The sequence below is a fragment of the Macaca mulatta genome, chromosome 19 (assembly GCF_049350105.2).
Source record: "Macaca mulatta isolate MMU2019108-1 chromosome 19, T2T-MMU8v2.0, whole genome shotgun sequence".
Classification (NCBI taxonomy): Eukaryota; Metazoa; Chordata; class Mammalia; order Primates; family Cercopithecidae; genus Macaca; species Macaca mulatta.
In genome coordinates, this window is record NC_133424.1 from 19,457,480 (window position 1) to 19,721,796 (window position 264,317).

Here is a 264,317-nt window from a genome sequence, read left to right on the forward strand (position 1 = left end):
AACTCCTGACCTCAAGTGATTTGCCCATCTTGGCCTCCCAGTGCTGGGATTACAGGCATGAGCCACTGCACATGGCCCCACTCCTTATTCTTGAATGTGGACTCCATATGGACTGGGGGCCTACCGTGTGGGGGGCATGAGGCCTGGCCTGGCCGATAGTTCAGGTCCAGCTGGAGGCCAGAGATGTGACTAACGCCACAACCTGCCTGGCAGGCAGAGGGGGACAAGGGGGATATGCTCTCATAGGTCCAGCCAGGCCTGCGGGGCAGCCGTGGACAGTCGCAGTCACCTCCCTCCACCCTCTCAGCCAGCATTATCTGGTCACCATGGCGCCCATCGGTCATGGGAGAGGCGCCACCCACCCACCCACTGGCCCCAGCTCAGCCTCAAATTTCTTTTTGGCGGGTCCAGCCAGGAGGCTGCCAATGGGTGGGTGCAGGGCAGGAATGGAAGGCGGCTCTGCTGGCAGCTGGGGACCAGGCACCCAAGGCTGGGCGGAGGTCAATCTTGAGGCCAGTGCCCCCGCACCCACCCCAAGGTCTCCTCCCTCCAGGAAGCTCGGCCTGGACCCCTCCTAATGTCCCTGCCCAGGGAGTCCTCTTTTGCCACTTCCCTCCCCTACCAGGCTGGGGGTGGGGTCGCTTGCTGTCCTGCCCCGGCAACGGGAGACAGGGTCCGGTTTCAAATGAATAGGCCTGGGTGGGGCTTGGGGAAACCCTGGGAGATAAGCCCAGGCCAGGTTCAGAGGTCAAAGGGCATGCATCCCCATTCAGCGCCCCTTGACCTCACAGCCCTGTGCCACCAAGGAACCTCTGCGCCAGTCATGCCCACTGCTGGGGTGCCTGTCCCCCCAGAACTTAGCCTGGCAGCTCCTTTTTGTTGTTCGGGTAGACACAGCTCAATGGTGACTTCATCTGGGAGGCTCCAGTCAGCCGTGCTGCCACCCACCCACCTCCCTCCCTATGGTGCAGCCACCTCTCATCGCAGCTGGTTGCTTGGCCCCGGGGCCCCGGCCACAGCAGGGCTCTGCCTTGGAGGAGGGTTTCCTGGGGTTAATGCTGACCCCGCAGGGCCCCTCCGGCTTTGCTGAGCTGAGGCCTGAGTGCTTCCTGCCCTGGCTCCCGCTACCTCCAGACCACTCAGGGGTTCTCATTTTGAATCTTGGTGCCCCTCATGATAGTGGCATGACCGCTCTGTGCCTCAGTTTCCCCTGATGCCAACCTGGGCTGCTCAGTGGCCTCTCGGGGCCAGGGTGAAGTGTGGGGACAGGGCTGTGCTGCCTCTGGCTTGGCAGGAGCAGGTTGTGGCTGTGTGAGGGGCGGGGTGGGGGTCTGCACAGCTGCTGCTCGTCACAGACCCTGGTCTCCGGGAACAGCCCTGGGGGCCAGTGCCCCGGGACTCTCCCTGAGCGTCAGCCCCCACACCCCCCAGCAAAGTGGCCAGAGCACATCCTCAGGTGGGAACACGCTGGCGTTGAGATATTTATTCACAGATGGGAGTGCTGGGGGCGGGCTCCTGCCCCCAGAGGGGATGTGGGGTGTGTGCCAGGCGGGGAGGGCTGCAGGGCTCCTGGCCTCTGTCCTGGCTTCGTGGTCCTGACAGCTCTGGGCCAGCCTCAGGCGCTGGGAGCGTACTGTAGCACCAGCCTGTCAAAGTCGTTCTCCTTCAGCAAGACACATGGCGACACGGGGTGGGGGCGGGGTGTGGGGAGACGGGTGGAGGGAGAGAGAGAGGGCACATGTGAGCCCAGGCTGAGCTCCAGGCGCCCTCTGGCCTGGCTCTCAGGGACAGGCCACCCCTGCCACTCACCTTGGCCTGGTACTCCTTGATGAAGGGATGGGACCTGTGGGCGTCCTTCAGCTGGGACAGGTATCGGTTTGTCACCTGCAGGGGAGGCAGGAAGGCAGGTGAGTCGAACATGGGGACCCCACGGTGGCTCTGACCTGCAGCACGGGGTGGATGGGGGTGAGAGCCACAATACCCCAGGGGGCTCCTCATCCTGCCTTGGGACTGGGCTGATCTCAGAGAACCTTCAGGGTGGGGGTGGAGGGATGGGTCGGCCCCTGACAAGGCGCTGGCACGGAGCTGGCCTCTGTACGTGGTAGGGAATGTACCGTGGGTTCAGGGGAGCAGGTTGGGCAGGGCCCCAGGTGAGGATGGGTTGAGGGGGCGCAGGGTTTGTGAGGGAGGCAGGCTGCGGTGGGCACACTGTGTGCAGAGCTTTCCCAGAAGCCTAGGGATTAGGGCCTGGATCCCAGGATGGGGTCCCAGGGTCGGGATATTAGGGTTGGCCTGGAGCCCTGGGGGCCACTTACCTCAGGGGGTTTGCCCAGGTGCTGGGACAGGACAATGAGGTTGACCAGTGTCTCCGGGTAGCCACTGTCCTGGAGACACAGGCAGACACAGGCAGGCAGGGTCAGCCACTCCAGCCCCCATGCCTGCCCGTCACCCCCACCTTGGGCAGGACCACACAAGGTCACCTCCTCAGAAGTGGGGTGGGATCGACACTGCCAGAGTCCCCCTGCCCACTGCTCTGCAAGGTGATCTCAGATGATACGGTGCCAAGGGGCCAGCCACCTCACTGAGCCTCAGTTTCCCCATCTGTGGTCCAGCCTGGGGCGTGACCCCTCGTTTGTAGAGGGAAGGGTATATTTGTCTCATACATCTCAAAGCAATGGGGCCCAGGCCCAGATGGCCTCAACTCCTCCTGCACAATGAACCCTGAGGCCATGGGCGGACCTGCCACGCCTCTGGCTCCCAAGGAGCCTTGAAGGAAACCTCGGCAGGGGACATTGCCTGACCCACTCACTCTAGGCTCCTGGCACACAGGAGCCTACGAAACACCTAGGCCAGGAGACCCAGCCAGAGCCCCGGTGTCTGCTTGGAGCACAGATGCACCAGCCAGGATGGGCCCAGAGCCCAGCCTGCCCACAGCGGCCGATGGCAGGGCACCTTTTTGGAGAGCGAACTTTTCTGAGCCTCAGTCTCCACCACGAAGGGGGACACCAGCTTGTGCTCACAGGAGCAGCCATGAGTTGGCTCCAAAGGTAAGTGGGGGGACCTGAGTGCCTCCCAAAACTCAGCAAGAATGCAGGGTAACCACAGCCACAGGGAGGCCACCAGGGCCAACGGGCACGGACAGCCAGTCCCAGGTGGTGTTTCAGCAGACAAGGACAGAAGGGAGTCATCTAACTGGTGAGTCACGGAATGCATCACCTGAGAGGTGTAACAAAAGCCCCCAGAGGATGTGGCCATGAACACAGAACACGCATCCAAGTGTTCTCAGGTGGCAGTGAGGGGCAGGGTGGTGGAGGAAGGCGCCAGTCTCGCCCCTGGGGCAGCGAGGGCCACACAGCCTGTCTGAGATGCTGAGTTCCTGACCAGCCCTGACTGCTCAGAGCTAAAGATGGACGCTGCCCAGGAGGAGCAGCACCCAGCCTGGGATGGGGCCAGCCTGACACCCCTTGGCCTGCCCTGCTCTGCAAACAACTTTCTGATAACTCAGCCCCTGGAAAGTCAGACAGGGAGAAGGGCTTCACCAGTGTTTGTCAGTAGATTAAACCTGTTTCTCAGCCAGGCACAGTGGCACACGTCTATCATCCCAGCACTTTAGGAGGCCAAGGAGGGTAAGAATTGCTTGAGCCCAGGAGTTCAAGACTAACCTGCACAACACAGTGAGACCCCATTTCTAACAAAAAATACAACAATTAGCCATGTGTGGTGGCATACCCTGTTTCAAAAAACAAACAAATAAAACCCAAAATCCGTTTCACCAAAATGGAAAAAGCTTTGATGTCCTTTTTGATTATAAAAATAATAACCCAGGCCGGGTGCGGTGGCTCACGCCTGTAATCCCAGCACTTTGGGAGGCCGAGGTGGGCGGATCATGAGGTCAGGAGATTGACACCATCCTGGTTAACACAGTGAAACCCCGTCTCTACTCAAAACACAAAAAATTAGCTGGGTGTGGTGGCGAGTGCCTGTAGTCCCAGCTACTCAGGAGGCTGAGGCAGGAGAATGGTATCAACCCGGGAGGCAGAGCTTGCAGTGAGCTGAGATTGCGCCACTGCACTCCAGCCGGGGGACAGAGCAAGACTCCATCTCAAAAAAAAAAAAAAAAAAAAAAAAAAGAAATTAAAAAAAAGAAATCCGCTGGGCATGGTGGCTCACACCTGTAATTCTAGTGCTTTGGGAGGCCAGGAGTTCAAGAACAACCTGGGCAACACAGCAAGAACAACCCCGTCTTTACAAAAAATAGTATTTTTTTTTAAATTTAAAATAACATAAACTCTTCATAAAGACTGCAGATGGTCAGGCATGGTGGCTCACGCCTATAATTCCAGCACTTTGGGAGGTTGAGGCAGGTGAATCACCTGAGGTCAGGAGTTTGAAACGAGCCTGACCAACATGGCAAAACCCCATCTCTACTAAAAATACAAAAATGAGCTGGGCATGGTGGCAAGCGCCTATAATTCCAGCTACTCGGGAGGCTGAGACAAAAGAATCGCTTGAACCCAGGAGGCAGAGGTTGCAGTGAGCTGAGATCACACTACTGCACTCCAGCCTGGGTGACAAAGCGAGACGCCATCTCAAAAAAAGAAAAGAAAAGACTGCAGACATCAGACAGGAGACGACTGCAGCCACCCTGGGCTCCTGGCCACAGCACGCTGTCCCCTAAATAAGGACTGGGAGTGTCTCTCCAATACTGAATATGTACTCAGGTGAGGGGTCCCACATGCAGGGCCAGGCAGCTGAGGTGACAGACCACTGAGGCCCAGGCTGCCCAGATGCCCCATTTCTGTGAGGCCGGAATCTGGATTTCTTTGCAGGTGTGATCCCTGCTTTGTGGATCTCACTGCTGACTGGGCCTCAGAAGCCCTGTGGGGCCACACGCACACGCAGGGCATCTCTGCTACACTTGTTTCTGTTTGCCCTGACCCCGCCCTCCGGCCGCCTGGCCTTCCCTCCGTTCCCACTTTGGGACAGCCTTGTGCCTACCTTGTCTAGCGCCTCCTGTAGCAGGCCCTCAGCGGCCTCCCAGCGGCCCTGGGCCATATGGCAGGCCGCCTGCCCATTGAGCAGCAGCAGGGTGGGCGAGCACTTGTCAGCCATCTCCTGGAAGATGTAGTAGGCATCCTGCAGCTTCTCACCGCCCTGCAGGGAGGGTCCCACATCATCATCTATGCCGCGGCCGCTAGGCCCTTCCACCGTCAGCCCCCTCCCCCACAGGGGGCTCTGCACTGCACAGACACAAATCTGGTATGCCCGGTTCAAGGCACAGCCACTCCACCATGGGGACTACTCATAACCTGTACTCTGCTGACGGGGCCTAAAGACTCGCGGCCGCCTCCTGCCTCACCTCCTACCCGGCTCCCGGTGCGCTGGGTACACAGAGGTGGAATTTAGGGCTTCCAGGGCACAGGGGCACAGGTGGCTGGGCCAGGGTCTGAGTAGGGACCACTGGGTCACCGGGCACATCGGAGGAGGATGAGTCAGCTCTGTGACCAGCAACTCTGACCTGCCCGCTTGCTCAGGACTGTGGGATACTTGCAGGGGGAGCCTGAGGTCAAGGCAGGCTGTGAAAACAGTTCAAACTACCCGAGAGGGCTGCCGAGGCCTGTCCCACCACACTGGACGGCCACTGGAAGTCCATCTGGGTGAGGCTCCAGCCCCGTGGTGGGCAGGGACGGGGAGCACATTTCTTCCCCCCAGAGTTTTGCTCTTGTCACCCAGGCCAGAGTGCAATGGCACAATCTCGGCTCACCGCAACCTCCACCTCCCAGGTTCAAGCGATTCTCCTGCCTCAGCCTCCCAAGTAGCTGGGTTTACAGGTGGGTGCCACCATGCCCGGCTAATTTTGTATTTTTAGTAGAGATGGGGTTTCTCCATGTTGGTCAGGCTGGTCTCGAACCCCTGACCTCACATGATTCACCCACCTCAGCCTCCCAAAGTGCTGGTATTACAGGCGTGAGCCACTGTGCCCAGCCAGGAAGTGTATTTTAACAGGCCTGCACAAAAGAATGGCTCAGAAAGGGGCCAAGTCCCAGAAACCAGGAGGGGGGTGTTGCCAGGCAGAGGTGCCCAGGCCTGGGAGCTGAGGACATCTCCACCGCTGCTATGGGAACACTGAACCCTGTCCCTGGCTGGGGACCAGGACCCTGGAGAGCAAAGCTGAGTCGCAGAAAACCCCAGGAAGCCCTGGGGGGAGGAGGGGCTGCCAGGCCAACCCAGACCCTCGAGTCCCCCTGCGCCTCAGGCTCAGGAACCCCTGTCCCCGTCCCCACCATCGCTCTGCCTCTGGCCAAGCCGCTTGGCTGTGAGAAGCCCGGAATGGAGTGAAGGCTGAGAGTTGTGCCAGGCTGGCAGGGGGCCATGGCCTGATCCTGGAGCCCCACTGGAGTGGCCGGCAGCCTGGGCACAGGTGGGGGTGCCCACAGACCCTACTCAGCCAGGTGCCCGCAATGCCCGCCTGCCTCATGGCCCAGGACTCACCGTGGCCAGGCTGACCCAGGCGGTGGCGAGCTGGGTGAGGGTGGCATCCTCGTCCAGGTCCTGCATTCTCTTCAGTTCCTTCCTGGGGTGGGGACAGAGGACGGAGGGGCTGAGCGGCCGAGAGCCCTGGCCTGGCTATCCCTGCCTTGTTCCCACTTGGGGCCCGCCAGAGCCCGGGGATGGCCCCCACTACGTGCTCCCCTGCGTGCTCATACCCCACGACGAAGTGCCCAAGCTGCCCTGCCCGCCCCACCACGTGAAGGCCCCGGGAAGGCGGGACTGGAGCCAGCTACGGACCCCCGAGGTGGCTGGCACAAGGTAGGGCTCGGGAGAGACTCGCTCCACGGAAGATGGAACGCAGGGAAGGGCGACGGAGCTACAGCATGAACAACTCTGAGGCAAGGGCTTTGGAAACGGCAGCAGGGGAGTCCTGGACCACCAGCCATGGCCTCCGACCTGGTGACGCCACGTGCAGGCCCCGCCAGCCCCATGGCACAGTTACAAGCTGGCCCAGCGACATGTTCCTCCGGGCACGACCTCCACTCCCTCCATGAAGCCCACTCTCCCCCTGTGGGACAGGCCCACCACTACTGCAGAGAGAGAAACTGAGGCACAGACAGCCATGGCCCTCCTCCCTGGCAACATACTGCAAGGAAGGGCTGAGTGACGGCAAGTCACCCCCACGGAAAGGAATAACGAGTAATGACAGCACCACACACGCTCTGGGCCATGGCTCAGTATGGGTACAGAGGAGTGGGAGGGCTCACCGGGCGAGATCCAGGCGGTCCAGCTTCAGCAGGATCTGCACTGTCATGGCCATGCTGCAGGACAAGGCGGGGGACGGTCAGCGGATGGCCACAGACACGCTGCATGGCCACTGCACACCCAGGGCTCACTCTGTGTGTCTGGGATGTTCTTAAGTCCTGTACTTAGGACCCCCAGCCCCACCCAGCAGAGGGGGACACCCTCACTCCCACATTTCACCACTCAGCTCAATCGGGCCTGGAAAGCTCGGGGGGGGTCCCCACGTTGGGGTTCCAGGCCCCAGCCCACTCACTGCCCATCTGGAGAAGCAGCCTCCATGGGCTGTGCTTGCAAACAAGGGCCCTGCCCGGACTCATCAACACCCTGGAGACGGTCAGTGCTCAGGAACAAGGCCCTAGAGGAGGGCCACACCTGCCCCTGCACCTGTACCTGTACCTGCAGCAGAGCCCTGGGGCCACCCACTCTCTGCAGGTCCCCTCATCCCTCTGGGCCCCAGGCGGCTGTGACCACCAATGACTTGTGAGACCTCTTGTTCTCGGTTTCCCTTGTTCTCGGTGCCAACGGGAGCCAGCACCTGGACCAGCACTGAGTCAGCCGGCTTGCTGGCAGCGTGACATCCCTGTTTCTTTTCTTTTTTTGTGTGTGAGACAGGGTCTGGCTCTGCTGCCCAGGCTGGAGTGCAGTGGCGCCATCACGGCTCACTGCAGCCTCCACCTCCCGGGCTCAAAGGATATTCCCGCTTCCGCCTCCCGAGTAGCTGGAACCACAGGTGCATGTCACCATGCCTGGCTGCCACCCGCAATTCTAAGCCCTCCGTGGACGGAGGTGGGATGGGAGCAGATCCACAGCGACCATGAAATGCCCAGCTTGCAACTCATAGTGGACAGCAGGCACTCCAGCGACAGCTCACGGGGAAGAACTGACACACTTTCTGTGACCAGTACCCTGGACGTGGCCTGGAGTCACATCTTGGGGTGGAGGGGAGCACCGACCTTGCTGTGCAGGGCTCCAGCACCCCAGCCCCAGAGGGCCCTGGAGGAGGGCCGGTGTGGGGGGCCCAGGGAGGCCTGAGAGACTGGGCCCAGGGCCGAGACACAGAAGGCTTCGTGGGGGGTGGGGACGCAGAAACCAAGCACAGACAAAGCCGCTTTCTGCTCTGCCCTTGGGAACAGAGGGTTTGCAGCCTGGGCACCGTGTCCTTGGAGCCGCAGCCTGGCGCACAGATGGGAGTGCCTCCCACACTGGGCAGGGGAGCTGGAGCCTGGACAGCAGGCCAGGACCTCATTTCAGCACCACCGCATTCTCTCCTCCCATGACGGCGGCCAGCGAGGCCGTGCACAGCCTGGAGATGTGGCAGGGGGCACCTGCCTCCCTGGGCCGGCCCCAGAGCAGGGTGGCCACTCACCACTCCAGGCTGTCCCCCTGGTGCAGCGCACGCAGGGCGGCGTCTGGGTTCTGGTCGTGGAGATAGACAGAGGCAGCCATGAGCAGGAAGGTAGTGTTGGTCACGTCCACGCTCCTGCTCATCTCTCGGTCCAGCTCGGCCACGATGCTGTCCCTGGAAGACACAGATGCTCAGGACCCACAGCTGGGGCGGCCCCTGTGGGACCTCAGAGGGTCCCCTTCCTTGGGAGCAGACAGGCTCAGAGAGGGTGAGCCAGGCACTGGGGGTGCAGAGCAGCAGCAGGCCCCGAGCATCAAGCTGTCCCAACATGTCCTTCCTCCGTTCCTATGAAGCAGCCCTCATGTTGGGCCAGGCAAGGACCCCGAGGCTGGGAGATGTGGGGTGGGGCACCCCAAGAGGACATGAGGAGGCACCACCAGTCTCACACCAACCTCACCCACCTTCCTGAGGAGGCTGGTGGGCCCAGCTGGGACTCCTGACCCTAACCCATCAGCCCTGTGGGCTTCAAGGCCACATCTTCTAGCAGGAGGTTGGCCTGGGTGCCGAGGGGCCGTGCAGAAGGATGGGAGCCCTGGGGCACCCCCACTGCCAGGGCGGCTGCCCTCAGTCCCTGAGAGCCCAGGGTGCTGGCTACGCCCTGAAGATGGCTAGCGTGCTGCGGGCCAGGGCCAGGCTTGAGCCCAGGAGAGGCTGAGGACCAGCTCAGCTATAAGGCCACAGGTCACCCATGCCTCCATGTCCCTAACAGGACCCAGACCCTCCATTCCCCATGGCTACTGAGCAGCTAACCAGAGACGGCAGGGGAGGGAGCCCCCCTAGACCAAAGCTGGTGTTCTTCTGGGTCCACACGCGGCTCTGTGACCCCATAAGCATCCATGCACGTCTGGGGGCTGTCTGCCCAGGGCCTGTGTCTGAGGTGTCACTGAGGGCATGGCATGTCTCATACCAACCAGGCTCCACCGAGGGCTCGCCACGGTGCCATGCCCGATGGACAAGTGACTTCAGGTCTGAGTCTGTTTCCCCGTGCTGAGGGACCATGTTACAGGGATCACGCAGGGGACGAGCAAGGAGCTCCCAAGACCACCTTACAAAGCTTCCTGAAGCTCCAGCACACAAGGGTGCGTAAACGCTGCCAGCTGTTGTGGCGCTGGTACTGTAATGTTGTCATCCTAAGGTGTTACAGTTACCAATGGGGCCAGGCACTGTGGCTCACACCTGTAACCCCAGTGCTCTGGGAGGCCGAGGCAGGAGGATCGCGTAAGCCCAGCAGTTCAAGACCACCCTGGGCAACCTAGTAGGACCCCTTTTTCTACAAAAAAGTAAAAAAGTCAGCTGGGCCTGGTGGCGCCTGTAGTCCCAACTACTTGGGAGGCTGAGGCAGGAGGATGGCTCCAGCCCGGGAGGTTGAAGCTGCAGTGAGCTGTGGTCGCACCTCTGCACTCCAGCCTGGGTGACAGAGGGAGACCATCTCAAAAACAAACAACAGCCACAAAACCAATTACTAGGGGGATCGCTTGAGCCCAGGAGTTTGAGACCAGCCTGGGCAACATGGCAAAACCCCGTCTCTAAATAAAATACATATTAGCCAGGCATGGTGATGTGTGCCTGCAGTGCCAGGTACTCGGGAGGCTGAGGTGGGAGGATCATGTGAGCCTGGGAGATCACGGCTGCAGTGAGCCAAGATTGTGCCACTGTATGCCAGGCTGAGCGACAGAGCAAGACCCTATCTCGAGAAAAGAAAACAAAATCAAAACCAAAAACAATTACTGATGGATGCTCCTCGTCCCGGGGGAGTCCTGCCGGTGAGGTAGCGGCTGTGCAGCCAGATGGACGCACCACAAGCCCCTGCCTGGACCGCCTGCTCTCCGGGGCAGCTTTTCTGTGATGCTCACAGCGGCTGCTGCTCCTCGGGGACCCAGGGTTCCCCGCCTTCACTCCAGCTGGTGAAGTGTAGGGTGGGAGAAACAGTGGCCCCGGGAGGTCGCCCGTCCGAATGTCCTGGAGCTGCTGTGGCAAAGCACCACAACCCGGGTGGTTAAGGACAACAGGGCTTCGTTCCTCACAGCTCTGGAGGCCACAAGTCTGAAGTCAAGGTGGCGGCAGGGCTGGCTCCAACTGGAGGCTGGAGGGCAAGGCTGTCCGGGCCTCTCTCCCAGCTCTGGTGGCTGCCGGCCATTTGTGGCACTCCTTGGCTTAACATGTCACCCTAGTCTGTCTCTGTTGTCACATGGGCTTAACTCAGTGGGGCCTCTGTCTTCTCCTTTTATTTTTTTTTTTCAGACAGTCTCCCTCTGTCACCCAGGCTGGAGTGCACTGGTGCGATCTTGGCAGCACTGCAACCTCCGCCTCCCGGGTTCAAGCGATTCTTCTGCCTCAGCCTCCCAAGTGGCTGGAATCACAGACACCACATCTTGTTAATTCTGTATTTTTAGTAGAAATGGGGTTTCACCACGTTGGCCAGGCTGGTCTCGAAAACTCCTGACCTCAGGTGATCTGCCCACCTCAGCCTCCCAAAGTGCTGGGATTACAAGTGCGAGCCACTGCACCCGGCCCTCCTTTTATCTCTTAAAAGGACACAAGTCCTTGGCTTTGGGGCCCACCCTAAATCCAGCATGTCTTCATCTCCTTATCTCTTAATTTGATCGGGAAAGACCCTTTTCCCAAATATCACATTCACAAGCATGTGGGATAGGATATGGACATACCTTTTGGGGGACACCATTCACCCCACTATGCTGCCTCTGCACTGGAGTCAGCTCCCAGGAACCCCAGGTTTCCTTGGGTGAAGGGAGGTGGTAGTTGGGGCACTGCCTCCGTGGGCCAAGGAAGAGCAGGATCACAGCAGAGTCTCCCCATGCCAGACCCTCACTCCAACCCCACAGCAGGAGGGGGCAAGGTTCCTGGGTCCCCACAGCCCAGCCTCCTCTCCCCTTGGCTGCCGCCCATGGGTGTTTGACAGATGCTGGCCTGTGGCTCAGGGGCAGGACAGGCGTGGCCTCACCCGCCCTCCACTTGAGCTCCAGGGGAGACACTGGCAGGTTGTAGTCCCCGACTAGCTGGGACTAGAAAACTGACTGGATTTGGGAGGCTGACGCAGGAGTTCGAGACCACCCTGGGCAACATGGTGAAACCCAGTCTCTGCTAAAATACAAAAAGTAGTCAGGCATGGTGGCGCGTTCCTGTAGTCCCAGCTACTCAGGAGACTGAGGCACAAGAATCACTTGAACCCGGGAGGTGGAGCTTGCAGTGAGCCGAGATCACGCCACTGCACTCCAGCCTGACAGAGCGAGACTCCGTCTCAATAGATAGATACATAAATAAATCAGAAAACTGACGGCAGGGCCCTGCCCCCGCCGCACCCTGGGCCATCTTGGGGCTCTGGGTGGTGCAGAGGGCTGTTCGGTAATTGATATTTTTAGTTCTAGGTTGAGAGAGTGCCTTGTGGTCCATGAGGGCATGTGTACACACAGCACTGTCTCTGACCCTCCCCTTTGAAGCAGGATCCATCATCAGCCCCCACTGCTGTGCAGGTGAGGGAAACTGAGGCACAAAGCAGCAGGGTAGCAGAGGGGAGAGGTGCCTGATCTGAGGGATGCTGTGCGCTGCACGCCACGCCCCCGCCCACCCAGGTTCATAACCGAAAGGCCCTGCGCCCCAGGCCGACCCATCCTCCGGGGCCTCACCTCCGGCTCTCGTGGGCGAGATAGTCAGCGAACATGCGCACGGCCTGGAGCTCGGGGGCCGAGGAGGGCTTGATCTCGTCCAGGACCACGCCGAACTTCCTCTGCAATAGGGACGAGGCGTCAGCTGCACCCGTCCGTCCCAGAGGATTTCCACGTCCTCAGCTTGGCAGGCAGAGCCCCAGACAGGAAGCCCCTGCCCCACCAGGGACCCCTCAGCCCAGCAAGGGCCACCCTCACTGCAGTACACTGTGGAGGTGGGCATGGCGTCACCTGTCATGAGCAGCCAGGTGTGCCCTCATCTGCAGGGCCACACTGCCCATGCCTTGAGCTGGGGACCCTGGCAGGTTACTGTCTGTCTCCCAGCAGCTGTCCATCTCTGGTGATGAGGGGAAGGAGGGGACAGGCATGTCACCCAGGAACAGGGCAGCAGCAGTTATGGGGGTTGTGGCATGCGCTTCTATAGAGTAGGACATGCCCCCAGCCAGCCCTGCCCCACCTACTGGCCCTCCCGAGGACGCCCAGACTGATACCACTGTCACATCTGCAGCCGGGGACCCATCCTTCACTGTGTTCCCTCCTAGATGGTTCCCCATTCTTATTGTTTTAGAGACAAGATCTTGCTCTGTTGTCCAGGCGGGAGTGCAATGGCGTGATCACGGCTCACTGTAGTCTTGACCTCCTGAGCTCAAGCGATCCTCCTGCCACAGCCTCCTGAGTAGCTGGGACTCCAGGCACATGCCACCATGCCTGGCTTATTTTTAAATTTTTTCTGTAGAGATGGAGGTCTCACCATGTTGCCCAGGCTGGTCTTGAACTCCTGGCTTCAAGCAATCCTCCCACCTCAGCCTCCCAAAGTTCTGGGATTACAGTTGTAAGCCACTGTGCCTGGCTCCTACCAATTATTTTAGGAAAAAAAATTGGCGAGGTGCAGTGGCTCATGCCTGTAATCCCAACACTTTGGGAGGCTAAGGCAGGCGGATCACGAGGTCACGAGTTCGAGACCACCCTAGCTAATATGGTGAAATTGCGTGTCTATTAAAAATATAAAAATTAGCTGGGTGTGGTGGCTCAAGCCTGTAATCCCAGCACTTTGGGAGGCCGAGACGGGCAGATCACGAGGTCAGGAGATCGAGACCATCCTGGCTAACACGTGAAACCCCATCTCTACTAAAAGATACAAAAAACTAGCCGGGCGAGGTGGCGGGCGCCTGTAGTCCCAGCTACACAGGAGGCTGAGGCAGGAGAATGGCGTAAACCATGGAGGCAGAGCTTGCAGTGTGCTGAGATCTGGCCACTGCATTCCAGCCTGGGCAACAGAGCGAGACTCCGTCTCAAAAAAAAAAAAAACTAGCCTGGCAAGGTGGCGGGCACCTGTAGTCCCAGCTACTCGGGAGGCTGAGGCAGGAGAATGGCATAAACCCGGGAGGCAGAGCTTGCAGTGAGCTGAGATCTCGCCACTGCACTCCAGCCTGGGCGACAGAGCTAGACTCTGTCTCAAAAAAAAAAAAAAAAAAAGGCCGGGCACAGTGGCTCAAGCCTGTAATCCCAGCACTTTGGGAGGCCGAGACGGGCAGATCACGAGGTCAGGAGATCGAGATCATCCTGGCGAACACGGTGAAACCCCGTCTCTACTAAAAAAAAACAAAAAACTAGCCGGGCGAGGTGGCGGGCGCCTGCAGTCCCAGCTACTCGGGAGGCTGAGGCAGGAGAATGGCTTAAACCCGGGAGGCGGAGCTTGCAGTGAGCTGAGATCTGGCCACTGCACTCCAGCCTGGGTGACAGAGTGAGACTCCGTCTCAAAAAAAAAAAAACAACAACAAACAAACAAACAAAAATATACATACATATATATATAAAAAATTGGCCAGGCACGGTGGCTCACGCCTGTAATCCCAGCACTTTGGGAGGCCGAAGCATGTGTATCACAAGGTCAGGAGATCGAGACCATCCTGGCTAACATGGTGAGACACTGTCTCTACTAAAAATACAAAAATTAGCCAGGCATGGTGGCAGGCGCCTGTGGTCCCAGCTACTCGGGAGGCTGAGGCAGGAGAATGGCGTGAACCCGGGAGGCGGAGCTTGCAGTGAACTGAGATTGAGCCACTGCACTCCAGCCTGGGCGACACAGCGAGACTCCATCTCAAAAAAACAAAACAAAAGAAAAATACAAAAAAATTAGCCAGGTGTGGTGGCAGGCACCTGTGGTCCCAGCTACTCTGGAGGCTGAGGCAGGAGAATGGTGTGAACCCGGGAGGTGGAGCTTGCAGTGAGCCGAGATCTTGCCGCTGCACTCCAGCCTGGGCAACAGAGCGAGACTCCATCTCAAAAAAAAAAAAAAATATATATATATATATACACATACACCCCCCCCACACACACACATAAATATAAATTAGCCAGGTGTGGTGGCATGCGCCTATAGTCCCAGCTACTCCGGAAGCTGAGGCAGGAGAATCAGTTGAACCCAGGAGGCGGTTGCAGTGAGCTGAGATCGAGTACGACAGAGCAAGACTCCGTCTCAAAAAACATAAAAATCAAGAAACTGTGACCCAGGCCCCCCGGCCTGGCAGTCTCGGGCCTCCGTGACACAGCCGCCTTCACATGCTGGCTGCGCTGGCTGTTCAGTCGCTGGACACTGCAGGCCCGGGTCCCCGCTTTGTTTACTGTCCCCGGCACCCACGCTGTGGTGCCTTCCCGTTCCCAGGTCTACCCTCTACTCTGTTCATCGCTCTCGCCCCCCGCCAGGGCCCGCACTCACCTGCGCAAGGTACGCTCTATACAGGAAGACGTCCTTCTCCACGTCTCTCTCCGGGCTTGACAGCTGTGGGAACCAACGCGGGTCAGGACGCGCAGTGGGAGGCCCAGCGCAGCCCCACAGGGTGAGCATGACAGACAGGCCCCTGTATGCTGGGGACAGGTGGCTTCTCTGGCAGGGTCGGAGGTCTAAGTCCTAGCCCTGATCCTCCGCAGCCCGAGAGTGGCCTCTGCTGGGGGTACCCTACACGGGCGATGCCTGATCTCATCCCGCGCTGACACCACCCCAGGAAGGAGGCTTGCTCCAAGTTCAGCGCCTGCTCCAGCCACACTTAAGAAGCCAGGGTGGTGCCCGCACCTCTAACTTCTGGACATGGGGCCACTGTGGATTGATTCCTGCTTTTGTCTCAAGACATTTTGATCTCAGTGTGGCTACCCCAGTGTGGTGACATCTGTGTCCAGCCCTGGCCAGGGGAGACCCTGGGGATGGCTCTGTACTTGGGCCACACGCCCACAGTCCAGCCACTGCACAGAACTGAGGGGACAAGGGGGAGGTGACCTGTGGCAACATCCATTTAGGGACGATAAGGAAGCTGCCCTTGAGCCCAGGCCAGGCAGGGAGGCTGGGGCCCCTCCTCCAGAACCCAGCTGTGCAAGCTGCCCCCGGGCACTGGCTGACTTCCCGGGGTGCCCATGGCAGGCGGTCACAGTGCAGCTCAGCCCGTGGCCTGAGGGTGCTGGCCCAGTCCCCTGGGGGCTTCAAGAGGAAAGTACAGATGGGAAGGGGCCCAGCCACCTCAGCATCACCACTCCAACAACCTCTCCACAGAGGGGACTGAGAAGGCTCTCAGCAAGAGGGCCTGCCAGCTGTCAAGGCACAGGGTCAAAGGACCCAGTACCCAAACCAGGGGAGTCACTCTGCCCTGTCCTCTGAGGCCGAGAACCACAGATTCCAAGCCACATCTCTTCCTTCTCCCCAGCCTGAGGGAGGAGCGTGAATGTCAAACATGTCCTCATCCCAGGCCCCCGCAGAACTGGCCCCAGCCTGACTCAGGCTGCCATTGCCAAGAGGCCCCAGCAGCTTCTGCTCAGGCCTTGCTGGCCAGAGTGGGTATCTGGCTGTGATTTGGAACAAGATGCCATCTAAATAAATAACTCCTAGAAGAACGTCAAAGGCATGGAGGGTGGAGGCTGCAGAAATCAAGCCCCACCTGCAAATGGGATGGACAGGTGAAAGACGTACCTTCTCGAGCATGTAAAGAAACATATTATAGGCCAGGCACGGTGGCTCATGCCTGTAATCCCAGCACTTTGGGAGGCCGAGGTGGGTGGATCATTTGAGGTCAGGAGTTCCAGACCAGCCTGGCCAACATGGTGAAACCCCGTCTCTACTAAAAATACAAAAATTAGTCGGGTGTGGTGGCGGGCACCTGTAATCCCAGCTACTCAGGAGGCTGAGGTAGGATAATCATTTGAACCCGGGAGGTGGAGGCTGTAGTGAGCCGAGATCACACCATTGCACTCTAGCCTGGGCGACAGAGCAATACTCTGTCTCAATAAAAAATAAGTAACTCTCAGTCAATCTTCTGAGGTGGACATCAGTTAGGTGACCAGCTGAGGGTTGCATGCCACGCTCAGTTAAAAAAGAGACAGGCCAGATGCAGTGGCTCACATCTGTAATCCCAGTGCTTTGGGAGGCCAAAGCAGGAGGACTGCTTGAGCCCAGGAGTTAGAGACCAGCATAGGCAACATAGCGAGACCCTGTGTCTTTTTTTTTTTGAGATGGAGCCTTGCTCTGTCGCCCAGGCTGGAGTACAGTGGTGCGGTCTCAGCTCACTGCAACCTCTGCCTCCCGGGTTCAAGATATTCTTCTGCCTCAGCCTCCTGAGTAGCCGGGACTATAGGCACGCACCACCACGCTGGACTAATTTTTGTATTTTTAGTAGAGATGGGGTTTTACCATATTGGCCAGGCCGGTCTTGAACTCCTGACCTTGTGAACCAGCCACCTCGGCCTCCCAAAGTGCTGGGATTACAGGCGTGAGCCACCGCGCCCGGTCTGAGACCCTGTGTCTATAAAAAAATGTTAAATATTAGCCAGGTGTGGTAGCGTGCACCTGTAGTCCCAGTGACTTGGGAGGCTCATGAAGGAGGATCGCTTGAGCCTAGGAGGTTGAGGCTACAATGGACTATGATCATGCCATTGCACTGCACTCTGGCCTGGTGACAGAGTGAGACCTTGTCTATCTTTAGGGGAAAAAAAAGAGACAGAAGCTGGCTGTTGGGCTTTTCTTTTTTTTTGAGACAGAGTCTCGCTCTGTCGCCCAGGCTGGAGCACAGTGGCACAATCTCAGCTCACTGCAACCTGCACCTCCCGGGTTCACACCATTCTTCTGCCTCAGCCTCCTGAGTAGCTGGGATTACAGGCACCTGCCACCACGCCCGGCTAATTTTTTTAGTATTTTTAGTAGAGACGGAATTTCACTGTGTTAGCCAGGATGGTCTCAATCTCCTGACCTCGTGATCTGCCCGCCTCGGCCTCCCAAAGTGCTGGGATTACAGGCGTGAGCCACCACGCTCGGCCAGCTGTTGGGCTTTCAAAGTGAGGACACAGTGGGGCACCATGGGGGGCACCAGGGTGGCCTCAGCCGCCCCTGTGTGAAATGCAATTGCCCAGGAGGCTGTGCGTGCAGAAGTGCTCAGAGGCTGCAGAGTGCACGGGAGAGAGAAGAGTGCCAGGAAGCATAACAACAACAAACGTGCAGACCGTGACCCTCATGTGAGGCTCTGGAACCGTTGTGGTTTTCCTTGACTCCCAGGGATGATGCTACCATCAGGTAGCATCGTGTGTCCGCGGGGTGGGAGAGCACTGCTCTTCAACCCCAAGGGCTCACTAGGATCACCTGGGAGCCCAGAAATCAGCAAAGCCAGTAGGCCACCTCCACCAAGGTCACCTGGCTCTAGGATGGTCCCAGCACTGGCCCCAGGTGGCTTAAGATGTGGCCATCGTTGAGGAATCAGAGTACTGTTTGGGAAGGCGGGTGATAGGATGGGGGCCCTGTAGCCAGAAACCCTGGGGGTAGTAACTCCTCCCTTCTGTCCCTGTAGCCAGCGACCTAACCGCACTGGGCCGCCAGCAACTCAAGGCCTATGAGCTGCTTCAATCCCAGCAGCTGGGCAGTGCCTGCCATCTTGTGGGCAACTGGCAAATGTCTGAGAAAGCCAGAAATGTCATGATGGTAGCCTTGTGCTGGGGTCAGTAAAGGGCAAAGACATGCCAGGTGCTCTCCCTGGGGCCACCTCAGGTGGGGCTGAGGTTGCTCGGGCCACTGTCATGAACTACCACAGACCAGATGGCTTAAAAAATGTATTCCTCAAAAATTAGCCAGGTGTAGTGGTGCAAGCCTGTAATCCCACCTACTCGGGAGGCTGAGGCAGGAGAATTGCTTGAACCTGGGAGGCGGAGGTTGTGGTGAGCTGAGATCATGCCACTACACTCCAGCCTGGGCAACAGAGCAAGACTCCATCTCAAAAACAAAAACCAAAAAAGCAAAAAATGAAAATTAGCTGGGCGTGGTAGCGGGCACCTGTAATTCCAGCTACTCAGGAGGCTGAGGCAGGAGAATCGCTTGAACCCGGGAGGCAGAGGATGCAGTGCGCTGAGATTGTGCCACTGCACTCCAGCCTAGGTGACAGAGGGAGTCTCTGTCTCCAAAAAAAAAAAAAAAAAAAAAAAAAGTATTCCTGGCCAGGCACGGTGGCTCACGCCTGTAATCACAGCACTTTGGGAGGCTGAGGCAGGCGGATCTCAAGGTCAGGAGTTAGAGACCAGCCTGGCCAACACAGTGAAACCCCATCACTAGTAAAAATACAAAAATTAGCCGGGCGTGGTGGCGGGCGCCTGTAGTCCCAGCTACTCTGGAGGCTGAGGCAGGAGAACCGCTTGAACCTGGGAGGCAGAGGTTGTGGTGAGCCAGGATCGTGCCACTGCACTTCAGCCTGGGCAACAGAGCAAGACTCCACGTCAAAAACAAAAAACAAAAATTAAACGGGTGTGGTGGTGGGCACCTGTAATCCCAGCTACTTGGGAGAAGAATTGCTTGAACCCAGGAGGAGGAGGATGCAGTGAGCTGTGATTGTGCCACTGCACTCCAGCCTGGGTGACACACAGTGAGATTATGTCGCTTGACCCTGGGAGGCGGAGGTTGCAGTGAGCCGAGATCACGCCACTGCACTCCAGCCTGGCGACACGGCTAGACTCCATCTCAAAAAAAATAAAAAAAGAAAGAAGGAAAAAGAACCAAGAAAGACGTATGGGAACAGACACATAACTCTCCCTCCCAGATAAGCACAACAAAGAGACACAGAAGCAATTCAAGCCTCTGATAAACTCTCTCACCCTGAATCCTTAAAAACTCAGTCTGTAAAAGAGTGTGCCTCTGACCCAACTCGGCCAGAAGGCGCCTCTCAGGTTTGTTTTCTCTAAAATAAACCTGTCTTGACTGGCAAGTCACCTTTCGTGTTTCTTTCCTCTTTCTTTAATTCTTACAACTTTGTCACCCAGGCTGGGGTGCCAGTGGCGCGATCTCGGTTCACTGCAACCTCCGCCTCCGGGTTCAAGCAATTCTCCTGTCTCAGCCTCCCGGTAGCTGGGATTACAGGTGCCCGCCACCACGCCCGGCTAATTTTTGTATTTTTGGTACACCCAGGGTTTCTCCATGTTGCCCAAGCTGGTCTCAAACTCCTGGGCGCATGCGATACGGCCGCCTCGGCCTCGCAAAGCGCTGGAATTAAAGGTGTTTGAGCCACTAAGCTGGGAAACTGTGTTATCATTCTGAGTCCAGCGGAATACAGTGCCCGTCCATAAAAGTGCTCAATGAAGGATGAATGAATGAATGGTTAAGCTCTGAGAGAAATAACCAGGATCGGTGGGCAGGGAAACGTCCCTCTCTGAACTCTAGGGTTCTCATCCGTAAAATGAGGATAAACAACAGTCTCCACCTCACGGGAACTGAACGTATGGCTGGACAAAAAACACTTACTGTAACTACAGTGGCATAAACACCTCCCTTACTCAAAACGCCTTCAACGGCGCAGAGCGAGCGCTGTACGAGTGAGCAGTACCGTAAACTGTTACTGCTCTGGGTTCTGTCATGGGACAGTGATTACTCCTCACTGAACTGTGAAGAAGTGCCCAAAAAACGCGAGAAGAAAAGGGAAAGTTTTTAGATGCAGAACACTGCTCGCAGCCACCAGGAAGCGTCCTCCGCCTCCGCCCCCAGCGTCCCCGCGCCCCTGCGCTGCCGCACCTTCACCCGCTGCGCCTCGTTTATGCACTGCTGGTAGCTGCCGATGTAGAAGGCGTTCTTTACGTCGAACAGCTCATCCACCTCCCCGGAGCCGCCGGACGCCGGGCCGGGGGCCGGAGGCGCCATGTCGCTGTCTTCTCACCGGCTCCTCTTCCTGAAAGACACGTCGGCCGGAAGCAAGACACCTTCACGGGCACGCTGGGAAATGTAGTTTACTTTTTCCGAGTGGCGGCGAAGTAAGCCAATGGGAAGCTCCACAATGATAAGCAAGGGGGCGGGAGACGTAAGTGCGTCACGCAGGGCATCTCGGGAATTGTAGTGTGTTTCTGCAAGCCAATGGGATCCGGGGAAACATGATAAAGATGCGGTCGAGGCTGGGAATGGGCTGAGGGAGCTGGAGAAGGTGGGACCACGCAGGAGGCAGATCCAATAAACAGGAAGAGTTTTTCTCGTGACGTCGTCGGCGCGCGCCGGAAGCGCAGATCACACGGGCCCCCACACGGCTGGTCACAGGGATGTCAGGCTTCGCGGAGCTCGGGCTGTCGTCGTGGCTAGTGGCACAATGTCGGCAGCTGGGTTTGAAGCAGCCCACGCCCGTGCAGCTCGGCTGCATTCCCGCCATCCTGGAGGGTAAGTATGGCTCGGTGCCTTCCCCAAGAGGCGTCTCCGCTCCTCTCGACCCCTTTCCCTTCTCGCAGCCTTTGCTCATTCCGGTTCCACGAGGCGAGGGGTAACCTCCGGCGTTACAGGAGATCCGGGGTTCCGGAGGCCGACTGGACAGTGTTGGCATTTAGCTTGCATGACCGACTCGCTTTATGTCCGTACACAACTGATGTAATCTCTGAAATTTTCATAGTCTCAGCACAGGGAGGGTTTGATGAATGACTAATCGATAGTATCGCAAAATCCTGCAGACCTGGTACTGCTATTTTTATTTTACAAATAGAAGTTGAGGCTGTCAAAATTGCTGGTAGATCCAGGACTCCTTGGTCCTGTGATTGCTCCTCTAGGAGCAGGTCTTCTCTCTGCTTCTCTAGCCCAACCCAGTTTGGCCATTAAAGAGAGGCCCACAGGAAGCCTAAGATGTGACAAGTCAGGGATTAAATAAACAAATGAAGGGGTCAACAGGGAGCACAAGATGCCTATGAGGGAAGGGAATTCTGGGTTCCCCAAGTTCATGTGCTCCTGGAGGGAGTTAGAATGAGGTGGTGGGAAGCTGTGGGCATCTCAGGTCAAATACATATGGGTTCCAGTCCAGCCTGCTCCTCACTGGCTGTGTGTCCTGGGCAGGTCTCTGAAACCCAGTTTTCCTTTCTGTTAAATGGAGATGATAATCCCTTCCTAGGATTTGTCCGTTGCCAGTGGAAAGTGGTCAGTATGCCCAGAATGGAAAAGGCTTACTGGCACACAGGACTTGACGCACAGTGATTGCTCACTAAACGCTTTGTAAGCTGTTGTACACTGTGCCCAGTGGAATGGCTGTCCACACATGGAGGGTATTGATGCTGCTTTGTCCTCAACCCAGGTCGAGACTGCTTGGGCTGTGCCAAGACAGGCAGTGGGAAGACAGCAGCGTTTGTCCTTCCCATCTTGCAGAAGCTTTCTGAGGATCCCTATGGCATCTTCTGCCTCGTCCTGACACCCACCAGGTGAGCCCCCAGCAGGCCTCCTGGGTATGGGTTAACCAGCTGTGTTCTCTTGGGCAAGCACCTTTCCCTCTCTGAGCGCCCTTTTCCCACGTGTGAGATGAGGATGAAAATCTTGCTACCCGCTTCTTAGGGGTCCTGCAGAATTAAACCAGATGGCCCGGGTGCAGTGGCTCACACCTGTAATCCCAGCACTTTGGGAGCTCCAGGTGAGCGGATCACTTGAGGCCAGGAGTTCGAGACCAGCCTGACCAACATGGAGAAACCCCATCCTTACTAAAAATACAAAAAAATTAGCTGGGCATGGTAGCGCATGCTTGTAATTCCTGCTACTCGGGAGGCCAAGACAGGAGAATTGCTTGAACCCAGGAGGCGGAGGTTGCGGTGAGCCGAGATCACACCATTGCACTGTAGCCTGGGCAACAAGAGCAAAACTCCATCAGAAAGAGAGAAAGAGAGAAAGGGAGGAAGGGAGGAAGGGGCAGGCAGCAGAAAGGGTATTGGGGCCTGGGCATATTGGAGCCAGTTTGAGAAAGGCCTTGAATGCCAGGCGGAGGGTTAGAATTGATTCTGGGGGTATGTGAGCAGCAAAGGTCATGGGCCAGGGAGAGGCTAGGACAGAGTTGGTTGGGGACAGAGAGGAGGAGAGGAGGCTGATGCTTGAGACCCTCTGGCTGGGGCAACTGGCTGGTGGTGAGGCCACTGCTGAGAGGCAAACTGGGGGAAGGCGCGGGTTTGGGGTAGGAAGAGATGCTGAGGCCAGTTTGGGTTGGGCTGGTGAGGAGGGATGTTCCAGGCTGAGCCTGGCGAGGGGGCAGGGGCCACAACAGCCTCCAAGGCTCAGCATCAGAGCCTTTGTGAACAGGACGGGGCAAGTCAGGAGCCTGGGGGCTCAGGGAGGAACGCTGGGGATGGAGAGGGGAATGGGGGGCAGGCCCAGAACCACTACCTGACCCAGCCTGGCCCCTCCACACCCACAGGGAGCTGGCCTACCAGATCGCAGAGCAGTTCCGGGTCCTGGGGAAGCCTCTAGGGCTGAAAGACTGCATCATCGTCGGTGGCATGGGTACGGGGGCTGGGAGGCGGGGGAAGCCCCAGCATGGGACCTCAGCAGCTTTGGACCACCCGCCCAGCCCTGCCTCTCATACTCTGTCTCCCAGACATGGTGGCCCAGGCACTGGAGCTCTCCCGGAAACCGCATGTGGTCATCGCCACACCAGGGCGCCTGGCAGATCACCTGCGCAGCTCCAACACTTTTAGTATAAAGAAGATCCGCTTCCTGGTGAGTTCGCCCCGCCCCTGCAGACTTCAGGAGCTGGGCTCGGAGCCTCCAGTCCCAGCGTCAGAGTCTGGGGCACCATGTCATCCATTTAGGAAACGTATGTTTCTTAGACTTTCCAGTAAAATGCTAGGAACAGTGACAAGGACCATTCAAGGACCAAAAAGAGGGGACCCATTCCTAGCAGTGTTATTTGGGGGTAGGGCCTTGCTGAGACTTGGGTGAGGGGCAGGCCTCCCTTGGAAGGAGGGTACTCCAGGGCCTAGGGTCCATGTCCACGCCTCTCAAAGAGGCCTGTTTCAGGGATGGCCAAGACCCGGGGTCATGGACGACACCCTCACCCCTGCCCCCACTGGCACGGCAGGTGATGGACGAGGCAGACCGGCTGCTGGAACAGGGCTGCACTGACTTCACCGTCGACCTGGAGGCCATCCTGGCGGCTGTGCCGGCCCGCAGGCAGACACTGCTGTTCAGCGCCACGCTGACCGACACACTCCGGGAGCTACAGGGCCTGGCCACCAACCAGCCCTTCTTCTGGGAGGCACAGGCCCCGTGAGTCCGCAGCCCAGACAGTGTGGGGAGGGCAGCTCCATCCTACAGGCAGGGACACTGAGGCGTGCGGTCTACCTGTCCATCCCCAGGGTGAGCACCGTGGAGCAGCTGGACCAGCGCTACCTGCTGGTGCCCGAGAAGGTCAAGGACGCCTACCTGGTCCACCTGATCCAGCGCTTCCAGGATGAGCATGAGGACTGGTCCATTATCATCTTCACCAACACGTGCAAGTGAGCGGGGCTCGCCTCTCCCCTCCCATCACCCTTCAAAGGAGGAGGTGGCCCAGTGTCTTGGGTCTGGGACACAGTCTCAGCTCTGCTCAGCCTGTAGGTCATGGGGGCTTTCCTCAAGGAGCCAAGGTCACCCCATCTGAAGGTGCAGCCGGGTTTTGGGGTTCCTCAGACCAGCCCTTGATGGAAGGTCCAGGAAACCCCTGCAAGTGTCTGTTTGAGTAGCTCATTTGCTGTGTTCTGGGGGTGTCACTAAACTTTTCTGGGCCTCTAGTCCCGTCTCAGAGGAAGCTGTGACAACTAACAGGCCTGGTGTGCATCTGCGCAGAGAGAGACCCCGGGGGAGGCAGTTCACATCTTCTCCATTGAGCTGTTTGGGAAGATACTGAGAAGCTGGAGACTCTTCCAGCATGAGCCAGGATAGAAGGGCAGAAGTCAAGGCGCTTTAAATGTGTTACCTCCCAGAAGAGGAAAGTTGGGACTGGGCGCAGTGGCTCCTGCCTGTAATCCCGGCACTCTGGGAGGCTGAGGTAGGCGGATCACCTGAGGTCAGGAGTTCGAGACCAGCCTGCCCAATGTGGTGAAACTTTACCTCAACTGAAAATATAAAAATTAGCCAGGCATGGTGGTGAGCACCTGTAGTCCCAACTACCGTGGAGGGTGAGGTGGGTGAATCACTTGAACCTGGTAGGTAGAGGTTACAGTGAGCCGAGTTAGTGCCACTGCACTCCATCCTGGGGGACAGAGCGAGACTGTCTCAGGAAAAAAAAAAGAGAAAAGTTTGGCTATAGGGTGGCTGTCAGGCACGGCAGGATCCAGCAGCTTATGTGATGGTCCCCATCCTTTCTCCCTGTACCCTTGTTTCTACTCTGTCTTCTTCTGCTGGCTCCTTCTCGGCCTTCTTGGTAACAGTGACCACCCCTAGCAAGTCAGTTTCCAGCCCTGCAGTCCCAGGGCCAACTCCTGTCAGTTCCAGCTCCAGGGAGGGATCAGCAGAGAGTATATCAGGCAGGCAAGGCCTGTGCCAACCCTCATCCTGCCTCTTTTTTTTTTTTTTGAGAGTTTCATGCTGTCCCCCAGGCTGGAGTGCAATGGCACACTCTCACCTCACTGCAGCCTTGCCTCCTGGGTTAAATTCTCCTGCCTCAGCCTCCTGAGTAGCTGGGGCTACAGTCATGCACCACCATGCCCGGCTAATTTTTGTATTTTTAGTAGAGACGGGGTTTTGCCATGTTGGGACAGGCTGGTCTTGAACTCCTGGCCTCAAGCAATCCACCCGCCTCAGCCTCCCAAAGTGCTGGGATTACAGGCGTGAGCCACCGTGCTTGGCCTGCTGCCTCTCCTTTGTAAGCTTCATGGGGCCACTGTGCTAGGTGTCTCAGGGGCGGGTGGGGGCAGGAACACCTTCCCAGAACCCGAGAGCTGGAGGGATTGACAGGCCCATCCTTCCCGCCAGGACCTGCCAGATCCTGTGCATGATGCTGCGCAAATTCAGCTTCCCCACCGTGGCTCTGCACTCCATGATGAAGCAGGTGAGGCCACCCCGGGACACCTCCCGGCCTCAGACATCGGCCCCGATCCTTCCTTCTGCCGGGCGCCTTCTTCCTGCCGCCTGGTCTCTTCTGGTCCCAAAATATCGCAGCTCACGAGGCCCTGCCTGACCATACCTCTTTTAGCCGTCACTCATTTGTCCCGGTCTGACTTCTCATGGCCACCTTCCTCAATGGACAGCTGGGGCACTGTCCCGGCCTCTACCCTGTCCCCAGGCCTCACACAGAAAACCCTGCCTTCACTCATTCCCAATTTTCTTCCCAACCCCGTGCAGAAAGAACGCTTTGCCGCCCTAGCCAAGTTCAAGTCCAGCATCTACCGGATCCTGATCGCAACAGACGTGGCCTCCCGGTGAGCAGCCCCCAGTCCCCTGCCAAGGGCACTCCCTCGTTTACTACAAGGCCCCACGGATGAGAAGGCTGGCCTCAGGCATGTCAGGCAGCCCCAGCCTCCCTGCTGAGTGACCCTGGGTGAGTCCTAGCCTCGGTTTCCCCACATGGACAGTGGAGCTGACAAGCCACATCTCCCTCCAGGGGCCTGGATATCCCTACGGTACAGGTGGTCATCAACCACAACACCCCCGGGCTCCCCAAGATCTACATCCACCGAGTTGGCCGGACGGCCCGTGCAGGTGAGTGGTGGAGGGGGAGGCCGGGCCTTGGGCCCCTGTCCCTCCAGCCTGCCCAGCAAATTCAGGTGGTAGGACGTGGGTAGGGTGCAGCCCACAGATGAGAGCTACTCAGGGCCATGTTTGCAAGTTGGGGAGTTGTCCTTTCTGAAGCAACGGTGAATCCCAGCTACTCGGGAGGCTGAGGCAGGAGAATCACTTGAACCCAGGAGGTTGCAGTGAGCCGAGATCGCACCATTGCACTCCAGCCTGGGCAAAAAGAGCAAAACTCTGTCTCAAAAAAAAGAAAGCATAGGGTAGGGTAGGGTAGAATGCCAGGCGCGGTGGCTCACGCCTGTAATCTCTGCACTTTTGGAGTCCAAGGCAGGCAGATCACAAGGTCAGGAGTTCGAGCCCAGCCTGGCCAACGTGGTGAAACCCTGTCTCTACTAAAAATACAAAAAAATTAGCCAGGTGTGGTAGAGGGCGCCTGTAATCCCAGCTACTCAGGAGGCTGAGGCAGGAGAATTGCTTGAACCTGGGAAGCGGAGGTTGCAGTGAACAGAGATTGCACGATTGCATTCCAGCCTGGGTGACAGTGCAAAACTCTGTCTGAAAAAATAACTAACTAAATAAGTAAATAAAGGCCGGGCGTGGTGGCTCATGCCTGTAATCCCAGCACTTTGGGAGGCAGATCACGAGGTCAGGAGATCGAAACCATCCTGGCTAACACGGTGAAACCCCATCTCTACTAAAAATACAAAAAATTAGCCAGGCATGGTGGCGGGTGCCTGTAGTCCCAGCTACTCGGGAGGCTGAGGCAGTAGAATGGCATGAACCTGGGAGGCAGGGCTTGCAGTGAGCCGAGATTGTGCCACTACACTCCAGCCTGGGCAATGGAATGAGACTCTGCCTCAAAAAAAAAAAAAAAAAAAGTAAATAAAATAAAAATATAAGATAAAGCAAACGCCAGTGAGGTGCTGCCTTCACCCAAGCCAGGTGATGAACTGAGCAGCGTGGGGCTGCCTCCTGGGAGGGTGCACATACAGCCCCAGCCCCTACTACTTGCTGCTGCCCGTCAGGGAGGGCCATGGTGTCCATGAGATGCTCTCACTTCTCGAGACAGGAAAGATGTGGTTGCTGGGGTCAAACTGGGCCTGGACCTTCTATCCTGACCCTGTAGTGCTGGGCAGGTCACTTCCGCTCCCCAGACCTCACATGGCGGATAATGAGAACAGTGACGTCCACGTGGGTCTGCCATGAGGGTCCCGGACCTTGTCCGCCATCAGTGCAGTTTCGGCCCTAGTCACCGTCACAGAAACAGCAAGCAGAGATCTTGGTCTGAGGCCTGTCGGGGCTAATGGCTGGCATTACTTAGACTGGGTTCCCTGGCAGCCAAGCCAAAAAGGGAAATCGGACAGTAACTGACTGCTGTTTAAGGCCAGACCGGCAGAACTGCGTCTCGCCAGCGACCTGTCCTCCACACAGAGGTCTTGCTTGGGGTCAAGCCCAGATACTCTGGGCTGATCCCTCCCAAGCCCAAGCCCTAGCCCTTGTTCAGCATCTCCAGGAGGACCCCTGAGCTGTGTAGCCATCAGGATCTGCCCTTATTCGCCCCATGTCCTGACCCCCAGCACATAGCAGATAACTGGCACATCCCCACAGGGCGGCAGGGTCAGGCCATCACGCTGGTGACACAGTACGACATCCACCTGGTGCACGCCATTGAGGAGCAGATCAGTGAGTGGGGTGGAGGGGGGGGTGGAGGAGGGGGGGGTGGAGGAGGGGGGGCGGGCTGGGCAGAGGTGGGTGCCTCAGGGTGAGACCCATTTGCCCCTGTCAGACACCAGCCGGCCTGCTCCCATGAGCAGATTTAGGCTGGGCTTCCTTCCCTAGGCACCCCCTAAAGAAGTTCTTTTGCCCATTTATTGAAACAGACTTCCCATAGTTGCTGCCAGCAGCTGAAAGCCACATGAGTCAGGAGGGGACTTGGGTTTCTCAGACTGTGGTGTGTGGAAGGCCCCTGAGATGTCAGAGGCCTCACTGACAGGGCCTGGGCCTGCTAAAAACCTCTAGGAGTAGTTTCATACGCAGCCAAGACAGAGACACTTCCTAAGGTATCTCTGATCACTGCATAGACTGTCCTAAAATTTAGAAACAATTGGACTTGGCCGGGCACAGTGGCTCACGCCTGTAATCCTAGCACTTTTGAGAGGCCGAGGTGGGCGGATCACTTGAGCCCAGGAGTTGGAGACCAATCTGGGCAACATGGCGAAACCCTGTCTCTACTAAAAATACAAAAATTAGCCAGGTGTGGTGGCGCACGCGTGTAATCGCAGCTACTTGGGAGGGTGAGGCATGAGAATTGCTTGAACCCGGGAGGCAGAGGTTGCAGTGAGCCGAGATCGCGCCATTGCACTCCAGCCTGGGGGACACTGAGACTCTGTCTCAAAGAAAAAAAAAAAAAAACATCTGGACTTGAAGGCCAGGCGCGGTGGCTCACACCTGTAATCCCAGCACTTTGGGAGGCCGAGGTGGGTGAATCACTTGAGCCCAGGAGTTTGAGATCAGCCTGGGCAACATGGAGAAACCCTGCCTCTCCAAAAAAATACAGAAACTGGCCGGGCATGGTGGCGCACGCCCGTAGTTCCAGCTACTCAAGAGGCTGAGGTTGGAAAATTGCTTGAGCAGAGGCTATAGTGAACTGTGATTGAGCCATCGCACTCCAGCGTGGATGACAGAGTAAGACCCTGTCTTCAAAAAAAGAGAAAGCAAGAAATATCTGGACTTTAAAGGACACTGTTTCCAAGAAATCAATATTCATGGTTAAACTCATAATGCTGCTAACACCAAAAAATAAAAAAAGGGAGGCTGAGACACGAGAATTGCTTGAACCCGGGAGGTGGAGGTTGCAGTGAGCCGAGATAGTGCCACTGCACTCCAGCTTGGGCGACGGTGAGACTGAAAGACAGCGGTCCATACCTTCCTTAGCTCAGAAATCCCTGATCTTGCCCACCTGGCCCTTACCTGATATGACCCCAGATGGCCTTGCATACCCCACAGCATGGGGAACTCACTACTTGGCTGAACTCCCACTCCATGGCACGTCTCCTCCCCACCCCCACCCCCGGCTTTACTGTCCCCATAGAGAAGAAGCTAGAGGAATTCTCCGTGGAAGAGGCCGAGGTGCTGCAGATCCTCACGCAGGTCAACGTGGTGCGAAGAGAGTGTGAGATCGTGAGTGTCAGAGGCGGGCGGGGACTAAAGTGCTCTCCGGAGCCGGTGGTGCTCCCTTCCAGGTGGGGCCTCCATGACCGGCATCTCCTTACCCCGCTTCCCTCCACCAGAAACTGGAGGCGGCCCACTTTGATGAAAAAAAGGAGATCAACAAACGGAAGCAGCTGATCCTGGAGGGGAAGGTGAGGGCCGAGCCCACAGGTAGGGGTGGGTGGCTAGGTTCCCTGGGTGGGGTCGCCAGCTCAGCCGTCCCCTGGTCCTCTCTGTACCAGGATCCTGACCTGGAGGCCAAGCGCAAGGCCGAGCTGGCCAAGATCAAGCAGAAGAACCGGCACTTCAAGGAGAAGGTGGAGGAGACGCTGAAGCGACAGAAGGCCGGCAGGGTTGGCCACAAGGGGCATCCACCCAGGGCCCCACCTGGGTCCCACTCAGGCCCAGTCCCCTCCCAGGGCCCTGCCTGAGCCCCACACAGCCATCTGCCCGGTCCTGGACTCTTCTATGGAGCTGAGGGTCGGAGGAAACTTCCTTGGGGCCTACCCAGTGCCCCGCAGTGGAACCCGTGGGCGCTCGTGTTGTGCGGGCCCTGCTCCTCTGCCCCGAAACCACTGGCTGGCCCCCTCCCTGAGCCTTGGCCAAGATTCAGGCTGCAGAGGAAGAAAGAACATGGCGGAGGTTGTGACCCCGACCCAAGGTCACCCCTTAGGGGTGCCGCATACAGGAGGTGCTCAATAAACGGGTCTTTTGACTTAGCCTCACTTTGGAAGAGCAGGGGGACAGGAGAGGTGGGGTGCGGCTGCCGGTGCTTCACGTCCGTTTCTACCAGGCAGGCCCTAAGTTTTGCAGACAAACCACCTGCTCGAATGACCATGGGATTTCGGGTCCTGAAGCCCCTCTCTGGGCTTCCAGTTTCCTCCTCCGGAGAATGGGCATAGCAACTGTCCTGCTCTCCAGAGGCGGCTGTGAGGTTTCAGTGAGGTCAGTCCTGTGCCGAATGGGCGCGGCTATGTGCCTCCCTGACCACCCACCTGGCCACCTCTGGGGGTTGTAGCCAGAGTGAAGGGGCCATGAAAGTCCAAACTTGGCCAGACAACATGGGCTAAGCCCAAGGGGACAGGCAGAGAGACACCAGAGCCACGTTCCTGGTTGTGTGACCTGGGCACCCCCCTCGGACTCCAAGTCTCACCCTTCATCTGCAAGTGGCTTACAACTGCCACATGGATGCAGGGGCACCCAAAAAGGCAGGGAAAGGGGCCGGCGATACGTTAGGTGCCCAGATACCCACATACAACACACACACACAGCCACGCTTAGAAATGTAATCTGGGGATCTAGAAATTCTACACAATGAGAAGCTCAAAAACAGCCCCCAAGCTGCCAACAGCCAGAGCCAGCTGGGGCCCAGCCCAGCCCGGCCCGGCCCACCCAGGGCTAAGTTGGGACCCCCAGTCCCTTTCCAGGACAAATGGGTCCAACTATGCCGCCTGCAGCCTGGCCCACACCCAGGCCGGAATCGTTCATGGAAAACCAGCCCCGGCTCAGGGTGCAGCCTCAGCCAGGCGGGCCAGGCCCTCACGCAGCTCACTCAGCTCAAACAGCCTGACGTCCAGCAGCTGTGCCGCCCGGCCCACCTCGGCCCGCGCCCGCTCCCGCTCCGCCCGTGCCTCCTCCAGGCTGCGCTCCGTCGCCCGCAGCTGGTGTTCCAGTTCCGCATTGCGGGTCTCCAGGTCCTGCCAGGAAAGGGTGGGCAGGGTTGGAGGCCCCAACAAATCACCAGTCCTGCCCGAGGCGTCCAGAGTCTGACCACCTTCATGTCCCTCTTCTGCCCAAAGCCATCCTAGGGCACCCATCACACCAGGAATCAAATGCACACACCCCCACCCCACCCCCAGGGGCCCAGTTTCTGCCTCATTTCTAAGAAACAGGGTTTTGCTCTGTTGCCCAAGCTGGAGTGCAGTGGCACCATCCTAGCTCACTGCAGCCTTCAACTCCTGGGCTCAAGCAACTCTCCCACCCCAGCCTCCCAAGTAGCTAGGAATACAGGCGTAAGGGAAGTAGGTCCTTTAACATCTGAACTTAATTGGACTCACAAGAAGTGCCCCTGAGCTAGGTGGCTCACACCTGTAATCCTAGAACTTTGGGAGGCAGAGGCAGGTGGATACCCAGAGGTCAGGAGTTCAAGACCAGCCTGGCCAACACGGTAAAGCCCCATCTCTACTAAAAATACAAAAATCAGCTGGGCATGGTGGTGCGCACCTGTAGTCCCAGCTACTCTGGAGGCTGAGTCAGGAGAATCACTTGAGCCCAGGAGGCGGAGGTTGCAGTGAGCTGAGATCATGCCACTGCACTCCAGCCTGGGTGACATAGTGAGACTCTCTGTCTCAAAATTAAAAAAAAAAAAGTGCCTCATGAACATTTCTCACATAAAGTCTTTGGCAAAAGCCAAGCCAAGGCCAGGCGCAGTGGCTCACGCCTGTAATCACAGCACTCTGGGAGGCCGAGGCGAGCAAATCATGAGATCAGGAGTTCAAGACCAGCCTGGTCAACATGGTGAAACCCTGTCTCTACTGAAAATACAAAAAATTAGCTGGGTGTAGTGGCAGGTGCCTGTAATCCCAGCTACTCAGGAGGCTGAGGCAGGAGAATCTCTTGAACCCGGGAGGTGGAGGTTGCAGTGAGCTGAGATCGTGCCATTGCACTCCAGCCTGGGCGACAGAGCAAGACTCCATCTAGAAGAATTAAAAAAAAAAAAAGCCAAGCCCCAGGCCGGGCGCGGTGGCTCACGCCTGTAATCCCAGCACTTTGGGAGGCCGAGGCGGGCGGATCACAAGGTCAGGAGATCGAGACCACGGTGAAACCCCGTCTCTACTAAAAATACAAAAAATGAGCCGGGCGCAGTGGCGGGCGCCTGTAGTCCCAGCTACTCGGGAGGCTGGGGCAGGAGAATGGCGTGAACCCAGGAGGCGGAGCTTGCAGTGAGCCAGGATCGCGCCACTGCACTCTAGCTTGGGTGACAGAGCAAGACTCCGTCTCAAAAAAAAAAAAAAGCCAAGCCAAGCCAGACCTGGTTCCAGTGCAGGCTCTGTGACCTCAGGCTGAGAAGAGGAATTGACGGGGTCTGGCATGGCAATGCAGCAGGGACTCAAACATTGCTTATTGAACCCATAGATGGATATGAAACTGTACCAATAGCCACTGTTCACACGGCACCTGCTGGGCATCAGGCCTTCCACGGGCCTGGGCCTCCCAATACTCTATCGTCTTAGGTAGATATCGTCCTGACTGTTGAGGTGACTGTCACCCACCGTCACCCCACCTCCTGCTGCCCACACACACCTGCACCTTCTGCTGAGTCTCCTCACGCTCGGCAGCCTCCGGGGCCTCACGGGGCCCCCCAGTCTGACTCTTCAGGGTCTGAATCTCCTAGAGGAAAACAGTTCCCAGGGTCTGTTGCGGGGGTCCTGGCTTTCCCGCAGGAGGTGAGGGAAAGTGAGGCCCGGGAAGCATATTTGGCACTCACCTGGTCCTTGGTTTGCACCAGAGCTTCCAGCTGCTCCAGTGACTGGCCCTGGCCCGGCCCCTCCTTCTCGCTGGCCGGGGTCACCTCTGAAGCTGCCTGGGCCTCCAGCTCAGCCACCTGTGGGACAGGAATAGCAGCCCCTGACGCCCCCGTCTGCACTCTCCCTTGCTCCCCCAACCTCTAGGAAATCTGCCTCCTGTCTGGCCACTCCCAGGACCAAGCACCCAACTCCCTTGGTTGGTGCCACCACCCCCTCTGCACAGCTTGGACTTCAGGGTCTGAGCACCCTGAGGTTGGCATTGTCTCAGATCCATTTTACAGAACAAGAAACTGAGGCTGGGTCAGTGACCTGCTGAGGTCACACAGCCAGTCCATGAACCCAGGGCAGATGGGAACTGCGGAGGCGCGGCCTTTACAGTTGCCCGGGCCAGGTGGGTGTCTCCCAGACGGAGGGGTACCCTCACCCGCTGCCGTAGCCGCTCGGCCTCTGCACGCTGAGCCTCCAGCTGCTGCCTCCACTGGGCTGCGGCGGCGTTGGCCTCTCGCAGGGCGCCTGCCAACTTGTTGTTGCTGTCCTGCAGCGCGAAAAACTCGGCCTCCCACTGTACCTCGCCTACGGAGCTGCGGGGACACGAGGGTCGGCAGGGGGTGACACCGGGCTTGAGGGTGAAATCAGGGCAATGCTAGGCTGGGACGGGGACAGGGGTGGGATAGCTCTGAGCTTAGGTCAGGGCCAAGGCTGGCGAGGATGCAGAGTTGGGCGGGAGGTTGGACCAGGGGGCGGGGCCAGGGTGGGGTGGCACTGGGTTGGGGGCGGAGTCAGCAGCAATGCTGGGCTGGGGGGGTGGCCATGGGTGGGTGGTGCTAGGCTGGGGCGGAGTCACGGGCAATGCTGGGCTAGGAGGCGGGGCCAGAGGTGGGGTAGCTCTGGGGTGGGGGACTGAGTCAGGGCCACGCAAGGCTGGGGACGTGGCGACACTGAGCGCTGAGCCTGGGGATGGCACAGTCCCGCAGAAGTGGGGTCTTGTAGAGGACCGAGTCAAAGAAGGGGGCACATGGAATCTACCCAGTGACACTGTCGGAATGGCGGGGGAGGGATGGGAGTTTGGGGAGAGTCAGCCTATGGGGGCGTGGTCGGGGTGGGGAGGCGCCCCAGGATTATCCTAAACCCAGAGAGACATAGACTGGGCGAGGTTAGCAGCGAGACAGGGGTGGGGTCAATACGGAGGGGCGTGGCCAACGCAGGGTAGGGGCGGGGTCGGCTCTGGATGGGGCAGCATCCATATCCTCATCCCCTTCCCCAGATCTTGGGTCCACAGTTAGATCCTTGGCACTCCCTTGGCTTCCGAGAACCGCCTCCTCATCCCCCACCCCGACCCCCGCCCATGCCACGCCCCCAAGTCCCGCCCCTCACCCCTCAGACAGCATCTTCTTTAGCCGCTCCCGCTCTGTGGGGCCGGGGGCATCAGCGCTCTGGCTGCGGAACAGTTTTTCCTCGCCGGGGCCGTTGGCACTGACGAGGGGGCTCGGGGGCACCTGTGCATGGGGAAGAGTAGGTCACGACCCCACATCAGCTGGGATCAAGGCTGATGTGACTGGGGTCGTCACATCGGGGGTCCAACTGACCTACGCACCCTAAGCAGGTCCTTCACAGCACAGGATCCAAGTGTGTCCCTCCCCCACCTCATGCACCCTCCATGGCTCCCTATGGCCCCTAGGCTGGGAGTTCCATGCCCACGCCCTCAACCTTGCCTTCCTGGGCTTTCACCATCCCCAGGAGCAAGTCTGATGCAGGTTAGTCTAAACCAAGATACTTGGAACCTGTAAAGTAGGGGAGGGGGACAATCGAACAGCTCCCTGCTTTCCCTTCCCTGCGGCCGAACTTCAACATCCCATTTAGGATGTCAGCAGGAAGTCCAGCCCAGGCTGAATCCATATTTCAGGAGCAACCCCACTGCCTGGACCACTGGCTTTGAGGGTAGACAGAGTCCAGCCTGATTTTTTTCATCTCAGCAACCCCTCTGCACAGCCCTGGACCTGGTACCCAGCAGGTGCTCAATAAATAAAGCTGACTAAATTAATATGGGAAAACACACAGGGACAGTTAGTTGTTCTGCCTCACACTTAGCCATTTCTTTCTTTCCTTTTTTTCTTTGAGACAGAGTCACACTCTGTCACCCAGGCTGGAGTGCAGTGGCACGATCTCGGCTCACTGCAACCTCCACCTCTTGGGTTCAAGCGATTCTCCGGCCTCAGCCTCAGCCTCCTGGGACTACAGGTGCATGCTACCACGCCTGGCTAATTTTTGTATTTTTTAGTAGAGACAGGGTATCACCATGTTGGCCAGGCTGGTCTTGAACTCCTGGCCTCAAGTGCTCCTCCCGCCTCAGCCTTCCAAATTGCTGGGATTATAGGCGTGAGTCACTGCGCCCGGCCACACTTAGCATTTCAATTTCTAGTCTTCCATCCTGCCATCTGAGCTGATTTTTTTTTTCCCATGACAGAGTCTCACTCTGTCACCCAGGCTGGAGTGCAGTGGTGCAATCTCAGCGCACTGCAACCTCCACCTCCTGGGTTTACGCCATTCTCCTGCCTCAGCCTCCTGAGCAGCTGGGACCACAGGCGCCCGCCACCATCCCCGGCTAATTTTTTTTTTAGTAGAGACGGGGTTTCACAATGTTAGCCAGGATGGTCTCGATCTCCTGACCTCGTGATCCGCCCACCTCGGCCTCCCAAAGTGCTAGGATTACAGGCGTGAGCCACCGCGCCCGGCCTGAGCTGGTCTTGCTACTGGGACCTACTGGGTGCACCCCGCCGGCCCCAGGCAAGGTCCAGACCCTCTATGACACACTCCACACCCCTCCTCCGTGGTCCCTGCCATGGGTCTAACTTTAGGTCATCTGGAAGCATTGGGTCTTGAGGACCAGCACAGTGCCCCAGTCTCCCAATATCAAGGTCCCCTAATATCCGTTGAGCACCTGGCTGACTCACAGGTGCCCAGGCAGGCATAGGAGAGTAGGGAGTGCTGACCTGGTGGGAGGCGAGCCCCAGGGCTGGACTGGTGAGCTCCCCGCCATCCTGAGATTTCTCCCTGGCCAGCCTGGCTGCTTCCTTCACCTCCTGGAACTTCTCAGCAAACTAAGGGAGTGGGGAGGAAAAGACAGTAAAACCCCAGTCCATCCTCCCAAACACGTCACCATCACCCAGTGACAGCCCCGTAACTTTTGAACTGTACCCATCCCCTTATCACACACCTTGGAAGAAGGAAAGTTTGAAGAATGATAAACCACGGTGGGTGGGCAGGTGGCATGAGATCACAGAGGTGGCATTTAAATACATTGGGCCACGCTGAGAAAGGGAAAGGAATTCCCGTTTTCTCTTTTTCTTTTTAGGAAAGGGTCTCACTTTGTCACCCAGGCTGGAGTGCAGTGGCATGATCTGGGCTCACTGCAGACTTGACCTCCCTGGCTCAAGTGACCCTTCTACCTTATCCCTCCACTAAGGAGCTGGGACTACAGGTGTGTGCCCTCATGCCTGGCTAATTTTTTCTAGAGACGGGGTCTAGCCATGTTCCCCAGAATGGCCCTTTTCCTCTTTTTTTTTTTTTTGAGATGGAGTCTCGCTCTGTTGTCCAAGCTGGAGTGCAGTGACATGATCTTGGCTCACTGCAGCCTCTGCCTCAGCCTCCTGAGTAGCTGGGATTACAGGCATGCACCACCATGCCTGGCTAATTTTCATATTTTTTTTTTTTTTTTTTTTTTGAGACGGAGTCTCGCTCTGTCACCCAGGCTGGAGTGCAGTGGCCAGATCTCAGCTCACTGCAAGCTCCGCCTCCCGGGTTCCCGCCATTCTCCTGCCTCAGCCTCCCGAGTAGCTGGGACCACAGGCGCCGCCACCTCGCCCGGCTAATTTTTTGTTTTTAGTAGAGACGGGGTTTCGCCATGTTAGCCAGGATGGTCTCAATCTCCTGACCTAGTGATCCGCCCGTCTCGGCCTCCCAAAGTGCTGGGATTACAGGCTTGAGCCACCGCGCCCGGCCAATTTTCATATTTTTAGTAGAGATGGGGTTTCACCATGTTGGCCAGGCTGGTCTTAAATTCCCGACTTGAAGTGATCCTCCTGCCTCAGCCTCCCAAAGTGCTGGGATTACAGGCACAGCACCCAGCATTTTTTTGTTTTGTTTTGTTTTGTTTTGAGATGGAATCTCGCTTTGTCACCCAGGCTGGAGTGCAGTGGCACCACCTCGGCTCACTGCAACCTCTGCCTCCCAGGTTCAAGTGATTCTTCTGCCTCAACCTCCTGAGTAGCTGGGATTACAGGCCCGCACCACCACGCCTGGCTAATTTTTGTATTTTTAGTAGAGACGGGGTTTCACCATATTGGCCATGCTGGTCTCGAACTCCTGACCCCATGATCCACCTACCTCGGCCTCCCAAAGTGTGAGAACGACAGGTATGAGCCAACACATTGGGCCCCTTTTCATCTTTATCAGGGCTATTTCAACAAAGACAGCCTGAGGTGGGTGCTAATCTGTCTTTAACACCTGTTATTATTCCTTTTTTTAAATTTTATTTTTTTAGGTCTCAGGCTCTGAGAGACATCGGAAGTCAATGAGAAAGTAGTCATCCCATTCTTGTTTTTGTTGTATTAAATGCTTACATGTTTACATTTACCACCTATTTATGACAAGCAATACCAGTTTTCCAGTTAGAATAGGATAGGTTTCCCCCCATACCCTGGTTTTAAAATAAATGTCCTTCGTTTAAAAATAATTTTTGGCCGGGCGCGGTGGCTCACACCTGTAATCCCAGCACTTTGGGAGGCCAAGGCAGGCGGATCACGAGGTCAGGAGATCGAGATCATCCTGGCTAACACCATCCTGGCTAACATGGTGAAACCCCGTCTCTACTAAAAGTACAAAAAATTAGCCGGGTGTGGTGGCAGACGCCTGTAGTTCCAGCTACTTGGGAGGCTGAGGCAGGAGAATGAAGTGAACCCAAGACGCAGAGCTTGCTGAGCTGAGATTGGGCCACTGCACTCCAGCCTGGGCAACAGAGCAAGACTCCAACTCAAATAAAATAAAATAAAATAAATAAATAAATAATTTTTTTTTCAGGCTGGGTGCAGTGGCTCAGGTCTGCAATTCCAACACTTTGGGAGGCCGAGGTGGGTGGATCATTTGAAGTCAGGAGTTCGAAACCAGCATGGCCAACATGGTGAAACCCCATCTCTACTAAAAACACAAAAATTAACCGGGCATGGTGGCGGGCACCTGTAATCCTAGTACTTGGGAGGCTGGGGCAGGAGAATTGCTTGAGCCCAGGAGGTAGAGATTGCGGCGAGCCGAGATTGTGCCATTGCACTCCAGCCTTGGGGACAAGAGCAAAACTCCGTCTCAAAAAATAAATAAATAAATATATAAATAATTTTTTAGGCCGGGCACAGTGGCTCACACCTGTATTCCCAGCACTTTGGGAGCCTGAGGCAGGCAGATCACCTGAAGTCATGAGTTTGAGACCAGCCTGGCCAACATAGTAAAACCCTGTCTCTACTAAGAATACAAAAATTAAAAAAACAAAAATTTTGTAAAAATACAAAAATTAGCCAGGTGTGGTATGTCTGTAATCCCAGCTACTTGGGAAGCTGAGGCAGGAGAATTGCTTGAACCTGAGGGGAAGAGGTTGCAGTGAGCCGAGATCAAGCCACTGCACTCCAGCCTGGCAACAGAGTTAGACTCTGTCTCCAAAAAAAAAAAAAAAAAAAGACCTAAATTAGAAAGGTAAATTGTCCAGGTGCAGTGGCTCAAGCCTGTAATTCCAGCACTTTAGGAGGCCAGAGTGAGAGGCTCGCTTGAGGCCAGGAGTCAAGAACAGCCTGGACAGCATAGTGAGATCCTGTCTCTACAAAAAATAAAAATAAGAATAAAGAATAAAGATATTAGCTAGGGCCGGGCGCGGTGGCTCATGCCTGTAATCCCAGCACTTTGGGAGGCCGAGGCAGGCGGATCACAAGGTCAGGACATCGAGACCATCCTGGCTAACACAGTGAAACCCCGTCTCTACTAAAGAATACAAAAAATTAGGCCGGGCGCGGTGGCTCAAGCCTGTAATCCCAGCACTTTGGGAGGCCGAGACGGGCGGATCACGAGGTCAGGAGATCGAAACCATCCTGGCTAACACGGTGAAACCCCGTCTCTATTAAGAAATACAAAAAACTAGCCGGGCGAGGTGGCGGGCGCCTGTAGTCCCAGCTACTCGGGAGGCTGAGGCCGGAGAATGGCGTGAACCCGGGAGGCGGAGCTTGCAGTGAGCTGAGATCCGGCCACTGCACTCCAGCCTGGGCGACAGAGCGAGACTCCGTCTCAAAAAAAAAAAAAAAAAAAAAACAAGAATACAAAAAATTAGCCGGGCGTAGTGGCGAGCGCCTATAGTCCCAGCTGCTCGGGAGGCTGAGGCAGGAGAATGGCGTGAACCCAGGAGGTGGAGGTTGTAGTGAGCCGAGATTGTGCCACTGCACCCCAGCCTGGGTGACAGACCAAGACTCCGTCTCAAAAAAAAAAAAAAAAAAAAAAGATATTAGCTAGGCATGGTGGCGTGTGCCTATAGTCTCAGCTACTCAGGAGGCTGTGCCCAGGAGTTCAAGGCTTCAGTAAGTCATGATTACACTGCTTCACCCCAGCCTGGACAACAGAGCGAGATCTTGTTTAAAAAAAAAAAGACAGGCCGGGCGCGGTGGCTCAACCCTGTAATCCCAGCACTTTGGGAGGCCGAGATGGGCGGATCACGAGGTCAGGAGATCGAGACCATCCTGGCTAACACGGTGAAACCCCGTCTCTACCAAAAAATACAAAAAACTAGCCGGGCGCGGTGGCGGGCGCCTGTGGTCCCAACTGCTCGGGAGGCTGAGGCAGGAGAATGGCGTGAACCCGGGAGGCGGAGCTTGCAGTGAGCTGAGATCCGGCCACTGCACTCCAGCCTGGGCGGCAGAGCGAGACTCTGTCTCAAAAAAAAAAAAAAAAAAAAAAAAAAAAAAAAAAAAGACAACACTTTGGGAGGCCGAGATGGGCGGATCACGAGGTCAGGAGATCGAGACCATCCTGGCTAACCTGGTGAAACCCCGTCTCTACTAAAAAATACAAAAAACTAGCCGGGCTTGGTGGCGGGCGCCTGTAGTCCCAGCTACTCAGGAGGCTGAGGCAGGAGAATGGTGTGAACCCAGGAGGAGGAGCTTGCAGTGAGCGGAGATCCGGCCACTGCACTCCAGCCTGGGCGACAGAGCGACACTCCGTCTCAAAATCAAAAAAAAAAAAAAAAAAAAAAAAAAAGAAGGGAGGGAGGGAGGAAAAAAAAATAGAAAAGAAAGGTAAATTCTAAAGCTTCTAGAAGAAAACAAAGAAGGCCTGGTGTGGTAGCTATGCCTGTAATCCCAGCACTTTGGGAGGCCGAGGCGGGTGGATCATCTGAGGTCAGGAGTTCAAGACCAGCCTGGCCAACCAAACCGCATCTCTATGGAAAATACAAAAATTAGCTGGGTGAGGTGGCAGGTGCCTGTAATCCCAGCTACTCTGAGGCTGAGGCAGGAAAATCACTTGAACCCGGGAGGCGGAGGTTGCAGTGAGCCGAGATCGTGCCACTGCACTCCAGCCTGGGGGACGGCAAGGCATCACCTCAAAAAAAAAAAAAAGAAGAAGAAGATCTTCGTGAAAGCACTCATCATCAACAAAACCATGGATAAAGATAATAATGGAAGTATAGAGACGGCACAGGGTGGAGGGAGGTGAGGATGAAGGTATTGCTAGGGCATATGGGAAAGTGCCCAGCCCAGGCCAGCCACCCATTTGATGTCCCAAAGAGGAGCAGCGTGTGTCCAAAATTAGAGCTAGAGGAAGTAGAACTAGGACTCAAGAGCGGGTGTGGTGGCTCATGCCTGTAATCCCAGCACTTTGGGAGGCCGAGGCGGGCGGATCATTTGAGGTCAGGAGTTCTAGACCAGCCTGGCCAACATGGTGAAACCCTGTCTCTACTAAAAATACAAACAATTAGCCAGGCGTGGTGGCAGACTCTTGTAGTCCCAGCTACTCGGGAGGCTGAGGCAGGAGAATGGCTTGAACCTGGGAGGCAGAGGTTGCAGTGAGCCGAGATCGCTCCAGCCCGTCTCAAAAAACAAACAAACAGAAAAACGAACTAGGAATCAAACCAGTGAACCTTAAAGGGGCTTCAGTCTCATCTCATCCTACAATCCCATCCTGTAGATCGGAAGATAGAGAACCTGCCCAAAATCCCAAATTGAGCCCAGAAGACTTGGGCCCAGCCTCATCCATTCCCTCCACTTTCCCCCTCACCGGGCCCACCTGTGTCAGATGCTGTTCAGAGGCAAAGCCAAGGCCGTAGACAGTGTTGGCGCGACTGTCCGCCCACTGCCCGAACTTCTGGGAGGTTTTGGTGAAGGTCATGTTGGGAGTGACAGTGCTGTTGATGATGGCCTGGGGTCGGGAAACAAAGTTCAAGGTTGATGGGACAGATAATAACAAACATGAAACCCCCCAGGTATCACCTTGTATTAGGGTCTTGAAGGTCTTTACTCTGAACCATTTCAGGAGACAGAAGGCCCAGGGTTTCCCATCCCTTGGGCACACAGCAAGCCAGCCACTAGACCCAGGTTTGTCACCAGGACTCCTGGTGCCTCTTCCCCACCCAGACCCCACCCGGACCTTGGCGCCCCCGATGCTGATGATGCGGTAGACATTGCGGGTGGCATCGTAGAAATAGGAGACAGTGAGTGCATGCTTGCCCGCGGGGATCCAGTTTCGCTTGGTGGCCGGGTCGATCTGGAACACGTGCGCCCGTGTGCTGAAGATTGGCTGCTCCCTGAATGGGGACCGGGTGTTTGGTGGGGGCCAGGCAACCCCCTTAGACAGCTCAGGGCCTGGGCTGGGGGAGGTGGGAGCTTACCTGGCTGTGGACATTGGTCAGGTCGGGATGGGCAGGCTCTAGGGGGCAGCCAGAGAGGTGGCAGGAGCGCTGCTTTGGCCCCTAGGGAGAGAGCAGGGACTATGAGTGTCCCTCAGGCCAGGCTGAGGCCAAGCAGGTTCTACCTCAGAACCCATCACCAGGTGTGCTGTCATGGAACTTTCAATCAAAAAGGCAGGAAAGGCCCAAAGTACACCCTGTGTTTTGGGAGGCTGAGTCAAGAGAATTCTTTGAGCCCAGGAGTTCGAGACCAGCCTGAGCAACATGGCGAGACCCCATGTCTACCAAAAATTTAAACAATTAGCTGGGTGTGGTGGCATGTGCCTGTGGTCCCAGCTACTCGGGAGGCTGAGGTGGGAGGATTGCTTGAGTCCAGAAGGTCAAGGCTGCAGTGCAGTGAGCTATGGTCACGCCACTGTACTCCAGCCTGGACAAGAGAGCGAGACCCTGTCTCAAAAAAAGAAAGAAATTATAAAAAGAAACAAAAAGGCAAGATAATTGCTATAGATCACTTAGAGCAAGCGGACCCCATCTTTCTTTGTCTGGGGGAAGCCCCCACAACACCCTGTACAGGAGATGGCCCTCTGAGAGGAGCCGGGTGGCCGCTGACATCCAGATGTAAATTTCTCATTGTCCCGGTTATTGCACCCCTGTGGGGTCCCCTCCATCCTGGGCTGAACTGTGGAAGCCAAATCTCTGCTGAATTCTTTCCACCACATTCACCCATGACTGGCCAGAGTGGGGCTCTCCATCAAAAAGTGGGGCATTGAGAGGTGTGTAGTACCAGGAGACCAGTTCCCCACTACATCCTGCAGAGGGACCCCACCCCCCACAGCTCCCACCCTAGGGCAGAGGTACACCTTGAAGTTCAGGGTCCAAATCCCCAGGGAGTCCCTAGCCAAGTTAAAAAGACAAGATGTAGACAAACAGCCAATCCCAGTGCCCACCATGGGGGGCAGAGCAGAATCCACATTGGGAGACCAGGGCTCCCCAACCTCCCCATTGGGCCATTCAGCAACCCCGAATGTGCAGGGGGCCAAGGAGGGGTTTGGAGGAGGGGAAGACAGGTGGGGGAGGGGAGGCCCCGGCCCAGCGGCCTCTGTGGTCAAAGGGGGGATGCCCCCCCATCCTGTCCTGGGCAGCTGCTGTCCTGGTCACAGGGTCTGAAACCGGAGCCCCTGAGTGGGGGTGGGGCGGCAGCTCTGGCCTGGAAAGGGGGCGGGTCCTGTGCTGGGTGGGAGTTAGGGAACACAGGGGTCCCCGGAACCCAGGCCCTTCCGGTCCGGCAGCTCCTGCTGCGACTTGCAGCGTTTGGGGAAAGTTACTCACCAACTAGTCATGCGCCTCGGATGCCGCCGGCCACAGGGCTCCCGGAGGGGGGTCCGACACCGCCCGGTGCCCGGGATCCCCAATCTGGCCGGTGGATGAGGCCCCATCCCATGTACCCCAGTCCGGAGAACGGGGGGTTACTATTAATTCAGGATTCCATCCCCACACCCAGTGCGCGCCCCAACTCCGGGACATGTGCCCTGCCCCTGGAACTTCCGAGATTCCCGCGACGCCCCCTGTCTCTGGGTCAAGAACTTCGGGGGACACCTCTTCTGCCTCCTCCAACCCCAGGTCGGTAACTCCGGGGACTCTCTCCCTGCCTCCTCTCTAACCAGGTCCGGGACCCGGGTCCCCCGCGTTGTCCCAGACTGCTAAACTTCGAAGACCCCCTGCCATCCCTCCAGTCCCTGGGTCCGGGACGTCCGGACCCCTCCCACGCCAGTACCCCACCCCAGGTCCGCAACTTTGGGGACCCCTTCGCAGCCTCCTCCAACGCCGGGTCCAGAACTTTGGGAACCTCCCGCGCAGTCCCCTCTCCGACCCTGAATCCAGAAGTTCGGGACCCCCGCGCTCCCTCCAGCCCTGGAACTTGGGGACCCCCTGAGCCGCTCCCAGTCCCCGGGTCCGGAACTTCTGGGGACCCCCCGCGACCTCCCCTTGGCCCTGGGACTTCGAGGCCCCCGCGCTCCCGGCGCAGGCTCGGCCGGCCGGGCTCACCCTGCCGGGTCGGCGCCCCGCGAGTGTCCAGGCGCGGGTCGGGTGCGGCCCCCGCGGCGCTGACTCCGCGCTGCCGGGCGCCCCGCTCGCTCCCTGGCTCCCGGGCCCGCGCCCTCCGCGCCGCCCTCCGCGCCGCCCGCGCCTTTGTCTGCGCCGCCGCCGCCGCCGCCCGCGCCGCCTCCGGTCCCATCGCGGCCGGTCCCGACGCGGCCGCCGCCCGCCCCGCCTCCCCGGGCCGCCAAGGCCGCCCCGCTGCGCCCCCTGCTGGCTTTTTGCAGCGGGAGGGGTAGAGGGGAGGGGACACGGGGGAGGAGCGGGGGCCGGGACTGGGGAAGAGAGGGAGGATTGGGGGAGGGGGCTAGGGCAGTGGAGGGGGACTGGGGGGGTTGCGGGGGGTCGGAGTTGGGAGCAGAGGGTGAGGACAGAGAGACAGACGGAGAGGGACATCTGGGATGATAAAGAGACCCAGAAACAGAGACACGGGGGAGACAGGCGGAGAGATAGGAAGTAGATGGAGTTGTACGGACTGCGATGTGACCTCTCACCCTCCTGTCACCTTCTCAGGGGACAGCTGCCTCTCTCCCCACTACCTGAAGTCATAACTTTGGGCCTGTGAGGGAGGTCAGGTCCCTCCCGGGCTGACATGGGTGGCCCAGTGAAGTTGGGGAGGGGGCAGTGGGTCCCAGGGTCTGCATACAGTAAGTGCTCAATGGGTGTTGCCAGGAAACGGAAGAGATCAACTTTGGGAGGGAACGGGAAGCAAGACAAAGAGAGAAACCTTCCTGTCTGTCCTCCTGACCGCCCCATCCCTGAGCAGGGACGTCTGTCCACCTCTGTCCCTCCCAAGACGATGGTAAAAAAGCCCACAATGGTGGGATTACGGTGATCATTGCTGTTGTTTGAGGTTTCCAGGATCCAAAGGTTGAGGGAATGTCTCCAACGCATGGTTGTATCCCCTCAGCCTCCACTGGCCTGGCTTTGTCACCTCTGGTCACAGGTAGCACCCCCTTCCCACACTCACCAGGAGAGCGTCCTTCCGGAGTTGAGCTGAGATCCACCTCCCCAGCCCCAAGCCCATGGGTCCCACTTGTCAATCCTGGTGCCAGCCCCTCTCTGGCACCTTCTCCAAAATCACACAGTGCTGTTGGTTCATTCATGGGCAGAGGCCCGGAGCTCCCTGGAATCAAGGCCTGTGGCGCCCTAAAGCTCTGACCTTACATTTGAGTTTTTCTTTTTTTTCCCTTTCTTTTTTTTTGAGACAAAGTCTCACTCTGTTGCCCAGGCTGGAGTACAGTGGCACAATCTCAGCTTACTGCAGCCTCTGCCTCCCAGATTCAAGTGATTCTCCTGCCTCAGCCTCCCGAGTAGCTGGGACTACAGGTTCATGCCACCACACCTGGCTGATTTTTGTATTTTTAATAAAGATGGGGTTTCGCCATGTTGCCCAGTCTGGTCTCGAACTCCTCACCTCAAGTGATCCGGCCCCCTTCGGCCTCCTAAAGTGCTGGGATTACAGACATGAGCCACTGCACCTGGCTGTTTTTTGACAACTTCAGAGAGGCTTTTGCTTTTCATCTCCAAGACCTCTGCTCCTGTCTCCTTTCCCTGTTCCTTTATTTCTGTTTCCTTCTAAGAAGAATAGTATATCTGAGCTGGTAGTTACATTTGAATTACCTTTAGGTGAATTCCAGGTCAGATTGTCTTTGGAGATTGACTCCTGGACCAAGATCTGAGTCTTTTCCCCCGTCCAGGCCTTTGCCCAAACTGTTCCATCCACCTGGAATGCCCTCTCTGCAGGCATGTCTTCCACCTTGTCCTTCCAGGCTCAGCGCCACCACCCTGTCTCCTCCTCCAGGAAGCCTCTCTGACTACCCTGGCCTTGGACGGGATCTTTCCCTCCCCTGTCCCAATCCCTGTGACTCTTTCTTTCTTTCTTTTCTTTTTTTTTTTTTTTTTTTTTTTTTTGAGACGGAGTCTCGCTCTGTCGCCCAGACTGGAGTGCAGTGGCGCGATCTCGGCTCACTGCAAGCTCCGCCTCCCGGGTTCACGCCATTCTCCTGCCTCAGCCTCCCGAGTAGCTGGGACTACAGGCGCCCGCCACCACGCCCGGCTAATTTCTTTTTGTATTTTTAGTAGAGACGGGGTTTCACCGTGTTAGCCAGGATGTTCTCGATCTCCTGACCTCGTGATCCGCCCGCCTCGGCCTCCCAAAGTGCTGGGATTACAGGCTTGAGCCACCGCGCCCGGCCCTTTCTTTTCTTTTTTAAAGTTTATTTTTAGAGACAAGGTCTCACTATGTTGCCCAGGCTGGTCTCAAACTCCTGAGCTCAAGTGATCCTCCCACCTCAGCCTCCCAAAGTGCTGGGATGACAGGGGTGAACCCAAACCCTTTCTGTGACTCTTATGTTACCTGTTTATTACATGACCAGGGCTGGGTGCTCCTCTAGGGCTGGCCCATCCATCCTGAAGCCCCAGTCTGACCCAGCACAAGAGCGACTATTCATCTCACAGGGGAAACTGAGGCACAGACTCGGTTTCCCGGGCTGCTTCTAACTTCATGAGGCATCTGCACAAGGGAAGGATTTGGCTCTGTTCTCAGGCTGGAAGCCACGAAATGCTTGAACATTGTGGGGAGCAAAGAAAATACCGTCTGTTCTGCACAAAAAATGACTTCTCCTTATTACCAACAAAATAATGGAAAAAATAAAAAAGTATCTGGGAAAGGTGCTGGCATGGCCGAGGCTTCTGGAAGCTGTTTAGAGCTTGCCGAGTGTAGAACTGGGGCCATGTGGCTCTTCTACAGGGGCAGCTGGGCGGGGGACCCAGGCAGGCTTTGCCCTTTGTGTGGGCAGAAAGCAACAGTGAAAGAGACAGTGAAGGGTTGAGTTGTTTCCCTGAACGCCCTTTCCGGTCTCTGGGAGGGGCTGGGACAGAGCTGGCCTTGAGCAGCCCCAACCTGAATTTGGATTAGCCAAGTCTACCCTGAGGCAGTGGCTTCCTCAGTGTGGGCCTCAGTTTTCTCACCTGGAAAATGGGCTGATGCTTGCAGGGCTTCTAGTAGAGGGAGGAACATGACGGATTCAGTCAATATCAGCAGCTGGCCGGGCGCGGTGGCTCAAGCCTGTAATCCCAGCACTTTGGGAGGCCGAGACGGGCGGATCACAAGGTCAGGAGATCGAGACCATCCTGGCTAACCCGGTGAAACCCCGTCTCTACTAAAAAATACAAAAAACTAGCCGGGCGAGGTGGTGGGCGCCTGTAGTCCCAGCTACTCCGGAGGCTGAGGCAGGAGAATGGCGTGAACCCGGGAGGCGGAGCTTGCAGTGAGCTGAAATCCGGCCACTGCACTCCAGCCTGGGTGACAGAGCGAGACTCCGTCTCAAAAAAAAAAAAAAAAAAAAATATCAGCAGCTGTCCTCTGGGGTGCCTTCCATTAGGTTCGTAGACAGAGGCCCTGCCACTCTTTGCTGCAGCTGGGGAAACTGAGTCAGTGCCTCAGTTTCCCTGCTGGCATGAACAGTCACTCTTGTACTGGGTCAGACTGAGGCTTCAGGATGGATGGGCCAGCCCTAGAGGAGCACCCAGACCTGGTCATATAATAAACAGGTAACATAAGAGTCACAGAAAGGCACTGGGCTCATGAGTGTCATCCCAGCACTTTGGGAGGCTGAGGCAGGCAGATCACCTGAGGTCAGGAGTTTCGGACCAGCCTGGCCAAAACATGGTGAAACCCCGTCTCTATTAAAAATACAAAAATTAGCCGGGCATGGTGGTGCACACCTGTAATCCCAGCTACTCGGGAGGCTGAGGCAGGAGAATTACTTGAACCCAGGAGGCAGAGGTACAATTGAGCTGAGATCAGGTCACTGTACTCCAGCCTGGGTGACAGAGGGAGACTCTGTCTCAAAAAAGAAAAAAAATAAAGGGAAGGAAAGAAGAAAGGGACTTGGGATGTCCTTGCAGGGCAGGCAGAGGCCACCACCCCAAGGTGGCTGACTAGGAAAGTAACTTTCCTTTGGGGCTGAGAAATGGTGTGGAAGAATGAACTTCCTGTCTTAAAGGGGAAACCAAGCGGGAGCCCAAACAGCTCATTCAGCACTAAGAAAACTGCATTTGCAGAATGGCTTTTATGACTCAGGCTCTGGTCTCTGCCCAGTTAGATCTGACCCAGCATTTGGAGTGAGGCTAAACTGTCTCTCCTCTCCAGAGGTTTTCTGTGCCACCAGAGCAGGGACAGTCCAGCCTCTCTTCCCCAAAGCTGGGTGCCCACCTCCCAGTGAAGGTCTTGGTGACTACTTCAGGTCTGTTTATGGCATGATTTGGTTACTATTCATCTCTTACATGGATTTGTCCGGCACCTAGAACAAGCCTGACCTGTGACAGCTTTCCTTTTTTTTTTTGAGACGGAGTCTCACTCTGTCGCCAGGCTGGAGTGCAGTGGCGCGATCTCGGCTTACTGCAACCTCCAATTCCTGGATTCAAGCTATTCTCCTTCCTCAGCCTCCTGAGTAGCTGGGATTACAGGCACTTGCCACCACGCCCAGCTAATTTTTGTATTTTTTTTTTTAGTAGAGACGGGATTTCACCATGTTGGCCAGGATGGTCTCAATCTCCTGACTTCATGATCCACCAGCCTCAGCCTCCCAAAGTGCTGGGATTACAGGCGTGAGCCACCGCGCTTGGCCCCTGTGACAGCTTTCTATGAGCACTTTCAGAAGTAGGAGATCCCCAGGTTCCAGCTTTCGACTTGGTGGCTTTCAGAATCACGTGAGCCAGGGAGTGAATCCCAGAATCCCAGCCCTGCTGCTTACCAGCAGTGCCACCCTGAAGAAGTCACTTTTTCTTCTTTGTGCCTCAGGTTCCCCATCCATAAAATGGGCATATGAATTGTGTTCACTTCTGAGGTTTACTGTAGGGATCTAATGAATTCTTTCTTTTTCTTTTTCTTTTTTTTTTTTTTTTTGAGACAGAATCTTGCTCTGTCACCCAGGCTGGAGTGCAGTGCTGCGATCTCAGTTTGCTGCAATCTCTGCCTTCCGGGTTCAAGCGATTCTCCTGCCTCGGCCTCCCTAGTAGCTGGGATTACAGGTGCACGCCACCATACCCAGCTAATTTTTGTATTTTTAGTAGGAACAAGGGTTTCACCATGTTGGCCAGGCTGGTCTTCAACTCCTGGACTCAAGCAATCCACCCGCCTTGGCCTCCCAAACTGTTGGGATTACAGGTGTGATCCACCACGCCCAGCCCCTTTTTTTGAGACAGGGCCTCACTCTGTTCTAGGCTGTAGTACAGTGGCTCAATCATGGCTCACTGCAGCCTCAACTTTCTGGGTTCAAGCAATCCTCCCACCTCAGACTCCTGAGTGGCTGGGACTACAGGTGCACACCACTACACCTGACTAATTTTTGTATTTTTTGTAGAGACGGGGTGTCACTATGCTGCCCAGGCTGGTCTCCAACTCCTGGATTCAAGTGATCTGCCTGCCTCAGCCTCTCAAAGGGCTGGGATAACAGATGTAAGCTACTGCACCTGGCCTCCAAGAGTTGTTATGTGAAGAGAACGTGACTATAGGTGCTTAATAAATGCTTGCTATTATAAACATCCTATTTATTTTTCGTATGTGGTTTTGATCCTGAACCAACTTCTTACTCTTTTCTTTTTCAGAAGTTAGAAGACTCCAACCAGGCCTGAACTCTCAAGGACAGAAATGGGTCCAACCTGGCATGACATCCTCTAAATCTTTAGCTCCCGGCCCCTCAGGTGCCCCCTCCAGCTACCTCCCTCTTCCTTCTCCTCATTCCCCAAGCCATAGCTGGTTGGGCCAACCTCCAGACATTAGCCCGTTTGCAAACTCCTATTCATCCCTCAAAGCCTCACCTTCAATGCTCTCCTCCCCAAGAAGCTCTCTCTCCTCTACCTCTAGACCTTCTCCAGCCCTCTTCCCTCTTTCTGGCCCGGCCCTGACCCCTGCAAGTGCCTGTGTGCAGCTTTGACTCCTCCAGCCTGAGTGTTCCTCAAGGGTTGACACCAGGGCTGATGTTTCGCTAGAGTTTGTCACCTTCCAGCACAGAGTGGACCCATGGGGGTCAGGCAAAGGAGAGTTCAATACTATTGGTGATTTTGCATCACTTGAAGGAGACCCTGCCTTAAATTCAGAACTTGACTTCCGCCCACGGCCAAAGTTAATTCATTCAACAAACAACCCCCCATGAAGTTACGGAGCCAGGCTCCCTCAGGCCCAGGCAAGAAAGGGTCAGGGAGTTGGGGTCGCCAGCACTGGGTTACAGATTTGAGGACCTAGGACCAGAGTGAGTTGGGGATGGGAGGAGGCAGTGCTTGAGGCCCCTCTGAGCACCAAACCTGGACCCGAGGTTCAGTTCCCGCAGACCTAATTACCCTAATTTGCCACATGCACTAATTACCTCCTGGGTGCCAGGTGGCTGGGCGGGGCTGCCCCAATTTCCGGAGGTAGGTCGGGGCCCGATTATTTTTGGCTGTGGCGTCCTTGAAGGCTCCGCCACCAGCAGCGCTTGAAGGGCAGAAAGTGGGGCGGAGAAATTGAGGCCACATCAGGGGAGGCACTGCAGGAATTGGGGGTCGGCTTAGCCTTGGAGCTCCCTGACCAGGGGGCCTTGGGCCCAAGGCCTGAGAGTCTTTGGCACCTAGCCAGAGGTGGCAAGATCTGGAGGGGCATGGCCAGGCACGATAGCTCATGCTTGTAGTCCCAGCACTTTGGAAGGCTGAGGCGTGTGGATCACAAGGTCAGGAGTTCAACACCAGCCTGGCCAATATGGTGAAACCCTGTCTCCACTAAAAATATAAAAAAATTAGCCGGACGTGGTGGCGCACACCTATAGTCCCAGCTACGCAGGAGGTTGAGGCAAGAGAATCGCTTGAACTTGGGAGGCAGAGGTTGCAGTGAGTCGAGATCGTGCCACTGCACTCTAGCCTGGGGGGCAGAGCGAGACTCCGTCTCAAAAAAAAAAAAAAAAGATCCGGAGGGGCTGAGAATCAGCCAGCTCCATGGTGGATTGCTCTGAAATATTTTTGTTTTGTTTCGTTTTGTTTTGAGACAGAGTCTCACTCAATCATCCAGGCTGGAGTGCAGTGGCACAATCTCGGCTTACTGCAATCTCCCCCTCCTGGGTTCAAGCAATTCTCCTGCCTCAGCCTCTCAAGTAGCTGGGACTACAGGTGCGTGCCACCACGCCCAGCTAATTTTTTCATTTTTAGTAGAGATGTGGTTTCGCCAGGCTGGTCTGTTGGCCAGTCTGGTCTCAAACTCCTAACTTAAGGTAGGATTACAGGCGTGAGCCACCGCGCCTGGCCCAGGTCTGTTTTGATATGACACCACAGCCACGAAAGGGGCTGCCAGGGGGTGAGGGTGGGGGTAGTCAGATGGGCCTGGGTTCATATCCCAAGTCCCACCAGCTTACTGTGTGTTCCTGGGCATATAACCTTTCATGAACTCTTTGCACCTTTCCTGAGAGATGAAACAGGCATAATTTAAAAAGAGTGCTTTAGGCATTGGGGGTCGGAGCATGTGCAAAGGCCCTGAGGTGGGGCCAGGCGGGCCATATTGGAGGAACACTATAGAGGTGTCTAGAGTGGAGTAAGTGGGAGAAAAGCTTATGGAATTGCTGAGACCTAGGGGGTCACAGGAACTGAACAGAGCCTCGTGGGTCTTGGCGAGTTGTGTGGGTTTCATTCTGAAGGCACTGGGGAGCCATGGGAGAGTTTGGAGCCAAAGAGAGAGGGAGTGGTCACATTGACACTGCAGGCCCTGGGCAGGGTTTCAGCTCTGGTGTCTGTCCACGTGCAGAATAGTTGCAGACCCTACCATTCTCTGAGCCTCAGTTTCCCCACCCTGAGTAGAGTCCTGAGACAATGGCAGCCCCAGAACACAGTGGGCCCTCTGCCAGAGAAGCCCCACCCTACCCCGGAGCTCCCAAATGCTGGCTGTGCAGCCTACACGGCCTCCTCTCCGCCTGTCCCCCCATCCCACGCTCCTTCTGTGGCCTTGAGGGAGCAGCTGTGGGAACAGAGAGCAGGAGCCCGTGGGGAAGGCAGCTCAGAGGGGCTCTGGGGGCCGTGTTCCTGCTTGGTGACAGCCCACATGGGGCTGCCGCGCGCCGATTGTTCTCACAGCAGCCGGGTGACTCACATGCTACAGCCTCTTCCTTGGGTCTGCCAGAGGGAGAGTATTCCTGGTAACCAGGCACAGGCCGGGGTCTCTGGTTTGGCCACCTGTGCCGTGGCTATGCCCTCTAGGATCCCCCCTACCAACACACACCAAGGGACCCCTCTAACCAGCGGTGCTGCCCACCTCCTTGCTCCAGCATCTTCCGTGGCTCTCCTGGACACCTCAGAGAGAGAGGCTCAAGCTCCTCACTGCCCATTGGTCAAGCTGCTCAGCCCCACTTCAGAGCACTTGTACTGGATCCCACTTATAGCCTGAAATGCCAGCTCTGAGGTTGTTTCCTCCAGGAAGCCCTCCAGCCCTCCCCACAACTCTGACAATCCTGACCCCCAGGACAGGGATGCATCTGTGTCTGGCCCTGCCCCCCTCTCAGACTGGGGGCTACCTGGAGTCCAGGCCCAGGGCCCAGGCCTCTCAGGGGTCCCACTGTTATCCACTATAGGAGTGCTCAGCAGGGAATCTGGGGGAGGAAGGCAAGGTCCAAGACTGGACCCCAGGGGCCTGATATGTAACCAAATTATTTATGTATTTATTTATTTGTTATTTTATTTATTTATTTATTTTTTGAGACGTAGTCTCGCTCTGTCACCCGGGCTGGAGTGCAGTGGCACGATCTCGGCTCACTGCAACCTCCGTCTCACAGGTTCAAGCGATTCTCCTGCCTCAGCCTCCTGAGTAGCTGGGACTATAGGCACGTGCCACCACGCCCGGCTAATTTTTTTTTTTTTGTATTTTTGTAGAGACGGGGTTTCACGGTGTTAGCCACAATGGTCTCAATCTCCTGACCTTGTGATCCACCCGCCTCAGCCTCCCAAAGTGCTGGGATTCCAGGCGTGAGCCACCACGCCCGGCATTAATTATTATTTTTTTAGAGACAAGGTCTAACTCTGCTGCCCAGGCTGGAGTGCGGTGGTGCAAGCTCAGCTCACTGCAGGCTCAACCTCCGGGGCTCTAGCGATTCTCCTGCCTCACCCTCCCGAGTCACTGGGATTAGAGGCCTGAGCCACCAAGCCTGGCTAATTTTTTAACATTTTGTAGAGATGGGGTCTTTCTATGTTGTCCAAGCTGGTCCCTAATTCCTGGGCTCAAGCAATCCTCCTGCCTTAGCCTCCCACAGTGTGGAGATTATAGGCATGAGCCACTGCACCTAGCTAACCCCAGTTTCATAGAAAACTGAGGCTCAGCGAGCTTGTCAGTTCCCCAAAGTAAAAGTCAGCAGAAGGCTGGAGGTGGTGGCTCATGCCTGTAATCCCAGCTCTTTGGGAGGCGGAGGCAGGCGGATCACCTGAGGTCAGGAGTTCAAGACCAGCCTCACCAACATGGTGAAACCCCGTCTCTACAAAAATACAAAAAAAAATGGGCCGAGCGCGGTGGCCCCAGCACTTTGGGAGGCTGAGGCAGGCAGATCACGAGGTCAGGAGATCGAGACTATCCTGGCTAACACGGTGAAACTCCATCTCTACCAAAAATACAAAAAATTAGCCAGGCGTGGTGGCGGGTTCCTGTAGTCCCAGCTACTTGGGAGGCTGAGGCAGGAGAATGGTGTGAACCCGGGAGGCGGAGCTTGCAGTGAGCTGAGATCACGCCACTGCACTCCAGCCTGGGTGACAGGGCAAGACTCTGTCTCAAAAAATAAAAAAAATAAAAAAAATAATAGCCAGGCACAGTAGGTCATGCCTGTAATCCCAGCACTTTGGGAGGCCAAGGTGGGTGAATCACCTGAGATCACCTGACTAACAAGGTGAAACTCTGTCTCTACTAAAAATACAAAAATTAGCTGAGTGTGGTGGCACACACCCGTAGTCCCAGCTCCTCAGGAGGCTGAGGCAGGATGATCACCTGAACCTGGGAGGCAGAGGTTTCAGTGAGCCAAGATCATGCCATTGCACTCCAGCCTGGGTGACCGAGTGAGACTTCATCTCAAAAAAAAAAAAAAAAAAAAGAAAGAAAAAAAAAAGTCACCAGGGAGGCTGAAGGTGGTGGCTCACGCCTGTAATCCCAGCACTTTGGGAGGCCAAATCGGGCAGATCACTTGAGGTCAGGAATTCGAGACTGGCCTGGCCAACATGGCAAAAATCTGCCTCTACTAAAAACACAAAAAATTATCCGGCGTGGTGGTGTGCACCTGTAACCCCAGCTACTCAGGAGGCTGAGGTGGGAGGATCGCTTGAACCTGGGAGTCAGAGGCTGCAGTGAGCCCAGATCGCACCACTTCACTCCATCCTGGGCGACAGAGTGAGAATTTGTCTCAAAACAACAAACAGTAGAGAGTAAAGGCTGGTCCTGGAACCCCAGTCTGAGAGGCCAAATCCACTCCTTGCAACCTTTGGAGCTTTGCTTACCCAGGGAGCAGGTTGCGGGGTTCGCTCGTCCACCTGCAGGTAGATGTGGTGCAGCCTGGGCTCAAACTCAAGGGGTACAACAGCCCTTCCTCCCTGGACCTCTGTTTCCTCCTCTGTAAAGCAAGGATTATTCATCATTAACTCATGTTTATTAAGCATTTAAGGCATCCAGGTCTGTTAGGACATCCTGCCCTCAGGGACCTCATGTCTGGTAGACAAGGGAACGAAGAAATGACTTCTGACAGGATTTTGCAAAAGAAAGAAAAGCAGGCAAAGCACCAGGCCAAGACTGCAGTGGCTGCTGAAGGCTGCTTTGTGGAGGTGGTGATTCAGGGCAACACCACGCCCAAAGGCCCTGAGGCGGGGACGTGTTCAGCCCCTTGGGACAACATTGAGGAGGCGACTGTGACTGAAGCTAAGTGAGTTGGGGAGAGTGGGGAGGCACCATGTAGGCAGGGAGGGCTACAGGCTGAGCATCAGGGACCTGTGGGCCCCCAGCAAGGAATGTAGACTTTATACTTAGAGCACTGGGGAGCCACTGAAGGCTTTTGAGCAGGAGAGGCCATGATCTTGTTTTTTTTTTTTTTTTTTTTTTTGAGACGGAGTCTCGCTCTGTTGCCCGGGCTGAAGTGCAGTGGCGCCATCTCGGCTCACTGCAAGCTCCGCCTCCCAGGTTCCCGCCATTCTCCTGCCTCAGCCTCCCGAGTAGCTGGGACTACAGGCGCCCGCCACCTCGCCTGGCTAGTTTTTGTATTTTTTAGTAGAGATGGGGTTTCACCGTGTTAGCCAGGATGGTCTCGATCTCCTGACCTAGTGATCCACCTGTCTCGGCCTCCCAAAGTGCTGGGATTACAGGCTTGAACCACCGCGCCCGGCCTTTTTTTTCTTTTAGACAAGGTCTCATGCTTTCACCCAGGCTCAAGTGCAGTGGCATGATCATGGCTCACTGCAGCTTCAACCTCCTGGTCTCAGGTGATCCTCCCACCTCAGCCTCCCAGGTAGCTGGGACTACAGGTGTGCGCCACTATGCCCAGTTGCGAACTGCTTTTGTGTTTAAATATTTGCAGCCAGGTGCAGTGGCTCATGTCTGTAATCCCAGCACTTTGGGAGGCCGAGGCGGGAGGATCCTTGAGTCCAGGAGTTTGAGTCCACTCTGTCCAACGTGGTGAAACCCTATCTCTACTAAAAATACAAAAGTTAGCCAGGTGTGATGGTACATGCCTGTGGTCCCAGCTATTCGGGAGGCTCAGGCAGGAAAGTTGCTTGAACCTGGGAGGTGGAGTTTGCAGTGAGCCGAGATCGCACCATTGCACAACAGCCTGGGCCACAGCAAGACTCTGTCTCAAAAAAAAAAAAAAAGGATTTGCAGCCAGGCACAGTGGCTCATGCCTGTAATCCCAGGGCCTGAGGGAGGAAACTTGTCTTCGTAAGCCCTTTCATGCTCTTTCCCATCTTCTTCTGTCTCTCACGAGGTCCTGGATGCCAGCCTCTGCGTCTTATCGCTGAAATCTCAGGCCTCCAACAGCAGGGAAACATCTGCTTTCTGGAGTGCAAGGATCTTCCAGCCAGGAGGGAGGTCACAGGGAAGGATGATCGCTGAAACAAAGAGAAAGGGTCACACGTTGGGCGCTGACTACATCAACAGGGGAGACACTGGCTGGGTGCGGTGGCTCACTCCTCTAATCCCAGCACTTTGAGAGGCCGAGGCAGGTGGATCATTTGAGGTCAGGAGTTTGAGACCAGCCTGGGCAACATGGTGAAACCCCATCTCTACTAAAAATACAAAAAAAATTAGCCAGGCATTGTGGCGTACACCTGTAATCCTAGCTACTCAGGAGGCTGAGTCAGGAGAATCACTTGAACCTGGGAGGCAGAGGTTTCAGTGAGCCAAGATTGTGCCATTGCACTTCCGCCTGGGTGACAGAGTGAGACTGCACCTCGGAAAAAATAAAAACGCACGGCCGGGCACGGTGGCTCACGCCTGTAATCCCAGCACTTTGGGAGGCCGAGGTGGGCGAATCATGAGGTCAGGAGATCGAGACCATCCTGGCTAACATAGTGAAACCCCGTCTCTACTAAAAATACAAAAAGAAACTAGCCAGGTGCGGTGGTGGGCGCCTGTAGTCCCAGCTACTCGGGAGGCTGAGGCAGGAGAATGACGTGAACCCAGGAGGCGGAGCTTGCAGTGAGCGGAGATGGCGCCACAGCACTCCAGCATGGGTGACAGAGCGAGACTCCCGTGGCAAATAAATAAATAAATAGAAAATAAAAACACACAAAAATTAGCCAGGCGTGGTGACACACATCTGTAGTCCCAACTACTGGGGAGGCTGAAACAGGACAATTGCTTGAGCCCAGGAGGTCGAGGCTGCAGTGAGCTCAGATTGCACCACTGCACTCTAGCCTGGGGACAGAGCGAGACCTGTCTTGAAAAACAACAAAGACACATATCCCAAAGTCAATGGGGACCAGAGGGCCAGAGTCTGGGGAAGGGCGTCAGTGCCCCCATATCTTGGGGTCCCCCCTCACACCTTGGGGTCCCTCAGGCTTTGGCATCCCCCCTGGGATCCAGGAGGAGTGTAACTGCTGGTGGCTGGGCCAAGCCCTTGGTGGGTAACCCCACTGTTCTGGGGGGTACCAACCAGGGAGGTCATGACCAGGAGCTGAGGGGTTCCCGCAGGACCCATCCAGGTAGCAGGTGATCAGGAGTTGGCTGTTAACATCGTTGGGGATGTAGGGAGGTGGGGTCTCTCTCAAGGACTTCGGTGTCCAGATATACCGGCGCTTGGCTCAGGCTGCAGGTCAGGAGAGTAAGAAGCAGAAAGAAACAGACGTACAGACCTTGGAGAGCAGCCGCTTGGGGGCTGGCCTCTCGATTCTAGATGAGACCCTCTCCTGGGGGGCCACTCAGAGTCCGTCTGGGACACCACAGCCATGCCCACATGTAAGACAGACATTGTGTAACTGGCCAGTGACCTCCAAGTCACATCTGCCAGAGCCCTCCACCAACCAGCAGTCACAGTGCCCAGGGTGGGTGTTGAGCAGCATCTGGACCTGGCTGGAGGGCAGGTGTCTGGAGTCATGTGGAAGGAGTGGCGGACCCCTGAAAAGGCACCTGGGGAGACCAGGTTGGAGACAGGGATGCAATGTACAGGGACACTAGAGCCACTCCCAGTGTGACAGTCTACACTGGGCTCTTCGAAGGGTAGGCGGGGTGCTTAATGCTGAGGCTCAAGCTCCACCTTTCCACTTCCTCACATATTCATGCACCCTCTCAGTGCCTATCCATCCATCCACCCACCCATCCACCTATCCACTCATTTGCCCATCCATGCATCCATCCATCCATTCATTCATCCATCCACCCACCCACCCATCTGCCCATCCATCCATCCACTCATCCATCCACCCACCCATCCATCCATCCATACACCCATCCATCTTCCCATCCATCCAACCTTCCATCCATCCATCCATCCATCCATCCATCCATCCATCCATCCATCCAGCTATTCATCTGCCCATCCATCCACCCATCCACTCACCCATCCACCCATCCATCCATACATACACCTATCCATCTGCCCATCCATCCACTCATCCACCCACCCATCCATCCATCCATACACCCATCCGTCTTCCCATCTATCCAACCATCCATCCATCCATCCACCCATCCACTCACCCATCCATCCATACATACACCTATCCATCTTCCCATCCATCCAACCATCCATCCATCTACCCATCCATTCATACATACATCAACCCACACATTCATCCATTCATACACCCACCCACCCACCCATCCATCCATCCATACACCCACCCCCCCACCCATCCATCCATCCATACACCCACCCCCCCACCCGTCCATCCATCCATACACCCATCTGCCTTCCCATTCATCCATCCACCCATTCACCCACCCATCCACCCACCCACCCATTCTCTATCCGTACACCCATCCATGTTCCCATCCATCCACCCATATACCCACCCACCCATCCTCTATCCATACACCCATCCATGTTCCCATCCATCCACCCATCCACCCTTCCATCCATCTATCTATCCATCCATCTATTCACCCAGCCATCTTCCCATCCATCCAATTATCCATTCATCCGTTTACTATCCATTCATCCATCTATACACCCATCCATCCAATCATCCAACCATGTGTACATTCATCTTTCCATATATTCATCCATTCATCAATCTATTATTTATCCATACATCCACCCAGTCACCCATCCAGTCATTTATCTTCCATCCCCCATCCATCCCCATCCATCCCCATCCATCCCACCATTCACCAATCCCCCATTCCTATCCTATCCACCCATCCATCCTTCCATTCATCCACCTTCATATGCAGGCATCATCCACGATCCACCCAACTCTACTTCCACTTCTCATACTTCTACTCATTCTTTAAGCACCAACTCCATGTGCCTTCCTCTTTGTAGCCCTCGGTGTGGCCCAGACCCTCCCTGTCCCTTCCTCTGGCCCAGGTCCGACCCCGTAGAGCTAAGAGTGAATGCACCTGACTCAGCTTTCAGACTGGAGGCTGCTTGAGAGCCAGGCCTGGGGCTGAGGCTTCTTGGGAGTCCAGCAGCACCAGTGTGAGGGGGCGCTGAGAAGACCAGCAATTTCTGTCTGTGGCCCATTGAGGCATCAGGCCTCCAAGTTGGGGGGATACCTCCCCACCCACCAGTAATAAAGCCCCTGTGATTTAAGCCCAATAAGAAGGCCCAGGGAAGGAAATCAGGTTTGGCCTGAGACCACTCCAGGGGGCAGCAAGAGCTCCGGGGACAGAGATATCTGGGTTTGTGCTCCACTTTGTCACATATGCACTGTGTGACACTGAACAGGTCACTTTACCTCTCTGAGCCTCAGTTTCCCCATTTGGAAATCAATCTATCTCATGTTAATTGCACATTTACAAGGAGTTGAGGCCCACAGCAGGCCCTGCCAGCTGGGATGTATCAGTTCCACTCCAGGGGAGAGGCTAGGAGGAGCTGGGGCGAGGAGAATGGGAAGGGAGGTTGAGAAGGTGGATGGGGCCAGGCGCGGTGGCTTATACCTGTAATCCCAACACTTTTGGAAGCTGAGGCAGAAGGATCACTTGAGGCCAGGAGCTTGAGACCAGCCTGGGCAACATAGCGAGACCCCATATCTACAAAATCTAAAAAGATTAGCTGGGCATGACAGTGTACACCAGTGGTCCCAGCTACTTGGGAGGTTGAGGTGGGAGGTTGGCTTGAGCCTGGGAGGTCAAGGCTGCAGTGAGCCGTGATGGCACCACTGTATTCCAGTCTGGATGACAGAGTGAGATCCTATCTCAAAAAAAAAAAAAAGGTGAATGGCACTGGTGGGGGGCTGGGAGGGGTGTGGGACATAGGTGTATGTTTCCTAATGGATTCAGAGTTCCATGTTTTCTTTTCTTTTCTTTCTTTTTTTTTTTTTTTTTGGAGATGGAGTGTCACTGTGTTGCCCAGGCTGGAGTGCAATGGAATGACCTCGGCTCACTGCAACCTCCGCCTCGCAAGTTCAAGCAATTCTCCTGCCTCGGTCTCCCGAGTAGCTGGGATTGCAGGCATGTGCCATCATGCCCACCTAATTTTTTTTTTTTGAGACAGAGTCTTGCTCTGTCACCCAGGCTGGAGTGCAGTGGTGCAATCTCAGCTCACTGCAACCTCTGCTTCCTGGGTTCAAGCGTTTCTCCTGACTCAGCCTCACTAGTAGATGGGATAACAGGCACCTGCCACCATGCCCAGCTATTTTATTTTATTTATTTTTGTAATTTTAGTAGAGATGGATTTTTACCATGTTGCTCAGGCTGGTCTTGAACTCCTGACCTCGTGATCTGCCCGCCTCAGCCTTCCAAAGTGCTGGGATTACAGGCGTGAGCCACCACGCCCCTCCAATTTTTGTACTTTTTAGTAGAGACAGGGTTTCACTATGTTGGCCAGGCTGGTCTCGAACTCCTGACCTCAAGTAATCTGTCCGCCTCAGTCTTCAAAAGTGCTGGGATTACAGGCATGAGCCACCATGCCGGCCTCTTTTCTGATTCTCCAAATAATGTGTGCTCATTGTAAAAACAGTTTTAGAAAGCACAGACATGTGTAACGTAAATAATCTAAATCGGTCCCTTGTCATAGCGTTTAATTTCCTTTATGAATTTTTAATACCTATTTACTTTATGCCTGGTGCTTATTGGTAAATTTTTAAATGCTGGCACAGAAAACAAACTAAGTAAACAAATTCAGATGCCATCCCTGCCCTTGGCCCTAGCTGACACGGACCAGGTGCTCTGTAAATATCTGTTGAGTGAACGAAATTTTAAAAATAAAATCAATGCCCAGAAATAACTGTTACTAACACGAAGGTCTATTTCCATCTAGATTTTTTTCTTTCTTTCTTTCTTTTCTTAGCCCAAATGGAATTATACTATACACATGATTTGTCAGTCAAGGCCAAATTCCAGTGTACATTCTTGAGTTTAGAGACTTCGGCATCACTCACCTTGAAGTTTTTCTATGGTTTGTTAAACAGATCTCCTATGGTTGGACATCTAGGTCACTCTCTGGGGACAGCCTAACAAATAGAATAACACATTTTCTTTTTTTTTCTGAGACAGAGTCTCACTCTGTCGCCCAGGCTGGAGTGCAGGGGCACAATCTCGGCTCACTGCAACCTCCACCTCCTGGGTTCAAGTGATTCTCCTGCCTCAGCCATAGCTGGGACTACAGGCGCCCACCACCACGGTCGGCTAAGTTTTTTTTTTTTTTTTTTTGAGACGGAGTCTCGCTCTGTCGCCCAGGCTGGAGTGCAGTGGCCGGATCTCAGCTCACTGCAAGCTCTGCCTCCCGGGTTCCCGCCATTCTCCTGCCTCAGCCTCCCGAGTAGCTGGGACTACAGGCGCCGCCACCTCGCCCGGCTAGTTTTTTTTTTGTATTTTTTAGTAGAGACGGGGAAGTTTTTTTGTTTTTTTTTTTTTTTTGAGAGGGAGTCTCGCTCTGTCGCCCAGGCTGGAGTGAAGTGGCGTGATGTCCACTCACTGCAAGCTCTGTCCCCGGTTCACGCCATTCTCCTGCCTCAGCCTCCCAAGTAGCTGCAACTATAGGCACCTGCCACCATACAGGGTAATTTTTTTTTTTTTGTATTTTTAGTAGAGACCGGGTTTCACCATGTTAGCCAGGATGGTCTCGATCTCCTGGCCTCGTGATCTGCCCGCCTTAGCCTCCCAAAGCGCTGGGATTACAGGCATGAGCCACCGCGCCCGGCCTAAATTTTGTATTTTTAGTAGAGACAGGGTTTTGCCATGTTGGCCAGGCTGGTCTCAAATTCCTGACCTCAAGTAATCACCGGTCTCGGCCTTCCAAAGTGTTGAGATTACAGGCGTGAGCCACTGAGCCCGGCCAAACACACATTTTCAATTCTTCTCCTTCTTCTTTTCTTTTCCTTTTTTTTTCTGAGACAGGGGTCTCAGTATGTTGCCCGTCTGGAGTGCAGTGGCTATCACAGGTGTGCTCCCACTACTGATCCGCACAAGAGTTTTACCTGCTCAGTTTCCAGCCTGGGCCGGTTCACCTCTCCTTAGGCAACCTGGTGGTGGTATCCCGTTCCCCGGGAGGTCACCATATTGACACCAAACTTACTGTAGTCACCCAATTGGCATAGTGCACTACAGCCCAGAACTCCTGGATTCAAGTGATCCTTCCACCTCGGTCTCCTGAGTAACTGGGACTATAGGCATTCGTCACTGAGCCCAGCTTCTCAGCATTTTTGATGAATACTTAAGACCACACCACCTTCCATACAGGGGACCTTACTTGACTCCCAGCAGTGATGGGTGAGTATGTCCATTTCTCTGAATGTTTGACATTTGCAAATAAATGTTAGAGACATTTGCTTGGCAAGATGTAGATTAAAATCAGAAGCCATAAGCCAGGCATGGCACCTCGTGCTTATAATCCCAGCACTTTGGGAGGCCCAGGACAGAGGATCACTTGAGTCCAGGAGTTCAAGACTAGCCTGGGCAACACGACAAGATCCTATCTCTACCCAGTGAGCTGAGATCCGGGCACTGCACTCCAGCCTGGGCGACAGAGCGAGACTCCGTCTCAAAAAAAAAAAAAAAAAAAAAAAAAAAAAAATTTTGTTTTTGTTTTTGTATTCTCTCACTTCTGCCTTATGAGTAGCTGGGACTACAGGCACGTGCCATCACGCCTAGGTAATTTTTGTATTTTTAGTAGAGATGGGATTTCACCGTGTTGGCCAGGCTGGTATCGAACTCCTGACCTCAGGTTATCTGCCTGCCTTGGCCTCCCAAAGTGCTGGGATTACAGGCGTGAGCCACCGTGCCCGACCCGCAAAAAAGGTTTAAATTAGGCTGGGCGCGGTGGCTCAAGCCTGTAATCCCAGCACTTTGGGAGGCCGAGACGGGCGGATCACGAGGTCAGGAGATCGAGACCATCCTGGCTAACACGGTGAAACACCGTCTCTACTAAAAAAATACAAAAAGCTAGCCGGGCGAGGTGGCGGGCGCCTGTAGTCCCAGCTACTCGGGAGGCTGAGGCAGGAGAATGGCGGGAACCCGGGAGGCGGAGCTTGCAGTGAGCTGAGATCCGGCCACTGCACTCCAGTCTGGGTGACAGAGCGAGACTCCGTCTCAAAAAAAAAAAAAAAAAAAAAAAAAAAGGTTTAAATTAGCCAGATGTGGTAGTCAGTGCCTGTGGGCCCAGCTACTGGGGAGGCTGAGTAGGGAGGATCACTTGAGCCCAGGAGGTCGAGGCTGCAGTGGAGCTGCGAGTATGTCATTGCACTCCAGGGCAACAGAATGAGAACCTGTCTCAAAAAAAAAATAAATAAATAAGAAGAGAAAATGGAAAATGCCAGAAGGTGCATGAGGGATTGAGTGTTGTCATGAAAGGCTTCCTGGAGGAGGTGTCATTTGAGGTGGAAGCCAGAGACCGCAGAATGGAGCTTCTGATTTTTTAAAATTTAGGTAATATTTACATAATAAAAGTTATAATTTTTTAAACTTTTTTTTTCTTTTTGAGACAAAGTCTTGCTCTGTCACCCAGGCTGGAGTATGGTGGCTTGATCTCAGCTCACTGAAACTTCCGCCTCCCAGCTTCAAGCCATTCTCCTGCCTCAGCCTCCCAAGTAGCTGGGATTACAGGCATGCGTGACCACGTCTAACTAATTTTTGTATTTTTAGCAGAGATGGGGTTTCACCATGTTGGCCAGGCTGGTCTTGAACTCCCGACCTCATGTGATTCGCCCACTTCCTTGGCCTCCCAAAGTGCTGGGATTGATTACACACGTTTCCAAACAGTGGATCCCACAAGAAATGAAGGTGTCATCAAAGGTGACAGAATGGAGGTCCCCGTCTGAGGGACGGACTGCTGAACCTCGAGTGAGTGGGCTACAAGGCTGGCAGGGAGGTCACCCAGTCCTAAGGCCTAAGATTGTCCCCAAACATAAAGCTTGAACCCTGAGGCCCCTTTGGTTGGTTTACTTGGTCCTTGGCCAGCATTTAAACTCTCTCTTTTTTTTCTTCTTGAGACAGGTTCTTACTCTGTCGCCCAGGCTAGAGTGCAGAGCACAATCTCGGCTCCCTGCAACCTCTGCCTGTTGGGTTCAAGTGATTCTCCTGTCTCAGCCCCCGGGAGTAGCTGGAGCTACAGACGTGTGCCACCATGCCCAGCTAATTTTTGTATTTTTAGTAGTAACAGAGTTTCACGATGTTGATCAGGCTGGTCTTGAACTCCTGACCTCAAGTAATGCTCCTGCCTTGACCTCCCAAAGTGCTGGGATTAAAAGGGTGAGCCACCACTCCTGGCCTACACTCTCTTGACAAAGGTTTTTATAAATCCCAGTTTGGCTGGGTGCCATGGCTCATGCTTGTAATCCCAGTATTTTGGGAGGCTGGGGCCAGGGGATCACTTGAGCCCTGGAGATTGAGACCAGTCTGGGGCAACATGGCAAAACCCATCTCTACAAAAAATAAAATAAAATTAGCCAGGAATGGTGGTGTGTGCCTGTGGTCCCAGCTTCTTGGGAGGCTGATGTGGGAGGATCACTTGAGCCCAGGAATTAGAGGCTGCAGTGAGCCATGATTGTGCCACTGCACTCCAGCCTGGGTGACACAGTGAGACCCTGTCTCGGAAATAAATAAATAAATAAATAAATAAGACAGTCTGGGCCAGGTGCCAAGGCTCACGCCTGTAATCCCAGCACTTTGGGAGGCTGAGGCGGGCAGATTGCTTGAGCCTGGCAGTTTGAGATCAGCTTGGCTATTATAGTGAAATCCCATCTCTACTAAAAAGAAAAAAATTAGTTGGGTGTGGTGGTGCACACCTATAGTCCCAGCTACTTGGGAGACTAAGGTGGGAAAATCACTTGAGCCTGGGATCGAGGCTGCAGTGAGCCGTGATCGCACCACTGCCCTCCAGCCTGTGTGACAGAGTGAGGCTCTGTCTCAAAACACCACCAGCAACAAGAAAACCCATGACCAGCTGGGCACAGTGGCTCATGCCTGTAATCCCAGCACTTTGTGAGGCCAAGGTGGACAGATCGCGAGGTCAGGGGTTGGAGACCAGCCTGGCCAACATAGTGAAACCCCATCACTACTAAAGATACAAAATATTAGCCAGGCGCGGTGGCACTCCCCTGTAATCCCAGCTATGCAGGAGGCTGAGGTAGGAGAATCGCTTGAACCTGGGAGGCGAAGGTTGCAGTGAGCTGAGATCGCGTCACTGCACTCCAGTCTAGGCGACAGAGGAAGACTCCATCACAAAAAAAAAAAAAGAAAAAAGAAGATTAAAAAAAAGAAAATCCATGAACACTCAGACCTGCAGCCAGTGAAGGCAAGGTAGAGATGGGACCCCACCCTTCAGCCTGTGTCTTACATTTTTAGGGGTCTAATTTAATTTAGAAGGTCCAGCAGGGAAGTGTGTCTACTTGTCCAGTGAGGGCAGCCTCAAGATATCTTCCCACCTCGGCCTCCCAAATCACTGGGATTACAGGTGTGAGTCACTGTACCTGGCCTGAAGGTCCCTTTTACAGATGAGAAAACTGAGGTTCAGGGCCGGCTTCTGCCCCTGTCCAACCTGCTGGCTTCTTCCTCAGCCAGCCCTCTCCAACTACTGCCTCTTTCTCTCTTTCTCTCTCTCGCTTTCCTTTTTTTTTTTTTTTTATTTGACGGAGTCTCACTCTGTCGCCCAGGCTGGAGTTCAGTGGCGCCATCTCGGCTCACTGCAAGTTCCACCTCCCAGGCTCATGCCATTCTCCCGTCTCAGCCTCCCGAGTAGCTGCGACTACAGGCACCCGCCACCACACCCGGAAATTTTGTTTTTGTATTTTTAGTAGAGCCAGCTAGGCTATTCCTGTTTAGCCAGAATGGCCTCGATCTCCTGACCTCATGATCCACCCGTCTTGGCCTCCCAGAGTGCTGGGATTACAGGCGTGAGCCACCGCGCCCGGCCTAATTTTTTTGTATTTTTAATAGAGGCAGGGTTTCACCATGTTGGTCAGATTGATCTCGAACTCCTGACCTCGTGATCCACCTGCCTTGGCCTCCCAAAGGGCTGGGATTACAGGCGTGAGCCACAGGGCTCGGCTTTTTTTTTTTTTTTTGAGACAGAGTCTCACTCTGTTGCCCAGGTTGGAGTGCAGTGGCACCATCTTGGCTCACTGCAATCTCCGCTTCCTGAGTTCAAGCGATTCTCCTGCCTTGGTCTCCCTAGTAGCTGGGATTACAGGCGTGCACAACCACGCCCTGCTAATTTTTGTATTTTTAGTAGAGACGGGGGTCACCATGTTGGCCGGGCTGGTCTCGAACTCCTGACCTCAGGTGATCCACCCGCCTCGGCCTCCCAAAGTATTGGTATTACAGACGTGAGCCATCATGGCCAGCCACTACTGCCTATTTCTGCATCTCCTATTCCAGACAAACAGAAGAAACAAGGCCATTTATTGAGCGCCGGTGGGATGCTGAGGGCTCAACCTGCATCCTCAAAGATCGTCCATCCAGCGTCCTGCTAGGAGTGGATCAACCGAGTCACAGAAAGGGCTCGACCCCCACTCACTGTAGGGAGGGGAAAGCTGAGGTTCAGAGAGGTGAAACGACACTCCCGGGGTCACACAGCAAGGACATGCAGGGACAGGTTTGCGGGTGAGGCTATTCCTGCATCCACCGTATAGAAAGGGAAGGCGATGCGCAAAGGTCAGCCAGTGCTGGAGACCAGACGGCGGCCCATAGGGAGGCGTGGACTCGGGTCCGGGATACACCTGATGGGGCGGGGCTATCCTCATTGGGTGGGCGGTGCTGGACCGGGCTGCCCCTGTCAGGTGGAATCGGGGTGGAATGCACCTGTGCAGAGGGCTTGGGGGCGTGGCTAGAGGCTGAGATGCGTCGGGTGGGCTGGGGCTGGGCGGAGCGGGCGGTGCAGCACTGCAGCGGAAGAGTTTTCTTGCTACCAGCAGGATGAAAGGGTCCTACTGTGGGTGATCGTGCACAAATAAGGCTGCGAGGTCACGTTGTCCATGCGCTGAGGGAAAGGAGAGGAACCCCGGCCTCAGTTCCTAGGCCAGCAAATGGAGTCGCCATCCTTGACTCCTGTCTGTGCCTGTCTGCGCCTCAGCAAGCCTTAGTCTCCATATCTGTCAAATGGGCGTGCCATCCCCGAGATAGAAGGGACCTTTTGTGCCCCAGAGCTGGTCCCTTTCCTGTGCCCCCACAGCCTCAGAATAAAGCCAAACACCTCACCTGTCAACCCTCAACTCCCTCCGCCATCCCCCTTATTCACAGTACTCCAGCCACAGGCTTCCTAGTTGGTCTTTGCACAGGGCAACAACATTACCACCCCAGGGCTATCTGAGCCGCCTACTCTCAATTCTTCCCTATGACTACTCCTTTAGGTATCGACTAAATACTAACATCCTGGCCAAAATAGCCTCCCCTCTCTGAGGTTTCAAATCCATGGAGGGAGTGGATTTTGGGCTAACTGGATAGTGCCACAAAAAATGTACATATATATGCCGGATGCAGTGACTCACGCCTGTAATACCAACACTTTGGGAGGCCAAGGCAGGCAAATCACCTGAAGTCAGCAGTTCCAGACCTGCCTGGCCAACATGGTAAAACCCCATCTCTACTAAAAATACAAATAAATTAGCTGGATATGGTGGCTCACGCCTGTAATCCCAGCTACTTGGGAGGCTGAGGCAGGGGAATCGCTTGAACTGGGGAGGCGAAGGTTGCAATGAGCCAAGATTGTGCCACTGCACTCCCTGGGGGATAGAGCGAGACTCTGTCTCCAAAAAAATTAAATAATAATAATTCCAAATGGATCTGAGATGTGAATATGCACCCTGCAAACACTAGAAGAGGCTATGTGCAGCCAGGGCAGTGCCGCACACTCGTCATCCTAGCACTTTGGGAGACTGAGGCAGGTGGATCACCTGAGGTCAGGAGTTCGAGACCAGCCTGGTCAACATGGTGAAACAGTCTCTACTAAAAATACAAAAACTTAGCCAGGCACGGTGGCAGGTGCCTGTAATCCCAGCTACTCCAGAGGCTGACCCAGAAGAATTGCTTGAACCCAGGAGGCAGAGGTTGCAGTGAGCCGAGGTCGTGCCACTGTACCCCAACCCGGGCAACAAGAGCGAAACTCTGTCTCAAAAAATAATAATAATAATAATACGAGGGTATGTGTATGTTTCTCTAAGGTCTGGGAAGGGAAAGAGCTTTCATAATGATCAGTCAGAGCCCAGGAGCAACAATGGGAAGGATGTGTGCATTCATACATGTATGTGTGTGTGTAAGAGTAAAATAGGCCAGGCGCGGTGGCTCACTCCTGTAATCCCAGCACTTTGGGAGGCCAACGCAGGCAGATCACTTGAGGTCAGGAGCTCGAGACCAGCCTGGCCAACATGGTAAACCCTGTCTGTACTAAAAATACAAAAATTTAGCCAGGCATGATGGCACATGCCTGTAATCCCAGCACTCAGGAGGCTGAGGCAGGAGAATCGCTTGAACCCGGAGGTGGAGTTTGCAGTGAGCCAAAATCACGCGTTGCACTCCAGCCTGGGGGTCACGGCAAGACCGTGTCTAAAAAAAAAAAAGTAAAATAAAACCTTTGGCCAGTCACAGTGGCTCGTGCCTGAAATCCCAAATCCTCCTGAGGCAGGAGGATCACTTGAGGCTAGGAGTTTGAGATGAACCTGGGCAATATAGCAAGACTCTGTCTCTACAAAAAATAAAAAATTAACTGGGCATAGTGGCATGTGCCTGTAGTCTCAGCTATGTGTGAAGCTGAGGTGGGAGGATCACTTGAGCCCAGGAGTTTGAGGTTACAGTGAGCTATGATTGTGCCACTGCAACTGCACTCCAGCCTGGGAGACAGAGTGAGAACCTGTCTCAAAATAGTAATAATAGGCCGGGCCTGGTGGCTCACAACTGTAATCCCAGCACTTTGGGAGGCTGAGTGGGTGGATCATGAGGTCAGGAGTTTCAAGACCAGCCTGGCCAACATGGTGAAACCCAGTCTCTACTAAAAATAGAAAAATTAGCCGAGTGTGGTGGCGGTTGCCTGTAATCCCAGCTACTGGGGAGGCTGAGGCAGGAGAATCATTTGAACCTGGGAGGTGGAGATTGCAGTGAGATGAGATCACGCCATTGCACTCTAGCCTGGGCAACAAGAGCAAGACTCCGTCTCAAAAAACAAAAATCAAAACCAAAACAAAACAAAAAATAATAATAATAATAATAACAATGCATTGAACAATGATCATGAGCTTTAAAAAATGAAAAAAAAAAACAAAACAATGAGCTGGGGGCCAGATGTCGTGACTTGTACCTATAATCACAGCAATTTGGGAGGTTGTGGTCGTGATACAGGAGATAGAAATTATTTAGGCAGGTAGTGATGGTAAAAGAGTCCTGGGAATTTCCCTTTTAACAAAAAGCAGCCACCAAATCATTTCTTTCTTTTTTTAATTTTTATTTTTTGAGACAGAGTTTTGTTCTTGTCACCCAGGCTACAGTGCAGTGGCGCCATCTTGGCTTACCGCAACCTCTGCCTCCCGGCTTCAAGCAATTCTGTCTCAGCCTCCTGAGTAGCTGGGATTACAGGCGTGTGCCACCAGGCCCAGCTAATTTTTGTATTTTTAATAGAGATGGGGTTTCACGATGTTGGCCAGGCTGGTCTCAAACTCCTGACTTCAGGCGATCCACCAGCCTTGGCCACCATGCCCAGCCTTCTTTTTTGAGATGGAGTCTCACTCTGTCGCCCAGGCTGGAGTGGAGTGGTGCAATCTCAGCTCACTGAAACCTCTGCCTTCCGGGTTCACGCTACTCTCCTGCCTCACCCTCCCAAGTAGCTGGGATTACAGGCATGTGCCACCATGCCCAGCTAATTTTGGTATTTTTAGTAGAGATGTGGTTTCACTATGTTAGCCAGGCTGGTCTTGAATTCCTGACCTTGTGATTCATCCACCTCGGCCTCCCAAAGTGTTGAGATTACAGGCGTGAGCCACCGTGCCCAGCCCCAACTCACTTTTTTTTCTTTCTTTTCTTCTTTTCCTTTTCCTTTTTTTTTTTTTTTTGAGATGGAGTCTTGCTCTGTGCCCCAGGCTGGAGTGCAGTGGCGCGATCTCGGCTCACTGCAAGCTCCGCCCCCCCGGGTTCACGCCATTCTCCTGCCTCAGCCTCCCAAGTAGCTGGGACTACAGGCGCCCGCCACCTCGCCCGGCTAATTTTTTGTATTTTTTTTAGTAGAGACGGGGTTTCACCCTGTTAGCCAGGATGGTCTCGATCTCCTGACCTCGTGATCCACCCGTCTCGGCCTCCCAAAGTGCTGGGATTACAGGCTTGAGCCACCGCAGCTGGCCCAGAGTTTCACTCTTTTTGCCCAGGCTGGATTGCAATGACGCAACCTCGGCTCACTGCAACCTCTGCCTCCTGAGTTCAAGAGATTCTCCTGCCTCAGCCTCAGAGTAGCTGGGATGACAGGCGCCTGCCACCATGCCCAGCTAATTTTTTGTATTTTTAGTAGAGACAGGGTTTCACCATGTTGGCCAGAATTGTCTCGATCTCTTGACCTCGTGATCTGCCCACCTTGGCCTCCCAAAGTGCTGGGATTACAGGCATGAGCCACAGTGCCCGGCCAACTCATTTCTTTTCTAACAAAGAGCAGCCTGAAACATCGAGCTGCAGACATGGATAAGCAAGCTGGAAGCTTCCAGGGATGAATGCCAGTAGCTGTGTCAATGGAAAAGGGCTATCTGAGGGCCAGGCATGTTCAACATGGGGGCTCCAGCTTCCCTTTTTTTTGGTCACTACGTGTACAGTAAAGAAACAGGCTTTAGTTTGGCTGGGTAGGGTGGCTCATGCCTGAAATCCCAGCACTTTGGGAGGCCAAGGCAGGTGGATCACCTGAGGTCAGGAGTTCGAGACCAGCCTGGCCAACATAGCGAAACCCCGTCTCTACTAATAATACAAAAATTAGCCGGGCATGGTGGCGGGCGCCTGTAATCTCAGCTACTCAGGAAGCTGAGGCAGGAGAATTGCTGGAACCCAGGAGGTAGAGATTGTAGTAAGCCGAGATTGAGCCACTGTACTCCAAACTGGGCGACAAAGCAAGACTCCGTCTCAAAAAAATAAATAAATAAAATGAACAGGCAACATGGTGCCAGCCAGCTAGATAACTCATCTGCATAATAAAAGATTAAGAAGCCGGGCACAGTGGCTCACGCTTATAATCACAGCACTTTGGGAGGCCAAGGCAGCAGATCATGAGGTCAGAGTTCGAGACCAGCCTGGCCAACATAGTGAAACCCCATCTCTACTAAAAAAATTAGCCGGGCGTGGTGGCAGGCACCTATAATCCAAGCTACTCAGGAGGTTGAGGCAGGAGAATCGCTTGAACCCGGGAGGCAGAGGTTGTAGTGACCTGAGATCGCACCATTGCACTCCACCTGGGAGACAGCGCAAGACTCTAACTCAAAAAAAAGAAAAGAAAAAAAAGAAAAAAAAGATTAGGGTGGGAAGCCCAGCTTTTCACACCCTATGCAAATTACACACCTAGCTGTAACCAGTTTTTTGCACCCTATGCAAATGAAACACCTGGTCCAACCAATCTTTTGTACCCTATGGAAATCAGACACTACCTCCTTAAGCTCATCCATAAAACTCACTGCTTTTTACTGAGGAAGAGGAAACCCATTCAAGATCCCTCCTTCTGCTGCAGAGAGAGTGCTTCTTTCTTTTGCTGATTAAACTTACACTCTGAATCTCACTCTGTATGTCTGAGTCCTAGTTTTCCATGCCTGTGAGACAACAAATATTGGGTATTTACCCCAGACAACAACACTACTCCAGTGGGAGGAACACTTGAAGCCAGGAGTTTGAGGCTGGCCTGGACAACTTAGTGAGACCCCCATCTCTATAAAACAAAAATAAGCAGGGGACGGGCACTGTGGTTCCGCCTGTAATCCCAGAACTTTGGGAGGCTGTGGCGGGCAGATCACCTGAGGTCAGGAGTTCGAGATCAGCCTGACCAATATAGTGAAACTCCGTCTCCACTAAAAATACAAAAATTAGCCAGGCATTGTGGCAGGTGCCTGTAGTCCCAGCTACTCGGGAGGCTGAGGCAGGAGAATCGCTTGAACTCGGGAGGCGGAGGTTTCAGTGAACTGAGATTGCACCACTGCACTCCAGCCTGGGTGACAGGGTGAGAATCCATCTCAAAAAAAAAAGAAAAAGAAAAAGAAAAAGATGCTGGGCGCGGTGGTTCATACCTGTAATCCCAGCACTTTGCGAGGCTGAGGCAGGTGGATCACCTGAGGTCAGGAGTTTGAGACCAGCCTGGCCAACATGGTGAAACTCTGTTTCTACTAAAAATACAAAAATTAACTGGGAGTGGTGGCACATGCCTGTAATCCCAGCTACTCGGGAGAGTGAGACAGGAGAATCACTTGAACCCGGGAGGCAGAAGTTGCAGTGAGCCAAGATTGTTCCACTGCACTCCAGTCAGCCTGGGTGACAGAGAGAGACTCTGTCTCAAAAAACAAACAAGCAAACAAACAAACAACAACAACAACAAAAAACGGTTAGCAGGGACAGGCTCCAGGGAGAGATGTTTTGCTGCCTGGGTTGGGAGGGCCATGGGAAGTTGGCTGAAGGAGGAGCCTAGGGAGACTCCTAGATTTTCTGGGTGCTTAATGGACTCTCTCTCTGATTTGGGGAGGTTTAGGGAGCACTGTGCAACTCTAAGAGTGGCCTGGGAGCCTGGCTGTGCCCCCTGCAAACCTGGTGCTTTGGGGTAGGCAGGGGTTTACCCCACCAGGCCGGAGGGCAGAGCAGTTCCTCTGGAACATCTCCCAATGCACAAAGCCTCTGGATGTGAGTATGACTGTGAACTTCCCCTTGGCAAATACCTCCCCCGCGGAAATGCACACGCAGCCTTCTCCCTTGGAATAAGGCAGGAAAATAAAAAAAATAAAAAATAAATGTATAAGAAGGTGAAGTCACAATGGGCAGTAGACAGCTGGGGACATTGCACCATCCCTGCAGGAAGGAAGCACCTTGGAGCTAACCCAGGCCGCCTCACTCTGCTTCCTTTGGAAACGCTCGTGACTTTTCAAATACTGCATTTTGCTGACAGGGCAAAGCATGTTCAGATGGCCATGACGATAGGCCCTCTGGAGACTTGGAGAATGTTCAAAGTTGACTCAGAGGAATGCGAGTTGGAATCCCTGTTTTGTCTCTCGTTACCTCTGTGAGTTGGGCAAGGATGGGATTTTTATTTTTATTTTATTTATTTTATTATTATTATTATTATTTTTAAGATGGAGTATTGCTCTGTCACCAGGCAGGAGTGCGGTGGCCCAATCTCGGGTGATTGTACCCTCCACCTCCCGGGTTCAAGTGATTCTCCTGCCTCAGCCTCCTGGGTAGCTGGGATTAAAGGCGCCTGCCACTATGCCTGGCTAACTTTTGTATTTTTAGTAGAAACGGGGTTTTACCATGTTGTTAAGGCTGGTCTTGGACTCCTGACCTCATGATCCGCCTACCTTGGCCTCCCAAAGTGTGAGCCACTGTGCCCAGCCCCGGGCTTTTTAATAAACTCTTCTGGAGTAACTGGGTATCAGTGTGGCATAAAATAAATCTTGATCCCTACCTCACACCCTACACACAAAAATTCAACTTTGGGGAAAGCCCTTTCTCACTCTGAGCCTCCTCTGGGCCATGGTTTTCAACTCACAGAGCTGCTGTGGTACTGGGTCCCAGCAGGCCTGACTGAATACTTGACAAAAAGTAACTATCATTGGAGGTGTGGAGGTGCATTCCTGGAATTCCAGTGCTATGTGAGGCTGAGGCAGGAGGATCGCTTGAGGCCAAGAGTTCTAGACCAGCCTGGGCAACATAGGCAAACCTCATCTTTCATATATATATACACACATATTTTTTTTTTTTGAGACAGAGCTTTGTTCGGTCCCCCAGGCTGGAGTGCAGGGTGCAATCTCAGATCACTGCAACCTCTGCCTCCCAGGTTCAAGCAGTTCTCCTGCCTCAGCCTCCTGAGTAGCTGGTGTGTACCACCATGCCCTACTATTTTTTTGTATTTTTAGTAGAGACGGGGTTTTACCATGTTGGCCAGGCTGGTCTCTAACTCTTGACCTCAAGTGAACCACCCACCTTGGCCCCCCAAAGTGCTGGGATTACAGGTGTGAATCACAGCGCCCGGCCCCCACCTCTTCATATTGTCACATGGGTCTTAGGTTTCCAGGAGGACACATACATTCGGGCAATAGGAGAGACATATCAGACTCTCAGGAAGGACTGAAGGGGTGGGAGTGGGATTCTCTATTCGATGGGACTCTGCAAATTTGAATTGTTCACACAGTATACAGTAATTTCCTTTTATGTGAGGTTTCATTTTTCTTTCTTTTCTTTTCTTTTTTTATTTTATTTTCTTTCTCGAGCCTTGCTCTGTCTCCCAGGCTGGCGTGCAGTGCTGCAATCTCAGCTCACTGCAACTTCCACCTCCCAGGTTCAAGTGATTCTCCTGCCTCAGCCTCCGGAGTAGCTGGGATTACAGGCACCTGCCACCTCACCCAGCTAATTTTTGTATTTTTAGTAGAGATGGGGTTTCACCATACTGGTCAGGCTGGTCTCAAACTCCTGACCTCAAGTGATCCACCCACCTCGGCCTCCCAAAATGCTGGGATTACAGGTGTGAGCCACCGTACCTGGCCTGAGGTTTCATTTTCTGTGGTGTTGGCTACCTTCGATCAACCTCAATCCAAACATATCAAGTGGAAAATTCCAGAAATAATTCATAAGTTTTAAATTGCCTGCCGTTCTGAGTAGTGTGATGAAATCAGCCCTCACCCCGCCCCCTCCCGCCCCAGATGTGAATCATCCCTTTGTTAAGTGTGCCCACGCCGTAGACACTACCAGCCCCCTAGTCACTTAGTAATCTTCTCCGTAGACACTACCAGCCCCCTAGTCACTTAGTAATCTTCTGGGTGATCAGATCAATTGTCTCAGTATTACAGTGCTTATGTTTGAGAAATCCTAATTTTATTAATTTTCTATTTTATTATGTTATTGTTGTTAATCTTTTACTGTGTCTCATTGATAAATTAAACTTTATCATAGGTATGTATGTATGCATAGGAAAAAAACAGTGTATACATGTTGGGTATTTTCTGAAGTTTCAGGAATTTACTGGGAATCTTGGAACATACTCCACACAGGTAAGGGGAAGCTACTGTATTATTTTGGTATTCAAAATAAAAGAGGCTGGGCATGGTGGCTCACGTCTATAATCCCAGCACTTTGGGAAGCCAAGGCAGGAGCGATCCCTTGAGCCCAGGAGTTCGAGACCAGCCTAGGTAACATAGCAAGATCCTGCCCTTACAAAAACTTTAAAAATTAGCCGGGTGTGGTAGCTCGCGCCTGTAGTATCAGCTACTCCAGAAGCTGAGGTAGAGTTGCTTGGGCCCAGGAGGCTACAGTGAATTATGATCATGCCACTGCACTCCAGCCTGGGGGCAGCGTGAAAGCCTGTCTCAAAAAAATAAAACAAAATAGCACACAGAAAAATTTTTTGAAATTAGCCTAAATAACTTGACAGTTTCATCCATGTCAGGGATCAAGCCTGAACTCTGGATGAATCACGTATCTCTCTCTTTTTTTTTGATGAGAGAGTCTCACTCTGTCGCCCAGGCTGGAGTGCAGTGGCACGATCTTGGCTTGCTGCAACCTGTCTCTTGGCTTCAAGTAATTCTCATGCCTCAGCCTCCCAAGTAGCTGGGATTACAGGCATACGCCACCACGCCTGGCTGATTTTTGTGTTTTTAGTAGAGACGGGGTTTCACCATGTTGGCCAGGCTGTCTTGAGCTCCTGACCTCAGATGATCTGCCCGCCTTGGACTCCCAAAGTGCTGGGATTACAGGTGTGAGCCACCACCCAGGCCTTGAACTTTAATTTGTCTCCTGTTCTGACCTGCCTCAGGTGGAGCTCTGCTGGGTGGGTGGGGCTAATAGCCTTTCCCATCCTACATGAGCTGTAGCTATGTGTGCATGTGTGCGTGTATATATATATGTGTGTGTGTTTATGTGAGTGTGTATGTGTGTGAGAGAGATGAATGGTTTTGTTTTTTTTTTTTTTTTTTTTTTGAGATGGAGTATTGCTCTGTCGCCCAGGCTGGAATGCAGTGGCGCAATCTCAGCTCACTGCAAGCTCCGCCTCCCAGGTTCACGCCATTCTCCTGCCTCAGCCTCCCGAGTAGCTGGGACTGCAGGCGCCCACCACCACACCCGGCTAATTTTTTTGTATTTTTTTTTTTTTTAGGTGGAGTTTCGCGCTGTCTCCCAGGCTCAAGTGCAATGTAGCAATCTTGCATCACTGAAACCTCTGCCTCCCGGGTTCAAGTGATTCTCTCTCCTCAGCCTCCTGAGTAGCTGGGATTACAGGCACCCGCCACCACGCCCGGTTAATTTTGTATTTTTAGTAGAGATGGGGTTTCACCATGTTGGCCAGGTTGGTCTCGAACTCCTGACCTCAGGTGACCCACCCTCCTCAGCTTCCCAAAGTGCTGGGATTACAGGCGTGAGCCACTGCGCCTGGCCAAGAGATGTATGTTGTATTTTTCTTAAGCAGAGGAAAGAAGTATAAACATTAAATTTAAAAACAAAACTTTTGGCCAAGCGTGTGGTGGCTCAGCCCCGTAATCCCAGCACTTTGGGAGGCTGACGCAGGTGGATTACCCGAGGTGAGGATTCAAGACCAGCCTGCCAACATGGAGAAACCCTGTCTTTACTAAAAATGCAAAAATTAGCTGAGCGTGGTGACACATGCCTGTAATTCTAGGTACACAGGAGGCTGAGGCGGGAGAATCACTTGAACCTGGAAGGTGGAGGTTGCAGTGAGCCAAGGTTGCACCACTGCACTCCAGCCTGGGTGACAAAGGGAGACTCTTATCTCAAAAAAAAAAATTTTTTTTTAAATTATAGGGGTCTCACTGTGTTGTCCAGGCTGTTCTCAAACTCTTGGGTTCAAGCGATACTCTTGCCTTAGCCTCCCAAGTAGCTGGGATTACAGGCATTTGCCACCACAGCCAGCTAATTTTTTATACTTTTAGTAGAGACAGGGTTTCACCATGTTGGCCAGAGTGGTCTTGAACTCCTGACCTCAAGTGATCCACTTGCCTTGGCCTCCCAAAGTGCTGGGATTACAGGCATGAGCCACCATGCCCGGCTGTTTATTATTATTTATTATTATTTTTTTGAAACATGGTTTCACTCTTGTCACCCAGGCTGGAGTGCAATGGCATGATCTTGGCTCACTGCAACCTTTGCCTCCCAAGTTCAAGCAATTCTCCTTCCTCAGCCTCCCTTGTACCCAGGATTACAGGCACACACCACCACGCCTGGGTAATTTTTTTTCATGCCCGGCTAATTTTTGTATTTTTAGTAGAGACGGGGTTTCACCATGTTGCCCAGGCTGGTTTCAAACTCCTGACCTCAAGTGATCCGCCTGTGTCAGCCTCCCAAAGTGTTGGGATTACAGGCGTGAGCCATGGCACCCGGCCGAGAGGTATACTTTCTGTTTATTTTTTCTCTCTGCTTATCTTGTTGGCTGTTTCTTCTCCAATACAGTCACATTTCTTGGATAAGAACAAAAATATAATAAGACCGTTTTGAAAATGCAGGCAGCGCCGGGCGCGGTGGCTCAAGCCTGTAATCCCAGCACTTTGGGAGGCCGAGACGGGTGGATCACGAGGTCAGGAGATCGAGACCATCCTGGCGAACACGGTGAAACCCCGTCTCTACTAAAAAAAATACAAAAAACTAGCCGGGCGAGGTGGCGGGCGCCTGTAGTCCCAGCTACACAGGAGGCTGAGGCAGGAGAATGGCGTAAACCCGGGAGGCGGAGCTTGCAGTGAGCTGAGATCCGGCCACTGCGCTCCAGCCCCGGCGACAGAGCGAGACTCCGTCTCAAAAAAAAAAAAAAAAAAAAAAAAGAAAATGCAGGCAAAGAAACGCCGGAAGGCGGTCAGGAACATGCCAACGGAGATTATCTCTGCGAGCTGAGCGATTAAGGGAGGGGTTGCAGGGTTTTTATTTGTTTTCTTTTCTGCTTCTTTGTTTCTCCATCAGGAAATTGGCCAACATGTTTTTAATTAGGGGAAATGACAATTACCCTGGGTGCGCTTTTTGGCAGGACCTGGCGTTGATCATGGGTCTTGGGGCCCCCTGGGCAGTCTGAGCTCCTGAGGGGCAGTTCCTCTGGTCATCTGCAGAGGCCCCGGGTGCAGGCAGGGGAGCCCCAGCTCTTACACTGCATTACCTCAGAGACTCCAGCACCACAAATTTTTTTTTTTTTTTTTTTTTTTTTGAGACAGGAAATTGCTCTGTCGCCCAGGCTGGAGTGCAATGGCACAAGCATAGCTCACTGCAACCTCGACCCCCAGGGCTCAAGTGATCCCCAGCTACCTCAGCCTCCTGAGTGGCTGGGGCCACAGGATGCACCAACACCCACGGCTAAATTTTGCATTTTTTTTGTAGAGACGGAGATCTCGCCATGTTGCCCCGGCTGGTCTTGGACTCCTGGGCTCAAGCGACTGGCCCACCTTGGCCTCCCAAAGTACTGGGGTTACAGGTGTTAGCCACCACACCCAGCCGTGGGCTTCATTCTCTCTGAGGCTCTGTGAATAGAGTTTAGACTGTCCTCCCCGCAGCACTGGGGTGAGATAATGCAGGAAAGGGCTGGTCCCACTGGCCTAGAAGCAGATAAGAGCACACTCCACCTACAGCCTAAAGTTAAAATCCAAAATCCGGAACCTTCCTGAGCCACCGTTTCTGTCTTTGGTGCTGGCATGGCACTGGCATGCAGTGGGTACCATATTATTGCTCTCCAGAGGCATGGCAGGTCTTACCACTGTGGCATCAGGACCCCAGGTTTCTCTAGCCCGGGTACTGTGGCTCTTGAGTAAGGCATCTTGCAGGATTTTTTTTTTTTTTTTTTTTTGAGATGGAGTTTCACTCTTGTTACCCAGGCTGGAGTGCAATGGCACGATCTTGGCTCATTGCAACCTCTGCCTCCCAGGTTCAAGCAATTCTCCTGCCTCAGCCTCCCTAGTAGCTGGGATTACAGGCATGTGCCACCATGCCTGGCTAATTTTGTATTTTTAGTAGGGACGGAGTTTCTCCATGTTGGTCAGGCTGGTCTCAAACTCCCAACCTCAGGTGATCCGCCCGCTTTGGCCTCCCAAAGTGCTGGGATTACAGGCATGAGCCACCGTGCCTGGCCTTTTTTTTTTAAACAGAGTCTCTCTGTCACCCAGGCTGGAGTGTAGTGCCACGATCTTGGCTCACTGCAACCTCCACCTCCCAGGTTGAAGAGATTCTTGTGCCTCAGTCTCAAGAGTAGCTGGGTCTATAGGCATGTGCCACCATGCCCGGCTAATTTTTTTTTTTTTTTTTTTTGAGACAGTCTTGCTCCGTCACCAGGCTGGGGTGCAGTGGCACAATCTCGGCTCACTGCAAGCTGCGCCTCCCGGGTTCATGCCATTCTCCTGCCTTAGCCTCCCAAGTAGCTGGGACTACAGGCACCCACCACCACGCCTGTCTAATTTTCTTGTATTTTTAGTAGAGATAGGGTTTCACCATGTTAGCCAGGATGGTCTCAATCTCCTGACCTCGTGATCTGCCTGCCTCAGCATCCCAAAGTGCTGGGATTACAGGCGTGAGCCACCACGCCCAGCCGTTTTTTTGTTTTGTTTTGTTTTTTTGAGATGGAGTTTCACTCCTGTTGCCCAGGCTGGAGTACAATGGCATGATCTCGGTTCACTACAACCTCTGCTTCCTGGGTTCAAGCGATTCTCCTGCCTCAGCCTCCTGACTAGTTGGGATTACAGGCGCCTGCCCCCATGCCAGGCTAATTTTCGTATTTTTAGTAGAGACGGGGTTTTACTATGTTGGCCAGGCTAGTTTCGAACTCCTGACCTCAGGTGATCCACCTGCCTCAGCCTCCCGACGTACTGGGATTACAAGCATGAGCCACTGCACCCAGCCAATTTTTGCATTTTTAGTAGAGACAGGAGTTTCACCATGTTGGCCAGGCTGGTCTCAAACTCCTGACCACAAGTGATCCGTCCACTTCGGCCTTCTTTTTTTTTTTTTTTTTTTTTTTGAGACGGAGTCTCGCTCTGTCTCCCAGGCTGGAGTGCAGTGGCCAGATCTCAGCTCACTGCAAGCTCTGCCTCCCGGGTTCCCGCCATTCTCCTGCCTCAGCCTCCCGAGTAGCTGGGACTACAGGCGCCCGCCACCTCGCCCGGCTAGTTTTTTGTATTTTTTTAGTAGAGACGGGGTTTCACCGTGTTCGCCAGGATGGTCTCGATCTCCCGACCTCGTGATCCGCCCGTCTCGGCCTCCCAAAGTGCTGGGATTACAGGCTTGAGCCACCGCGCCCGGCCTCCACTTCGGCCTTCTAAAGTGCTTGGATTATAGGTGTGAGCCACCACACCTGACCTGGAGAATGTATCTTTTTTTTTTTTTCTTTTTTTTAGATGGAGTCTCGCTTTGTCGCCCAGGCTGGAGTGCTATGGCATGATCTTGGCTCACTGCAACCTCTGACTCCCTGGTTCAAGTGATTCTCCTGCCTCAGCCTCCCGTGTAGCTGGGATTACAGGCGTGTGCCACCACGGCCCAGCTAATTTTTGCATTTTTAGTAGAGATGGGGTTTCACCATGTTGGCCAGGATGGTCTCAATCTCTTGATCTTGTGATCCGCCTGCCTCAGCCTCCTGAAGGGCTGGGATTACAGGCGTGAGCCACCGCGCCCGGCCGAATATTTCTTATACCAGGAAAAGTTGGAAGCAGCAGCCCTCAGATCCAACCTGAGAGGCCTGGTTAAATTAGTGTCTGGGCCGGGTGTGGTAGCTCATGCCTATAATCCCAGCACTTTGGGAGGCCAAGGCGGGAGGATTGCTTGAGCCTAGGAGTTTGAGACCAGCCTGGGTGACATAGGGAGCCCCTATGTCTACAAACAATAAAAATTTAAAAATTAGCCAGGCATGTGGCATGAACCCACATTCATGCTTATGGTCACAGCTACTTGGGAGGCTGAGGTAGGAGGATTGGTTGAACCCTGGAGGTTGAGGTTGCAATGAGCCACGGTTGCACCACTGCACTCCAGCCTGGGTGACAGAGCAAGGCTCTATCTGGAAAAAAAAAAAAAAAAAAAAAAGGCCGGGCGCGGTGGCTCAAGCCTGTAATCCCAGCACTTCGGGAGGCCGAGACGGGCGGATCACGAGGTCAGGAGATCGAGACCATCCTGGCTAACACAGTGAAACCCCGTCTCTACTAAAAAATACAAAAAAATAGCCGGGCGAGGTGGCGGGCGTCTGTAGTCCCAGCTACTCGGGAGGCTGAGGCAGGAGAATGGCGTAAACCCGGGAGGCGGAGCTTGCAGTGAGCTGAGATCCGGCCACTGCACTCCAGCCCGGGCGACAGCGTGAGACTCCATCTCAAAAAAAAAAAAAAAGATTAGCGTCTTCATGACACACCATGATGTGGCCAGGGAAGGGATGTGAAGGAAACTGCATGCAGGTAGGAGACCACATACACGGCAGCAACTCCACTTCTGTGAATGTATCCAACAGAAATGGGACCTTCATTCAGCCAGGCGCAGTGGCTCACACCTGTAATCCCAGCACTGTGGAAGGCCGAGGCGGGCAGATCACTTGAGGTCAGGAGTTCGAGAACAGCCTGGCCAACATGGCCAGACCCTGTCTCTACCAAAAATACAAAAAATTATCCGGGCGTGGTGGCACATGCCTGTAATCCCAGATACTCAGGAGGCTGAGGCAGGAGAACTGCTTGAACTTCGGAGGTGGAGGTTGCAATGAGCCAAGATTGTGCTACTGCACTCCAGCCTGGGCAACAGAGCAAGACTCTGTCTCAAAAAAAAAAAAAAAAAAAAAAAAGCTTGTCGCAGTGGCTCACACCTGTAATTCCAGCACTTTGGGAGGTCGAGGCAGGCAGATCACCTGAGGTTGGGAGTTTGAGACCAGCCTGACCAACATGGAGAAACCCCATCTCTACTAAAAATACAAAATTAGCCATGGTGGCGCATGCCTGTAATCCCAGCTACTTGGGAGGCTGAGGCAGGAGAGTCGCTTGAACCCAGGAGGTGGAGGTTGCAGTGAGCCGAGATCGTGCTACTGCATTCCAGCCTGGTGACAGAGCAAGACTCCATCTCAAAAAAAAAAAAAGAACGTTCTCAAGAGGAAATAAATTCTCCATGACAGGGCTCAACGGTTCTCCTTCACTGATGTGAGGTTTTAATGCTTTTCCACATGCCTTGGGGAGAGTTGTCAAATCTTAACAAATCAGAGAAGAATTATAACTCCTAGAACAATGTCAAAGGCATTTGGAGGGTGGAAGCTGCAGAAATTGAGCCCCATTTGCAAATGGGACGGACGGATGAAAGATGTACATTCTCAAGTCTGTGTAGAAACGTATTATAAGCCAGACACGGTGGCTCATGCCTATAATCCCAGCACTTTGGGAGGCCAAGGTGGGTGGATCACCTGAGGTGAGGAGTTTAAGACCAATCTGGTAGGCCGGGCGTGGTGGTTCAAGCCTGTAATCCCAGCACTTTGGGAGGCCGAGACGGGTGGATCACGAGGTCAGGAGATCGAGACCATCCTGGCTAACATGGTGAAACCCCGTCTCTACTAAAAATACAAAAAACTAGCCGGGCGAGGTGGCGGGCGCCTGTAGTCCCAGCTACTTGGGAGGCTGAGGCAGGAGAATGGCGTAAACCCGGGAGGCAGAGTTTGCAGTGAGCTGAGATCCGGCCACTGTACTCCAGCCTGGGTGACAGAGCGAGACTCTGTCTCAAAAAAAAAAAAAAAAAAAAAAAGACCAATCTGGCCAACATGGTGAAACCCCAACTCTACTGAAAATACAAAAATTAGTGGGTGTGGTGGCTGGTGCCTATAATCTCAGTTACTCGGGAAGGTAAGGCAGAATTGCTTGAACCCAGGAGGCAGAGGTTGCGGTGAGCCAAGATCGCGCCACTGCACTCGAGCCTCGGTGACAGCAGAGCGAGACTACATCTCAAAAGAAATAATGCTGAGGTGTGTACCAATATTAAAATAAATTATGACCGTTATGGTCAGCCCTTCATAGGTGATGCCAGGGCCTCCCAAGAGCCCCCAGCCTTGGGGAGACAGAGCTAGACACGGACACCCCCAGAGGGGACTGAGGACTCTGTCTTAGTCTGGGGTGTCCAATTTTTGACTTCCCTGGGCCACATTGGGAGAAGAAGAATTGACTTGGGCCACACATAAAATTCACTAACACTAATGATAGCTGATGAGCTAAAACAGAAAATATTGCAAAAAAAAAAAACATAATTTTTTTGTTTTTTGTTTTGAGACGGAGTGTCACTCTGTCGCCCAGGCTGGAGTGCAGTGGCATGATCTCGGCTCACTGAAACCTCTGCCTCCCAGGTTCAAGCAATTCTCCCATCTCAGCCTCCCGAGTAGCTGGGACTACAGGCACCTGCCACCACGCCTGGCTAATTTTTGTATTTTTTAGTAGAGATGGGGTTTTACTTTGTTGATTAGGCTGGTCTCAAACTCCTGACCTCAGGTGATCCACCTGCCTTGGCCTCACAAAGTGCTGGGATTACAGGCGTGAGCCACTGCGCCCAGCCCGTTTTGTTTTGTTGTATTCCTATTTTATTTCTTCATCATTCAGCTTGAAAAAATATCTCATAATATTTTAATAAAGTTTACAAATTTGTGTTGGACTGCATTTAAAGCTGTCCTGGGCTGCATGTGGCCCATGGACCATGGGTTGGACAAGCTTGGTCTAAGCGATAGGGAGGGGTTTCTGGAGGAGGGGCCATTTGAAGGGGTTTTGAAGGATGAATAGAAGTTCACCAAACACAAAGGTGGGAGAAGAGCAATTCAGGCAAGAGAACAACTTACATGTGGAAAAGAATCAGCAATGAGACATGAGATAAGGCCTGCTCTGAAGGGCTCTGGACAATGGGCAGAGGGGCTGGAATATTCTTGGAGCCATGGAGAGTGTGAGAGCAGGGAAGGCTCATAGCTACAGTTGTGTGTAAAAGGATTCCTGACCAGACCGGGCGTGGTGGCTCACATCTGTAATCCCAGCACTTTGGGAGGCTGAGGCAGGTGGATCATGAGGTCAGGAGTTCAAGACCAGCCTGGCCAAGATGGCGAAACCCTGTATCTACTAAAAAGACAAAAATTAGCTGGGTAAATTAGCTGGGTGTGGTGGTGGGCACTTGTAATCCCAGCTACTCAGGAGGCTGAGGCAGAGAATTGCTTGAACCTGGGAGGCAGAGGTTACAGTGAACCGAGATCCTGCCACTGCACTCCAGCCTGGGCGACAGAGCGTGACTCCATCTCAAAAAAAAAAAAAAAAAGGGCCAGGCCTGGTGGCTTCAGCCTGTAATCCCAGCACTTTGGGAGGCCGAGACGGGCGGATCACGAGGTCAGGAGATCGAGACCATCCTGGCTAACATGGTGAAACCCCGTCTCTACTAAAAAATACAAAAAACTAGCTGGGCAAGGTGGCGGGTGCCTGTAGTCCCAGCTACTCGGGAGGCTGAGTTGGGAGAATGACATAGACCCGGGAGGCGGAGCTTGCAGTGAGCTGAGATTCGGCCACTGCACTCCAGCCTGGGAGACAGAGTGAGACTCTGTCTCAAAAAATAAATAAATAAATAAATAAATAAATAAATAAATACAACAATTAGCCAGGTGTGGTGGCGGGTGCCTGTAGTCCCAGTTACTTGGGAGGCTGAGGCAGGGGAATTGCTTGAACCTGGGAGTCGGAGGTTGCAGTGAGCCGAGATCACGCCACTGCACTCCAGCCTGGTGACAGATCAAGACTCTATCTCAAAAAAAAAAAAAAAAAAAAAAAAAAAAAAAAAGATTCCTCTGAGCTTTGGGAGGACAAGGTGGAGGATTGCTTGAGTCCAGGAATTTAAGGCTACAGTGAGCTGTGATGGGGTCAATGCATTTTCAGCCTGGTTGACAGAGTGAGACCCTGTCTCAAAAAAAAAAAAGTTTCAAATCCTGGTTGTTAAAACAGGTGATGTCATATAGACTCAGGAAGGTGGAGAGAACTTCCTGGAGGAAATCGCAGTTAAGCCGAGTCCTGGGGAACAAGGAAGACTGGGTAATGGGGAAAATGGCAGGAAAAGCATTCTAGGGAGAGAGAACCATCAGTGCAAAGGCCCTGGGGTAGGAAGGAACTTGGTGTGTTTGGGGAACAGGAATATGGAGCCCCTGTTCCTTGCCACGTTGTCTGCCAGAGAAAGGGGATGGGGTTTCCACTGGGAGCAGGGAGAGGAGGCAACTGTTGCCACTTAGCATCCTTCAGATGGTTGCACAGGTGGCGAGAGACATCGATGCCGAAGACCTACAGGGTCAGCTCATTTGATTTTCGGCAACCTAAGGAGGCTGTTCTGGATTGCGGTTGGGAGAGAACAGAGGTGTGCACATGGCGCTTGTCTCCCTTGGCTCACTGCTTAGTGTTATGGTTTAGGAATTCACACTGCAGGCCGGGCGTGGTGGCTCAAGCCTGTAATCCCAGCACTTTGGGAGGCCGAGACGGGCGGATCACTGGGTCAGGAGATCGAGACTATCCTGGCTAACACGGTGAAACCCCGTCTCTACTAAAAAATACAAAAAACTAGCCGGGCGAGGGGGCGGGTGCCTATAGCCCCAGCTACTCGGGAGGCTGAGGCAGGAGAATGGCGTGAACCTGGGAGGCGGAACTTGCAGTGAGCTGAGATCCGGCCACTGCACTCCAGCCTGGGTGACAGAGCCAGACTCCGTCTCAAAAAAAAAAAAAAAAAAAAAAAAAAAGGAATTCACACTGCTACCTCCCAGGCTGACCCACTCTGCCCCTGGAAGCTTTTGAATCCACCCCACCCCCTTCCCTATGCCCTTGGCCCAGGCCTTGCCATTTCTTGCCTGGACAGGTGTCCTGACCCCCACCACCTGCCACCTGATGGACCCACAACAGCCAATGGCAACTCTTGCAAAGGTTCGTGAATGTAACTATACTCCTCTCTTGCTCTAACGCCTACTTTGGCTCCCTATTGCCCCGGAACAAAATGAAGCTCCATCTCTGGCCTTGGAGCTCTTGCCCCTGCTGGCGTCTCTACTGTTCTGCCACAAGTACCCGCCGTGTCTGCCCTATTCACCCGCCTTCTGGCTCCCAGACCTTTGTACCTGTTGTTCCCTCTGATCCAGTGAAACTGATCAACACTTCTCTGTGTTTTCTCACTTGGGGTAGGACACATCACAGGAGGCTTCTCAGAAGAGGCAGCGTTTTAGCAGGTGCGATGGTAGGTGGACAGGGAAGCATACAGTGATGGCTAAAATTTATGCATTAATTTGACCAGCCTATGGGGCCCAGTTGTTTGGTAAAATACTAGTCTAGATGTTGCTGCAAAGGTGTTTTTAAATTTTTTTAGAGATGGCATCTCACTCAAGATGGAGTGCAGTAGTACAATCATAGCTCACTGTAACCTTGACCTCCTGGGCTCAAGTGATCCATCTTGAGTGATCCCCGCAGTCTCCCAAGTAGCTGGGACTACAGGAACACACTGCCACACCTGGCTAACTTTATTTATTTATTTATTTATTTATTTAGAAACAGAGCCTCGTTCTGTTGCCCAGGGACATGATCTCCGCTCACTACAACCTCTGCCTCCTAGGTTCAAGCGATTCTCTTGCCTCAGCCCCCTGAATAGCTGGGACTATAGGCATGCACCATCGCACCCGGCTAATTTTTGTATTTTGAATAGAAATGGGTTTTCGCCATGTTGGCCAGGCTGGTCTCGAACTCCTGACCTCAAGTGATCTGCCCACCTCAACCTCCCAAAGTGCTGGTATTATAGGCATGAGCCACCATGCTGAGCCTATGTTTTGTAGAGATGGGGTCTCACTATGTACTCCAGGCTGGTCTCGAATTCCTGGGTTCATATGATCCTTCCATCTCCCAAAGTGTTGGAACTACAGGCGTGAACCACCATACTCAGTTAATTTTTTTTTTTTTTTTTTTAAATTTTGAGACTGAGTCTCACTCTGTTGCCCAGGCTAGAGGGCAGTGGCGTGATCTCAACTCACTGCAACGCCCCCTGGGTTGAAGCCATTCTAGTGCCTCAGCCTCCCAAGTAGTTGGGACTACAGGCACGTGCCACCACACCCGGCTAATTTCTTTTTCTTTTTTTTTTTTTCCTTTTTTTTTTAAGACAGAGTCTCGCTCTGTAGTCCGGGCTGGAGTGCAGTGGCACAATCTCGGCTCACTGCAAGCTCCGCCTCCCAGGTTCACACCATTCTCCTGCCTCAGCCTCTTGAGCAGCTGGGTCCACAGGCGCCACGCCCAGCTAATTTTTTGTATTTTTAGTAGAGACAGGGTTTCACTGTGTTAGCTATGATGGTCTTGATCTCCTGACCTTGTGATCTGTCTCGGCCTCCCAAAGTGCTGGGACTAGCCACCACGCCTGACCTCTTTTTTTTTTTTGAGATGGACTCTTACTCTTGTTTCCCAGGCTGGAGTGTGGTGGCATGATCTCGGCTCACTGCAACCTCCGCCTCGTGGGTTCAAGCGATTCTCCTGCCTCAGCCTCCTAAGTAGCTGGGACTACAGGTGCGTGCCACTGTGCCTGGCTAATTTTTTGTAGTTTCAGTAGAGATGGGTTTTCACTGTGTTAACCAGGATGGTCTTGATCTCCTGAGCTCCTGATCCTCCCGCCTTGGCCTCCCAAATGTTGGGGTTACAGGCATAAGCCACTGCACCCAGCCGATGCTTCTTATCTAATCAGTTGAAGTCCTTCAGAGAGCAAAAACAGCTTCTAGAGGGAAAAAGGAATTCATAAGCTTGCAACAAAGAAACCCTCCCTATTACCAACCTGCTAGAGTGCCCTATGAATTTTGGGTTTAAAATCCCCCACGATTGCATGAGCCAATTCCTTAAAATACATCTTTTTTTTTTTTTTTTTTTTTTTAAGAGAAAGACAAGATCTCTGCCACCCAGGCTGAAGTGCAGTGGTGGGATCATGGCTCACTGCAGCCTGGACCTCCTGGGCTCAAACAATCCACCCACCTCAGCCTCTGGAGTGGCTGGAGTCACAGGCACACACCACCACGCCCAAGCTTTTTCTAAACTTTTTCATAAACATGGGATCTTAAACTATCCGGCTCAAGGGATCTTTCCATGTCAGCCTCCCAAAGTGCTAGGATTCCAGCCATAAACCACCATGCCCAGACTTAAAATGAATCTTTTTTTTTTTTTTTTTTTTTTGAGACCGAGTCTCGCTCTGTCGCCCAGGCTGGAGTGCAGTAGCCGGATCTCAGCTCACTGCAAGCTCCGGCTCCTGGGTTTACACCATTCTCCTGCCTCAGCCTCCCGAGTAGCTGGGACTACAGGCGCCCGCCACCTCGCCCGGCTAGTTTTTTGTATTTTTTAGTAGAGACGGGGCTTCACCGTGTTAGCCAGGATGGTCTCGATCTCCTGACCTCGTAATCCGCCCGTCTCGGCCTCCCAAAGTGCTGGGATTACAGGCTTGAGCCACCGCGCCCAGCCAAAAATGAATCTTAAATTTTTTTTTTTTTTTTAGAGAAAATCTCTATATATGTAATATGTATATTTCCTGTTGGTTCTGTTTCTCTTGTAAGCCCTTACTGATGCAGGCACCCGGAGACCCGGTGATGGGAAGGAGGCAGGGCTCGCTTTCCAGTATATACTCAGGGAGTTTCTTTTTTTTCTTTTTTTGAGAAAGAGTTTTGCTCTGTCGCCCAAGCTGGAGCGCAGTGTATGATCTCGGCTCACTGCAAGCTCCGTCTCCCGGGCTCAAGCGATTCTCCTGCCTCAGCCTCCTGAGTAGCTGGGATTACAGGCGCCTGACACCACGGCTGGCTCATTTTTGTATTTTTAGTAGAGACAGGGTTTTACCATATTGGCCAAGCTGGTCTTGAACTCCCAGTCTCAAGTGATCTGCCCGCCTCGGCCTCCCAGAGTGCTGGGATTACAGGCGTGAGTTGCTGTGCCCAGCCACTCAGGGAATTTCTGAGATAGGGACAGCTTCCAGTGGCAGGACCTCAGCTGATTGCCTTGGCCTTTGTCCGCTGAACCCAGGCCAGCTTCCTAGCCTCGGACGCCGCCCAAGACACCTGCAGACCTAGGACACACATTAGAGGCCTTGGGTTTCATGGTCCTGGGCAGGGCCAGGTCTGAGGTACTGACCAAGCCTGCTACCCTCGACCAAAATAAACTGAGGGCAGGACGCTGCTTGATCAGCCATCCATAGAACCCCACAGCCTGGGCCGGGTCACAGATCTGCTTTGGCTGGCCTGCGGACAGGGACATCCTCAGTCACAAAAAGCCTGGGAGGCAGACACATTGGATTTGAAGACCAAAAATGGCCCCTTCTGGCTGGACGCAGTGGCTCACGCCTGTAATCCCAGCACTTTGGGAGGCTGAGGCAGGCAGATCACTTGAGGTTGGGAGTTTGAGACCAGCCTGGCCAACATGGTGAAACCTCATCTCTACTAAAAATACAAAAATTAGCTGGGCTTGGTGGCATGTGCCTGTAGTCCCAGTTACTCGGGAGGCTGAGGCCGAAGAGTCACTTGAGGCTGCTGTTGCAGTGAGTCGAGATCGCACCACTGCACTTCAGCTTGGGTGACAGCAAGACTATGTCTCAAAAAAAAAAAAAAAAAAAGGCCCCCTTCGGAGATGTGGGAGTTGGGGGTGGGGGCAGATTTCAAAGCCTGGGGGATTCGATCTGTGGTCTGTGCAACCCAGCTGACTATGTGGCTGAAGTTTAACAAGTTCCTTCCTTCCTTCCTTCCTTCCTTCCTTCCTTCCTTCCTTCCTTCCTTCCTCCCTCCCTCCCTCCCTCCCTCCCTCTCTCTCTCTCTCTTTCTTTCTTTCTTTTTTTTTTTTTGAGACGGAGTCTCGCTCTGTCGCCCAGGCTGGAGTGCAATGGCCGGATCTCAGCTCACTGCAAGCTCCGCCTCCCGGGTTCACGCCATTCTCCTGCCTCAGCCTCCCGAGTAGCTGGGACTACAGGCGCCCGCCATCTCGCCCGGCTAGTTTTTTGTATTTTATTTTTTTTTTATTTTTTTTTTGAGACGGAGTCTCGCTCTGTCGCCCAGGCTGGAGTGCAGTGGCGCTATCTCGGCTCACTGCAAGCTCCGCCTCCCGGGTTCACGCCATTCTCCTGCCTCAGCCTCCCGAGTAGCTGGGACTACAGGCGCCCGCCACCTCGCCCGGCTAATTTTTTTGTATTTTTAGTAGAGACGGGGTTTCATTGTGTTAGCCAGGATGGTCTCGATCTCCTGACCTCGTGATCCGCCCGTCTCGGCCTCCCAAAGTGCTGGGATTACAGGCTTGAGCCACCGCGCCCGGCCAGTTTAACAAGTTTCACAATAACCATTAGACATTGACTGACACTGCCAGGGAAGTGCTTCAGAGATGGGGAGAACCACGTCCACACAAACACCTGTCCAAGCGTGTCCACAGCAGCTCTAGTCGCGGTTGGCAGAAAGTGGAAACCTCCCCATGCCCATCAGCTGGTGCATGGATAACAGAGTGTGTTCCAGCTGGTGCATGGATCCACACGGTGGGATATGATTCAACCATGGAAAAGAAGGAAGCAGGCTGGGCACGGTGGCTCAAGTCTGTAATCCCAGCACTTTGGGAGGCCGAGGTGGGCGGATCACGGTGGGCAGATCACGAGGTCAGGAGTCTAGACTAACACGGTGAAACCCCATCTCTACTAAAAATACAAAAAAAAAAAAAAAAATTGCTGGGCATGGTGGCGGGCGCCTGTAGTCCCAGCTACTCAGGAGGCTGAGGCAGGAGAATAGCATGAACCCAGGAGGTGGAGCTTGCAGTGAGCTGAGATCGTGCCACTGCACTCCAGCGTGGGTGACAGAGCAAGACTCTGTCTCAAAAAAAAAATAAAGAAGGAAGCACTGATCCATGCTATGGCGTGAATGAACCCCCAAAGCACGATGCTGAGTGAGAGAAGCCAGACACACAAGGCCACACAGTGTGAGATTCCATTGATCTGAAATGCCTAGAACAGGCAAATCCACAGACAGGAAGCAAACTGGTGGTTGCCAGGGGCTGGGGGATGGGAATGGGGAGTGACTGCTGATGGAGACAAGGTTTCTTTTTGTGGTGATACCAATGAGCCTGGGTGGCTGGGTGTGGTGGCTCACACCTGTAATCCCAGCACTTTGGGAGGCCGAGGGGGACTGATCACTTGAAGTCAGGAGTTCAAGACCAGCCTAGGCAACATGGCAAAACCCCATCTATGCTAAAAATGCAAAAATTGTCTTGGCGTGGTGGCACGCGCACATAGTCCCAGCTACTCGGGAGGCTGAGGCAGGAGGATCACTTGAACCCGGGAGGTGGAGGTTGCAGTGAGCCAAGATGGTGCCACTGCACTCCAGCCTGGGCAACAGAGTAAGACCCTGTCTCAAAAACAAACAAACAAAAACAAACAATTTATCATCATTATTATAATTTAAATGGCATCTCAAGCGACAGAATGAGACTTTATCTCAAAAAAAAAAAAAGGCCTGGGCAACATAGCAAGACCCTGTCTCTGCAAAAATATAAATAAAATTAGCCAGGTGTGCTGGATACACCTGTAGTTCTAGCTATTCAGGAGGCTGAGGTGGGATCGTTTGAGCCCAGGAGGTGGAGGCTGCCGTGAGCTATCGTTGCACCACTGCATTCCAGCCTGGGTGATAGAGTGAGATCCCACCTAGACCACATTTATTGAGTATCCACTGTGTGCCAGGCACTGAGCTGGGTGCTAGAACAGAGCCCAGAGTGGGAGAAACAGCTATAAACAGATGATCATAGTGCCAGGGGAATGCTTCTTTTTTTTTTGAGATGGAGTCTCACTCTGTCGCCCAGGCTGGAGTACAGTGACTCGATCTCAGCTCACTGCAAGCTCCGCCTCCCAGGTTCATGCCATTCTCCTGCCTCAGCCTCCATTTTTCCTGGGTTTTTTGTTTTTTTTGTTTTTGTTTTTTGTTTTTTTTTGAGATAGAGTCTTGCTCTGTCACCCAGGCTGGAGTGCAGTGGCATGATCTCGGCTTACTGCAACCTCCACCTCTCGGGTTCAAGTGATTCTCCTGCCTCAGCATCCCGAGTAGCTGGGATGACAGGCGCGTGCCACCATGCCTGGCTAATTTTTATGTTTTTAGTACAGATAGGGTTTCACCATGTTGGTCAGGCTAGTCTCAAACTCCTGACCTCGTGATCTGCCCACTTTGGCCTCCCAAAGTGCTGGGATTACAGGCGTGAGCCACCGCGCCCAGCCTGGATGCTTCTCTTATAGCACAGAGAGGGGAGAGAGATGTAGCATTTTATGAACCTTTGAAGAATGGAGGAGGGGGTGTGTGTGTTGGGTTTTGAGGGATGCATATGAGTTTGCCAAGTTGAAGGTGGGGGCTGACCATGAACTGGACTTTACGGAATTTAATCAACATAATAAAATAACTCTAATTTTCTTTTTTTTTTTTTTTGAGACGGAGTCTCGCTTTGTCGCCTAGGCTGGAGTGCAGTGGCTGGATCTCAGCTCACTGCAAGCTCCGCCTCCCGGGTTTACGCCATTCTCCTGCCTCAGCCTCCCGAGTAGCTGGGACTACAGGCGCCCACCACCTCGCCCGGCTAGTTTTTTGTATTTTTAGTAGAGACGGGGTTTCACCATATTAGCCAGGATGGTCTTGATCTCCTGACCTCATGATCCGCCTGTCTCGGCCTCCCAAAGTGCTGGGATTACAGGCTTGAGCCACCGCGCCCGGCCAATAACTCTAATTTTCAAAATGAAAATGAAAATGAGCGTATCCTCCTTTGTCAGCATGAACTGCAGGAATGTTTATATATGGACACTTCACAGGCCAGCCTGCACCAGGCCTAGCTCATGCGGGCCAATTCCTTCCTGAAGCTGTTCATGTCTGTTGCAAAGACAGGACTGAAAACAGCATGTCAGCCTCTTCATTCATTAGGAGAGTGGAGAAATGGGAACATTTGAGCTGCTCAAACTCCTCATCATCTACGAGGATAAACAGAAAGTTGAAAGCCAGCCCTGACTGAGGACCTCCCACAAAGACTTGCCTTCTATGTTTTCCTTTTTTCTTTCTTTTTTTTTGTTTTTGAGATGGATTCTGGGTCTGTCGCCCGGACTGGAGTACAGCAGCATGATCTTGGCTCACTGCAACCTCCGCCTCCCGGGTTCAAGTGATTCTCCTGCCTCAGCCTCCCAAGTAGCTAGGATTACAAGCTCGTGTCACCATTCCTGGCTAGTTTTTGTACTTTTAGTAGAGATAGCCTTTAGCCATGTTGGCCAGGCTGGTCTCAAACTCCTGACCTAAAGGGATCCACCCACCTCGGCCTCCCAAAATGCTGGGATTACAGGTGTGACCCACCAAGCCCAGCCTCTTTGTTCTCTGAATCTAGATCTCAATTTCTGTAAATCCAGTGTGACCTTTGGCTGTTTACTGAGTGCAAGATGCTCCTGACGACCCATTTTACAGATGAGGAAATCGAGGCCTAGAGAAGGGGAGAGAGCAGAGACTGGGATTAAGGGATGGAGGGTCCCAGGGGGCCTGATTATTATTATTGAGACGGAGTCTTGCCCTTTTGCTCAGGCTAGAGTGCAGGGGTGCAATGTTGGCTCACTGCAATCTCTGCCTCCCGGGTTCAAGTGATTCTCCTGCTTCAGCCTCCCAAGTAGCTGGGATTACAGGCGTGCACTAGCACGCCCAGTTAATTTTTGGGTAGAGACAGGGTTTCACCATGTTGGCCAGGCTGGTCTTGAACTCCGTACCTCAAATGATCTGCCTACCTCGGCCTCCCAAAGTGCTGGGATTACAGGCATGAGCCACTGCACCCGGCCAGGCCTGAATTTTTTAAAAGACAGGGTCTTGCTATGTTGTGCAGGCTGAAGTGCGGTGGCACAATCACGGCCCACTGCGGCTTTGAGCTCCTGGGCGTAAGTGATCCTCTCACCTCAGCTTCTCGAGTAGTTGGAACTACAAGGCATGGGCCACCACGCCTGGCTAGATTTTTAAATTTTTTATGGAGACCAGATCTCCCTATGTTGCCTAGGCTGTTCTCCAACTCCTGGGCTGAAGTGATCCTCCTGCCTTAGCCTCCCAAAATGCTGGGATTACAGGCATGAGCCACTGAGCCTGCTTGATGGTGAGTTTGAAGTGGAAGGTGTTTGAAGGGGTGAAAGTGTCCATCTGAAAGCAGCTGGCCAGGTGTGGTGGCTCATGCCTGTAATGCCAATCCCAGCAATTTGAGAGGCTGAGGCGGGCGGATCACCTGAGGTCAGGAGTTGGAGACGAGACTGACCAACATGGAGAAACCCCATCTCTACTAAAAACACAAAATTAGCCGGGCATGGTGGCGCATGCCTGTAATCCCAGCTACTCAGGAGGCTGAGGCAGGAGAATCGCTTGAACCCGCGATGTGGAGGTTGCGGTGAGCCGAGATCATGCCATTGCACTCCAGCCTGCGCGACAAGAACAAAACTCTGTCTCAAAAGAAGAAAAAAGGCCGGGCGCGGTGGCTCAAGCCTGTAATCCCAGCACTTTGGGAGGCCGAGACGGGCGGATCACGAGGTCAGGAGATCGAGACCATCCTGGCTAACACGGTGAAACCCCGTCTCTACTAAAAAATACAAAAAACTAGCGGGGCGAGGTGGCGGGCGCCTGTAGTCCCAGCTACTCGGGAGGCTGAGGCAGGAGAATGGCGTAAACCCGGGAGGCGGAGCTTGCAGTGAGCCGAGATGGCGCCACTGCACTCCAGCCTGGGTGACAGAGCCAGACTCCGTCTCAAAAAAAAAAAAAAAAAGAAGAAAAAAAAAAAAAGACGAAGAAAGCAGCCGAGACCAATATAGCTAAGGAGTGAAGATCTGGGTTCCCATCCTGGTTCTGCCCACTGGTAGGGGCTCTTCCTGGTCCTTCTGTGAACAGCATCTTGTCGTGCTTAGGGTCTTCCCCCCTTCTTAGTGAAGGCCAACGAAACCCTGCCTATCGGTGCATTATGGCCCTTTGGCCACTGTGATTGGTTCAGAGACAGGCATATGCCCCAGGCTGGGGTGATAATACACAGTCTTGGTGTCTGTGCCACCCCTATCAGACAACAGAGCTCTTGTAATATTGTTTAAATCAGTAAGGGTAGGCTCGGAGTTGCTGACCACCATCTTGCCTGCCTAGAAACAAAGGACAGCAAAGCCAAGAAATAGAGAGAGAAGCTACCCTGGTGGTTTTGGTTGAGTGCCTTGATCCAGCTGATCCTGAAGGTGCCCTTTCCAATTCCATCCACCAATTAATTCCCTTTTTGGCTGTATGCAGCCCAAAGAGTTCCCATGTATTCAGCCCTTAGTGCTGCAGAGACAGCACTATAAACATGTCAGTTGCTTCATTCATTAGAAGAGCAGAGAAACTGGAAAACTGAGGCTGCCCTCCTTGCTGTCTATGAAGATAAACAGAAAGTCAAAGACCAGGCTGGCTGCCGTGGCTCCTGTCTATAATCTTAGCACTTTGGGAGGCTGAAATAAGCGGATCACTTGAGTCCAAGAGTTCGTGACCAGCCTGGGCAACACAGCGAGACTCCGTCTTTACAAAAAAAAAAAAAAAAAAAAAATATATATATATATATATATATATATATATATATATATATATATATATATATATATGAAAGCCAGGCATGGTGGTGCACGCCTGCAGTCCCAGCTACTTGGGAGGCTGAAATGAGAGGATCACCTGAGCTCAGGGAGGTTGAAGCTGCAGTGCCACCGCACTCCAGCCTGGGTGACAGAGAGAGACTCTGTCTCCAAAAAAAAAAAAAAAAAAAAGCTAAAGGCCAGCCCTGGTTAAGAACTGCCCTTTCTGGAAATGGCTTGGATGCCCCTCCTGCCTGCCCCAGAGAGTTGTTAACCAACGCCTCTGGGCCTCAGTTTTCTCATCTGTAAAGGGAGTTGTGGTTGCCAAAGGTGAAAGGAGCACAGGTGCCAAGTGTCCTTTGCCTGGTGCTATAAAATATCCATTGGTATCTAGGGATGCCCCCCAAGTGCCCACCCTGGACTCCTACCTACTTGGACTTGGATAAAAGAAGGTTTTATGGCCAGGCGCAGTGGCTTATGCCTGTAATCCCAACACTTTGGGAGGCAGAGGAGGATGGATCATCTGAGGTCAGGAGTTCAAGACCAGCCTGACCAACATGGTGAAACCCCATCTCTACTAAAAATACACAAATTAGCCAGGTGTGATGGTGCATGCCTGTAGTCCTAGCTACTTGGGAGGCTGAGGCAAAATAATTGCTTGAAACTAGGAGGTAGGGGTTTCAGGGGGTTGCAGTGAGCCTAGATCGAGCCGCTGTACTCCACCAGCCTGGGAAACAGAGTGAGACTCCATCTCAAAAAAAAAAAAAGAAGGAGGAGGAGGAGGAGGAGAAGGAGGAAGAGAAGGAGGAGGAAGAAGGAGGAGGAAGAAGAAGAAGGAAGAAGAAAGAAGGAAGAAGGAAGGAGAAGGAGAAGGAGAAGAAGAAGAAGAAGAAGGAGAATAAGAAGAAGAAAGGTTTTCTGAGGGACACAGTTGTGCCCAGACATCTCTGCCTCTTGCAACAACCTGCCAAGAATGTGGAAAGCTGGAAAGGAAAAGGTGAACATCTCTGGACTGAAACAGGAAAACTGTTTCTAGGGTAGGCAGGGGGGATGTCCAGGCCATGTCCAGAAAGGGCAGGTTTGCTCTGGGTTCCTTGTAAGTGACCTCCCTGGGGCTCGGGGCTGAGATGGAGCCTATAACATTGTCTAAGGCCACATTTCAGACAACTACCTGAGAATGGCTGTTTTACCAAATAGCTGGCCAGCACACGGGGTCTATGTCTCTGTGTCTTTTGGCTAAGTTATTCATAACAACCCTCTTCAGCTGTCAGGGTTACCCTGGGGAATGTCAGTTCCAGGCACTCCTGGTTCCAGTGGGCATTCAGGCAAAGGGTGCTCCAGCAGCCCAGGGTAGCCCTGATACCTTGCACAGGTGCCTGCCATTAAATGGGGCTGGAACCGAGGGGTATAGATGGAACAGTTCAGAACCTGCTTTCATTCCTGCCCTTCCAGACTGCTCTTTTAAAAGGTGTAAATCAGGCCAGGCATGGTGATACATGCCTGTAGTCCCAGCTACTCAGAAGGCTAAGGCTGGATGATCATTTGAGCCCAGGAGGTCAAGGCCGCAGAGAGCTATGATCATTCCACTGTACTCCAGCCTGGGCTACAGAGTGAGATGCTGTCTCAAATAATAATGATAATGATGATAAATTTTTTGTTTGTTTTTAAGACAGAGCCTTACTCTCTCACTCAGGCTGGAGTGCAGTGGTGCCATCTCAACTCACTGCAACCTCCACTTCCCGGGTTCAAGTGATCCTCCCACTTCAGCCTCCCGAGTAGCTGGAACTATGTGTGTGCACCACCATGCCTGGCTAATTTTTGTATTTTTAGTAGAAATGGAGTTTTGCCACGTTGCCCAGGCTGGTCTCAAACTCCTGACTTCAAGTGCTCCATCCGCCTCGGCCTCCCAAAGTGTGGGATTATAAGCATGAGCCACCACACAATGGCGAAAGCCCCGTCTCTACCAAAAAATACAAAAATTAGCTGGGTGTGGTGGCGCGTGCCCATAGTCCCAGCTACTCAGGAGGCTGAGGTGGGAGGATCACGTGAATCCTGGAGGCGGAGGTTGCAGTAAGCCAAGGTGGCACCACTACACTCCAGCCTGGGCGACAGAGTAAGACCCTGTCTCAAAACAAAAACCAACAAATAAAAATGTGTGGTGAATGAATGAATGAATGAATGAATGAACAGACAGATGTAAGAAGCCGATCAGAGCCTCTGCCAGAGAGATGTCAGAAGGTTTCACAGCAGCCTTTGAACAATGGCCATGGGAGGAAGCCAGGCTTATTTCCCCATTTGACACAGGAAGAAACTGTCTTGGTTCGAATCTGATCCTTTTTTCTCCTAAGACCACAGCTGCCTCTGAAACAAAGGCCGACAGTTGCTGCCAGCACGTTCTTTGCTGTTTTTACTTCCTCTAAACATTCTTCAGTGGATTTTCCTTTCAAACTGGTTGCATTGCAAGGAGGCGCATGGCTGGGTGTTGGTGGGGGGTGGCACCCCCGCCCAGACCCCACGTGGCCTACCACGTGGCCAGTTTGGAGTAGACCCATCTTTGTGCTGAAACACAGCCCAGCATTGCCATATATGGGGGACTTGTCTACATTTTACAAGATTTTTACAAAAATGATGTTACACTTTGCAACTGGATTTTTTTTTTTTTTTTTTTTTTTTTGAGACAAGGTCTCTGTCACCCAGGCTGGAGTGCAGTAGTGCGATCACAGCTCACTGCAGCCTTGACCTCCCGGGCTCAAGTGATCCTTCCTCCTCAGCCTCCCAAGTAGCTGGGACTATAGGCGTGTGCCATCATGCCGGGCTAGTTTTTTTTTTTTTTTTAATAGAGATTAGGTCTTGTTATGTTGCCCAGGCTGGTCTTGAATTCCTGGCCTCAAGCAGTCCTCTTTCCTCTCCCTCCTCAAGTGCTGGGATTACAGGTGTGAGCCACCACACCCAGCCTGGAGCATCTTTATTCTAACATGAGCATGCTAGGGTCCCTAAGGAGCGAAGTGAATTTTCCAGAGTCACTCGTTGTGACCAGGACCTTGGAGTCAAGGCCCTGCCATCATGTCACGGGGTCTAGGTAAGGACTCAGGAAACTTCATTTCATTTCATTTATTTATTTATTTAGAGACAGAGTTTTGCTCTTGTTGCCCAGGCTGGAGTACAGTGATGCGATCTTGGCTCACTGCAATGTCTGCCTCCTGGGTTCACGCGATTCTCCTGCTTCAGCCTACCGAGTAGCTGGGATTACACATGTGCACCACTGCACCCGGCTAATTTTTGTATTTTTCGTAGAGACAGGGTTTCACCATGTTGGCCAGGCTAGTCTCGAACTCCTGACCTCAGGTGATCTGCCCGCCTTGGCCTTCCAAAGTGCTGTGATTACAGGAATGAGCCACCGCGCCTGGCCTTTGTTTTAAGGAGGAGGAGTGAGTCAACGGGATGCCTCAAGGACTGGGTCCAGTGATGCAGAACAATGGAAACAGATCAGCCGACGTCTGAGCTCACAGTGCGCTGGTGCTGCTCTTAAGCATCCTTCTGTAGAAGCTACTCTTCTCCCCATTTGCAAATGAGGAAGCTGACGCTCTGAGAGGTGGATCACCCGCCCCAAGTCACACAGCACAGAGAGGACATGTTAGGACCGAGGATTCAAATTCTTAAGGTTTGCTTTGCTCCTGGAAAAAGCAAGTCATGAAGATGTGGAAGCTGAAATCTCAAGGCTAAGGCTCCTCTTTTTCACACCTGGCCACGAGATGCAGGAACTGGGAGATGGTGCTCCCGTGAGTCCAACCTGAGGAATTGCTGGAGAAAAATCCAGCCAAGAAAAGCTCAGCTCGTGAGGTCCCCCTCCTGGGGTGTGAAGGAAGTGGATAGTGCCAGTCATTACAGAGCTGCAATTTCTGAGTGTTAAAGTTCTCAGGGCCATGAGTATGAACTTCGTGGGAAATAGAAGCAGTGTGTAGACCTATGCATGTGTATGTCTGTGTGTGCACACGTGTACATGTGTCTCTGTATCTATGTGCATGTGTGCACACATGCACACATGGTGTTGCACAGGGTGTGTCCATGTGTACGCAAGTGTGTGTATATAGGGAGCTTCTATATCAGATGAAACCAGCTGGAAATCCAGATACTGATGTTTAGAATTCAAGCTCTGGAGTCAGACTGCACCAGGCCTCAGTTTTTCCATTGGGAAATGGGCTGACCCTCCGTGGATGAGAGCACTGGAGTCCAGAGAGGCCAATGACGATCAGATTTATCTCAGTATATGGTCTGTGCTGTGGGCCTTGAGGTTGAAATTTTGTGAGCTCCTTTAATTCTCTTTTTTGTGTGTGTTGGGGGTTGGCAACAGGGTCTTGCTGTGTCGTCCAGGCTGGGGTGCAGTGGTGCATTCATAGCTCATTGCAGCCTCCAACTCCTTGACTCAAGTAATCCTCCAACCTCAGCCTCCCGAGTAGCTGGGACTACAGGTGGGACTATCATGCCCTGCTAATAAAAAAATTTCTTTTTGTAGAGGTGGGGTCTCACTATGTTGCCTAAGCTGCAGCCCCAGCATTCATTAATCATCCCCAGCTCCTACCTCTGCCCAGCCCTTAATCTCCCAAACATTTGATGGGGATTAATCCCCCCCAAACCCTTGGGGGGATTAATCCCCCAAACATATGGGGGTGGGGGGACTTCATGACAACTTATCCCTCTTTCCCTAGTTAGCTCCTTTGTGGAATGTGGTCGAGTTTGGGGACCCACCCCACCCTCAGACTGGCCAGGGAGGGGTGGGCAGGGGGAGCTGAGAAGGGCTTGGGGATCCTCACGAGGGAAAACTGAGGCCCAAGTGGGTGGGATGTGAAAAGATCAGTCGATGAGAAGACCAGTCCCTCTGAACCCTCTAAGAGAGGTCCTGGGTAACCGTATGTATTTAACCCTGCAAGCTGGTGGCTGCATTTCACTGGAGAAAATGGAGGCGTGGAGGGTCCCACCGCTTGACCACCTAGGGGAGGACTGACTGTGAGCAGAGGGTCAGTGACAGCATCCCTGTTGCTGGCACATCTCTGGCCCTCAAGACACCACCCTCCACTGTGGGTGGGCACTGGGGTAGTATGTGGACATGGGGGAGAGAGGCCTGGCCGGGCCCCTCAGGGAACATGGTGACCCCAAACCACCACAGGTTCCTGGACTGTTAAGGTGGGGACAGTGACAGGGTGTGGGTGACAGGGACAGAGTTGAGGGACCTAGAGGAGGCAGAGAGAGTCAGCAGTCAGGTCCATATCCCAAGGGGTCAGGGGTTGGGGGTAAGGGTGGCAGTGGAGCCCAGCCTAAGGGCCAGTGCCTGCTGGAGACACCTGAAGGAACCGCAGCCCCCACTGTCCCCAAGAGGCAGGGAAACCAGGGAATTGGGGCATCAGCAGGGCCACCCGAGTTAGATGGCATATGAACTGTGTGGAGGCAGCAAGGTGAGGAGACCCCCAGGAGGACCCTTTGTTCTCATATGCTATTTCCTGGACTTTATCCACAAAGAAGCCTATTCTAGGATGTAGGGCCCAAAACCCAAATGGCTAGGGGTGGAGACCCTGTTAGCTAAATGACAAACCATCATATATACACATGTATATTTATTTCAGGTTTGTATTCTTAGATACAGGGTTGCCCAGGCTGGAGTACTGTGATGCAATCTCAACTCACTACAGCCTCCAATCCTGGACTCAATTTATCCTCCCACCTCAGCCTCTCCAGTAGCTGGGATTACAAGCAATGGGCTACCACACGCAGCTTCAGATTTTTTTTTTCTTTTTTTTTTTTGAGACTGGGTGTCACTCTTGTTGCCCAGGCTGGAGTGCAGTGGCGTGATCTCTGCTGAACAAAACCTCCGCCTCTGGGGTTCAAGCGATTCTCCTGCCTCACCCTCCCGAGTAGCTGGGATTACAGGCATGTGCCACCACACCTGGCTAATTTTTGTATTTTTAGTATAGACGGGGTTTCTCCATGTTGGTCAGACTGGTCTTAAACTCCCAACCTTAGGTGATCTGCCCGCCTCGGCCTCCCGAAGTGCTGGGATTACAGGCGTGAGCCACCGTGCCCAGCCTCAGAATTTTTTTTTTTTTTTTTTGAGACGGAGTCTCGCTCTGTCGCCCAGGCTGGAGTGCAGTGGCCAGATCTCAGCTCACTACAAGCTCCACCTCCCGGGTTTACGCCATTCTCCTGCCTCAGCCTCCCGAGTAGCTGGGACCACAGGCGCCCGCCACCTCGCCCGGCTAGTTTTTTGTATTTTTTAGTAGAGACGGGGTTTCACCGTGTTCGTCAGGATGGTCTCGATCTCCTGACCTCGTGATCCGCCCGTCTCGGCCTCCCAAAGTGCTGGGATTACAGGCTTGAGCCACCGCGCCCGGCCCTCAGAAATTTTTTAAGTGAAAAAAAGCAGGAAGCAGAATAGAACTTGAAGTACAATTTGCATTTTAAAGGTTCTATCTAAAACACGATTGTGCCTATGATCGTCTACACGTGGAATATCCTCCGAAGGCAACCCAACACCTGCTCTTTTCCCACGGGCCATGGAGACTGCTGAGACAGCCCGTGGGGAGAGGACGGCAGTCTGCGAGTGGCACCCTTGGTGTGTCCTGTCATTTGACTCATGGGAGGAGAAAGCCTCTGTGCTCCATTCCGCATACATCTGGGTTTGGTTTTTCATCTTTTACAAGGAAAAAGTCCTCGCGTGCTGCTTGAACATGCATGCGTGCACGTCTGTATATGGGCATACACGCACTGCAAAGGCTTGGATTGAAGCCACTCCTTGTTTTTGCTACTGGGGCTTCTCCGCAGCGCCCTCTGCCTGTCTTGCCCCAGGGAAGCTCCAGGAAGGAGAAAGGCCATGAGAGGCATCTTGTGGTTCCAGTTAGTCCTAAATTATTAGGTTGGTGGGAAAGTAATTGTGAGTTTTGCCATTACTTTTGCACCAATCTAGTACAAGGCAGCAGGGGAGATTTTACCTTCCAAATGAGATCCTTCCCAGTCTGCAGAGGGGAAACTGAGGCCTGAGATCAAGTGACCTGCCTGGGGTCAATGCCAGGACAGGCATCCTGGATTGGAGGCCACCCCTTTTCCTGTCTCCTAACACCCTAACCGGCCTCAGGGCGGTATTAAGAGGAGCTAGGGGAAGAGGGGTTCCGCTACGGAAGAGAAATTCCTGGCAGTTGCTCACCCCCTGCAGGTGAGCCCCACATTTTCCCTGCAAGCTCTGGCCTTTCTCGGGGAGTGCCACTGAAGCCAGTGGTTAGACATCGCTAAGATGAAGGCAGGGTGAGGGTGTTGGCTGGAAACAGCTTCCCTGGGGCACAGCAGAAGTGAGGTTGGAGGTCTTGCCTCAGCTTCCTAAGGGCTTTGTCTCAAGGCTCCCGCTAAGCTGCCCACAGGGACCTTCCTACATGAACATCACCTGCCCTGGGCACAGCGCCTTCCCCCTCTGTGCAGTCTGGCTCCTCTCCTCCTCACCTTGGTCAGGCGGAGGCCCCTGCAGATCCCCTGGGTGCTGGCTTGGTCCCTGCTGTGCCCTCTGCACGCCCCTCCTCACCTGGAGGGCCAAGGGGCTGTTGGCAGAGGAACCATGGGCAGGCTGGTAGCACCCAGGGACAGCAGGGAGTATGAAGATGACAGAGAGGCAGCTCCTCAGTCAGAGGGAGGCCCAGGCAGGCCATGGTTTTACTCTGGTAGCTGAAACTGCCGTCCCATCCAGCCCTGGGATGATGGGGCAAAGCCCTGTGGCCACAGGTGAGTCGTAGGCAGCAGGGGCATGGCTCCCACTTCCCTGATACCCCTCAAAGGCAGCTTCTGTATTCGGCGGTACCAATCACCCTCCCTCCGGTGCTTGGTCACTTCCTGCTCTCTGGCATCTTCCAGGCTTTCCTGGTGACAGTGACACAAGGTCCCTCAGGTGGGGCGAGCCAGTCAGGAGGGGCCTGAGGGAGGAGCACCATGCCGGCGGAGGGCACGTACTGGGAGGCAGCCGTCATCTGGTTCTACACTGCACTCCCATCTGCGTGCGCTGGTGACTGATCTGATTTTAAAAACACAGCCATGGAGACCCTGGCACACTGCATTTCCTCTACATTTATTGCAACGGCTAAATGATTAACAACATTCACAACTTCTTAGATCTTAAAAAACAGAAACAAAAGAAAATTTCCATTTTGTAACATCACAAATGTCTTCTAGGCTTTATCAAGGACCAAAAACACTACAATTCTCTAAGTGATTTCCAGTGATGGAAACAAGCCAGAGACAGTAAGCACCCAGAGTGGCGAGAGAGCACTTCCAGATGCCTGTTGTCCTCTCGGGGGTGACCCTGGAACTAGAACGACAGAAAAGACACTGTGACTTTGACACGGCTGTGCCACCACACGTCACGCGCGACATGAGGATCCTGCAGAGTGGCCTCTGCAGAGAGCAAGGGCAGCCTCGATTAAGAGGGAGGGGCTGGGGGCACAGAGGGCCAGTGGCATCTCCTCTATCCCGGCCGGCCGGCAGCTGGCAGCACGCACCATGCTCTGCTGGCTCCCGACACCTTCACTGCCCCAGCGCTGAATCCACAGGAGAGGCGTCCTCTGAGAGTGTAGGGACTTTCTAGGTTCAAGGAGGTGTGCCCTCTGACCCCTGCCAAGGACTCACAGAACCATCTCAGCTCAAACTTGGAGGAGCGGCAGGAGGTGGGGGGTGGTCAGTGGCCACACACCACAAATTCCTAAAGCATTTAACTTTTTAGTAAAATGAAGTGGAGAAAGTCAAGAATTAACATGCTAGGACAAAGCACATGGAATGGTCAGGGCGATGCCGGAGAGAGCGAGCTTGATCCACGCTGTAGGTGTGTGTGCCTCGCTCGGGCCAGCGGGCCGAGCCCCGCTCGGAGCTCCATCCATTCACCTGACCCACGGCCAACATGGAAGCTGTCGGAGGAGTCAGGAAAGGAGAAGGAGAAAGGAGAAGATGAACCCCCCGCACCTGTGGTTCCCCAAAACCAGCTCTACTCCAGGCCCCCATAGGCTGGTTCGTTCGAGGGTTGGGTAATAAACCCAAGCCCCATCCTCCATGCTGGCACCTCTACTGCCATAAAGATCTGCCAGTTGCCAAAGCTACAGAAGCCACTGGAAGCAAGCAGAGCCCCTGGGGGTGGTGGCACTGCAAGGTGACAGGGACCAGGCAGACAAGGAGCTCGGACCACAGCCTAGGAAGTCTGTGGCTTAAAGAAAGCCTGGATTTCTTTTCTTTTTTTTTTTTTTGAGACAGAGTCTCGCTCTGCTGCCAGGCTGGAGTGAAGTGGCACAATCTCGGCTCACTGCAACCTCTGCCTCCCGGGTTCAAGTGATTCTCTTGCCTCAGCCTCCTGAGTAGCTGGGACTACAGGCACCTGCCACCACACCCAGCTAATTTTTTGCATTTTCAGTAGAGACGGGGTTTCACCATGTTGGCCAGGATGGTCTCGATCTCTTGACCTCGTGATCCACCTGCCTAGGCCTCCCGAAGTGCTGAAATTACAGGCGTAAGCCACTGCGCCCAGCCTTTTTTTTTTTTTTTTTTTTTTTTGAGATGGAGTCTTGCTCTGTTGCCCAGACTGGAGTGCAGTGGCATGATCTCAGCTCACTGCAACCCCCACCTCCCAGGTTCAAGTGATTCTCTTGCCTCAGCCTCCTGAGTAGCTGGGATTACAGGTGCCTGCTACCATGCCTGGCTAATTTTTTTTTTTTTGTATTTTTAGTAGAGATGGGGTTTTACCATGTTGGCCAGGCTGGTCTCAAACTCCTGACCTCAGGTGATCCACCCGCCTCCGCCTCCCAAAGTGCTGGGATTACAGGCTTGAGCCACTATGCCCAGCCCAAAGCCAGGATTTCTTTACAGCCAATACAAGTGGCATTTCCCACTCAGTTCTGGGGCTGATGCCCTAGCCACTGCTGTGTCCCCTAATCCCGGGGTGTGAGGAGGATCCTAAGTTTTCCAGATTTTTGCCCATACTTAAAACTTTAATGCTCCTGCTTCACGAGGAAGAATGAGTGGAGAACTGAGTGGAGTTACACACAGCAGACTGCTGGGGAATCTGTAGAGTGGCAGCGATCACACGCCTGGAAATAGAGCAGCTGCAGAGCCCACCCCAGGGGGAGCCTGCCTCTCCTTACAAAGGCTGTAATAAGACAGCACTTGACGATGCTACACGTGCGAAAAGTGCAGAGTCTCAGAGAGTTTACAACCCCCATCCTTTTGTAACTGTAGTTTGCTTACACTGTGGATTCTAAAGAGACATGTAAATCTGGGGCCGATTTAATCTGTTTAGTGATTACTCCCCACCTGATAGAGCTATTCTGTACTGTTGCTAAAATTTTATTAAGTCTCTCAAGATGCACTGAAGAGATGAGACATCATGAATAACACATTCATCAACTCAAGTATGGCAACTGTTCAGAGAGCTTCAGAGCTTTGGTACCTGAGCGCAGACTTGGTAATTACTGATTTGTCTCCCCCGTATAAATTCTGGAGAACAACGAGAAAACACCATCTGTGATCGTTTCCACATCACGTTTGCTAACAGAGCACTTCTGGAGAGCAATGGCCAGTCCGACTGGAAAACCAGCCAGAGGAGCTGGTTCCTCAGCACTCACAGGCTGAGGTGCCTTTCGGGGGCAGCGCCACCTTCTGAAGGGGAACCAAGACAGATTTGGAGGAGACTTGCTGCTAAAAGCATGTGAACAGAGAGGAGAGGCAAAAGCACATTGAAAATGGTGCATGTTTTTTCTTTGTGAGAAAGAAAAGCCAGCGAAACCTCCGCCCCAGAGACTGCAGAGACGTTTGTTTTCATGTACACACCAAACCGTACTTGGGCACTGGCTCCAGGCCGATCCAGGGCAGGGATGATGTTTTAAGGGCAATTGCTGCTTCAAGGCTTATCTTTCTCATCAGTGGTTTTGATCTATTCAGGAAGAGAACGATTTTGTTCAAAACTGAGTTGGAAATTAGGTGAGAGGGACAACTAAAAAAAAAAAAAGTAGAAAGATGAGGATATTTACAGGCCCAAGGCCCTGCAGAAGGAAAAGGATTTGAAGACCCTCACAAAGGGACACAGCTAACTGCCATCCTCTGTGGCGGTGGCTGTCACAGTCGGCCTTCCACTTGCATGATGGCAAGGCCCTCTGGACTAAACAATCCGTTTGCTGGTCATGTTATGTGGTAGGTGGCCCTCATCTGTGAGAGAAAACTTGAGCAAGAGAAGAGACAAGCGTGGCCTATTTCCACGCGCACATCCACGGAGCCTGGCCTAGAGGCTTCGAGGGGCTCACAACCAGGGCACCAGGCAGGCCACGTGCAGCTGCCCTTGGCCAACATGAGGTTTGCTCCTTCAGCAAACCTGGAATGTAAGAATGGGGCATATCCGCATCCAGAGACCCTTTTGTTTCCCTCACAGAATTTTGTGATTTTTTTGTGTGTGGCATTTTTGGGGGAACAGGGAATATCAACTTTGTTGGGGGAATTTCTCTGCATACCAGCACGCCGGTGAGGGCAGAGGGCCTTATGCACTGTCCCGTAAACATACCTATTTGTTGGCCCGCTTGTGTCTGTACATCTGCATCATCCTCTGCCGGAACACATCGAATGTGTCTTCTTTGTGCTCCTGCCCGTCAGCACCCAACCCTTCCCCTTCTGAGGGGGTTCCCCTAAGGAGTGAAAAAGAGAGTCAGTTGTGCACCTGAGCCCAGGGCCTGGCATGCCAGGAACTGGGCATGGGCACAAACAGTCCATGAGATGCAGGTGTCTGGGACACACACTGAGACATCAAAGAGTAGGAAAATCAAGACACGACTCACAGTGGAAACAAGGAGTACTCACCCTCGAAGAAGAGCTGGCTTTTGAGGGGGTGCCCAGAGGGCCCTGGTTACCTTGGAATGCCTTACCCAGCAGGCACTAAGCTCAGTATTAAATGAAATGCCTGCTGGATGTTATGATTGGGGTTTAATAAACTTTGGGCCTGTGTTCGGGACCCTGGCTGGCCCGGCTATGGGTTCCCGGGATTGGGAAAGTGGTTCCAGGCCAAAACTACACAGAAGTACCACTTAGCTTTTATGATGATAACAAATGAGGACAAAATGACCAGGGCCAACAAGCTGGTTAAAAAATCTACAGCAGGACAGAAAGGAGCCCTGTAAACACCTGCATATGTAAATGATCAGCTTCTCATCTGAAGATGCCTTTTGTTTAAAAAACAAAAATCAATTGCCAGCTGTAAGTCACCTTGGGCGTGAGGGAGCCAAGGTCAGGCTGCAGGTGGAAGGACTGAGGCCCCACCCACTCCCACCCCAGGCTGCCTGCTGCGTACACGCTGACCGGCTCCCGGATGCCCTTTCCGAGGGAGCCCAGGCCATGGCCCTCCTTCCAGCCCATCTTCTGCAGCATCTGGAAGCCCAGGTTCTTATCGGTCAGCTTCTGCTGGGCGAAGTCCAAGTCCTTGGGTTTCTGAGGAGAGAGGAGTCCAGACATGTGGGCCACAGGGAGGTGCCTGGATCAAGGGTCTGTCCTAGGCAGTGCCTGGAGCCCCTCACCCCCAAATGCTCTCCTGAATCTCCAGATGCTCAGGCTCAAGCTCCAGTCCCTTTCCCAGTTCTCTGCAACATCCCTGGTTGGGATGGAACTTCTAAGTCAGAGGTTACTGGCCTGAGGTCAGTCCTGCCTCTCAGCCACCCCTGGTGCCAAGACTGTGAGGAAAACTGGGTAAGGGAATGTGCAGTCCCGGGGTCAAGGAGTCAGTAGGATGGCCCTCAGCGGAGCCCTGGATAAAGAAGGGTGGCCCTGTGACGACCACAGGGCGCAGCCCAGGGAAGAGTGGGGGGCACCAGGGCATAGGCCTGGAGGCAGAATGGGGGCCAGACGGTGGGTGAGAACTGGCTGGCAGTACCCTCCCTGAACCACCCCAACATACCCCTCCCTCAGTGCTTCATTCAATCCCTGACTGCCTTGTCTGTCCTAGGGACTGAGTTCTACTTGGACACCGGAGTCTGTGTGAGATCTAGCTCAGAGCAGACCTCACTGAGAGCTAGTATAGCTGTGATTGGTCCTGTGGGTGGTGGGGAAGTGCAGCATTCTCTGGGCCACTAGATGGAGATCTGGGGACAGACAGGGCCCTGGGGCCTCTGGAGGAGGAGCCTGCAGGGATCTAGCAGAAGGAATTTCTATTCACTCATGAATATTCATGACACACTGCTGTGTGAGAGCCTAGCCGGGCAGTCCAAGACCTTGCCATGTATTCCTTGGCTCTTCACAAACTTGTATGGGTGGGCTGGGTGCGGTGGCTCATGCCTTTAATCTCAGCACTTTGGAAGGCCAAGGTGGGTTGGATCACTTGAGGTCAGGAGTTTGAGACCAGCCTGGCCAACCTGGCAAAACCCTGTCTCTACTAAAATATAAAAATTAGCCAGGCGTGGTGGCGGGCATCTGTAATCCCAGCTATTTGGGAGGTGGAGGCACGAGAATCACTTGAACCTGGGAGGCGGAGGTTGCAGTGAGCCGAGATTGCGCCACTGCATTCCAGCCTGGGCAACAGAATAAGACTCTGTCTAAAAAAAAAAAACAAAAACAAAACTTGTCTGTGTTTTTTTAAAATATAGAGTCTCGCTATGTTGTCCAGGCTGGTCTTGAATTCCCGGTTTTAAGTGATTCTCCCACCTCAGTCTCCCCATTAACTGGAACTACAGGTATGTGCCACTGCACCCAGCTTTAATTATTATTATTATTTATTTATTTATTTATTTATTTTGAGACGGAGTCTCGCTCTGTCGCCCAGGCTGGAGTGCAGTGGCGCAATCCCGGCTCACTGCAAGCTCCGCCTCCCAGGTTCACACCATTCTCCTGCCTCAGCCTCCTGAGTAGCTGGGACTATACGCACCTGCCACCATGCCCGGCTAATTTTTTTGTATTTTTAGTAGAGACGGGGTTTCATTGTGTTAGCCAGGATGGTCTCAATCTCCTGACCTCATGATCCACCCTCCTCAGCCTCCCAAAGTGCTGGGATTACAGGTGTGAGCCACTGCGCCCTGCCTTTTTTCTTTTTAAAGACGGAGTCTTGCTCTGGTGCCCTGGCTGGAGTGCAGGGATGCAATCTCAACTCACTGTAACCTCCGCCTCCTGGGTTCAAGTGATTCTCCTGCCTCAGCCTCCCGAGTAGCTGAGATTACAGGTGTGTGCCACCACGCCCGACTATTTTTGTACTTTTAGTAGAGATGGGGTTTCGCCATGTTAGCCACACTGGTCTTGATCGAACTCCTGACCTTGGCTGATCTGCCCGCCTCAGCCTCACAAAGTGCTAGGATTATAGGCATGAGCCACTGCGCCTGGCTGATGTATTTCTTTAAGGCATTTACTGAACTACCTGAGAGGCTGCGAGAGTTCATGTACTCTTGAGAGGGAGAGAGGAAGGTGCTGAGGAGGATCATGGAGGCTGGTGCTAGGGGTCTGAGCAGGGGACAGGTGGGAGTGGCTGGGAGAGGGTTAGATGACCCTGGGCATGGGAAGCAGGGTGAGAAGGGCGTGCTGAGTCCTGTGAGCTCAGGTCCTTGGGCAGTCAGCTCTCATCAGCTTAGCGACCTGCCCCATCATGTCATGCAGGCGTCACGAGGTACAATTCAACCAAAATACAAATCCCCCCTTGCCATCTGCATTGAGGTGCCCAGGAATCAGCTTCCCTAACGTTAGGGGTGCATGGGGGAGGCACTTCAGAGACAAAGGAGCTTGGAGACAAGGCAGAAAAGGCTAAGCCTGGGGGAGGCAGGGGTTGGGAGAGGGAAGGGAGAAGGGAGAGTGCAGGGCCTCAGGTCAGGAGGGAGAAGAGAGCAACTGCTCCCATAAGGAAGGCCTGGGCCCCTGGAGCTCCTGGGGCCTCAGTGTTCTCACCCTAGAAAGGGACAAAACAACCTGGAGAGGTGCCGAGAACTCAACAGGCAGCAAGATGCAGGGGATCAGAAACGGATACCCCAAGGCTGGGCGTGGTGGCTCACGCCTGTAGTCCCAGCACTTTGGGAGGCCGAGGTGGGTGGATCACGACGTCAAGACTTTGAGATCAGCCTGACCAATATGGTGAAACCCCATCTCTACTAAAAATACAAAAATTAGCCCGGTGTGGTAGTGCATGCCTGTAATCCCAGCTACTCAGGAGGCTGAGGCAGGAAAATTCCTTGAATCTCGGAGGCAGAGGTTGCAGTGAGCCGAGATTGTGCCATTGCATTTCAGCCTTGGCAACGAAGGGAGACTTCGTCTCAAAAAAAAAAAAAAAAAGAAACGTATACCCCAAATTATGGCACTTTGACAGGTGGGACTAAAGCAACAGCCTCAAGGTCCCTCTGACCTCCCTCCTGTCTCCGTCCCTCCCAAAGCACAGGAGGAAGCTGTTCTCTTCAAGTTCCCTATCTACCTAGAAACTGGACCTGCCCAAGAAGAACAGAAGGGCCTTGGATCTCTTCCCTGAAACGTCATTAACCAGAGTTGAAATGATGGAATGTTAAACACCACACCTAGAGCCCAAACCATTGGCTGTTCTCTAGTCCCATTCAATTCTCAGTGAGGATCATTCACAAGATGATGCCTACCTCCATTCATCTCTCCTAAAATCTTCTGCTTCCCCTCTAAAGTTACCTACAGCCTCCCAACTTCCCTCTCCCCTATGAAAAGGTATTTAGCTTCAACCACCTGGCCCTTCTTTGAGTTTTCATAATGTTTTATATGGCTCCTGTGCTTATGCACGTGAATAAATATGTATAACTTTTTTGTTTTGAGACAGGATCTTGCTCTGTCACCCAGGCTGGAGTGCAGTGGTTCCATCATGGCTCACTGCAGTCCTGAACTTCCGGGCTCAAGCGATCCTCCTCCCTTGGCCTTCCAAAGTCCAGGGATTACAGGTGCACGTGGACTGCATACCATTTTTTATCCTGTTAATCTTCCTATTGTCAGTTCATTTCAACAGGTTTAGACTTGGACCTTCAAAGGCGGAGGGAAATTCCCTTTGTTCTCTTCAGATGCATCTCCGAGGGTATTATATGAAGTAGCTGTGTGTGTGTATGCGTGTGTGTGTGCATATGCGTCCACGTGTGTGTATCTTGTGTGTGTGGATGTGTGAGTTACTGGATGCAGGCGGCTCCTCCATAATGGCATGAGGTGGTCTTGGTGAGGTGGTGTGGGAATAAGTTTCTCTGCAGGGCAGTTAAGGAGGGAAGGTATGAAGGGAGGAGCTATGCTGTGGGCTGGGACAGGAAGAAGGGCACTAACAGTGAAGAGACACCTCTGCAAGCCAGGGGACACCACACAGGACCTGCTATACTGGGGGGCCCCTTGCCATGAGAAAGTGGCCTGGAGAAAAGAGGTGACAGAACCCACCGGATGAGACGAGAAACAGGGCATCCGTCAGGCCCTCCTGGGAACTGCGCACGACCTGGGCCCTGGGGTGACGGGTAGGGAAGGAAGGGGAAATGCTGGTCATGGCGGGACACAGGGGTCCCCAAATGGCAGGTCTGCACTCTTTTCCCTTTCAGGATAGCTGCTTGGAGGTGCAGCGCAAGAGGGGTCGGCTCAGCCTGGAAGTTTCTTCAGGAATGTTCAAATCTGTGTTTAACAATCATGATGGCGGTTTCCTGGACAGCTGGAGGAAAGCCAAGCCCTGTGGGCAAGGCGGAGGCGTGCAGAGGAGAGCTGCAGCCACCACGGCCTCCCTTCCATTTGCAGTCACTGGCAGAAAGGAGGACAGGTGCAGAGTCTCAAGGAGAGAGCAGCACGTGCAGGACACCTACCAGGAACCTTGTTCAGTTTAATCCTCACCGTACCTCCTACCTGCTGGGTAGGTGTGGCCGTCCCATTTTACAGACAAACCCGTGGCTCGGGGGTTACATGCCAAGGTTACAAAACTACTCGGTGGCAGGGCTGGGCTAGAGTACAGCTGTGCCTGACACCAAGGCCCTGCTGTGCCCTCATGTGGCCATGCCCTCATGTGGCCGTGCCCTTACCCAGGCCACACAAACGGACAGCAGATGCCAGCTCAGCCTAAAACCTGGCACATCAGTCAGGACCATGAGCTCTGGATTCGGGAAGGTTCCTCCTTCCTGCCATAATTGGGGTCAGACTGACCTAGATCACCCGGAAGGGGTTGGAAGCAACATGGCATTGCCTGACACCAGCAGAGCGACCTCGCCTGGCTCCCCACCCTCCTCCCTGACCATGAAGGACCGGTGCACTCTCTCCACATGTGTCCCAGGTGACCCTGCCTGCCCCCAGCACTGTGTCCCCCAGGCCATCTGGAGTGTATCTGCCCCCTTTCTATAACCTGTCTCTAGGTCAGTGAATGGTAGTTCTGTCCCTCTTCTGCCCAAGCTGACTACCCTGGGGTCACCTGGACCCCTGGCTTTTGCACACCCAGCCCACAATCAGGTGTCACCCACTCCATCTTCACCCCTTCTCGTTGCTCCTCATGCCCTGGTCCAACTGTCTTAAGTTTGAGCCTCCTCCTGCTTCCCACCCACAGGCTGCTCTCCACCCTAGTGGCCACATCCGCCACAGGTCCCGGAGGGACCCTCCCTTCCCTGAGAAAGGGCCACAGCGTTAACATCTGTTGAGGTCCTGTGTGACCACCCCGATTCCTCTGCTGCCACAAAGGTCTCTTGCTGCCCCAGACTCTCTGCTGAGGCTGTGCCCTTCTCAGATCTCTACACTGTTTCTCCTCAGCTCCTCCAGGCTTGTGCCAACATCATCTGCAAGAGAGACCTCCCTTGGCTTTCCCAATTCAGCGGCATCCCCTAGACCCCACCTTATTCTCCCTCTCCTTGACCTGCTTCTCTTTGCCCACAGCATCCCCAGGACCACCTCATCCATTTCTCTTTCACTGTTGGCCCTGCTCGCTGCTGCCTCCAGGTGGACAATCAGGATCTGGCACGTAGGAGGTGCTGACGGCACACACCATGCTGTTTACTAGCAGATTAGTGCACTCTCTTCACCACACTTCCAGTCTACTAAGCTTGAACGTTTTTATGTTTTATTTTTTAAGGAGACCAGGAGGAGACATAGATCTTACTATGTTGCCCAGGCTGGCCTCAAACTCCTGGACTCAAGTGATCCCTCAGTCTTGGCCTCCCAAAGCACTGGGATTACAGGCGTGAATCAGTGTGCTTGGATAACTTGAACTTTTTTTTTTTTTTTTTTGAGACAGGGTCTCACTCTGTTGCCCAAGCTGGGGTGCAATGGTGCAATCAGCTCACTGCAGCCTCGACCTCTCAGGCCCAAATTATCCTTCCACCTCAGCCACCAGAGTAGCTGGGACTACAGGCATGCGCCACCATGCCCAACTAATTTTTGTATTTTTTGCAGAGACAGGGTTTTGCCTGTTGCCCAGGCTGGTCTTAAACTCTTGGGCTCAAGCGATCTGCCCATATCGGCCTCCTAAACTGCTGGGATCACAGGCGTAAACCACCCAATAGGCCTTAGCGTGAACTTTTTGGGTTTTTTTTTGTTTTTTTGGTTTTTTTTTTTGAGATAGAGTCTTGCTCTGTCGCCCAGGCTGGAGTGCAGTGGCACGATCTCGGTTTGCTGCAAGCTCTGCCTCCCAGGTTCACGCCATTCTTCTGCCTCAGCTTCCCGAGTGGCTGGGAGTACAGGCGCCCGCCACCACGCCCAGCTAATTTTTTGTATTTTTAGTACAGATGGGGTTTCACCGTGTTAGCCAAGATGGTCTCGATCTCCTGACCTTGTGATCTGCCCACCCCTGCCACCCAAAGTTCTGGGATTACAGGCATGAGCCACCACACCTGGCCTAGCTTGAACTACTTCTTCTTTTTTTTTTTTTTTTTTTTTTTTTTTTTTTTTTTTTTTGAGACGGAGTCTTGCTCTGTAGCCCGGGCTGGAGTGCAGTGGCCGGATCTCAGCTCACTGCAAGCTCCGCCTCCCGGGTTTACGCCATTCTCCTGCCTCAGCCTCCGGAGTAGCTGGGACTACAGGCGCCCGCCACCTCGCCCGGCTAGTTTTTTTTGGTATTTTTAGTAGAGACGGGGTTTCACGGTGTTAGCCAGGATGGTAGCTTGAACTTCTTACAGGGCCAAGACACTATCTCGCTTATCTCTCAAATCCCACAGGGATCCATTACAGGGATCTCAACTATCCATTACACAGATGAATCACTAGTCTATGCTTTGAACAAAGGCAAAACAGTTTTCAAAAGTCCTCCCAAGAGAAAAGTCTCTTGTGTTTTACACGTTAATACCTCAGTTTGAAATGTGAGCATAGCTTAATCACAAGCTGCAGCTTCCATTGGAACTCCAACAAATTCTAACCAACTATACTTTGAGTAAGGACTACAAATGATTAAGCTCACCTTCTTTTTGGACATGGGACGACCCCGAGGCCTGTCATAGGCAATTCGAACTGGTTCATGGACTAGAAGACAAAAGAAAGAGACATGTACACATACGTACACGTGCTTTCCCTACATTACTTAGAGACTGAAGGTCCTGCAGTCTATTTTGGCTAACAGTTCTCTAACGACAGAAGGTGTCTTAGGCCCTGCATGGGCCTAAGCCCCAGCTGTGCCCCAGCTCTTCTCAGGAATGAACATGTATGACCCCTGGAGTGAGCAGAGGCGGGACACACTCAGGGAAGGCAGCTTGGGCCATAGTGAAGGGTTCACTTGAGGGGTGCCTCGCTTTTGGAAAGTCTATTCAAACCTAAGAGCCCCCACATTTATAACAAAGGATCCAATACATGGATTATTTTCCATGACTACAGAAATATTTGTATACCAACTATTTGTGATACTATGCCCTCCTAGTTTATCTGTAGCTAATTCACTGGGAAATAATTAAAGTCTGGGCCAGCCACAGTGGCTCATGCCTGTAATCCCATCGCTTTGGGAGGCCGAGGCGGGTAGATCACCTGAGGTCAGGAGTTCGAGACCAGCATGGTCAACATGGCGAAACCCCGTCTCTACTAAAAGTATAAAAATTAGCCAGGCATGGTGGCGAGCTCCTGTAATCCCAGCTACTCAGGAGGCTGAAGCAGGAGAATAACTGGAACTTGGGAGGCAGAGGTTGCAGTGAGCCGAGATTGCGCCACTGCACTCCAGCCTGGACGACAAGAGCAAGACTCCATCTCAAAAAAAAAAGAATTAAAGTCTGCCTAAAACTTTCTAGTAAAAAACAACCATGCTTCTCATATAGAGGACCAAATCGTATTATTTTATTTTATTTTTTATGAAAGGGAGATTAGCAAGTCTGTTTTTTTTTTTTTGAGATGGAGTTTTGCTCTTGTTGCCTAGGCTGGAGTGCAGTGGCATGATCTCGGCTCATGCCAACCTTCACCTCCCAGGTTCAAGAGATTCTCCTGCGTCAGCCTCCCGAGTAGCTGGGATTACAAGCATGAACCACCACGCCTGGCTAATTCGGTATTTTAAGTAGAAATGGGGTATCTCCATGTTGGTCAGGCTGGTCTCAAACTCCCGCCTCAGTCTCCCAAATTGCTGGGATTACAGGCGTGAGCCAGTACACCCGGTGCAGGTCTGGTTTTATCTCATCAACTACCAAAAGAACTGAGAGCTTCTAAAACAGAAATAAAAAACCCCACCAAGAAGAGCATACATAACAAGCACTCTGATACACTACCCACCATCCATGACAAGTTTAATTATTTACTTCATTTTTTTACATTAAATTTTTTTTTTCTTGTAAAGATGAGGTCTGGCCATCTTGCCCAGGCTGGTCTCAAACTCCCAGGCTCAAGCAATACTCCTGCCTCAGCCCCGCTAAGCTGGGATTATAGGCACGAGTCACTGTGCCCAGCCCATGAGAAGTTTTGAAGTTTTGAACGATGGTAAGGGTTATAGTAGAATGGTTAGCATTTCACTGCAACACCAAGGTTTTCAAACACAAAACATGAGGACTATTCCAAAGCAGGCAAAACCATAAGGCCACTGTCACCTGTAAATATGACTGTCTGAATGATGTAGAACACACCGGTGACTGTTTAACACAGTCCCACAATGGGGCACCATTCACTACAACTTCACACACAGGTTTTGCAGCAGAAGTCCCATGTGAAAGCACGGTCCAGGCCTGACTGTGGGGAGATAGCTTGGAGGGCATGGGGGGCACAGGAGTCATCTGGGCCACGGCCTGCCCACCAAAAGGCCACATGAGATGCAATTCCATGTACCGATAGACTAGGAAAGGTAGAATACCTGGGTCTCGGAAAACAGTCAGTGGTTGCTGGGGCTGAATGGGGCAGGGGACTGAAATGGGACAAGAGACGTGTTCTGGGAACAGGCTTCAGCTCTGCTGTATTAGTGGGGTCTCACCTCTGCACAGTCAACAAAACTCAAATGGTCCACCAGGAAAGGGTGTATTTCACTGCTGGTAAATTATACCTCAAGAACCCGGAACCTTCCCACAGGAGAGCAGGAGATGGCCTCCCATGGCCAAGGAAGGTCCCACTGACCACTGCCTGGGACCACCCTTGCTCTGTTCCCATCTCACTGTCATGACATGAAGCAGCTTATCAGCACCCTGGGCCTTCCAGGAGCTCAGAAGGGCCCCCAGCTGACAAAGTCACAGGCAGGAAAACAGCTGAGATGACCCAGGCCCACCCCTCCACAAGTGGGGAAGCCCCGACCTGAATCCGGGCAGTCAGGGAAATGTCCAGTAGCAAGCAGAGTGCCAGAAGCCACAGGGCAGCAAGGAAACATGTCTTTAGAGCAATGCCTTCAGACCACCGGGAAACATGAGTGTCGGTTCACATTTTGGAGTGGTGCACAAAACTCTTTAGGATTAAAATGTCTCCAACTGTCTCTTCTAACTCTCACAGCCCACCAACCAAGAACTGTGCTGGAGGCAGCTGTGCCGACAGGCGGGCACTCACCTTTTGGCTCCTGGATGAGACACACTCTCTTGGGAGCTGGAATCATGCCAACCTTCAACGACTTGCTGCTGATCCTCTTCCGGGGGAAGCAGGTACCTGAGGTGGCCTGTGACAGGGCAGGTGTTCCAGCCAGGTCGTCCTCGGCAGCCTCACTGGGAAGGCCATCGGCAGGGGTGCTGCCCTCAGACTTGCCCGCCCCTCCGGGAGCAGGGGCCTCCTCTCCGCCATCCTCATCGTCCTCCTCCTCCTCCTCAGGTATCACCTCTGGGCTTTCCAGCTCAGCCTCCCGCGGAGGGGGCTCATCTTCAAACTCTCCTTCCCCTTCCATGAGGTCCACGGGGCTCTCCTGAGAACCCGCAGTGTCACCACCACCAGTGTGAAGGTTGTGCGGAGATGATGTGAAACAAATTGATGGACATAGTTCAAACACTTTCTTTCGATAGAATTTGAAAGCAGAACTATTTTGGTCATGTAGAAACCTGGGGCACAGAGGAAATACATTAGGTTACCAGATGGAATCTCTCAACATTTTTATTTGCTGAAACTGCCGGGATTGATCCAAGGAAGGTGGAGGTGGGACAAGGGAAAGAATAACCCGCTCTCTATGCGGCTATAGCTTGATGGTGCAGCCTCTCAATGACAGAAAATTTGAAGAGTACTAGTAACTTAATAAGGAGCTAGAATTCAAGGAGCATAACTACTTTCCAGGGGAGAGAGGCAGATGAACAAGGTATGCAGGGCCTGGGAAAATGCTGGAATAGAAATCTGGCCTGAGACCCATCTCACCCTTTCTGGTTACATCACTGGCCTCTCTGGGCCTCCATGTGCCCATTTTGACTCTGGTTCCTCCCAGATACGAGAAGCATGGAGAGACGCCAGGAGGCGCTGCACAGTTACTGCTGGAACATGTGCACCATGGAGCTGTAAGGTGCCCCCAGAGAAGGCTCCTCACCCCTAGCACTTCCCACTTGGAGCCTGCAGTCCAGCTATGTGGGCGTGGAGATGAGGCCTCTCTGTGCCTCAGGGGTCTGGTGGCCACTTTGACTTGTAACCACAGCTATGAAGCTGTGGCTGGTATGACAAACTTAAAACACTCCTGAAAGCACCAAAGTCCACTTGGACCAAAGGAAAAATGGCCCTCATAAGGCAACTCAACCTCATAAATGTGCCAAGTCCTCCCAATTAGCATATTAATATATCCCAATAAAACCCTGTTCTGAATCAGGACAAGATGGTTCTAAAGTTCGTAAAGAAAAATAATATATAAAAGTATCTGGGAAAACTCAGAACAAGACTCATAAGGGGTTCCAGCCCCACCAAACACTACAAAATGCCCCAAAGCCTCTAGAGTTAAACAGCATAGTAGTCCATAAGACAGACCGAAGGAACAGAATAGAAAGACCAGAAACCCAGCATTCGATTAAGGTAGCCTCTCAAACTACTGCGAAAAAGGGGTGGTCTTTCAAAGAATGGTATTGGAAAAACTGGACAGCTTTATAATTATTTATTATTATACATTTTTAGAGATGGAGTCTCACTCTGTTGTCCAGGCTAGAGTGCAGTGGTGTGATAACAGCTCACTGCAGCCTCAAACTCCTGGGTTCAAGAAATCTTCCTACGTCACCCACCCAAGTAGGTGGGACCATAGGCAAATGCCACTATACCAGGCTCACACACACACACACACACACACACACACACACAAACACACACACAACTAAATATTAGCAGAAACAAATGAATCTGGGCCGGGAATGGTGGCTCATGCCTCCCAGCACATTTTGGGAGGCTGAGGCAGGAGGATCACCTGAGGTCAGGAGTTGAAGACTAGCCTGGCCAACATGGTGAAACCCCGTCTCTACTAAAACTACAAAAATTAGCTGGGTGACACCTGTAATCCCAGCTACTTGGGAGTCTGAGGCAGGAGAATCGCTTGAACCCGAGAGGCGGAGGTTGCAGTGAGCCGAGATCACGCTACTGCACTCCAGCCTGGGCGACAGAGTAAAATTCCGTCTCAAAAATAAATAAATAAATAAATAAATAAATAAATAAATAAATAAGATTGTATGACAACTTTATAACATAACCACACCCACAAAATGAATTAACTCAATGAGCTTGAGCACATTAGAATTAAAATTTTTCTAAAGGCAAAAGAAACACAAAGTCATCTTGGCCCATTTACAAGCATGGCTGGATAGCGTCCAACACCCTGCCCAGTATCGTGGTCAGGATCCAGGGCTCTCCCTCCAGGGAAGGACAGAACAGAGTACTCTGAAGGACACTGCTCAGAAAACGCTGTCACAGATGGGGAGGAATCACCCAAAACCCAACAAGTAGTACAGCCCAAGTACCCAGGCTAATGCAAAATTCTCCTTTAAACTGTACTTTTCATTGGAAAAAAAAAGAAAAAGAAAAAGAAAAAAGGACTGATGGGATGCCCCCAGCTGCCCTGCACTGAGCTGTCCTCCTTACCCAACCCTGCCAGGGGAAATCCCACATACACAGTGGACAGGCCCAACCCCGAGGTCTACAGGACCCAGCAGCTCCCCAAGGCCACCACTGTCTGTAAAAGGCAGAACCTGACTGTAAGCCTGGTCAGGCTTCCCATCTGTAGGTGGTTGGTGCCCCACAAGGTGGGTGGTACCTCAGTGCAGGACCCAGTCATAAGCCAAGGCTGCAGAGGGGGAATAGGGCCTGGCTCGTGCAATCAGGTCCCAAACAAGTTGAAAGAGTATGTTCCGTCACCACTGAATTCCATAAATGCGCTGAGAAATGCACGTTTTCAATTGTATTTTTTTTTTTTTTTTTTTTTGAGACGGAGTCTTGCTCTGTCACCCAGGCTGGAGTGCAGTGGCCAGATCTCAGCTCACTGCAAGCTCCGCCTCCCGGGTTCACGCCATTCTCCTGCCTCAGCCTCCCGAGTAGCTGGGACTACAGGCGCCCGCCACCGCGCCCGGCTAGTTTTTTGTATTTTTTAGTAGAGACGGGGTTTCACCGTGTTAGCCAGGATGGTCTTGATCTCCTGACCTCGTGATCCGCCTGTCTCGGCCTCCCAAAGTGCTGGGATTACAGGCTTGAGCCACTGCGCCCGGCCTTCAATTGTATTTTTAATTGGACGAAGGCATGACTGTCCCACAAGCTGGGACCAGCACGAGGAGTTCAGAGCCCCCTCAGTAGGGTCCTGGCTCGTAATGGAAGATGGGTGCCTCCCACTGGTAGCCTTTCTCTGGAGGGTGCGTCTCACATCACCCCAGGGAAAAACCCCAGGGGCTGAGCTGGCTTCTAGCCCAGGTTTTCTTGCCTACGGGCTGTGTGCTTTTGAGCAGAGCTCCACCTATCTGAGGAATGGAGAGGGCAAAGGTACCTGCGCCCAGCATGAGTACGCCACGTTATCCCCATGTAGAAGTGCCTCCTGTCCAGACCTGGGCAAGGGCTATCACTACCATGCAGTGAGCAGTAAATCCTCACCTCTCCCCCCTGCCCTGGCCAACTCCTATTTAGTCTTTGGATGCAGATTAAATGTCACTCTGGGGAGGCTTTTCCTGATGCCCCAGAAGGGCAGGTCCCCTAGAACAGATTTTTTTTTTTTTTGAGATGGAGTTTCACTCTTGTTGTCCAAGTTGGAGTGTAATGGTGCGATCTCGGCTCACTACAACCTCTGCCTCCCAGGTTCAAGCAATTCTCCTGCCTCAGCCTCCCGAGTAGCTGGAATTACAGACACACGCCACTACATCTGGCTAATTTTTTTTATTTTTAGTACAGAGACGGGGTTTCACTACGTTGGCAAGGCTGGTCTTGAATGCCTGACCTCATGATCCATCTGCCTCAGTCTCCCGAAGTGCTGGGATTACAAACATGAGACACTGCGCCCGGCCTTTTTTTTTTTTTTTTTTTTTTTTGAGATGAAGTCTCGCTCTGTTGCCCAGGAGGGAGTGCAGTGGCTCAATCTCAGCTCACTGAAACCTCTGCCTCCTGGGTTTAAGCAATTCTCATGCCTCAGCTTCCTGAGCAGCTGGGATTACAGGTGCTTGCCACCATGTCCGGCTGATTTTTGTATTTTAGTAGAGATGGGGTTTTAGCATGTTGGTCAGGCTGCTCTCGAACTCCTGAACTCAGGTGACTAGAAGAGATCTTTCTCCCTCAGGCCCCTGGCTCAGCTGAAGTGAAGTCATGATTTACTCCTGGTGTAACCCCCATGGTAGGAATGCATTGGCCAGGCTGTGGGCTGGCTCAGGACATGTTTGTGGCATGAACACACTCAAATCTAAAGGGTATAATGGCCAGTTGCAGTGGAGCACACCTGTGGTCCCAGCTACTCCGGAGGCTAAAACAGGAGGATCACTTGAGCCCAGGAATTTGAATCCAGCCTAAGCAACATCCTTAGACTTTCTCTCTTTGAAAAAGAAAAAGGTGTGATGAGACCCGGGGGGTACGTACCACAGGTCAGGGTTATCGGTGCTGTTTTCTATGCTGAATTGTTCGATCTCTGGTCCCACCTGAGCAACAAATCTAGCCAGTTTCTCTGCAGTCTCCATTGTCTTCATGTCAACTACAAAACATAAAGCACCTGTCAGGCATGACTCCTGAGCTGCTGCTCCCCGTGTAAACACTGCAGGGTTGTGGAAGCTGATTATAAAGATGGCCTGCGTGTCCCCTCCCTGTAGCCTTGCCCTTCGCCACATGCAGACTCCTTGTCACCAAGTGAACTCTGTGTATCACCCCCTCAAATCAGGGCTGGTCCTGGGACTCAAATCGGCTATAGCATGTGGTGGAAAAGCCTGTTGCCAGTTCCAAGCCTGGGCCTTGGAGGACTCGAGTACTTCTGCTCTCTCTCCTGGAGCCCCAACCCCAATTGCCAGGTGAACAAACATGGGCTGGCTGCTGGGGGGATGACAGGCGCGTGGCCCAGCCATACCATCATCTCAGCTGACAGCCTGGACACCTGCTGCTGATCGCAGACACATGTGTGGGCTAGCTCAGCAGATGACCCAGCCACTGGCAAATTCACAATACCGGATGCCTCCGGGATTTTTTTTTTTTTTTTGCGGCGGAGTCTTGCTCTGTCGCCCAGGCTGGAGTGCAGCGGCGAGATCTTGGCTCACTGCAACCTCCGCCTCCTGGGTTCAAGCGATTCTCCTGCCTCAGCCTCCCGAGTAGCTGGGACTACAGGCACGTGCCACTATGCCTGGCTAATTTTTTGTATTTTTAGTAGAGATGGGGTTTCACCATGTTGCCCAGGCTGGTTGCGAACTCCTGAGCTCAGGCAATCCGCCCGCCTTGGCTTCCCAAAGTGCTGGGATTACAAGTGAGCCACCATGCCCGGCTGATGCCTCCTGTTTTAAGCCACAGTTTGGAATGGCTCATGACATAGCAACATCTAGAGAATGCAGCCGTTGTGGACACTTTTTTGCCCTCTCCTTCCCACTTAGTGCTGAGTAGGAAGCACTGGCCAGAGAGCAGGCCTGTGGTACAGAGAGAAGGAAACAGCTAAGGTGACAGAAGAAACAGAAGGGGTGAAGTTAGTCGATTCAGAGGAATCAGTGCAGGTCAGTGAACCCCAAGAACAGGAACTGTGGAGACCCTGGGGATGAGGAGGCAGAATGAGAGAACAAGACAGCCCTGAGGACTATCAAGAGAGGCCAGGATATAGCAGGACACGGGATCCCAAGTTCACGCAACAAACTGCCCACAGCCCCAGCAGCAGAACCCTGTCAGGGAGCACAGAGGCATGGGGCAGCACCTCGTGCCAGCTCCACTCTCAGAAGAGGAGGAGGGAGCTGCAGGACTTGCATGCAGCTCTCTCAAGAAAGTAAGAGAGAAAGCGCCAACACGTGCACTTGTCTTGGCCAGGTCCCTAGGGCTTTTATCCACTGCCTTGCCTAGATTGCAGCCCCCTCTCCCCAATTCTAGAGAGACCTTGGAGATGGGAGAGTAGGGACTGGGGCCCAGAGGAGAGGGACAGGAGTGAGCACCCACTGTCAGCAGATGGGCAGGGAGAAGAGGTCTGAGGTGCTTCAGAGATGTCCACTCCTGTTGGCTTGGGGGATGGACCTGAGGCTTCTGAGCTGGGGTCCTGAGGAGAGGGTCCAACTGGCTCTGGCGGGCAGTCCTTGTTGGCAGCATCATTTCTGTCTGGCAGGGATGGTTTTGCCTGTGAGAGGCCTGGAGTCTGCCGGCCGTGGTGTTTCAGCCTGGTGCCTGAGGATAGGAGGGTCTGGGTCCCAGTGGTCGCTCTCCTTGCCTTCCAGCCCCGGAGCCCTTGAGCACGGAGAAGCCCCCGCCGCTGCCACGGAAGCAGTTTCTTCTTAAGGTTACGGACAGCCCGGGCATACAGCATGGCCCGCACCGCACACTCTGCTGAGGTCGGCTTCTGGTCGGCTCCTCGCAAGTTCTGGCTCATCCGCTGCATTTCTGCCAACTTCAGCTTGTAATATTTATACTCCAGACTATTTTCATCAGATAAAAACCTATACAACAAAACAGGCATAACAGGACATTTATGAAAACACCACCAGGTCCCAAATTGTTCCTGCAAACACAAATCCTTTCTAAGTGGCCAACTTCTGACTGTCCTCTGCTGTCTCAGAGGCTCTGCCTGGCTCTACTGAGGACCCAGAGCTAAGCCCAAGACAGCTGCCCTGCTAAGAGTGACCGCAGGGCAATCAGGAGTTTGAACCGAGTTCCTCCTTGATTTCCATCAGCACCAGCCATGAGGGAGCTCACAGTTCATTATGGCCTGGAAACACAAACCAGTCACCTTGGAGCCACAGCACCCTGGCAGGCAGAATTGACACCTTTTAAATGGCCCAGCCAGGATGAGAGTTCAATGAGCTTTTGACTGTATCAAGGCAAGTGTGATGTGACCCACAAGAGAACATTAACCAAGGAGCCTGTGCCCCAGGTGTGAAGTCTTATGACCCGTCATGATGATGAGAACAGTACAGAAAAGAGAAGGTTGAGTTACACGTACTAACACAGAAAAATATTCAGCTGGGGTGATGGCTCACACCTGTAATCCCAGCACTTCGAGAGGCTGAGGCGGGAGGATCGCTTGAGTCCAGGAGTTCAAGACTAGCCTGGGCAACAAAACAAGATCCCATCTCCACAAAATAAAAAAATTAGCCAGGGTGGTGGTGCACGCCTATAGTCCCAGCTACTCTGGAGGCTAAGATGGGAGGATCACTTGAGCCCAGCAAGTCGAGGCTGTGGTGAGCTATGACTGTGCCACTGCACTCTAGTCTGGGTAACAGAGCAAGACCCTGTCTTTAAAAAAAAAAAAAAAAAAATCCTTCTCCTTCTAGTGTCTTTACTTTTTTCATCATGTTCCTTCTAGCTTCATGAGTTGATTACAGCTCACTGCAGCCTCGACCTCCTGGGTTCAGGTGATCCTCCCACCTCAGCCTCCCCAGTACCTGGGACTACAGGCATGCACCACCACGCCTGGCTAATTTTTGTATTTTTGGTTGAGAGGACATTTCACCTTGTTGCCTAGGCTGATCTCAAACTCTTGGACTCAAGGTAGCCACATGCCTCAGCCTCCCAAAGTGCTGGGATTATAGGTATGAGCCACTGCACCTGGCCTACTCTTTATTTCTAATAAATTCACCTGAAGTCACTCTTTCTCTTAAGTATTTTTATAACTGCATCTGGTATAGAGTATTTTTCTTGCCACTTCCTTCTAAATTGCTTCTAATTTCAGTTCTGATTATCCTTCACTCAAAAGTTATTCAGAAACGTGTTTTATTTTGGTTGTTGCTGGTTTCTAGTTTGCTGTATTGGCATAATGTGGCCCATGTGAGTTTCCTGGGTGTGCTGTGATTTTTCTCTGATTTCATACATAACAAACTTTTAAGTTGGGCGTGGTGGCTCACGCCTGTAATCCCAGCACTTTGGAAGGCGGAGGCAGGTGGGTTGCTTGAGCCCAGGAGTTCAAGATCAGTGTGGGCAAAACCCCATCTCTTTAAAAATAAATAAATAAATAACCACCCCACAAAAAACATAACAGACTTTTGTGAATATTTGATTTCAGTTTGTATTAAAGAAGAATATTGCTTAGTAAGTATGGCAGTATTTCAGGTGGCTTTCAGATTGTTTGATATTAAGTAGCGACATATTAGTTATTAGATGAGGTTCCAGATTACCAGTGACAAGCCAGCTAGAAGCAAGGTGTTGGCAGCACTGTGTGATGAGGCATGTCCCTGGCAGACAGCTCCGTACACAAGCTCCTGCTGACACTGTTAGTCAGTTGAGGTCTGTCTGGACCTCAGAAGACAGACTAAGGACCGGCTCCACTGCTGCCCTAGCACTCTGTTGGGCTAACGGTGGCATCTTACAAGATCATGCCCTAACAAGCAATAGTGCTCAATTAAGAGAATGCTGACCAACATGGGCGCTCTGGTTCTCAAGTCAAACACGGCCCCAGCAAGGTAACTCCTCATCAAGGGCAGAGTGCAGAATCAGGGCCAGGTAACCTGACTGCCCCAGTCACTCATGGCTCTGATGGCTTTCCTTGTTCCTGGATGGTTCTGATGCCAAGTGCAGTCTGAGGACGTCAGTCACAAATGCATCTCCCCAAGTTCCAGTGGAACATAACATCAAGAACACAGAACACTCAACAAGCCAGTCTGCTGGCTTCAAATCTCAGCATAGCCACTCATTAGCTGGGAACCTTTCTGTGCCTCGTTTCTCCATCTGTAAGACAGGGAAGATGATAAGCAGTAGCTACTTCATCATATAGCTGTGAGGCCTGCGTTATAAGCTTTTCACTATGAGGCAAGTGATATGAAAACCGCTCAACAAATATTAGCAGACTGTCTCTGTTTACGCTCATTTGCTGTGTTATAAAATCTTCCACAACCTTATTTGGATTACATTGTCTACCCATTTCACAGAAACATTCATGTCTCCTACCATGGTTTTGGATTCATCCAATTCCTCTTATCATGGTTTTGGACTTAAATTTTTTTTTTTTGAGACAGAGTCTTGCTCTGTCACTCAGGCTGGAGTGCAGTGGCGCAATCTCGGATCACTGCAACCTCTGCCTCCTGGATTCAAGCGATTCTCCAGCCTCAGCCTCCTAAGTAGCTGAAGTTACAGGCACCCGCCACCACACCCAGCTAATTTTGTATTAATTTTAGAGACGGGGTTTCACCATGTTAGCCAGGCTGGTCTTGAACTCCTGATCTAAGGTGATCTGCTCACCTCAGCCTCCCAAAGTGCTGGGATTACAGTCACAAGCCACCGCACCCAGCTCTGGACCTAAATGATTTCTAAAGGTTGTTTATTTACATAGCTCAAAGCTATGTAGTGCAGGCACCGAGATTCACAATCTATATGTTCGTGATGACTTTCCCTTTTATTAGGAACTTCTTTTGCTCCTTCTAGTGCTGTTCTCCTTAAAGTCTTTTTTGCCCAAACAATTCTCTACCTCCGTTCTTTTTGGTAGCATTCACCTGCTATGCAATTTCCCTTCTCTGTTTTCCAATTCCTGTGTTTTTGCTTCTTTCCCTCTATAGTAGTATGAAGTTATAGACCCCACTTCGGTTCCTTTAATGGCTAATCAACACACATACTTAAACTCTTATTTTGTATCAATATGTAGAATTACCCTTTAGCTCTACCCTCATGTCAAAAAAGACAAAGGCCTGCACACCTACCTCCCTCCTTCTCCTTTTGCCTCACATATTTAGATTATTTGGGATTTTAGTTTCTTTTATTTCACCCCAAACATCAATTATTTAGATTTTTTGTTAACTTTGGGGTGCTCGGATAATCCTGCTGAGGCTAGACCAGAGGGATTCTTAGCCACTTGTTTTCCTGAGTGTGTGAACATGTAGGATCTGGTGGGCTCTCCCTGGAGAGCATGGTCAGGGCTGCCCCACTCCCAGGGGACAATTTAGAAGATAAGAGAAAACAAAGTATGACATATTCCTTCAGCTTTATATCCTGCACTGTTGTGATCATTTTCTAGGCTTGATGCTTCGCACTCTCTCATAGGTAAGGATGGAAGCCTGCCCCTTGGTGTTCCAAACAAGGAAGCAAAGCCATAGTGGATGTGTCTGTCTATACTTCTGATTGATTCATTGATTAATTTGAGACGGTGTTTTGCTATTGTTGCCCAGGCTGGAGTGCAGTGGTGTGATCTCATCTTACTGCAACCTCCGCCTCCTGGGTTCAAGTGATTCTCCTGCCTCAGCCTCCTGAGTAGCTGGGATTATAGGCAGCCACCACTATGCCCGGCTAATTTTTGTATTTTTAGTAGAGATAGGGTTTCATCATGTTGGCCAGGCTGGTCTCGAACTCCTGACCTCATGGGGCCCACCTGCCTCAGCTTCCCAAAGTAGTGGGATTACAGGTGTGAGCAGCCGCGCCTGGCTCTTCTGACATCTTTAGTGTACGACATGAGGCAGGTCACCTCAGCGAAGAGGCAATGGCCAGTTCTGTTCACAAGGCTCCAATGGGAACAAATCATGCTTGTAGGGCGTGACGGTGGAAGGTCTCAAATCTCTGCTGGTCCTCAGAGGGTGGAGATAAGAAGCCATTCTTATATCTGCCTCCTAGAGGTCTGACTTTTTCACTTGCTAACTAAAAAAAATAATGTATTAAGGCTGAATGTGATGGCTCATGCCTATAACCCCAGTGCTCTGGGGGATCGCTTGAGCCCAGGAGTTAAACACCAGCCTGGACAACATAGCAAGAACCCATTTCTTTAAAAAAAAAAAATACATATATATATATATAAAATAGCTGAATGTGGTGGTGTGCTCCTGTAGTCCCAGCTACTTGGGAGGCTGAGGCAGGGGGATTTTGCGAGCCCAGGTTGAGGCTGCAGTGAGGTATGATCATGCCACTGTGCTCCAGCCCGGGCAATAGAGTGAGATCTCGTCTCTTAAAAACAAATAAACAAAAAACAAACTTAATCCACACATATCTTCATAGAATGTCAACGGTCATGCATAAAACTGTTCAGTAAAGAAAAAGCAGCACAGGCTTATTAAGAGATATAGAGGTGCAGGTGCGGTGGCTCATGCCTGTAATCCCAGCACTTTGGGAGGCCGAGGTGGGCAGATCACGAGGTCAGGAGATCGAGACCATCCTGGCTAACATGATGAAAACCTGTCTCTACTAAAAATACAAAAAAATTAGCCGGGCATGGTGGCGGGCACCTGTAGTCCCAACTACTCAGGAGGCTGAGGCAGAAGAATGGTGGGAACCCAGGGGGCAGAGCTTGCATGGAGCCAAGATCACGCCACTGCACTCCAGCCTGGGCTACAGAGACTCCATCTCAAAAAAAAAAAAAAAAAAAAGATACAGAGGTAGCCGTGAGAAGTAGTTTGAAGAACTAAGCAACTGCCTTCAAGGACTGGAACATGGGAACAGGTCACAGCAGAAACATTTGGCTTTTCATTATGCGTTGAACTGTTTTGTTAAATACAACATACAAGGAGCATTTTGACTTAAGAATTCAAACATGCACACCAGAAACCTAAGTTTAGCAGTTTCTTTACTTATTGCTGTGCTTTTGTATCACACTCTTTCCTCTTATAGTACCTTGGTAATTCCTTCTTTTTTTTTTTGAGACAGAGTCTTGCTCTGTCGTACCCAGGCTGGAGTGCAGTGGTGCGATCTTGGCTCACTGCAACCTCTGACTCCCAGGTTCAAGCGATTCTCGTGCCTCAGTCTCCCAAGTAGCTGGGATTACAGGCGCCTGCCACCATGTCCGGCTAATTTTTTGCATCTTTAGTAGAGACAGGGTTTTACCATGTTGGCCAGGCTGGTCTCAAACTCCCAACCTCAGGTGATCTGTCCCCCTCGGTCTCCCAAAGTGTTGGGATTACAGGCGTGAGCCACTGCACCTGGCCAGGTAATTCCTTGTGAAGGAGTTTTTGGATGATAAAGTCTCTGGGAACAACTCCTAAATCTGTCCTTCTTCAGGATCTATTCTATCAGCCAACCGCTGAGATTTTTATTTCAATCTATTTTGCATTTCCAAGATCCTTAACAGGATCTTGGATAGCAACCAGTTTTCTGTTTTCATAGCAACCAGTGTCTGTTTCATGGATACAATATACTCTTATTACCTGAAACTATTCATTACACATACATATTTATAGACTACACCTCCTCTTTCTCATAGTAACTCTTGTCTTCTAGGGTGTCAGAAGTTTGTTGAGTTTGGTGATTCTCTTTCATGATACTGGTTTACCTCAAATATCAGTTCTTACTTTGATGCTTATTTCTATCCAAACACACCCCTGACTCTGGCTTCTTTCTGCCGCACCTGGTTATCAGGGGTCATGAGACCCCTGGGCCATGTGCAGGGGTCATGGGGCAGAGGCACGAGCCCCCAGTTCTCTCAGGGCCTCCTATTCCTCCAGCCTAATAACCTTATCAACCACCTGGAAAGTGCCCCTAGGCCTTTAAGTCTGGATGCCTTCTTATCAAGAGGGTCTGGTATCTGCTTGCATCTGTCAATCTGGGGCTATCTAGTTTCCTTCCTTCAGCATGCACACTGGTTCAGACCACAGACTCTGGATTTGAATCTCAACTTTGCCTCTTACTAGCTGTGAATCCTCAAGCCAAGAAGACTCTTGGAGCCTCTAAGTTTCTTGTCTGTAAAATAAGCATAGCAATAGACCTGCTTCGCAACATTGTTAATGAGGATTCAACTAGCTAGTGCTCAAATCAGTAATGTGCTTAGAACAGTACCAACTGCACAGAAGGCACAAGTGTTTATTAAATAAAAAGTATTCAATAAATGATGCTGCGACAATTAGGTTATTTGGGAATTTTTAACTTTTAAGTTACATGCCTACCTCATTCAATACATGTAAATAATCCAAACTCAAGAATTTTGTAAAAATAAAAACACAACAAGTTCCAACCTTCCCCTGGGTAAATCATGATGGGAAGGACCAAAGACATGGAAATGTATGCCTTTCAAGCATCTTTAGTAATTACAACAGCAAGAATAACAAGTCCAATATGGGTATAATCTGACTACCAAAAAGGGCACACTCAGGAGGTCAAGGTTGCAGCGGGCTGTGACAGCACCCCTGCACTGCAGCCTGAGCAACAGAGTGAGATCCTGTCCCTAACAAAAACAGAAAACAAAAGAGGGCACAGCACACTTACAGAGTAGCAGTGAGAGGGTCAATTAGTACACATAACCTATGGAGAGTAAACTGATGATAAACATCAATGGTCTCCATCAGGGGCAGCTCTGCCTGCCATGGGACACCAGGCAGTGCCTGGATGTATTCTGGGTTGTTACTAGTGAGATAGAAGGTCCTGCTAACATCAAACGGATAGAGACCACAGATGCTGCTAAATAGCCTGCAATGTCCAGGACAGCTCCAACCCTAATACAGAATGATTCAGTCTCAAATGTCAACAGTGCTGCAGCTGAGGCTGGGTGCAGTGGCTCACGCCTGTAATCCCAGCACTTTGGGAGGCCGAGGCGGGCGGATCGCCTGAGTTCAGGAGTTCAAGACCACCCTGGGCAACATGGTGAAACCCCATCTCTACTAGAATACAAAAAATTAGCTGGGTGTGGTGGTGGGCACCTGTAATCCCAGTTACTCGGGAGGCTGAGGCACAAGAATTGCTTGAACCCGGGAAACAGAGGTTGCAGTGAGCCGAGATCGCCCCACTGCACTCCAGCCTGGTGACAGGGCGAGACTCTGTTCCAAAAAAAATTAAATAATAAAAAGTGCTGCAGCTGAGAAACTGACATAAATCAAAAGTCTCTAACATGAGCTTTAACCCAGCAGTTTCACTCCCAGATATCATGATAAACTGCCAGAAAGGTAGGCAGAAATACAAGCAAAGCACTGATCATCACCTCCTTTTTTTTTAAAAAAAAAAAAAGAAAAGAAATGTGTCTCGGCCTGGCGCGGTGGCTCACACCTGTAATCCCAGCACTTTGGGAAGCCAAGGCAGGTGGGTCACCTGAGGTCAGGAGTTCGAGACCAACCTGGCCAACATGGTGAAACCCCGTCTCTACTAAAAATACAAAAATTAGCTGGGTGTGCTGGTGTGCGCCTGTAATCTCAGCTATTTGGGAGGCTGAGGTACGAGAATCGCTTGAACCCAGGAGATGGAGGTTGCAGTAAGCTAAGATTGCGCCACGGTACTCCAGCCTGGGTGACAGAGCGAGACTCTTTCTCTGGCCTGTTCTTTACTTTCTCTAATAAGAAAGTACTATATTTAGGATGCAAACTGTAATTTTAAAAAGTTGTTCTATTCACATAAAGAGGCAGTTAAGGCCAGGCGCGGTGGCTCAAGCCTGTAATCTCAGCACTTTGGGAGGCCGAGATGGGTGGATCACAAGGTCAGGAGATCGAGACCATCCTGGCTAACACAGTGAAACCCCATCTCTACTAAAACAAAACAAAACAAAAAAAACTAGCCAGGCGTGGCGGCGGGCGCCTGTAGTCCCAGCTACTCGAGAGGCTGAGGCAGGAGAATGGCGTAAACCTGGGAGGCGGAGCTTGCAGTGAGCTGAGATCTGGCCACTGCACTCCAGCCTGGGCGACAGAGCGAGACTCCGTCCCCCCCCAAAAAAAAGAGACAGTTAAGCAAAACACAGTTTAACAAATATTAGCAATAAACTGCAAACAACTGCAATGATGTATTACTAATCTTACTACCCTTACTCTGTATTCTCTGCATGAACATCTCATTGCATCCTTAAAACAGCAAAGCAGGGAGTTGGAGCTGTATTCACAGGTAAGAGAATGCCACCACCCAGCCAGCCTACCACTGCTCTGCAACAGAGCTAGGACTTGCTGAACCCACATAAATCTGAGCCACCCTTATGCTCTTCTCACGAACACCACTTACTGAAGTATCTCACCCTCTGCTCTCAACACCATCAGAGTGACCCAAATTTTGCCATATACTCCATGAGAAGGATTCACAGGCTGGACATTTAAAGACCTACCAGTAAGCAGGGTCCTCTTTGAGAAGAGTTCTCTCTTTGGGAGACAGGCTGCCTTCGATGACACGTTTCACAAGTTGGTCGATGGTGTCCGCTACCTTGTGATCTGCTCGCTGGGGGACAGCTGGAACACACAGAACAGCTTTTCTGAGAAACGTGCTGACTGTGGGCTCTGGGAAGACGAGGACAGTACAGTAGTTGGGGGCTTAGCACTGAACCCAAGCAGGCGTCAACAACCGAAATCCTCATTCACAAGACACCAGAATTGAAAAGAGGAAAACAACACCTTATTCTACAAACCAATACAGAAAATCTCCTCCTAAAAAATGTAACAGCATAACCACTAGGAGAGAAACAGTCACAGCTTTCAATGACTGGACAGAGCAATTTATTTATATACTCTAGAAAAAGAAAGACGTATAGCAATTTGATATCATTTTTCATGTATCACTTAATAATTTGAATGTTCATAACATTAAAGTGGAAAATATAAATATCTAGTTTAAAATACACAAAAAAGGTATCTAGGTTATAGTTCTCAATATAAAGGTGGGAATAAAAAAATATATAAATATGGATACATGGGAAAAGACTATAAGGAAATATGTTAACAGATGTTATGGGGGTAGAATTATCACGAATTTCATTTTCCTTATGATTTATCTTTAAAACAAAAAAACGGCCAGGCGCGGTGGCTCACGCCTGTAATCCTAGCACTTTGGGAGGCTGAGGCGGGCGGATCACGAGGTCAGGAGATCGAGACCATCCTGGCTAACACGGTGAAACCCTGTCTCTACTAAAATACAAAAAAAAAAAGAAAATTAGCCAGGCATGGCAGCATGCACCTATAGTCTCAGCTACTTGGGAGGCTGAGGCAGGAGCATTGCTTAAACCCGGGAGGCAGAGGTTGCAGTGAGCCAAGATCGTGCCACTACACTCCAGTCTGGCAACAGAGCGAGACTCTATCTCAAAACAACAAAAAAAAGGTCAATGGTCCCAAATTACATGTTCACAGAAAATATCTGTTGAATGTATAAGAAACAAATTTTGACCAGGTACGGTGGCTCATGCCTGTAATCCCAGCACTTTGGGAGGCCGAGGTGGGCGGATCACAAGGTCAGGAGATCAAGACCAGCCTGGCTAACACAGTGAAACTCTATCTCTACTAAAAAATACAAAAAAATTAGCCAGGCATGGTGGTGGGCGCCTGCAGTACCAGCTACTCAGGAGGCTGAGGCAGGAGAATGGCGTGAACCCAGGAGGTGGAGCTTGCAGTGAGCCGAGATCACGCCACTGCACTCCAGCCTGGGCGTCAGAGAGAGATTCTATCTCAAAAAAAAAAAAAAAAGAAAAAAATCTTTTCTTTTTTGAGACGGGGTCTCACTCTGTCGCCCAGGCCGGAGTGCAGTGGTCCCATGATAGTTCACTGTAGCCTCGAACTCCTGGGCTCAAGCAATTCTCAGGCCTCAGCCTCCCAAGTAGCTGGGATGACAGACATGCGCCACTACATCTGGCTAATTTTTAAAAATTTTGTAGAGACGAGTCTTCACCATCTTGCTCAGGCTGGTCTCCAATTCTTGGGCTCAAGAGATCCACCCTCCTCTACCTCCCAAAGTGCTGGGATTATAGGTGTGAGCCACCATGCCCTGCCCAAAATATTTTTTAAAGTGTGAATTTCCTCCAATATGACTTTAAATTTACAATGCTGCCAGCAACACAGAAGAACATGTTTCTTCAAATGGTATGACTGTTTAATTTCCTAATAATTGGTTAGTTTTAAAAGCACAGAATGATGGCTGGGCGTGGTGGCTTATGCCTGTAATCCCAGCACTTTGGGAGGTCAAGGTGGGCGGATCACCTGAGGTTGGAAGTTCGAGACCAGCCTGATTAACATGGAGAAACCCCATCCCTACTAAAAATACAAAATTAGCTGGGCGTGGTGGCACATGACTACAATCCCAGCTACTAGGGAGGCTGAAGCAGGAGAACTGCTTGAACCTGGGAGGCGGAGGTTGCGGTAAGCCGAGATCACGCCGTTGCACTCCAGCCTGGGCAACAAGAGCGAAACTCCGTCCCAAAACCAAAAACAAACAAAAAAGCACAGAATGGTCTATTTGTTCAGCCATTCAGTTAAAATCACTGCTGAACTAGCAAGGTTTTCCAGTTTGTTCTGTAAATGATTGCACAGTCCTGTGCCCACCTGTGTCCATGTTACAGCTTTGAGCTTATTTTAAACACTAGTGTGAGCTCTTCACACGTGATGAGTCAATCCTTCAACTGCCACGTTATTCCAAGTATGTCCCCTTTGAAACTGCTTTTTTTCATGGCTCTCTTTTTACAGAACTACTAGTTTTACGTGATTTTATAAAAGATGTTGAGGTTTACAGTCAGCAATGAAATTTGGGGACCCCTGCTAATTTGGTCATCTTTAGCTAGGAAGACCATGAGCAAGAGTCAGAAAGTGGGACACAGCTTTGATCCAGCAATCCTACTCCTGAGAATGTATCCTTTCAAGAATTAAAAAAAAAAAAAAGTAATAGTAATAACCAAAGCATTCAATCAAAGATGTCATTCCAGCATTTCTTTTTTTTTTTTTTTTTCCTAGACGGACTTTTGCTTATCACCCAGGCTGGAGTGGAGTAGCACGCTCTAAGCTCACTGCAACCTCCACTTCCCAAGTTTAAGCATCTCTCCTGCCTCAGCCTCCCAAGTAGCTGGGATTATAGGTGTGTGCCACCACGCCAGGATAATTTTTGATTTTTAGTAGAGACAGGGTTTCATCACGTTGGCCAGGCTGGTCTCGAACTCCTGACCTCAGGTGATCCACCTGCCTCAGCCTCCCAAAGTGTTGGGATTACAGGTGTGAGCCACTGCACCTGGCCCATTCCAGCATTTCTTTTTTCCTTTCCTTTTTTTTTTTTTTTTGGAGACGGAGTCTCGCTCTGTTGCCAGGCTGGAGAGCAGTAGCAAGATCTCGGCTCACTGTAAGCTCTGCCTCCCGGGTTCAAGCAATTATCTTGCCTCAGCCTCCCGAGTAGCTGGGACTACAGGCACATGCCACCACGCCTGACTAATTTTTTGTATTTTTAGTAGCAACGGGGTTTCACCGTGTTAGCCAGAATGGTTTCGATCTCCTGACCTCGTTATCCCTCCGCCTCGGTCTCCCAAAGTGCTGGGATTACAGGAACGAGCCACTGCACCTGGCCCATTCCAGCATTTCTTTCTTTCCTTTTTTTTTTTTTAGATGGAGTCTCACCCTGTTGCCCAGGCTGGAATGCAATGGCACGATCTCAGCTCACTGCAACCTCCGCCTCCCGGATTCAAGCGATTCTCCTGCCTCAGCCTCCCAAGTAGCTGGGATTAGTCACGCGCCTCCACATTCAGCTAATTTTTGTATTTTTAGTACAGATGGGGTTTCATCATGTTGGCCAGGCTGGTCTCGAACTCCTGATCCACCCGCCTCAGCCTCCCAAAGTGTTGGGATTATAGGTGTGAGCCACCATGCCTGGCTCCATTCCAACATTTCTAACAGGAACATGAGCAGCGGTGGGGAAGCCTCATGAGATGTGGGCCCTGCCGCCAGCTATCCCGCTATCCAGACAGGGAACTGAGGCTTGCAGATGCCAACTACATGTGAACCCAGGTCTGTCTGGCTTCAGAAACCTCTAGTAAAAGGCAGCATGAATCCAGCATCAAGGGAAAGGTGAGGTAATTTACATTAGGTCAATATCACGATGTAGCAAAGGCTGTGGAAACAAAGAGGGCTTTCTGGCAATCACATAGAAGAGCAGGCGGTAGCATTTTCAGTCCAGCACGCCTGCAGCTGCAGGAAAGCATGGGGAACATCGAAGGCTGTGGGAGGGTAAGTGGGTGGGTTACAACCACTTTAGGTTATGGGTGACTTTTCTTCCTTCAAACAGTATCCCATCACTTTGTGAAGGGTTGGGGAATAGGGTCCCTTCAGCCCTGAGCCTACTTCTGGAAGGATTCCTCTCTGGGGGTAGGATGTGGCCACCTGTATGTGGTGGGACCTATCCAGTGTCTAGTGCCGTTGGGGCTTCATGAGGGTGGTGAAAGAGCAAAGAAAGTCAGGAACAAATGAGACTTCCTCACTGGGCTGGGGGCAATGGAAGGTGAAAACCACGTCAGTGGGAAAAGTGCTTTCTCCCTATCACAAGAGTTAAGACAGCATGGTTACCATGTATGCTTGAGATCTCTGGGATGTCTGGGCTGTGAGAGCCCATTCTGGGAGTTTAGGAGGAAGGAACAGGGAAATCAAACAGCTTATCACTTCTATTTCTCTTCCTTGGCCTTTTCCTCTCCCCAGAAAGCCAATGATAACTGCTAATTAGCAGGTGTACTTAAGTAATTTACCAACTTTAGCCAGTCTAGGAAAGTGAGTACGGCGAAAAGGTGCATCCACTATGTGGAATGACCTGGCTGGTCCCTACACATCCTTCAATACAGCTCAAGCATGACCTCCACAACTCTCCAGGCTGGGCTGGAGCCTCTCCTGTGTCACTTTAATTCTAGCACAGGGGTGACTGTTTTTTTGTTTTGGTTTATTGAGAGACAGGGTGATGCTAGCCCAGGCTGGAGTGCAGTGGCTATTCACAGATGCAATCACAGGTCACTGCAGCCTTGAACTCCTGGTCTCAAGCAATCCTCCCTCCTCAGCCTCCCGAGTAGCTAGGATTACAGACATGTGCTACCACCCCTGGCTCACGAGTGACTGGACTTTGTGATTTTCTTCCCTCAGGAGACTGGGGATTCCTCAGAGACCATGCTCTGTGTTTTTTCTCCCTTCTAGTAATATCTTCTGGGGACATGTTGGAACAAGGGTTCCAAGCCAGGCGCAGTGACCCACGCCTATAATCCCAGCACTTTGGGAGGCTGAGGCGGGTAGATCACTTGGGCTCAGGAGTTTGAGACCAGTCTAGGCAACATGATTCTCTACAAAAAATACAAAAAAAGTTAGCCAGGCACAGTGGTACAAGCCAATAGTCCCAGCTACGCAGGAGGTTGAGGTGGAAGGATCACTTGAGCCCAGGAGGTTGGGGCTGCAGTGAGCCATGATCATGCCACTGCACACCAGCCTGGGTGACAGGGCATGACCATGTCTCAAAAAAACAAAAACAAAGAAAGAAAGTCAAGCCTTCTTTCTTTCAAAGATTAAAAAGAAAAAAAAAAAAGGAATAAGGGTTCTTAACCTTGGCTGCAGAAAGGTATGAACCCCTCAGAAGATATAGGTAAAATTGTGTATGAATAGATGAGCATTTTTTCTGGCAATGGCCACAGCTTTCTACCAAATCCCGAGAGGTATCTGACCTAAAAATGTCCAAAGATTTTTGTTTTTCTGAGACAGAGTCTTGCTGTTGCCCAGGCTGGAGTACAGTGGGGTGATCTCAGCTCACTGAAACTTCCACCTCCCAGGTCCAAGTGGATTCTCCTGCCTCAGCCTCCTGAGTAGCTACGATTTTGGGTGCATGCCACCACACCCGGCTAGTTTTTGTATTTTTAGTAGAGATGGGGTTTCACTATGTTGGCCAGGCTGGTCTTGAACTCCTAGTCTCAAGCAACCCGCCACCTCGGCCTCCCAAAGTGCTTGAATTACAGGCATGTGCCACCACACCCAGCTGTCTAAAGACTTTTATGGTAAATAGCAGATTCCTAAGACACATTCACAGAATGAATGGCAGACATATATTGGCCAATGTGCATTTTCTACTAAAATCTTGATTTGTTTCCAATTGGCTAAAGAGCTTCTGTGTAAAAAAATCTCAAATAAAAGACATTACCAAACAAAGACGAAAAACAACAAATAGAAACTTTGGCTGTTTTCCTTACCATCACTCAGACTACTTGGAGCCTTGGCCTGAATTTCGGGTTTGGTAGGAGGAATCATTTTCTCCTCCTCTCGCGTCGGCTCTGGTTCGGCTTTCTTAACCTGGAGGGGACACCCGCTGCTGACTAGCCAGGCCTTCAGGTGGTCTATGTACTCTCTCCCAAACAAAGTGGAGTCTTCGAAGTTTGGAAATGCAGCAGGTGATGGAGCTATATCTTGCAGGCCGACAGCTTCTAAGATTTTCTCTTGCCGGAAAGAAGAGGCCAAGGAGAATGTCTGTCCCAAAAGGGCCAAAGACTTCCGGCAGAGAGAATTGGTGGTTTCTAGGGCAAGAGCCAAGTCCAGGGGGTTACTGAGGGTCTTCATCTTGACACTCAGCTCGTAGGCATTGCAGGCCATAAGCAGAGGTGTGACACTCTTCAGAAGCCGGTCTTGAAGTCTCATTATGTACTTGTCAAAGGGCTTTATGATTTCAAAAAAGCAATTTTTGGTCTTCACAGCACCTTTGTCTAAAAGCATGTTTAAAAACTCATTATCAACTCTGGGTGTTTTCAAAGCAGAGTGCTTTAAAAATTTGATAGTAAAAAAGCAAAAATCTCTGTGCTCTGGTTTTAAGGAACATTTGAATGAGGCAAGCATTTTAGCACAGGTTTCTGTTTCAAGTTCAAAGAGAGTCTGGAAAAGCTGGGAAAATTTAATATCATCTTTTATGGTGTGGAATCCTGCCCATTTGATTATTTCTATCCCAAATCTTGAAAAAACATCAGACTTATCCACGATGTCAAAGCTCATCTTTCTTCTGGGGAGCCGAAGATTCTTCAGATCCAGCCCCAGAGGGATCTTCTGAATGGGGAACTGGATATCTCCTGTCCCTGGGTTTGTCCCCAGGGTCACATCAGGACTTGGAGTGGTTTTCTGGATTTGGTTAGTGCCCTGAGTTTTGGGAGTAATACGATTCATGGTGGGTATTTTTTTTGTGCTCACATTTCTCAATGTGACAAGTTTCCCAACACCCCCCTTAGCTGTGAGCAGGCCCTGAGACTCCCCCTTTCCTAGGAGGGAACCTTCCTGGTCAACGATGTTTAAAGCTCGGCCTCTGGCCTGGACTTGACTGCTGCCCCTGAGCACAGAGTCAGCCTCCCCAGGATGGTCTACGTCATAATCCCGACTCTCCTTCTCCAAACACTCTTTCTCAATCAGCCTGGAAGATCCAAAGTCTCCCAAAACTGCAGAGGGACCAAAATTATACTCCTGTGACCAAGAGGAGGACTCTTGAGAAACTGGATGGCCAAAGTCTTGCTCCCAAGAACCACGGAGCGCAAATTTCCAGTCCTGAGAACGGAAATGTCCCAATTTCCGGTGGCCAATGACCTGGTCCCGAGAATCAGAGTGAGAAAATTCCAGATCCCGGCCACATTCTTTGCGAAAGTAGCTGTCATCACTGATGGAAGGGTTGCTTGATCTGAAGGAAGGCCCTGGAAATACGTCACTTCTCAGGCCTTCTCTTCCGGCGTCTCGCGAGTGAGCTACAGATCCACTGAGGGAGTATCTGCTATCGCTGTGGACATCATCATACATCTCTGCTCTGGATCTTGGGACTGCCCTTAAGAGATCTGAAATAAACCATTCAAAAAAAGAAGAAGCCAAAAGGTACTTTAGACCAGAGGATGCAAACAGTGCAAACAAACAGTCCACGGATCACCAGGCAGGAAAAGTGCTTTATACACCTCAGTGCTGTTTGCCAATCCGTATTTGTTGCTAACATTTAAAATGTGTGTGGTGTCATTTAAAAATCTGGATCGACTACTTACTAAAACAGGAGATCTAAAAGCACCAACCCTGAGTTTGCCCTGATGACAATCAACCCAGCATGGGCAGCAGCAGCCCAACGGGCAAGACACAGACTCTCTAAGTTGGCACCAACAGCCCTCGCTCATTCAGATCCCCTACTCTCTAGCCATCTGGGTTGGCAATCCCTCTTTTAGTCTGAGGAAAGGGCGTTTGGTCCCCAAATAACCTGGATATCTTTACTGCAACTGGAACACTTCTGTGTTTCTACTTCTATCTCAGAACAGATAGGTTTTACTGAGGTTACCTGCCTTCACCGCTTCCTAGAAGGAAGTCTCAGCCCACGGTGTAACCGTGAGGCTAGATGAACCATAGCTAACACCACACCCACCACAGCTGACCCAAAGTTGGCTGAACCTATCCCTTGGAAAGGTAGGCCAGGCCAATCAACCCTCTCTCTGGAGCTGAAAAACCACAGACTGAGGCAGGCAGGAGGGAAGGCAGAAGCTTAGCAAGATACATCAAGAGAGGCCATGATGGAAATGGAACAGTGTCTACTTCTGTCCTTCTCCATGTAGAAAAGGGGAAATGGGTCAGGCATAGTGGCTCAAACCTATAATCCCTACACTTTGGGAGGCCGAGGTGGGAGGATCACTTGAGCCCAGGAGTTTGAGACCAGCCTGGGCAACAGAGCAAGACCCTGTCTCTGTCAAAAAGAAAAAAGGGGATAGGGGAAGATATATTTGCATTTGCTTAATCACATGGAGAAACTGTAAGCAGCAAGGAATAGAAGCGATGAACTATGGGCATATGAGAACAGCGGGCCTCAGGGAGAGTTTTCATGGAGCGCCTTTCTTTCTAGCTTTTCAATCAGAATCAATGACCTAGTTTAAAAAAAAAAAATGAATAGGGAAAGAGAGGTGCCAGGAGGTAGTAATGGGTTAAGAGGCCACAGGAAGCCAAAGTGTGTATAAATCCTAGTTCATTTGTTCAACAAGTACAAACTGGGCACCTACTGTGTGCAAGCACAGTACTAGGCACTGAAGTTATGGCAAGAAAATAAGAACTCTCTGAAACGTGTCAGTTGAGAGAGTCAGACAAAAAACAGGAATATATCAGATACAAGTAAGTACCAAGAAGACAAATCAAGCAGGTGGGAACCTGAGAAGGCAATGACATTTTGAGACAGGCTGGTCAAGGAGAGTAGCTTTTTTTTTTTTTTTTTTTTTTTTTGAGACGGAGTCTTGCTCTGTCACCCAGGGTGGAGTGCAGTGGCCGGATCTCAGCTCACTGCAAGCTCCTCCTCCCGGGTTCACGCCATTCTCCTGCCTCAGCCTCCCAAGTAGCTGGGACTACAGGCGCCCGCCACCTCGCCCGGCTAGTTTTTTGTATTTTTTTAGGAGAGACGGGGTTTCACCGTGGTAGCCAGGATGGTCTCAATCTCCTGACCTCGTGATCTGCCCGTCTCGGCCTCCCAAAGTGCTGGGATTACAGGCTTGAGCCACTGCGCCCGGCCAAGGAGAGTAGCTCTAACACTTTTTTTTTCTTTTTTTTTAGAGACAGAGTCTCACTCTGTTGCCCAGGCTAGAGTATTGGAGTACTGGAGTGCCGGGGCGCGATCTTGGCTCACTGCAACCTCCACCTCCCGGGTTCAAGCTGTTCTTCTGTTTCAGCCTTCTGGGTAGCTGCGATTACAGGGGCCCGCCACATTTTTGTATTTTTAGTAGAGACGGGGTTTCACCATGTTGGCCAGGCTGGTCTCAAACTCCTGACCTCAGGTGATCTGCCCACCCTGGCCTCCCAAAGTGCTGGGATTACATGTGTAAGCCACTGTACCCAGCCATCTTTTTTTGAGACAGGGACTCACTCTGTGGCCCAGGCTGGAGTACAATGGCACAAACACGGCTTACTGCAGCCTCAATTTCCTGGGCACAAGCCAACTTCCTGCCTCAGCCTCCCAAGTAGCCAGAGCCATAAGTACATGCCACCATGCCCAGATAACTTTTTATTTTTTGTAGAGAGGGAGTCTCACTTTTTTGCCCAGACTAGTCTGTAACTCCAAGGCTCAAATGATCCTCTTGCCTCAGCCTCCCAAAGTGGTAAGATTGCTGGTGTGAGTCACTGTGCCCAGGCCCCTAATCTTTCTGGAGGTAACTAAGATATGTATTGGTGCTTGAGTCTCTAGGTAAAGTTAAAGATTTAAATCTCCATCTAAATAAAACATAAATATTCAGTATTACATACATGCATTACACTAAAACAACTAAAGAATGCACAAATACCATGGATACGGTTATACCTCAGAGGGATAAGCAAGCAGTTAAGAGAACTTTAATTTTAACCTTTACTTCTTATTTGTTCCAATATTTTATAACAGGAATGTTTGTGTGTAGTACTCATGTGATTATTGAAAACTCAAGATCTGAAGACAATCTCTGAGCCTGCTTTGTCCAGGTCCAGAGCATGTTTGTTATTCCTACCCCAAACACTTAGAAGTCACCCAACACAGGAGACCTCCTCCACCCCAAGGCTGGTGTGGCTGGGAGCAGCAGTGTCTGTGCTACCCAGAGGAGACAGGCAGAGGAGTGAGTACACGATGTACTTCCCTGGGGCAGGAAAGGGCAACCAAATCAGCCTCAAGGCATGCTAAGGCTTCCCGGGGGAAGGCACCTGTGATCTGTCTTGAGGGAATTTACCAGGCAGTGCTGGGACAGGAGGAATTCAAAGCGTAGGTAGCAGGCAGCACAGCAGCCCTCAGTGTGAGGCCCAAGGCAGGAGGTGAAGGACCCTTCATGTCATCCTGCGATCTGTGCAGGCACTGTTTTTGATTCTGCTGGCATGGTGTGTCAAAACCTTCCAATGGGAATGTTTTCAGACAGGGCCTAAAATCAGCAGCTCTACAGGCCACCCCATGCCCTCCTGTCTTGTTTATATTGTGGCCTGACTGCTCCTGCACTCCTCTGAGGGTGTGTCCTGTAGTGGGGAGGCCCAAGAGGCCAAGGAGAGCAGTGGTTCAGTAAGGCTGTCACTAACAGATCTGTGGATCAACTCTATAAAAGGGAGACATGAGGGGAATGAAGCCAGAAACAGAGAGACGCTGCAGAAGGAGATTGTTCTGATTATCCAGGTAAGAACTGGTAGAGCTGGCCGGGTGTGGTGGCTCACGCCTGTAATCCCAGCACTTTGGGAGGACGAGGCAGGTGGATCACAAGGTCAGGAGTTCAAGACCAGCCTGACCAACATAGTGAAACCCCATCTCTACTAAAAAAAAATACAAAAAAATTAGCCGGGCATGGTGGCAAGCGCCTGTAATCTCAGCTACTCGGGAGGCTGAGGTAGGAGAATTGCTTGAACCCGGGAGGCAGAGGCTGCAGTGAGCCAAGATCACGTCACTGCACTCCAGCCTGGGCGACAGTACAAGACTCTGTCTCAAAAAAAAAAAAAAATTAAGTGGTGATGGGGATGGAGCCAGGAAATGGATCCAAGAACCTGTCTTGGTGCCGTGAGCAGTGGCTCATGCCTGCAATCGCAACACACTGGAGGCAAAGGTGGGAGGGTAGCTTGAGCCCAGGAGTTGCAGACCAGCCTGAACAACATAGCAAGACCCCATATCTATTAAAAGAAAAAAAAAAAAAACCACCAAAAAACAAAACTGGGCTGGGCTCGGTGGCTTATGCCTATAATCCCAGCATTTTGGGAGGCCAAGGCAAGCGGATCACCTGAGGTCAGGAGTTTGAGACCAGCCCGGCCAACATGGTAAAACCCCATCTCTACTACAAATACAAAAATTAGCCGGGCGTGGTGGTGCATGCCTGTAATCCCAGCTACTCAGGAGGCTGAGACAGGAAAACCGCTTGAACCCAAGAGGCAGAGGTTGCAGTGAGCCGAGACCCCTCCAATGCCCTCTAGCCTGGGAGACAAGAGTGAAACTCTGTCTCAAAACAAACAAACAAACAAATAAAACTGTCCTGAGGTGGGTCGGGGAGGATATACTGCGAGAGGCTCCAGATATCTGCGTAATGATGACTGACAGATCAAAACATTATCCCCTGACCAAGTGCAGTGGCTCATGCCTATAATCCCAGCACTCTGGGAGGCAGAGATGGGAGGACGGCTAGAGCCTAGGAGTTCACGGTTGCAGTGAGTTAAAACTGTGCCATTGTACTTCAGCCTGGGGGAGACAGTAAGACTCTGTCTCAAAAACTAAACCAAACCAAAATAAAAAACCATTATCTCCTAAATAGGGAATGTAAGGATCAGAGGACTGGTATTATTTGCCCAAGGTACTGCAATCTTCCTGCCGTGGCCCTAAGATAGACCCCAACCAAAACAACAACAACAATACTTTATTTTACCTTGAGCTTTAAACTGAAGAGTTTCGCTTACAGCCTCACCGCTGGCATCCATGTGATATCGCTTGGCTTTTTCTTGTAATACAGCATCAAAAGTCTCCTGTGTAATTCGTCTGGCTGCCATGTTATTTTGCCCTATGGTGAGACAGAAAAAACTACACTAAGAGTCACAACTTGGGGCTGGGCATGGTGGCTCATGCCTGTAATCCTGGCACTTTGGGAGGTTAAAGTGGGCGGATCGCCTGAGCTCAGGAGTTCGAGACCAGCCTAGGCAACATGGTGAAACCCCCATCTCTACTAAAATACAAAAAATTCAGGCTGCGTATGGTGGCTCACACCTGTAATCCCAGCACTTTGGGAAGCTGAGGTGGGCGGATCATTTAAGATCAGGAGTTCGAGACCAGCCTGGCCAACATGGCAAAACCCTGTCTCTACTAAAAACACAAAAATTAGCCGGGCGTGGTGGTGTGCACCTTTAATCCCAGCTACTTGGGAAGCTGAGGCAAGCAAATTGCTTGAACCTGGGAGGTGGAAGTTGCAGTGGGCTGAGATCATGCCACTGCACTCCAGCCTGGGCAACAGAGTGAGACTCCATCTCAAAAAAAAAAAAAAAAAAAGCACCAGGCATGGTGGCACGTGCCTGTAATCCCAAATACTCAGGAGGCTGAGGCATGGGAATTGCTTGAACTGGGGAGACAGAGGTGGCAGTGAGCTGAGATCATGCCACTGCACTCCAGACTGGGGGACAGAGCGAGACTCTGTCTCAAGGGAAAAAAAAAAAAAAAAACAACACACACACACACATAAAACTGTGCTCACAGAACCTGTTCTATTTCACCTAATCCTCAAAGTAAGGAGGCAGTAATCCATAATCCTCGCATGGAACTTCAGAGGCAGGCTGGACCCTTTTTATTTTTTATTTATCTTTAATTTTTTTAGTAGAGATAGGGTTTTGCCAGGTTGGCCTGGTTGGTCTCGAACTCCTGACCTCAAGCAATCTGCCCACCTTGGATGGACTCTTTTAAGGGGGCCTCTGCCCTCACGAAGTTCACAGGTGTGTGCTGGCTGAAAAGGAGCAAAGACAAATCTCTGAGCCCATCTCCTTGGAATCCATTAAAAGCAGCTCTGTGAAAGCAGTTCTATCTGCTGGAGGAAGGTGTCAACCAACACACGTAACTGAGCATAACAGAGTAGGAAGGGTGGGACCACAACCCTCGCAAATCGTGGTTAGGAAAGAAGAGATCAATCTTTTTTTTCTTTCTTTTTTTGAGACTCTCTCTGTTGCCCAGGCTGGAGTGCAGCGGCATGCTCACTGCAACATCCGCCTCCTGGGCTCAAGCAATTCTCCTGCCTCAGCCTCCTGAGTAGCTGGGATTACAGGAGTCCGTCACCGCATCCGTCTAATTTTTACATTTTAGGCAGAGATGGGGTTTCACCATGTTGGCCAGGCTGGTCTTGAATTCCTGACCTCAAGTGATTCGCCCACTTCGGCCTCCCAAAGTGCTGGGATTCCAGGCGTGAGCCACTGCGCCCGGCCCAGGATCGCTCTTTTCCCATTTCACAGACTCAGTAGTGCACAGAGGCTCTGAGAACTTCCTTCCCTTCTAAAAGAAGCCTCTTGACGGTGAGTGGCGGGACCCCCAACCAGTGACAATGAACGAGTGACAGAGTCCATTCTGTGCTGGGTCCTTGCGCGATCTCCCAACCACCCACTGAAGAGGCAGGTCCTGTTACGAATGACATTAGGGTGAGGAGGCAAAGGGAGACAGACTCAACGACCCATTCAAGATCAGACAGCCCAGATTTGAACCTGGCAAAGAGCGTATTCATGCATCCAAAGCCCCGAAGAATGGGTAAAAAAAGAAGCAACATTTTGGGGTCCAGGGGCTGCATCCTTAACCATCAAGATATCCCGCCTCGCAAAATCTCCAACTTTAAGACGCAACCCGTAGGGTCGATTTCCCATCACGATCTCCCCCTCGTCCCATCCTTCAGCCCTTTTCCCTGGGTGCCCCCTTGTTCTCTGCTGGCAAAGGGCAGGGTTCCAGGGTCAGGTGACCCAGGTTCAAATCACACGATCCTAAGCTTTCTGTGCCTCCGTTTCCCTACCTACGGAAAGGGCAGCTAGTAAACGGGCTGGTGTGTGGGCTGAACCGGTTCTAAAGAGGGGAAGGGCCCGATGCAGCGCTGGGCGCCGTTATCTCCTCCCCAGCGGGGGCCGCTCCGAGTTCGGGAGGAATGAATGAACGACTGAACCAATGAGCCTTTGTGGAAGCGGCCCGCCGTCTCCCGGTCTCTGAGGGCGAGGAAATAGGGGCGCCGGGCCCGGGAGGCCGCAGCCGGCCACCCGGGCCAACCTGGTGGGGACGCGGCCGCCGCCGCAGCCAGAGGGCCGAGCCTGCGACGCCATCACGGAGCCCGGGGCGAGACCCCAAGGCCGAGCCCGAGCCTCCCACCCCGGGACCCACCCACCGACAACGCCAGGGCCCGGGCCTCACCCCGAGACCACCGCGCGCGGAGCCGCCCCCGCCGCCGCCTCAGACTCCTCACCCGCCGCCGCCGCCGCGCGAGGCGGGGACATGCAAATGAACCAACGGTCTCCGCAGCGCCGCGCCGCGCAGGCGCAAGCCGCCGCCGAGTCCTGGTGCGCAGGCGCGGGCCGCCGCTGCCCGGCTCTCTTGCGCAAGCGCGGTGGCCGCTTCTTCTGGGCGGACGCTCCGGAGGCAAAACGTTTCCCTGCTGGGGGCGGCGAGCACCGTGACCGTCCCGGAAAGGGCGGCAAAGACGCCTCCGTCGCGCACGAGGGGGCCTCGTTGTCTTTACCTTGGTTTGCGGTCGTCCTTGGTTATCGTGAGCCGTCCGCAGGGCTCTGGGAGGCCGAGCCTGGGGGCGCCACGGCGCCTGCGCGGGTACGGCGGCCGGAAGGGGCTAGAGGCAGCGCCCTGGGTGACAGCCGTGCGCCCCACCTTTCCCCACGTGGCCGCGAAGACCGGGTGAGACGCGGCGGCTGCCGAAGCCTGTCGCGCGCGGATTGGGGAGTGGGGGCGCCGTAGGGTCGGGCTGGCGCGACCCTCGGGTACGTGGTCTGGGGGGAAAAAATTGAAAGAATTTTACAGAAGCCGCCTGGGAATAAAATCCCCGGCTTCTCTGGCCTTCGCTTTCTTTTCATTCATTTTGTTTATTCATTCATTACCTGTGCACTGAGTGCCTGCTGTGTGTTGGGCCCCGTCCTAGGCAGTGGGGACAAGGAGGCTACAGGGTACAAATAATTGAGTGAACGATGTCGCTCTAGATACGGGTGATGGTGTGCAAATAATAAAAGAGTGATGGGACGGGAGAGCAGGGCTGCTGTTTACCTGGAAGTGGCTTTGAAGGGTATCTCTTGAGTGCTAGGAAGGATGAGAAAGGCGGGGAAGAGCAGCTGGGAAGGCTTAGGTAGAGAAAGTGCCCATAAGGAGGCTGGGCTTTCTGAGAGGGTTGGGAAGCCACTACTGGGCTTTGAGCAGGTGAGTGAGGTGGAGTCTAGGCTCTGGGAGTGGCAGGTGAGGCCGCCCTTATGGGAGGCTGGTGTTTGAACCAGAGTAGGTGTGGCTGGTAGAGGGAGATGTGGATGGAGTCTTTTAGGGTCCCCAGCATGTTATGGCACACTTTTCTAATTTTCTTTTGAGACGGAGTCTCTCTCTGTCGCCCAGGCTAGAGTGCAGTGGCATGATCTCGACTCACTGCAACCTCCATCTCTCGGGTTCAAGGCATTCCCCTGCCTCAGCCACCGGAGTAGCTGGGACTACAGGTGCGCAACACTGCACCCGGCTAAATTTTGTAATTTTTAGTAGAGACAGGGTTTCTCCCTGTTGCCCAGGTAGGTCTCAAACTCCTGGCCTCAAGTGATCTGCCCGCATTGGCCCCCCAAAGTGCTGGGATTACAGGCATGAGCCACCGCGCCCGGCCCGCCTTATTTTTTCTTTTGAGACAGAGTCTTGCTGTTGCCCAGGCTGGAGTGCAGTGGCGAGATCTCTGCTCACCGCAACCTCCACTCCCCAGGTTCAAGCGATTCTCCTGCCTCAGCCTACTGAGTAGCTGGGATTACAGATGTGCACTATCTTGCCTGGCTAATTTTTTGTATTTTCAGCAGAGACAGGATTTCGCTATGTTGGCCAGGCTGGTCTCAAATTCCTGACCTCAAGTGATCTACCTGCCACAGCCTCCCAAAGCGCTGGGATTATAAGCGTGAGCCACCACACCTGGCCAGCACAGTTTTCTTGAGCAGAATCCTGGCTGAGAGAAGGAAACTGGCTGCCAATTAGGGGCCTTACTCACCTTCTGTTTTACCCTCAGCATGCCTGATGGATCACAGGGACTGGTACTGCTGTTTCCCCCCTTTCAGCCTAGGCTATTCTCCAGGTAATTCTTACTTGGCCATCCCTAGGCACCATTTTATGTGTTTCAAATCTGTACTTTCCTCCCCCAACCCAGCCCTGTGCCAGATCTAGGGGACCTTGGAGGACTCAGGTCAGGGGTGGTCACAGAGCCAGGCCTCCCCAACTCACCTCAGGAGTGGGTGGAAGGGAGGGGTTGTGGGTTGGGGAGAGGAGGCCAGAGAGCACGGGCTCTGAGTAGCCAGGAAAGGCAGCCACTTGGAAGGGCTGACAGAAGCTCCGCAGAGGACTGAGAATCCGAAGTATATGAAACAGGTGTCAAATCAATTTAGAAAGTTTATTTTGCCACTGGGCGCGGTGGCTCAAGCCTGTAATCCCAGCACTTTGGGAGGCCGAGACGGGCGGATCACAAGGTCAGGAGATTGAGACCACCCTGGCTAACACGGTGAAACCCCATCTCTACTAAAAAATACAAAAAACTAGCCGGGCGAGGTGGCGGGCGCCTGTAGTCCCAGCTACTCGGGAGGCTGAGGCGGGAGAATGGCGTAAACCCGGGAGGTGGAGCTTGCAGTGAGCTGAGATCCGGTCACTGCATTCCAGCCTGGGGGACAGAGCGAAACTCCGTCTCAAAAAAAAAAAAAAAAAAAAAAGAAAGTTTATTTTGCCAAGGTTAAGGACATGTCCATGACACAACCTCAGGAGGTCCTGACAACATGTGCCCAAGGTGGTTGGGGCACAGCTTGCTTTTATACATTTCAGGGAGACATGAGACATAAATGAGTACGTGTAAGATGGTCACAGGTAGATTGTGTTCTTTTGAGTCTTTGGTCAGCCTTTCACTGAATACACGATTTACATGGGGGACAGGGCAGGTAGAGGAATAGTCATTTATGCCTCAGTCCGACTCATGAATCTGCTGTTTTTTGTTTGTTTTTTGTTTTGTTTTTGAGACAGTCTCACTCTGTCGCCCAGGCTGGAGTGCAATGGCGTGATCTCAGCTCACTGCAACCTCCACCTCCTGGGTTCATGCAATTCTCTTGCCTCAGCCTCCTGAGTAGCTGGGATTGCAGGCGCCCGCCGCCACGCCCAGCTAATTTTTGTATTTTTAGTAGAGACAGGGTTTCACCATGTTGGTCAGGCTGGTCTCAAATTCCTGACCTCAGGTGATTCACCCGCCTCAGCCTCCCAAAATGCTGGGACTACAGGCGTGACCAGTGGCCAAATCTGCATTTTTACGTAAACTTTAGGGTAGAGAGAGCAACCGGATATGTATTTTTGTCTCAGGTGAGCTGAGGGATGACTTTCTGTCCTGCACCTGTGAAGATCACCTATCAATTTACATTGCCAGGGTGAAATTCAACAAAACTGTTTTTGGGTAAAGATCTTGAGGGCCACAAGGAATTTCCTGGCCTGGCCAGGGTGGTGGGAGTAGAGTCCCCCACTCCTTTCTTCCTACTGAGAAACTCTTTATATTACTCTTCCTTCACCTTTGACCTTGGAAATCCATAGCACCACTTAAAGAGCTCCCTTTTCTTCTGGGGCATAAAGGAAAGGGGCCTATCTGCAAAGGAGGGAGATGGGGCTCCTGCATAAACTTGCTGAATTGCCTCTTAAGCAACAAAGGAAAAGAACAAATAGCTAACATTTATTGAGCCTGTCCATATCCTTTTCTGAGGAATGTATAGGAGTTGGCTGAATTTTTCACTACTGCCCTATGAGGTATATTCGTGTTTATCTCTGACACAGGAGGGAATTGAAGAAAAGTGCATCTGGCTGGGCACAGTGGCTCACGCCTATAATCCCAGCACGATGGGAGCCTGGCCAATATGGTGAAACCCCGTCTCTACTAAAAATACGAAAATTAGCCGAGCGTGGTGGCGTGGGCCTGTAGTTCCAGCTGCTTGGAGGCTGAGGCACAAGAATCACTTGAACCCAGGAGGCAGAGGTTGTGGTGAGCCAAGATTGTGCCACTGCACTCCAACCTGGGCAACAGAGCAAGACTCCGTCTCAAAAAAAAAGAAAAGAAAAGGGCATTGAAGTGGAGGGCGTGGGTACTGGGTTCTGCAGGCTGGCTGGGAGCCAGTCCTTCTCCCCTCAGGCAGTGTGCAGTGCACAGTGGGCATCTGCAGGAACACAGATGGAATGTGTACATCCCCTGCCACTGCCTGAAAAGAGAAGCATGGGCCAGAGTGACCTGTTTCTTTTTCCTTTTTTTTTTTTTCTTTTTCTTTCTTTTTTTTTTTTTCCTTTTGAGACGGGGTCTTACTTTGTCACTCAGGCTGGAGTGCAGCGATGTGATCTTGGCTCTTCAGCCTTGACCTCCCTGGGCTCCCCCTCAGCCTCCCAAATAGCTGTAACTACAGGTGCATGCTACCACACCTGGCTAATTTTTGTATTTTTTTTATAGAGGTGGAGTTTCACCACATGTCCAGGCTGGTCTCAAACTCCTGGCCTCACGTGATCCTCCCACCTCGGTCTCCCAAAGTGCAGACCACCATGCCTGGCCTGAAGCAGAAACTTGATAATTCCAGAATGGAAACTTGATATTACTGCAATAAGCAAGGTGGATATATTAAAACAATTAAAATTTAAAAAGTTGTTAACCTCTGTTAGGCTCTGGACCTAAGGCCTGTTCCTCCCTTTGTCCTGACGGGATGGTGGCAAATGTTAGGTTCACTTTTACCCTGTGAAGACCTTGTTAAGATCATCTATAGCAGGGGTCCCCAACTCCTGGGTCATGGACCCATACTGGTCCAGTGGTCCCTGGCCTGTTGGGACCTGGGCCACAAAGCAAGAGGTAAGCGTAGAGTGAGTGAGCAAAGCTTCATGTGTATTTACAGCAGCTCTCCATCACTTGCATTGTGCCTGAGCGCCACCTCCTGTCAGATCAGCAGCATTAAATTTCCATAGGAGTATGAACCCTACTGTGAACTGCGCATGCGAGGGATCTAGTAGGTTGCATGCTCCTTATGAAAATCTAATGCCTGATGATCTGTCACTGTCTCCCATCACCCCCAGATGGGACTGTCTAGTTGCCAGAGAACAAGCTCAGGGCTCCCACTGATCCTACATTACAGTGAGTTGTATAATTACTATATTACAATGTAATAATAATAGAAATAAAGTGCACAATAAATGTAATGAGCTTGAACCATTCCGAAACCATCCCCACCCCAGCCCCACCATATCCATAGAAAAATTGTCTTCCGCAAAACTGGTCCCTTAGGCTAAAAAGGTTGGGACTGCTGAGCTACAGGGTTGAAACAGAATTGCAAAGGGATTTGGTGTTTTTACCAAGAGTTTTATCTTACTTAACTCTATGTCCTGTCCCCAACTGTCAGAGGGGAAGGTACTGCCTGAGGTTAATGGGTCATCTAAGTGTTTATACCTACCCTGGTTTCCAGGGTGTGCCTATACTGGGTTTTACTTGTTTGTTTATTTATTTATTTTTTGAGACGGAGCCTCGCTCATGTTGCCCAGGCTGGAGTGCGGTGGCATGATCTTGGCTCACTGAAACCTCCATCTCCCAAGTTCAAGCCATTCTCCTGCCTCAGCCTCCCGAGTAGCTGGGATTACAGGCACCTCACTAATTTTTGTGTATTTAGTAGAGATGGGATTTTGCCATGTTGGCCAGGCTGGTCTTGAACTCCTGACCTCAGGTGATCTGCCTGCCTCGCCCTCCCAAAGTGCTGGGATTATAGGCGTGAGCCACCACTCCCAGCCTTACTTGCTTATTTTTATTTTATAAGGTGGGTTTGTGTGTATACACACACACACACACATTTTTTTAAGAGATGTGGTCTCACTATGTTGCCCCAGGCTGGTCTCAAACTCCTGTGCTCAAGTGATCCCCCCACCTTAGCCTCCCAAGTTGCTGAGAGTACAGGCACAAGTCGTTGCTCAGTTCTTTTTGTTTTTAAACAGACTAGCACTTTAAGAAATTGAGCTATAATTTACATACCATAATAGCCACTCATTTGATTTAGTAATTTTTTTTTTCTTCTGGAGACAGGGTCTCTCCCTCTGTCACCCAGACTAGAGTGCAGTGGCCCAATCATAGGTCACTGCAGCCTTGAACTCCTGGGCTCAAATGATCCTCCTGCTTCAGCCTCCCAAGTAACTTCAACCATAGGCAAATGCCACTACACCCGACTGAATTTTTAATTTTTATTTTTGTAGACACAGGGCCCCCCTATGTTGTCCTTGCTGGTCTCAAACTCCAGGCTTCAAACAGTCTTCCCACCTTGGCCTCCTAAAGCACTGGGAACACAGGTGTGAGCCACCATGCCTGGCCTGATATAGTGATTTTACGTTTTCACAGAGTGGTACAACCATCATCACTATCTAATTCAAGAACGTTTTCATCACCCAAAAGGAAACTCTATACCCTTTAGAAGTTATTCCCCATTCCCTCTCCTCCAGTCCCTGGCAACACCCAATCTGCTTTCTGTGTCTGTGTATTTGTCTATTCTGGACATTTCATATCATTGGAATCATGCAATATGAGGCCTTTTGTGTCTGGCTTCTTTGACAAGACATCATGTTTTTGAGGTCCATCCCCATTGTAACATGCTTCAGCACCTCATTCGTTTTTCTGGCTGAGTAATATTCCATCGTGCACACGGACCATTTTGTTTATCCATTCATCTGTTGGTAGACTCCCTCTCCTTTTCTTTGTTCTTGTGATTTATTTGTTGAAAACTCTGGGTGTTTGTCCTCTAGCTGATGTTCTCTTCCCAAAATCCCAAAAAGTAGGGATTTTGCAGATCATATCCCCATGGTGTTGGTTAAGGTGTCAGAGCTGTGCTGTGCAATACCGTAGTCACTCGTCACACATGGCTATTTACATTAACATAAATTAAAATGAAATAAAATTACACACTCAGTTCCTCAGTCGCACTGCCACACTTCAGCTGTGTGATAACCACAGAGGCCAATGGCATCTGTACTAGGCAGTGCAGATAGAGAACGTTTCATCATAGCAGAAAGTGCCCTGAATGCATGATCAGATTCAGGTTTGAGATTTTGGCACAGTGACTTCACAGGTGCATTTTGTTCTTATTCAGGAGGTAGGTGTTGCTGGTTTCTCTTTTGATGATGTGAGATCAAGCAGTAGATTCAGTTCCTGTCCACCCTTGTTAGGCTCCCTTGTTAATTTTATACCTGATGGTTTTGGATCCTGTGGGATCATTATCTGTTTCTCTCCTGTCTCGGCTGATCAGCTGAAATTGGAAGTGGAACTTTTCCTCATTCTCTTTTTGTAACCCGGGACCCTTTTGTACAAGGGAGGCAGGTTAAGTGCTAGATTCTTTTTTTTTTTTTTTTTTTGAGACAGAGTCTCACTCGGTCACCCGGGCTGGAGTGCAATGGCGTGATCTTGGCTCACTGCAAGCTCCGCCTCCCAGGTTCATGCCATTCTCCTGCCTCAGCCTTCCAAGTAGTTGGGACTACAGGCGCCCGCCACCACACCCGGCTAATTTTTTTTTCTTTTTGTAGTTTTAGTAGAGATGGGGTTTCACTGTGTTAGCCAGGATGGTCTCGATCTTCTGACTTCATGATCCGCCTGCCTTGGCCTCCCAAAGTGCTGGGATTATAGGCGTGAGCCACCACGCCCAGTCAAGTGCTAGTTTCTTTTTTAAAAAAAATTGTTATCAATGATTGTAGAGACAGTGTCTCGCTACATTGGCCAGGCTGGTCTTGAACTCCTGGATTCAGGTGATCCTCCCATGTCAGCCAGCCTCCTGAGTAGTAGCTGGGAGTACAAGAGCATGCCACCACTCCCCACCAAGAGCTGGATTCTTGGTTGGCCAGTTTTCAGAAGCCTGAGCTGTATTTGTTTTAGTGTTATCTAAAAAATAGTATTATCTAAAAAAAATCAAAAGCACAGATTTTGATTTTTTTTTTTTTTTTTTTTTAAGATGTAGTCTGGCTTTGTCAGCCAGGCTGGAGAGCAGTGGCGTGATCTCGGCTCACTACAACCTGCGCCTTCTGGGCTCAAGCAGTTCTTCTACCTCAGCCTCCCCAATTGCTGGGATTACAGACGTGAGCCACCACACCTGGCCCAGATTTTGATTTTCATATGTACTGGAATTTATTATTTTTTTTAAATGCTCACTTATCTGTAGCTATCAGGCACCCCTTAGGGTGTGGAAGCTTCCTTGCTTCCTGGTCTCACAGAATGCCCCAGGGTGACCTGCCCCATGACCTGCTGGGACCTGGAATCAGCCATTCCTCCAGAAGCCCCGGCTCCTTGTTTTTTTTTTTTTTTTTTTTTTTTTTGAGACGGAGTCTCACGCTGTTGCCCAGACTGGAGTGTAGTGGCGCGATCTCGGCTCACTGCAAGCTCCGCCTCCCGGGTTCCCGCCATTCTCCTGCCTCAGCCTCCTGAGTAGCTGGGACTACAGGCGCCCGCCACCGCGCCCGGCTAATTTTTTGTATTTTTAGTAGAGACGGGGTTTCACTGTGGTCTCGATCTCCTGACCTTGTGATCCGCCCGCCTCGGCCTCCCAAAGTGCTGGGATTACAGGCTTGAGCCACCGCGCCCGGCCTGGCTCCTTGTTTTTAAAGATTTTATATAGAGACAGGGCCTCCCTATGTTGCCCAGGCTGGTGTCGAACTCCTGCCCTCAAGCCATCTTCCCCCCTCAGCCTCCCAAAGTACTGGGATTACAGGAGTGAGCCATCTAGCCCTGCCCCCAGCTCCTTTTCGTGGGAGATGGTAGAAACCATACATGGTGTTAGAGGTATTCAGTACTACTGTGCTATCATTTCTTCTAGGCATTTTTAGTTGCTATGACTAGAAAATTAGATCTTTGTTTACTTAAGAGAAAACACATGATGGGTTTATATGGATATTTCCATTTCGAATATAAGTTCTGAGATTTTTTTCTCAACTTTGTTGAGGTATAATATGTACTTTTTTTTGAGACGGAGTCTTGCTCTGTTGCTCGGGCTGGAGTGCAGTGGTGCAATCTCGGCTCACTGCAACTTCTGCCTCCTGGGTTCAAACAATTCTCCTGCCTCAGCCTCCCGAGTGGCTGGGATCACAGGTGCCTGCCGCCATGCCCAGTTAATTTTTATATTTTTAGTAGAGATGGGATTTCACCATGCTGGCCAGGCTGGTCTTAAACTCCTGATCTCAGGTGATCCACCTGCCTCAGCCTCCCAAAGTGCTGGGATTACAGGCATGCACCTGTGCACCCAGCGAGTATGTATTTAATATAGTGTATATGTTATACTATATATAGTACATAAATGATACCAATATATTGCATATGTTTATATTATACAACTTGACGATTTTATATGCATGCAGATAGTGAAATACTCACCTCAATCAGCAGTTACCTTTTTCTTTTTTGTGGTGAGAACACTTAAGATCTACCTTCTTGGCAAATTTCAAGTACACAATACAATATTGTTAATTATAGGGAGTTCCGAGTTTTCACTTGATTTTATGATGTTAGAATCTTTTTTTTTTTTCCTTTTTGAGTCAGGGGCTTGCTCTGTTGCCCAGGTTAGAGTGCAGTGGAGCAATCTTGGCCTCCCAGGCTCAAGCGATCCTCCTACCTCAGCCTCCTGAGTAGCTGGGACTATAGGCATATGCCACCACACTCAACTAATTTTAATTTTAATTTTTATTTTGGTAGAGACAGAATTTCGCCACATTGTCCAGGCTGGTCTTGAACTCCTGGGCTCAAGCAGTCCTCCTGCCTCAGCCTCCCAAAGTGTTGGGATTATAGGCATTGACCCACTGCGCCCAGCCAGAATCTTTTTTCTTTTATGCTGATTCCTAATAATATAATCATTATTATTTGCTATGTCCATAATAGTTTCAGAATAACATTACTAGTATCATTATATTAAAGAACCACCTTTCTTAGATAAAATATAGTAAACTCTGTGTTCTCTTCTGCATTTTCTTTTTTTGTTTTTTTTTTTTTTTCCGCAAGTTAGGGTCTCACTCTGTGGCCCAGGCTGGAGTGTAGTAGCATGATCATGACTCACTGCAGCCTTGACCTCCCAGGCTCAAGTGATCCTCCCACCTCAGCCTCTCAGAGTGCTGGGATTACAGGCTAAGTCACCACGCCCGGCCTCTTCTGTATTTGTAGAAGCCCTAGGGAAGTAGGGATATCACCCTTTCCTGTGATCTAGGTGGGAAGAATTTCTCCAGGGTGGTTGTAGGGCTCTGGTCCCTGGTAGATTCTTCCTAAGTGGCGTTTTCATGGTGGCCAGGCCCTGCCATTGCCTGCTCACCCTTGAGGTAGCTCTCTCTTTGCCCTAACTTCTCAGCTCAGGAGCATCTATTGGCTGCACACCAACATCAACGCAGGCGAAGATGGTCTCCAAGCGCATTGCCCAGGAGACCTTTGATGCAGCCGTGCGCGAGAACATCGAGGAGTTTGCGATGGGGCCAGAGGAGGCGGTGAAAGAGGCTGTGGAGCAGTTTGAATCGCAAGGTAGGGCGGTGTGACCGTCACCTGCCATCCGAGGCTCTCAGATGCAAGAGTGATGGGAGGGCCCTGCTGCCCTTCCCCGCTGGGGGTGCCACATGCCTGGCACAGAAACCAGGTGCCCACTGGGCCCTGTCCCCTCCAGCCTCTGCCCGAGGCAGGCTAGTTATCCTGCTCCCACCTCTCACACACCCTTTCTGTCCCTATTTCCACCTCGCCCAGATATTTATGGGCTGGATCCTTCTCATGAGTCTCATTTGATCATTTCCTTGAAGAGGTTTTCCCTGACCCTGGCCTGGGAAACGGGGCCCCTGCCTTCCTGCCCTACTCTGCCCCACCTCGAGCTTACAGAGGCAGAAGCCGCAGCAGCCTGTGGAAACAGGTGGCGTGTTCAGACCAGGTGCGGAGGAGTGTGGTTATGAGGGGCTGTTTGCAATGGCGTGGGCGGCGTTAGGAGACCACCCCTAGCACAACTAGCCCCCACAGAGACCCTGACTGCAGGGAGCAGGAGTCCTGGGCAGGGGCCACCTGGCAGGCGCTGGACCCTGGGGCGGAGGCAGGGGGCTGGGAATGAACACCCCAGGCTCCCCTCCTCCTGCCTGCATCTCAAGTTCACTTCCCCATTGAACAAACCCAGGGTCCAGCCTCAGAGGTCAGAGGTCAGCCTTGCAGGCATAGAGTGGGGTATAGACCCCTAGACAGGGGCCAGTGGGACAAGCAAAGGCGTCCAGCACTGTAGGGGCTCCCTGTGGGGGTGCCAGCAGGGGCAAGAATGCAGCCAGAGCCAGGACGGATGGGAGTCCCAAGGGAGAAGGCCGTGGGGTCCCTCCCTCCCCTGTCAAGCCCACCAGGCAGCATGTGGCACCTCACCGCACAGACGTGGCCTGTGATGACAGCCTTGTGTGACAACGGCCTCACTACCACTCTGCTCCCTTTGACTGGCCCATGGCCCAGTGGCAGAAATACCCAATACCCTCTACACCCCTGTGTTGATGTGGCATGGGCGGGAATAGGGAGGTGGGAGGCTTCTGGAGTGGGGTGGTCCCAGCAGAAGGGTCCTGAGGTGTGATTCCAGCAGGCCCACGGGAATGACAGCTGTCACTTGCTTTGTGACCCCTGTGTGCTTGCTTCCCCCGCCCCCAACAGGGGTTGATCTGAGCAACATTGTAAAGACGGCGCCTAAAGTCTCTGCAGACGGACCCCAGGAGCCCACACATGACATCCTGCAGGTAGGAATGGGCATCCCACACAGCAGGTCCTGCGTCACCTCTGTCTGGGGGCACCTCTTCCCTGTTTCCTGGATGGCAGAATGCAGGCTCTGAAGGTCATGCCCTTCCCAGCATGCATGGGCAAGCTCGAGTTTGCAGCCAGGTCTCCGAGTCCACGTCTGAGGGTGGCATGCCTTCCAATGCAGGGGACACCAAGCTCCTCGGGTGGCATGTATGCTGAAATCAGGTGGATGGCTTGATTGTCCCTGCTGCTAGAAGCCCAGAGTCAGGAACACCATAGAGGGGCCCCTCTGGCTTCCCAGAGACAGATGGACAGGACTCACAGGATGAGAGAGTGGGCTCACAGTAAGGCTGTCACTTACTGAGCACCGACTGTTTACCAGCACTTTCTAGCCAATCTGTTAGCACTGAAGCTCACCAGTGAGGTAGGTGGTGTCACTCCTGTCTTAGTGATGGGGAAACAGGCCAGGAGCTGGCACTTAACCTCTCCAGAGACCCAAACGAGGAAGGTAAAAGAACTTCAATGCTTTCCTTAAGGTCACCCATTGAACTTTGTAATACAGCAGAAGGCTCTGGTGTTTGAGAACCGACCGTGGACCTGGTTCTGTGCAGGTACTTTTTTCCTGCCTTCTCAGTCATTGTCCAAACAACACCTGCAAGGCTGGGATTTCCCCATTATACAGATGGGGACATTGAGATCCAAAGAGAAGAAAAGTCATTGACCTGGGAGCAGGAGGTGCAATGATAGGAGAGGAAGTTGGAAGAGATGGCTCTGGGTGTAAACCCAGCTCACCTAAGGCATGACACTTACTTCTCCCTACCTCAGGGTCTTGCCCTCTCCTGCCTTGAGGAGGTCTTGTGAGAATTGCCTCGTTGTTGTTAGTTTGCTTTTTACCTTTCTTGCCTAATAAAGATGAATTTATTTTATTTTATTTTTTTTTTTTGAGGTAGAGTCTCGCTCTGTCACCCAGGCTGGTGTGCAGTGGCGCAATCTCAGCTCACTGCAACTTCCACCTCCCAAGTTCAAGTGATTCTCCTGCCTGAGCTTCCCGAGTAGCTGGGATTATAGGCACACACCACCACACCTGGCTAATTTTTTTGTGTTTTTAGTAGAGACGAGGTTTCACCATGTTGGCCAGCCTGGTCTTGAACTCCTGACCTCAGGTTATTTGCCCACCTTGGCCTCCCAAAGTGCCAGGATTACAGGCATGAGCCATGATGCCCAGCCTGGATGAATTTCTTTTAAAATGAGTTTGTCTTCCGGCTATCTTTGCATTTGGTGATTCATGTTTTTCCTCCTGATTTGTAGACGAACTTTATATAGAAAGGATCTCAATAACAATATCATCTATATTATCTAGCAGTTACTGCTTAAGTACTTCTTAAGTGCTCAGCGTTATGCTAAATTCTTTTTTTTTTTCTTTTTTCTTTTTTTTTTTTTTGAGACGGAGTCTCACTGTGTCACCCAGGCTGGAGTGCAGTGGCGCGATCTCGGCTCACTGCAAGCTCCGCCTCCCGGGTTCACACCATTCTCCTGCCTCAGCCTCCTGAGTAGCTGGGACTACAGGTGCCCGCCACCATGACTGGCTAATTTTTTTGTATTTTTTAGTAGAGATGGGGTTTCACCGTGTTAGCCAGGATGGTTTCTATCTCCTGACCTCATGATCCACCTGCTTTGGCCTCCCAAAGTGCTGGGATTACAAGTGTCAGCCACCATGCCCGGCCTTTTGTTTTTTGAGACAGAGTCTCACTCTGTTGCCCAGGCTGGAGTACAGTGGCGCAACATGGCTCACTGCAACCTCTGTCTCCTGGGTTCAAGCGATTCTCTTGCCTCAGCCTCACAAGTAGCTGGGATTACAGGTGCACACCACCATGTCCAGCTAATTTTGTTTTGTTTTGTTTTGTTTTTTTGAGACGGAGTCTCGCTCTGTCACCCAGGCTGGAGTGCAGTGGCACGATCTTGGCTCACTGCAAGCTCCACCTCCCGGGTTCATGCCATTCTCCTGCCTTAGTCTCCCAAGTAGCTGGGACTACAGGTGCCCACCACCACACCCAGCTAATTTTTTGTATTTTTAGTAGAGACAAAGTTTCACCGTGTTAGCCAGAATCGTCTCGATCTCCTGATCTCGTGATCTGCCCACCTTGGCCTCCCAAAGTGCTGGGATTACAGCTGTGAGCCACTATGCCTGGCCTATTATGCTAAATTCTTAAAATATGTTCTCTTAATCTGTGCTCAGCCCATTTTGCTGATGAGATATCTAAGGCTTCCCAAGGATCAATGACCCCCACCCCAAAAGGTCAGAGGCAGAACTGGTACCTGAATCCAGGAAGCCAAGCACTGAAATTCAGGCTGTTCTACCAGCAGTACAGGAAACTATGTGTTTGTTTATAACATTCGCTTCTTTTTTTTTTTCTTAACTGTTCTTTTATTTATTTTTTGAGACAGAGTCTCACTCTGTTGGCCAGGCTGGAGTGCAGTGGCCCTTCCTCAGCTCACTGCAACTTCCTTCTCCCAGGTTCATTCAGTTCTCCTGCCTCAGCCTCCTGAGTAGCTGGGATTACAGGCGTGTACCATGCCTTGCAGATTTTTGTATTTTTAGTAGAGATGGGATTTCACCACATTGGCCAGGCTGGTCTCGAACTCCTAACCTAAGTGATCTACCTGCCTCGGCCTCCCAAAGTGTTGGGATTACTGGCATGAGCCACTGTGCCCAGCCTATTTTTTTTCTTTTGTAGAGACGGGGTCTTGCTATATTGCCAGGATGATCTTGAACACCTGGCCTCAAGTGACCCTCCCACTTTGCCCTGCCAACGTGCGGGGATTACAGGTGTGAGCCAACATGCCCAGCCTTAAATTTTTTTCTTTTTTTTTTTTGGACACAAAGTCTTGCTCTGTCACCCATGCTAGAGTGCAGTGGCAGGATCTCGGCTCACTGCAACCTCCACCTCCCGGGTTCAAGTGATGCTCCTGTCTCAGCCTCCTGAGTAGCTGGGATTACAGGTACCTGCCACCCCTGGCTAATTTTAAATTTTATTTTTCATTACAGAAGAGTGGAAATACATTCTTAGCATAAAAGATTTGAGCAATACTCAAGCACTTATAGTAAAATCTGAAAGTCCTTGCCCTGTCCCTCCCACCAGACACTGGGGTTTGCATCTCAGCAGTCAGTTCGCAACTGAACCAAGCCCCTTCTCAAATGCCCCGCAGCATAATTGACCTTGTGCATCTTGGCTCAGATGTGTAAAAAATGCTTATCTGTTGAGGGAGAAAACAATTCATTGTGATGGCCGTTGAAATTAATCTATTCATGTCATAAGATGTATTGCAAACAGGCTTATAGAAACAGAAGGAAAATAACATCTGGAGACTGTCCAAGTAGAAACTGAGCCAGCCGGGCCACATTTACATGTGGGAAGTTGCAGAATGAAAAGCATTAGTCACAGAGAGTGAATGACTCCAGGAGTTTCGTGATTAAAGCCCCCCTCCATGAGCAGGGTGGTGAGCACCACACAGACTTGTCATAGGTAGAACACAGCTGGCTCTGCCACCTGCATTTTAGCAACAACCTGTTGATGAAAATACTCTATAAAATATTTCAAGAGATTTATTCTGAACCAAATATGAGTGACCCGTGGCCTGTGACACAGCCTCGGGAACTCCTGAGAACATGTGCCCAAGGTGGTCGGGCTACAGCTTGGTTTTATACATTCTAGGGAGACATGAGACATCAATCAATACATGTGAGATGTACATTGGTGTGGTCTGGAAAAGTAGGGCAGCTGAAAGCTGGGGCTTCCAGGTTATAGGCAAATTTAAAGATTTTTCTGGCCGGTTGCTGTGGCTCACATCTGTAATTTCAGCACTTTGGGAGGCCGAGGTGGTCGGATCGCATTGAGCTGAGGAGTTTGGGACCAGCCTGGCCAACATGCCAAAACCCTGTCTCTACAAAAAACACAAAAATTAGGCCAGGCGCGGTGACTCACGCCTGTAATTCCAGCACTTTGGGAGCCCAGGCAGGTGGATCACCTGAGGTTAGTGTTCGAGACCAGCCTGGCCAACATGGTGAAACCCCATCTCTACTAAAAATACAAAAATTAACCGGGCATGGTGGCAGGCACCTGTAACTCCACCTACTCAGGAGGCTAAGGTAGGAGAATTGCTTGAATCCGGGAGGCAGAGGTTGCAGTGAGCCGAGATTGCGCCGTTGCACTCCAGCCTGGGTGACAAGAGCGAAATTGCATCTCAAAAACAAAACAAAAACAAAAATTAGCTGGGCATGGTGGTGGACGCTTATAATCCCAGCTACTTGGGAGGCTAAGGCAGGAGAATCACTTGAACCCAGGAGGTGGAGGTTGCAGTGAGCCAAGATCATGCCACTGCACTCCAGCCTGGGCAACAGAATGAGACTCAGAAAAAAAAAAAAAAAAAGATTTTCTGATTGAAATAGTTATCTAAAGACCTAGAATCAATAGAAAGTAATATTTTGCTTAAGATGGGTTGTGGAGACCAAGGTTTTATCAAGGAGATGAAGCCTCCAGGTAGCAGGCTTCATTGAAAATAGATTGTAAATGTTTCTTATCAGACTTAAAAAGGTTGGCCGGGCGCGGTGGCTCAAGCCTGTAATCCCAGCACTTTGGGAGGCCGAGACGGGCGGATCACGAAGTCAGGAGATCGAGACCATCCTGGCTGACACAGTGAAACCCCGTCTCTACTAAAAAAAAAAATACAAAAAAAACTAGCCGGGCGAGGTGGCGGGCGCCTGTAGTCCCAGCTACTCGGGCGGCTGAGGCAGGAGAATGGCGTGAACCCGGGAGGCGGAGCTTGCAGTGAGCCAAGATCACGCCACTGCACTCCAGCCTGGGCGGCAGAGCGAGACTCTGTCTCAAAAAAAAAAAAAAAAAAAAAAAGGGGCCAGACTCTTAGTTAATTCTGTCCTGAATCAGGGAAAAGACCTGGAAAGGGAATCTCTGTAGAATGTAGCTTGTCCCCACAAGAGATAGCTTTCCTGGGCCATTTCAAAATATGTCAAAGAAATATATTTTAGGATAAAATACTTTGATTTATTTCCATACTGTATTAGTATTAGGCTGGAAGTTGGTGTCTTATTGCTACAAAAAAGTCTTAAGATGGTCAGTTGTGTCTGACTTCCAAAGGCAGGAAGATAAAATGGGACATATTTGACCCCCACTTCCCATCATGACCTGAACTAGTTTTTCAGGTTACCTTTGGAATGCCTTTGGCCAAGAGAAGGGGTCCTTAGAATGGATGGGTACTTAGATTGTTTTCTTTTTTTTTTTTTTTTTTTTTGAGACAAGGTCTCACCTTGATACCCAGCTAGAGTGCAGTGGTGTAATCTTGGCTCACTGAAACCTCTGCTTCCCGGGCTCAAGCAATTCTTCAGCCTCAGCCTCCCATGTAGCTGGGACTACAGGTGTGAGCCACCAACACCTGGCTAATTTTTGTATTTTTTTTTTAGAGGCAGGGTTTTACCGTGTTGCCCAGGCTGGTCTTGAACTCCTGAGCTGAAAGCAATCCACCTGCCTTGGCCTCCCAAAGTGATGGGATTACGAGCATGAGCCACCATGCCCGGCCAAGAATTTTATTTTTAGTTTACACGTCCTTACTAACATAGTAATTCCTTGTGAAAAACTTGGTAGTTCTAACTCCAGTACTGTGCATCCTCAAAGGCATTTCTGTCAGGAGCTTTTCAAGTTTCTTACAGGGTTTCTGCTGAAATGCTACACCACTGTTTGTTATGTAAAATATGCATAAAAACATTTACCATTGTAACCTTTTTTTTTTTTTTTTTTTTTTTTTTTTGAGACGGAGTCTTGCTCTGTCGCCCAGGCTGGAGTGCAGTGGCCGGATCTCAGCTCACTGCAAGCTCCGCCTCCCGGGTTTACGCCATTCTCCTGCCTCAGCCTCCCGAGTAGCTGGGACTACAGGTGCCCGCCACCTTGCCTGGCTAGTGTTTTTTTTTTTTATTTTTTAGTAGAGACGGGGTTTCACTGTGTTAGCCAGGATGGGATTGTAACCATTTTTAAATGTAGAGTTCAGTGTCATGGTACATTAAGTACATTCATAATGTTGTACTTTATGACTATCCATCTCATCTTGCAATACTGAAACAAACTCTGTGTTCCTCTTCCCCTCAGCCCCCAGCAACCATCATTCTGCCTTCTGTTGCTGTAAATTTGACTACTCCAGGGACCTCATATAAATGGAATCAATCACAGGCGGGGCGCCGTGACTCATGCCTATAATCCCAGCATTTTAGGAGGCCAAGGTGGGCAGATCACTTTGAGGTCAGGAGTTTGAGACCAGCCTGGCCAACATGGTGAAACCCTGTCTCCACTGAAAATAACAAAAATTATCCAGGCATGGTGGCATATGCGTGTAGTCCCAGCTGCTCAGGAGGCTGAAGCGGGAGGATCGCTTGAACCCGGGAGATGGAGGTTGCAGTGAGCCGAGATGGCACCACTCCACTCCAGCCTGGGTGACAGAGGAAGACTCCATCTAAAAAAAAAATTTTTTTTTAAACAAATGGAATCACAGGCTGGGTGCGGTGGCTCACACCTGTAATCCCAGCACTTTGGGAGGCCAAGGCAGGCAGATCACCTGATGTCGGGAGTTCGAGACCAGCCTGACTAACATGGAGAAACCCTGTATATACTAAAAATACAAAAAAATTAGCTGGGCATGGTGGCACATTTCTGTAATCCCAGCGACTTGGGAGGCTGAGGCAGGAGAATCACTTGAGCCCACAAGGCGGAGGTTGCGGTGAGCTGAGATTACGCCATTGCATTTCAGCCTGGGCGATAAGAGCAAAAGTCTTCTCAAAAACAAAACAAAACAAAAATAAATAAATGGAATCACAGTATTTGTCTTTTGGTGACTGTCTTATTTCACTTAGCATAATGTCCTCAAGGTACATCCATGGTATACTACGTGCCTGAATTTCTTTGTTGTCGTTGTAGTGTTTTTTTTTTTTTTTTCTTTTTGAAGACAGTCTCGCTCTGTCATCCAGGCTGGAGTGCAATGGCACGATCTTAGCTCACTGCAGCCTCCAACCTCTTGGCTCTGATGGATCATGCTGCTCTGAACATGAGTGTACAGGTATCTCTTTGAGACTGTGCTTTTAGTTCTCTTGAATGTATCCCCAGAAGTGGAACTGCTGGATCATACAGTAATTCTATGATTTTCTTTTTTGAGATGAGTGCTCCATATGTTGCCCAGGCTGGTCTTGAACTCCTGGGCTCAAGCGATCCTCCTGCCTTGGCCTCCCAAAGTGCTGGGATTACAGGCACGAGCCACCAAGCCTGGCTCCTCTGTAGGTTTGAATTGCATTTTTCCTAATGATTAGTGATATTGAGCGTCTTTTCATGTGTTAGTGGCCATTTGTATGTATTCTTTGTAGTAATGTCTATTCTAGTCATGCACACTGGTGTTAACTTTTTAATTGTTTTTTGTTTTTCAGTTCTAATCTCATGTTAGCAAAAATTTATCTTTTTAAATATCCTGTTGCATTGTAACATATACTCAGGTCCACAAATCTGAGCTTAGTGAAGACTATCAGATAGGCTTCTTTGTTTTTTGTGTCAGTCAATGCCAAATCAAAGCCCTTTGGGCTGGTGGTTTCTGTAGAACCGCCCTGACTCAGTCTGGGTGCAAATAATCTCCTACACTCCAGGCTCACAGATTCATCTTTGGCTCATGCTATGTCCCAAGGTCATATAGTTGAATGGCAGCTAAACTTGTCTGAGGTGTTTAAAGTTTTTCTCCCCAGTGGCTTAGAGTTGAATTTGGGTAAATCTGCTCTCTGTACAGTATAACCACATTTCGCAGGTGCTCAGTACATGTTTGTGGAGTGAATGAGAGAGATGAAAGGAGACATCAGGATGGGTATATCTGGTGAATGTGGCTTTCTCCTTCCTTGGAGAACTGACCATTGATGGGTGTGCCAATTTGTTATGGCTGTGTGACAAACAGCCCAAAACAACAGGTGTCTTATTGTTTCTTGTGATTCTGCCTGGTTGGGCTCAGCTGGATGGTTCTTCTGCTGGTATCGCTTGGGTCCTCTAGATGGCAGGTAGGGCTGGAATGTTTAATATGTCTGCATTTATGTGTGCAGCCCCTCGGCAGGGACACTGAGCTGTCTTTCTCCCTGTGTGTGTGTGTGTGTGTCAGTGTCAGTCTTCCACCCTATGGCCTCTGAAGCTCAAAGCTCCTAGAAGCACAGGTCTGGAAGTTGTCAGAGCTGTAACTGACCCCACATCACTTCCACTGCAGGCCCAGATCCCAGGGGAGGGAACCTTGCAGGGATCCAGACACTGTTGCTGTGGCCATGGGCTCCTCTTGCCTGAGCTGATGCTGAGGTTTCTCCCATGTCTCCCAGACGCTCAGTGACCTCCAGGAGTCTGTGGCCAGCTCTCACACCCAGGAGGTGTCAGCACACCTCACCCGCTTCTGTGACCAGTGCAAGCAGGACAAGGCCTGCCGCTTCCTCGCGGCCCAGAAGGGGGCCTACCCCATCATCTTCACTGCCTGGAAGCTGGCCACTGCAGGTGACCAGGGCCTTCTGCTCCAGTCCCTCAATGCCCTGTCAGTGCTGACTGATGGCCAGCCAGACCTCCTGGACACCCAGGGCCTGCAGCTCCTGGTGGCCACGCTGACCCAGAATGCTGATGAGGCCGACCTGACCTGCTCTGGGATCCGCTGTGTGCGTCACGCTTGCCTGAAACATGAACAGAATCGGCAAGACCTGGTGAAAGCTGGTGTGCTGCCCCTGCTGACTGGCGCCATTGCCCATCATGGCCACCATGCTGACGTGGTCAGGGAGGCCTGCTGGGCCCTGCGTGTCATGACCTTCGATGACGACATCCGTGTGCCCTTTGGCCACGCCCACAACCATGCCAAGATGATTGTGCAGGAGAACAAAGGCTTGAAGGTGCTCATTGAAGCCACCAAAGGTAAGAGCTGGGGGCCAATATGAGCCAGCAAACAAAGGCAGGCAGGTCAGATGTGACCAGAGTGAGGGGGTCAGAGATCAGGACTGCTTCAGGCACGGCGGGCTCAAGGTTCCGCTCGCCCCTCAGCTTAGACCCGCCTGCATGGCAACCCTCGTGAGGAGTCTCCCCATGCTTTCTCATGGCTCCAGGAGAATTCCAGGCCAGCACACATGGGCTAGGAGCAGGCCACAATCCCATCTCTGGAGCTTCTGGGGAAGGGGCTTGCTGTGTCCGACTCCAGGAACTGAGGAGGGAAAGGGGACCTCCCCAGAGGGAAATAAGAGGACTGGGGGAAGCTGGCTGGCACGCACCGTGGCAGTCTCAGGTGGATGTGTACACGCTTGATCATATTCAGCCACAAATCCTTAGGCATATTCATGTGTCTGGCTCCAGGGTGACCATGATGAGCCGGCCCTGGGACGTCACAGTGCTGACCGTCAGACCCTAAAGCTTCTGTCTTAACCCCTAACCCCATTCCATCCACCGAACCCACTAGAAAAGTCCTGATTGACACACAGAAGGTGTCAGAAGGATGAGTTCCCCTTTCCTGCCTGCCCGTGGCTCTGGCTCTGTGGCCAGGCCTGTGTGGGGGTTCTGGCTCTGTCTGCTGAGGAAGTGAGCCCACCTCAGTCTCCCATACCTCCAGCAAGGCTGAAAATGAGTCCTGACCTTCTGCAAAGTCAGACTGCTTTTCCAGGAGGTAGCTCACACCTTTCCTGTTTTATTTATAGGAGCTCCAAGCAGTTAGGTTTCTGCCAGAGAGACAGGATATGTATATATGAAGCGACTTTTTGGTAAGGAATGGGGTCATGCAATTGTGGCAAGTCTGTACTCCATAGGACAGGCTGGAAACTCCCGGGCAGTCGCCTTCTCAAGAAAACACCTGTTTCCTTCTAAGGACTTCAGCTGATTGAATGAGTCCCATTCACATTGTTCAAGATCATCTCCTCTACTTAAAGGCAACTAGGCCAGGCATGGTGGCTCATGTCTGTAATGTCAGCACTTTGGGAGGCTGAAGTAGAAGGATTGTTTGGGCCCAGGAGTTCAAGACCAGCATGGGCAACATGATGACACCCCGTCTCTACTAAAAACACAAAAATTGCTGGGCGTGGTGGCGGGCCAGTAACTGTAATCCCAGTTACTTGAGAGGCTGAGGCATGAAGGATCTCTTGAGCCTAGGAAGCAGAAGTTGCGGTGAGCCAAAATCACGCCACTGCACTCAAGCCTGGGTGACAAAGCGAGACTCTGTCTCAAATTAATAATAATAATAATAATAGATAGCTGATTGCAGATGGTAACCGTGTGGACAGAATACCTCCATGGCAACACCTAGATTGGCATTGGGTGGAACTGCAGAGGGCTACAGGTGGCCACAGGAACTGACCATTGCAGCCCTGTGTAGGTGCAGGATCTTCGCCCTCTTGGCGTGAGTTCCGGCATCTGCTTCCTGGTGCAGTGCCTCTGGGCTCCATCTGCGCCTTCTGTGTTCAGTTTTGGCCACGTCAGCCCGGTCCATATGTGTCCCTCTATGGTTTTGGAGTTTCCTGTTGCACTTAGAAAAGCCATTCCTACCCCATGATCATAAAAATAGTCTTCAGATGTCTTTTTTTTTTTTTTTTTAGCACTAGTATGGTTTTCTTTTTTTAGGTGAGACCATCAGTTGGTATGGAATTTATTTGGGGCATGATGGAAGGAAGCTGGAGGGGCACATTCCTAAGTCTTTCCAGCAGCCAGCAGGGGGCACTGCAGGCCCAGGCAGCCCCTGGTGTTCCCTGGGGCCTTCCTGGTGCCCGTGGCCACTCCAATAGGCAGAAGGGCTGGACTCCTCTAGTGCAGCAGGATCCCCACCCAACCGGAGGGCCCTGCAGCTGGTTCTTCCCGCCCCCACCACCACTGTCTCCCTCTCTCCCCGCAGCGTTCCTAGATAACCCTGGCATCCTGAGCGAGCTCTGCGGAACCCTGTCCCGCCTGGCCATCCGCAACGAGTTCTGCCAGGAGGTCGTCGACCTCGGAGGCCTAAGCATCCTGGTGTCCCTGCTAGCTGACTTCAATGACCACCAGGTGGGGAACCAGAGCAGCGTTCTGGTATGAAGCCCCCCTGGCCCAGTGCATGCTGTCCCTCTGGGTCCCAGTCAGCCGGACGAGCCATAGTCAGAATAAGCCGGCCCTGCCTGCCAATCTCGGAACCAAAGTGCAGTTTTTCTTTTCACTGACCCAAGGGCAGGAACCAAAGGTTGGGGGGGAACAAACCCACCCGCTCTCCCTTACTGTCCTTTTGCACCAGGAAAAGGATGATGGGAAGCACAGGGTGGGGGTGTGTTGGCCAAGGCTGGGATATTTGGGTTAGTTCCCACACCTAAGTATCTAGGAAACTCTGCCTCAGTTTCCCTAGCTGCAGAATAGAGCAGGGTCCCCTACTCATTACTCCATTTAGCAGCTGATTATCGAGCCCTTCTCCATGTGCCCACCCACAGCAGGGAGCCAGTCAACAGGCGCCTCCCTATCCAGCTGCAGCTGCAGGAAAGCCCCCAGGGGTGCCACAGTCCTGCGCCCCCAAGCCTCGCTGGTGACGTCACTCAGCTTCTTTCTGTGCAAGTGGCTGGGAGCTGAATGGGAACCAACTTCAGCTCATAAAGGGATACATTTTGCCATGTATTCTTGGGCAGTCAGGGGTCAGGGTCCTCAGGTTCCCCATTAAGGGGATCAGCAGTCCCAATAGCATCTTATCCACTGTCCTCAGTGCAGGGCAGTTAGCGCCCACCCTGGGTCTGTGGCCGTGGCCAGGGGGACCCTGTGCTCTGAAGGCCGGCCTGAGTCACATGCCCCCTCTGCCCCTGTGGGGATAGGGGATCAAGTCACCTGGATGGTACCATTTGGACATAGGCAGCCTGAGCCACAGGCATCTGCCACCCCTTTTCATTAGTCACACTCTGCAGTCACACCGTACTTGCTGGCGAAACAGTAAAACAGCCCCAGATTCTCCCTCAGAGCCCTCTCCCACAATCCAGCGGCCTGGCTGGGGGTGAGCGAGCTTTTCCCTTGTGCAGGAGCTCGTGAAGCAAGTGCTGAGCACCCTGCGAGCCATCGCAGGCAACGACGACGTGAAAGACGCTATTGTCCATGCCGGCGGGACGGAGTCCATCGTGGCTGCCATGACCCAGCACCTGACCTGCCCCCAGGTACCCACCTCTGGGGGCACACAGAGTAGCAGGGTAGTGGCTGGAGTCCCAGTTCAGTTTCTGTGTCGGCATGAAGCTCTATTCCTCTGTAGGGCCAGAGCAGGGCAGGTGAGGGTCGCGGGCTCTGGCTCTCAAATGCTGATCTGCCTATGCATGACTCTGGGTGTCCTGGAGTTACCACCAGCACCCTGCAAAGGTCTGACCAGGCCTAGTGCCCTTGTCACCCCTAAGAGCTCGGCTGATACTTTTGTCACCCTGCCATCGTGCCGTCATTACACAGGAGCTGCCAGAGACCCACGGAGGGGAGGCCGCAGGGTGTTCACCAGGGGTTGGCAGCCACGGCAGGATGTTGTGGAGGGTCTTTCCGCTACATCTCCGCCTTCCTGTGACTGCCCCCTGCAGGTGTGTGAGCAGAGCTGCGCGGCCCTGTGCTTCCTGGCCCTGCGTAAGCCGGACAACAGCCGCATCATCGTGGAGGGTGGAGGGGCTGTGGCAGCACTGCAGGCCATGAAGGCACACCCGCAGAAGGCCGGCGTGCAGGTGGGCAGGGCATGGGATGGGGGCAGGCAGGCTGGGGTGGGGTGTGCAGGTAGGTGCTGAGAGGGCATGGGAGCAGGTGTGATGTGTGGGTGGGTGATGGGGCAAAGGCTCAGTCCCTATCCCTGTCCCTTTCCCTGCCACAGCCGAGCCCCACAGGGCCAACTTCTTTCTCATCTTCCAAAATGTGCTGAATTCTGCCTGCAGCTGTTTCCTTTTCTGCCTTTGTTTTTTCTACATTTACTCTCCTATTTTGGGGAGGGGGGCATTGGGAGAGCTTTCTGGTGAAACCCCAGAAAGAAACCTGTAACACATCATCTCCTTTTTTTTTTGAGACAGTCTCACTCTGTCACCCAGGCTGGAGTGCAGTGGCGCCATCTCGGCTCACTACAACCTCCGCCTCCTGGGTTCAAGTGATTCTCCTGTCTCAGTCTCCAGAGTAGCTGGGTCCTCAGGCATGGGCCACTAAGCCTGGCTAATTTTTGTAATTTTAGCAGAGACGAGGTTTCGCCATGTTAGCCAGGCTGGTCTCAAACTCCTGACTTCAGGTGATCCACCGCCTCCACCTCCCAAAGTGCTGGGATTACAGATGTGAGCCACCACGCCCTTAATCTCCTTTCTTTTTCTTTCTTTTTTTTTTTTTTTCGAGATGAAGTCTTACTCTTTCGCCCAGGCTGGAGTGCAGTGGTGCTTTCTTGGCTCACTGCAAGCTCCGCCTCCCGGGTTCACGCCATTCTCCTGCCTCAGCCTCCCAAGTAGCTGGGACTACAGGCCTGTAGTTTTTTTGTATACTGCTAATTTTTCGTATTTTTAGTAGAGACGGGGTTTCACCATGTTAGCCAGGATGGTCTCAATCTACTGACCTCGTGATCCACCCGCCTCGGCCTCCCAAAGTGCTGGGATTATAGGCATGACCCACCGCGCCCGGCAATCTCCTTTCTTAAAAGTCGCTGTAGAGAGATCTGGGGAGGAAGAAGTTGGGGAAGCATGGATGGTGATCTGCCTGGGGCTTCAGAAAGGTTCCTGCCCCCTCCTTGGGCTGCTGGTCTAAGTTCTGGGTGTGGGACACCCTGTCCACACCTCCCTGGCTGAACCCAGACTCCTCCCTGCAGCCCCTGGGGCCCTCCTCGCCTCCTCACTCCCCGCATAGGGTCCTTGGACATACCAGGCTGGGACCCCTCTGGGACACTGTCCCTTACCTGGTCTGTCCCCTTGTCCACTTCTGGCCACCCTGGCCAGCAGCTCCCCACTCTGCATGCGCTTCCCATCTGCTCTCCTGTTGGTGGTGGGAGCCACCCTGGGAAGCTTCCAGGCAGCATCCCGCACCCACCCACAGCAGGTGCACAGGGCACAAATGTCCACCGAATGTGTAGGAATGTAACTGACAGGCGCCTGTGCACAACCACTCTTTTCCTGTGGCCTCACTGCCCCCTTGCCCTAGGGCCCCTTCCTTGGCTCCGTGCCAGCCTCGGGGGACCTCAGACTCACCAACTCTGAGGCTGAGAGTTCCAAAGCCATGGGACAGATCCTGGAGCTTCCCTGAGCCTGTTTCCTTGCCTGGGAGTTGGGGGCATTAGCCTTGCCTTCTGGGGCTGCCAAGAGGGTAAAGTGGAGAGATGGGTCTAACTTGATACACTGTAGGCAGCTGCTAGATGTCAGCTGTGGTTATGATCACCTCCATCTTGTTATGATGAAGACCCAGAGGTCAGAGTGGACCCCACCCCAAAGCTCTATCTGGCAGCTCACAGCTGCTCTCTCCTACAGAAACAGGCTTGCATGCTGATCCGAAACCTGGTGGCCCACAGCCAGGCCTTCTCGAAGCCCATCCTGGACTTGGGGGCTGAGGCACTCATCGTGCAGGCCCGATCGGCCCACCGTGACTGTGAGGACGTGGCCAAGGCTGCCCTACGGGACCTGGGTTGCCATGTCGAATTCCAAGAGCTGTGGACAGGCCAGAGGGGCAACCTGGCGCCATGACCCCAGGCCCAGTCTGGGCCATGATTCTGGGTGAGTCGTGTGACTCAGGAATGGGGGTAGATCCAGGTCCTCCACTGTCCCACATTAGTTCTGTCCCCTTCACAGTGAGAAGTGTTTTTCGGCAGTCCTTGGGTAAAGGGTCGGGGAGGGGGGGGCCTTGTAGGGAGGCATCTACACAGAAGAAAGCAGCCCCCACATCCCAGCCACTCCTGGGTCCCAGCCTCGCCTCCCCGCCAGCAGCATGGACGTTACTGTCCTTCTCCTTCCCCCTAGCCCCATGCCCTACCAGAAGGGGCAAAGGGCACGTCCCATCACTCACGGCCGTATCTGAAATGTGGTGGCCGCTGTGGGCCAGGCTCAGGGCAGGGCAGGCGATTCCAGTGGGGTTGGGCCCCCAGTGCCTGCTGCTTACTGCAGGTTCGTACGGGCCTCTGCTCCTCGTTTTTCTCACCTGTAAAATGGGTCTCAGATGCCTGGCCCCAGCTTGTCTGTCTCTGGTTTTGGGCCAGCCAGGGTACCTGATAATAAAAGATCATTGGGTAAACAATTGGAGGGGTCTCTTCCCTAGCTCAGCTGAGCATGGGGGGCTGTAGCCAGTGGCCTCAGAGTATGGGGGAAGGACAAACATTTTGGTGGGGGGGCCATGGAGTCACTGAGGGTAGCAAAGGGGTTTTGGGAATGGCCTGGGATATAGGATCCACTGTCACCCTCAGACAGGCAGGCACTGAGGCCATGGTCAGGATCACTGTTTCTGATATGTACCACCCACAGGGCCGGAGGGCTCCACATTCATCCCCTACTCAGCTCTGCAGCCTTGAGCAAGTGAAAGAACCTCTCCGAGCCTCAATATGCTCCTCCTAAAGTGAGGAGTGGGGCAGTGATAGATCCCCCTCTGAGAGGTGTTGGGCCAGGCTGAGCACATGGGGGGTGCCCAGTTGTCTTAGGCTGGGTGTCCTAGATAGCCAACCTTTTGTCTCTGAGCCTCAATTTCCCCATCTATAAGATAGACATCGGCTGGGCACGGTGGCTCACGGCTATAATCCCAGCACTGTGGGAGGCTGAGGTGGGCGGGTCACTTGAGGTCAGGAGTTCGAGACCAACATGGTGAAACCCCATCTCTATTAAGAAAATACAAAAATCAGCCCAGTGTGGGGATGCATGCCTGTAATCCCAGTTACTCAGGAGGCTGAGACAGGAGAAGTGCTTGAACCCGGGTGGCAGTGGTTGCAGTGAGCTGAGATCACACCACTGCACTCCAGCCTGGGCAACAGGGTGAGACTCTGTCTCAAAAAAAAAAAAAAAAAAAAAGACATCATCGTTGTTGGCCTCAGTGACCACCCCACCCCAAGCATTCTTGGGGAGCCCAGGCAGCCAAGGCCCCGCAGACCCCAGCTCTTCTGCTCTGAAGTCACACTCAGAGGTCACACCATGGTCACTAGGTAGCTTGTGTATCCCTTGTGGCCTGATGGGGGTCCAGGCAGCCTCAGGACCACTTGTGTGTGCCCCAGCCTTTCTGCCCACACCTTGGAGGCCTCTCCCCTCTTGGACCCTCGCCCCTGCTTGTCACGTGCCTCCCCGAGCCCCAGGATGGCCTGGACTCAGTCCTTGACCTCAGCGAAACTCCTTTCCCAGCAGGCCCCCAGCTTCCGCGGAATCCAGCTGATGCAAACAGCTGAGGAGCGTCACCCTGGCTGCACCTCCGTGGTGTCCTCGTCTCCCCTGCCCCCAGCAGGAAAGGGTGCTCTCAGGTCAGCAGGGCTGGCCCAAACCTCTGACCCAGTCACCCCGCCCTGTCCCTTCTCCCTGGAGACTCCCAGGATGTGGGAGAAAGATCTCGAACTTGCCCCAGACTGCCCTGACTTACCTGCTGGGCCAGTGTGACCTTGGGTAGTCTTGTGACCCTGGGCAGTTCTCAAGCATTTGTTCATCTGTCATGTGGTGGGGAGGTGCTCCTGGGCTATTTCTAGGAAGGCCTGCAGTGCTGGCCCTGTCATTCCTGCTCCAACCTTGCTCTCAGTCTGCCCATGGCTCCCCTTTGCCCTCTACATAAAACCTGCCTGTGGTCCCAGCAACTTGGGCTAAGGTGGGAAGATCACTTGAGCCCAGGAGTCCATGGCTGCAGTGAGTTAGGGTGGCACCACTGCACTCCAACCTGGGTGACAGAGCAAGAGCCTGTCTCAAAAAACAAAAAACAAAACAAAAAAACAAAAAATGCTCTTCATGCCCTGCAGACCCAGTGTGACCCAGGCCCTGCCCATCTCCCATTTCCTCTCCACTGCACTCACTCCCTATTCCCCCACCCCAGGGCCTTTGCACAAGCCCCCATGTGACAAGCCATGCCCTCTGCCTAGAAGTGCCCTTCCCTCGGCCCTCCCCGTGGCTGGCTCTTCCTAGCACGTGAGGTTTCAGCTCAGATTGCCTCCTCCAGGAGAGACCCCCATCTCATCACCCCATGTGCTCTGGCTCTGACGCTGGGCCCCATCTGAGGTCACCTCGTTTGTGAACTCTCCTGTTTGTCTTGCCCCCACCATCGGCTGGCTCTCTGCAGGCAGGCCCCTGTCCCCCCTTGCTGCGCCTTCAGCTTCCCATCAATGTTTTTGAACGTTCACCTGAATAAACTGACAAGCACTCGAGGTCCCTGCCAGGTGGCCCCAGTGTCCTCCCCTGGGCCTGGGCCAAGCTGCAGGCTTCTTCAGGAAGGGGTGGTTCTGCCTTATCAGTCCCTCCCACCTTAGCCCAAGGAAGTGGGTGTCTTCAGTAGATGCAGCTAGCATGTTTGGACAGCCTCAGGTTGGGTGGGGGCCCCTCATCAAAGATCTCACATTTCCCTGGGGTTGATGGCCTGGCTTTCCATCCCCCTCAGCCACTTCAGGCATATCACCTCCCCTCTGTGAGCCTCGACTTTCTCATCTGAACTCAGGCTAGGTCTGGTACACTGGAGGGCCACAGCCCCTAGCAAGGCCCGATTCAGGGGATGTCCGGCGCATAACTCCCCCCAGCCCCATCCCCGTCCCCTTCCCTTTTCTGTCGCCCAGGCTGGAGTGCAGTGGCACGATCTCGGCTCACTGCAACCTCTGCCTTCCAGGTTCAAGCCATCCTCCTGCCTCAGGCTCCTGAGGAGCTGGGACTACAGGCACGTGCCACACGCCTGGCTAATTTTTGTATTTTTAGTAGAGACGGGATTTTGCCACGTTGACCAGGCTGGTCTCCAACTCCTGACCTCAGGTGATCCACCTTCCTGAGCCTCTCAGAGTGCTGGGATTACAGGCATGAGCCACTGCACCTGGTCTTCTCTTTTTTTTTTGACACGGAGTCTCACTCTGTTGCCCAGGCTGGAGTGCAGTGGCACGATCTCGGCTCACTGCAAACTCCGCCTCCTGGGTTCACGCCATTCTCCTGCCTCGGCCTCCTGAGTAGCTAGGAATACAGGCACCTACCACCACGCCCGGCTAATTTTTTTGTATTTTTTGTAGAGACGGGGTTTCATCGTGTTAGCCAGGATGATCGCGATCTCCTGATCTCGTGATCCACCCACCTCGGCCTCCCCAGAGTGCTGGGATTACAGGTGTGAGCCACCGCGCCTGGCCCCAGCCTTCTCTTAAGTAGCTTTTGCTGCCCTCCTTGATGACATCGAGACCTGGGCTGAGGGGGAGCCTGCTGCAAGGATGGTGCAAGTGTGTTCAAGCCAAGCCTCTGCTGCTGTGGGCTCTTGGTGAAGTGGCCTGACTTCTCTGAGCCTTGGGAGGTGAATGAGGCCACTCTGACCCCAGCCAGGCTTGGTTGTTGTCACTGCTGTGTTCAGGATGTGTCCCTCCAGCCCCGGATGGGCTTGGGTTCCTGGGAAACGAACACAGATTTTTTTCTATTGTGAACATACATCTCGCAAAGGCTGGACTAAACCCCATTTTCCAGATAGGAAATAGACTCATGGGCATTTGAGGGACTGTGGTGCGATGAGACCACAGCTTGGCCTGCCTCCAGGCCCCTCATCTTTTTCCAAAGTTGTTAACCTGACCTTGGGCAAAAGGCCTTCTGGCCTCAGGTGATTAGGCCTGGACGCTGTGCCAGGGCCTGGCTCACAGCTGATTCCTGGGATCCCCAAGAAGTACAGGAGACTGGAGGGTGAAGAGGCAGTATCCTGTCCAGTGGCCAGCCAAAGCAGAAGAGCCGAGATCCTGGGCACCCTAGCTGGGCTCACATGAGTGCCTATGGTGGGGGTGTCCATTGCTATTGCCAGGGTGCTTTGACTGCAATTGCTGGAAGGTGGTAGGGAGGTTGGCTGGCGCCAGCCTGCTAAAGAACGAGCAGAAGCTAGAGAGGCAGCCCCAGGCTGGGCCAGAGCCTGACCTTTGCCTTAGTTGGCGCTGTCCCTGGAAGTACTGTGGGACCTTCCAGGAGCTTTGTTACCTACCCCTCCCAGGGCCTGGCAGGTGGGCACTGGGAGTGGGGCCTCCTCGGCATAGATATCTTGCTCTTGGTGTGGCAAGCCACGCCCATAGTTAGTCTATGTCTCCATGAAGCGCTATTTACAGAGAGGGAAACAGGCCCAGAGAAGAACAATATATCATCATCACCAGACTTCTATGAGTGCTTACCGTGGACTAAGCCATTGTAAGCATTTCGCTTCCATTTCATCAATGCTCACATCAGCCCTAGGAGATAGCTGGGAAACTGAAGTGGGGAGCTTGTGTTATTTGCTGAAGGTTCTGTGGCTCTTACTGGCCATTGCTTATGTTAAAAAGAGCAGGGGTTCAAACCCAGCCCTGGGTCCTTCCACCAAGGAATATTCTCCACCATAGGCTCAGTTTTCTCATCTGCAAAGTGGGCACTGTTACGTCCACCTGGAAGTGAGGTGGGGAGATGGTATTGGAGAAAGCCCAGCAGGGACCTGGCACCCAGTTGATGTTTAACTGACCTCAGCTTCCTCCTCTTCTCTGGAGGGCACAATGGAGGCCAGGTCCTGGAAGTTGCCGGGGGTAGTAAACCATAGGTGGCAGGTATGGGAGGGGAGGTCCATGTAGGCATATCGTGAGAATATCAGGAGTTTGATGATGGCCTTGGGCTAGTGATTTCCAGTCACATCCTCCCCATTTGAAACTTGTGTATCACGCACTTAGCAGGGGCTTGCACAGCCCTGAAACATGAGCCCTTTCTAAGGTTGGTTTCAGCCTTGCTCCCTCCCAGGATTCCCTGGTTCTGAACTTGATCTCCACCAACCCTGGCCAGCACCTAGAGGAAACAAGAGCTGGTATCTGGAAACATTTGTAGGCTTCTTCGTCTTGAAAATGAAGGGTGAGTCAGAGAACAGAGTGGCCTCGGGGCAGGTGCCGATGACACAGCCATGCCTGAGATGGCAGGTGTCTCCCTAAACGGCTGGCATTTTTCTGCAAAGCAACGCCATTAACCGCACTTCACAGAGGAGCTGAGGCTCACAGGCCGCACATGACCTGCTGAGGGTCAAATGCTTTCATCAGATAATTAAAATGAGAGCTGGGTTATAAATTTTCCCAGGGAAGCAACCCCAGAGAGGAAAGATCAAGGCATAGGAATCATTATCCCCCTTCTTTTCCAAATGAAACAGCTGAGGCTCACAAGGCCTTTGCCCAAGGTTGTGTGGTGGGCCAGTGATTCGACAAGGATTCAAACCTAGGTCTCTTGAGGCCCCCAGTGGCTCTTCTCTGACACTCCCTTTCCAAAAAGCAGGCTGCTGTAGATTCATTGTCTGGTTTAGCAACCAACGTGCTGTGTAACCTTGGGCATGGAGCTTGACCTCTCTGTGCTCTGGTTTCTGTAAAAGGGGTCAGTGGTCGCTTTGACCTCGTGGGACTGTGGTTAAGATTCAGTTAATTCATAAAAGGCTTAGCAGGGAGGAGGCCCAACAGGGATGTCACCGGATACCATGGCAGGTAACCTGGGACACAGGTCAGACACACAGAAAACCACACAGCACGTTTCAGTAGGATTCTGCTCCTTATTTCCATGTCTTCACACCACCTCGAGATGCAGAGGGCAGCTCAGAGTGACCTCCAGCGAATCTGCCCTCTCTGTGTCGTCTGCAGGGGATTAGTGGGGAGTAAGGGGATGGAGAATTATCCAGGAGTCCTTCAGCCTTGATGGTCCAAGTTCACAGCCGCTTCTGCGCTGGGTGGCCAGAGGGCGGGCTCTACACGAGAGTCTCAGGGGACCCTGCACCAGGCGTCGGGTTGCCACGCTCTGGGTGAGACTGCACCTTGAACGCTCCAGCCTTCCCTGGGGGCGTACCGCCCACGGCCGCTGCGACTGGCCGCGGGACCTGCCAGTCTGCGGCTTTGCAGCCAATCCCCGTCTCCCCCCAGGCTACGCCCTCTGTTCCTCTCGCCTCTGTGCCACCGGTCGCGCCAGTTTCCTCGTAGCCCCGCCCTTGGTCCCCGGCGATTGGCCGACAGTTCTGCCTGTTTTCTGCCAAGATTCCTCGCCTGCCTCCAGGCCCTCGCCTCCCAGCGCCTAGCACCCTGCGGGACCACCGAGGCACCCCAGGCCTCTCCCAATAGCCCCACCTCTGCCCGTCAGCGATTGGCTTCGGGGGCTGCCCATACGCTTCATACCCGCCAATCACTGACGTTTCCAGCGCTGACTGGCCAGGGAGCAGCCAATCGGGGCGTGGCGTGGACCCCTCCCGTGGCGCGCTCTGGGGGTGCGCGAGGCGGGGCCGTGGCGGCTGGAGGTGGCGGCGGCGGCGACGCGTCCGGGCCGGTGAGGGGGCGCGGGGGCGCCGGGGGGCGCAAGCGTCAGCGGCCCGCGCTTGTCGGGCTGAACTGAGGTAAGGCACGGGTCCTGTCATGGATCCCGGGGCGAGGGGCGGACGAGGCGGGGCGTGACAGCAGCGTCGCGAGGGCAAGAAGAGGTTAAAGACCCCCCCCAACCCCACACTCCACGTCTACTGCCCTCTGGGGGCTACTGCATCCAGGTCTGAGCCCCTCACCCGCAGCCCACGCACGCCTGACACCATGTCCCTTTTCGTTGACATCCCCCATACACCTGAAACTGTCCTTGCTGACATCTCCCATACCCCTGGGGCCTTGTCCCCGGCGCCCCGCACAGCTGGGTCTGACATCCCCCTCACACACCTGACACCGCGCCCCCACTCACGAACACCCACCCCCACTCACGAATACCCCTCATATCACCTGAGACTGTCCCTGTCGATGACACCCCCACATCCACACCTGAGCCTGTGACTTCTAACCCACGGTCCCGCAACTCACACCTGGACCTGGTCCCGTCCCCTACTGCCTTTCCTCATATCCAGGTATCTGCTCGCTACCCTTGTACCCACTCCCCCAGCAACCTGGGTCCCTCTTCTCAGGGACTTTACCCCCGGCAACTGCCCTCTGGTCCTGGCAGCCCCACACCTCTGTCTCTCCCCTTTCTCCTCCCTCCTACCCTCTCCCATCTTGGGCTTTCTTCCACGTGCACCTGTGTTCGCACACCCTCTGTAATAATCCCCCCGAATCCCCCAGGTCCTCCAATAGTCCCCCAAGCCTTGGTATCTCAGTATCGCTGCACCCTCCCCTCCCCAAACAAAAGCTTACCCCAGTGTTCATTTCTAACAGTGCTTGACAGTCTATAAAGTGATTTCCGGACCTTAGAATAATCCCATCGGTCAGACGAAACCGGAATCATCTCCATTTTACCAGCCACAGACCTAAACCACTTGAATGCTAGAGGCAGAGACTGTTGCATCCTGGGCATCGCTGACCCTCTGCTGTGGGGACCCACCGCGTTTGCGCCCATCTGTTATGTTTATCTCAGAGGGATTGGCAGGAGTCGTGACTTTGACTCGGTCCGGAAAGGCTTAGCTGGAAGGGACAGCCCCTCTGCCAAGCATGTGTCTCGGAGTCCTGGGGCGGGCTGGCGGTGGAGACGCTACCGGAGGAGGGGGGGTCATCATCTTGGGTACCTCCTGCAGGATGCCGGAGAGGGAGTTGCCGGGGCCGGGGCTCCCAGCCCTTGCAGACCGAGGACCCCTCTCAGACACTCCTTGGGCCCTTGAAGCCGATAAACAGAGTAAGGAAACACTCTTTAGAGTGAGTCAAACTACTGTTTCAGCTGTTTAAAGCTAACCTGCAAAACGAGCCTGGGAGCCTGGCATGGTGCTAGGAATGATTCTTCTGGAACTTTTTAGTTCTCTTGAGTCTGATTTGCAAGCATGCAGCATAGAAGGAGGACAGTGGCTTTGTTGTTGAAAAGCAATAACGTGCCATTTCCTGTAAGGCTTGCGGAGCATTTCTTATCCCCTCCCACCTCTCCCTGCAAAGACGGTGCCAGAATGTTCCAGAGGGTCATGTCACCTTCAGCTTCTCCTGTGGAAACTGAAGCCATTTGGGCTTTCTGTCCAACTTCAATAGGGGTCATTTAAAACATATATGGATGTGTGTGTATATATGTATGTATATGTGTGTGGGTGTGTGTTGTACACAGTACCTATATGCATATGTTTATATACATAGTTTATATACACATATTTCATGTGTGTTATATATGTACATGTGTATAAACTTTGACAAGATCATTGAGTGTATAGTTTTTGGGTTTTTTTTTTTGAGAAAGAGTCTTGCTCTGTCGCGCAGGCTGGAGTGCAATGGCGTGATCTTGGCTCAAGGCAACCTCTGCCTCCTGGGTTCATGCAGTTCTCCTGCCTCAGCCTCCCGAGTAGCTGGGATTACAGGCGTGTGCCACCACGCCCAGCTCATTTTTGCATTTTTAATAGAAACGGGGTTTCACCATATTGGCTAGGCTGGTCTCGCACTCCTGACCCCAAGTGATCCACTCGCCTCAGCCTCCCAAAGTGCTAGGATTACAGGCGTGAGCCACCACGCCCGGCCTATTATATAGTTAAAAACAAAAAATCAAACAGTACAAAAGGGCATGTAGTAGAAATCAGGCAGTCTACCCCGTTCCTCCTCAGATGCACTTACTGTTGATAATTTCTTGTGTTTTCTTCCAGAGGTAGTCTATGACTGGGGTGGGGGGAGGTATATATCCCCCAGCCCTTTTAAACCACTGGTAAATTTGCATTGAACAGACATAGGCATTCTAAGGCCACTCCCCTACTGATGGCTGTTTAAGCTGCAGCCCATATTTAGCTTTTACAAACAGAGCTGCAATGGATAGACACATGCATTATCATGTACTAAATACACAGTGAACGTATTTGGGCTCCAGCCATGCCCAGACACTTCAGACCCCCCTGTCTTGCCAGCTGTGCCTGTAGTCCACAGTTACTCAGGAGGCTGAGGTGGGAGGATTGCTTGAACCAAGGAGTTCAAGGTTGCAGTGAGCTATAATCTTGCCACTGCATTCCTCTCCAGCCTGGATGACAGAGCTAGATCCTGTCTCAAAAAAAAAAAAAAAAAAAAAATCGGGGGGCCAAGTCAAAGGGCATATTCATGTAAATAGTTAATGTCCCTCCTTCTCCTCTCAACTGTGAAGTTGGAAAGCCTGATTCCTCTCCTGCGGCCAGCTCAGTTATTATCAAGTTTTGTGGTCTGTCCCATCGATAGGTAAAAAATAGCACAAGAGAACATCACTTCCATGCTTCCTACCCCTCTCTTAGGTGTTCTGGCTTGTGGGGTAGGGATTAAACATTAGACTTGTTTCTCTGCCAGTCAGACTAAAGTTCAAGAAATATTTGGGGCTGGACGCAGTGGTTCACACTACCCAACTCTTTGGGTGGATGAGGCAGGAGTATTGCTTGAGCCCAGGAGTTTGAGACCAGCTCGGGCAACATGGTGAAACCCCATCTCTATAAAAAAAAATTTAAAAATTAGCCAGGCATGGTGGCATGCACAAATGGCCCCAGCTAGTTGGGAGGCTAAGGTGGGAGGACTGCTTGAGCCCAGGAGTTCAATGCTGCAGTGGGCTATGATTGTGCCATTGCACTCCAGCCTGGGCAACAGAGCAAGACCCTGTTTTTCTGTTTAAAAAAATAATTTTTTTTGAGTTACTGCTCTGTGAAGCTTGTCACTGTAGCAGGGAGCAGTGGTGGTGCTGAGATTTTTGGCTTAAGTTACCTCAACAAGAACAATTGCTAGAAGAACCATTTAGGTGTTGCTGATTTTTTTTTTTTTTTCCACTTGGGTCTAGGAAAAGAAAGATGAGGGCATCATGAGAGATTGAGACGAGTCAGATGTTAAATCTGTCTGTGAAGCTGTTTCGAGACTCTCTCCAGTTGTCCAATTTCTCACCACTGGTGCCAGATGGAGGGTGTCGTCATACTGAAGTCAGGCCTCTGCCCACGTGTCATACAGTTTTTTTTGTCTGTCTCTTCTATTTTGGCAGTTAGACATTAAGAGGGGATTATTGAGATGATCAGAATCATTCACTTGTTTGGGTTTTGCAAGACAGGGCTTTTAAAAATGCATTTGCATTTTTTATTTAAAACATGAAATACTTCTTCATAAAGAGTATATTGGCTGGACGTGGTGGCTCACACCTGTAATCCCAGCACTTTGGGAGGCCGAGGCGGGTGGATCATGAGGTCAGGAGTTCAAGACCAGCATGACCAACATGGTGAAACCCTGTCTCTGCTAAAGAATACAAAAATTAGCCAGGCGTAGTGGCACATGCCTGTAATCCTAGCTACTCAGGAGGCTGAGGCAGGAGAATCGCTTCAACCCAGGAGGCGGAGGTTGCAGTGAGCCAAGATCATGCCATTGCACTCTAGCCTGGGCAACAGAGCGAGACTCTGTCTCAAAAAAAAAAAGTATATTATATCGGGCCAGGCATGGTGGCTCACGCCTTTCATCCTAGCACTTTGGGAGGCTGAGGCACGCGGATCACTTGAGGTCAGGAGTTCGAGATCAGCCTGGCCAACATGGCAATACCCTGGTCTCTACTAAAAATAAAAAATTAGCCGGGCATGTTGGTGGGCGCCTGTATTCCTAGCTACTCTGGAGACTGAGGCAGGGAGAATTGCTTAAACCCGGGAGGCAGAGGTTGCAGTGAGCCAAGATTGTGCCACTGCACTCCAGCCTGGGCGACAGGGCAAGACTCCATCTCAAGAAAAAAATAAAAACAAAAATAGCCAGGTGTGGTGGTGCATGCCCGTAGTCCCAGATACTCAGGAGACTGAGGCAGGAGAATTGCTTGAACTCTGGAGGCAGAGGTTGCAGTGAGCTGAGATGGCACCACTGCACTCCAGCCTAGGTGACAGAGCGAGACTCAGTCTCACATAAATAAATACATAAATTAGCTGGCCTTGGTGGCATGCGCCTATAGTCCTAGCTACTTGGGAGGCTAAGGTGGGAGGATCACTTGAGCCCAGGGGATTGAGGCTGTAGTGAGTCATGACTGTGCCACTGCACTCCAGCCCGGGTGACAGTGAGGCTCTGTCTCTTTAAAAAAAAAAAAAAAAAAAAGTATATAACGTGTATGTGAAAAGAAAGAAGATTTAACCAATAATGAAATTAGCATTCAGCTCAGGAAGTAGAACGTTGTCCCCTGGAGGCCCCACCCTGTTCACAGAGCTATTTTTAAAATATGCTTGTCAACATTTGTTTTCTTCACTGAGCACCTTTTGCTACAACCATCTTGGGCTGAATGCTTGGATTCCAGGGGCTCAACAAAGTTCTCTGCTGGCCAGATTTTCTGCTGAGCTCTCTGCCAGCCCAGCAGCCTGTGAAGTTCTGGCAGGCAAATGGCTGAGGACAAGCCACCAGCTGAGGGACAGGCCAACACTTGGAGGCTTGGCCTCAGATCCCTGCATATTCATTTCCTGTGGCTGCCATAATAAATTACCACAAACTGGGGGGGCTTCAGACAACAGAAATATATCCTGTCATAGTTGTGGAGGCTTGAAGTCTCAAAATCAAGGTGTCAACAGGGCTGGTTCCTTCTGGAGGCTCTGAGGGAGACCTTCCCAGGCCTTTCTCCAGGCAAACCTTGGAGTTCTTGACTCGTGGCTACATCACTCCAGTCTCTGCCTTTGTATTCACATGGCTTTCTCCCTGTTGTGTGTCTCTTTGTGTCCTCTTTTTTTTTTTTTTTTTAGAGATGGGGTCTTGCTATGTCGTTCACACTGGAATGCAGTGATATGATCATAGTTCACTGCAACCTCTAACTCTTTGGCTTAAGTGATTCTCCTGCCTCAGCCTGCTGAGTAGCTGGGACTATAGGCGCAGGCCACCACTCCTGGATCTCCTCTTCTTTTTTTTTGTTTTTTGAGACAGGATCTTTCTGTGTTGCCCAGGCTGGAGTGCAGTGGTGCGATCTCTGCTCACTGCAAATGCTGCCTCCTGGGTTCAAGCGATTCTCCTGCCTCAGCCTCCCAACTAGTTGGGGTTACAGGCACGCGCCACCATATCCAGCTAATTATTATTGTTATTATTATTATTTTTTTTTTTAAGACTGAGTCTTGCTCTGTCGCCCAGGCTGGAGTGCAGTGGCGTGTTCTCGGCTCACTGCAAGCTCCGCCTCCCAGGTTCACGCCATTCTCCTGCCTCAGCCTCCCCAGTAGCTGGGACTACAGGCGCCCACCACCACACCCAGCTAATTTTTTGTATTATTTTTAGTAGAGACGGGGTTTCACCGTGTTAGTCAGGATGATCTCAATCTCCTGACCTTGTGATCCGCTCGCCTCGGCCTCTCAAAGTGCTGGGATTACAGGCATGAGCCACCGCGCCCAGCCTTTTTTTATTTTTTTAGACAGAGTTTCACTCTTGTTGCCCAGGCTGGAGTACAACAGTGCAATTTCAGCTCACTGCAACCTCCACCTCCCAGGTTCAAGCCATTCTCCTGCTTCAGCCTCCCAAGTAGCTAGGATTATAGGTGTGCACCACCACATACAGCTAGTTTTTGTATTTTCAGTAGAGACAGGGTTTTACCATGTTGGCCAGGCTGGTCTTGAACTCCTGACCTCAAGTGATCTGCCCAACTCGGCCTCCCAAAGTGCTGGGATTACAGACGTGAGCCACTCCCGGCCGATCCCCTCTTCTTATAAGGACACTAGTCCTTGAGTTTAGGGCCCATCCTAAATCTCAGGGTGAACTCATCTTAAGATCCTTAGCTGATTGCATCTGCAAAGACCCTATTTCCAAAGAAGGCCACGTTCTGAGGTTCCAGGTGGATATGAATTTGGGGGGATGTCATTCAACCCCTATACTTTCTGAGCCAGTATTTCCAACAGGACATTATTAAGGGAAATGCTTGTTCAGGTGCCTCTGTTACTTCAGGAAGAATAGGCCAGTGGGGTCAGACACGTTCCTCAGCCCCTCCAGATGGCTCATGTTGGCAGCTTCGCTTACTAACCTGTCTCCCTTGGAAGGTGGAGGCATCTAGATGGTCTAAGCCAGCAAGGACCTGGACTAGTGAATGCATAACGTCTTTTTTTTTTTTAATACAGGGTCTCACTTTGTTGCTCAGGCTGGAGTGCAGTGGCAAGACCACAGCTCACTGCCACCTCGAATTCCTGGGCTCAAGTGATCCTCCTGCCTCAGCCTCCCAAGTAGCTGGGACTATAGGCACGCACCACCATGCCCGGCTAACTTTTAATTTTTTTGTAGAGACAGGGTCTCTCCATCCTTCCCAGGCTGGTCTCAAACCCCTGGGTTCAAGCCATCCTCCCGCCTCAGCCTCCCAAAGTGCTGGGATTAGAGGTGTGAGCCACCGCGCCCAGCTCCACGTGTGTACGTCTTAATTTTGCTTTCTGGGCTGTGAGCTCGGTCCTGTGATTATCTCCTGTTGATACCCAGTCTCAGAAGGATGGCACAGACACACATCAGACCACCACTCAGTGATTGGAGTACCATATTGGTCAGTCTTGAGGAGAGGCTGGGGTGCTACGGTCTGATCTTCAGGGGGCCAGGGAGATTTTCAGGAAGCTCTGGGAGATCTGAAGTTAGTGAGGAATTAACCATATGGCAGAGCCAAGGGCTAGCAGAAAGCAAAATTAGGGCTGGCGCGGTGGCTCACACCTGTAATCCCAGCACTTTGGGAGGCCAAGGTGGGTGGATCACCTGAGGTCAGGAGTTCGAGACCACCCTGGCCAACATGGTGAAACCTGTCTCTACTAAAAATATAAAAATTAGCCAGTTGTGGTGGCAGGCGCCTGTAATCCCAGCTACTCAGGAGGCTGAGGCAGGAGAATCACTTGAACCTGGGAGGCGGAGGTTGCAGTGAGCCGAGATTGCACCACTGCACTCCAGTGTAGGCGACAAAGCGAGAATCTGTCTCAAAAAAAAAAAAAAAAAAAACAAAAAACTAAAAATACAAAAATAAAGGAATGTTCTTTGACGAGCAGCTGGACAAGTCATCTAAGTTTTGTTTCACATTGTAGGAAGATTAACCTGTGGGGGGATGTTCAGCCTGGCATGGGGCGACCCAGGATGAATAAGGGTCTTCAGGTGGTGAGATGGGGCAAATGGGATCTTACTGTGTTGCCTAGGCTGATCTCCAATTCCTGGGCTCAGACTGTCCTCCCACCCCAGCCTCCCAAAGTGCTGGCTGGGATTACAGGTGTGAGCCACCGTGCCTGGCGAATATGTACTTCAATCACCGATCATGGGGAAGCCAAGTGTCAGTGTCTTGAAAGCATGCTCAGTAGGCCAGGGCCGTGTTAAATGGGATTTGCCCCAGCCCCGTCTGATTCCTTATTAGGGAGAACGATACTTACCGACACTTGTCACCCACTTGAGTGGCACTATCCTGTGAAGATGGTGACAGATGAGGAAATCAAGGAATGGGGAGGTTTATTTTTTACTTTGGATTTGTTGTTTGTTTGTTTTTTCAGAGTCTCACTGTGTTGCCCAGGCTGGAGTGCAGTGGCCTGATCTTGGCTCACTGCAGCCTCCGTCTCCCAGGCTCAAGTGATTCTCATGCCTCACCTCCTAAGTAGCTGAGATTACAGGCACCTGCCACCACGCCCAGCTAATTTTTGTATTTAGCCAGGCGTGGAGACAGGGTTTCGCCATGTTGGCCAGGCTGGTCTCAAACTCCTGGCCTCAAGTGATCTGCTGCCTCGGCCTCCCAAAATGCTGGGATTACAGGCATGAGCCACCTCACTCAGCTGAAAATTTTTTTTAGAGACAGGATCTTGTTCTGTTGCCCAGGCTGGAGTGCAGTGGTGTGATCACAGTGTATGCAGCCTCGACCTCTTGGGTTCAAGTGATCCTTCCACCTCAACCTCCCGAGTAGCTGAGACTATAAGTGTGCGCCACCATACCTGGCTAATTTGTTTATTTTATAGAGACGGGGCCTCACTGTGTCACCCAGACTGGAGTGCAGTGGTGGGATCATAGCTCACTGCAGCCTTGAACTCTCAGCCTCAAGTGGTCCTCCTGCCTCGGCCTCCTAAAGTGCTGAGATTACAGGTGTGACCCACTGTATGTGGCCTATGTGGAAGTTTAGTGACACATCCAGTGTGTCACATGCTAGACCCCATCTTCCCACAATACAGTGTGGGGTGGCAGGGAGCTTGTGCACGCTGCTGTGTGGCCATGAGGAAGAGAATGGTTGAAGGGGTGTATTCTTGCTGCTGTGGGAGGGATGGCTGAAGAGCAGGAGGATGGTACAGCAACAGGTAAAAGCACCTGTCTGCAGGTGTTATGTTTCTGCTTCCTTGCTGGGCATGGACACTGAGTGTGATGCGGACCCTTGCCTTCCAGGGATCCCCGCCTTCCAGGGACCCCCAGCCTGGTTGCGGGGAAGCAAGTGGAGAGTGGCCCCTCAAGTGCAGTAGAGAACCACAGACTGCTCAGTGCAGGGCACAGCAGTTAACTCTGGGGGCAGCGAGGCCACGACATTTAGGAGCTTTGAAGGATGCAGAGAAATTTGCCGGGATCGGAGACTGCGGCCAAAGTAAAACTTGGCATATCCAAGGAATTAATTCACTTGTCCAGCAAATAGTTGTTGAAGGCCAACCAAGTGTGGATTGCTGTGTCAGGTTCTGTGTGGTAAGAACATAGGATTTTTTTTTTTTTTTTTTTTTTTTGAGATGAGGTATTTCACTATCACCCAGGCTGGAGTGCAGTGGCATGATCTCGGCTCACTGCAACCTCTGTCTCCTAGGTTCAAGCAATTCTTCTGCCCTCGCCTCCAGAATAGCTGGAATTACAGGTGTGCATCACCATGCTGGCTAATTTTTGTATTTTTAGTAGAGATGGGGTTTCACCATGTTGGCCAGGATAGTCTTGAACTCCCGACCTTAAATGATCCACCTGCCTTAGCCTCCCAAACTGCTGGGATTATCGGCGTCAGCCACTGCGCCCAGCTAATTTTTGTATTTTTGTAGAGACAGGGTTTTACCATGTTGCCCAGGCTGGTCTTGAACTCGTGGCCTCAAGTGATCCGTCCACCTTGGCCTCCCAAAGTGCTGGGATTACAGGCATGGGCCACCAGGCCCGACCAAACATAGGGCTTTTGAGGTGAGGTCAGTTACTGAAGTAGACCCTCTTGGTGGAGGGATGTGAGTACCATTCAGTACCTTGGATTGTTTTAGATCACATCTAACGGCCTTTGGTGACAGGTGTGGGTAGCACTGTCTGCAAGGACAGAGGACAGCAATTGATCATAGAATTTCCTGGATCTTTCAGGGTGTTTAACCCACAGAGACCGCAAAAGGGTCGCTGTTACCAAAGATTGTCTGAAAGGCACACAGGAGTGAATGCAGCAGGAAGAAACTCCCCATTTGTGAGGCAGTCTGTGGGGTCAGGGTTAACAGGGAGCAGCCATTATGTAAGATGTGCCCGGATCCCTTAGGCAGAGTTAATGCCTATTAACTAGAAAAGAAAACAGCCTTTATCAAAGACTGGCAGATAGGATGTTAATTGGCTTCCGTTTACTGAGAGATTACAGGATTCATTTCACGGCTGCTTATAATAAACTCCATCCACAGAGAAACTGTCCCCACCCCCCAACATTTGTACAAACATTTCCTGAGTCCCAAGGGGTGGAGCTGGCAGTTGTATGGTGGTCCCCACAAGGTAACAGCATAAATGGTGGGCCTGTCTTATGGCTGGTCGGGAAGCTATGAGACAGGCTTAAGGGAATCAGGCACACGTGCATATGAGTGTGTGTGTGTAAGAGTGCATGTGAGAGTCTGAGTATGCGCGTGTGTGTGTGAGTGTATGTGTGAGCGAGTGTGTGTATGTGTGAATATGTGAGTGCATATGAGAGTGTGAGTATGCATGTATGTGTGTGTGAGTGTATGTGTGAGCAAGTGTGAGTGTATGTGTGAGTGTGTGTGTATTAGGATAACCCATGCACATGGAGCTTATAGGATGCTTTAACGGTGCTGTGGCTCACACCTGTAATCCCAGCACTTTGGGAGGCAGAGGCAGGTCAATTGCTTGAGGCCAGGAGTTTGAGACCAGCCTAGGCAGTATAGCAAGACCCCGTCTCTACTAAAAATAATTTTAAAATTAGCCGGGCATGATAGTGTACACTCATAGTCCTAACTACTCAGAGGCTAAGGTGGGAAGATCACTTGAGCCCAAAAGATGGAGGCTGCAGTGAGCTATGATCTTACCTATGACACTATCTTAGCTATGACACTGCATGTCAACCTGGGTGACAGAGTGAGACCCTGTCTCGAAAAAACAAGTAGCTTGTCCTCCCCTCTCCCAAGCAACTGCCAGCTTGCTTGGAACCAGTGTTCCCATTGCTCTGGAGGTTCTGTGCCGGAGCTGGTGTGTGATCGTGAGTTATCGAAGATCCCATGCTCCAGGTTTACGTTTCCTGAATAATGCTGTTTAATAAGTCATTTCCCACATCATCCCCCCATGCCCCGCTGAGCTTTGTTTTTTGTTTGATGAACAGAAAGACTTCATGAACAGAAACAGCATGGGAAAAGATACACATATGTTATTTGGGGCTGGCCCCCCTGTGCCTGGCCGCTGGTTGTCACCCTTGTGGGGACACCTGAATCCCAGTTCAGAAAGCTCTGGCGTTCTAGGTACTCACGAAAGGTACCTAGAGTCAATGTGGCAAGGCTGGGTCTCCTAGAGCCACAGAACACTGTCATCTGTGGTTGTAAATACTGTGTGGTGCTGGGGGAGTATGAGGTACCTACCCCAGCACAGCATACGAGTCAGGACTCTGGTAGGTGCAAGTGACAGAAACCCATCCTATGCTGACTGAACCGGAAAGGGTGCTTCCTGGGCTCCATGACAGCAAAGTCTGTGTGCTTTTGGTACCACTGGCTTCCAGATCACCCTAGCCTGCAGGTATCCTCCTCCGCCTCCTGGCCTTGCTCTGCCCCCAACTCTGTGTCAACTCTGCCCAACCTCACACCCTACTGGCTTCCCCTCCCCTGAAGAAAGAGTACTTCTCCGGCCTGATGGTTCCCTTAAAAGTCCCAGGTCTCGGTCTTTGGGGGCAGCACCCTGAACCTAGGGGAGTATGAAGTCTCATTACCTGACTATGGTCACCTGGGTCATCCTGGTGTCAAGCGGAGGATCAGCCCCAATTCCTCCATAGTGACAGGGAGCAGAGCGAGTGGTTTCCCAGAATGCTGTCCTCACACTGTGAGTGTGGACCAACTATAGAGGCTTTCGTCACTGCTAAGATCATCAACAGGTATTCTCGGCCAGGTGCCATGGCTCACACCTGCAATCCCAGCACTTTGGGAGGCCGAAGCAGGTGGATACCTTGAGGTCAGGAGTTTAAGACCAGCCTGCCCAACATGGCGAAATGCTGTCTCTACTAAAAAAAAATACAAAAATTGGCCAGATGTGGTGGTGTGTGCCTGTAATCCCAGCTACCCGGGAGGCTAAGGCACAAGAATCACTTGAACCCAGGAGGCAGAGGTTGCCGTGAGCCGAGATCATGCCACTGCACTCCAGCCTGGGCGACACAGCGAGACTCCGCCTCAAAAAACAAAACAAAACAGGTGTTCTCCACAGGTGAGAGGAAAGTGGGAAAGAGCAAGCTGAACACGTCCACCCACAAAGCCCATCCATTCAAGTCCCCTGGGAATTACAAATTGCTTGCCTGCCCCACTCCTAGACTTGGCAGAAGGGGGTGTGGCAGAGGTGTTTTGTTTGCACTGTTTAAACATTTTAAATTGAGGCATAGCTTATACAGAGTAAAGCACATAAATCCTAAGTGTATATATAGCTCAGTGAATTTTTACATATATATTCATCCTTGGAACCAGATCAAGACAGTTTTCAAGCCCGCAGCTGGCTCCTTCCTGCCCCCTCCCTGATATACCCCCGAGAGGTAACCAGTATTCTAATCTTTATCACCATAGATGTGTTTCGTACTTACATTTCTTAAAAATTGTGGTAGTCTGGGCACAATGGCTCATGTCTGTAATTCCAGCACTTTGGGAGGCAGAGGCTGGAGGATGGCTTGAGCTCAGGAGTTCAAGACCAGCCTGGGCAACATAGTAAGACCCCGTCTTTATAAAAAATTTAAAATTTAGGCCGAGCGCGGTGGCTCAAGCCTGTAATCCCAGCACTTTGGGAGGCCGAGACGGGCGGATCATGAGGTCAGGAGATCGATACCATCCTGGCTAACCCGGTGAAACCCCGTCTCTACTAAAAAATACAAAAAACTAGCTGGGCATGGTGGCGGGCGCCTGTAGTCCCAGCTACTCGGGAGGCTGAGGCAGGAGAATGGCGTGAACCCGGGAGGCGGAGCTTGCAGTGAGCCGAGATCGCGCCACTGCACTCCAGCCCGGGCGACAGAGCGAGACTCAGTCTCAAAAAAAAAAAATTTAAAATTTAGCTGGGCATGGTGGCCCACACCTGTAGCCCCAGCTACTCAGGAGGCTGAGGTAGGGGGATCATTTGAGCCAGAGAGTTGGAGGCTGCAGTGAGCCACGGTCGTGCCACTGCACTCCAGCCTGGGTGGCAGAGCATGACCCTATCTCAAAAATAAATAAATAAATAAATATGTGGTAAACTACACAGTACTTAAAAATGACATTTTTAATTGTTCAGTTCAGTGGCATTAAGTACATTCGCACTGTTGTGCAACCATCATCACCATCCGTCTCCACAACTCTTCCATCTTACAAAACTGAAACTGTCCCTATTAAACAGTAACTCTCTGTTCCCCCGCTCCCAGCCCCTGGCACCTGCCATTCTGCTTTCTGTCTCTATGAATGTGATGACTCTAGGTACCTCGTATAAGTGGATTCGTACAGTATTTGTCCTTTTGTGACTGGCTCATTTCACTCAGCATGACATCCCCAGGGTCCATCCGTGTGGCGGCAGGTATCAACATTTGGATGTGTACAAAACATTTTGTTTACTGAGCTTAACTGTTACACAGACAGAATCATTCAGTATGCAGCTGGGCACAATGGCTCAACCTGTAATCCCAGCACTTTGGGAGGCCGAGGTGGGCAGATCACCTGAGGCCAGGAGTTCGAGACCAGCCTGGCCAACATGGTGAAACCCCATCTTTACTAAATACAAAAAATTAGCTGGGTGTGGTGGTGCACGCCTGTAATCCCAGCTACTCGGGAGGCTGAGACATGAGAATCGCCTGAACCCGGGAGGTGGAGGTTGCAGTGAGCTAAGATCGCACCATTGCACTCCAGCCTGGGCAACAGAGTGAGACTCCGACTCAAAAAAAAGAATCATTCAGTATGCAACCTTTTGTGCCTGGCTTCTGCCTCTTCACTGGTGTGTGTGTGAGATCCATCTGCGTTGTCATGTGTAGCAGCAGTTTGGTGTGTTACATAGTGTCTCATCATGGGATATACCACATCCGTGTTCCCATTCTCCTGTGGGTGGTCTTTGGGGTTGTGTCCATAAAGTGTGCTCATCATTGCCATGATATGCTGCTGGGCAGGTCATCAGAGCTCCCAGGGCTGTATATGGGGAGACTGGAGGGAGAGGCCTCTATGGCTGGTGTGGCTTGTAGGAATCTTGGCTGCACTGGGCAGAAGCAGGGGTCTGAAGGCAGGAGACCCAGCCGGCATTGGGCAGTGGTGGTACTTTTTGTCTTCCTACAAGCACAGCCTGCAAAGGCCCACTTGCATTCAGCATGAACGTGCACGTGCCTGACACAGCCTCAGCCTGTTTGTTTCCCTGGTCAGCCTGAGCTCACTCCAGCCTTGGGTTCTTCCTTCTTGCTGTTCTCCCTCCCTGGTGTACTCCTTCCCTTCCAGATCCCAGGACAGACTCCTTTCCCCCACCCCATGTCCCTCCTCCCACACAGACTGTGCACATGGTCATCCCTGTGTGGGTCATTTGCAGTACCGACTGAGCCCGTGAAGGTGTGCCTCCACAGAGCATGTACGCAGCAAGCATGCAATGCACGTACACAAAGGGAGTGACATACGAATGTCCAGCAGCTAATCTGATTCCAAGTAACCCAGTAGGAAGGGAAAGATCCGTAAGAAAAGGGAGACCCAAGGTCATGAACATTGCCTGAGTCAGCCCAGGGTGTACCCAGGCTCCTACCACCATGTTATCCTGCCAGAGCAGAGAAGGGCCTCCCAGGGTTGGTGGGAACCTGGGCAGGTTTTTGTATGTGTGTCAAAATGCACATAACTTAAAAGTTACCGTTGTGACCTTTTTTTTTTTTTTTTTTTTTTGATGAAGTCTTGCTCTTGTCCCCCAGGCTGGAGTGCAATAGTGCAATCTCGGCTCATTGTGAGCCTTTTAAAGTGAACAGTTCAGGGGTGTATAGTACAATCACAGCGCTGTGCAACCACTGCCTTCATCTGATTTCAGAACTTTTTTTTTATTATTTATTTTTTTTAGACAGAGTCTTGCTGTGTTGCCCAGGCTGGAGTGCAATGGCACGATCTTGGCTCACTGCAACCTCTACCTCCCAGGTTCAAGCGATTCTCCTGCCTCAGCCTCCTGAGTAGCTGGGATTACAGGCACGTGCCATCACACCCAGCTAATTTTTGTATTTTTAGTAGACAGGGTCTCACCATGTTAGCCAGGGTGGTCTTGAACTCATGACTTCAAGTGATCTGCCTGCCTCAGCCTCCCAAATTGCTGGGATTATAGTGTGAGCCACCACACCTGGCCAATTTCAGAACATTTTAATCATCCCCAAAAGGAAATCCCATCCCCATCAGCAGTCACTCCCCATTCCACAGCTCCCATCTCCTAGCAACCACCCATCTGGTTTCTGTCTCCATGGATTTGCCTGTTCTGGGCATTTCGTATCAATGGAACCTCACACTATGTGGCCTTTTGTGTCTGGCTTCTCTACTCAGTATTGTGTTTTTGAGGTTCATCTATGTTGTAGCATGGATCAGTGCTTCATTCCTTTTTATGGCTGACTGGTACTCCCTTGTGTGAACATTTAGTCTGTCCATTCATCTGTTGACGAGCAGTTGGGTCGCTTCCACTTTTTGGCTATTGTGAATCTTACTGCTAGGAGCATTCATGTACAAGTTTCATTGTTGTTGATATTGTTTCTATTGTGTTGGGGTCTCACTATGTTGCCCAGGCTGGTCTTGAACTCCTAGCCTCAAGCATCCTCCTGCTTTAGCCTCCCAAAGTGCTGGGATTATGGGTGTGAGCCACCATGACCAGCCCCATGCACAAGTTTTGTGTGGACCCTTTGGTTCTGTGCCTGGGAGTTGAATTGCTGGGCCACAGTGCTATCTCCCTATGTAACTTGTGAAGGAACCTCCAGGCTGATTTCCACAATGGCTGCCCCATCTAACATTCCCAGCATACAAGGACACCAGTTTCTCCACTTGCTCACCTGGCAGGTTTTAGCCAGATGCTTGGCAGGATGGGAGTCAGGAGGAGAAGGCGTGTTCCGCATGTGTAGGCTTGCCGGCCAGCGCTGGGGTGGGATGGTGAGACCAGCTCTCAGATGAGGAGGCCGAGGTCCTGGGAGCTGGTACACCTGCCTGAGGTTGCTCATCTGGTGAAGAGCAGAGTGAGCTTGAACCTGTGACCCTGCCTTCAAGTTCACAAAGGGAAATGCTTCCTCAGCAGGTGACTGAGGGCGAATGGTCACTGCTTGTGCCCCAGCAGTGACATTTTAGGGATAAGGACAGCGCCACTCCCCACCCATTGGATCTATGAGTAAGGAGACAGAAAAGAAAGGAAGCAAGGGGAGGGGCCCTCACCCAGAAGGACAGCATCCTGTTCCTTCATTTGGACCAGGGTCAGGGACTCAGGGTTCTGCTGATGAAAGAGGTCCCTCCCAAACCAGGCGCAGTGGCTCACAGCAGTAATCCCAACACTTTGGGAGGCTGAGGTGGGAGGATCACTTGAGGCCAGGAGTTCGAGACTAGCCTGGGCAACATAGCAAGACCTCATCTCTACAAAAAAACTATGAAATTAAGGCTGGGCGTGGTGGTGCATGCCTGTAATCCCAGCACTTTGGGAGGTCAAGGTGAGCAGATCGCATGAGCTTAGTTTGAGACCACCCTGGGGTACATGGTGAAACCCCGTCTCTATGAAAAATACAAAAATTAGCTGGGCTTGGTGGTAGACATCAGTGGTCCCAGCTACTCGGGAAGCTAAGGCAGGAGGGTCTCTTGAGCCCAGGAGATCAAAGCTGCAGTGACCTGAGATTGCGCTACTGCACTCCAGCCTGGGCAACAGAGAGAGACCCTATTTAAAAAAAAAAAAGCGGCCGGGCGCGGTGGCTCAAGCCTGTAATCCCAGCACTTTGGGAGGCCGAGTCGGGCGGATCACGAGGTCAGGAGATTGAGACCATCCTGGCTAACACGGTGAAACCCCGTCTCTACTAAAAATACAAAAAACTAGCCGGGCGAGGTGGCGGGCGCCTGTAGTCCCAGCTACTCGGGAGGCTGAGGCAGGAGAATGGCGTAAACCCGGGGGGCAGAGCTTGCAGTGAGCTGAGATCCGGCCACTGCACTCCAGCCTGGGCGACAGAGCGAGACTCCGTCTCAAAAAAAAAAAAAAAAAAAGGCCGGGCGCGGTGGCTCAAGCCTGTAATCCCAGCACTTTGGGAGGCCGAGACGGGCGGATCACGAGGTCAGGAGATCGAGACCATCCTGGCTAACACAGTGAAACCCCGTCTCTACTAAAAATACAAAAACTTAGCTGGGCGAGGTGGTGGGTGCCTGTAGTCCCAGCTACTCGGGAGGCTGAGGCAGGAGAATGGCATAAACCCGGGAGGCGGAGCTTGCAGTGAGCTGAGATCCGGCCACTGCACTCCAGCCTGGGTGACAGAGCGAGACTCCGTCTCAAAAAAAAAAAAAAAAAATTAAAAATTTAAAGAAAAAAAAAAAAGGAGGGAGGGAGGGAAATTGACCAGGCATGGTGGTGCACATGTGTAGTCCCAGCTACTCAGGAAGTTGAGGCAGGAGTTTGAGGAATCCCTTGAGTCCAGGAGTTTGAAGTTACAATGAGCTGATTATGCCATTGCACTCCTACCGGGGTGACAGAGCGAGACCCTGAAAAGAAAAGAGAGAGAGAGAGAGAAGAAAGAGAAGAAAGGAGGGAGGGAGGGAGGAAGGGAGGAACGGAGGAAGGGAGAAATGCTGTCCCCGCAGACTTGTCATTGGGGCACATTTCTGCCAAGTGGCCCCGGGGGTGACTTTCCAGCACTGGACCTATAAGGAACCACAGGGACAACCAGTATGACCAGTCTGGCAGGGGGTGATGACAAGAGGAAGTGACACCCCAACAACAGAACCTGGAAACAAGCTGTTTCCAGTGCCAGTTGGCCGGTCTGTTTTTAAATAAACGGAAGCATATTTCATGTTTTTTCCTTATAGTGTCCCTGGCAGTGTCATGGGACACTCAGGTGGTACCAGTAATTCTGACAACCTCTTCTCGCTTGGGAAGCCAAGGTGGGGGCTGATGGGTGTAAACCACCTGTACCTTATAGTGACAAAGAGGAGAATGCCACTGAGGGTGGGGGTCATGGGAACCAGGGCTTCCTCCCACAACCCATCCAAGCCTCCCTGTCCCAGGAAATGACCTCACCACCTCCAGGTCTCAGGCAGAACCTGGATAGGCTCCTGAGGCATCTGCCACCTCCCTCCACCAAAGCCTACCATCCAGGCCCCATGCTGTCACCTGAGTGGTCCCGTGGTATCCTCTGGCTTCCCTGTCTCACTGTCCTTTTCGCTCCTTTAGCTGAGTGACCTCTGTCCTGGAGACCCACTCCTTCCTTCACTAGCCCCATGGCATTTTGTGGCTGGAATGTGGCTCTGCCATGCCTTGGACACTGCCCCTCAGGGAGGTCGACCTGATCACCTGGTCGCTGGTTGCAAGTCTGGGTACACATTGCCATGGGAGTGATCAGCCTCCTGGGACCACTCCCACCAGGGCTGGCAGCTCTAGTGACTGCTTATTTGACGTCAGCCTGACGTCCACCTCCTGTCACTCCCCTGGCCACTAGGCCAGTTGGTCCTCTTCCCTTGTGACAGCCTGTGTCCACTTCCTGTTGCCGCTGTAACCACCACAGACGTGGAGGCGTAAAGCAACACGTTTGTCATCTTTAGGTTCTGGACATCAGGAGTCTAAACTGGGAGTGCAGGGCTGGTTTTCTTCTGGAGGCTCAAGAAGAGAATCTGTGTCTTTGCCTTTCCCAGCTTCTATCCCCTGGGGCCTCTCCCTCCAACTCTAAAGCCAGCAGTGGAGCACACTCACATCTCCAACTCTCCTGCCTCTATCTTTGTTCTTTCTGGTCCTTTTCCTTTTCCTTTCCTTTCCTGACAGAGTCTTGCTCCATCACCCAGGCTGGAGTGCAGTGGTGCAACCTCCACCTCCCAGGTTCAGGCAATTCTCATGCCTCAGCCACCCAAGTAGCTGGGGCTACAGGAATGTGCCACCACACCCAGCTAATTTTTGTATTTTTTGAAAGAGACAGGGTTTTGCCATGCCGACCAGGCTGGTCTCGATGCCTGACCTCAACTGATCCACCTTCGTTGGCCTCCCAAAATGCTGGAATTATAGGCATGAGCCACTGATCTTGGCCTTTTCTTTTTTTTTTTTTGAGACAAAGTCTTGCTGCGTCGCCCAGGCTGGGGTTCGGTGGTGTGATCACACCTCACTGCAGCCTCCAACTCCTGGGCTCAAGCCATCCTCCCATCTTGGCCTCCTACAGGTATGTGCCACCACGCCCAGCTAATATTTGTTGTTGTTGTTGTTGAGATGGAGTCTCCCTCTGTCACCCAGGCTAGAGGGTAGTGGGGCGATCTCGGCTCACTTGGTGCCACCACACCAAGCTAATTTTTTTTTGTATTTTTAGTAGAGGTGAGGTTTCACCAATTGGCCAGGCTGGTCATGAACTCTTGACCTCAGGTGATCCACCTGCCTCAGCCTCCCAAAGTGCTGGTATTATAGGCGTGAGCCACTGCACTTGGCCACACCCAGCTAATTTTTAAATTTCTTGTACAAATGGGGTCTCACTGTGTTACCCAGGCTGGTCTCATCTGGCCCTCAAGCGATCTTCCCACCTCCCAAAGTGCTGAGATTACAAGGTGTGAGCCACTGCACCTGGCCTCTCCTGCATCCCGCTCATCGGGACCCTGGTGATTACACTGGGGCCATCCAGATAATCCAGGACAGTCTCCCCCATCTCAAGACCCTTAACTTCATCACATCTAAAAAGTCCCTTTTGTCATGTAAGATCACATATTCTTGGTGTCTAGGGTTTAGGATACAGACATCTTTGAGTGCCATCACTGAGCCCAATGCAGCCCATTATGGTGGTCCTTAAGGTTCCCCTTTCCAGGGAAGTCATCCCAAATGTCAGGACAAGAGGGTTTCAGGACCTCCAGCCTCGGCTTTCTGGCCTCCTGCCCCCGCCCTGCCCAGCAGCATCATTCAACCTTTTCTGGGGCTCCTCTTACCTCAAGGGCGAAGGCGTGAATTGGCAAACCCTTGGCACTCACTGCACAGGCACCAAGCCAGGCCAGCACAGTGAACGAGTGTTGTGGAGGGAAGTCACAGGAGCAGTGAGGATGCAGAGCAGAGGTACAACCTGAGCAAGGGGCAGAGAGCCCCAGAAAAAGTGAAAGGGTACCTCACTCCTGCATACTCCACTGCCCCAGCATGCACCTCCCAGTCCCTGCACACACCATCCTGGACCCAACTGCCTCTAAATGCATCTCCAGGCCCTGCACAAACCTGCCTGCACCCTACCACCCCAGCATGCCCCTGCAGGCACCTCCAGGGCCCTGCACACACCTGCCCGCACCCTACCACCCCAGCATGCCCCTGCAGGCACCTCCAGTGCCCTGCACACACCTGCCCGCACCCTACCACCCCAGCATGCCCCTGCAGGCACCTCCAGGGCCCTGCACACACCTGCCTACACCCCACCACCGCAGCATGCCCGGACTCTGCACATACCTGCCCGCACCCCACCACCACAGCATGCCCCTGCGGGCACCTCCAGGGTGCTGCACACACAATCTCCCACCCCGTATCCACCACAGGCCCCGCCTCCCCTCTACATCTGCATAGTCAGGATTGGGGCCCATAGGTAGAGGTCAGTGTCTCCAGCCACCTGAGTTCGGCGCAACCTCTTCATCCAGTGAAATCTCCACCCACCCTCCCTCCCCAAACCCACTTCTTTGCCTACGGCGGTGGATGTATAGCATCGCATCCCCAGAGGGTAATGGAGCATTTGGGTTTAATGGACAGTGCAAAGTGAATATCCACAAGGCCACACAGACAGGAATCAATGACTGCAAAAATAAATGGGGGAGGAGAGAGAGCCGTCCCTGTGGAATAATTCCAAGTCCTATCCATCGGTGCTTCTCCTTCCTGGAGGTGGAGCTTAACCCGTCCCCATCCCATCAGACTGGGCTGCTTCCAAAGAGTAGAGTAAGGAATGGGGAATACCCACTTAACAGAGGCCCTAGCTGAACCCACCTTACCCAAGAGGTCCAGGTGTGGGTCACCTGGGGTAAGTTGCCCTCCTCGCCCCCAGAACTGGCTGTTCCTTTAGGTTAAGCAAAATCTTGAGTAAGGGCACATGGCAGGGCAAGGTGGTTCACACACATCCCAACTACTGGGGAGGTGAGGTAAGGCAGGAGGATTACTTGAGCCCAGGTGTTCCAGACCAGCCTGGGCAACATAGCAAGACCCCATCTCAAAAAAAAAAAAAAAAAAAGGAGGGGGTACATGGTCCTCTAGAGGGCTTGATGAAATGATGTTGAGACTCACCTTGGTGGCTGTGGGCTGCCTAGGGGCCAGACTCCATGGAGAAGGACCCAGCTGTGGCTTTCAGGTCCTGCACTGGGGCCTGAGTCCCTCTGTCCTTGAAGTTGGCCAAACTTCCCTGAGTTTCATCTGCAGAGAAGGGAAACAGCACCTCACCATGAGGGGTAAAGAGGAACCACGGTGCCCCCAGTCATTAGCGGCAGTGATTGTCACCATTGTCTTCAGCCCAGCTAGGCACCACTAGCTAGGCTGTGGCCTCAGGTAAGCACCCAGACTGCCTCAGCTTCCCCAGCTGTGAAGCTGAACTGAGACTCCTCAGTTAAGGCTGGGAGGATTCCAAAGCACAGGGGCAAAGGGATCTCAGAACAACAGCCACTTTTTTTCTTTTTTTGAGGAGTCTTGTTCTGTTGCCTAGGCTGGAGTGCAGTGCCGCGATCTCAGCTCACTGCAACCTCCGCTTCCCGGGTTCAAGCTCTTCTGCCTCAGCCTCCCAAGTAGCTGGGATTACAGGTGCCCACCACATGCCCACCTAATTTTTGTATTTTTAGTAGAAACGGGCTTTTGCCATTTTGCCCAAGCTGGTCTCGAACTTCAGGTGAGGCCTGCCTCGGCCTCCCAAAGTGTTAGGATTACAGGTATGAGCCACTACACCCGGCCAGTAGCCACTATTGTGTTGTGTGGGTGCCTGTGTCTTCACCCCATTCTCACCCCCACATGCAGAGGTAGAAACAGGCCCTGGAGGAAGGAAAGCCTTTGCCTGAGCATGGCCCCAGAAACCCTGTTCCCAGAAAAGGAGAGGAGAAGGGAGGGAGCCAGCCAAGGTCAATGTACACTCTGCTGAGAAGGACAATGGGTTCCCTGAAAACTGGGGCTGCCAGTGCCCTACGCTGCCCCTCTGCACTGAGCCCCTGGGTGTAGCCATGCTGGATCAGAGGCACCCTCCACAGTGCCCCTTGGGATCATGTGCCCTGAAGGGCCTGGACCAAGAGGAGCCAGATCAACAGGCCAGTCCTTCTATAGCCACAGACACCCAATGTGTTTCCCAGACTTGGCATGCCCTAGAAGCTGCTGGTTTTCTCCAGGCTTTCTTTGTTTTAGCACTTTATTTATTTATTTATGAGGGAGTCTTGCTCTGTCACCCAGGCTGGAGTACAGTGGCACGATCATGGCTCACTGCAACCTCTGCCTCCCGGATTCAAGTGATTCTCCTGCCTCAGCCTCTTGAGTAGCTGGGACTACAGGTGAGCACCACTACACCTGGCTAATTTTTGTATTTTTAATAGAAACGGGGTTTCACCATGTTGCCCAGGCTGATCTCGAATTCCTGACCTCAGGTGATCCACCTGCCTCGGCATCCCAAAGTGCTGGGATTACAGGCGTGAGCCACTGCACCCAGTCCAGAGAAATGATTAAGTGTCTTGTGGGAAGATGCTCAGAGACCACGCAAACACCGTTTCGCATCCTGTTTTCACCCACTCATTGTAGCATCTGCCCATGGTTTTATTTTCTTTAAGCTGGTCCATTTTTTTTGAAATAACATTTTTAAATTATATATATATATATTTTTTTTTTCTTTTTTTTTTTTAGATGGAGTCTCGCTCTGTCCCCCTGGCTGGAGTGCAGTGGCGTAATCTCGGCTCACTGCAAGCTCCGCCTCCCGGGATCACGCCATTCTCCCGCCTCAGCCTCCTGAGTAGCTGGGACTACAGGCACCCGCCACCGCGCCCGGCTAATGTTTTGTATTTTTAGTAGAGACAGGGTTTCACCATGGTCTCGATCTCCTGACCTTGTGATCCGCCCGCCTCGGCCTCCCAAAGTGCTGGGATTATAGGCGTGAGCCACTGCGCCCGGCCTAAATTGTTTATATTTAACATGTACAACATGTTGTGTGGTTTTAGGGGGTTTTATTTTTATTTTTTTATTTTTTGAGACATGGTCTTGCTCTTTCACCCAGGCTGGACTGCAGTGGTGCGATCTCAGCTCACTGCAGCCTCAGCTTGGTTTCAGATGATCCTCCTGCCTCAGGCTCCCGAGTAGCTGGGACTACAGGTACATGCCACCACACCTGGCTAATTTTTGTATTTTTTGTAGAGATGGTGTTTTGCCATGTTGCCCAGGCTGGACAATGTGTTGTTCTAATATATTTACTTTGATATATAGTGAATTGATTACTACAGTCAAACAAACTACAAACTAATATAAAAATCATCTCATGTAGTTACCGTGTGTAGGGGGGCAGTGGGTGGGGAGGTTGAGGTTATCAGTAATTGATACAGTGTTATTAACTATAGTCCTCATATGTCCATTAGATCTCTAGCATACTTGCCTTGCATAACTATAATTCTGTTCTGTTTGATCTACAATCTTCCCATTTCCCCCTGCTCCTGGTAACTGCCATTTTACTCTATTCCTATGTATTTGATTTTTTTTTTTCTAATTCCACATATAAGTGAGATCATGCAGCATCGTCTTTCTGTGCCTGGCTTATTCGGTTATTCATGTATCTTCTAAATTAATCTGAATTGTCACAGATGTCAGGATCTCTTTTTTGTGTGTGTTTGTGACACAGTCTCGCTCTGTCACCTAGGCTGGAGTGCAGTGGCATGATCTCAGCTCACAGCAACCTGCACCTCCCAGGTTCAAGCAATTCTCCTGCCTCAGCCTCCCGAGTAGCTGGGATTACAGACACACACCACCACACCCAGCTGATTTTTGCATTTTTAGTAGAGACAGGGTTTCACCATGTTGGCCAGGCTGGTCTTGAACTTCTGACCTCAAATGATCCACCCATTTCGGCCTCCCAAAGTGCTGGGATTACAGGTGTGAACCACCGTGCCCGGCTGTCCCCATGGTTCTTGATGGCAATAATTAATACTGGCCTTTGCCTAATGGTGTTTTCTATTTCCGTCATTCCATCTGCATTTGTTAATTGAAATGCAACTGTAAGGAAGTGCTGTCTCTTCTCCCCCCATTTACTGAGCTACTTGGAAGAACAAAGACCATCCAAATGAGAGCAGCACAGGCTGCTTATTCAGAGTTTGCAAGGGAGTCAGCCAAAGCTCTAAGGCAGGCAGGGGAGAGGGAGAGCTGTGGAGTGGAAAAGGGCAGGCTCAAGTGAGCCCACAGGAGGCTGTCGGTCTGGGGAAGCTAGGGGCAGCCAGCTAACAGCGGATGTCCTGTGGGGTTGCTTAGGGAAGCACAGTTGGCTTTCTCTGGTTGGTCCTGAGTTGGAAGTGGGGGCCAATGTTAGAGAAGCTGCAATCATTGACCAGGTCCTGAGCATTGCTGCAGAGGTTGGTAGTTGGTTTCCAGAGCTGGTTACTGCACAGGTTTTGGGCCACAGTTTTGTTGCCATGTATGGACTGGCCATTGTCCTGCACCTCTTCTGCCTCTTACCAGGAGTTTCTAAGGAAAGGTTCCAGACTCCACCCCAGCCCTGCATATAAATCTGATCTTCAAGTTTTTCTTTTGTTTCTTTTTTTTGAGACAAAGTCTCGCTCTGTCACCCAGGCTGAAGTGCAGTGGCACAATCTCGGCTCACCACAACCTCCGCTTCCTGGGTTCAAGCAATCCCTCCTGAGTAGCTGGGATTATAGGCATGTGCCACTACGTCCAACTAATTTTTTTTTTTTTTGTATTTTTTAGTAGAGACGGGGTTTCACCATGTTAGCCAAGATGGTCTTCATGTCCTCACCTTGTGATCCCCCTGTTTTGGCCTCCCAAAGTGCTCGGATTACAGATGTGAGCCACTGCGTCCGGCCTTTTCTTTTTGTTTTGCTTTTTGAGACAGCGTTTCTTTCTGATGCCCAGGATGGAGTGCATTGGCACGATCTCGGCTCACTGTAACCTCTGCCTCCCGAGTTCAAGCGATTCTCCTGCCTCGGCCTCCCAAGTAGCTGGGACTAAGGCATGCACCACCACACTTGACTAATTTTTGTATTTTTAGTAGAGACGGGGTTTTGCCATGTTGCCCAAGCTGGTCTCGAACTCCTGGCCTCAAGTGATCTGCCCACCTTGGCCCAAAGTGGTGGGATTATAGGCATGAGCCACTGCACCTGGCCAGTGATCCTCAACTTTGATTCAAACGGGCACCTGTTCTTTCTGTACTTCCTGAAACAAAGCGTGGTAACACCCTTTAGAGAGAGCTCAACTTATACTCTGAATTTGACAAATGTGCAGTTGAACTTTAAAACAGATTCCAGGGCTGGGCGCGAGGCCTCAAGCTTATAATCTCAGCACTTTGGGAGGCTGAGGAGGGCGGATCACGAGGTCAGGAGTTTGAGACCAGCCTGACCAATGTGGTAAATCCCCATCTCTAGTAAAAATACAAAAAAGTTAGGCAGGCATGGTAATGCGTGCCTGTAATCCCAGCTACTCAGGAGGCTGAGGCAGGAGAGAATCGCTTGAACCTGGGAGGTGGAGGTTGCAGTGAGCTAAGATCACAGCAGCGCACTCTAGCCTGGGTGACAGAGCAAGACTCCATCTCAAAAAAAAATTAATAATAATAAATTATATATATATATATATATATATATATATATATATATATATATATAATTAAAAAAAAAAGATTCCAGGCAGTCGGGTGTGGTAGCTCATGCCTGTAATCCCAGCACTTTGAGAGGCTGAGGCAGGTGGATCACCTGAGGTTAGGAGTTCGAGACCAGCCTGCCCAACATGGTGAAACCCCGTCTTTACAAAAAAAATGCAAAAATTAGCTGCACATGGCGGCACACGCCTGCAATCCCGGCTACTTGTGAGGCCGAGGCAGGAGAATCACTTGAACCTGGGAGGCAGAGCTTGCAGTGAGCCGAGATCACACCACTGCACTCCAGCCTGGGTGACAGAGCGAGACTATGTCTCAAAAAACAAAACAAAACAAAACAAAAAACCACTCTAAACTCTTAACAAATCAGCTGAGAAGAATAAGGCATTTCAGCAGGAATGTCTGTTCCACTGGGGGTCCCTGGAGGGGAGAGCAAGAGTCTGCCTTCTAAGCTTTCCTTGGGCTCTTTCCAAAGATTGCTTTCTTAGGCACAAACTTTGACAAGTGGCCAATCTAGTGTCCTATCCCCCCTTGGCCTGCAGATCCTATTTTATATAAATAATCTTTTTTTTTTTTTTTTTTTTTTTTTGAGATGGAGTCTCGCTCTGTTGCCCAGGCTGGAGTGCAGTAGCGCAATCTTGGCTCACTGCAAGCTCCGCCTTCCGGGTTCACGCCATTCTCTTGCCTCAGCCTCCCCAGTAGCTGGGATTACAGGCATCCACCAACACACCCGACTAATTTTTTGTATTTTTAGTAGAGACGGGGTTTCACCATGTTAGCCAGGATGGTCTCGATCTCCGAACCTCGTGATCCGCCCGCCTCGGCCTCCCAAAGTGCTGGGATTACAGGCGTGAGCCACTGCGCCTGGCTATAAATAATCTTTGAACTTGTGAGTGACTTACATTTTGAGAAGGCCAAGTTTGGGTTTTGAAGCAAAACCAAGCGTGTCTGTCCCCCAACCGCCCCAAATGATGCCTAGGAAGTCCCGTGTCAGTTTCACCTCTTCTTGAAAGTCATAGCCAGGTGTCTGCTTGCTTATTAAGGGGCAAAGGTGCCACCCCAAGTGGCCGCTCCGTGCAGGGGAGGAAAATATTTTTTTCTCACCCATCTTAGGTTCATGGCTGAGGCCCCTGTAACAAAAGGCAGATTAACAAGATAAAAGCAGACAAATTTATTTAATACAAGTTTTACGTGACTTGGGAGCCTTTATACGGAAACAAAGACCTCCCCCTAAAACAGGTAAACCTGAGTATGTTTATGTTAGATTTGATGAAGATTAGAGTCATGGGCAAGTCTAACTGAAGGGCAAAAGGGTCTGATCTGTCTGGGCACAGTGGCAAACACCTGTAATCCCAGCATTTTGGGAGGCCAAGGCAGGAGGATCACTTGAGCCCAGGAGTTCAAGACCAGCCTGGGTGAGACCCCCCACTTCAAAAAAAAAAAAAAAAAAGGCTTCTGATTTAATGGTAATAACCTTGGGGGAACTTAGCAAGACCTGTTTGTTCAGGTTCTTCTTGGCATCTCTGCATCTTCTGCTCCCTCCTCCAGGTATACGGGAGGCACTCTCCACCTGAGAGTCTCATGACCTGCTTCTGGGGAGAAGGGAAAGGGAACAGTGCTTCCTGCTTCTGTTTTCTCAAAGGCCGAGGTCGTATTTTAGGCTATCATGTCTCGAAACCCATCCCTTGTTCTCACTGTGGTCCCCAGGGTCCAGGATGTCACATGGCTTTTCCCTTTGCCTTCCTGAGCTGCAGCAAACATGGCTTACTCCTGACCACAGGCAGCATCCTTCTGCTGTGACGAAAGACAAAAGCGTGACTCTTGGGCCCGTTTCTGCTGAAATCCTCGGGGACCTCTTCCCCCAGATCTGCGGTCTGCCCTACCCAGTTCTAGAATTCACTTAATGGTTGTCTTTTCTAACTTAAATTCATCTAAAGGTAGTTTGGGCCAGGCGCGGTGGCTCACGCCTGTAATCCCAGCACTTTAGGAGGCCAACACAAGTGGATCACCTCTCGAGGTAAGGAGTCTGAGACCAGCCTGGCCAACATGGTGAAACCCTGTCTCTACTAAAAATACAAAAAAATAACCAGGTGTGGTGGTACGTGCCTGTGATCCCAGCTAATCGGGAGGCTGAGGTAGGAGAATTGCCTGAACCCAAGAGGTGGAGGTTGCAGTGAGCCAAGATTGCACCACTGCACTCCAGCCTGGGCAACAAGCACGAAACTCTGTCTCAAAAATAAAAATAAAAATAAAAATAAAATAAAATAAAAGTTTGTATCACTGCCTTAAAAATAAATTCAATATTACTGCAAAATGGGAGGTGATGGGAAAAAACAAACTAAGTACAGTGGAAACACAAGAATGTTATGGCCAGGTGCGGTGGCTCCCACCTGGACTCCCAGCGCTTTGGGAGGCTGAGGCAGGAGGATCACTTGAGCCCAGGAGTTCAAGACCAGCCTGGGCAACATAAGAAGACCCTGTCTCTACAGAAAATGAAAAACTTAGCCAGGTGTGGTGGCATGAGCCTATAATTCCAGCTATTCAGGAGGCTGAGGTGGGAGGATCGCTTGAGCTCAGGAGGTCGAGGCTACAGTGAGCTATGATTGTGCCACTGCACTCAAGCCTGGGCAACAGAGCAAGACCCTGACTATAAAACAGCAACAACAACAAAGAGAATGTCATGAAAACCTGTGTCTCTGATGGTTGCAGGCATTAGTGCCCTGGGGCCCTCTTCTTGTTGAGACGGGGAGGGTGGTGGGTGCTGGTGGTGCCGCGACTGTCTCCTTGACCTCATCAAGGGATGAGGACGCAGCTGGAACAGAAGCAGGCCGTTCTTGTGCTGTGGGATCACGCACCGGCTGTGGTGGCCTACCGTGCTCCAGGCCTCATCCTCAGCCCTCCCTTCTGTGTCTGTGTCTCCTACTCTGTCTCTTACAAGGACACCAGTCATTGCACTTAGGGCCCACCTTAACCCTCATCTAGAGATCTTGCCTTGTGATTATCACATCTTCACAGACCCTTTTTCGTAAAAGTGTCACATTCACAGGTTCTGGGGGCAGGATGTATCTTTCAGGGGCCATGGTTCCGCCCCCTCCAGGTCCTCCAGGTACGTCCCCCAGCCCCAACTGCCCTCAGTGCTCTGTCACCTGCAGGGCCCAGCACACTTGTGTAGTTCCGGCCAGGTTGCACAGTGACTTTGTCTATGTCTATGGGTGCCATTCGAGGCTGAGCCCTGGCCCTGGGCAGGTGATCCAGCGAAGGATGGTACCAGGGGCACTGTAGGCAGCCCTGGCTGGTGGCTCTTCTTGTTCACAGAGGCTGGGCAGGTGCAGCCAAGGGAGGGTCTGAGGCTGCAATGCCCTCCTGGGGAGACTGTTCCTCACAGGACTGTGACCTCCTGAGGAGCTCAGAGCAAGAGCCCACAGGAGGACGGGAGGGACCCCCTTCGGCCAGGACCCAGGCCTTGGGCACCTCACCCACTGTTGGGGGATGGCAAATGGCTGAATCCTTTCTGGGGAAGGTGACTTTGCAGAATGTGTCCAGGCTGCCTGACCCAGCACCTCAATTCTAGGAATCGAGAAGTAGAGAGGCTGCACTGTTCTCACCTGAGCACCCAAGTGCAAGCACAGCCCCCAGGGTCTGTAGCGTCAGGGGCGGTGCTGGGCAGCAGTCAGACATGGCCGATGGTTGCAGGGGAAGGTGAAACAGACGCAGCGTGTCCCACGGGCCGATGATGAAAGATGCCGACCCCCAGCAACCGGCTGGAAAAGGTCTTTAGGACCTGGTTTCTGTCTGTTTGAGAGCAGTTTTATTTATTTTTATTTTTTGAGACCCAGTCCAGTCTTGCTCTGTCACCCAGGCTGGAGTGTACTGAAATCACAGCTCATTGCAGCCTCGACCTCCTGGGCTCAGGCGACCTTCTCACCTCAGCCTCCTGAGTACCTGGGACCACGGGTGCATGCCATCACATCCAGCTAATTTTTTTCTCTAGAGATGGGGTCTCACTATGTTGCCCAGGCTTGTCTCAAACTCCTGGGCTCAAGCGATCCTCCTACCTCAGCCTCCCAAAGTGCTGGGATTCCAGGTGGGAGCCATCACGTCCAGCTAAGAGTAGTTTTAGATTTACAGAAAAATTGCAAAGGTTGTACTGAGTTCCCCGACACCCCACACATCCAGCGTCCCTTATGCGTAACCTCTCACAGTGCTGCGGTGCATTTGCCTCACTAATGAACAAGTGCTGAGACAGTATTAATATTAATGGAGCTCCACACTTTATTCACGTTTCCTCCGTTTTTCCTGAATATCCTTTCTCTGTCCAGGGATCTCACCTGACCTTTAGTCCTCACATCTCCTTTTTTTTTTTTCTTTTTGAGATGGAGTCTCGCTCTGTCGCCCAGGCTAGAGTGCAGTGGCCAGATCTCAGCTCACTGCAAGCTCCGCCTCCCAGGTTTACGGCATTCTCCTGCCTCAGCCTCCCAAGTAGCTGGGACTACAGGCGCCCGCCACCACGCCCGGCTAATTTTTTTGTATTTTTAGTAGAGACAGGGTTTCACTGTGTTAGCCAGGATGGTCTCGATCTCCTGACCTCGCTCACATCTCCTTAGACTTCTCTTCTCTGGGCTGAGATGGTTTCTCAGGCTGTCCTTGTTTTTGGTGACCGTGACTGTTTGGGGGAGCAGTGGTCAGGGGTGCTGGAGAATGCCCCTCTGTTGGGATGTGTCTGGAGTTTTTTCTTTTTCTTTCTTTTGAGACAGAGTCTACTGTGTCACCCAGGCTGGAATGCAGTGGCATGATCTCAGCTCACTGCAACCTCCACCTCCTGGGTTCAAGTGATTCTCCTGACTCAGCCTCCCGAGTAGTTGAGATTACAGGTGCCCGCCACCATGCCCAGCCAATTTTTGTATTTTTAGTAGAGATGGGATTTTGCCAGGTTGGCCAGGCTAGTCTCGAACTCCTGACCTCGTGATCCGCCCACCTCAGCCTCCCAAAGTGCTGGGATTACAGGTGTGAGCTACTGCGCCCAGCCTGATGTTTTTCTCACGGTCAGATGGGGTGATGGATCTGGGGGAGGAAGACCCTGGTCGTCACACTCCATCAGAGGCAAGTGCATCCACCTGACTTATCCCAGCCAGTGTTGCCCTGGATCACCTAGCCCAGCTGGGATCCATCAGGTTTCTGTGCTGCAGTCACTGACAGCCCCCTTTCCAGACTGCACTCTTTAGAAAGAAGCCGCTAAGCGCAGCCACACCTGAGGGTAGGAGGCATGGCCCCTCCTGGAGGTCCAAGCTGCTGAACTATTTGGGAATCCTTTGCCTGGGAGATTTGTCTCTTCTCTACCATATACTTACTTATTCTGTCATTTGTTTATATCATATGGACGCATGGTTATTTATTTTATAGTTCAGGCTTTCATCCATGGCTGCTTTATGTTTTTTTCCATTTCCACTCAAACTGTTCCAGCTTTGGCCATCAGGGGTTCTTTTGGAGGGTGCCCATGACCCCCTAACCACACCCATCTGCTTTGGTTTCTGTTTCTGAGCATGTCCTCCATGACTGGCACCTCCACGTGCTCCAAGCTCATCCTTTCTCTCCAGCCCCATCTTTGAAGCAGGTGTTTCTCCCAGAGCCAGTGCCCATGGGTCCATCTTCACTAGGAAAGAGTCAGCAGTGGAGGCTGGTGTAGCAGAATCCCAAGTGCACTTTGTACAGCGTTACTCACCGGCACTGATGCCTGCTCTGGGGCCTCTGCACCCTTTGCGTCACTTTGTAGTAATGTGTTTTCATTTACTGGATGATTTTAAAGTATGGGAACTAACCAGGCACAGTGGCCATGCCTGGAATCCCAGCATTTTGAGAGGCTGAGGCCAGAGGTTCACTTGAGCCCAGGAGTTCCAGACCAGCCGAGGCAACATAGTCAGTCCCTGTCTTTACAAAATATAAAATGAAAAATAAAAATTAGCCAACCCAGTCAGACGTGGTGGCTCACGCTTGTAATCCCAGCACTTTGGGAGGCCACAGCAGGAGGATCACATGAGGCCAGGAATTCAAAACCGGCCCGGCCAACATGGCAAAACCCTAGCTCTACTTAAAACAACAACAACAACAAAAAACCTGGGCATGGCAGTGACCATCTATAATCCCAGGTACTTGAGAAGCTGAAGCACAAGAATCACTTGAACCTAGAAGGCGGAGGCTGCACTGAGCCAAGGTCATGCCACTGCACTCTAGCCTGGGCTACAGAGGGAGATTCTGTCAAAACAGAAACAAAAAAATCACCCTTAGCTGGCCAAGGTGGGAGGATCACTTGGGCTCAGGAATATGAGGCTGCAGTGAGCTATGATTGTGCTACTACACTCAAGCCTGGGTGGAAAAAAAAAATAGGCCAGGTGCGGTGGCTTATGCCTGTAATCCCAGCACTTTGGGAGTTCAAGGCGGGCAGATAACTTGACGTCAGGAGTTCGAGACTAGCCTGGCCAACATGGTGAAACCCCATCTCTACTAAAAATAAAAAATTAGCTGGGTGCGGTAGCGGGCGCCTGTAGTCCCAGCTACTTGGGAGGCTGAAGCACAAGAATTGCTTAAACCTGGGAGGCAGAGGTTGCAGTGAGCCAAGATCGTGCCACTGCACTCAAGCCTGGGTGACAGAGTGAGACTCCGTCTCAAAAAGTAAAATAAATAAATAAATAAATAATAAATAATTTCGGTGGACAGAGACCCTTGGGTCCAAGCTGACACAAGCCCACTGGATGTGTGGCCCGACAGTGGTATTGGCACCAAGCACCTCGGTGTTGGCACGGAGCACTGAGCACCTCGGCCACACTAGCCCCACAACCTGCTGGTAGCTGTGTGATCTTGGCTGGCTGCTTAACTTCTCTGAGCCTGTTTGCTCCCTGGGCACCAGATTTGGAAAAAGAACAGACTGTTTGTGGGGATTACATTCCAGTGCCAACAAGAAAGGCTTTTGTAAATGATTAAGCAATACACACAGGACCGTGGCCGCAGAATGCAGTTGAGGGCATCCCTCCCCATGCAGGGAGCCAGAAACCGGGATAGGAAAAGGCTGGTGGGAACACCCGCCATCTCTCAGGATCTCGCCGTATCTTACCACCTCCTCTTACCCCCCCAGGACCGAGTCTCCTGCCATTCCGAGCAGGCCTGGTATGGATAATGGTGTGAAGGAAGGCCCGGTGCGATTGCGTGAGGATGCCGAGGCTGTCCTGTCCTCGTCCGTCTCATCAAAGGTAAGTACCCCGGCCTCCCGGGGTGGGTGTTCTCCTGGGGCCCCAGCCTCCCCCCACCCCAGGCTCCCCACCCCCTCCTCCCAGCTTCTGCGCCCTCTCCAAACAGGTTCAGAGATCCCTCTCCTGTGCTCCATGCACCCCATCACAAATCACCCTGCACCTAGGATGTGCATGTTGGTACCCCTGCCCACCTGGGCTGAGGGTGGAGTGGCGGAGCCTCTCTGCTCCCACAGCCCTAGATACTGTAAGGTCAGGGGATGGAGGACACCAGCCACCCTCTATTCCACCGAAAGCCCTGCTTGTGGTGATGTGAATCCAACCAGCCCAGCCACCTGGTAAGAGGCAAAAACCTCACCCAGCGCCAGCGTGGGGTGAGAAGCCTGAGGTATCAGACGTGTCTTGGAGCCCCCTTTTCTCCCTCAGATTTTGGAACACTAAGGAATTAGCCAAGGCCAGGTGTGGTGGCTCACGCCTATAATCCCAGCACTTTGGGAAGCTGAGGTGGGAGGATCATATGAGACCAGGAGTTTGAGACCATCCTGGGCAACATGGTGAAACCCCGTCTCTACTAAAAATATAAAAATTAGCCAGGCGTGGTGGCACACATCTGTAATCCCAGCTACCTGGGAGGCTGAGGCATTTGAATTGCTTGAACCCAGGAGGTGGAGGTTGCAGTGAGCCGAGATTGTGCCACTGCACCCCAGCCTGAGCGATAGAGTAAAACCCTGTCTCAAAAAAAAAAAAAAAGGCAAATGCAGAGAGCCAAAGGGGGTGGGCATGCTTGGGCTTTACTCTGTGTTTCCAAGTTCACCTCTTAAGTCCACAGTTCCACTGAAGAAAAGACATTCTCTCAAAGCAATTGGGTCAGCCCTGTTGTTGTTCACCGTAGAAACCAGAACCCCCACTGGCCCCTAAGTCCTATCAGCTGAACCTGAAACACAGACCAACCCAGCCCCACGCAGAAACCATTGCACTCCCAGGGCCTGACTCAGGCCAACCGCACAGGCAGTTTTCAAAGTCCATGGGGTCAAAGACTGAGGTGGCGTCATTTTCCAGGCCTCCTGACCTTTCCCCGGATTCCAGGTGACACCTCAGAGCAGCAGGTGGGCGGGAGGACTCATTTACTGGGGTTACCACCAGGTGACTGAGGCACAGGGCAGGCACGTGCCTTGAAGTTTAGTGAAGGTCCCAAAAGAGCTGGACGAACACCCGGATACGGCTGTTGCTCTGCATGCCGGAGAGGAGGGGTTCTGCAATGTGGATCCCGCCACGTGGACAAGCTCGAGGCAGCGATGGCTGCCGAACCACATGCAGAAATGCGCCAGTGCTGGTCATTTGCTGGGCATCACACACACATGCCCATTCTCCTCTGTGCTGGCAGGCCCTGAAGACATTACTCTTGGTGTGCCTGGCCAGCCCCAAGGTGGGAGGGACTCACTCTGCAAAGTCTCTTTTCTTTGGTTAAGAAGCTGAGCCTTGGCTGGGCATGGTGGCTCATGCCTGTAATCCCCGTACTCTGGGAGGCCCAGGTGGGAGGATTGCTTGAGGTCAGGAGTTCGAGACCAGCCTGGCCAACATGGTGAAACCCCGTCTCTACTAAAAATACAAAAATTGGCCAGGCGTGGTGGCACGCGCCTGTAATCCCAGCTCCTCATGAGGTTGAAGTGGGAGAATTGCTTGAACTCAGGAGGTGGAGGTTGCAGTGAGCTGAGATCACACCACTGCACTCCAGCCTGGGTGACAGAGGGAGACCCTATCTCAGAAAAAAAAAAAAACAAAAAACGAAAAAAAAAAACTGACCCTCTTCCCATGGTGTTTACGGCCAACATGCATCCTATCCGGGATCGTCCACTTTCTCTCTGTCACCTGCCTGGCCAACAAATTCTTCTTTTGTAGGATCTCCCCATATGATGGATCTTGAAACTTTGACCCGTCAGTGATGCCTGCTCCCAGCTCTTTGGATAATAAGGTGTTTGTGTCCATTAGAGAGGAGCTGGAAGTGTTGGCCAAACACACGTCCTCCAGGTGCCACTGGTGGCCGCCTTGAGAGGTGCAGTTTATGGATGTGTGTTCCCGATACTAAGATTTAGCATTGGCCAGGCATGGTGACTCACACTAGAGATCCCAGCACTTTGGCAGGCCAAGGTGGGAGGATTGCTTGAACCCAGGAGTTTGAGAACAGCCTGGGTAACACAGCAAGACCTTGTCTTTGCAAAAAAATAAAATTAGCTGGGTGTGGTGGCACACATCTGTGGTCTCAGCTACTGAGGAGGCTGAGGTGGGAGGATCACCTGAGCCCAAGGGGTCATGGCTGCAGTGAGCTATGATCATGCACTTGCACTCCAGTCTGGTGGCAGAGTGGGATCCTATCTCAAACAAACAACACAGAGTTGGCTTTGTAATGTTAAGAGCCTCTGCTGGGCCTGTAATCCCAGCACTTTGGGAGGCCAAGACAGGCGATCACCTGAGCCTCAGGAATTCGAGACCAGCCTGGGCAACGTGGAGAAACCCCATCTCTGCCAAAAATACAAAAATTAGCCAAGCAGGGTGGTGCACGCCTGTAATCCTAGGTACTGGGAAGGCTGAGGCAGGACAACCACTTGAACCTGGGAGGCAGAGGTTGTGGTGAGCCAAAATTGCGCCACCGTACTTCAGCCTGGTGGACAGAGCAAGACTCTGTCTCAAAAAACAAGCAAACAAGCAAACAAAAGGACAAACTGATAGGAGGTAAACACCGAATGGAGGAGGTAGAAGAACTCTGTCGCCAGCAGGGCACAGGGAGGCACTCTCCATGGAATATTCCATTTGCACACAGAGGCCCATTCCAGAGGGGAACAGCTGGTCCGACTGATTCAGAGAAGAAACTGGCTGGCTGGTAAAGCCTTGGACTGCTGCTGGGACGACCACCAAGCGCCCACATTTCTCAAAGCTCGTGGAACCAGACATCTGCAACCTGGCTGCATGTCCCAGAAAAGGCAGAGGCCCCCAAAGACAGGCCTCCAAGAAGCTAGGAGAAGATCAAACCCCATGGCGAAGTTTGACCTCAGAAACAAAATCGCTGTGCACTCTGTCCCTTTGAGGAAGGGAGGGCTGGGCTGGTGGAGGGGACCCTGAGGGCACTGAGGAAAAGAAGGCTGTGTTCTGTGGAACCGGACTGGGGGTGCAAGGCTGCTGGGTAGCCCAGGACATGTGGGAGAGGGTCTGAGAGCTGGCACCTTGCTGTTTCAACGATGAGGACTGGGAGACCAAAGAGGGCACCCTCTGCCTGAGCTCAGTCAGGGCAGAGCTGGGATTCAGGCAGGTGTGTGGACAGACTCAGGCCCAGCCCTTCACCCCAAGCCACCCACTGAGTTGAGCAAACTCTAGAGGTGGGGGCAGCCATGCTCAGTCTGACTCTGGCTGCCTGTAACACCTGAGAAGTGCTCCCACATCCCTTCCCCATCTCCAGCCTCCACCATATCTATCCTGGGTTTCTGCAGGAGCCACTTCTACCCTGGTCACATTGTTATTTTTATTCTTTATTTTTTCAGATGGAGACTCGCTGTGTCACCCTGTCTGGAGAACAGTGGTACAATCACGGCTCACTGCAACCTTGGCATCCCGGGTTCAAGCGATTCTTCTGCCTCAATTTTATGAGTAACTGGGATTACAGGCACCCACCACCATGTCCGGCTAATTTTCATATTTTTAGTAGAGATAGGGTTTCACCATGTTGGGCACGCTGGTCTCGAACTCCTGACCTCAGGTGATCTGCCCATCTCGGCCTCCCAAAGTGCTGAGATTACAGGCATGAGCTACAGTGCCCAGCCCCACTCTGGTCATATTAAAAATGGGCCATTTAGGCCGGGCATGGTGTCTCATGCCTGTAATCCCAGCACTTCAGAAGGCCGAGGCAGGCAGATCACTTGAGGCCAGGAATTCAAGAGCAGCCTGGCCAGCATAGCGAAACCCCATCTCTACTAAAAATACAAAAATTAGCCAGGCGTGGTGGTGCTTGCCTGTAATCCCAGCTACTCAAGAAGCTGAGGGAGCAGAATTGCTTGAACCTGAAAGGCAAAGGTTGCAGTGAGCTGAGATCACACCACTGCATTCCAGCCTGGGCAACAGAGCGAGACTGTGTCTCAAAAAAAAAAAAAAATTGCCCATTTATTTGGGCAAAGATCAGCCCTCCTTGCCAGGCTTTGTGGGGTCTGGCACCCACCTCTCTTTCCCATCTCCTTTCTATTCTCTGGGCCCCCTCCCTTTCCCTGTGCCAGCAAATCTGCCCTCCTTGTGGTCCCCCAGGGTCCCCTGCTCCTTTTCACCCTAGCCTCTGAGTGTTCATTCCTCCCCACCTAATACTATGACACACACCCCAAAGTGACCTGCACCTCATCCTTCAAGATCAGCCTCTCACCCCCCTACCCAGAGTTCTTGCAGAACCCTGGGCCACCTCCTGGCGGCACCTTCCCAATGGGTGGTTGTATTTGCATTTATCTGATGATTCGGTTGGCATCTGGCTCTCTGTGTGGACCAGCAGCACCATGGGGAAAGGAGGAGTCTTGCACACACCCCCACCCTGCACTGTGGGACTCCAGGCCCTTCAGGAAGCCTGTGCCTAGTGGGACTTCACAGATCCCTGGGAGTTGCTGAACCACCTGCCCATCCACGTTACGTTCAGACAGCAAAGCACTGCAGGGCAAGGAAAGGTCAGAGCACTTCCCATCCAGAACTTTCCAGAATGCTCTCCGCCACTTCTCAATGAGTCCCGTGGCCGAGTCCACTGGGGAAATGGAATCAGAGCACCTCCCATCCAGAACTTTCCAGAATGCTCTCTGCCACTTCTCAGTGAGAGTCCCGTGGCCGAGTCAGCAGGGGAAATGGAAACTCCAGCCTGATGGGCAGGTGGTACCCATGGGATCCCACAGGGCTCGGACACACTCCTGTGCGGTGCGACCTTCCTGGGAAGGAGGGAGGGCTGTGGGGGAGCAGGGGCCTTGGGCAGCTCCAGAGGGACTCCAGAAAGCAATGGCTCTCGGGCTGGCATGGGAGTAGTCAACGCAAGTTGGCAGCCATCATCAATGTCGCTGTCACCCCCTCAACTGGGCTGGATGAAGAGTCATAGATGCCAACCTCCGGAGTCCTGATCGGAAGTTGTGGGAAGGGACACACCGGCACAGAGTCAAGGTCTGCTTGCCTGATACCCACTGCCAACCCCCTGACCGCATCGGTCCCTAGTGCCTGTTTTCAGTCCCTGTGTACCTAACATGCCACAGTGCCATAGTCAGGTGCACACAGGCTGTGGAGGGAACAGAAGTTTGCACGTAGGCCAGTCCTATTGTGAGCCTGTCTCTGAGAATGTTAAACCTGCACACCTCACCTCCAACGTGGATGGTCCCTGTTATCCTGGGAGGTTTTCACTGTGGCCTGTGGACCCACCATGGATCACCCAGAACCAAGCAGCGCCAACACACTCCGGGTGGGGTGCATCCCTTGGCCCTGGCCCAGAGGGTGTAAGGAAGGCACTTCTGGGGCACGGTCCTCTGCAGAACAGACCCCCTGCCCTCTGACCTCTGATCACGTGTTCTGTTGCAGCGTGACCACAGGCAAGTGCTCAGCTCCCTGCTGTCTGGGGCCCTGGCTGGCGCCCTTGCCAAAACAGCAGTAGCCCCCCTGGACCGAACCAAAATCATCTTCCAAGGTAAGTGTTGTCCTTCCCCATGTGAAAGAGAAGCTGCCAGGTGGTCACCTCCTCCTTCATGGCCCCTAAACCATGCTTCAAATTGTTTTTTTTTTTTTTAGATTTATTTTAGAAATGAGGTTTTTCTCTGTTGCCCAGGCTGGCCTTAAACTCCTGGGCTCAAGTGATCCTTTTGCCTAAGCCTCCCAAGTAGCTGGGACTATGGGTGTGCTCCACTGCACTCAAATTGGGTTTTTTTAATGTCTCTTTAAAATCCACTTAGAGGCCAGGCGCAGTGGCTCTTGCCTGTAATCCCAGCACTTTGGGAGGCCGAGGTGGATGGATCACTTGAGGTCAGGAGTTTGAGAGCAGCCTGGCCAACATGGGGAAACCCCGCCTCTACTAAAAATATAAAAATTAGCTGGACATGGTGGCGGGCACCTGCAATCCCAGTTACTCTGGAGTCTGAGTCAGGAGAATCGCTTGAACCTGGGAGGCGGAGGTTGCAGTGAGCCGAGATCACGGCTTTGCACTCCAGCCTGGGTGACAGAGAGACTCTGTCTCAATAAATGAATGAATGAATAAATAAATAAATAAATAAATAAAATAATAAAATCCACTTCAAATCTGTACGAGTTTCCTGGGGCTACTGTCAGACCACAAACCAGGCGGCCTCAAACAACAGGAATTTCTTCTCTCACAGTCCTGGGGCCAGAAGTCTACAGGTGTGGGCAGGGCTGCGTTCCCTCCAGAGGCTCTAGGGGAGGATCTTCCTTACTTCTTCCAGCTTCTGGGGGCTCCTGGTTCTCCTTGGCTTGTGGCCGCATGGCTCCAATTTCTGCGTCTGTCATCACGTGTGTGTCTGTTTTCTCTCTGTATATTTATTTTGTTGGTTTGTTTTTGAGATAGACTCTCACTCTGTCACCCAGGCTGGAGTTCAGTGGTGTGATCTTGGCTCACTGCAACCTCCATCTCCCCAGTTCAAGCAATTCTCCTGCCTTAGCCTCCTGACTAGCTGGGACTACAGGCACGCACCACCATGCCTGGCTAATTTTTTTGTATTTTTAGTAGAGACAGGTTTCGCCGTGTTGGCCCGGCTGGTCCTGAACTCCTGGCCTCAAGTGATCCACCCACCTTGGCCTCCCAAAGTGCTGGGATTACGGGCATGAGCTATCGCGCCCGGCCTGTTTTCTCTTCTTATAAGGACACCAATTTGCATTTAGGGCCCACCCTAACCCAGTACAACCTTACCTTAACTCTATTACATCTGGAAAGGCCCTGCTTTCAGATAAGGTCATCTTCTTGGGGATTAGGGGTTAGAATTTGGACACAGCTTTTCGGAGGACAGAAATTAAACCCTTAACAGAAACCCTCACCCTCCCTCCCTAGGGTTAAACAGTCGCAGAGTCCTTTGAAGAGGTGGCCTTTGCCCCCCTCAAACAGTTACCAGTTCCTGCCCAGGGCCCAGAAGCAAGATGGTTACGGCCGGGGCCCTCTGCCCCTCAGCTGTTTGGGAAGAATCTGCAGGCTTCAGCCAGGCCCTTCCCACCACCTTGAGCCGATCCCCTACCCTCTCTGTGTCCGTAAAGTGGAGGCATGAATATCAGCGTCCTCCTTGGCAGGCATGGGCATCCAGTGAGCTGGCAGGTCTTCAAAAGGGGCAGGCCCTTTTATTTATTTATTTATTTTGAGACAGAGTCTCTCTGTTCCCCAGGCTGGAGTGCAGTGGTGCGATCTCGGCTCACCGCAACCTCCACCTCCCGGATTTCAGCGATTCTCCTGCCTCAGCCTCCCGAGTAGCTGGGATTGCAGGAGTCTGCCACCATGCCCAGCTAATTTTTTTGTATTTTTTTTTAGTAGAGTCAGCGTTTTGCCATGTTGGCCAGGCTGGTCTCGACCTCCTGACTTCAGGTGATCCACCCGCCTCAGCCTCCCAGAGTGCTGGGATTACAGATTTGAGCCACTGCGCCTGGCCAGGGCAGGCCCCTTTAAGTGTGCATGAGCAGGTGCGGGGTGTTGTGTTCTTCAGGGAACTGGGGTTCAACCCTGGAGGCAGCAGGCATGCATGCACGTTGCACACACAAGTGGTGGGGCGCGAGGGCTGAGGGAAGCGGGCTGCCAGGCCGTCAGAGGCTCCTGGTGACCGTTTGTGGCCCGTTTTTCTGGGTCTCTCCCAAGAGTGCTCATGGCCCAACATGGCTCGGGTCCCCCATGCCCAAGGGCAGCACAGAACCAGAGAGGGAACCTGGCAGCCACAGGGGGTGGGAGAGGCAGGATAGTGGTGCCTGTGCTGGGGCCCTGGGAGGGGCATGTCCGGAAAAGAGGACTGACCGCACACATGGAACCCGCAAGCCTTGTTCTGAGAGCCTGGGCTTTCAGCTGAGGCCCAAGTGCCTGGCGGCTGGGACACCTTCACTGCAGGGGTTTGGGTGAATAGTAGTCTAGTCCAGGGACAGGGGGCTGAGTGCCAACCCATCTCAGACACGTTCTCTCACTGGAGACCCTCACTATTCTGGGGGTTGGGTGTCAGCTCAGCTCCCATTCCTGGGACAAGATTGGGGAGAAGAGGAGGGCGACTCTGCTAGGGGGTGCCGGGGGTGGGGCCACGCAGACGCGAGGTTCTCAGTGGCTTTTGTGCTTCTGTTTTTTCCAGTGTCTTCAAAAAGATTTTCTGCCAAGGTGAGCCACTATGTCACCGCCCTGGCCTGGGGACAGTCACCACTACCCTGCTGGGCTGGCAGGAGTTAGGCAGGTGATCTGAGTCTCAGGGGTGGGGACAGGACTACCTGTCTTCCCATCCCCAGCTCTGCCTGGACACAGCCCAGCCTGGGAATTGACGGGACATCCCGAGTGTCTTTCCGGCAGTGGGGTGGGGAGACTCGGCAGCTCTAAAACAACCTTTCATGTTTGATTTATTGTTAGAGAGCAGGTGCTACCTTCTTAATAAAGAAAAAGATAAACTGTAAAAGCTAGAATGCCAAACACCAACAGACATGCCCTCGGGCAGGCTCCGAGCTGCTTTGCAGCCTGGTTCGCTTTGCAGTCCCCAGGGATGGAGAACTTGCTGGGGTGGGAGGCCCAGAAAACATAGGGAGGAGGGACGGAGCTAGGGTTGATAATGTCAGTCTGGACAAATCGGGGTGGGGCCCTCACATGGGGGTGGGGGTGTTTACTGTGCATGGAGATGGAGTCACCCCGGCCCCGCCTCCGCACTTTCAGCGCTCTGCTGGTCACACAGGCGCACGGGGAGGGCAGGCAGAGGCGGAGGGATGTTGACCTCCCCGCTTATCTCCAGGAGGCCTTCCGGGTCCTCTACTACACCTACCTCAACGAGGGCTTTCTCAGCTTGTGGCGCGGGAACTCGGCCACCATGGTGCGCGTGGTGCCCTACGCCGCCATCCAGTTCAGCGCCCACGAAGAGTACAAGCGCATCCTGGGCAGCTACTATGGCTTCCGCGGAGAGTGAGGCCCCGCCCTGCCCTGCCCTGCCCCAGAATTGCCCCGCCCACACCCGCCCCTCTCTCTTTCTTCTGCACGCCCTGCCCCCTGCCCTCCCTATGCCCCGCCCTCTCCGCGTTTTCTTCTCGGTGCCCTGCCCCTAGCCCCGCACTCCCTCTTCCCCCAATGAAACACCGGGAGATTCCTCACCCAGGCCCTCCTGAGGCGCCCCCTGACTCTGTCACATGCCCTATTCTGTGTTCAGAGCTCCTCTCCTTTGCCCGTTTGTCTCCAGACGTTTCTCCACCCCCACACATAAATCCCAGAGAGACAGGCCACTATGCCCCCTGGGCCGCAGGGAAAATACGTATCATTGATTAATTTATGCCAGCAGCGGGGAAGGGAAGGCAGCCATGTGAACCTCAAAATGAGGCCCACTCCAGAGACCCCATCATCTTTGCCACGAGAAAGCCAAACCCGCCTCGTGTTCCTCGGTCCCCACCCCTGTCCCCGCCCCAGCAGAGACGTGCGTGTGCTCCAGGCTGGGCCTCTGTGCATCTGCAGTCCCCTCACTGGCGTCTCGCCTTCTCCCCCTGCCCTGTTCAGAGCCCTGCCCCCTTGGCCTCGCCTCTTCGCCGGCGCACTGGCTGGAACGACAGCCGCTTCACTGACCTACCCCCTGGACCTGGTCAGAGCGCGGATGGCCGTAACCCCGAAGGAAATGTGAGTCCTCACGTCTGTGATGCGCATCAGCCCCGGGGGCTCTGTGTCTCGGGGGCTCCCAGGTCGGAATCCCTCTCTCTATCGGGCCCCTGGGGTTTGCATCTGGGCCTCTGTGTCCACAGGGCAGGCCTCGTGTTTTATTCTGCAGCTGTTCCAGAAAGGCAGCAATTTGTTCTCTTAGCCTGGGGGTCAGTTTCTGCTTAGATCAAAACCAAGAGTCTTCATTTTGAACTGGGCACAGATGCATTAAAAATATGTAAGAATATGGCAGTGGCTCACACCTGTAATCCCAAAACTTTGGGAGGCCGAGGCGGGCGGATCACTTGAGGTCAGGAGTTTGAGAGCAGCCTGGGCAACATGGTGAAACCCCATCTTTACTAAAAATACAAAAATTAGCCGGGCATGGTGACACTCACCTGTATTCCCAGCTACCCGGGAGGCTGAGGCAGGAGAATTGCTTGAACCCCGGGGGCAGAAGTTGCAGTGAGCCGAGATCTAGCCACTGCACTCCAGCATAGGCAATAGAGCCAGACTCTGCCTAAAAAAAAAAAAAAAAAAAAAATTGTGAGACTAGATTGCTTAATTCAGGGAAGATACCATGATCATGAAAAATGTGTTAAGAATAGACGGGGCGGCCAGGCGCGGTGGCTCAAGCCTGTAATCCCAGCACTTTGGGAGGCCAAGACGGGCGGATCACAAGGTCAGGAGATAGAGACCATCCTGGCTAACCCGGTGAAACCCTGTCTCTACTAAAAAATACAAAAAACTAGCCGGGCGAAGTGGCGGGCGCCTGTAGTCCCAGCTACTCGGGAGGCTGAGGCAGGAGAATGGCGTAAACCCGGGAGGCAGAGCTTGCAGTGAGGTAAGATCCGGCCACTGCACTCCAGCCTGGGCGACAGAGCAAGACTCCGTCTCAAAAAAAAAAAAAAAAAGAATAGACTGGGCTTGGGCCTGGGTGCAGTGGCTCATGCCTGTAAACCCAGCACTTTGGGAGGCCAAGGCAGGAGGATCGCTTGGGCCCAGGAGTTTGAGATCAGCCTGGGCGACATAGCAAGACCCCATCTCTACAAAAACTGAAATATTAGCCTGGTGTGGTGGCATACGCCTGTGGTCCCAGTTGCTCCAGAGGCTGAGGGAGGAGGATTGCTTGAGTCTGGCAGCTTGAGGCTGCAGTGAGCCATGATCACACCACTACACTCCAGCCAGGCCGCAGAGTGAGACCCTGTTTCCAAAAAAAAAAGACCAAAAAAATGTAAGAATAGAGGCTGGGCATGGTGGCTCATGCCTGTAATTCCAGCACTTTGGGAGACTGAAGTGGGTGGATCACCTGAGGTCAGGAGTTCAAGACCAGTCTGGTCAACATGGTGAAACTCTGTTTCTACTAAAAATACAAAAATTAGCCAGGTCTGCTGGCATGTATCTGTAATCCCAGCTACTTGGGAGGCTGAAGCAGGAGAATCACTTGAACCCAGGAGGCAGAGGTTGCAGTGAGTCGAGATTGTGACACTACACTCCAGCCTGGGCAACAGAGGGAGACTGTCTCAAAACAAAAACAAACAAACAAACAAAAAAAACAAACAAAAAAAGAGACAAGGGCTGAGCATGCCAGAGTGCTTCCTGTGGCAAAGGTGGAGTCTAGGCTTACCCGTGCATTTCCCCTCTAATGCCAAAGCTTGGGCGATGGGGTTATATGTCTTGAAGAAGGAAAACATCAACATCCAAACACAACCAGGCCCAGCCGGCTGTGGGAGGAGCCAAGAGCCTCTGTGGCTCCTCCCTGTGCCTGGGAGGGCCGAGTCCCACCTGCTGGGCTGCTCTGTCCTGGCAGGTACAGCAACATCTTTCATGTCTTCATCCGCATCTCGAGGGAAGAGGGGCTGAAGACCCTCTACCACGGATTTATGCCCACTGTGCTGGGGGTCATTCCCTACGCCGGCCTGAGCTTCTTCACCTATGAGACGCTCAAGAGCCTGCACAGAGGTAAGAAGAGCTGGGGGCATGGGGAGGGGACGTTCAGGAAGCATTCCCTGGGGACCGCAGCTCCACCTGGGTCACATAGACCTGGAGACTGGGCAGAGTGGGGTACGACCCCTGGATGGGGCAGGCTGTAGACCCACATCCAAATCGGGAGAAAACACACTGTGTCCAGCCACCACTGAGGAACCTGGACTCACTGCCTGAAATGCCTATGTGAGAGGAACTCTGGCCAGTGCCATGGCTCATGCCTGTAATCCCAGCACTTTGGGAGACCAAGGTGGGCAGATCACTTGAGGTCAGGAGTTCCAGACCAGCCTGGGCAACATGGCGAAACCCCGTCTCTACCAAAGATACAAAAAAATTAGGCATGCAGTGGAATGATCTCAGCTCACTGCAACCTCTGCTTCCCGGGTTCAAGCCATTCTCCTGCCTCAGCCGCCCGAGTAGCTGGGATTACAGGCTCCCGCCACCACACTTGGCTAATTTTTGTGTGTTTTTAGTAGAGAGGAGGTTTCTCCATGTTGGTCATGGAGAAACCCTGTCTCTACCAAAAATACAACATTAGCCAGGCGTGGTGATGCATGCCTATAATCCCAGCTACTGAGGAGGCTGAGACAGGAGAATGGCTTGAACCGGCGAGGCAGAGGTTGCAGTGAGCCGAGATTGCGCCATTGCACTCCAGCCTGAGCAACAAGAGTGAAACTCCGTCTCAAAAAAAAAAAAAAATTATTTCTCGAATTTGAGTGAAAGGAGCAACCCCGGGGATGAGGCAGTGGGCGTGTGGGTGCGCATGAGTGCGAACACACGTGGGGGTGCAAGTGCATGTGTGTATGTGCACGCAGGTTGCTCCTAGGGGTACAAAGGTGCGCGCGCACGGGTGCGGGGTGCATGCCCCCTCGCGGCGCCCTCACGGCCCTCCCGCCCCTTGCCCTGCAGAGTACAGTGGCCGCCGACAGCCCTACCCCTTCGAGCGCATGATCTTCGGCGCCTGCGCTGGCCTCATCGGGCAATCGGCCTCGTACCCGCTGGATGTGGTGCGGCGGCGTATGCAGACGGCCGGCGTCACCGGCTACCCGCGTGCCTCGATCGCCTGCACGCTGCGCACCATCGTGCGGGAGGAGGGCGCCGTGCGCGGCCTCTACAAAGGCTTGAGCATGAACTGGGTCAAGGGTCCTATCGCCGTGGGCATCAGCTTCACCACCTTCGACCTCATGCAGATCCTGCTGCGGCACCTGCAGAGCTAGGGTACCCTGAGCTGCTCTCAGGACGGTGGACCAGTGACCCCTTTGTATTCTGGGCCCACGGAACGGGGGGGCGCGCTTGATTCCACCTCAGGAGCCACATGAGGCGCTTTGTGGAACGAGAAGGTGGACCGGAGGAGCCTGGGCTCAGAGTCCAGGTCCAAACACAAAGCTGGCGGCCCTGGAAGTGAAGTGTTGGGGCGATGGTGGTGGGGGTGTCCCGCAGCCCCCCTCCTCCTTCCTCTGCAGAGGCTGGCGCTGCCTGCCGGAGGTGTTGCCCAAAAGGCCCTAGTGGGGCGTGGTCGGCTCCACCTCCTGATCCTGTGTGTCCTCCGACATGCTGCTGATTCTAGTGACCCCTGTCCCCACCAGGCTCAGAGCCAGACCGCGCCTGGCCCTTCTTGTTCTGACTCCAGGTGCCTGCCCGGCCTCCGGGGTGCGGGGGCGCCTTTCCTGCAGGCGGACCCTGCCCTGGATGGGGCCAGCCTCGTGATCAGCTTTGGTCACAAATGCAGCCCCTGGACCACCCCACCCTGCCGGCCCTGCCTTCTTCAGTATTTCCCGCGTGGCCACGACTCCTCAGTCACCAGAGCCTCCTGCTGGGAACAGTGTCCCCCAGAGCCTCATGTCTGTCTCTATCCTAGACCCTGCAAGCAGCTGGGTCCTCAAGAGCACATCTCCTCCTAGGGTTGCCTGCCCACCTGCTTTGTAACCTTCCCAGGAGACTCACGCTTGCTCTGCAGCAGGGCTCCAGGCCCAGGCCATGACATGGAACTGCCTCAGGTTTGGGTCAGACCTGCAGCCTGGGGCATCTGCTGAAATGTAAGCGCCCAAGCCCCCAGCTTTGGCCCAGAAGCTCCTGACCCCTGGGCCCAGCGTCTCAGTGCCCCAACCCTCTGCCCAGCTGTGTTATCCAACGGGTTCCTGGGTCCCCACTTGAGCAGGCATTTGGCTGGGATATGGAGCAATTTAAAGCCCACAGGAGTTGTTCAGTTTCTATGAAATGGAGCACAGGGCACCTGGTAGCCTCCATCTCCCCGAGTGGGAGCCTCATGACAGAGTATAGCCTGGGGGTGGGAGGTGAGGAAGAGCTGAGGTACCCAGGGGAGGCTAACTGGTCTCTCAGAGAAGTCCCCCAGGGCCCACCAGGTATCACAGGGACTCAGAAACACCCTTTTTTTTTTTTTTTTTTTTTTTTTTTGGTTTTGGTTTTCAACTTGGCTGACCCCGGGTCTATGATCTATTGACATTGAACCCCTGACCTGGTGCCAGGGTGAGCGTAACGTGAGTGTTGCTTTCCACGGCTGGCTCAGCACACGCTGTGTGAAGGGATCTGAGCTTGTTCATCTCCAGCTGTGACTTCCATTTCTCCCTTCCTTCTGTCCTCCTCCTGTTCTTGCCTTGGACCTGTGGGTGTGCAGACCGCTCTCTCTGCCTTCCTTGCATGTGGCCACCAGCCATCCCTGATCTCGTCCCCAGAGGCCCAGGCAGCCTGTGATGGCTGTGAGGGGTTGTCCCACTGGGTGGGTATCCTTTACCCAGCACTCAGACTTGGCAGGAGAGGCAGGGCAACCCTCACAGGGAGATGGGAGGGCACCCAACTCACACAAGCATGTGACAGCAATAGAGATTGGGGGTCTGCCCCAGGTGGGTGAGACCAAATGGGTGGATTTGGGGCCACAGGCTAGGCAGGAGAGACAAGGCGTAGGTGGGAGGGTCCCCCAGGCCCTGCTGACCCCAGTGTGTCTCCCTGGAGATGGCTCCCAGCTGAGTGGGACCCGGCAGGAGTTGGGACAGTGCTGTCCCCCACCCCTGCACACAGCCAGGCCCTCGAGGCTCTGCGGTCACTCGCCTCCCTGCTAGTCTCTGGTCCTGGTCTGGAGTTATATTTTGATGCCATGAAGACACTGTTTATATCTAATGTTTATATATTTTAAAGATTTGTGCCAAGAGAGTATATTTAATAAAAATATAAATGACTTCTTCTCCTGCTCCTGGCTGTTCTTTGGCTCTGACCCCACATCTTCCCCCATGAACCCCCAAACAGGGTTGAAGTGTTTTTGAAACATATTTGTGATAAACGTTCTGAATAAAAGTCTTGAATAAAGTTTTTAAATGCTATTGTTGTTTGAATTAATACATACCACAATTTTCCAGAAAACACCAGCTGTCTACAAGGGCTTACAGTGAAAACTAGGTGAACAGTTCCCTCCGCAGGGGGCCTCCTGTGACCATTTTCTCCTGTCTCCTCCCACAGAGATTCTGTGCATATACTCGTCCCTTTCAGGATATATGTGGCCACCCACAAAGGCAGGAGGGGCCGTCTCCAGCTGCATCCAGCGCAGCCCAAAGTCTCATGGACTTGAGCACGGCCTTCCTTCCCAAGCGCCCTGCACTCTGGGGCTGGCTGAGGCTTCAGGTCTGAACATCAGTCACCATCTGCAGGAGCAGCCACCGCAGGGTCTCCAATGGCAATCCCGGCTCACTTCGCCTGCAGCCCATTGGCCAGAGCAACTTGCAGGGCCCACCCACCACCAGGCCAGAAGTGGAAGCCTCTGCGTGCCCAGAGAGGAGAGGTGGCTGGGCCAGCACAGGCCTGGTGCTCTTGTTGGGGTGGGAGTAGGAACAAGTTCCACTGTGCTGACCCCCCGCTGCTCTCCAACCTGCTCACGTGCAGCAGGATTTCTTTTGAGTTGGTCTGTGTTGTACATACTGTTTAGCAGCTATGCAGTTTTCTCCTAGAGGATTCCCATGGTAAAATTCACCAAGGTGGGTGCGGTGGCTCACGCCTGTAATCCCAGCACTTTGGGAGACTGAGGCAGGTGGATTGCTTGAGCCCAGGAGTTTGAGACCAGCCTAGGCAACATAGTGAGACCCCCCATCTCTACAGAAAAAAAAAAAAAAAAAAAAAAATTAGGCCAGGTGCAGTGGCTCATGCCTTTACTCCCAGCACTTTGGGAGGCCAGGGGAGGTGGATCACTTGAGGTCAGGAGTTCGAGACCAGCCTGACCAACATGCTGAAACACCATCTCTACGAAAAGTACAAAAATCCCAGCTACTCAGGAGGCTGAGGCAGGAGAATTGCTTGAACCTGGGAGGCAGAGGTTGCAGTGAGCCACTGCTCTCCAGCCTGAGTGACTGAGCAAGTCTCCATCTCAAAAAAATTTTTTTTAATTAGCCAGTCTTGGAGGTACCAGCTACTCAGAAATTCACGCATCCCTTATGTTACCAAACCAGGCTCGTTCTGCCCATCAGTACAACAGAGATGACAGGTTTTGTAGCGAAGAGTTGATTCACGAGGCAGCCAAGTGAGGAGAAAGGAGAACAGATCTCAAATCTGCCTCCCTGAAGATGGGGTTTTAGGGATATTTAAGGGATAGAGGAGCAAGGTGGTCAGAGACACGGGGAAAAGTGGGGCAGTCGGGGAACCGTGTATGCGTAGTGAAGCTTCATGGGTTTTCCATAGGATGCATTTCATAGGATGCGTGTTCACCAAATGACATTGTTATCATGATCTGAGGGTGTAGTGTTTGGCCTTCTAACGTCAAAAGGTCACCACCTAAATACACACAGGCCGAGGTGAAGGTTCGGCTCTCAGCCCATTTGAACTGGACAAGAACTGATCCTGTTCCTGAAGAACAACTTAAGCAACCATTACCATGGTGGCCCATTCATAGAGATGTTATCTATAAGGGAACTAGTGGGAGGTTTTTTTTTTTTTTGGGGGGGGGGGTTTGTTTTGTTTTGTTTTGTTTTGTTTTTGAGATGGAGTGTTGCTCTTTTTGCCCAGGCTGGAGTACAGTGGCACGATCTTGGCTTACTGCAACCTCCACCTCCCGGGTTCAAGCGATTCTCCTGCCTCAGCCTCCTAAGTAGCTGGGACTACAGGCACCTGCCACCCAGCTAATTTTTTGTATTTTTAGTAGAGACGGGGTTTCACCATGTTGGCCAGGCTGGTCTCAAACTCCTGACCTCAGGTGATTCACCCACCTCAGCCTCCCAAAGTACTGGGATTACACGCTTGAGCCACTGTGCCCCTTCCTTCCTTCCTTCCTTCCTTCCTTCCCTCCTTCCCTCCCTCCCTCCCTCCCTCCCTCCCTCCCTCCTTCTTTTCCTTTCCTTTCCTTTTTTTTTTTTTTTTTTTTTTTGAGACAGGGTCTCTCTCTATTGCCCAGGCTGGAATGCAGTGACACTACCATGGCTCACTGTAGCCTCCAACTCCTGGGCTCAAGCAATCCTCCCACCTCAGCCCCCCTAGGAGCTGGGACTATGGGTACATGCCACCACACCTGGCTATTTTTTGTATTTTTTTTGTAGAGATGGGGGTCTCACCATATTTCTCAGGCTGGTCTCTAACTCCTGGCTCAAGTGATCTATCTGCCTGCCTTGTCCTCCCAAAATGCTGAGATGACAGGCATGAGCCACCACACCTGGCCTGGGAGGTTAGCTATATAGTGTTTAGCTGAGTGTCTTTTAACACTATGAGAGTTTATAATCAACTAAAAACAAGTGAGGTAAGTTAAGATTGGTAGGTCTAATCAGGTGAGCCCTCAGTTCTCCCTTATGGATGGGCAATTATGTTGTTAGGTATTGCCATGACAACGTGATAGCAATTTGGTGGGAGCTGCTGAACTCATCTGCACCCCGCCTCCGACATCCAGCCCAGATTTCTGATCTAAGTTCCATGTTTCACCCCAGTCCCCGAACCTTGGTCAACCCCTCCCCTCTCCCGCCCACCACTGTGGCATCTCCTAATAGTACAGAGGTGAGCCCGTGGACCTGTCTAGACTAGTGACAGTGAAGAAGATGTTTGCTAGCTGCGTCCAAGAAGAGCTTCAGGAGACTCTCGTCCTCTTTTTATTGAGATGGAGTCTTGCTCTGTTGCCCAGGCTGGAGTGCAGTGGTGCAATCTTGACTCACTGCAACCTCTGCCTCCCAGGTTCAAGTGATTCTCCTGCCTCAGCCTCACAAGTAGCTGGGATTACAGGCGCCCGCCACTATGCCCAGCTAATTTTTACATTTTCAGTAGAGAAGGGGGTTTCAGGATGTTGGCCAGGCTGGTCTTGAACTCCTGACCTCAGGTGATCTACCCGCTTCGGCCTCCCAAAGTGCTGGGATTACAGACGTGAGCCACCGCACCCGGCCACCAAATGCTTTTTGCTATAAGCAATTCCACCTAGCCTAGGCATCTCCTAAAGAAACACAGCACAGTACCCCAGGTGCAACCGACTGGTGGATGACTGAAGATAGGTGTGTAAGTAGCTTAACCTGTGCCCGGACGTGGGATCACGCTGAGATAATTGCTCTACACTGCCCCCATAAGGCCCCCAGCAGGACTGAGCCTGGGTTGCCCACAGTGTGACCTGCTCATTGGTGCCCCCTGCAGGGCACCTTCCCTCCTCCTCTCAGCTCTCACCCACCATGGGGGCTGCCTGGGGACACCTCCCAGGTAAACCACCAGCTCTGAGTCCTTTTGGGGTCATTTTTGAGGGGAACCTATCCAAAAAGGAATAGGAATGCCAGGTATTCCTGCAAATAGATCATATGGATTTACACCACATACTCTCACCCATCTTTGATCTTCCATAATCTGACAAGTAAAAAACCATATCTCGGCCGGGTACGATGGCTCATGCCTGTAATCTCAGGCCTTTGGGAGGCTGAGGCAGGCAGATCACTTGAATTCAAGACCAGCCTGGCCAATATGGTGAAACCCAGTCTCTACTAAAAATACAAAAATCAGCTGGGCATGGTGGTGAGCGCCCGTAATCCCAGCTACTCAGGAGGATCGCTTGAATCCGGGAGGTGGGGCCGAGATGGCACCACTGCACTCCAGCCTGGGCGACAGAACACGACTCCGTCTCAAAAAAAAAAAAAAAAAAAAAAAAGATATCTTACCTGGTTGGTTGGCTTTTTTTTTTTTTGAGATGGCGTCACCTGGTTGGTTGGCTTTTTTTTTTTTGAGACGGCGTCTTGCTCTGTTGCCCAGGCTGGAGTGCAATGGTGCAATCTCGGCCCACTGCAAGCTCCACCTCCCAGGTTCATGCCATTCGCCTGCCTCAGCCTCCCAAGTAGCTGGGACTACAGGCACCCACCACCACGCCTGGCTAATTTTTTTTTTTTTTTTTTTTTTTTTGAGACGGAGTCTTGCTCTGTCACCCAGGCTGGAGTGCAGTGGCCGGATCTCAGCTCACTGCAAGCTCCGCCTCCCGGGTTTACGCCATTCTCCTGCCTCAGCCTCCCGAGTAGCTGGGACTACAGGCGCCCGCCACCTCGCCCGGCTATTTTTTTGTATTTTTTAGTAGAGACGGGGTTTCACCGTGTTAGCCGGGATCGTCTCTCGATCTCCTGACCTCGTGATCCGCCCGTCTCGGCCTCCCAAAGTGCTGGGATTACAGGCTTGAGCCACCGCGCCCGGCCAATTTTTTGTATTTTTAGTGGAGATGGGGTTTCACCATGTTAGCCAGGATGGTCTCGATCTCCTGACCTCATGATCCACCCGCCTCGGCCTCCCAAAGTGCTGGGATTACAGGCGTGAGCCACCGTGCACAGCCTTTTTTTTTTTTTTTTTTTTTTGAGACAGAGTTTTGCTTTTGTTGCCCAGGCTGGAGTGCAATGGTGCGATCTCCGCTTACTGCAACCTCCACCTCCCAGGTTCAAGCGATTCTCCTGCCTCTGCCTCCCGAAGAGCTGGGATCACAGGGCATGCACCACTATGCCTGGCTAATTTTGTAATTTTCGTAGAGACAGGTTTCTCCATTTTGGTCAGGCTGGTCTCAAACTCTCGACCTCAGGTGATCCACCCACCTAGGCCTCCCAAAGTGCTGGGATTATAGGTGTGAACCACCACGCCTGGCCTCGTTGATTGTTTTTTCTTCCTCAGGTCTAGCCTAGAGCTCTTTCCTTTTTTTTTTTTTTTTTTTGAGACGGAGTCTCGCTCTGTCGCCCAGGCTGGAGTGCAGTGGCCGGATCTCAGCTCACTGCAAGCTCTGCCTCCCAGATTCATGCCATTCTCCTGCCCCAGCCTCCGGAATAGCTGGGACTACATACAGGCGCCCGCCACCTTGCCCAGCTAGTTTTTTTATATTTTTTAGTACAGACGGGGTTTCACTGTGTTAGCCAGGATGGTCTCGATCTCCTGACCTCGTGATCCGCCCGTCTCGGCCTCCCAAAGTGCTGGGATTACAGGCTTGAGCTACCGCGCCCGGCCAAGAGCTCTTTCCTTTTAAGAATAGCTCATTTGCAGGCCGAGTGCAGTGGTTCACACATGTTATCCCAGCACTTTGGGAGGCCAAGGCAGTTGGATCATTTGAGCTCACGAGTTCAAGACCAGCCTGTGCAGGATGGTGAAACCCTGTCTCTACAATAAATACTGGGCATGGTGGCATGTGCCTGTAATCCCCACTACTCAGGAGGCTGAGGTGGGAGGATGGCTTGAGTCTGGGAGGTGGAGGTTGCAGTGAGTCGAGATGGCACCACTGCATCCCAGCATGGATGACAGAACCAGACCTCGTCTCAAAAACAAACAAACAAACAAGCAAGCAAACAAACAACAGCTAATTTACGGCCAGGTATGGTGGCTCACACCTGTAATCCCAGCTCTTTGGAAAGCTGAGGCAGGAGGATCACTTGAGACCTGGAGTTTGACACCAGCTTGGGCAACGTAGTGAGACCCTGTCTCTACAAATAATCTTTTTTTGATGGGACAGGGTTCTCACTCTGTCACCCAGGCTGGGGTACAGTGGCACAATCACAGCTCACTACAGCCTCAACCTCCCAGGGTCAAGTGATCCTCCCACCTCAGCCTCCCGAGTAGCTGGGACTATAGGCGCAGGCCATTGCGCCTGGCTAATTTTTTATATTTTGTAGAGACGGGGTCTTGCTATGTTGCCCAGGCTGATGTTGAACTTCTGGGCTCAAGAGATCTGCCCACCTCGACTTCCCAAAGTGTTGGGATTACAGGCATGAGCCACTGCACCTGGCCCTCTACAAATAATTTTTAAAATTATTTTAATATTTTAAAAGTTGAAGGTTGTATTTGTTTTGTTTTTTTCTATGAGTTTTACTTCCCCTTTTCATTTTGTTTCAGCTTGTCTGGAAATGGTACATGCCATTTCTTCACCCATAGGGCTTCACAACATCAGCACTGCTGACATTTGGCGCTGATCAGCGTCTGGGGTGAGGCCATCCTGGGCACCTCACGGTATTAAGCAGCATCTCTGGCCTCCACTCTTCAGACGCCAAGAGCAACACCTCCACCCCTTGTGGTGACAACTAAAAAATGTCTCCAGACATCAACATGTGTTCCCTTGGAGCAGAACCACCGCCTCCTATGAGAGGCGTGGATGTGGTGGTTACAAAGGATGCATCAACAAAAATCAAAATGTTTGGCCAGGTGCAGTGGCTCAGGCCTGTAATCCCAGTACTTTGGGAGACTGAGGCAGGTGAATCACTTGAAGCCAGGAGTTCGAGACTAGCCTGGCCAATATGGTGAAACCCATCTCTATTAAAAATACACAAAAAAGGCTCGGCACGATGGCTCACGCATGTAATCCCAGCACTTTGGGAGGCCGAGACGGGCGGATCACGAGGTCAGGAGATCGAGACCATCCTGGCTAACACAGTGAAACCCCATCTCTACTAAAAAATACAAAAAATTAGCCAGGCGTGGTGGCGGGCATGTGTAGTCTCAGCTACTCAGGAGGCTGAGGCAGGAGAATGGCGTGAACCCGGGAGGTGGAGCTTGCAGTGAGCTGAGATGGCGCCACTGCACTCCAGCCTGGGCGAAGAGTGAGACTCCATCTCAAAAACAAAAACAAAAAACAAAGAAACACACAAAAGGCCGGGCACGGTGGCTCATGCCTATAATCCCAGCACTTCAGGAGGCCAAGATGGGTGGATCACGAGGTCAGGAGATCAAGACCATCCTGGCTAACACAGTGAAACCCCGTCTCTACTAAAAATACAAAAAATTAGCCCGGCATGGTGGCGGGCGCCTGTAGTCCCAGCTACTCGGGAGGCTGAGGCAGGAGAATGGCGTGAACCCGGGAGGCGGAGCTTGCAGTGAGCCAAGATTGTGCCACTGCACTCCAGACTGGGTGACACAGTGAGATTCCATCTCAAAAAATAAAAAAAAATTTAAAAAATACACGCACAAAATAATTAAAATGTTTATCTTCCCTCTGAACCACACACAAAGACCTCAACCACCCCCTTCCATCTTTCCTATTTCATTATTTTTTTGAGACAGAGTCTTGCTCTGTTGCCCAGGCTGAAGTGCAATGGCACGATCTCGGCTCACTGCAACCTCTGCCTCCCGGGTTCAAGCAATTCTCCTGCTTCAGCCTCCTGAGTAGCTGGGATTACAGGCACCTGCCACCGCACCTGGCTAATTTTTGTATTTTTAACAGAGATGGGGTTTCACCATTTTGGCCAGGCTGGTCTCAAACTCTTGACTTCATGATCCACCACCTCGGCCTCCCAAAGTGCTGGGATTACAGGTGTGAGATACCACACCCGGCCGTATCTTTCCTATTTTTTTCTCATCGTGGTTCCGTCTGATTTTTCTCCTTACACTGCTTTTTGTTTTTATTTTTATTTTCATTTTTTGTTTTGGTTTTATATTTTTGAGACAGGGTCTTGCCCTGTCTCCCAGGCTGGCATGCAGTGGTGCAATCACAGCTCACTGCAGCCTCAACCTATGGGGCTCAATAAATCCTCCTACCCTGACCTCCTGAGTAGCCAGGAGTACAGGTGTGCACCATGACACCCAGCTAATTTTTGGATTTTTTGTAGAGACAGGGTTTCACCATGTTGCCCAGGCTAGTCTCAAACTCCTGAGCTCAAGTGATCCTCCTGCCTCAGCTGTCCAAAGTGCTGGGATTACAGGCGTGTGCCACTGTGTCTGGCCATATTTTCTTTTTCTTTTTTTCTTTTTTTTTTTCAAGACCAAGTCTCACTCTGTCACCCAGGCTGGAGTGCAGTTGCACGATCTCCACTCACTGCAAGCTCTGCCTCCTGGGTTCACGCCTTTCTCCTGCCTCAGCCTCCCGAGTAACTGGGACTACAGGCGCCCGCCACCACACCTGGCTAATTTTTTGTATTCTTTAGTAGAGACAGATTTTCACCATGTTAGCCAGGATGGTCTCGATCTCCTGACCTCGTGATCTGCCCGCCTTGGCCTCCCAAAGTGCTGGGATTACAGGTGTGAGCCACCACGCCCAGCCTGGCCATAGTTTCATTTTTTTTTTTAAAGACAGGGTCAAGCTCTGTCACCCGGGCTGGAATACAGAGGTGAGATGATAGCTCACTGCAGCCTCAAACTCTCGGGCCCAGTGGATCCTCCAGCCTCAGCCTTCCAAGTAGCTGGAACCACAGGTGCATGCCACCATGCCCAGCTAATTTATTTTTTGGAGAGACAGGGTCTCCCTGTGTCTGAATCCTTATTTTTAATATATTTTTCATTTTTATCCACATAACAGAAGTACAAATTTCAGAAGTCAAACATCACTCAAAGGGCATCTCCTGATGCCTGTTCTGGGAGCCACTGCGTGTCAGCTCTTTCTGTGGCTTTTCTTGAGACAGGGTCTCACTCTGTCATCGAGGCTGGAGTGCAGTGGCGTGATCACGGCTCACTGCAGCTTCAAACTCCCGGGCTCAAGAGATCCTTCTGCCTCAGCCTCCCACGTAGCTGGGACTACAGGTATACACCACCATGTCTAGCTAATTTTTTTTTAATCTTTAGTAGAGAGGAGGTCGTGGTATGTTGCCCAGGCTGGTCTCAAACTTCCTGGGCTCAAGCGATCCTCCTGCCTCGGCCTCTCAAAGTGCTGGGATTACAGGTGTGAGCCAGCATACCCAGCCCGATGAAATTTTTAAAAAAGAAAAATCTTAAACCCTTCTAAGTCAGGGAACTGTCTGTATACATCTTACTTATACAAAAAGGTTACATATGCACCTTACATTGTTTTTGTTTTGAGACGGAGTCTCACTTCGTCACCCAGACTGGAGTGCAGTGGCATGATCTTGGCTCACTGCAACCTCCGCTTCCCAGGTTCATGCGATTCTCCTGTCTCAGCCTCTCGAGTAGCTGGGATTACAAAGTGTGTGCCGCCATGCCTGGCTAATTTTTTTGGTATTTTTAGTAGAGACAGGGTTTCACCATGTTGGCCAGGCTGGTCTTGAACTCCTGACCTCAGGTGATTGGCCCGCCTCAGCCTCCCAAAGTGCTGGGTTACAGGCGTGAGCCACGGCACCCAGCCTGCACCTTACATTGTAACACACATGTGCACACACCCCGGAGTCACAGCTACAGGACAACTTCAGAGTCCACGAAGGCCCCACGTCCCTTCCCTGGGTCACAAAGACCTCAATATGCCCCTCCCTGTGTGTGACCTCTATACAAAGTCACCTGCATACCTGTGGCAGATGCTGGCATCACCGTGGGCTCCCCGCCCTCCCATTTATTCAAACAGGTTTTCCCCTGAGGTTTCCCTGCCCGTCTAACCTTCTCCTGGCACTCCCTCATGAGGCATTTCTCTCACCTGCCTGCCCGTCCCAGGCCACCTGCACTCTCAGCTGGGACTCCACCTTCCTCTGATTTCTGGTCTCTTCCATCCTGCTTTTGGACTTTTCCTGGGACACTTGTATTTCTTCTCTTTTTCCTCCTTTTCTTTTTTTTTGAGACAGAGTTTTACTCTGTCACGCAGGCTGGAGTGTGACGCGATCTTGGCTCACTGCAGCTTCCACCTCTCAGGTTCAAGCGACTCTTCAGGATCATTATTCTCAGTAGCTGGAACTATAGGCATGCGCCACCATGCCTACTTTTTGTATTTTTAGTAGAGATGGGGTTTCACCATGCGTTGACCAGGCTGTTCTCGAACTGCTGGCCTCAAGTGATCTGCCCGCTTTGGCCTCCCAAAGTGCTGGGATTTGGGATTGCAGGCGCGAGCTGCCGTGCCTGGCCTCCTCCTTGCTTTCCCTTCTCCTCCCAGACCTTTGCTCCCCTCTCAGTCCTGATCCTTTCTCCCTCCTGCGCAGCCCGCACCCTGCACCCGGGCAGGTGCCACAGGGATGTGCAAGGCAGCTACCACCCTGCACACGCCCAAGTTCCAAACCACTCACACCCTGTTTGTAAAAATCGGCGTGCTCCTTTATTTGTTCAGAAGAGCAGCCAGCATCACCCCCACCACTCAAACCTGACACACACGCTTCGGAGACAATGGCCTCGGGACCCTCATGCTGCTGGGCCCAGGAGAGACAGTTCTGAGGCAGAAACTCGGCGTCCAAGGGGGGCCGCGGCTCAGGCACTGCGGTGAAGGGAACAGCAGGGAGTCCGGCCCCACCTTGCTGCTGGGGACACGAGGGCACACACAGAGGGGGCAGGCTAGTGTCCTGCTGACCCAGGACAAGACCTCAGCGCCACAGGAGGATCTGCAGGCAGCTAGGAGCCTGCCAAGTGCTGGTGGAAGTAGAGGCCGAAGAGGCTGCAGAGCAGCTGGCAGGCCGCCGTCCACCAGATGAGGTAGGCCAGGATGCCGCGGAGAAAGAGGGGCGTGAGCAGGCCACCCAGGGCCCCGGCGATCCGTGCTGCAGTCTGCTGGACCTCGTCCTCCCCAAAGCCGATGGAGGCAGCACTGGCTGAGGATGGGTTGGGGGATAGTAGAGGGGCTGGGCCCAGGCCCCAGGAATAGCCTCCTAGGAGAAGAGGATGAAGCGAGGTATGAGTGGAGAAATGGGGGAGGGGGTGAGGGGCAGGGCTGGCATGAGGGGCCGGGCCCATTCCTCCAGACACTCCCACCCCTGTCTCAGACTCCACCTCCTGCCGGGTCTCCACCCCATCAGGCGCCGCCACCTGTCCAAGGCAAGCCTTATCCCTGGCCCCACCTCCTGCTCAGTTCCTGCCTCACTACATGCCCTTCCCCCTACCCAGGCCCCACCTCCTGCCAAGACCCAACCCCTCCCCAGGCTCCACCTCCTAAGGCACACCCCATCCCAAACTCCACCTCCTGCTCATAACCTGCCCCACCACAGTCCCCGCCCCCTTCCCAGGCCCCACCTCCTGCCAAGAGCCAACCCTCCTCAGGCTCCACCTCCTAAGGCAAACTCCATCCCAAACTCCACCTCCTGCTCAGAACCTGCCTCACCACAGTCCCCACCCCCTGCCCAGGCCCCGCCTCCTCCCCCCCCCCCCCCCGGCCTCCCCAAGACTCCAACTTCACTGTGTTTTATCTTCCAGCCCCGCCCTCCTCCACCTCCACACGGCAGCATCTCACCCAGCGTCTTGAGCAGGAGTGTGCAGTTGAGGGTGAGGATGAGCGGCGTCAGGTACTGCAAGCTCACCACGGTCACGTAGCAGTAGACCCGGACCACCTGTGGGCAGGTAACAGGGGTGGCTACAGCAGGAAGCCTTCTGGGTTTGGGAGGACTCCACGCCCAAAGGACTAGGAACCCTGCCCTCAGCCCCAAGTTCCCTCTGGCCTAGGTCATCGGGGCGTCCATACCCTCCGCTGGATTTCACGGGCTTCGATGCGGCCAGCCTCCCTTCGCAGCTGCTCCACGCGGGCCTTGGCCAGGCACAGGTAGGCCTGCAGGTGGGGCCGGGTCACCGCAAGCCGCAGCAGGCACAGCACTACCAGCAGCCAAAGGCGCCCGGAGTCGAAGGCAGAGTCGGACAGCCTGTGCGGATCGGGGCGGGGTAAGGGGCTAGGAAGGCCGCCCCTCACCCCCCAGGATCTTCCCCAGGTTCCTCCCTGAGTCTCAGAGGTTGGAGCACCCAGGGGAGCCCCACCCGATACGCACAGGGAGAAGGGCCTTTCCCCAAACGGCGGCTGGTGCAGGAAGTCCCGTGCAATGGGCTTTGTCCAGAGCCACAGGATGAACAGGGGAGACAGGAAGCTGGTGTGCAGGAGGAACCTAGGGGGTGACAGCAGGAGAGAGTGAGGCCTGGGCACCCCCTCTTCCCCAGCCCCTCCCTTAGGGCCCCTAATCCCCCCACCCACCAAGCGACCCACGTAACTGCAGCATGGGCCGGTCCTCCGACATGGTCAGCGCGTCCCGGTGGGTCTGGGCCAGCCGTAGGCCTGGGAAGGTGAGGAAGGCACCCAGCACAGAGCCCACCACCGCCAGCCCCACACGGATAGCCAGCTTGGCCACAGGGAGCCTAGGAGAACACCAGGTCACAAGCTTGCCTGGGGGACCCTGGGAGGGTCCCATCCTGCCCTTGCTCCCCTCCCCCATTCCCAGGACTCACACCCAGTCCCAGTCCTGCTTCTTCAGAAGTGGCTCCAAGTTCTGGGTCATGCTGGCCAGGCCTGGGGACGATAAGAAGAGGACCGAATAGAGAGAATTCCTAGGGTCTCTGAGGCCACTCTGTTCCCTAATCCCCCATCCCTCAAGCATCCATTTGCTCCCCAAGTAGGAATGCACCAGGCCCTGTGCCAGGCATAAGGACAACTTTGTGCTCTAGTTACACAGCACTCTTTACAAGAAACAAGGTCAGTGTGTTGGCTCACGCCTTCAGCACTTTGAGAGGCCGAGGCAGGCGGATCACCTGTGATCAGGAGTTTGAGACAAGCCTGGCCAACATAGTGAAATCCTGTCTCTACTTAAAATACAAAAATTAGCTGGGCGTGGTGGCAGGTGCCTGTAATCCCAGCTACTTGAGGCAGGAGAATCGCTTGAACCTGGGGGGCGGAGGTTGCGGTGAGCCTAGACCGCACCATTGCACTCTAGCCTGGGGGATAAGAGTGAAACTCAGTCTCAAAGAAAAAGAAACAGAATGTACCAGGCAGATACTCCTGATTGGGCTGGGAACATTCAGGGGTATCTGTTGAGCCTGAGCTCCCTAGGTTATAGAAGGAATCTGGAGGGGGATGAAGGACTCCTGCGGGAGAAAACCAAAGTCCTCCTGGAGGAAGGAATCCTCAGTTCAGGACCCAAGATTGTGCAGTGGCTCGCACCTGTAACTCAGCACTTTGGGAGGCCAAGGCGGGTGGATCATTTGAGCTCACAAGTTCGAGACCAGCCTAGGCAACATGGCAAAACCCCCATCTCTACAAAAAATACAAAACCAGGAGTGGTGGTGCACGCCTGTAGTCCCAACTACTCTGAAGGCTGAGGTGGGAGGATGGGTTGGGCCCAGGATGTGGAGGTTGCAGTGAGCTGAGATCATGCCATTGCACTCCAGCACAGAGTGAAACTTTGTCAAAAAAAAAAAAAAAAAAAAAAGGAGAAAATTCATATGAGCTCACAGGCAAAATCAACAAATGCATAAGGAAACAAATCACCATAAAGGAGAGTTAACAGAAAAACAACAGTCAAGTTTAGGCCTCAAAGACTTCAGAACTTGGTGCTGTCAATTATGTGTCAGATGACTAAGGAAATGAAAGCTGTAATCACAGAACAGGTGACATGAGACTACCTTCAGATGACTGGGTAGAATTGCAAAGGAACCAAATTAAACTCTTCTAAAGGGAAAATGTAAGTGTTGAAATAATAGATTGTTAAACAGCACATTAGGAACAGCCAAAGGAGGAACTGATGAACTGGAAGACAGATCTGAAGAAATCACTCAGATTCCAACTCAGAAAAGTAGGTGAGAAATACGAAGAGAGAGGCTAAGAGAATAAGGAAGACAGAACAGAAAGTCCAATGCAAATCAAATCAGAGCCCCAGAGGTAGGGAAGAGAAGGAATGAAGAATAAAAGGAATTACTGGAAGAGAATAGTTGAGAAGTTTGCAGAATGAAAGACACACACAAAGTATATCAAACCATGTAAATAAAAAGAAATCCATACCTAGACACAATGGAGTGAAACTGCAGAACACCAAATACAAAAAAACACAAAGCAGCCGGGGAGTTAAGACATTTCACCTATAAAGGAACAACAATTAGGCTGACAGCTAATGTCAACTGCAACAACAGAAAAGGAACAAATAGAAAGCAAAAAAGTAAGATGGTAGAAACAAAGTCAAATGTCAGTTATCACAATAAATGTAAGTAGACTAAACTTTAAAGTTACATGACAAAGACTATCAGACTACATTGAAAATATCCAGCTACATGTTTTTTTAAAGGATGACATACCTTGACATAAAGTCACTGGAAGATTGAAAGTAAAGGGATGTTAAAAAGATACAGCAAATACTAATCAAAAGAAAGCAAGTGGCCGGGCGCGGTGGCTCACGCCTGTAATCCCAGCACTTTGGGAGGCCGAGACGGGCGGATCACGAGGTCAGGAGATCGAGACCATCCTGGCTAGCACGGTGAAACCCCATCTCTACTAAAAAATACAAAAAACTAGCCGGGCGAGGTGGCGGGCGCCTGTAGTCCCAGCTACTCGGGAGGCTGAGGCAGGAGAATGGCATAAACCTGGGAGGGGGAGCTTGCAGTGAGCTGAGATCCGGCCACTGCACTCCAGCCTGGGCGACAGAGCGAGACTCCGTCTCAAAAAAAAAAAAAAAAAAAGAAAGAAAGCTAGAAAGGCTACACTACTACCAGCCAAACTGGACTAAGAAGTAGTATTAGAATAGGCCGGGCGTGGTGGCTCACACCTGTAACTCTAGCACTTTGGGAGGCCGAGGCAGGTGGATCACAAGGTCAGGAGTTCAAGACCAGTTTGGCCAACATGGTGAAACCCTGGCTCTACTAAAAATACAAAAATTAGCTGGGCATAGTGGCAGGTAATACCAGCTACTTGGGAGGCTGAGGCAGGAGAACCACTTGAACCCAGGAGGCAGAGGTTGCGCCATTGCACTCCAGCCTGGGCAACAAGAGCAAAACTCCATCTCGAAAAAAAAAAAGAGAAGTAAAAAAGAAGTAGTATTAGAAGATAGAAGGGGTCCATACATCATGATAAAATGGCTGATTCACCAGGAAAATGTAGCAGTTCTAAATCTGTGAACACCTTGTGAATAGGCTATAAAATATATAAAGAAAACACTGACAGAATTGATAAGGAAATTGAGAGCTCTGTTGTCCCAGAGGGAGACTGACTTCTGCTGACTGATATGTCACAGACAAAAGGTTAGGCAAGATGGAGATTTGAATTTATTAAACTCATAGAGCCAGAGAATATGTCCTTCAATTACAACACGTGAAAAAAGGCAACACAACAACAGAATATGTCAAGAAAACATGGAACAGTCACAAAATCTGATCACGTTCCAGGCCATAGGGCAAACCTTACCAAATTTTAAATAAATTATTTCAAATAGACCATCTGTGCAATTGAGCTAGAAATAAATATGTATTTTTTAAAGGTCTATGTTTGAAAATTTTTTTTTTTTTTTTTTTTTTTTTTTTGAGGCGGAGTCTCGCTCTGTCGCCCAGGCTGGAGTGCAGTGGCGTGATCTCGGCTCACTGCAAGCTCCGCCTCCCGGGTTCCCGCCATTCTCCTGCCTCAGCCTCCCGAGTAGCTGGGACTACAGGCGCCGCCACCACGCCCGGCTAATTTTTTTGTATTTTTAGTGGAGACGGGGTTTCATTGTGTTAGCCAGGATGGTCTCGATCTCCTGACCTCGTGATCCGCCCGTCTCGGCCTCCCAAAGTGCTGGGATTACAGGCTTGAGCCACCGCGCCCGGCCTGAAAAATTTAAAAATATTTAATAATCCATAGGTCAAAGCATAGCAAGACCCCATCTCTACAGAAATCAGAAGGGAAATGTTAAAACATCCCAAACAGAACAATAAAAAATATCAACCAAAACTTGGGTGAACTGTCGGGCGTGATGGCTCACACCTGTAATCCCAGCACTTTGGGAAGCCAAGGCAGGTGGATCACCTGAGGTCAGGAGTTTGAGACCAGCCTGGCCAACATGGTGAAACCTCTTCTCTACTAAAAATACAAAAATTAGCCAGGCGTGGTGGCGTGCACCTGTAATCCCAGCTATTCAGGAGGCTAAGGCAGGAGAATCACTTGAACCTAGGAGGCAGAGGTTGCAGTGAGCTGAGATTGCACAATTGCACTCCAGCCTGAGTGACAAGAGCAAAACTCTATCTCAAAAAAAACCTCCAAAAAGCAAAAAAAAAAAAAAAAATTAGGTGAACAAAAGTGAGAGACCTGATAAAATATGTATAACATTAAATGCTATATATGCTATAAACTTAGAAAAGACTGAAAATTTATGAGCCAAGTAGCTAACTGAGAAATCAGAAACAAGAAAAGGAGGTACATCACTACTGTTCTAAAATCCAGAGGTCCTAGTCACACCAAAAGGGAAAGATCAGACAAGACAAAAGAAAACCAAAAAGAACCTGGAATTCAATAAAAATACAATTCTTTTTTTTTTTTTTTTTTTTTTTTTTTTGAGACGGAGTCTTGCTCAGTCGCCCAGGCTGAAGTACAGTGGCGTGATCTCGGCTCACTGCAAGCTCTGCCTCCCGGGTTCACGCCATTCTCCTGCCTCAGCCTCCCAAGTAGCCGGGACTACAGGCGCCCACCACCACACCTGGCTAAATTTTTGCATTTTTAGTAGAGACGGGGTTTCACCGTGTTAGCTAGGATGGTCTCAATCTCCTGACCTTGTGATCCACCCGCCTCGGCCTCCCAAAGTGCTGGGATTACAGGCGTGAGCCACCACGCCCGGCCTAAAAATATAATTCTTTAGCAAGGTTAAATTCTTAAGCAAATTTGACCCCTACATCATAACACAAAAATTAATATCACTGTCCATCAGCGACAGTGAGGAGTTTAGGAGCTTATATAAAATGTAAAAGTTGAAATATTTTATTTTATTTTATTTTATTTATTTTTAAGATGGAGTCTTGCTCTTGTCGCCCAGGCTAGAGTGCAATGACGCGATTTTGGCTTACTGCAACCTCCGCCTCCTGGGTTCAAGCGATTCTCCTGCCTCAGCCTCCAGAGTAGCTATTACAGGTGCACGCCACCTCGCCCAGCTGCTTTTTGTATTTTTACTACAGATGGGGTTTCACCATGTTGACCAGGCTAGTCTTGAACTCCAGACCTCAGGCAATCCACCCGCCTCGGCCTCCCAAAGTGTTGGGATTACAGGCATGAGCCACCACGCCTGGCCAAAATATTTTAGAATAAAATATAGAATGACTTTCTGATTTTAGGGAAGGATATTTTTCAAGACAAATATCAACTAAAATAATCAAATAACATTCATCAAGATACTAGAGGTGACGCTTACAACTACGTTCAATGGCTCAGCAAAGAAAGTGTGATGCATGTATGCAGACGGAAAATAATGCAAATAGTGGTCAAGTGAAAAGAAAAAGAAAACAAGTATTGGCAATGAAGTGGAGAAATTGTGCACTTGTGCACTGCTGCTGGGAATATAATATATAAAATGGGCCAGGCACAGTGGTGCATGCCTATAATCCCAGCACTTTGGAAGGCCGAGGCTGGCACACTGCTTGAGTTCAAGAGTTTGAGACCAGCCTGGGCAACATGGCAAAATCCGTCTCTATTAAAAATACAAAAATTATCTGGGTGTGGCTGGGTGCGGTGACTCACACCTGTAATCCCAGCACTTTGGGAGGCCAAGATGGGCAGATCGCCTAAGGTCAAAAGTTCAAGACCAAAAAAAAAAAAAAAAAAAAAAAAATTTTTAGCTGGGTGTGGTGGTAGGAGCCTATAGTCCCAGCTACTCGGGAACCTGAGGCATGAGAATCATTTGAATCCAGGAGGCGGAGGTTGCAGTGAGTGGAGATCATGCCACCACCGCACTCCAGCCTGGGCAACAGAATGAGACTCTGTCTCAAAAATAAAATAAAATGGTTCAGCTGCTGTATAAAACGGTATGGCAGTTCCTCAAAAAATTAAAAGTAGAATTATCATATAATCCAGCAGTTCCACTTCTGGATATATCCCCTCCAAAACTGAAAATGGAGTCTCAAAGAGATACTTGTACACTCAGGTTCACAGCAGTATTAGTCAAAAAGCCAAAAAACAACCCAAGCAAATGTTCATCCGTGGACAAATAAACAAAATGTGTTCCATCCAGACAATGAAATACTGTTCAGTCTTAAAAATGGAATTCTGGCTGGGCACAGTGGCTCACGCCTGTTATCCTAGCACTTTGGGAGGCTGAGGTGAGAGGATTGCTCAAGGCCAGGAGTTTGAGACCAGCCTGGGAAGCATAGCAAGACCCCATCTCTACAGACAAAAAAGTAAAAATTAGCCAGGCATGGTGGCACGTGACTGTGGTCCCAGCTACTTGGAAGGCTGAGGTGGGAGATCACTTGAGCCCTGGAGGTCAAGGCTGCAGTGAGTTGTGATTGCACCACTGCACTCCAGCCTAGATGACACAGTGAGATCCTGTCTCAAAAAAAGAAAAAAAATCTAACACCTGCTACAACATGGATATGATTTGAGGACATTGTGCTAACTGAAATGAGCCCATCACAAAAGGACAAATACTGTATGATGCCACCTATATGAGGAACCCAGAGTGGTCACATTCACAGAGACAGGACATAAAATGGTGGGTATCAGGGGCTGCAGAAGGAGGAACAGGGAGTTAGTGTTTAATGGGATGGAGTTTCAGTTTTGCAAGAGGAAAGAGTTGTGGAGATGGATGGTGGTGATGGTTCCACAATAATCTAAATAGACTTTTTTTTTTTTTTTGAGACAGAGTCTCGCTCTGTCTCCCAGGCTGGAGTGCAGTGGCGTGATCTCATCTCACTGCAAGCTCTGACTCCTGGGTTCACACCATTCTCCTGCCTCAGCCTCCCAAGTAGCTGGGACTACAGGTGCCCACCACTACGCCCAGCTAATTTTTTGTATTTTTAGTAGAGACGGGGTTTCACCATGTTAGCCAGGATGGTCTTGATCTCCTGACCTTGTGATCTGCCTGCCTCAGCCTCCCAAAGTGCTGGGATTACACACATGAGCCACCACGCCTGGCCTATCTTTTTTTTTTTTTGAGATGGAGTTTTACTCTTGTTGCCCAGGCTGGAGTGCCATGGCTCGATCTTGACTCACCACAACCTCCGCTTCCCAGGTTCAAGCAATACTCCTGCCTCAGCCTCCCAAGTAGCTGGGATTACAGGCGTGTGTCACCACATCCGGCTAATTTTGTATTTTTAGTAGAGACAAAATTTAGGGTTTCTCCATGTTGAGCAGGCTGGTCTCGAACTCCCAACCTCAGGTGATCTGCCTGCCTCAGCCTCCCAAAGTGCTGGGATTATAGACATGAGCCACCATGCTCGGCCATCTAAATATACTTAATGCCACTGAGCTGCACATTTAAAAATGGTTAAGATGGTGAATTTTATGTTTTGTCTATTTTACCACAATGAAAAAAAATTCAAAGAGAAAAAAGATACAAAAATGGGCAACAACGTGAACAGGCATTTCACAGAAATTTCATAGAAGAGACATGAATCATGAATAAACAGGAAGAGGTGCTCAACTTCCCTGGTAATCAGAGAAATGCATGTTAAGGCCACAGAGGGCATCATTCCACATGATGAGGACTAGGTTGGCAAAAATCAAGCCCTATCTATGGATCCTGATTCATTTAAACCTTACTGCCCCCTGGGAGATTGGTGCAGTCACTACCCCACCTACTTCTTATTTGAGGGGTAGGTTTGCAGGTACTCATATTATTATTTTGCTTTATAATTGACATACACGGGCCGGGCGCGGTGGCTCAAGCCTGTAATCCCAGCACTTTGGGAGGCCGAGACGGGCAGATCACAAGGTCAGGAGATCGAGACCATCCTGGCTAACACGGCGAAACCCCGTCTCTACTAAAAATACAAAAAATTAGCCGGGCGAGGTGGCGGCACCTGTGGTCCCAGCTACTCGGGAGGCTGAGGCAGGAGAATGGCGGGAACCCGGGAGGCGGAGCTTGCAGTGAGCTGGGATCTGGCCACTGCACTCCAGCCTGGGCGACAGAGCGAGACTCCGTCTCAAAAAAAAAAAAATAATAATTGACATACACATCTTCTTTGTATATATCAAACATATATAATTTTAAAAACTGAAAGGCAGGGAGAATGGGAGAAGTTAAAACTCAAACAGTCAGCAGGGTCATGTGGGCCATGGTGAGGACTATGGTCTTCTAAGACCCAGGGAGTGTGGTGCCAGGCAGAGAAGTGATGAGGTACAAATTCTATGTTAAAAGGATCATTTAAGAGGCCAGGCATGGTGGCTCACACCTGTAATACCAGCACTTTGGGAGGCTGAGGTGGGCAGATCGCTTGAGCTCAGGAGTGTGAGACCAGCCTGGGCAACACAATGAGACCCTGTCTCAATAAAAATAAATAAATAAATAATTTTTTTTTAAAATGAAAAAAAAGAGCCGGGCGCGGTGGCTCACGCCTGTAATCCCAGCACTTTGGGAGGCCGAGACGGGCGGATCACGAGGTCAGGAGATCGAGACCATCCTGGCTAACACGGTGAAACCCCGTCTCTACTAAAAAATACAAAAAAACTAGCCGGGCGAGGTGGCGGGCGCCTGTGGTCCCAGCTACTCGGGAGGCTGAGGCAGGAGAATGGCGGGAACCCGGGAGGCGGAGCTTGCAGTGAGCTGAGATCCGGCCACTGCACTCCAGCCTGGGCGGCAGAGCGAGACTCCGTCTCAAAAAAAAAAAAAAAAGAAAAAGAAAAAAAGAGGCCACACACAGTGGCTCACACCTGTAATCCCAGCACTTGGGGAGGCTGAGGTGGGTGGGTCACCTGAGGTCAGGAGTTTGAGACCAGCCTGGCCAACATGGTGAAACCCCATCTTTACTAAAAATAAAAAAATTAGCCAGGCTTGGTGGTGTGCACCCATAATCCCAGCTTGGGAGGCTGAGGCAGGAGAATCACTTGAATGCAGGAGGCAGAGGTTGCAGTGAGCTGAGATCATGCCACTGAACTCCTGCCTGGGTGACAAAAGTGAGACTCCATCTCAAAAAAAAAAAAAAAGAAAAAGAAAGAAGAGCTATAGCCATGAGTATCCATCAGAGACAGTGAGAAAGGGAAGGTCCTCTCTTCCCCAAAGCCCAATGAGGTTCAGGAGTTGAGATAGTCACTAATGGGGGCTGTCTTCACCCCAGGAGCCCACTCCTTTACCTATTCATGCTGGACACCGAGCCAGTGAAACCAGCCTGGTCAGATTACATGAGGGAGTGACAGCTGTGGCGCCCCCACGTTGGGGGCTGCACTTACCAGGCTCCAGGCCCAGCTCGAGGGTGTCCTCCCGCACCACCTGTACCAGCATGGCCAGCAGCAGGAAGAGGAAGGCAAAGGTGAGGCAGACAGAGCGCTCACCCCCCTCCTCGGCACTGAAGTACAGCCGTGTCACTGTCAGGAACATCTTGCTGGAGGCTAGAGCTAAGGAGGCCTCAGTTGCCACTGTCCCACTCTGCCCATTTCACCACACCCCACCTGGGAACTCCCGGGAACAAGCACTGCTGCACAAACAGGCCTTGGGGATGACCTAGAGGAGTTCGGGTTTGGGGTGCTGGATCCCAGATCAGGATGTAAACTGGAGGTTCCTGTTGAGTGGGAGATGGCCTCATCAGGCCACCATGTCTGTTCAGCCTCCCGCCCTGGGTGATCCTGCCTCTTTCACCCACCTCACCTACTTCACATCCCTTGGAAAAGCAATCAGATATAGAAGGGCTTCATCTCCAATCTGCCCTCAAAATGCAGCATTGGGGCCAGACACGGTAGTGCATGCCTGTAATCCCAGCTACTTGGGAGGCTGAGGCAGGAGAATCACTTGAACCCGGGAGACGGAGGTTGTAGTGCCTAAATCATGCCACTGCACTCCAGCCTGGGCAACAAGAGCAAAACTCCATCTCAAAAAAAAAAAAAAAAAAAAAAAAAAAAAAAAAAGCATGGGAATCTGGGGAACCAGTGGATTTTGAGACAGGTTTCCCTCTCCAAGAGTCACAGGAGTGGCATTCTTTCTGTGCTTCCTCAAACTTGGGCCCCTAAAGTCATATGTTTGCTCTCTTTGGGAGGCCAAAGCAGGAGAATCACTTGAAGCCAGTCAGGACCAGCCTAGGCAACAAAGCAAGATCCCATCTCAACAACAACAAATATATATACATATACACATATACATACACATACATACATACATACTTATGTGTGTGTGTGTGTGTATATATAAAATTTGGGGGGGGGGGAGGAATTCACTCTTGTCACCCAGGCTGGAGTGCAATAGCATGATCTCGGCTAACTGCAACCTCTACCTCCCGGGTTCAAGCGATTCTCCTGCCTCAGGCTCCTAAGTAACTGGGATTACAGGCATGCACCACCGTGCCTGGCTAATTTTTGTATTTTTAGTAGAGAAGGGGTTTCTCCATGTTGGTCAGGCTGGTCTTGAACTCCTGACCTCAGGTGATCCACCCACCTTGGCCTCCCAAAGTGCTGGGATTACAGGCATGAGCCACTGTGCCCGGCTAATTTTTGTACTTTTAGTAGAGATGGGGTTTCACCATGTTGGCCAGGCTGGTCTCGAACTCCAGACCTCAGGTGATCCGCCTGCCTCAGCCTCCCAAAGTGCTGGGATTACAAGTGTGAGCCACCATGCCTGGAGTATACATTTTTTAAAATTTTGCCAAGGGGCCATCTCTTTCTTGGCCTTGATTGTGGACTGGCCTGGTGATTTCCTTACACAAGGAGAATGTGGTAGAAAGAAAAGGGATGGGGTGGGTGACTTTGGGCAAGGCATTCCCTCTTGCCTCCTGGCATTTCTACTGCCACTGAATGGCATGATCCTGTGGAGTGGAGATTAACCGACTTGCTGAGCCCCGCCCAGTCTGTTCACCCACAGAACCAGAGCACATAAAATGTCTGCTTCATGCCACCAAGCTTGGGGAAGTTTGTGGCACAGCAGGTGAAAACTGCCACCCCAGTTTAGGGGAGCCAGGGAAGCTCAGGTCCTGCTCCCATCTGCCCCTCTGGCAGGGAGCAGAGAGGAAGGATACATGGAGAAGGCCACTGTGAGCAGGCACCAGAACACGGCAATGTTAGTCTCCTTGGCTGGACCCAGCACGTAGTAGTAGGCCTCTGTGAAGAGGTACACGCCACCCGAGTACACAGCAAAGTCCACGAACCACTGGTACTCCAGGAAGAAGTGCAGGACTGCGGGGGGCACTCTGCTCAGCCCTGGGGCCCAGCCCGCTCCCCTCCCAACAGCATACTCCTCCTTCAAATCCTCCCCACCCCCATGAGGGTGTGGGGACCTTCAGGGCTGAGGGCGTGGAGTTTAGGGACGGGACTGGGCTATTACCCAGGGCATCCACAGTTGTGAGGGGGCAGGTCTCCAGCTGGAATGGGGCATCTCGGGGCACAGACAGTGGCTTCTCCTCACTAAGGCCATTGGCCCACCTGGGAGGATGGTGACAAGCAAGGGGGCTGGTAAGCACACATCCCACTGGGGCCAGCCACCCTCAGAGCTCAGAGCAGTTGGCCTGGAGACCATCACTTCCTATAGCCTCGGCTCTTCTGCACACTGGGATGTGAGGACCCCCACCACCACCACCCACAGGACTGGCTAGAGCAAACTGCTAGGAAACAGATGCTAACTTGACAGTGATCATCTCCTTGGACTAGGGTCTCCCAGTTCACCTGTGCCCAGATCAGAGTCTGGAAGTGTGGGTAGGCCAGTCCTGTGTCCCTTAGCCCAGAGCCCCCTGAGCAAGGGTGAGGCCGTCCCTGGGGAGGAGCCACCCACCCAAGGCTGGGGATGGGGCCCAGTTCACTCACCGCTCTTTCCTGCCTCTGGGCCTCGGCTTCCCCGCCAGAGCCCGAAGCTCCTCCTCGGACGGGTGCTTGTATCGGAACAGACTGAGAGCAAGGACGGGCAGTCAGGGAAGCTCAGATATGGGGCTGGCAGGTTGAGGCAGTGAACCTCAAATCCAGGGATTCTAGTTAGAGGGTAGCCTAGTTCAGGGGAACACTGGGAGGTAGGTGAGGGTACAGCATGGGGAAATTCTGGGGAAATCGTGAGGCCAACAGATCTAGGCTGAGTGGGCTCAGGAGGCTTGGATACCCCTGAATCTGCTGGCTAACTCTCCTGGGGAAGCAGGTGTGTGCAACTTTTATCTTCTTTTTCCTTTTCTTTCTGAGACAGTCTTGCTCTGTCGCCCAGCCTGGAGTGCAGTGGCACGATCTTGGCTCACTGCAACCTCCACTTCCCGGGTTCAAGTGATTCTCCTGCCTCAACCTCCCGAGGAGCTGGGACTACCGGCATGCACCACGATGCCCAGCTAATTTTTGTATTTTTAGTAGGGACAGGGTTTCACTATGTTGGCCAGGCTGGTCTCAAACTCCTGACCTCAAGTGATACACCCGCCTCAGCCTCCCAAAGGGCTGGGATTACAGGCGTGAGCCACCTCGCCTGGCTTTCTGTTTTTGTTTTTGAGAGAAGGCCTTGGTCGGTCGCCCAGGCTAGAGTACAGTGGCGCCATCTCAGCTCACGGCAGACTCGACCTTCTGGGCTCAAATGATCCTCCCGCCTCAGACTCCTGATTAGCTGGGATCACAGGCGTGAGCCACCATACCCAGCTAATTTTTAAAATTTTTTGTAGAGACGCGGTCTTGCCATGTTGCCCAGGCTGGTCTCAAACTCCTGGGTCAAGTGATCCTCCCACCTTGGCTTCCCCCAGTGTTGGGATTATGGGCCTGAGCCATCATCTCTGACGCGTTTTTTTGCCTTTGTTTTTGTCACATACATTTTTCTCAGGAGAGAATTCAGTTACCACCAGATTCTCAGAAAGCATCAGAGACCCACACAGGGACAAAAACCAGAGCAGGCGAGCTCTAGCAGGTGCAGGGGTGGAAGGAAGGCTGGGTTACAGGGAGGCAGGAAGAGTGGGGGACGTGGGGAGTGTGGCGATGGTTCCACCCATGTGTACATCTGTCAAAACAGGTCCAATGTATACGTCAAATATATACAGTTTGTGTCAGGCATAGGGGCTCACGCCTGTAATCCTAGCACTTTAGGAGGTCAAAGTGGTAGGATCGCTTGAGCCCAGGAGTTTGAGACCAGCCTGGGCAACTTAGCAAGACCCCATCTCTATTAAAAGTTAAAAAATTGTGGCCGGGCGCGGTGGCTCAAGCCTGTAATCCCAGCACTTTGGGAGGCCGAGGCGGGTGGATCACGAGGTCAGGAGATCGAGACTATCCTGGCTAACATGGTGAAACCCCGTCTCTACTAAAAATACAAAAAACTAGCCGGGCGTGGTGGCGGGCGCCTGTAGTCTCAGCTACTCGGGAGGCTGAGGCGGGAGAATGGCGTGAACCCGGGAGGCGGAGCTTGCAGTGAGCCGAGATTATGCCACTGCACTCCAGCCTGGGAGACACAGCGAGACTCCGTCTCAAAAAAAAAAAAAAAAAAAAAAAATTGTCTGGGCACGGTGGTGCACACCTGTAGTCCCAGCTACTCAGGAGGTTCAGGCAGGAGGGCCACCTGAGCCCAGAAGGTTGAGGTTGCAGTGAGCTATGATCAGACCACTGCACTACAAGCTAGGTAACAATGAGACCCTGTCTCTAAAAAGAAAAAGAAAAAACAAATATATACAGTTTGTTGTACTTCAATTACACCTCAACAACGTCTTTCCCCCCATCACCCACTAACCAAGATCGAGGCCGTGCAATTTGTGAGGGGGAGCGTAGGGAGCCAGAAGGGGGCGTGGTTCCGCGGGGCCCCTCCCACCGCCGGGACACGACTCACCTGCCGTTGCAGAGCAGCCAGCGCGCGAAGGAGCAGTGCGGCGCCAGCCTGTGCATGAGGGTGGCAGTGAGCAGGGTCACCACCAGCTGCACTCCGAGGACCGCCTGGGGGGAGGGGACGTGACTGGCAGCACCTGCCAGAGGGTCACAAGCTCCCTCCCTCCCTAGGAACCCAGGCTATTTATAGAGAAGCCAGGCCCGATGGGGGAAGGGCGAGCCTCTTAGGCTCTAGCAGCTTCTTAGGGGAGAGTCCTGGGGTGAGCCTGGACTCACCTGGCCTGGCCCTGCCCTCTCACGTCAGAGATCAGCAGCACCCCCCCCCCCCATCACCACCTAGCTGGAGTGTAGGGCAGTGGAGACCATGGGGTTCGCCTCCTGCCTCCACTATGGATTCAGGTATAATATTACTTTCCTGGAGTCTCACTTTTCTCATCTGGAAATGGGTGCTTCCTCTGTAGCCTCCTGTATTCCTCACCACCACCTTCCAGCCCCTAACCACGAGGTCGCCACACTCAGTGCAAGCAACTCCCACCGCCTTCTGCACTCCCACCTTGGGAGCCACTGCGTCCTGGTTGAGCTTCTAGCTTTCTCCTTCCCCCGGTAGCTCCTTCCCCTAAGTGTCTCCCACCTTAAATGATCCCTGATGGTTCCATCACCCTCCTCCCTCTCCTTCCCTTTGTAATTAACCTCCTTGAAAGGGCATCTATGCTCCTGGCCACCTCCTGTTTTGATGTGAAGACCTACATGTCTGAGTGTGGTGAGCTTATTTATTTTTATTTGTGTGTGGTGTGTGGTGTGTGTGTGTGTGTGTGTGTGTGGTGTGTGTGTGTGTGGTGTGTGTGTGTGTGTGTTTTGGCAGGGGAGTGGTGGTGGGGAGAATAGGGTCTTGCTCTGCCACCCAGGCTGGAGTGCAGTGACATGGTGGGGTGCTCACTGCAGCCTCAACCTCCCAGGTTCAAGTGATTCTCCCACATCAGCCTCCCTAGTAGCTGGGATTACAGGCACCCGCCAACACACCCAGCTGATTTTTGACTATTTTGTAGAGATAGGGTTTCTCCATGTCGCCCAGGCTGGTCTTGAACGCCTAGGCTCAAGCAGTCCTCCCGCCTTGGCTTCCCAAACTGTTGGGATTACAGGCATGAGCCACTGTGTCAGGCCTATTTTTATTTTTAGAGATGGGGTCTTGCTATGTTGCCCAGGCTGGTCTCAAACTCCTGGGATCAAGTGATCCTTCCACCTCAACCTACTGAGTAGCTAGGACCACAGTCATGCACTAACACACCCAGCTATGACTTTTTTTTTTTTAAATTAGGAATTTTCTCACCCAGTTCTTAATTCAGAACACATTTTCATATACTTATTTTTAAACATTTTAGAAGAATCAGTCTGTGGTGAAGCTGGGTTTTCCTGATTGAATGCAGTAAATACCCATTTGCTGCCAGTAATTACGTAATTATGTAAAATTATGTGCTCAGGAGAGCTGTCTACTAGTATTCTGGTGTCATAATCAAAATGAAATAAAGTTTAATACTAAAATTAATTATTAAAATAATCCTTTAATCAGGCATAAATAAGCTAAATTTACTCAGAAAAACCCTAATGTGATGGATACCGGGCCTAGCATGGTAATTCGAAACGACCGCTGAGGCCAGGCACGGTGGCTCACGCCTGTAATCCCAGCACTTTGGGAGGCTGAGGCGGGCTGATCACTTGAGGTCAGGAGTTTGAGACCAACCTGGTCAACATGGTGAAACCTTGTCTCTACTAAAAATACAAAAATTAGCGGCATGGTGGCACATGCCTGTAATCCCAGCTACTCGGGAGGCTGAGGCAGGAGAATTGCTTGAACCCGGGAGGCAGAGGTTGCAGTGAGTCGAGATTGCGCCATTGCACTCCAGCCTGAGCAACAGAGTGGGACTCTGTCTCAAAACAAAATAATAATCATAAAAAAATAAAAATAAATAAAATAACAGACTAATAGGACATTTTCTCTGTGCCTATCACTTATAAACTGAGACCAGAAATCTTTTTTCAGTAATGAGGTTGGTGGCGCCATCTTTCTCATCTCTACATCCTCATTGCTCACCCTCCCCCGGACCCTAGTGCACACTGGCTGGTTGGCTGGCTGGCACTTAAGGACCATGAGTGCCAGCCCATGAGCCCCTGCAAGCCAGTGAGCCACCTGCCCTGCCACTCACCAGTCTGTTTTTCTTCTCTCTCTCGGACCTCTCTCCTGTGACCTGCCAGGGTTTTAACCACCCAATCCACCAACCCATCACAACCTTAGCACAGTAACACCTCCAGCCCAGACCTCTCTGCTGAGCTCAACCAGTAGGCTCCTCCAGGCTCTCCTGAGAGACCCCAACACTCACCCATCATCCCATACCCTGCCAGGTGGTTCAGGCCTTTACCAGTCTCACAGTCAGCCCCCAACTCGGTTCTGCACCCTGCAGGCATAGCTACAGACCCCCCCTCCACCTCCCCATGGCTCAGCTCTCTCCTCAGCCCTCACTGCGCCCAACCACTGGAGTCTCAGAGGTCTTCCTGGACCTTTGGGCTCTTCATCAATGACCCCACCACCTCCCAAAACCCCCTAAGGGAAAAGGTGGTGGAGGGGTGTATCTCTTCACCTAAGGCTTCTAGAGGTCTGTCCTGGGATGTTCTGATAGCCCTGCCCTCCAGCCAGCCTCCTATCTCAAGGTCAGGGCTCCGCAGACATCTCCAAGGATTTTCTTGAGTCTTCCATCAGCTCCTTCTTTTCCCTTTACTGGATTTACGATCCTTGAACCCAAGAACCCTGATAAAATCAATGCAACTTCCCTCCATCTCATTCCCGGGAGCCCGCGCCCTCATCTCCTACAGCGTCCTGCACCTGCGCCTGGGACAACGTCCCACTTTCAATAATCCCGGCCATCAGGGCCCTTCCTTCAGGGCCATCTCCAGCACCCCTCATCGGGGATGGTCCCAGGCAGGGACCCTCCAGTTCTCCAGTTCCACGTCCCTCTCTGCCCAGGCCAGTCGCGTCAGGGTTGTGGGAGTGCCCCATCTACCCGCACCAGCCTGATCCCCTGGGGCTGGGCTAAGTTTTAAGAACATACTCAGTGGGTTGAACCCAGAGCTGAGTGAGACGTGAAGGTTCCAACTGTCCTGTCTCCCACTCTGAGAACTTTGCCCGCCCTGAGGCCACCCAGACCTCCTGAGTCCACTGCCCACGGCTTCCCCTGCCCGTTGCACACACCCCGATATAGAAGGGACCCCTGATGGATCCCGTCGGCGCGGCCCCCACGCTCCTGCAGGACCCCTGTCCCCAGAGTGGACCCCAACAGGCCCCCACACCGCCTTAACAAGGTTCCAAATGTGCTGAGGTCCGCAGCCCCTCTGTGGGACCACGACCCCATAGCAGGACCCCAAACCCCTAAAAGGTCTCCAGAGAGCGGAATCCCCAGAACGCTTAAGGGCTTCTAGTCTCCCTGGGTACGACCCCCGTCGACTCCTTCGGAGGTCCTGCAGCGAGAGCAGGGCCCCCAGACAGGGACACACGGCCTTCAGCGTGCCCCCGAATCCCTCAGAGCCTCCAATCCCCAAGAAGAGACCACATTCCCTCAGTGTCTCCCTGGACCCCCTCGGCTGGACCCCGGCCCTGCAGAGCCCCCCACTTCGCAAGACGCTCGCTCACCATGGCGCTTGCGGGAGCGCGGTGCACGGACCCACCGGCCTGGGGCTCCGGGCCTTCCACGGGAACTCGACCAATTAGAGCCCGACTCTGATCTGACGAGCATCCCGTGCAACCAATCAGCGTGTTTTGAGCCGGCAAGTCACCAGGGACGAGGAGGCCGCTCGCGTTGCATGCCGGAAATTGTAGTTCAGACACGCTGGTTCTGAGCGATCAAAGTCAAGATTGTGTCTGGGAGGCCTGCGTGGCCCACCTCTCTGGAGGCTCAGTCTTCTCTTACCTAAACTTATTTCAAAGGTTTGCAGCGAAGTCATTTATTCCCACCTAAGGGACATTTCTGAGAGAACTCCCCCCCCCATCAAGAACATTCAATGGCTCCTACTTAGTAGACTAAGTACTTAGTATTCCTAAGTACCAAGTAGGCTAAGTACTCAGACTGAATCCAGACCCCTCTGCCTGACTTAAATCTGCTGCTAGCACTGTGGTGCACCTAATAGTACAGCTTGCACCCACCATGCTCTGTCATACCTCCAGGCTTTTGTAAATATCCTACATCTTGCAATGCCTTCAGGAATGCCTCAATCTTAAAATAAAAACAAAACAAAACCAAAAAAGAATGCCTCAATATTTTTCACCTGGCAAGTGCTTTATTCATCTCTATCAGCCAGGACTCTGGCTGTGCTCCACAAAATATCAACTAAAATAGGTTCAAGCAAAAAAAAGGAAAGTTTATGGCTCATGTGACAGAAAATACTAGCTGTAGGGTCAGCTTCAGGCATGGCTGGATCAAGGACCAAATGTCAGCTTCAGGGATCTGATGTTCTTTATTTCACCGCTAGAAGGAAAGGGCTTCTGGTGTTCGTGCCTGGGTTTTGCCGTTTGTCTTTCTGTGGATGAGTGTGTCTGCCTGAGTGTAGACATATATTGGGTATGACCAAGTGTCTGAGTATCTTTATGGGGGTGGGTTCCTGTGTGGGGGGCCCGTGTAACTACCTTTTCATTTGTACATTTTATTATTATTATTATTATTTTTTTCCTTGAGACGGAGTTTCCCTCTTGTTGCCCAGGCTGGAGTATAATGGTGCGATCTTGGCTCACCGCAACTTCCGCCTCCCTGGTTCAAGTGATTCTCCTGCCTCAGCCTCCCGAGTAGCTGGGATTACAGGCATGGGCCACCATGCCTCGCTAATTTTGTATTTTTAGTAGAGACGAGGTTCTCCGTGTTCATCAGGCTGGTCTCGAACTCCCGATTTCAGGTGATCCGCCCGCTTCGGCCTCCCAAAGTGCTGGGTTTACAGGCGTGAGCCCCCGGGCCTAGTTTACATTTTATTTTTTTAACTTTTGGCAAGTGCTGAATCTTAAGCGCACTATCGCACGCCACCTCGTGGTGGAGGGCAAAAGTGCAGTCTCCCTGGGATGGAGAAGCCGAACCAGTCTCACCAGTGGCCCTGGGGGCTCCCAGTCTTAGAAAGCAACCCATAATTTAATGGACCTCACACTGGGTGCTTAGTCTGTGGGCACTGATATCAGGGACTGGCCTGACTTCTTGTCACCATGAGGGTGAGATCCAAAGGCTGGGAAGGTTCTTTCTCTCTGGCCATGCCTCAGTTTCCTCCAGGGTACCTGCTGCTTTGACTCTTTCCCTCCTGCTCAGTCCCTGGTCCTGGTCCGGATGTGTGGGGTTGGGGTGCCAGTGAGTAGGCGGTTCTTCAGCCCATGTGGGAGGAAGGCCAGAGTCATTGTTGGGGAGGTCCTCAGAACACAAGGGTGGGTAACTGGGTGAAGGGTTTGCATCCTCTATGTGTAACACCGTGCATGTGGCAGTGGCGCTGCTGGAGGTGGCAGGGGCTGTATGCTCAGCTGGACCTCCACAGCCATTGATCACTGTCATGGGGACAGTGGCTCACCCCTCCTGAGTGGGGAAGGGACAGAAGGAACCAGGTGGGAAGTGTTGAAGACCTGAGTCCAGCCAGGGATAGTGGCTTGGTGTGTGCCTGTAGTCCCAGCTACGTGGGAGGCTAAGGCTGGAGGACTGCTTGAGCCCAGAATTTTGAGACCAGCCTGGGCAGCACAGCAAGACCCTCACCTCTAAATAAAATAAAATAAATTTTTAAAAAGTTAAATTAGCCCAGTGTGGTGGCTCAAGCCTGTGAGTCCCAGCTACTTAAGAGCCTGAGGTGGGAAGATTGCTTGAGCCCAGGAGTTTGAGGCTGCAGTGAGTCATGATCATGCCACAGCACTCCAGCCCTGGCAACACAGTAAGGAAAAAAAAAAAAAAAGAGGCTGGGTACAGTGGCTCATGCCTGTAATCCAAGAACTTTGGGAGGCCAAGATGGGACGATCGCTTAATCCCAGGAGTTCCAGACCAGCCTGGGGAACGTGGGGAAACTCAGACTATACAAAAAATATAAAAATTGACTGGGCAGGCTGGGCACAGTGGCTCACGCCTGTAATCCCAGTACTTTGGGAGGCTGAGGCAGGCATATCGAAAGATCAGGAGATCGAGACCATCCTGGCCCATATGGTGAAACCCCATCTCTACTAAAAATACAAAAATTAGCTAGGCGTTGTGGCTCACGCCTGTGAGGTACTGTGGAGGCTGAGTCAGGAGAATCACTTGAACTTGGGAGGCAGACGTTGCAGTGAGCCGAGATCGTGCCACTGCACTCCAGCCTAGCTGGGCAAGGTGGTGCGCACCTGCAGTCCCAGCTACTTGGGAGGCTGAGGTAGGAAGATCGCTTGCACCCAGGAGGTCAAGGCTGCAGTGAGCTATGATTGCACCACTGCACTGCAGCCTGGGCAGTAGAGTGAGACCCTGCCTCAAAAATAAAAAAAATAGGCCAGGCACGGTGACTCATGCCTGTAATCTCAGCATTTTGGGAGGCTGAGGTGGGTGGATCACATGAGCTCAGGAGTTCGAAACCAGCCTGGCCAACATGGTGAAACCCCGTCTCTACTGAAAATACAAAAATTAGCCGCGTGTGGTGGCACTCGCCTGTAATCTGAGCTATTTGGGGAGCATAAGAATCGTTTGAACCCGGGAGGCAGAAGCTGCAGTGAGCTGAGATTCTGCCACTGCACTCCAGCCTGGGCAACAGAGTGAGACTTTTGTCTCAAAAAAAAAAAAAAAAAAGCAAGAATAATAAAAATAAAAAAAATAGGCCGGGAGCGGTGGCTCACGCCTGTAATCCCAGCACTTTGGGAGACCAAGGTGGGTGGATTACCTGAGGTCAGGAGTTCGAGACCAGCCTTACCAACATAGTGAAACCCCATCTCTACTAAAAATACAAAAAATTAGCTGGGCATGGTGGCACGCACCTGTAGTCCCAGCTACTCGGGAGGCTGAGGCAGGAGAATTGCTTGAACCTGGGAGGCGGAGGCTGCAGCAAGCCAAGATTACACCATTACACTCCAGCCTGCATGACAGAGCGAGACCCCATCTCAGGGAAAAAAAAAAAAAAAAGCAAAACAAAATAAAAATAAACAAATAGGCCGGGCGCAGTGGCTCAAACCTGTAATCCCAGCACTTTGGGAGGCCGAGATGGGCGGATCACGAGGTCAGGAGATCGAGACCATCCTGGCTAACCTGGTGAAACCCCATCTCTACTAAAAAAAATACAAAAAACTAGCCGGGGGAGGTGGCGGGCACCTGTAGTCCCAGCTACTCAGGAAGCTGAGGCAGAAGAATGGTGTAAACCCGGGAGGTGGAGTTTGCAGTGAGCTGAGATCCGGCCACTGCACTCCAGCCTGGGCGACACAGTGAGACTCCGTCTCAAAAAAAAATAAAAAAATAAAAAATAAAATAAAATAAAATAAATAAAATAAAAAGAAAGAAAAGAAAAAGAAAAAAGAAAGACCTGAGTCTGGGGTTGGGTGAGCAAAATCTCTAGCCACACTCGGACAGTCTGCAGAGGCTTCGAGTTCACCCCATCCAAGTCTCATTCCCCACAAGCTTCCACAGCACAGAGGGAGAAATGGGGGCTTCCAGTCGCCCACGGAACCTTCTTCCCTTCACCTCCACCTCCAAGCTGTCCTGGAGTCCTGGTGGTTTCGCCTACACACACACACACAGAGTGATCATTCCAGGGGATACTGCCTCCCCTCAGCGCCCAGTGTCCCCTGCCATGGGAGCCTGGAGAGGGGCTTTTACACACTTTGATCATGCCATATCCCTGTTCTGGAAACTGGGTCCCCAAAGCTCCCACCTCACTGGGGATGAGGGTGGCGAAGATGACATAGGACAAACTTTAGCTGGGGTCTGGGGTGCAGATGGCACCCTATACTCCACCATATAAACGAGTGCCCTCTCTGGGTTCTGTCACTTATATACTTTGTCCTGTCTCCCTAGCCCTTAAAAGGAGTCCCACCCATCATCTCGTCTAGGACTGTGTGCGCTAAGGGTGGAATGTAAGGCACTAGGTTTTACTGAAGGAACCTCTCCCTGGGGCACTGAGTGATGGAAGGGGATTTTGAAATTGTCAGTCAAGGTATCCTGCCCATTCTGGCTGAGCTGCACCAATCAGCTTAGCTTTGGATCTTGGCAGAGTGATTGGAAAGCAGGTGAGTTTGTTTGTTTGTGTTTTGAGATGGCGTCTTGCTCTGTTGCCCAGGCTAGAGTACGGTGGTGCGATCTCAGCTCACTGCAACCTCCACTTCCCAGGTTCAAGCGATTCTCCTGCCTCAGCCTCCTGAGTAGCTGGCACTACAGGCGCATGCTACCATGCCCGGCTAATGTTTGTATTTGTATTTTTTTATTTTTTTAATTTAATTTCATTTTTTAAAATTATACTTTAAGTTCTAGGATACATGTGCAGGTTTGTTACATATGTATACATGTGCCATGTTGGTGTGCTGCACCCAATTTTTTTGCATTTTTAATAGAGACGGAGTTTCACCACATTGGTCAGGCTGGTCTCGAACTCCTGACCTCAAGTGATCCACCTGCCTCAGCCTCCCAAAGCGCTGGGATTACAGGTGTGAGTCACCATGCCCGGCCTGTTTTTGTTTTTTCACTCTTTGAGACAGGGTCTTTTGCTCTGTGGGCCAGGCTGGAGTGCAGTGACTCAATCATAGTTCACTGCAGCTTTACTTCTCGGGCTCAGGTGATTCTCCCACCTCAGCCTCCTGAGTAGCTGGGACTACAGGTACACACCGCCCCGCCTGGCTAATTTTTTTTTTTTTTTAAAGAGATGGGATTCACCATGTTGCCCAGGCTAGTCTTGAACTCCTGGGCTCAGGCCATCCTCCCACCTCAGCCTCTCAAAGTGTTTGGATTACAGGTGTGAGCCACTGTGCCCGGCCAAGGCGGATCTTGTAAGTCTTGATCTCAACACTCATGTTTTCCATCTTCCTGTCCAAATCTGTGAACTCCAGTCCACAAAGGCATTTCTCAGCTTGGGACAGTGTAGATGGCACCCTGGAGGAAGAGAGGCAGAGCTGGGCCTTGGAGGGTGGGAAGGAGTTTAAAAAGGAGGCAAGTTGGGGGTTGAGGGAGGCGCTCCAGGAAAGACCAGTATGTTGGAATTGCAAATATTTCGAAGGGACTGGAGGGGCTGGGATAGGGATAGGAGACGAGGCCAGAGTGGGGTAGGGCAGCTGAGGAGCCCAGCTTCCTTCTAAGGATGAGGGCAAGCTTCAAAGAGATGAGCAGAACAGGGCAGAGGCACATCTTTTAAATTTTATTACTGTTATTTTTAGAGACAATGTTTTTTTCTGTCACTCAGGCTGGATTGTAGTGGGCTGATAATAGCCCACTGCAGCCTCCAACTCCTGGGCTCAAGGCATCCTTCCTCCTCAGCCTCCCAAAGGGCTGGGATTACAGGCAAGAAGTAATTTTTTTTTCTTTTTTTTTTTTTTTGAGATGGAGTCTTCCTCTGTTCTGCAGGCTGCAGTGCAGTGGTGTGATCTCAGCTGACTGCAACCTCCACCTCTCAAGTTCAAGTGATTCTCGTGCCTCGGCCTCCCAAGTAGCTGGAATTACAGGCATGGGCCAGCAGGCCCAGCTAATTTTTGTATTTTTAGTAGAGACAGTTTCAAACTTCTGGCCTCAAGTGATCTGCCCTCCTTGGCCCCCCGAAGTGCTAGGAATACAGGTGTGAGCCACCGCGCCCGGCTAGAAGTCAGTTTTTTATGTTGTCATTGTTGTTGATGTTTTTAACAGAGGGTCTTGCTCTGTTGTCCAAGGTGGAGTGCAATGGCTCGACCACAGCTCGCTGCAGCCTCGACTTCCCGTGCTCAGGCGATTCTCCCACCTCAGCCTCCTGAATAGCTGAGGAAGGCTATGTGCCAGCCATGCCCAGCTAATTTTTTAAAAAAATTTTTGTAGGGATCGGGGTGTCACTATGTTGCCCAGGCTGGTCTCAAACTCCTGGGCCCAAGCCATCCATCCACTTCAACTTCCCAAAGTGCTAGGATTACAGGCATTCGCCACTGCACCCGGCAAGAAGTCAGATGTTAAGTGTTCTGAAGATCTCACTGAATGCCAGGTATGGCGGCTTGCACCTGTAGTCCCAGCTATTCTGGAGGCCGAGGTGAGAGGATTGCTTGAGCACAGGAGTTTGAGACCAACCTGGGCATCATAATAAGGCCCCAACTGGAAAAAAAAAAAAAAAAAAAATCCCGGCCGGGCGCGGTGGTTCAAGCCTGTAATC

The 264,317-nt window shown here is 52.1% G+C and overlaps 8 protein-coding genes and 1 long non-coding RNA gene across 124 annotated transcripts; 4 read left to right on the plus strand and 5 right to left on the minus strand.

Moving 5' to 3' along the window:
* Positions 1-1,448: 1,448 nt before the first annotated feature.
* COPE (COPI coat complex subunit epsilon) lies at positions 1,449-24,690 on the minus strand. Of its 4 annotated transcripts, NM_001194660.2 has the most exon segments (11): positions 1,449-1,663; positions 1,810-1,884; positions 2,316-2,384; positions 4,999-5,154; positions 6,493-6,574; positions 7,260-7,313; positions 8,663-8,815; positions 12,346-12,446; positions 15,104-15,166; positions 20,408-20,561; positions 24,679-24,690. In NM_001194660.2, coding segments are annotated over 10 exon segments (927 nt in total). In that variant the 5' UTR covers positions 20,534-20,561; positions 24,679-24,690; the 3' UTR covers positions 1,449-1,615.
* DDX49 (DEAD-box helicase 49) lies at positions 20,893-30,258 on the plus strand. Of its 3 annotated transcripts, XM_077978468.1 has the most exons (14): positions 20,893-21,037; positions 21,933-22,056; positions 22,187-22,437; positions 23,034-23,119; positions 23,214-23,335; positions 23,697-23,884; positions 23,974-24,114; positions 25,571-25,646; positions 25,940-26,016; positions 26,199-26,296; positions 27,938-28,012; positions 29,421-29,509; positions 29,620-29,691; positions 29,782-30,258. In XM_077978468.1, exons 3-14 carry the CDS (start codon positions 22,367-22,369, stop codon positions 29,968-29,970), a joined length of 1,284 nt encoding a protein of 427 aa, XP_077834594.1. In that variant the 5' UTR covers positions 20,893-21,037; positions 21,933-22,056; positions 22,187-22,366; the 3' UTR covers positions 29,971-30,258. The 3 variants fall into 3 exon arrangements, 2 of the variants coding, with proteins under 2 accessions (XP_077834594.1, XP_014978846.3); XR_013409262.1 differs by lacking the exon at positions 22,187-22,437 and having other exon boundaries at positions 27,938-28,452; positions 28,762-29,509; XM_015123360.3 differs by lacking the exon at positions 22,187-22,437.
* Positions 30,259-30,811: 553 nt separating this feature from the next.
* On the minus strand, positions 30,812-44,179 carry HOMER3 (homer scaffold protein 3). Of its 8 annotated transcripts, none has more exons than XM_077976840.1 (10): positions 44,042-44,179; positions 41,978-42,058; positions 41,737-41,893; positions 41,377-41,508; positions 36,057-36,164; positions 34,441-34,562; positions 33,491-33,647; positions 33,027-33,143; positions 32,808-32,929; positions 30,812-31,285 (listed from the first exon to the last, which is right to left on the minus strand). In XM_077976840.1, exons 2-10 carry the CDS (start codon positions 41,989-41,991, stop codon positions 31,045-31,047), a joined length of 1,170 nt encoding a protein of 389 aa, XP_077832966.1. In that variant the 5' UTR covers positions 41,992-42,058; positions 44,042-44,179; the 3' UTR covers positions 30,812-31,044.
* LOC106994666 (uncharacterized) lies at positions 43,545-50,209 on the plus strand. Its single transcript, XR_001441295.3, has 3 exons — positions 43,545-43,615; positions 49,462-49,612; positions 49,706-50,209. It is a non-coding gene; the product is annotated as an uncharacterized LOC106994666 (long non-coding RNA).
* A 53,749-nt stretch (positions 50,210-103,958) lies between these two features.
* SUGP2 (SURP and G-patch domain containing 2) lies at positions 103,959-147,607 on the minus strand. 45 transcript variants are annotated; one of them, XR_013409248.1, is made up of 13 exons: positions 147,526-147,607; positions 144,706-144,837; positions 138,565-140,175; positions 132,721-132,841; positions 123,753-124,243; positions 122,214-122,325; positions 117,774-118,252; positions 115,240-115,301; positions 112,263-112,324; positions 108,220-108,356; positions 107,440-107,560; positions 106,716-106,818; positions 103,959-104,214 (listed from the first exon to the last, which is right to left on the minus strand). XR_013409248.1 is itself a non-coding variant. In XM_077978383.1 (11 exons), the coding sequence occupies exons 2-10, from the start codon at positions 144,824-144,826 to the stop codon at positions 107,440-107,442; spliced, it is 3,180 nt and encodes a 1,059-aa protein (XP_077834509.1). In that variant the 5' UTR covers positions 144,827-144,837; positions 147,526-147,607; the 3' UTR covers positions 103,959-104,214. The 45 variants fall into 45 exon arrangements, 9 of the variants coding, with proteins under 9 accessions (XP_077834509.1, XP_028695379.1, XP_014978851.2 ...); XR_013409250.1 differs by lacking the exon at positions 147,526-147,607 and adding an exon at positions 147,253-147,294 and having other exon boundaries at positions 106,726-106,818; positions 123,828-124,243; XR_013409243.1 differs by lacking the exon at positions 147,526-147,607 and adding an exon at positions 147,253-147,294 and having other exon boundaries at positions 106,726-106,818.
* ARMC6 (armadillo repeat containing 6) lies at positions 147,367-178,720 on the plus strand. 49 transcript variants are annotated; one of them, XM_077977030.1, is made up of 11 exons: positions 147,367-147,778; positions 149,038-149,103; positions 154,997-155,159; positions 157,370-157,536; positions 158,677-158,759; positions 167,156-167,729; positions 169,684-169,829; positions 170,816-170,947; positions 171,350-171,487; positions 173,249-173,491; positions 175,094-176,092. In XM_077977030.1, exons 4-10 carry the CDS (start codon positions 157,416-157,418, stop codon positions 173,459-173,461), a joined length of 1,407 nt encoding a protein of 468 aa, XP_077833156.1. In that variant the 5' UTR covers positions 147,367-147,778; positions 149,038-149,103; positions 154,997-155,159; positions 157,370-157,415; the 3' UTR covers positions 173,462-173,491; positions 175,094-176,092. The 49 variants fall into 49 exon arrangements, 45 of the variants coding, with proteins under 45 accessions (XP_077833156.1, XP_077833126.1, XP_077833130.1 ...); XR_013408800.1 differs by lacking the exons at positions 149,038-149,103; positions 154,997-155,159 and adding an exon at positions 176,935-178,039 and having other exon boundaries at positions 147,367-147,695; positions 175,094-175,209; XR_013408801.1 differs by lacking the exons at positions 149,038-149,103; positions 154,997-155,159 and adding an exon at positions 176,935-178,039 and having other exon boundaries at positions 147,367-147,695; positions 175,097-175,209.
* Positions 178,721-179,412: 692 nt separating this feature from the next.
* Positions 179,413-181,038, minus strand: LOC144336859 (uncharacterized). The gene is made up of 2 exons (XM_077978489.1): positions 180,046-181,038; positions 179,413-179,514 (listed from the first exon to the last, which is right to left on the minus strand). The coding sequence occupies exons 1-2, from the start codon at positions 180,279-180,281 to the stop codon at positions 179,433-179,435; spliced, it is 318 nt and encodes a 105-aa protein (XP_077834615.1). The 5' UTR covers positions 180,282-181,038; the 3' UTR covers positions 179,413-179,432.
* SLC25A42 (solute carrier family 25 member 42) lies at positions 180,141-228,468 on the plus strand. 3 transcript variants are annotated; one of them, XM_077977042.1, is made up of 9 exons: positions 180,141-180,260; positions 199,349-199,456; positions 213,195-213,309; positions 218,884-218,989; positions 221,622-221,647; positions 222,264-222,430; positions 223,013-223,129; positions 224,958-225,109; positions 226,043-228,468. In XM_077977042.1, the coding sequence occupies exons 3-9, from the start codon at positions 213,229-213,231 to the stop codon at positions 226,348-226,350; spliced, it is 957 nt and encodes a 318-aa protein (XP_077833168.1). In that variant the 5' UTR covers positions 180,141-180,260; positions 199,349-199,456; positions 213,195-213,228; the 3' UTR covers positions 226,351-228,468.
* Positions 228,469-238,476: 10,008 nt separating this feature from the next.
* On the minus strand, positions 238,477-257,703 carry TMEM161A (transmembrane protein 161A). Of its 10 annotated transcripts, none has more exons than XM_077978494.1 (13): positions 257,671-257,703; positions 256,625-256,791; positions 253,996-254,099; positions 252,027-252,107; positions 251,551-251,648; positions 251,246-251,327; positions 249,474-249,625; positions 240,599-240,659; positions 240,365-240,508; positions 240,148-240,261; positions 239,850-240,024; positions 239,622-239,718; positions 238,477-239,043 (listed from the first exon to the last, which is right to left on the minus strand). In XM_077978494.1, the coding sequence occupies exons 3-13, from the start codon at positions 254,049-254,051 to the stop codon at positions 238,790-238,792; spliced, it is 1,314 nt and encodes a 437-aa protein (XP_077834620.1). In that variant the 5' UTR covers positions 254,052-254,099; positions 256,625-256,791; positions 257,671-257,703; the 3' UTR covers positions 238,477-238,789. The 10 variants fall into 10 exon arrangements, with proteins under 10 accessions (XP_077834620.1, XP_028695619.2, XP_077834618.1 ...); XM_028839786.2 differs by having other exon boundaries at positions 251,246-251,402; XM_077978492.1 differs by having other exon boundaries at positions 251,246-251,402; positions 253,996-254,128.
* Positions 257,704-264,317: the final 6,614 nt, after the last annotated feature.

Bases quoted from the DNA above. Each gene is read 5' to 3' on its own strand.
- COPE (XM_015123352.3), bottom strand. From the start codon at position 20,533: ATGGCGCCTCCGGCCCCCGGCCCGGCGTCCGGCGGCTCCGGGGAGGTG. The intron at 5,155-6,492 runs GTGAGTCCTGGG...CCCTCCCTGCAG, and splicing joins CCTGGGTCAGCCTGGCCACG to GGCGGTGAGAAGCTGCAGGA. The intron at 1,885-2,315 runs GTAAGTGGCCCC...CCTCCCCTGCAG, and splicing joins ACCTGGGCAAACCCCCTGAG to GTGACAAACCGATACCTGTC.
- DDX49 (XM_015123360.3), top strand. From the start codon at position 20,923: ATGTCAGGCTTCGCGGAGCTCGGGCTGTCGTCGTGGCTAGTGGCACAA. The intron at 22,057-23,033 runs GTGAGCCCCCAG...CCACACCCACAG, and splicing joins CTCGTCCTGACACCCACCAG to GGAGCTGGCCTACCAGATCG. The intron at 28,013-29,420 runs GTGAGTGGGGTG...CTGTCCCCATAG, and splicing joins CGCCATTGAGGAGCAGATCA to AGAAGAAGCTAGAGGAATTC.
- HOMER3 (XM_077976840.1), bottom strand. The intron at 34,563-36,056 runs GTCAGCACTCCC...CCCCATGCACAG, and splicing joins TGGGGCTCGCCTCCCACCAG to GTGCCCCCGAGCCCCCTCGT. The intron at 33,648-34,440 runs GTGAGGGGCGGG...GTGTCCCCGCAG, and splicing joins AAGAAGATGCTGTCTGAGGG to CTCCGTAGGCGAGGTACAGT.
- SUGP2 (XM_001114911.5), bottom strand. From the start codon at position 147,283: ATGTCCCCGCCTCGCGCGGCGGCGGCGGCGG. The intron at 144,838-147,252 runs GTGAGGAGTCTG...GTCTCACCATAG, and splicing joins TCGCGCGGCGGCGGCGGCGG to GGCAAAATAACATGGCAGCC. The intron at 118,253-122,213 runs GTACGTACCCCC...TCTGTGCCCCAG, and splicing joins ACCGATAACCCTGACCTGTG to GTTTCTACATGACCAAAATA.
- ARMC6 (XM_077977000.1), top strand. From the start codon at position 149,039: ATGCCTGATGGATCACAGGGACTGGTACTGCTGTTTCCCCCCTTTCAG. The intron at 157,537-158,676 runs GTAGGGCGGTGT...CGCCCCCAACAG, and splicing joins GGAGCAGTTTGAATCGCAAG to GGGTTGATCTGAGCAACATT. The intron at 158,760-167,155 runs GTAGGAATGGGC...CATGTCTCCCAG, and splicing joins CCACACATGACATCCTGCAG to ACGCTCAGTGACCTCCAGGA.
- LOC144336859 (XM_077978489.1), bottom strand. From the start codon at position 180,281: ATGACAGGACCCGTGCCTTACCTCAGTTCAGCCCGACAAGCGCGGGCC. The intron at 179,515-180,045 runs GTATGAAGCGTA...AATCCCCTGCAG, and splicing joins GAAACGTCAGTGATTGGCGG to ACGACACAGAGAGGGCAGAT.
- SLC25A42 (XM_077977042.1), top strand. From the start codon at position 213,229: ATGGATAATGGTGTGAAGGAAGGCCCGGTGCGATTGCGTGAGGATGCC. The intron at 213,310-218,883 runs GTAAGTACCCCG...GTTCTGTTGCAG, and splicing joins CCTCGTCCGTCTCATCAAAG to CGTGACCACAGGCAAGTGCT. The intron at 218,990-221,621 runs GTAAGTGTTGTC...TGTTTTTTCCAG, and splicing joins AACCAAAATCATCTTCCAAG to TGTCTTCAAAAAGATTTTCT.
- TMEM161A (XM_028839783.2), bottom strand. From the start codon at position 256,270: ATGGGTTGGTGGATTGGGTGGTTAAAACCCTGGCAGGTCACAGGAGAG. The intron at 252,108-253,995 runs GTGAGTCGTGTC...CCTTGCTCTCAG, and splicing joins TGGCTGCTCTGCAACGGCAG to TCTGTTCCGATACAAGCACC. The intron at 240,509-240,598 runs GTGAGTCCTGGG...GTGTTCTCCTAG, and splicing joins AAGCAGGACTGGGACTGGGT to GCTCCCTGTGGCCAAGCTGG.